Below are 210,378 nucleotides of genomic sequence, written 5' to 3' on the forward strand. Positions count from 1 at the left end.
TTATATGCTCCTTATTGTTAAAGATTAAAAGGGGCTAAAAACCTTTTGTGGTGCTACTTTCTCAATAAGGGACTAGATCCCACTGCCCTCTGGAGTTAGAAATCTTGCTGACTTTTTTTTGAGACCTATAGGTAACCTGAGATGTGACTCAGTCGCTGAGCATAAGCCTTCCATGTCCCCCAGTACTGAAAAATAACAATCATAGGTACCCAGGTTTTCATTCTGTGGAATGGACTGGAATCCTATGTAATAATCACTTTAACATGGAACTGTTATAGCTTGGGGGAAAAAAAGTGATTTTATCAAGGTTGAAGAAGCAGGAGTAAGATAAGAGTAATTCTTTATACTAGTGGCCCAAGGACTAGAAAGTATGAGGTTCTTGGGGACCACATAGATTTGTCTGGCCTTCATATAGAGGATGCTGTGGGAACTTCCTTGGCCAAAAGAACAATGGCTTTTAGTCTCTGTTGACTTCTTTTATACTAAGAAATATTAGGTCTAAACTTCCAATTATTCTGCTAGGTGATGTTCTCGTGCCATATGGGTGTACAAAACCACATTTGTGTTTCTGAAGTTATTAATAAAAATCATCCAATTATTTGAACTTTAATTTCTGCTTTTCAAAAATCCCTTCTCAGAGGTAAAGTAATAGAATTAATAGTAATTGGGATGTACAGATAGTGCTGCATATGAATTATCTCCTGTAATCTTTAGAGAATTGCAAAGAAATAACTTACTAAGTTCAAAAATTCTAAGCTTACCAAATCATTTTAAGTAGAAATAACTTATTAAAAACACAAGTTTTTTGTTTTGAGCTGGAGCGATAGTACAGCGGATAGGATGTTTGCCTTGTGGTCCCCTGAGCACTGCCAGGAGTAATTTCTGAGTACAGAGCCAGGAGTAATCCCTGAGCATCACTAGATGTGACCAAAAAAGCAAAAACAAAACAAAAAAACCCACAAGTTCAGGTGACTGACTGCTGCTGAAGTCAAAGCTCATGGTCTTCATCCTTTAAAATCTCCCCTTTCTGGGGCTGGAGAGATAGCACAGCGGGTAGGGCGTTTGCCTTGCACGCGGGCGACCCGGGTTCAAATCCCAGCATCCCATATGGTCCCCTGAACACGGCCAGGGGTAATTCCTGAGTGCAGAGCCAGGAGTAACCCCTGTGCATCGCCAGGTGTGACCCAAAAAGCAAAAAATAAAAATAAATAAATAAATAAATAAAAATAAAATCTCCCCTTTCTGGGGCTGGAGCAATAGCACAGCGGGTAGGGCTGTGCACGCGGCCGATCTGGGTTCGATTCCCAGCATCCCATATGGTGCCTGAGCCCCGCCAGTGGTAATTCCTGAGTGCAGAGCCAGGAGTAACCCCTGTGCATCGCCGGGTGTGATCCAAAAAGAAAAAAAAAATCTCCCCTTTTTGATAGTAGAGATAAGGGCCAGGAGGATCTCTCCATGGCTTGGGAGCCGGCCTTACATACTGGGGGAAAAGGCAGATGAGATAGAGAAGGGACCAACAACTAAACAACTAAATGATGCTTGGAGTGCTTACTCTGGATGTGAGATGTGTGCTGAAAGTAGACTATGGACCGAACATGATGACCACTAGTACCCATATTGTAAACCGTAACACCCTTTAAAAAAAGAGAGTAAAAGAAAATGTCCTTGCCACAGAGGTGGAGGGAGGGAGGGAATGGGGGGATGGGTGGAAAGGTGGGAGGGATACTGGGAACAGTGGTGGTGGAGAAATGGCACTGGTGGAGTGATAGGTAATCATTGACTGAAATGTAAATCACGAAAGTCTGTAACTGTACCTCACGATGATTCATAAAATTTTTTTAAATAGAAAAACCCCTTTCCCTTTCAAAGTGATTGCATTGGCATTGAAAATTGATCCTTGAAGAAATGGGAAGTATAACTTTTAGTGATATTAGGTAGATCGTTCAGAAGATACCTTTACACACAAGAAAAATTTACCAAAATGAGTATCTCAGTTCTTTTGTGGTCTTACCACATTGTCTTTTGTTTGAGGGTCACACTTAGCAGTGGGGTGCCACAATTTCCTTCCAGAATGATCAAGTTATGACATACTAAATGTAGTATTATATAAACTGTATGTCATATAGTAGTAGTAGTAACATACAAACAAAAAAAGTGACCTTCCCAGCATTGGGTTTTTATACTCTGGGGTGGGTCGTCATTTCTGTTTCTCTTTTTGTGAAAATAAATGTTTTATTATACATGATTTCTATTCTAGAGACTGGAGCGATAGCACAGAGGGTAGGGCATTTGCCTTTCAAGCGTCTGACCCGTGTTGATTCCTCCATCCCTCTCGGAGAGCCCCCACAAGCTACTGAGAGTATCCGGCCCTCAAGGCAGAGCCTGGCAAGCTACCAGTGGAATACTGGATATACCAAAAACAGTAACAAGTCTCACAATGGAGACGGTACTGGTGCTTCCGCGAGCAAATTTATGAACAAAGGGAGGACAGTGCTAGTTTGTATGTAAATTTAATTTGAGCTAGTTTAAGGATCGGTGGAAGCAAACCACTTACTTGCTCTCAATACCAGATTTTGGAAATGGCAAATGTTGCAACCTGAGCTCTCGCTTACTCAAGTCTTGAAAAAGTAACGTACTAACTAGTGAGCTATGCTAACTGATGTATCTGAATGTAGTACACAGCCCTCAAAAACTTTTAATTCCGGGGAAATGTTTGGAGCCACTGCAGAGCTAACATCATACGTAACATTGTATGAGCTCTGGACTTAGGTGTGACAAGAAACTCCAGAAAGCGATGGATTCTGGAAATCCGTGCCTCGTTTCCAAAACAGGCTCTGCAGCTAGCTGGCCGCTCCGAAAGGGGGCAGTAAACAAACGGAATCTGATGGTATTTGGTGTGTTGGGTAGTACACTAATAAAATATAGTGGAAAACAGGCTTCTCGAGTAGGGGGGCTCTGCGAAAGTCTAGGCCTATGGACCAGGCCCTGCTTCAAGGAGCACCAGTAGACCTGGGCGGCACCTGCGCTGCGGGCTAGGAAGCTCACTGCCCCAGCCTCGGAACGCCCGTCTCGAGGAAATACTGGGGCCCTTTTCATAACAGAATGGTTTCATGAAAAGAAATGCGGAGTAAAGCGCGTGCGGACTTCCTAGTCTGCCAAATGGCGGCTCTATTTCCGCACGTTCTCGAGGGAGGGGCGTCGGAGTTGCAGAAAGAGAGCGCTGTCCCAGACTCGGGCACGCCCTGGGCTTCCGGATCTTGGCACAAACAGAAGCCTCCACCCAAAGGGCCTCGCCTCCGCTCAGCCTCACTAGCTCCCTCCCGGCGCGCTTCCGGCCGCTCCACCGGAAGCGGCCGAAACCGCAACTCCGAGACCGATCGGGAGATAAGCTTAGGTGAGGTCTCGCGACCAGTCTCGAAATCTCACGAAAAGTTGGAAGCCGCTTCACTTCGCCGCCCCGCTTCACCGCCCCAGTTCTTACGTCACGGCGAAGTCACGCCCTTGGGCGTTCACTTGCGTGCTCGGGCTTGCCGCGCATGCGTGCTTCCCGTCCCTCCGCCCCCGCGCGGGCTTCTCGCTGGCCAGTCGCGCGTGGGCTGAGGCCCTGGGCGGGTGTTGTGAAGGCTTGTTTGCTTGAGCGCGAACCCCCCAGGGCCGACGGGAGTGCACCGTCCTCCCCGGAAAGGGGGTCCAGCCCCCCGACGTAAAGCGAATGAGTGGTCGCGCGCGCTGCTAACGGCAGGCTGGGGAGCACGGGGGCCGGAGCCGCGGCCATGAACTCACCCGTGGACCCCGGAGCTAGACAGGCGCTAAAGAAGAAGCCGCCCGAGCGGACCCCGGAGGTAAGGCCGGCCGGCCCGGCGCGCTTCTGGCTGTCCGAAGGACCGCATCTTGCGGTCCGAAACCTGTGGCAACTGTCCCCTCGCCGGCCCGTCGCACCTGTTAACTGGGTGCCCGCCCTGCCGCGCCGGCCCGGGACGTCCTCGCGGGCTCGGGGAGGACCGCCTTTCCTCTCGCGGGCCGCCGCCCCGCGCACCCGTCCGGGCCCGCCACTTCCGAGTGTTTTTGACAATTCCGCACCATTCGTAAACTCGTACCTTCCCGTGAAATGTGGGGCTCCGAGCGGGACTGCGCGAGAGGGAAATAGACGACGGAAAGTGAGGTAGAAATTGTAAATAGTTGTCACGTCGGAAGGTACCTGAAGTCTCCTTGCTTAAAAGTTTCCAGAGTCGGCGTGAAACTTTTTGTTCCCCCGGACGGTGAGCTCCGTTGCGGAGGATGCCTGTTTGAAAGTTCAGTTCTCGAGAGGGACTTTTTCAGACTGGTGGTGGGGAATTTTACGGTACTTTATGTTCGGACTCAAAACTTCGTGTCTTGAGTGAGAAGAAATGGCATCAGCGTTAATGATTTTTTACTTGAGCTGGAAACTAATTTTCAGGCACCTGACTTAAACCTGTTAGTTTTGCAATCCTTTTAAGTGTGCTTAGGTTTGGAGGAAGAATTGGGAAAGTTTCTGTAGGTGGTATGTTTCCCCCAAAAAAGCTAAAAGAATGTGAGTGTATTGTTAAATTGTCTTATGTATAGAGGGATGTACAAATGAAATGCTTTGGTTAATTCTGAGTTACTTTTGATTTTAAGTATTAGTGTATTTTTAATATATTTACATCATATATTACTAGCTTTGGGCTGACTTCTTTTATGACATGACTTTATTTCAAGTCATAATTGTAGTCGAGTGCCAGACTGTTGTGAGAGAATCTTAGGCGTGGATTAAAAACAAGGCAAGTTCTGCCATTGTCCAGTCTTCCTTTGAGACATACATTTATAATTCCATGTCTCCTAATTTCCCTGTAATGATCCTTGAAGTCAGCTGTGAGCTAATTGAAGGCATTCAACTTGGAACAGGTGAACCCAGCCATGGTTTTCATAATAGAAAGTACACAGTCCAATAATGTCTAATGTAGGTTTTACTTTTAAATATTGGATTTAAAGTTTACAAGACAGCTTTTTGTTTGTTTTGGGGCCATACCCAGCAGTGCTCAGAGCTAACTCCTGGCTCTGTACTCCAGGATTACTCCTGGCAGGCTCAGGGAACATTATGGGGTACAAGAAATCAAACCAAACCAGGGTCAGCTGTATGCAAGGCTAATGCCCTACCTGCTGTACTCTCTTACTGGCCCCTGTATTTGCTTTTTAATTACTTAGTTATTTTTAAGATTTTTTTTTTTTTATTGAATCACTGTGAGGTAGACCCTTAAAAATTGTTGATACTAAGTTTCAGTCAGTGTTCCAACACTCATCCCTCCAAGTCCACTTGGTTTTAAATAGCTGATCTTGAGCATTTGTGAATTTTCTAAATCAGTCAAGAAGTTATGTTCACCCATGTGTGCTGTGGAAAATACTTTATCTTCTTTTACTGGAACAGCAGCTTTTAAGCAAATGTTAAACAATTGTCCACGGTACTTGAACTAGAGCCCTAACATCTAGCAGCAGGGTGTTACTTGCTTAATTCATAGAATAGTGTACAATATGGGGTATGAAAGTATGACTGTTAAAATTGTAACCTGAATCCCAGTGATAATTTGTGGTGAATAACTTGATGAAATTTATTTATTTCTGTTTTCATAAGATCTTTATTCTTTTCAGTAGATCTTTAAGACCCTATTAACATATTGTACACTTACTGAAAGCTTACACTTCAGGGTACTAGGATCTATCAGTGAACAAAATAGGCCTGCCCAAGTGGTGCTTACATTGTAACAGGGAAGAAGTGAGACAAATAAGTACACAGTAAATAGCATAATGTTAGATAATTTTTGAAAAATAGGAGCAGGTTAAAGGAGTTGAAAACATGAGGCAAGGGTTGAGTTGTAATTTAAGGTGGTCACTGTTGTTGTTGGTTGAGATTGTACATTAGGTCTGGGTACCAGTTTTGCATACAGCCAACCCTAGTTCAAATCCTGGAACCACATATGGTCCCCCAACAGTGATCTTTGAGTACAGAGACAAGAATAGCCCCTGAGTACTTTTACAGGTGTGGCTCAGAAACAAAACAAACAAAACAAGTGTGCTGGTTGAGAAAATACTTGATTGAAGCCTTGATGAATGTGTTCGAATTAAGTGTGGGGTTGATTATGGAGGGAAATCTTGATCAAATGGACTAATCATTGCAAAGGCCATAAGGTGAGAGCATGCCAAATATGTTCATGGGCGATCAAGGAGCACTGAGTGACAAGAGGACAAAGAGTTGTAAATTCTTTGACTTTTGAGTGATTGAAATGAGGTGCTTAAAAGATTGTGAAGCAGAGTGATACCACCTTGTTTACTTGTTTGTTATTTTGGACCATATCTCGTGTCACTGAGGGCTTACTCCTGCTTCTGTGCTTAGGGATCACTCCTGGCGGGGCTTCAGAATCATGCTGTGCTGGAACCTGAACCTGGGTTGATCTCATGCAAGGCAAATGCCCTGTTCTCTGAATTATCTACAGCCTCCAATTGTTTTTTTTTTTTTTTGGATCACACTCGGCGATGCACAGGGGTTACTCCTGGCTCTGCACTCAGGAATCACCCCTGGCGGTGCACAGGGGACCATATTGGATGCTGAGAATCGAACCTGGGTCGGCTGCGTGCAAGGCAAACGCCCTACTGGCTGTGCTATTGCTCCAGTCCCCCCATTGTTTGTTTTTTATGTACAATCAAGTACATTGGGTGGTTGTAGGTGTACCTAAGCTGTAGGGTACAAGTCTCTCATGTTTGAGGCCCAGAGTTTGATCACTGACATCCCCACCAGTGTCCTGTTTGCTAGATTGTATGTGGGTGCAAGGGAATAAAGACGCAGGAATAAAGAGGCTAAGAAGTAGATGGTTATGCAAATACTTTGAAGTTTTTGGTTTTTTTTTTTTTTTTCAGGTTTCTTTTGACCATTCCCAGTGTTGCGTAGATCTTAATCCTGGCTCTCTGGTGCCAGGGATCGAACAGGGGTGAGCTATGTGCAAGACAAGCACCCTACCTGCTATTTCATCTTCTAGGCTTCATTTTGCAGGTTTAACCAACAACTGATGAATTAGATTCTTCTTTTCTTCTCTCTTCTTTTTTGGTGGGGAGAGATTAGGCTACTTCTAGCTCTACTTGGTTATTACTTCCAGTGGTGGGTTTTTTCTGGGGGCGTGGGGGCATCCTGTGGCAGGGATTAAATTGGCCTTGGCTGCTTGTGAGGCAAGGTTAGCATTACTGCCTATACTATCTTGGGTCCTGTTTTAAGAATAGGAGCCATATCCCACTGTGCTGTGAGCCTGGGTAAAACAACTCAAGGCCTTTGACATGCTATGCAGGTACAGTGCCACTTGAATAGAATCCTAGGCCCAATATATGTGCATATGATTTCAAGGGTTTCAGTTTAAATGGTGTTGAAGTTGCCGTCAAAGAGTCTGAGATGCCTTCAGAGAGATGGGAAACAGCAGGAGGAACAGGTTGTGGGGAGGGGCGAATCTGAAATTCAGAATTCATGTCAAGTTTGAACAATCTTTTAGAATTCTTGAATAAGATGTTGTATACACATTTCTAGAGAGAAGACTAGATGGTACAAAGAAATTTTATGGTCTTTTTTTTTTTTCTTTTTTGGGTCACACTTGGTGGTGCACAGTGGTCACTCCTGGCTCATGCACTCAGGAATTACCCCTGGCGGTGCTCAGGGAACCATATGGGATGCTGGGAATCGAACCCAGTTCGGCCGCGTGCAAGGCAAATGCCCTACCCGCTGTGCTATCACTCCAGCCCTGAAATTTTATAGTCTTTAGCATGTTAAATTTGTTTACTGTTGTGAACCTAGATGAAATTACTAAGATAGTGAAGTAAATTGAGAATAAAACCTGGATCACTTCATCATTCTGTACAGAAGAGAAGACACCAGAAGGAGAAGGGATGGTTACAAACTGTGAAATAAGAAGGGGAAACCAAGCCAAAAAAAATGCATAAATTGGGGATGATAAAACTCATTCAGTATTTTATCACTGACTGGATGCAGAACATGAAAAATACAGATAATAATCAGATGTTAAAGATAAGAGTAGACAAGAATCAGTCTGGTAATCAGATGTTTGCATCCTATTATTAATGAATAAAGAACTCTTTAGTTTGTCTCAGAACAAAATTAATGGTTTCTTTATTTTGAACTTTTTGTTGTCATTATGTGCATCTATCAACTTAAGCAAAATCTAATGAGTCAGACACTGAATCTTGAAATGTGAAACATATGTCATTGAGAACTGCATTCTAACAGTTTTAACTTTTCTGGACATTTCTCATTCTTTGAAGCTCTAACTTTTTAGCATGCTGTGTTTCCCTGAACTAGTATTGATTTTCTTCTCCACTTCATAAAGTATATTGCTTTATTTTTTTAATTAGTATTTTGTTTTTTGTCTATTTCTGGCTCCTCTCTTGGGACTTGGAGTCTGATGCAAAGCTGAGAATTGAATCTGTGTCTGCATACAGAGCATATGCTTCCAGCCCTTTGAACTATGTTCCTGGTCCCTGCGAAAATATTTTGTAATGGAAAATTTTAGATATAAAGACTGTATGGGATGATACTATTTTAAACTACAAAGTTATAAAGGTACTCACTTTGAATTCTTACATGAAAATAAAAGGAAACAGTAAAAATTGAGACTTGCGGGACAGGAATATGGCTTTAGTGCGGAGCACATGCTCTGCATGTTTAAGGTCCTGGGTTCAGTCTCTAGCAACACATGCTCTGCCCCCAGCATTGCATGCTTTACCCCAGCATCTCACAGTATAAAAAAATTGAGCCCCTATTAAAAAAGACTAAGCACCATGAGTTTGGCAGTTTCTCAACTCAATCCATATTGAGTTCTATCATCATCCTTATGATAGTTCTTTTTTGGGTTTTTTTTTTTTCTTTTTGGGTCACACCCAGCGATGCGCAGGGGTTACTCAGGAATTATTTCTGGTGGTGCTCGGGGGACCATATGAGATGCTGGGAATCGAACCCCGGTCAGCCAAGTACAAGGCAAACGCCCTACCCGCTGTGTTATCACTCCAGCCCCTATAGTTCTTTTTTTTAAACCTCAAGGTCCTGTGTCTCTGATTACTTTTTTTCCCTAAGAACTTAATACCATAGTGTGCTCACATTAAAATTATCAACAAGTATGTTAAAACAAAATTTAGAATTTAAGTCCACACATACACAGTCATACTAATAGATACTTTCTGGGAAATGCATTGTGAGGTATTCTTGTCATTCTGTGTAATTAAGCTGTCCTAAATATAACTTAACTACCTGCCTAGGTTGTGTGGTAGAGACTTTGGAACCATTGTCATCTTTGTGGTCCATTCTTTACTCAAGTGGCGCAGGCAATTGTAAAACTTGAAAAAATACCTATAGCAGTGATTATTGATTTTTTTTCTTTTTTAGATCTTAGACTCTCTTATTCAGTAATCTGCTTCAGTTAGTTTTTATAAGCCAGCACCTAGGATTATATATTACATTGGAGTCCCTTCTAGTTCCTTCTAATCTAATTACTAGTCCTAATGTTTTGATCACTAATGTCAGTATACTGTGTAGTTTTTTGTTTATTTTTTGTGAAGCAGGATTGCCCTTTTTATTATTATTTTTTTATTGAATCACCATGTGGAAAGTTACAAAGCTTTCAGGTTTAAGTCTCAGTTATACAATGCTCAAACACCCATCCCTTCACCAGTGCACATATTCCACCACCAAGAATCACGGTATACCTCCCCCCTTCCCCCCACCTCCCCAGCCCCCCACCCCGCATGTGTAACTGGTAAATTTCACTTTACTTTCACTTTACTTTGATTACATTCAATATTTCAACCAAAAAATTCACTATTATTGATTTGGAGTTTCTTCCCCCTAAAGTCGACCTGAAGCAGGATAGTTTTTATTGGAACTTTCTTAGATGGGAGGGGAGTGAAAGATAGGAATTATGTGTTTAAGAGTGAAAACAGGCTTCTTCAGAGTGGAAAAAGCAAAGAGGCATAGGGATAGGCAAGTGAGATATTTGTTCAAATGAGAACAAGGGTTGAAGAACCTTAATATACTAGTAGTAACTGTTTTAAACAATTCGGAAATTTGTACTTTAACTGTTTTCTTTTACCATTTTCCAGTGTGTATTAGTTAACCCGTTGATGGAATTACACACACCTGGGTTCCTCTGCCGGTACCTTCATGCATGAGGCCTGTCCGAACGTGTGGAGAGGGGCCTCCAGCATGGCTATAGCTAGGTTCCAGTGGTCTTTGGCCGCCGGGAGCTCTGCTCGAGGTGGGGAGGGAAGCTGGAGCCCATTCCCTCCGAGGGGCCCCAGGGAAGACAGCCAGGCGTGCGGGCAAGAGACTCTTTGCCCAGGTGTGTGTAATTCTATCAACGGCCAACATCCAGAGAGAGACTTAAAAGCAAGCTCTCAGAAGCCAAAGCAAGCTCTTTGGCCTGCTTCTCCCTCTGGGAGAAGCTGGCAATCTTCTGAGAGTTTACTGCCCACATGGGACAGCCTTGCAAGCTTCCCATGGTGTATTCATATGCAAAATCCAGTAACAAGCTGGATCTCGTTTCCCTGACCCTGAAGAGCCCCCAGTGCAACATCGTTAGGAGGACCGAGTCAAGACTTCTAAGATCTCAGGGAAAGGACGAAATGAGATGTTACTGAGCCCGCCCGAGAAATTGGTGATTAACGGAATTTCATGATTTGTGATTAGTTAACCCATGATCCCAGGGTAATGGGCTAGAGTGATAGCACAGCGGGTAGGGCGTTTGCCTTGCATGCAGCCGACCCGGGTTCGATTCCTGTGACCCTTCCGGAGAGCCCGGCAAGCTACCAAGAGTATCTCGCCCCCATGGCAGAGCCTGGCTAGCTACCCATGGCGTATTCAATATGCCGAAAACAGTAACAAGTCTCACAATGAAGACATTACTGGTACCCAGTCGAGCAAATCGATGAGCAATGGGATGACAGTGACAGATACTAATACTGATGTTTCTACTTAGCCTGTTTCTATTCAGCCCAGTATTGATGATCCCAGCATGGGGATCACTGTGTTTTCAAGCCCCGCCTTCATCCATCACCCTGGGAAAAGGACAGAGAGGCAGGGTAGAAATAGCTCAGGTGTTTCTAGGGAACATGCTTTCTGCTTGGCAGTTGTCCCAGGTTTGACATTCAGGTAGTTCTGCCAACAGTCCTGATATGGTTCTCGATGGCAAAATGACTGTTAAAATTAGCAGTCTGATAATTCTTGATTTTGGTATTGATGTCTTTTGCCATGGTGCTAATTCCTAAAGAATGCACTGAAATGCCTTGCAGCTCAGTGTGATCCTCAGGAGAGTCCTGTTTCTACTTTTGATTTTTTTCTGCTGTCTTCCTCTAAATCCATTTGGTCAATAAATATTGACTCTCTACTTCACCTAGTTTGCTGCCCTCATTCAGAGGTTTTATTATTTTGGGGCCGATTTTTTTGCTTGAATGATTTATATTAGAGTGCTCTGACTAAGACTCAGGTATGGTAATATTCTACTCTTGCTCAGATTTAATTATCTCCCACTGCCTAGATATAGGTTAGCAATATAAATTATGACTCAATTCATTTTTGAGAATTAAAAGAGGTGTTATTCATATTTATGCTAGAATAACAGGTTAATGAGGTACCTGAGCTTCAGATAAACCGAGCTGTATGGTTACATAACCCAGATGGTAACGTGGATTTAATTCACTCATTTAACAGTGTATGTGTCTGACATAGTACTAAGAGTCAAGGTTGTAGAGAGAAACTGGACGTGATCCCTGTTGTCATGATAACATGGTCCCTGTTGTGTGAGAACACAGATCTAAGAACATGAGTGAAACATTAGCATTATTGTGTAAAAGGTATATTGACACTTTGGGTTGTGGAGAAGAGGAGCATAGAATTGAATCTTTAGTATTGTGACCAGTTGTGTGACTATCATCAAGGAGGGACTTTTTTCAGGCATAGCACAAAGGAACAAAGGCGGTAATTGGGTAAGGTCATGCATGTTTGTAAAACAAGAAGCCTATAATGGAACCTGAGAAAATGCTCTCCAGTTGGGGGTGACAGAAAGGGTTTTTCTTTGAGGGGTGAGGAAAATCTGGGTATAATTATGTTTTGAGGTTATCCTAAACTCCACCTCTACCAGAGAAAATTGTATTCCTTAGTTTTTAAAGCAAAATGTTTTTTAATTGGATCACCATGAACTATGAAGTTACAAAGCTATTCATGATTGAATTCCAGGCATACAGTGATCCAGCATCAGTTCATTTCCCTCAACCAATATCACCAATTTCCCTTCCACTCCCCATATTCATATTTAATTGGGATTGGGGCGGCAATTATGTGGAGGGGGTGGAGTCTGAAATACTCCTTTAAAGGAGTGTGATAATGAAAAAGGTTGTGAAATACAAAGCTAGTATATGGGGTGTTGTAGGGACCAGGAATACACAGTATTTTGTGTTAAATACTAGGCTACATATACTTGTAAGTTGGATAATTTCAGGGATTTTTACTTAGTGTTATGAAGGAGAACTTAATCAAAGTTTTATAAATAAAAACCACTGGAAGGTTTAACATGTTAACACCGGTAGGTACCATCTGTGGCTCACACTTGGCTGTGCTATGATTAGCACAAGTTGCAGCTAAAGCTTGGAAATATGGCTGTTTTTACAAAGACAGTTCTGTAGGTTTTGTTGAAGATGTTTGGTCTCTCAGGCTACCCTAGAAACTGGAGGACTTAGTAGCAAGGTAAACATAGAACATTTTGTCCAAAGTAGTAGTTTCTTTTTTGGAAAAAGGAAGACTGTTAGTTATTAGGATATAATGGAAAATAGGAGATATGTTCATAACTGTAGGGTGCAACTTAAGAGAATTATAGTAAGATACTAAGGAAGTTGACTAGGTTGGTCTAATATAGTTACTATTAGGTGTGGAATGGTCTAACTCTCACTGACTTTTGGATTAATTTTGAAATTAACTTTAAAAATAAAATGCAGATTCACTTGTACAAATATATGTGGGTATCCACCACTGTTATTCTAGAAGCTTACCCTTTGCTTCTTCACCAATACTCTTCCTAGGTGAAATCATTGTTAGAATATTCATCATAAATTTGCCCTGCTTGCTTTTAAACCTCATTTGAGTGGAATCATACAATATGTATTCCTTTTGGCAACCAAAAGGACTATACGATACCTTGGTTTTTTGCAGATTATCTCTGGACTAGATTTAGAGTATACTTTCTTGGGGCTCACCTTGATCTTTATCTGCTCAAGCTATATCCTGATTCATTCTCTGTATGCTATTTTGGGGGTAGAGGATATGGGATGTGGAGCAGATTTTGTGGCCACACTGAATGGTGCTTAAAGACCATTCATCTGGTGCTGGGGATTGAACCATGGTTGGCCTGAATCACATGCAAGACAAGCGCCTAACCTCCTGTGCTATCTCCCATCCTTACCCACTTTATTGGATTGTCAACTTACTCTGTCTAAGCCTGCTTTTGGGATAACTGCCTCTAAGTCCCAGGTATTGCAGGGCAAATCAAGATATACCCTCTCCTTAGGTTTCTCTCAAGCCTTTGCAATAGCATTGGGTCAGTTCTAGCAAAATTCACCTGTCACTTCTTGACAACATGTTTATGCATAGTGCAAGAGCAAATCAGAAATTGAGAAGGGGGCTGGAGCAATAGCACAGCGGGTAGGGCGTTTGCCTTGCACGTGGCCGACTCAGGTTCGATTCCCAGCATCCCATATGGTCCCCTGAGCATCGCCAGGGGTAATTCCTGAGTGCAGATCCAGGAGTAACCCCTGTGCATTGTCAGGTGTGACCCAAAAAGAAAAAGAAATTGAGAAGGATTTGGTTTGTTAACTGTTTATATTACTATTATAACCGGGGCAGAATTAGAGTAGAAAAGAAATGCAATTTTGTTTTTTGTTTGTTTGTTTTTTAGTGTATTGTATATATACAAACACACACACACATATATATATGTGTGTATATATATATATATAATTGAATCACCATGAGAAAGTTACAAAGCTTTCCAGTCTTAAGTCTCAGTCATACAATGATCAAACACCCATCCCCTCACCAGTGCACACCCCCCACCACCAAGAACCCCAGAATACCTCCCCCATCCCACCCCTCCCCCACCTATGTGGCAAATGATTTCCACCTTACCCTCTCTCCACTTTGATCACATTCAATATTTTGACAAAAGATCCACCATTATTCTTTTTTTTTTTTTTAGGATCCACCATTATTATTTGGAATTTTCCCCAACATTCAGACCTGCTGAAAAGGCAGGCATCATTAGACAGTTTGTTTTTTATTGCTATATGAAGAGCATTTTGGATTTCTGATATTCTAGTATTAAGTCTGGAGGGATTTCTGCCAAAAGCCGCTGAGTTCCGAGATTGTTTTGTGTGTCTCTGGGATCATGGCCATTCAGGAGCCAGGAGCCATTCGTGGGTGGCAACTTGGGGCCCGTTAGGGTGGGGAGAGGGGCCTGTTTCAGCCCCCATCCCACGAAGCCCCTTGTGTCATGTCACTGCAGTCTCATAGCTGGCTGTCCAATAGGCTCTGAAAAGGTGGCTGCCACTGTGCTGCCGCCGGGGAGAATAGGTGGAAGGGACAAACACCTTTCCCTACTCGAGGTGGCACGGTGCCGTAGTTTAGTGCTCAGTCCCGATGCATTTCTTCCAGAAGCTGCTGGGTTCTGAGGTTGGTCTGTGTGCCTCTGGGATCATGGCCGTTCAGGAGCCGTTCATGGGCGGCATCTCGGGGCCTCTTCAGAGCAGGGAGAGGAGAAATACAATTTTGGAGATTTGGGGGATCCCTACAAGAGACACAACACAGATAAGGGGGGATGTCGGCTAAGTATTTGGAATTTCACATCACACTGGGTGGATGGGTCTGAGTTGTTTGGAGAGTCTGCAGCATCTGGCTCTTTTGTAAAGCCAAATGAGATTGGTAGGAATGCTCGGTGTGAAAATGTGAAGAACAGTCAGTACTGGAGAGATAGCACAGAAGTCAAGTTGCATGCTTTCTGTGTGGCTGACCCTGGTTTGATCCCCAGCACCATGTAGGCTGCCGTGCATTCCTGGGTGCAGTCCAGGAGGCCGCTGAGCACTGCCAGAGTTCATCCTGTGCATCGAGAGGCTGCACTGCATCTTCAAACCTTCACATTAAACTGCTAATCCAGTTGGCTGAAAATTGCTGGGAACTCAGGAACCAGCTACTCACCACCCTCAACCATGAGGTGGGAAAAAAATAGAAAGACAGGATGCTCTAATTGTAAATGGGATGGGGAAGAAAACTGCCAGAGAGAATAGAAGAATACTGTTATAGGAAGGCATTTCAGAAAGAAGTCCCTGATGTCAGCTGCTGTAGTGAGATCAAGGAAAGTGAGGACTGAATTACTTCCAGCTGAGTGATTTTAGTGGCTTGATTAAAAAGAAAAATGATTGAAGAGAGAATAAGACCCAAGAAAGTGAAGGCAGCAAGTGTATTATTGGTGAATTTTGCTTCTAAAGGAAGGGAGATAGACTCCTCGATCTTCTGCTTGGTATTTTAAGGTTAATATTACCCATTTCTAACACACGCTGTAAACTATAAATATCATAATAGTACTTTTCAACATGGATTATATATTTTATCTCTACCTAGGGTTTTTGTGTTGTATTTTCAATGCCCTGGTTCACTCTTCTTTTCTTGAAGAAAAGAATTTATGAAATGCCTTATGAAATGGTTAAATCTTGGTATTTATAGAAAGCTCCTTAAATGTTATATTGCCCGAGGTGAGACACACTTTGCCATATTCCCCGTTTTTTTTTTCCCTCTATGCATAATAGGAAGGTGTGGTATACTTTCATGGCCCTAAAATTTCGTATTTTGTTGAGCTTTCTTCCAGTCTGGGCTTCAATACTAAGAACTTGAATAATCTGAACAAATTACCTAGCTTAAGTTTCAGTCTGAATGTTACTTGTATATATGTAGTGAAGTAGTACATATTAGTATTTAGCAAAATCTATGTGAAAATACTCAGTAAACAATAGTCATGCCTGTTAACTTTTGTTTTCTCTCTGCTGCTTGGTCAATTCAGACTCCACATCCATTGCTCATCTGCAAAATTTATATCCTTCGGTCCTCATTTTTTCCATTCCTTTTTGTTCCCAGGCTACATTGCACTTTCCTCCATTATAATTACTGAACTCTGTAGTGATTACTGCATGTTTGTCTCGCTGGCTTAATTGTAAACTGCTTGAGAACAGTGCCCGTATTCTAAATCTCCTGGCTCCCAATATGCACTACTTAATACATAGTAGTAATTTCTCTCTCTCTCTCTCATTTATTTATTTTTTTGGCTTTTGGGTTATACCTAGCATTGTTTTGGGGCTTCTCCCAACTTGATGCTTGGAGTGGCTCTGGTAGTGTTCAGGGATTCATGTAGTGCTGGAGATGAACCCAGGGTTCCAGTCTTTTATGCCATCTCCGTGGCCTCATAGTAGTGTTAGCTTTTGTTAGTATTTGATGTTCTAGGATAAAAGGACTGATAAAAGTTTGACGGAGTGGCAGAGATTGGTAGTAATATTCTCTTACTAAAATATGAATGAAGTACAATTTGCATAAATTTGTATTTTGCCAAGAACCTTTCCTTCAGGCTTAAAGCAGAAAGTCCCCCTCCCCCATGGCTATATAACACCTTTGCAGGAAATGTCACAAAGAGATACAAATAAGTGTCACTTTTAATTTTTTATGTGTGTTTTAATGAAATTACTTAAAACCGGACATTGAGCCAGAGCGAGATAGTACAGTGGATAGGGCTCTTGCCTTGTATGTGGCTGAGCCCTGCCAGGGGCTGAGAAGATCCAGGAATAAGCCCTGAGCACTGCTAGGTGTGGCCCCAATCTCAAAACAAAACAAACAAAGCAAACAAAAACAAACTTGCTGGCAGAAATTTCATGCTCAGCCAGATGCTATTGATAATTATTTACAATCAAAGTATTTTTAAAAATTAATTTTGTTACCATGAAAGAGGGAAATAGAATTAAAGGAAATTAGAATTTTAGCTATTACAATTTGTCTGTTTCAGGATTCATAATAATTGATACTGATGGTTTTTTGAATGTACACTTGTCGGTTTGTTGGGTTTTTTTTGCTGAATTGATGAAAGAGCAACATTGTAATTTGGGGTCATTTTTGATTGAGTCACTGCATGCATCCTGAAGGTGGGAGAACAAAGGTCATGTTGTCCTTTTCTTCAGCAGATGCACATTTAAAGGGTTCCTTGAAAAGTTAAAGAACTTTTTTTATGCCTTAGGGAAAGCATTTGACCTTCATAAATTCAACTGGATAGAAAGAGAATTTAGATTTGTACAGGACCTTTATTATATAACAACTTTGCCGAGAACCTCATCTTATAATTTTGGAGACTTCTAACTTGAGAAAAAAAAGTTTGGCTATTCAGTTATTAAAACTTAGTTTCTGAGAAAGTGAAAATTCCTTGACAGTGAATTCTGCAAAGAGGAAGAGTGAATATGCTTGATGAACCTGACTACTTGAAAGAGTGCTGGGAGATGTGAACTCTTAAACATTGTGATTAGCATATTGCATATTGCAATAACTATTTGATATTGAAGAGAGATATTCTCTGACAGCTTACCATAAACTGAAACTTTGATGGATTGAGAATTTTTAGACTTGATCATATGGCAGAGACAGTGGGGCTTGTTTGACAAGACACTTGGTATGTTGAGGTGGCAGCACCATGTAGCATGTGTTTGTGTTTATGTACACACACATTTATAAATAACTTGAGTTGTGGGTTCAAGAACTGGTGAAATGAGTTGCATACAGATAAAGGAACTGAGCTCTAACGACCTACCAGCATTGCTCAAGGTTACAAGATTCATTTTGAACTTCCTCAGTGTGATAGCACTCCACTGTTTTCTCTTTATCAGAATAGTAAATTTAGATTTATATTTTTTGGAGGAGGCCACAACTAGTGATGATCAGGAGTTGCTCCTGGTTGTACACTGAGGAATCATTCCTGGTGGTGCTCAGGGGACCATATGGGATGTTGGGAATTGAACCTTGATTGGCCCTGTACATTGGCAAGTGCCCTCCCTGATGTCCTATCTCTCTAGCTCTTAAGATTATATCTTAAACTTTAAACTTTTGTTTTTATATCAGCATTTTTGTAGATTCCTAAATTTCCCTAAATTGGTGCCTCTTGTTTAATAGTTCCTACATATGAAGTACTTGAGGGTGCCTTTGGCAAATGGATTTCCAAAGGTTTGTAGTGCCAATTGAAGTTTGAATAATTTATTTCACTTTTAAATCTGAGGCAGAGGTTTGGTTTAAAAAAATTTTTTTTTAACTTTTTCTTTTTAAGGATGGCAGTCTAATGGCTTAATATTGGTGTGGTATTTTTTAAGCATTACATTTGGAGGCGTGGTTGTGCCACACCTGGACATGCTGGGGGACTTTGTGCCAGGGATCAAACTGTGTTCTGCCTTAGTCCCTGTAATACCTCTAAGTACTATTTTTATTTTTTTTTTATTTTTTTTTAAAATTTATTTATTTTTAATTAGAGAATCACCGTGAGGGTACAGTTACAGATTTATACACTTTTGTGCTTATACTTCCCTCATACAAAGTTTGGGAACCCATCCCTTCACCAGTGCCCATTCTCCACCACCCGTAAACCCAGTGTCCCTCCCACCCTCCCCACTCCCATCTCCCCCCCACCCCACCCTGCCACTGTGGCAGGGCATTCCCTTCTGTTCTCTCTCTCTAATTAGCTGTTGTGGTTTGCAATAAAGGTGTTGAGTGGCCACTGTGCTCAGTCTCTAGCCCTCATTCAGCCCGCAACTCCCTTCCCCCACATGGCCTTCGACTACAATGTAGTTGGTGATCGCTTCTCTGAGTTGACCTTTCCCCGGAACGTGAGGCCAGCCTCGAAGCCATGGAGTCAACCTCCTGGTAACTAAGTACTATTTTTAAAGTTAAATATAAAAGATTAAAGTTCTTTCATTAGAAGAAAAGATGGACAAACTGACAGTTAAAATGCAGCATGGTTAAATGCTGTGATAGTGGTAAATATCAGGAGCTCAGGAGTTTGTAGAAGACTATCAGGAGTGAAGAGTAAAATGTATATTGGTGTGTTGAAATTGTTTTTAAAAAGAGAGGGAACCCAGGGGACTAGAGATACAGTACAGCAGGTGGGACACTTGCTTGCATGTGGCAAGCCTGGGTTCAATGCCCAGAACCCCGTATGATCCTTTGAGCCTCCCAATACTGTTAACCCCTGTCTACAGGGACAAGAGTTAGTCCTGAGAGTCACCAGGTGGCCTAAACCATCCCCTCCCCACCAAAAAAAAGAGAAGCTGGGTGAAGTCAGGGGGAATCTTGATTTCAGTGTAGATTAGAATATGTAAACCTAAATGAAGAAGGGACTTGACACTATATGTTTGCTTAGAAGGGGATAATAGCATTTGCTAAACTAACAAAATGTATTTGGCAAGAACATACAAGTTTCCTGGGCAGCTGGAATATTAGGACAAAAATGAGTATAAAATAGATGAAGATAGATGCTTGGTCAGTTTCCAGATCATGAGAAAGACTATTCTTGTTAAGGGATTTTTTTTTTTTTTTTTTGCCTTTTGGGTCACACCTGGCGATGCACAGGGGTTACTCCTGGCTCTGCACTCAGGAATTACTCCTGGAGGTGCTCAGGGGACCATACGGGGTGCTGGGAATCGAACTTGGGTCGGCCACGTGCAAGGCAAATGCCCTACCCGCTGTGCTATCGCTCCAGCCCCTCTTGTTAAGGGATTTTTATATGTATTTTAGAAAGATCACTCTAGCATTAGTAATTAATAATGGTTTTTAGGGGTCCAGAGTAGAGAAAGAAGACTGCTTTTTGTTATCTAGTGAGAAATAATCCTTTTATTATTTTTATTAGGATGATGGACAAAATATTTAGAACATAGAATTGAAAATTTTTGGTCAGCAGCAGTTGAAGGTAAATACTGCATTTAGGGATCCTTAGAAGCAAGACATAGCTAAGCTAAATATTGAGTTTCACTTTGATATTTTGCACTTGAGATTCTGATGAACCTTCATACAGGTTTAAAATATTCATTGTGTAGTTTACTGACACTTCCGGGCCTGGGGCGGGGGGAGTGTGTGCCATTATTGTGTATCTGGTTAATGGTGGCTATGGATGTGAAGGATGTTCTGTACTTACTGTGTTTCCCATCAGAAGACAAATAATCATTTTTTATTTGTTTATGGTCCACACCTCACAGTGCTTAGGGACTATATAGGATGTCAGGGATAGAACCCTGGTTGACCCTATGTAAGGCAAGTGCCCTGCCTACTATATTATCTTTCCGGCACCTCTTTTTCTTATTTTATTCTGCACAGTCCCTTCATGCTTAGCACTCTTTGAATTGCCAGTGACAAATAGGGCAGATGTTTTTTCTGTTGTTGAAGATGCTTAATTTGATCTTCATCTCTTTTGAAAAGGCATGTGTAGTGGTATAAGTGGTCCTTTGGGTTATAGGTTGAGAGTGTGCAAATATCATTTTCTAACAGAGTCATGTATTGACTTGTTAGCATTTATTCATGATAATGGTATCAAATGATCATTTGGTGTGGGGTTCTCAGGGCTTGCTCCTTGCTCTACGCTCAGGAATCATTCCTGGCAGTGTTTGAGGCACCATATAGGGTGCTGTATGATCGATCAAACCCAGGTCAGTCATATGGTAGGCAAGTGTTCTAGCCATTGTACTATTCTTCTAGCCCCTATCTAGTCATTTTCTCCCCATGACCAATCTTTTTACTTTTAATTTTTTGTTTAAAATGTTTAAATTTTAGGTAACATCATTTACAGTACTGTTAAAGATAGGATTTCATGCATAAACTATTCTAGCACCACACCCTCCACCAGTGTCTGAGTGACCATCTCCCTCCCACCCCCTCGGTTGGTGTATTCCCCCCACCCCACATACACAAAACCATAAACCACCACCACCACCACCACCACATCCAGTTTCCTACTAAAGACAAGTTCTCAGTTTCTGTTGCCTTTGAGTATTTGTTTTACCCTTACTTTGTTTCCTTATATTCCACTTACAAGAGCAGATCATTCGGTGCCTGTCCCTCTCCTGTTGACTAACTTCACTTAATATGATACTCTCCAGATCCACTCACATAGCAACAAAATGCGTGATTCATCTTTTCTTAAATCCTAGCAAGTAGTATTCCATCGTAATGTATCATGGTTTCTTTATCCAGCTACTTGTTCTTGAATGTTTGAGTTATTTCTAGATTTTGGCTATTGCTACTAGTGCTGCAGTGAACATAGGAGTACAAATGTTTTTTCTGAATAGAGTTTTGGGGCCCTTGGGATGGATGTCAAGAAGTGGAATTGCTGGGTCATATGGAAGGTCAATTCCTAGTTTTTTTTTTTTTTTTTTTAAGTATCTATATTGTTTTCTGAAAGAACTGGACCAGTTGACGTTCTCACCAGTGGTAAATTGGGAGTCCCCTTTCCCTTACATCTATGTCAGTACTGGTTTTCATTCTTTGTGATGTCTCACTGGTATGAAATGATACCTCATTGGTTTTTTGATTTGTATTTCCTTAATGATAAGTGATGTAGAGCATTTTTTTCATACACCTTTGTCATCTATATTTCGTCCTTAAGGATGTTTTTGTACATCTTTTCCCCCATTTTTGATGGTGGTGTTTGTTTTCTTCTTGTTCAGTATTGCCACTGCTTTATACATCTTGGATATCAATCCTTTATCACAGGAGTGGTACTTAAATATTTTCTCCTGCTCTATGGGGGTCTTTTTCATTCTGGTCATAGTTCCTTTTGCATTGCAAAAGTTGCTTAGTTTGATCTGGTCCTATTTATTTTTTTGCTTCCATTTGCTTGGTCAGTGGAATTAGATTCTTTTTTTTTTTTTCTTTTTGGGTCACACCTGGCGATGTACAGGAGTTACTCCTGGCATTGCTCAGGGAACCATATGGGATGCTGGGATTCAAACCCGGGTTGGCTGAGTGCAAGGCAAACGCCCTACCTACTGTGCTATCGCTCCAGCCCCAGAATTAGATTCTTGAAGATACCTCTAGCTTAATTGCCACAAAGTGTTTTTCCTTTATTTTCTTCTGTGGAACTTACAAGTTCAGATCTGTTTTTAAGATCTTTAATCATGGGGCTGGATTAAAGCACAGTGGATAGCACAGCGGGTAGGGCATTTGCCTTGCATATGACCGACCCGGGTTCAATTCCCAGCATCTCATATGGTCCCCCGAGCACCGTCAGGAATAATTTCTGAGTGCATGAACCAGGAGGATTCCCTGTGCATCACCGGGTGTGACCCAAAAAAGCAAAAAAAAAAAAAAAGAAAAAGAAAAAAAGACCCAAAAACTTTAATCATTTGGATTTGACTTATTTGTATGGTGTTAAGAGAGGGGTCTGAATTCATTTTGAAAATATGTATATTTTTTAATTTCAGAGACCAGTTTTTCCAGAACCATTTGTTGCAGAGGCTTTTCTTGCTTCACTTCATACTTTTTGCTTCTTTATCAAAGATTAACTGTTCATATACCTGCAGATCTCTCTTTGGTTTCTTAGTACTGTTCCATTTAAGAGTCTTTATTCCAGTACCACACACTCTTGATTACTATAGCTTTATAGTACAGTTTGAAATTGGGGAAAGAGAAGTTACTTTGTTGTTATAAATTGATAATTTCTAATTGTACAGTTTGAAGTTGGCGAAGAGAAGCTACTATGTTGTTATAAATTGATAATTTCTGATTGTATATTTTATGTTTATTAGGTGGCATTTTATATTGTAGAATCTTTCAATCTTCCACTCTCTACCTCTTTAAATTGTTTTATTTTGTATTTTATGTTGTCAGTCTTAAGATTATTGCTTAATATTAGCCAGTGTATATATATATATGCCTTTCAGAATCAACTCATGAATCCTTTTGATATGATTTGATAGTTTTTAAAAAACCATTAATTCCCTGTACACTCAACTGTGATGCAATATTTTACCTGAAAAATCAAAGCTGGCTGTATCTGCATGAAATACATCTATAACAAATAGGTATAGATATAGCTTATATCTGTGTTGTAAGATAAAAGCAATTCCCTCTACTTCACTTTGCCTCTCTTTGCTCAGTTAACTAGCTGATTCTGAGCTTGTATTTGATCTTCTATCCCTGGATAATTTATTTTGCATTTTTGTTGTAGTAGTTATAGTACAATGTCTGATTGAGATATAATAGGTCAGGAACGTAGGAATGTCACTACTTCCTCATCATCTTCAAGAGTTCTTTCAGGCTCCATGAGTAGCTTTCAAATTTACACTGACTAAATAGTTAACTTCTTGAAGCTTGCATTAAAGTTTCTTACTACCAAGAACTAAGATTTCCAGATTTCTTTTGTTCGTATTTTGTTTTGGTTTTCTTAAAAGACTTTATTTTATTTAACCCCCTACCCCCAGTTCCTCTTTAAATTTAGTGCTCTCGGGTGTGCCAAGAGCCACAGAGATAGTAGAGTGATTCAGGCTTGTCTCAGAAATAATTGGTACAGAACCACTGAGAACATCTTAAACACCATTCTAAGTCCAGCATTACGCACTCGGTAACTAATTGCTGTCCCATGTAAATCATCATCATCCTGTTGATTGTTGATTTTCTCGAGAGGTCTCAGTAACGTCTCCATTCATCCTAGCCCTGAGATTTTAGCAGCCTCTCTTTCCTTGTCCTTCCCAATGGTGTTGGTGCCGCATTTGAGGCTCTTTCAGGGTCAGGGGAATGAGACCCATCATTGTTACTGGTTTTGGCATATGAGTACACTACAGGGAGCTTGCCAGGCTCTCCCAGGCGGGCAGAAAACTCTCCCTAACTTGCCAGGTTCTTGGAGAGGGAGAACTAGGCTATAAGATGTTGCACGGCCACTGGGAGCTTGGTCTTATAGTCTCTGGATGTTGGCCATTGATGGGATTACATTGCACCAGGGGCAGTTTCTGGGTACTGGAAAATGGGGGATCTGGGCGGAAGAGGCCCAGTCCAGTTCTGAGCAGACTTGGAGATCTCAGCCCCGGGTCCCGCACACCTGTGTTCCTCTGCCAGTTCCTTCGTGCATGCGGCTCGTCCGAATGTGTGGAGAGGGGGTATTCACTATTCAATAATTGTGATTGATGAAATAAAATAAATGTCATAAATCATTTACTTCAACAAAGTAATTAGGCCACTTAGTTTCCTGTATCCAAAAGGCATCATCTTCCCTCAGGGAAGAAGGTTTTTTCCTTTGGTACCAACACATTTAATAATTCTTTTTTTGGATTGTTTTTGTTTTGGGACCACACCTGGAGATGTTCAAGGGATACTCTTGGCTTTGCATTAAAGAATCACTCCTGGTGGGCTTGGGGGAGTCATATGGGATGCTGGAGATAGAACCCAGGTTGGCTGCATGAAAGGCAAGCACCTTTGGTTGTACTATCACTCCAGTCCCAAATTTAGTAATTCTGATTAATTTTTAAGAGCTTTTTATTAAAGGGAGTATAAGAACAAACGAGTCACTTTGTCTAATCCTAAATGGACATAATAAACACTGTACAGGTTACATACACATCTAACATTCACATAACAGATCCAGACTATGCTAGAAGCAATAGCTGGGGTAGTTTGTTATCAGCTTAAACATAGGAACCCAAGGAGCTGACAGAAATGAAGACATCTTTTTCCAGATTCAAGCTTGGTCTTTTGTCTTAATTTTATCCAATCTACCTTATTTAGATTTCCAACTGTCCTTGAGACTACTAAATAGCAATAGCTTCTTTCTCTCTCTATCTCTCTTTCACTCTCCCTCCGCCCCTCCCTCCTTCCCTCCCTCCCACCCTTCCTTCCACTCTTCCTCTCTCTGCAATACTCAGATACTCTGGTTACTCCTGGCTCTGCACTCAGCAATTACTTCTGGCGGTGCTTGGGGGACCATACGGGATGCTGGGGATCAAACATGGGTCAGTCGCGTGCAAGGCAAATGCCCTCCCCACTGTATTACCACTCCAGTCCCCAAACAGCTTATTCCTAAAGCATGTAACTCACTGCATTTTTAATGGTACAAGTGAAAAATTAATATGCAGTGGTTAGTAGGCAAGAAACTATTTTTGACCAAGGTGATACTCCTTACTCAATTTATATATACTACTAGCAAGGTTTATTATAATCATTTATTCGTCTCACCCAAATAGTATCTCAGAAGAAATGATTTAAGATATTATTTTACAACATTATTAGTTTATCCACTCACCCAAAATATTTCATAGTGGAGGACAAAAAAAGTTAGAACTCTAATACAGTCTGGTAGATTATGAAAGCTGGACCTCCTTCCCCCCAAAAAACCCAAAACAACCCCAAATCGGGAAAAAGACTCTGAAGGGTACAACTATATAAAGAACAGTTAAATACAAAACTAGAGAAGAATTTTTAAAAAATGGAAATTAGAAAAGACACAATAACTGAGAACAGATCAGATCACAATTGTTTAATAATGAGACATTTAAGTATGCCTTATTCTTGAAAATAGGAAGTATTTCAGTGAAGTTAAATGTTTTAAAGTACCAGGAAAAATTTTAAACCAACCAACCAAAATCAAACGACACTCTGAAGCACTATAAAGCAGCAAAGTACTTTTTGCAATACAAATAGCCAGTTCCGAATTTGGGTCCATTTTGTGATAGGTTGAAGTAACAATTAAAAATAAGTAAATAGCATAGTTTTGGCTTTAAGCTACTGAATATATAACTGATTAAATATGTCAGTTAAAATATGTGCATTGGAAGTTTTGGTGCTTAGTCATCCATAATAGTATAAAGTGGTAAGATTTGGGAAAATGTTGCTGTGAATTATTATAGTTTTAATTATGTTTAGCTTTGTACTTGTTTATAAACTCAACTTATTATCAGTTCATTGAGTATATTCCCACCCCCCAAAATGAAGTTACTGACAGTAGAATTCTTTCTTTCTGACCCATTTATTTTTTTAATTAATTAATTAATTTATTTTTAGTGAGTCACAGTGAGGGTACTGTTACAGATTCACACTTTTTCGTGCTTGTTTTTCCCTCATGCAATGTTCGAGAGCCCATCCCTCCACCAGTGTCCATTCTCTACCACCAATGAACCCAGTATCCCTCCCACCCCCTGATCCCACACCCCCCACCCCACCCCGCCTCTGTGGCAGGGCATTCCAATTTGTTCTCTCTCTCTCCTTTTGGGTGTTGTGGTTTGCAACAGGGGTATTGAGTGACCATCGTGTTCAGTCTCTAGTCTACTTTCAGCACACATCTCCTTTCCCACGTAGGATCTCCAATCACATTTTACTTGGTGTTCCCTTCTCTATCTGGGATGACTTTCCACCAACATGTGAGGCCTGCTTCCAAGCTATGGAGCCAACCTCCTGGCATTATATACTACTATTCTTGGGTGTAAGTCTCCTACTCTGTTATTTTCTATTCCACAGATGAGTGCAATCTTTTTATGCCTGTCACTCTCTTTCTGGCTCATTTCACTTAGCATGATACTTTCCATGTTGATCCACTTATATGCAAAGTTCATGACTTCATCTTTTCTAACAGCTGCAGAGTATTCCATTTGTATAGATGTACCAAAGTTTCTTTAACCAGTCATCTGTTCTCGGGCACTTGGGTTTTTTCCAGATTCTGGCTATTGTAAACAGTGCCGAGATGAACATATAAGTGCAGATGTCATTTCGACTATACTTTTTTGTTTCTCCAGGTTATATTCCCAGAAGTGGTATTGCTGGATCAAATGGAAGCTCAATTTCTAATTTTTTGAGTAGTGTCCATATTGTTTTCCAAAGGGGCTGGACCAGTCGGCATTCCCACCAACAGTGTAGAAGGGTCCCTTTCTCTCCACATCCTCTCCAACAGCGGTTGCTTTTGTTCTTTTGGATATGTGCCATTCTCTGTGGTGTGAGGTGGTATCTCATGGTAGTTTTGATCTGCATCTCCCTGATGATTAGTGATGCAGAGCATTTTTTCATGTACCTTTTAGCCATTTGTATCTCTTTCTTGGAAAAGTTTCTCTGACCCATTTTTAAGTGTTTTTAGTTCGGTTTGTTAGGTTACTTGACTTTTAATACAGTAAATTTAGCTATAACTGAATTTTGTGAAGCAATTGAAGATATATCACAGTGTGATCTCCCTTGAGGGGGGTAAGGGCAGGTTGGTTAGAGAATCGCATTATGGTCCCAGCTACTATCATAATAAACCATAGTAAACATCGTTTTTGTAATGTTAACAACATGCTTTGAACCTGCTGGTTAATTACAGAGAACGAAAAACTATTATAAAATTTGTGTATATCTGTGTTTTCACATATGAACATATATAAGCATTGCTTACTAAGTTGTTTATTTTTAGATTCTGCCTGACTCAGATACAATTTATTACTATTTAGAAAAGTTTTAGCCTAATCTGAATAGTTAATCCTTATCTTTTTTTGTAAAATTTCTTTCTGCTTTGTTATAGTTACTAACATTTTATCCGGCTTTTTGAGATGTAGTAGACAACTTTGTTCTATTTTCTCTAACAGTTGGAATAGTAATAGAACTATAGAAAGGAAGAAGAGATTTTGTGGCATGGAGGGAGTTGAAATTGTTCCTCTGCTTGCCTTAGCTCCTTTCAGAGGGAAGGAAGGGGAAGCCTCCCAAACAATTCTGGGGTGGAGATGGGGCCTAGGAATCATTGGCGATATTCTGCAAACTGGCCATCCAGGTCAGTCGAGTGCCTACCAGTGCTGTGCTGCATTGACCTACTATGTTGGGGACCATGAGGGCCATACCTAGTGGTGCTCAGGGAGCCATGCAGTATAGGAGATTGAACTTGGGGCTTTGTATATGCAAGTCACGTGCTCCTGAACTATCTCCCCAGCACCCACTTAAACTATTTTGGTGATGAATTCATAGAGATCTATGCTTGATATCCTTCTATAGGCCAATTCTTTTCTAATAATTGTCTTTCATGGGAATGGTACGCACCAAGAGCTTTAACTGAGGGCTATTATTTTCATATATAACGGTAAATTTTAAATGACTAACAGTTTAATGTGTTTTACTTTATGAAATCATTATAAAATCTGAAATTAAAGCATTTTACTTTATGAAACCCATGTAAATAATACCATAAATACCCACATTACATGAGAGACTGTTTACTCTTTTGTTCTTGTAAATTCCTTTCTGTCTCTTTATGAATATTTAACTCTTGTGACCCTCAAATGAAGTTCACTGAAGGGGCCAGATACTAGACATTTCATTGATTACATTTTTCATCAACAGTAATCAGCCAAATGACAAGGTTCCTACCTACAAACAAGTGGTTCAGTGTGCATCAGAACTACTATTGTAGCAGTTCCCATACTTATTTGGTCTACTGCCATTTCAGACAAGCAAATTTCTGGAACTCTGCTTTGTTTAAAGTTTTTTTTTTTTTTTTTTTTTTTTAAAAAACAAACCCTCTCATTTGTATCCAACAATAATACTTTACTCTTGGATATTCTGACCACTCTCAGGGGCGGTGTTGCCCAGTTTGGGAAACACTGATACACTGATTCTATACGGTTTTTTAAACTGCAGTATTTAGGGCCCAATTCTCTGACATGCTTGATTCCTCAGGTTTTATCAACTTTCCAAATCTGGTGATGTTGGTTCACTGGTCTCTCAGAGTTATCATTTAAATGCAACAGAAGAGCTGTAGCTATAGAAGGGCACTTGCCTTGCATTCAGTTGACACAGTTTCCATCCCCAGCACATTTGGTCCCCCCAGCCTCACCAGCAGTTATTCCTTTTTTACCTTTTTTGCATGCACCACAGCTTTTTATTTTATTTTCTTAAAATTTATTTATTTTATCGAATCACCATGTGGAAAGTTACAAAGTTCTCAGGCTTATATCTCAGTTATACAATACTCAAACACCCATCCCTTCACCAGTGCCCATATTCCACCATCAAAGACCCCAGTATACTACCCAACCCCCACCTCCCCACCGCCCATCCCCGCCTGCGTTATTGGTAAATTTCACTTCATTTTCTCTTTACCTTGATTACATTCCATATTTCAACACAAAACTCAGTATTGTTAGGGTTTTCCCCCAAGAAAGACAGCCCTACTGCCAAGGAAGCATTTGATAATTAGTTTTCTGTTGCTGAGAATGGAGAGATATGAAGTCCTGCTGTTTCAAGTATGTAGAATTTTTTTTTTCCTCCTTCCCTTGCCACCAAGTTCATGCCTGCTTAATAAATAGTCCTCATACTATGGCTGACGCCACGCCGCCTGACGAGAAAAAAGGATATTTCCGGTCCTCGGCCGGCATGGGGCTATGGCTTAGTTCACAGTCTAGAGACATGGCTGCAAGCAGTTTCTGGAACCAAAAGTAGTCTAGTTGGCTTCCGGATTCTGGTTGATCAGCAGCAACGCGACCGCACAAAAGTGTGGCCACTCGGGTCGAATCTCGGCTGAGCATGCGCTGGTATCGGCCTGAGACTGCCCAAGCGTCCCGCTGTTCCAAGTACATAATTTTTTCCCCCTCCCATTCCCGCACCTCTAAGTTTGTGCCTGCTTAATAGACCTCATAATATGGTGGACGCCACACCGCGTTTCTCCCCGAAAAGGGAAAAGAACCGAGAAAGGAGGATATTTCCTCTCCTTGGCCGGCGTGGGGCTATGGCTTAGTTCACAGTCTAGAGAAATGGCTGCTACTTTGATTACCTTCAATATTTCAACAAAAACCTCAGTATTATTGTTTGGAGTTACCAGCAGTTATTCTTGAGCACTGCTGATTCAGTACAAATAAACTACAGCAGATTCCAGTTCAGATCAGTTTTGAGACAAGTGGTAATTGAAAGGATACTGGATAACTGCAGAATTGCTTAGAGTACTAGAAAGGAGACTTAAACCAGGTGACTGTAATATATATCTTTGTCCCAGATGAGGGCACTGTGGGCTAGGGGCCAGAGCAATAATACAGTGGGTAGGGTGTTTGCATTACTGTGGCCCACCTAGATTCAGTGCTTGGCACCCCATATGTCCACCTCCTGAGCCCCATCAGAAGTGATCCCTAAATGCAGAGTCAGAAGTAATCCCTGAGCATAACTGAATATGCCCCCCAGGGATGGGAGGGGAGGAAGCACAATGGGTTAACATAAAAAGAAAAAATACAATGCACACAGATAGGTAAAGGAACAAACATGATAACCTCTCAGTATCTGTATTGCAAAATTGCAAACAGAGAGAGAGAGAGAGAAAGGAAGAGAGGAGGAGGGGAGGAGTGAGAAGAGGAGAGAACTGGGGACATTAGTGGTGGGAAATGTGCACTGGTGGAGGGAAGGATGCTGGATTTGTATGACTGAAACCTGACCATAAACACAACAGCTCTGTAACTATCTCTTTGTGATTCAGTAAAACAAAAACAATGGCAGCACAACTTGTACTACTGAGCAACCTATATTGTACTATGTATATTGACACATTCTTCCGCTGCCATTAGCTGTCAAAGTGAATTGAATGCAGTTCTTATTTCTTGGTATCACAGGGTTCAAAGTCTGGGATAGGTGTTATTAGGTTGGTAACCCTTGGATCTTTTATTCCCTCGTTTTATGGGAGGCTTGAAAAACAAAAATAATCTGCTTTTTCCAACTTCACCAGAATTAAAGTTTTTCACCATAGAGAAATTCATTAATGATTTGAACTTCCCTATTATGTATATTTTTGATCATATACATTGGGAGTTGGTGAAGAATGAGATCAAATTAATCTGTAAAATAGTTCTAAATATTGAAATTTAACAGCACTTTTTGTTCTTGATTTCCTTTTTGATTTTGGGCCACCCTCATTGGTGTTCTGGAGTTATCCCCAGCTTGGTGTTTCGAGTTGCCTGGAAATGCTTAGGAGATTATGTGGTGTTTGGGATCAAACTCAGGACTTTAAAGTGCCGAAACACTTTTTCTCGGAGGTATGTCCCAAACCTCATATTTTGGTTTATGTATTTGGGATATACCCAGCGATGCTGTGGGCTTACTTATGGCTCTGTTCTCAGGGATTACTCTTCATGCATTGCTGGGGATTGAACCAGGACTAGCTGTGTGCAATCCAAGTCCTGTTCTATCACTTGAGCCCATATAAGCCCCATTTTAAGATTTTTTTTTTTTTGGTTTCGTTTTTCTGTGTTACAAAAGCAGAGTTTACTTGTAACAAAACCATATGGTTCCAGAAAAACTAACTTATTTACTCTCTGGTCATTTCTAAAAAATGTCAGCATTTGATGGAAATGTGATACTTCTGTTTAAGTTTTTTAGTCCCTGTTGGAGAACTATATGTTTATATAACCAGATTGTCTCTCTGGAAAAAAGATTGAAGGCAGGGGCTGGAGAGATAGTACAGCAGGTAAGGCACTTGCTTTGTTTGTGGCTGGCCAGAGTTTGATCCCCAGCACCCATACGTTTCCCTCATCCCCCCCGCCCCCCCCAAAAAAAAACTGCCTGAAGTAATTCCTGAGTGCAGGGCCAGGAGTAACTCCCTGAGCATTTCTGGGTGTGGCCCCAAAAGAAAACAAAATTTGAAGGCAAATAACAAGATAAACGTAAAGATATTTGTCGAATTACTTAGAGACTAAAGCCTATGGCTTTATTTTATTTATCTTCAGAGAATTGACATCATGGATGTCTTGAGCACACAGCTATGACCATGACTAGTTTGGTTGTCTTTGCCATATAATAGTTATTTAGGACCCATCCATATGATTTGTGGTAGCAGTAATCAGTGCCCTGGCATACTTTATTCGTGGCATTATCCTCCCTAATTTTGCCTCCCTGAAGGCATTATCCTTTTATTGTTGTGGAGAATGAGACAAATTCAGAGATACCCACTTGGGTGTTGAACTCTTGACAGCTTTTACCACATAGATCTTGGAGCTAGCATGGGGATTTTTCTATTTAATGTATAAATTCTATTTACAAACGTGGAGTAGAAGAGAGACTTAGTAGGTGGATGGCCTGACACACATTATTAACCATACTTTCTCTGACATGCTATTTATTTATTCAGTTCTGAAGAGTTTATTTGGAAGATTGATTCTTCTGCCCCACTTAACCTCAACTGAAATCATTAGTTCCTTTCCTTTTCATCCCATTCAGCTATGGTAGGTCTGGTCTAAGAACTTCTCATGTAGACATCTGGTATCTTTGTTCTATTTTATATTCAGCTAGCTTAGCCTCATAGTGACGGAGGTCTCCGGGTATTTGTATATTAGTAGTTATTCAGCCCACTTCTAATATATACTTTTTATTAGAACAAATCACGGAAATCAGGGGAAAGACAAATTTGGTGTGGGGGTATTGGTAATGTCCATTGCAAAGGAGCATATGGGGCAAAAAAAAAGTCATTTTAGCCATCTTCAGAAATCATGCCATATTGCTGTTTTGTCTTCCCGAACTTATGGATCTTTCTCATTTCCTCTGTTGTCCTTTCTTATTTTAATTCTGTTACTCCTTAAAAAAAATTGTCTTAGTCCAGGGACGTTGCTCCTTAGTAATGCTTATATCTTTCATGTACAAGAGCTGGGCATTGAAAATACAAATAAATACAGAAATAAGAGCTTTTTAAAAGTTGTCAAGTTGTCTTTTTTTCTCTCTGCTCGCTTTCACATTTTCTTGTTTGGTTGCATATTAGAATAAGAGAGTAGTGTTTTGGAACAATCTGCCCTGGTATTCTGATGTTACTCCTTATCAAGAAGATGAGACAAATTTTATGTGAAAAATTTAGCTTGTTAATATTTGCCATGTGCCAATGCGTTTTCTAACATGAATGGTAAAACACTTTCTGCATTCTTTTTTCATTATGCCATCACCTTTAGCTGAAATTATGCTGTTTATTCCTGGAGATTTTTAGTATCTAGTTATCTGAACAAGGAGAAGAGAAAAGTTCCCTACCTGTTTCACAGTGTGAACAATGGTGGAATTGTCCCATTAAATGTCATTTTTTTTGTTTAGTGACGTTTTTACCACATAATCACTACCATCACAATTGGTTTTTAAGTAATACTGGCAGACACTAGAAGAGGGAGAATTACACACTGGTTCTTTTCAAGTGATGGTCAATCAGGATGCTTAAAAATCTGGAACCTAAGATTAAAGGGCCAGAGCACAGGTCCTGAGTTCCATCCTTAAGCACCACTGGGGATTGGTTTGTAACCCTAGTGACCTCCACAGTTGCAAGACCCAAGCACTAACCCAGCAGACGAGCACAGCTTGCCTGAGTATTATTGGAAGTGGTTGCTGTACCCCTGATTACTTAATGGAAGCCCCCTCCCCTCTTTGGAACTATAAAAAGTTTGAGTCTATAAATGCTGAGACTATGTAATAAGAAATGGGGTCGGGGGTGGAGGAAAAGGAAAACTTGGAAGAAAAAAGAACTAACTGTTTTCAGATAATTTGGGGTCATTGGGGGAAAATGACACAGCTGTTTCAAAATGGAATAGTCTTAGGACCAACTAGGGAGACAGCTCAATGAGCTAGAGCCCGCCCTGGGTTCAATTCCTGTCACCATGTGGTCCACTGAACACTGTCAAAAGTCACCTTGAACATTGAGCCTGGAGTGGCCTTGAGTAGAGCTGGGCAAAACAGAAAACAAGAAAAAAATAATCTTCCTTTTGAAATAATGACTTTTTAGTTTCTGGCATTGTTTGAATAGAAGTCATCAACCAGGCTAAAGAAGAGTTTCTGTGTGTTGAAAGAATTCTTTTTAGATCTATTGCAGTTGATGATTTTATGACTCTTCAGTTGTTAAGCTGTCAGGAATGAATGGTTGTTTGCTTAGAATTAGAATCATGCAGTGGGGGGTGGAGGGATGGGGCGAGAGTTTGCTTTTTTGCACCACACCCAGAGGTGTTCAGGGCTTACTCCTGGCTCTGTGCTCAGGATCACCCCTGCTGGGGCTTGAGTTACCAGGGATCCAAGCCTAGTCAGCCACCTGCAGGCTAAGTGGCTTGCCTGCTGTATTATCTCTGACTCCCTTTCTTGTTTATTTTGGGGCATACTCAGTCATTCTGAGGACTGCTTCTGGTTCTCTGCTCAGGTTTGTGCCCAGTAGTGTTTGTAGGACCATTTGGTTCTAGGGATCGAATTGCCCAGGTTTCCTTTGTGCAGAGTATGCACTTAAGTCCTTTGAGCTATTTTCTCCTGCTGTTACATTTTTAAAAGTACATTTGAAAAGTAATATAAATTTTTTTTTGTTCTACAGGATTTAAATACCATATATTCTTATCTTCATGGAATGGAAATATTATCAAATCTCAGGGAACATCAACTTAGGTAAGTGTGCTACAGTGTTTCTGAAGGAGCATGTATTATGGTGTTGAAATTTGTATAAGTAGGTGCAGAGGTCAGATTATGTAGGGCTTTTTGTAGGCTAAGCATAGAAATTTGCATTAACCATGAACCTTAACATCCAAGGGTCAGTTTTGTCATCAGTAAAAATAGGGATAATGAGGTGATTTGTTACAGTATTTTTAGGATTAAGTGAAAAAGAACTAAAACAGTGTGCTCAGAGTGCTAGCCAGTGTAAAAACAAGTGTAACCATTTTGTAGTTCATTATTAATATTTTTGGTTCATTATTAGTATTTGTGTCAGATATTCAAAAAGGGAAATGTTAAGATATAATGTATTAAAATGGAAAGAATAGAACTTTTTATTTGGTAGCATTAGCTTCCTTCCTTGAATAAGACTCATAAACTTACAAACCTCATTTTCCTTTTTTTTTGTTTTTTTTTGTTTGTTTGTTTGTTTGTTTTGGGGCCACACCTGGCAATGCTTGGAGGTAACTCCTGACTTGGCACTCAGGAATTACTCCTGGCTTGCTTGGAGGACCATATGGAATGCCAGGGATCAAACCCAGTTCTGTCAGATGCAGGCAAACACCCTACCCTTTGTATTATTGCTCCACTCCCTCATTTTCCTATTTTTGACAAAGAAATATTTGACAAAACTAGGACATTCAATAATACTAAAAGTATTTTAAATATTTTAGTATTTTAACTATTTTTAATATTGCAGGCATATTTATGTATTTAATTTTTTAGACTGCAAAATGTATGCTTTTACAACATACAGAAGAGCATTATTTAGAGTACATTAACAAGTTATATGATGTACATAGGAATATTATACTTGTTGCCCTTAATTTTAGTTTGTTACTGAAATTATTGCATTTTATGCATATATTTCAAAACTCTGTAAATAGTGAAAATACAGAGATAAACCTGACTTGTTAAGATAATAAAATTTTTAAGCAAAATAAAGAATTTTTTTGCTGTTTAATATTTTAGATTAATGTCTTCAAGAGCGCGCTATGAGAGATACAGTACTAATCAAATTCTTTTTTGGTAAGTATCTATGTAATTAACTTGTTAATGGCTTCAGTGTTTTATTTTTTGTTTTTGTTCTATACTCTGCAGTGCTCAGTTTATTTTTGGGTCTGTGTTTTAAGTTTTTACTTTTAACATTGAAATTTATTTGATTCTAGAATAGTTTCTATACAATAATTTCTGGATAATTGAAATATATTCATAAACTATGATGTGTACATAGAGTACAAAAACTGTACATTGAAGCAAAGTTTAATATACACACATGTGTAATTACTATCTAGATGAGCAGCTCTCCTTAAGGCTCTCATTAACTTTTTTGGAAAAGGTTATCAGAGTTTTGACTTCAGTCAATGTATGTTGAGGTTTGCCTTTTTTTTTTTTTTTTTTTTTTTGCTTTTTGGGTCACACCCAGCAATGCACAGGGGTTACTCCTGGCTCTGCACTCAGGAGTTACTCTTGGCAGTGCTCAGGGGACCATATGGGATGCTGGGATTCGAACCTGTGTTGGCCGCATGCAAGGCAAACGCCCTACCTGCTGTGCTATCACTCCAGCCCCGCCTTTTTTTTTTTTAAACAAAGATAGTTTTTTTTTTTAAATCAGACTTCTATTTTAGTTTACAAGCGTTTGGAATTTTCCTGTGTTTCCATTAATGATAAGAGCTCTGTCCAAAATGGGTACAGAAGGAACTTATCTCAGTATAGTAAAAAGGCCATGTACAACAAATCCACAACTAACACTGTATTCCATGATGAAAAATTGAAAAAGTTCTCTGTGATATCAGGTGTGGAATAATTGAGTATATTCACTTTTACCACTATTATTCAACATAATATTGAAGTCCTGACCACATTATTAGGCAAAAGAAAGAAACTGAAGGGGTTCAAGTTGTAAAAGATACTAAACTATTGCTATTTTCAGATGTCATGATAATACACATACAAAACCCTAAAGGACTGTCAAGAAAACTTAGAAACAGTATACAGCAAAAGTAGTAGGCTACATATAATCACATGAAAATCCGTTGCATTTCTGTATGCATACAATAAACTAGGAGAGAAAGAATTTTTAAGAGAAACATTTTACAAGTATGTCAATAAAACACCAAGTACATAGGAATCAACAAAGGAGGTGAAAGACTTGAAAATTGAAAATTAAATCACTATTAAAAGGAAATAGAATATGAGGAAATTAAAAAATATTTCAGACTCATGACTTGGAAGAACTTTCATTGTTAAAATGACCCTCCTACTCAAAGCTTTATATAAATTCAGTGCCATCCTTATCAAAATACCACTGGCATTCTTAAAGGACAGAGAACAAAGACTATAAAATTTGTATGGAACCATGAAACTTCTTGAATAACTAAAACTTCTTGAATAGAAAAAAAAGATGATGGGAAATATTGTAGTCTCTGACTTTATAAGGTACATAAAGGTATAGTAATCAAAACAGTGTGGTGCTAGACTAAAAACAGGTTTCAGACCAATGGAATAGATCCCAGAAGTAAATTCTCAAATATATAAACAGTTAATTTGCAATAAAGGTTGCTAGGTGTATCGAGTGGAGGAAGAAAAGCCTCTTCTCTAAGTGATGTTGAAAAAACTTAGCTGCATGGGAAAAATTTTTCTCACTGCTGAGAGAAGGGGCCACAATTTAATTGAATTATCTAGAAAATCGCGATCTAAAGACATAGATGATTATTGATCATTGGTGTCAGGAATTGACTGCAAAGAAGCACAAGTGACCTCCTGATAGAAATATAAAATTAGTATTTATATAATTTTTTAAATTTTCATAAAAATGATTTGTATGCTTAAAATGAGTGTTCAGTGGTATACATTCAAGCATCAATAAACCAGGTTTTTAAAGAATCTTGAGTTATCTGTCTCTGACTATAGCAAAGCTTTTTTTGTTTGTTTTGGGGCCACACCCATCTATGCTCAGGATTTATTCCTGGATCTTCACTCAGGAATTACTCCTGGCGGTGCTCCAGGGACTGTATATGATGCTGGGGATCCAACTGACATCCAACTGTTGTACTATCCCTTTGATCCAACAAAGCTTTGTTAAAATGTAAAGTTAATCAAGGTAAACTATATGGACTAAAAGAGTGTATAGTTTACCTTGACATGAAAACACCTTGGTAGAAAAGGGAAAACGGTATAATCAGGTGTCATGAGCAAAGAAAAACAGCAAGAGTATAATCTAGGAGGTCAATTGATGGCTGCCTTAAGAACTTTTGTCTTCTTTTTAGAAATAGTGTGAAACCTTTAAAGGAGTAAGATTTGACAAGATTAAGTTTGCCTCCCTTCTCTAAAATGAATTATTGCTGGATTACTGTATTTGTTTACAGAGAAGATAACATGGTCCCACATGAAGTGTTTCACCTTGTATTTATTTATTAGATGTGTTGCCAGGGTCTTCTTAAAATTTTTTAAATAATTTAATTAACCATGATTTACAAAATTATTGATAGTTGAGCTTCAGGCATATAATATTTCAACACCAATCCAATTTCACCATCACTGTCAATTACTTTCCTTCACCAGTGTTCCCGTATTCCATCATGCTCCCCCTACTCCCTAGCAGCTTAGATCTCATGTTTTCAATGTTGATGGATCTGTATCACTGTATTACTGTCATCCCGTTGATCGTCGATTTGCTTGACTGGACCCAATAACGTCTCCATCCGTCCTAGCTCTGAGATTTTAGCAGCCTCTCTTTACTTGTCCTTCCCATCAGTGCTGCATTGGATGCTCTTTCAGGGTCAGGGGATGAGACTCATCATTGTTACTGGTTTTGGCATATGAATACACTTCATATGCCAAATGAAGCTTACCAGGGTAAGCTTCATTTGGCATATGAAGCTTACCAGGGAGCTTACCAGGCTCTCCCATGCGGGCAGGAAACTCAGTAGCTTACAAGGTTCTTGGAGAGGGAGAACTAGGCTATAAGATGTAGCACGGCCACCAGGAGCTTGGTCTTATAGTCTCTGGATGTTGGCCATTGATGAGTTTACACGGTGCTGAGGGCAGTTTCTGGGTGTGACCGCCTAGCTACTGGAAAATGGGGGATCTGGGCGGAAGAGGCCCAGTCCCGATCTGAGCAGACTTGGAGATTTCAGCCCCAGGTCCCGCACACCTGTGTTCCTCTGCCGGTTCCTTCATGCGTGAGTCTCGTCCGAACGTGTGGAGAGGGGCCTTGAGCATAGCTGTGGTGGGCTTCAGGAGGTCTTCGGCTGCTGACTGCCAGGGCTCTGCCCGGGCTCTTAGGATAACATAACCCACCCGCTCCGAGGGGGGCCCAGTGAAGACTGCCAGAAGCCGGGGCAAGAGACTTTGCTATCTTCATTGCTAGTAATTTACCTAAACATGTACACATGCTTCTAGAGAATTGCCTAGATTTGTACCATCTTTGACAGAAGTAAGCAAATGGACTTTTATATAATTATCAAGAAGTCTTAGTTCTCTTGAGGAGAATTAAGCAGCCAAGTTAAAAAATGACGAGAACCCAGTTTTCTGGAATGCCACATGTAGCAAAGCTACTTGAGCAAAAACACAATTTCTGTGCAAGAAAATCACTCCTATTGTGCTTAACTATGAAAAGTGATGATTTCTTGTTAGAACCTGATTAATTATCCAACTGGTACTTTAACACCACTCCTTCAGCATTTAACCACCATGAACTTAGGGAAAATAACAAAAGATGTAGCTGTAAATTCCTAAACTTATCGCATGAGGAAAGCACAGAAGTTCACTGCTATAAGATTTGAGTATAATGAACATATCAAATGAATTGGCACTGTTGGTTTAAAGACATAGTCAAAAGAGTGAGGAACAATCAAACTTTATATTGATTTGTTTTTTACTGGAACCACACCCAGTGAATCCAGACCACAGTTCTCAGGCCAGGTTAGTCTTCTTAGCCCCATCAGGGTCCTAGTCTCGTCGTTACTTTTGGATCATGACAGCATTTGTCTATGCCCATGTTCTCAATTATAGTTGAGTATTGTGGCGCTTTGGCTTGGCCCATTTCGATGCCAGGGTAGCTCACAGCTTGCTCTGGGTCCATTCTGTCCCTCGTCGGGACCCTGATTTTGGGGTGCTAGGAACTCAGGTCAATTGAGTCGAGAAAGCAGATGCCTGGGAGTTAATATTATTGGAGTCAATCGGCTCCCAAGTTACAAAGCATAATATTAACTGTCTTCGTGTGTCCATACAGAAAGGCCATTGCTCTAAGATAAACTAAGTTCCCTGTAGCAAGGCTAAAAGGACAAACCCAATGTTATCCTACACGGACATTAATACTAATCACTAATTTAATGCTAAATATTCAGTAAAACATCTATTCATTTATTATTCCAGTCAAGCATTCAACTGCTTTCTTCTAAATGCTGCAATAGTTATTAAAGTATTAATACACTTGTGATGAAAACAGACACTTGCGGGGGCAGAGAGATAGTGTAGGAATTAAGGTAAGCCTTGCCTGAAACAGATCTTGGTTTGATACATGCCATGCCATATGTTCTCCTGACCACTTCCAGGTGTAAACCCTGAGTACAGAGTCAGGAGTAAGCTCTGATGACTGTGAGGCATGGTAAAGAAAAATAAAAGAAAACAAACATGAAAATAAAATATAGTGAGGTTTTATTTAATAATAATGAGTTGAACAATCCACATCAGGAGCTTCAGCTTGGCACGAGGCTGGTTTGCCACTGCATTGAGCTCTCCACCTGTTGCTTTTCATTTCAACATACATATGGTCATTCCCAAAGAACTACAAAATCAGTGAAGCTACCAAAGATGCCTTCTAATTATTCCCTTATGTTACTAGATATATTAATAACAAAGTGCCTGTTGTTTATCACTAACCAGAAGGCCTTATGGAATTCTGAAATGCACTTGGGAAGAGACACAACGTTAGGAACCTCTGTTCCATTAACCTCTGTTCCATTAATCAATTTCACATGTCAACCTGAAATCAAGAGGTAGATCAAGAGGTGGCTAGATTACTTCCACTCTTTTCTGTGTGCTTCCAGATACTTTAGGAAATGGTCACTAGCAACAATAGAAGGAATCACGAAATTCACACGGGAAGAGACACATTAGGAATCCATGGCTCCAATTCACAACATCCAACATCCAGAGACTATAAAACCAAGTTCCTGGAAGAGAGCCACGCAGAGTCTCTTGCCCCTGCGCCTGGCTGTCTTTGCTATAGCCCCTCGAAGGGGGTGGGTTGAGTTTCCCTCCCCGCCCCAAGTTGATGGATCTATGTTTTGAATATAGCTTGTTGCCACGGTCTTACAGTCCTTTCCTCCCTCCCTCCCTTCCAGCTTTTTTTTTTTAATTTAATTTTACTTTATAAAGTAGTTCACAGTAACTTATTACATTCAACACTCCAACACCAACCCTACCACCATTACACCTTCCCACCACCATTGTTTTGAATTTTCCCAATCAACACCCACGGCTGCCCCAAAGGCATGTCGTAAATAAGTTTTTTAATGCTTATGAATAACCCACTAAAAGTGATCCAAAAAATTTCCTCAGAGGAAAATGTGTGAAGATTGCTGTATCTCTCCCTGGAGCCATTAATCCCTTATATAAGAGATTACTAACATGTTGCTACAGGTTGAGTCTTGTGTGCTAATATATCTATATATATATTTTTTATTGAGATCAGTTATTTCTACTTTACACCGCATTAAATGTGGTTTGCTGCTCTTGATACATCAGTGAAGATTTTACACTAATTACTTCTGATTGATGCATATATTGGCAGCTTTATAATTTCTTTAAACAAGTTAGATAAAATTGGGAGTGTGTGAATGGCATCTAAACATAACTATTGCTACAGCACAATTTAGTGATTTTTAACTGCCCTGTATGACATGGTTCATATAAACATAAGGCACATTCCCAAGTAGTGATATTTAATTTTAATGATTGACAGTGTCAGAATATATATAATGTTATTTATCGCATGTTGACTTTATTTGTGAGTATGTACATTTCTTTTCTCATTTATTTATCATTTTAACAGTTCGGAAACTATTGCCAGATGTTGGTATATCCTGCTTTCTGGATCTGTACTCATGAAAGAGTCCATGGTCTTGCCTCCTTGCAGGTATGTTTACATCTGCTAGTCAGTGCATGGCATGCTACAGGCAAATTTAATGTTACAGCTTTTTATCTCTTATGTTAAAGTATTTTTTGTAAATTGTGTATTTTTTCCAGTTGTAGGCGAATGAAACATTTGTAAGAACCTTTGCTTATTGACATTATTGGAAAAACTTTTAGGTGTCAAGTTGCAGTTATATTTCTGGTGATTATAATCTGTTTTATTTATTTCTTTTTCTTCTGTTCTTGGGTCACACCCAGCAGCACTCAGGGCTTACTCCTGGCAGGGTTTGGAGAACCTAATGGGGTACCAGGGGTTTTACCTAGGTTGGTCATATGAAAGACAAGCTTCCTACTTGCTGTACTATCTCTCCAACCCCATACTTACTTATTTTTATGTATTTTTAAAAAATTATTTTTAGTACTGTGCTTTACAGTATTGTTACTGGTAGAATTTCATGGGTACAATGTTCCAGCACCACACCCTCTACTGGAAGTGCCCACTTTCCTCCACCACCATTGTCTCAGACACCCCTCCCAGTCAAGTTCAGTTTTGTAGACCAGTTTTCAGGTTCTGTTTTCTTTGGGCATTTGTTATTTCCTTACTATGCCTTTTGTTTTTTAATTGGAGGTGTTACCTTTAAATTTGCACCATGACATAGTATCTTAATCTCATTTGATCTGACTTACATTTTTGTGGGGTTTTGTTTTGTTTGGTTTGGTTTTGTTGAGTATCATACCGCATGGCACTTGGGGCTTCTATTCTGCTTAAGGATCACTCAGTCTTTGGGGACCTTATGATGTCAAGATTAATCCAGAGTCAACCTCCTTAAGCCCTATATTATATCTCCAACTCCCTGATTTACAGTGTTTTTAAATTTACTTCTGTGAATGGTTAGAAAGCTAACATCTGTTTGTTTTATTTATTTTTCATAGTGCTGGAAGCAAACCCATGTAAAGCTAGGTTCTGCCATCGAGACACGATCCTTGACCCCAAGAGGCAACATCTCTTAATATTCAAAAAATTGGTTTTTAGACTATGCAGACTTGGTTAGAATTCCAGTACTATCACTTGTTAATTACTAATGAGAAATTTAATTTTCTTATCTGTGAATTGAGGATTGTAACAGTGTTTCCATGAGGTTCTAGCAGGTTACTACTCAGAGTTCTCAAAAGCCTATAAAAATGACACCTAAGAACCAGACTGCATGAGTTCTTATCTGTGCTTAACTATTACTTTGGCACATTACATAACCTCTTTTTGTCTCAGTTCCCTCATTTGCAAAAGAGAGAGGCTGATAGAACTTTTATGTAGATTACTAGTTTTGAGGAGTAAAGTTATATTAACTTTATATAATTATATAGAATGAATAGGCTTGTAAGCTTTATAGTTATTAGTTATTTGAAAGTTTTTAAGATAAATTCTGAACTTTAATAATTAAAATTATGAAAGTAGCTTAATTGTTTTCATCTAATTATTAGGTAAAAGAAGGGAGTTATTAGGGAGAAAAGGTGAATATAGTCTGAAGAAAACCCTGTTAGCAATTCTTCAGATTTGGGGGAACCTTAAATTATGATTTGATAACATGAAAATGTAATATCAGGCTGGGGGATTTTTCATACCCAGTGGTGTTCAGCTGCCATTTGCAACAGTGAGGGTGAGGTAAGGTGGAAGGATGGGGACCTTGCAACAGTGAGGGTGAGGTAAGGTGGAAGGATGGGGACCTTGCAGAATTGGGCATCAATCTGGGTTTCCTGCATGTAAAGTATATGCTCTAGCTATCACCTCAGCTCTCTAAAGTAACTTTCTTTTCCTCTCTTCCTTCGTGTGTGTGTGTGTGTGTGTCTGTCTGTCTGTCTGTCTGTCTCTTTCTCTCTCTCCTGGTGAGACTTGGGGGACCATATGCTGTGGCCAGGGATCAAACCTGCATCTGTCACATGCAAGGCAAGCATCTCCCACTGCATTAACTTCTATGGCCCCTAAAGTACCTTTTTTTTTTTTTCTTGCTTTTTGGGTCACACCCAGCAGTGCACAGGGGTTACTTCTGGCTCTGCATTCAGGAATTACTCCTGGCGGCGCTCAGGGGACCATATGGAATGCTGGGATTCGAACCCGCACTGGACACCTGTGAGGCAAAAGCCGTACCTGCTGTGCTATTGCTCCAGCCCCTCCTAAAGTAACTTTTTAATGTCTTCTTTTCCAGTAATAAGAAGTTCTTAGAAGGTTTACAAAGTAATACTTATAATTGCATCTAAATTTATTTAGAAAATGGAATTGATACACAGAAGACCCCTCTACCCTCTGCTAGGCCAGCCCTAAGGCTGATAACAGGGCCTCCTCCTTTTTGGGGGATGGGGAAGTGGAAGGTTTGAGTCAGACTTGGCTATCCTAATAATGCTCAGGAATTATTACTGGTAGTGCTTGGGGGACCATACGGGATGCTGGGAATTGAGCCTGGATTGGCTGTGTGTGAATGTCCTCCCCACTATATTCTCTGGCCCCATGACCTCCTTTACCTTCACATAAATATCCTACAAGCCAAGATTTTCCTACAGTTCCTCTATTAGTGCACCTCTACTGACAAAGCTAAACTCAGCTATTCTTTTCTTCATTGCAAATTGGATTTGAAACAGAACCAGTATATTTGCAATTGTGAGGCAAATAATCAGTGAAGTTTGTTTCCTTGGCAATTTGGCTTTCTTATGAATCCTTCTAAAAACATTTCACTCTTATCCAACAACAAAAGAACCTTGTTTCCACATAAGACATTAGAGATATTTTATTCTTTCTCCCCCAAATAACATCTATAGTCCCAACAATCACTGGCTATATTACATATTCATTTCAGTGCTTTGGGGGTATTTTGTAAACACTATCATGTAAAGTTCAAGGAAAATAATAAAAAAGGATTGTAGTCCTTGATTCTTCAGTCAGTCACAAATCTAAGATGTTAACTCAGTCTTCATTTTTTTTATTACCCATTTTATTGTATCTGCCCTCAGTTATGTTTCATGTTACTAATTCATTCTTATTGGTAAAAACTATTGTTTGTGTAGTTGAGTAAAGCAGTTGTGAACATTTTTGTACATTTTATCGCACTTGTCAGTGTATTTCTGTAGGATATACCTAGCAGAGAATTGTTGGCTCACAGGACATATCTTTATTCAGCTTTAATTGCTCATTGAAAGTTGTATTTCAAAGTGGATCTTACTTATCTTTAAAACCTACCATGCCTACAATGTGTGAGAATTCCTGTTTCATCCTCACCAGCATTTAGTGTTTTCCATTTTTATATTTTTCTTAACTTCTTAATTTTAGTTACTATGTTGTGTACATTTATTTCATTATAGCTTTGATTTGCATATTATGTTCCCTAGTTCCTTTAAAAGAAAAATTTCTTAGTAGTTTATTGAAAATATCTTTCTTCCACCCCATTATGAACCTTGTATTATTCATTCTCTTAATATTTTTGCATGAATACAAGTTCTTAACTCTAATGTAGGTATACTACAGTTTCTTTTTTCTTTTTTTTTTTTCTAATAGGGGCCAAATCCTTCTGTGGGGATCATGCTGTATATCCAAGTCAGACCCTTGAAAATGCTATAGACATGTGCTCTGCAGCTTTGATCCAGTCTGGCCCCTTAAGTTTCTTAAATGTTTCTGTTTCTCCTCAGGTCATTAATCTGTTTTTCTTTTTACTTTCTAGACTATTCTTTTTTTCCTTTAACATGTAGAGATATAGTATACATAGACTTGCTTTTTGAGTATAATATAGTTTAATTCAATTTTTTTTTCATATGGATTCCAGTATGTCCTTTTTCTTTGCCATTGAGGAAGGAGCACTTGGTCTGCCCTGCCTTCCCCCACCCCATATGTCTTTTTTCAATTCACTGTTTTCAGTTAATTGCCACCTTTTCTGTAAATTGAATATCTACTTGTGTGTGCTGATTTCCAGGTTTCTAATCTATACTGTTAGACTTCATCTACCTGCTTGAGTGCCATGTTGTTATAGTAGTTCCATAACTTGTCTTGAATTTTAATAAATTACTTTACAGTGTTCCACAATATTTGTATAATTATTTCAGGCTGCCACCAGTAGTGTGTAAGAGATATTTCTATTTCTGCATGTTCAGCTTTCATTCTAGCTATTATAGTCACTGTAATAAAAACTGTATTAAAGTATTACACTATTAAAAACACTGTAAAGTGTTTTGAGCTTCATTTTTCAAACCGATTAATGATATTGAGCTCTTTTATGTGTACTTATTAGATATAGTTCCTGTATATTCTTTTGTAATGTATTGTATTTTCCCCTCCTATTTTAAATTTGTGTTGTTTTTCTTATCTTTAATATGCTAGTGATGCAAGTTTTCTGGCGTTGCACAAAATTTTATATTTTTGAGTTCAATATGTCTTTCTTGTAGACTTCTACCAGTACTTTTTATACCTTGGATATTAACCCTTTGTTGGATGAGTGGTGGGCATATAAATTTCAGTCAGTGGGCTTTCTTTGTACTTTGGTCATCATTTCCTTTGAGGTTCAGAAGCTCCTTAGTTTAAAGTAGTTCCATTTGTCTATCTTTGCTTCTACTTGCTTGGTCAGTGGCATTTCATCCTTAAAGATGTCCCTAGCTTCAATATTATGAAAAGTTCCTGCCTATATTTTCCTCTATGTAAAATATAAGATTCAGGTCTGATATCTAGGTCTTCAGTCCATTTTGATCTGATGTACATGGTGTATGTGCTTGTGCAAGGTGTTAGAAAGAGATCTGAATTCGGTTTTAAGGCGTGTGACCCTCCAGTTCAGTTTACTTTTTCTTTAATTTGAACAAATGTTGCACTTCCTTAGTGTTGATTCATCACATTACTAAGAGATTCTTTTCTGAAGACCTGCTATTCTGTGTGTTACATAAGTTTTCTGCTCTATTTTTTTCTTACAATTTAATAGTTACTCACTTGAAAACTAAAGAACATATTTCTGAAAATAGCCTAAGTAGATATGCATGCTCACCCTTTATACTTTTCTGGGGAGTGAAGAATGATTCCATAATACTTGATGGTGCTCAAAGCTCACTTTTCTGGTAATGCTTGGGGATTACCTAGGATCAAACTTTGCTCTTCTTTATGCAAGCTGTTGCTCAGCCGTTTTGAGTTATCTTTTAGCCCACACATGCATCTTATTGCACATTCTTGTTCTATCCCCTCTTTTCTGCTGTCCCCTTTCCTGTATTCTGTCCTGTACATATTAAGAGTCTTTCCCCCATCCTACCATGCCTTAAAACCATCTCAGTCTTTTCAGTTCACTGATACTTCCAGGTTCTTTTGGCTTCTCATGATATTTGCAGCCAGTTGGTAGTAAATGCCAGTTGGTAATAAAATATGATATTGTAGGGTCATATTAGATTTTTGTTTTGTTTTGTTTTGGAGCCACACCTGGCAGTCATTGCTCAGGGGCTACTCTGAGGACTGTGCTTGAGGAACCATGCAGCATCAGGGATCAAATCTATGGTTTCCACATGCAAATCATATGAATAGTAGCCATTTATCCTATTTTATTCTTGCCATAATATTCCCCCTCCTCCCCCAGAACACAGCCATATTCTACTATGTTCCATTGTCTTGAAATTGTTCTCCGTATTTTGTATGATTGTTCAGTTCTTATAGATGGGAGTGTAAATTTAGTTCCCCTTTATTTCTTTTTTGGGTGGTGAGGTGTTGGATTATTTCCAGCCTTTTGAACTATTTGTCTCTTTCTTCTCTGGAGCACTGTAGCAATGTCGTCCAGTTGTTCATTGATTTGCTTAAGCTGCAGTAATGTCTCCATTGTGAGACTTATTGTTGCTGTTTTTGGCATATCGAATACACCACGGGTAGCTTGCCAGAATCTGCCGTGCAGGCAGAATACTCTCAGTAGCTTGTTGGGCTCTCCGAGAGGACCGAAGGAATCCAACCTGAGTTGGCTATGTGCAAGGCAAATGCTCTACCCGCTGTGCTATCGCTCCAGTCCATCACTCTTCTCTGTAGCTTTTAAAAATATATTATGTGATTAGCAAACAAAAATACAGTTCTGTTGGGATTGGAAAGATAGTAAGGGGGTAGGGCGCTTACCTTGCATGTGACGGACCCTGGTTAAATCCTTAGCACCCCGCATGGTCCCCTGAACCCTGTCAGGAATAGTCCCTGAGCACAGAGCCAAGAGTAAGCCCCAAGCACAGCCTGGTGAGGCCTCTCTTAAAATATTTACAGTTCTATTATGTAAGAAATAAGGAACACTAAGATATTTCAATAAACTTCTTTGCATATGAACTTATGCTTTATGAAGAATTATTTGTACAAAGTTTATTAAAGCTGCCACATTAAAATACATACTGTGTAACTTTGTTTAATCCAGGCCATCAATAATTTTACTTTTTTAAATAATTGACTTCTGCCCTTTCTTGTTTATTTAATATATATGTTAGCAGATTTTTTTCATTTGGTTATTTGGAAATAATTGTGCTTCATAATTGCCCTTGGTTCTTAATTTTCTTTATGTAATATTGTATAATTTCTTTAAGTGAACTCTGAATATATATATATATATATAGAGAGAGAGAGAGAGAGAGAGAGAGCATGTTTTGTATTTGGCTAGCATGTTTTGTATTTCCCACCTTTAAAAAAATTGGTTATCTTTTAAAATAAAATAATTAGCCCTTTCTGATTTGTTTAGAAACCTTTCAGGGATATTACAGAGGTGAGGATCTTGTCCTGCACATGTCTGACTGATTTCTGGCAACACATGATGGTCCTTCATACCCTGCCAGGAGTTATTCTTGAGCTCAGAACCCAGGAGTAAGCCCTGAGCACAGGCAATTGAGGCCAAAAACTGGACAAAAACAACAAAAAATCAACATTTTTCGGTCAAAAAATATAAAAATATCAATGTAAAATACCTTTTTTAGTGCTAATCCCATTTTACATTTTTACCAGCAGTGAACCAGGCTTCAACACTATTATTATGATTGTTTTGCATAAACTTTATTAGGATATTTTTTTATGTTCCATTAGTTTTTTTTACATAGTTCTCACACTTCCCTCAATTTGCCATGTTTTGTTAAAATGATATATAAGGTCCAGTGCCTAACTGCTCTTGGTGTTGTATTTATCTAGTGCTATTTGGGGAGATGGGCAGGGGAGTGGGATTTGGGCCACACTTGTTTGTGTTTAGGTCTTAAACCTGGCTCTGTTTGGGAATCACATCACTTTTGTGGAACCATATGTGATGTCTGGGATCTGACCAGATTGGCCATGTACAATGTAAACTATATAATCTCTCCATCAGTCAATCCTTTTTTTTTTTTTTTTTTTAAATACCTGCAAATTTGGCAGTGCTCAGGGCTCACTCCTGGCTCTGCTCTCAGGGATCATTTCTGACAGGTCCCAGGGTTATGCTGGGGATCAAACCTAGTCAGCTCTGTGAGAACCTCGCTCAGTCACTTGCAAGGCAAGTGGCTTACTTATTATACTACCTTTGCCTTACCCAACACTATTATTTGTTTGAGGGTCACACCCAGTGGTTAAGACTTACCACTCTTTGTGTGCTTAGAGATCATACTTGACAAGACTAAAGAAACCACACGGTAGGAATTGATCTTTGGTCAGCCATATGCAAGGCAAATGCCCTACCTACTGTTGAAGCATTGCAGTCCCAATGCTATTTTAAAAAACAGTATGAAATCACTTTGGGGGCAAGGGATGTTGCCAAAGTAGTAAAGTTGACCTCTTGTGTGATGCCCCAGATTTTGACCCCAGAATCATATAACCAACTGTCAATAATAACTTCGATAGTTTACTGAATTTCTTTATTCAAATGTGAGTTTCTTTATTAGGTCTTTTTTTTAAAGCTTTAATTCAGCATATATAGTTAGATGTTCAAAATTTGAGATTGGGGGCCGGAGTGATAGTACAGTAGGCAGGATGTTTGTCTTGCACATGGTTAGCCAGGGTTTAATCCCTGACACCCCATACGATCTCCCAAGCACTCATACGATCTCCCAAGCACTACCAGGAGTGATTCCTGACTGTTCAGCTTCCTAGCTAAACCCATTACTGCTGGTTTTGGCCCCAAAACAAAAACCAAAAACAATTTTGAGGTTAGGTATGTGTTATAAATTTTAGAGACCTGTTTATGGTGGGAATTTAAATTAATTGAAATAAGTTTTCAGTAAAAAGTTTTTAGAGAAAGGATTTTTAGAAATAAATTTTAAAAATATGTATAGGATCATAATTTCATGGTTAATGTCAGAATTTTTTCATTTTGTTGTTTCCTATATTTTATTTGGCATCCTTGCTAAAGAACCTGTTTTTCTGTTTTTGTAGTTTTGGTAAGCAGTTTGGAGGAAAAAGAGGCTGTGATTGTGTTGTATTAGAGCCTTCAGAAATGATTGTGGTAAGAATGTTTTTTGATATGCTTTAGTTTCAAATTTAAGTGTTTACAGGTTTTTAAATACCTAAGGAGTTTTCATTACTGCAGTTTTTCAGATGTTTTAGTAAGTATACCAGAAACATACCAAATTTGATAAATTGTCTTTTAAACTAAATATTTTTTATCCTTTGAAAGAATTTGAAATATGATACATTTATATATAACTGCCCCAAGTTTGGTAATTTCTCTTACTACTTCTACCAGAGGATTTAAATAAAAGCTTTTAAAAAGGAACTCTGATTTTTCAAGTAATTTCTCTCTTTCTGTTCAGTTTAGTTAATTCTCTTTGAACATCCATGTTCTGTGCCCTGGACTTGAGGGAAAAAATAGGGAAAAGAAAGATTCATAGTTGGGGCTAGAGCAGTAGTACAGCAGGTAGGGTGTGCTTCCCTTGCACGTGTTTGACCTGGGTTCAATACCAGGGTTCCCATATGGTCCCCAAAGCCCACCAGGAGTGATCTCTGAGCACAGAATCAGAAGTAAACCCTGAGCATAGCCAGGTATGCTCCCCACAAAAATACAAACAGAAAAGTCACAATTACCTCCAGGTAAGAAATGGTTTGCTCTTAATCTTTTTACTTTGTGTGTATTTAAGCAATAATATTTAACTTTTTCCTAAGAAAATGATAAGTACATACTGAAAGTAACTTTAGAAAATCTGACTTTATTTTCAGTAGTAGAAGAATCAAGAATGCAGCTTCCCTTTATCTTGAGGCGATCTTTCTAGAAATAACTTAGACTGAATGGATTCATTATCATACTAGCATCTCATATATGTGTTAATGTCATCTGATTTGACTTGAACAGTTCAGTAGTGAGGTTGAATTCTTAATGAAGTACTTTAATTTCAGGGCTCCAATCTGAACCACAATTTTTTTTTATGGTTCTGTAGTCAAATTGACATTTTCAGTTAGTTTTTATTTCTATTTCCCAAACTGGATCCATCTAAATTCCCCTGGACTGAGTGTTCTAAATTTCATGTAACTGGATTTTAAGTGCCTTTTTAAGGCAAAGATTTCATGTTACTCAGTTTTATAGTATTGCAGAATGCTTCTGCATTTGAAACGTTCCATGCATATTATTCGAATACAGTTTATTGAGGACTTATACTTTGTATTGCTTTATGTTTATTTCCTTTAATTGTTAATATACTTGGCATGTTTGTTTTTTTTTATTTTTCTCTTTAAAATAAATAGATGAAGAGATATTTAAGTGCACAGTTTGCTAATATTTTACAGATATTGAGAGATGCTAAGGAAGGCATATTGGTTTTTCTGATTCATTAGTTAATTTCACTATATCACTGTATCACTGTCATCCCGTTGCTCATTGATGTTTGAGCGGGAACCAGTTAACGTCTCCATTGTGAGACTTGTTACTGTTTTTGGCATCCAGTACACCACGGGTAGCTTCCCAGGCTCTGCTGTGTGGGCAAGATACTCTCGGTAGTTTGCTGGGTTCTTCAAGAGGGGCAGCGGAATCGAACCTGGGTCAGCTTCGTGCAAGGCAAATGCCTTACCCACTGTGCTATCGCTCTAGCCAGTTAATTTATATTTCTCGTTTCTTATGTTGAAAGAAAAAGTGATTTTTACACAGTGTTCAAACGTTTTGTATTGACAAAAATAGGGTTAACATAAATTTTGCCATCCTTTCCATTATTTAGTGCACAATTCAGTGTGTTAGTCATTAACTTAAATAGTTATTAGATTTTTCCTTTTTCTTTTTGGTTTGATTTTTGGGAGGAAGCCTCTGCAGTGGTACTAGAGTCCACCAGGACTACACCCATCGGTGTTGAGACTATGAAGTGCCAGGAGTTGAACTTAGAGCCCTCTGCATGCCAAGCCTGTGTTCTAGGTCTTTGTGCTGTCTCCCCTGACAGTTGATTCAGTTCCCCTTTAAAACTAAGGGAAAGCTTCTACTTTGCCTGACCCTAATCAGGAGTTAACCTTTGATCTACTTGTTTTTAATGGAACCTACTTGTTTTTAATGAAGTTAAAAGTTAGAAACCATTTGCATTTCTCCTGGTACATTGTTGCTTGTATCCTGGTTCTCCTGTCAATCTAGAAAACATGTTTTGATGTATGTGTACATACATACTTACATGTATCTACATATCTTGTGCTTAATTTTTGTGGAGCCAGGGATTGGAACCAGGATATTGATGCCAGATGAGTGCCCTGCTGCCATGCTACTTTCCCAGCCTCTACATATCTATATTTAAAACCAAAGTTTATTCTGACTTTCAAATATTTTTATAATGATATATGAGAGATAATACAGTGGGTAAGCTGCTTGCCTTGCATGCAATTGACCATGGTTTGATCAAACCCAACAGGAGAGATCCCTAAACCCAGAGCAGAGCCAGTGTACCCCACCCTTCCTACCCACAACAAATTGCTTTACCTAAGAAACTTGCTTTTCATTATCATCGATATATTTACTTACATATATTTGTTTATTGGTGTGGGGGCACACCTGATGGTGCCTTAGGGACCGTCTTCTGGCATAGTGATGGGGCATACTTACGAGAACACAAGGTGTGGGGAATGGAACCTAGATCTTCCACGGGCAAAAAGCATGCACTCCATCCTTCAGCTTTCTTTACAGCTTTAAGTCTTACTCATTTGAATGGGTAAATGAGTAAACAAATTTTCCTGTACTCCTTTAAATATCTCAATGTCAGGATACTCCCAAAAGACTAAGAAACTATTCTAGATTAGAGGAGAGAAAAAGAAACAAATAATGCAGTGCTCAATTTTGTGTTAAATGTCAGAGGGTGAGAGGTACAGCTATAGAGATTTTGACACAATTGGTGAATTTTAAGCACTGTAGCACTGTTGTCCCATTGTTTTTTTTGCTCAAGTGGGCACCAGTAACATCTCCATTGTGAGACTTGTCGTTACTGTTTTTGGCATATTGAGTACGCCACAGGTAGTTTGCCAGGCTCTGCCATGCGGGAGGAATTCTCGGTAGCTTGCCAGGCTCTCAGAGAGGGATGGAGGAATCAAACCTGGGTCAGCCACGTGCAAGACAAATGCCCTACCCGCTTGCTATCGATCCAGTCCCTGGTGAATTTTAATATGATCTATAAATTATTGATTTTAAATTTTAGATTATAATGGTTATATTAGAAAAAGTGGTAAATGTTGAGATACTTAAGGGTTAGCAAGCATTATGTTTGATTCATACTCAGATGTTTGAGAAAAAGGTACACTTTGTGTCTCTAAAATTTAAAAATCACATAACACATCAAGTGTATATAGTATATATTTTTGATAGGTAATTTTAATTGTAAAATGTGTTTTATGATGATCAGTTTAATTTTGAATGCTTTATGAATTACCATAGAAATAATTCAGGGACCAGAGAGATTGTACAGTGGATAAAATGCTTGTCTTGCCTTATATAAGCTCTTTCTAAAAAAATGCATAAGCTTAAAATTAGTAATTTTAGAGTGAGTGTTGTGCTCTCAATTTATGTTTCCTAAAAATATCATATTTAAGTCTTATATTACTCTGTATTTTAATTAAAAAATCTAAGCCCTCTAATAATTTTGTATTAAAAAAGAGAGAATGATTGTTTTATTTCTGTTTGAGGAATGTATGTCTGAGTTCTTTATAATTTCATGTTAATGCAGAATGCAAAGCATCCTCTTTTAGAAATACAGACAATATTATGTATATCTATTTTTGTCTTTATATTTTAGGACATAAGATACTTTAAAAAATTTTTAATGTAGAAAAATGTCACAATTGTTGATACAATCCTAGAATTAAAATTCCTTAGATATAAATCTGCTGTGTTAAAAGTCAATAGTTATAGAAAATCTATTTATGTGAAAATTGTTTTATCTGACCGATCTCAGGGTTGTTTAGTTGTCTAAAAATTTATTAAGCTACAAAGACTATCCACAGAATGGGAAAGGATATTTACACAATACCCATCAGATAAGGGGTTGATATCAATGGTATATAAAGCACTGGTTGAACTCTACAAGAAGAAAACATCCAACCCCATCAAAAAATGGGGCGAAGAAATGAACAGAAACTTTACCAAGGAAGAAATACAAATGGCCAAAAGGCACATGAAAAAGTGCTCTGCATCACTAATCATCAGAGAGATGCAGATCAAAACAACCATGAGATACCACCTCACACCACAGAGACTAGCACACATCCAAAAGAACAAAAGCAACCGCTGTTGGAGAGGATGTGGGGAGAAAGGGACCCTTCTTCACTGCTGGTGGGAATGCCGACTGGTTCAGCCCTTCTGGAAAACAATTTGGACGACTCTCAAAAAATTAGATATTGAATTCCCATTTGACCCAGCAATACCACTGCTGGGAATATATCCCAGAGAGGCAAAAAAGTACAATCGAAACAACATCTGCACATGTATGTTCATCGCAGCACTGTTTACAATAGCCAGAATCTGGAAAAAACCCGAATGCCCCAGAACGGATGACTGGTTGAGGAAACTTTGGTACATCTATACAATGGAATACTATGCAGCTGTTAGAAAAAAGGAGGTCAAGAATTTTGTAGTCAAGTGGATGGGCATGAAAAGTTTCATGCTGAGTGAAATGAGTCAGAAAGAGAGAGACAGACATAGAAAGATTGCACTCATCTATGGTATATAGAATAACAGAGTGGGAGACTAACACCCAAGAACTGTAGAAATAAGTACCAGGAGGTTGACTCCATGGCTTCGAGGCTGGCCTCACGTTCCGGGGAAAGGTCAACTCAGAGAAGCGATCACCAACTACATTGTAGTCGAAGGCCATGTGGGGGAAGGGAGTTGCGGGCTGAATGAGGGCTAGAGACTGAGCACAGCGGCCACTCAACACCTTTATTGCAAACCACAACAGCTAATTAGAGAGAGAAAACAGAAGGGAATGCCTGGTCACAGTGGCAGGGTGGGGTGGGGGGGAGATGGGATTGGGGAGGGTGGGAGGGACACTGGGTTTACGGGTGGTGGAGAATGGGCACTGGTGAAGGGATGGGCTCCCAGACTTTGTATGAGGGAAGTATAAGCACAAAAGTGTATAAATCTGTAACTGTACCCTCACGGTGATTCTCTAATTAAAAATAAATAAATTAAAAAAAATTTATTAAGCTGTTTATTGCTTTAGGAAATGTCATCCAAAGAGACTTTTGAGTTGACTTGGTAGTGGCTGTGGGAGTTGGTATGGCTGCCAGAGCTTTCAGAACTGTGGGTGGTTGGCGGAGGCTACCCACACTGAATACAAAAAAAACGCCAGCGCGTTCTCAGCCTGGTCACTGGTCCCTGAAGTTATTCACAGATTGGCTTCTGTGTAGAGAATATTTGCGAAACAGTGTAGTTGAGCTCTTGGTTTTGCTGTTGTGGTAGGATGAGGGTGCTGCTGTCTGAGGAGCTTCAGCTGGTTGGCTATTTGTCCCGCCCACCTCTCCTTTGGTTTTACTTTCATTTATTTATTAAATTTTATTTTCCCTTAACACGTTATATAAACATTGATTTACAAAGTTGTTGTTAATGGTTTGTTACACTCAGTATACCAACACCAATCCCATCACCATTGTATTTTCCCACCACCATTATCTCCACTTTCCCCAACCACCCCTTAAGCATGCCCTAGTAGCAGGCCTTTGATAGTTTATTTTATATTGAATGATCAAAGCATGTTTCCTCAGAAGAAAGTTAATGAAGATTACTGTGTCGCACCATGGAGCCATTAAACCTTTGTATAAGAGATTACTAAAATGTTATGTGTTAAGCCTTCTGTGTTGACGATATTTTGTTGAGATGGGGTGCCTTCACATTATATCACATCCAATCTGGTGTGCAAATCCTGGTTTATCATTGTTGTAGAGTTTGAGATTTCGCTCTGGGGGTCCAAAGTTTTTAATAGGGAGTTAAAGCTCGAGTTAAGTTTTTAAGTGGGTGGTAGATTTGGGGCATGTGCATGACTGCCAGGGCTTCCGAAAGTACAGGGAGATGGAGGGAGGTAGCTCATCCCAAACTCCATGAGAACCTGGCGATTTCAGTCACAAAACCCATATATGAGTTTTTCAATGGAATCCTTTCTTTTTTTAAATTTGTTTTTTTTTTAACTTTTATAAGTTTACAATATTTGATTATGTTTAATATTCAATCACCAATCCCATCACCATTGTATTTCCCACCACCAAATTCGGGATGTTTCCATCCCAAAACCCCAATCCCTGTCCCAAAAGACAACCAAAAGAATATACTTTGTATTGTCTCAACAGATTATTTTCTGGATGAGGCTTGTCCCAGGCAGTGACGCCTGGCCAGGATCATGGTGACAATTGTGGAATGTGGAGGTTTTCTGCTGCCAGGGTTCTGTTTGCTAGGTTCTGGGCTTGCCTGCCTTCTCTGGGGTGCACTGAACAACTCAGCCTTGCACAGGGTCCAGAAGAATCTGCAACTGTTGATCTCTGTCAAAATTTGAGTCTTTGGATGATGGCCAGTGAATGAGCTTACCTGGTGCTAGAGATGGCTCTTGGTTTTACCTTCTTGACACTAAATTTCTTACACCTCTATTTATGATATCTAATATTTTTAACTAACTTTTCCAACTTTGAGATATATGACTTAAAACCCTGTGTAACTTTAAGGCACATAATATATTGATCTGATGCACTTATATACCACAAAAGGCCAACCACTCTGGTCTGAGTGAAAACCTCCATGACCATATAATTATTTCATTTTATGATGAAAAGTTTAAAATCCGTTCTTTTAGCACTCCAAGTGTGTCATACTCTATCTACATCACTTATTTTTTTCTTCCCTTTCTTCTTTCTCATTCTTGGAGCATAGTCTCTCTCTCCCCCTCTCTCTCTCTTTCTCTCTCTCCCCCTCCCTCCCTCCCTTCCCTCTCTCCCTTCTTTCTCCTCTCCTCTCCTCTCCTCTCCCCTCCCCTCCCCTCCCCTCCCCGCTCTTTCCCTTCTCATCCCTCTCTCCTCTCTCTCTCCTCTCTTTCCTCTGCTTTAGCGTTACTTCTGTCTCTGCACTCAAGAATCATTCCTGGCAGTGCTTGGGGGACCATGTGGGATGCCAGGGACTGAACTCGGATCAGCCGTGTGCAGTGCAAATGCCCTTCTTGTTGTATTATCACTCCAGCCCTCTTGGGACATTTTCAATCAGTTCTTTTCCACCATTTAAAAAAAAAAAATCTTAATTTTGTTTTAAAGCCAACTTTATCGAGGGGATTTTGTAATAAAAACATTCTTCCACCCCTTTGTCTTCCACATCTATCTTTTTTGTTTTGTGTTGTTTTTAGACTAAGAAGTGCTCAGGGCTTGCTCCTAGCAGGGCTTGGGAAATGGGAAACCATATATGGTGCTGGGGAATCAAACCTGAGTTGGATGCATGCAAGGCGGTACCTCGTACTGTCTCTCTGGCCTGTGTCACAACATAGCCCTTCATATTCTATTATTACTCTTGTTTTCTGTTTTGGATCCACTCTCAATGGGGTACTCACGGGCTACTCCAAGGGTTCATGGGACCATATGGTGCTGGAGATCAAACCCAGAGCTCCAGTAAGTAAAGCAAACCCTCTGGAGCTCTGAACTATTTTATTGCGCCCCCCCCCCCTTATTATTTTTTTACTAACTTTCAGGGGAATGTATTCACTTTTCTTGGTTTTTTACATTTCTGCAATTTGTTATTATTGTTGAGCCACATCCAGTTGTGCTCATGGCTTACTCCTGACTCTGTGCTCAGAAATCACTCCTGTCAGGCTTGGGCAGCCATGAGGGGTGCCTAGGATTGAACCTGAGTTAGATGCATGCATTCCATTGTCTTTCCAGACACTTACATGTAATAGATTTGCATTGCATCTGAGAAACACTTAGCTTGAGGACATACAGCTTCTATGGTTAATATGCAGTCTTGCTCTTTTTCCAACAGGAAGCATTACTTCATCCTTCAGGACTATCCACCATAAATACAACTCTGGAAAATGGTCTGATTAATGAGTTGTAAGGACTCTGCATTCTTGGCAAACAAAGAATGGATAGTGAAAGTATACTATTTATAGATTAAAAACTCACAGGCAGTAGCATGTATTGGCAGTAGGGTTGAGAAACTAAGGCCGTCAGAAATCCCCAGCATAAATAGAAATAGTGCAACTGCTTTAAAAGATAGTATAGCAGTTCCTCAGTTCAAATGGAATTATCTATATGACCCATTAGTTACACTTGTAAGTGTTTACCCAAGAGAATTAAAAATATGTTCACATAAAATCTTGCATTGTTTTTGGTAGTTAAAAAGAAGCAGACCAAATCTTCCATCAACTTGATGGATGAATTTATAAGATGCTGTATATCCGTATCATGGAATACTTTCAGCAATAAAATACCAAGTATTACTAGCTGCATGAATGAGTCTTGAAAATTTTTGAAGTGAAAAAAGACAGAAATAAAGAGGTTGTGATGTGTTGTATTTTTTCTTTTTTTGTTTTGGGGCCACACCCTGCGGTGCTCAGGGCTTTACTCCTACCTCTCTGCTCAGGAGTCACTCCTGATGGTGCTTGAGGGCCGTATGGGATGCCAGGGATCAAACCTGGGTCAGCCGCATTCAAGGCAAGTGCACTGCCCACTGTACTATCTCTCTGGCCCCCTCTTATTATTTCTTTTATATGATAAAGCCAAAATAGGGAAATTTACAGAGACAAACTAGATGCTAATGAATGTGTGGTTTCTTTGGGGGGGTGATAAAAATGTTCTGGAACTGAAAAAATGATTTCACATTTTATGACTATATGAGTATTAGTTTTATTAACCCTGTCTTGCAAAGTTAGTGAAATATTGAAAATTTATAAAAATAAAATGTTACTTTTGGATTAGTGATAATACTTGGACAATAAAAATTTTTACCTGGGGAGTTGCACACATACCTTTCTACTTGAATTGAGCAAGGCTTAATGTTTTGTTTTATATTATGGTTATCTTCAGTGCACCAGTGGTTTCAGGTTTCTCTAGTGTTTGTGCTTAAGTGTTTAGAACTTACTTGACGCCCTTTTCTTTTCAGGCAGGATATCTCACTGTTCTCATCACTCTCTGAAATATAGATCCCTGTTAATTGTTTTTCACTGCTTGGTAGCCAGTTGGGAAAGAGGGCACTTGGGAAAGATTTTTGGTGGGGAAGAGGGTTTTGGGGTGCCTGACTCTGGTAAATCCTAAGCTGCTTGGTTGCTAATCAGCAGTTCATCTCAAAATTGTGTTAGAAAGTTTTTTAAAAATAATATCTGAAATAAAACACAAAACTCAATAATGACAAATACATTTTAAAAATGGAGCAAATTGTTGATTTTCCAAATTCTCCATAGGAGGCATGCCAACAATATGAAATAATGCTCATCACCACTGATTATCAAGGATTACAAATCAGAATGACAGTAAGATATCACCTTCTCCAGTAAAAATAGTCTGTTTAAAACACACACACAGGGGCAGTCTCGGGCCAGGGGCAATACTGGCGCGCTCCACCAAGATTCGACCTGAGTGGCCTCACTTCTGTGCAGCCGCTCTACTGCTGATCGACCACGATCCAGAAGTCAGCTAGACTACTTTTGGTCCCATCAACTGCTTGCAGCCATGTCTCTAGACTGTGAACTAAGCCATAGCCCCATGCCGGCCGAGGAGGGGAAAGATCCTTCTTCCTAGGTTTTTTTCCCCTTTTCAGGGAGAAGTGGTGTGGCGTCGCGTCCGCCATATTAATGAGGACTATTAAGCAGGTACAAACTTGGTGGCGCAGGAAAGGGAAAAAAAAAAAAGACTTATGAACTTGAAACAGCGGGATGCTTGGGCAGTCTCGGGCCGGGGTGATACTGGCACACTCTCTGCCATGATTAGACTCGAGTGGCCCCACTTTTTTGCGGCTGCTCTGCTGCTGATCGACCACAATCCAGAGGCCAGCTAGACTACTTTTGGTCCCAGCAACTGCTTGCAACCATGTCTCTAGACTATGAACTAAGCCATTGCCTCATGCTGCCCCAGGAAGGGAAATGATGCAATTTCTAACATAAATCTCCCTGGACTTAATTACTAAAATACAGAAATCCTAAACCACGCAGCCGCTATCGCGGCCGTGCGACTTAATGTCTCGTCATTCTCAGCAATGGAAAACTAATTATCAAATGCTTCCTTGTCAGTAGGGGTTTTTTTGGGGGGGAAATTCCAGCAACAATAGTGAGTTTTGTGTTCAAATATGGAATGTAATCAAGGTAAAGAGAAAATGAAGTGAAATTTATCAGCTACACAGGCGGGGGTGGGGGAGTGGGAGGTATACTAGAGTTTTTGGTGGTAGAATATGGGCACTGGTGAAGGGACAGGTGTTCGAGCATTGTATAACTTAGACATAAGCCTGAAAACTTTGTAACTTTCCACATGGTGATTCAATAAAATAAATAATTAAAAACACACACACAATTGTTAACCATAATGGCCGAAATGAGAGAGAGGAGGCTGGAGGGTGGAAGGGAGAGTAGGGGGGAGGGGACAAAGAGAGGGAGGGAGAGAGGACCTGTCATGGGGGGGTTGGGCATTGGTGGTAGTAGGAGGAAAACTGGGAACATTGGTACTGGCTGATGGAGGGATGGGTGTTGGCACATTGTATGACTGAAACCCAATCATGAACAGCTTTGTAATGCTCTTATCTCACAGTGATTTGATTAAACACATGCGCACACACACACATCCACACACCTTTAACAAGAATGGCCTATTAAAAACACATGCACGCATACACCTGAGAAACAAGAATGGCCTATCACATACACACACACACACACACACACACATACACACACACACACACACACACACACACACACACCAAAAACAAGTATTAGTGAAGATGTGGAGAAAAAGGAAAGGAACCTTCTCTTCTCATTGTTGATGGGAATGTAAACTGACACTTTTACACAAAGTTTGAAGCTTAATGACTCCATTTTCTCTTGAGTCTGATTTACGTTCATTTCTATTAAAAAAAACTTTATTGTTTAGATTTCTGCTTATCACAATAAGTGATAAACATTCAAAGATTTTAGAATCATAAACAAGTGAAATACATGCTTTGTAAGTAATAGGGATAATGTATACCTTAAATGATATAACTTGGCAGTTCTGATGTTCTAGTTTGTAGTTCTCCTACTTACAAGAGGAATTTGAATCAGAAGGCGGTAACTTGTATTTACTTATGCAAAATTCTGCAGTTGTTGAGCTGGAAATCAATTACTTTTCTGAATTTTCCTTTCAGAAGACTATATTCTCTAACTTAACTCTATTCAGTCACTTTTCTATTTATTTTTATATTTCTGGAGTACCCTGTACATATTTCCGGGGACATATTTGTGGAGAAGGGAGCATTTAATGCACATGTGTGCAGATTTCTTGATAATTAATTTGGCCAAGATGAATGTAACATAATGTATTTAAATGTCTTAGGAGGCTTGTTACTAAAGTAGGCTTATCTAATGGTTGTGGTAAATGAGCTTATTGCTGTAGAAAGACTGTCCTGCTTAAGCAAAGGAGTAGTAGTATAGTGTCTACTGATATTCAGTAGTAGTATCATCATCATCATCATCCTGTTGATCATCGAATATTTTGAGTGGTCTCAGTAATGTCTCCATTCATCCTAGCCCTGAGATTTTAGAAGCCTCTCTTTATTCATCCTTTCCAGTGTGCCTCATTGGAGGTTCTTTCAGGGTCAGGGGAATGAGACCCATCAGTAGTAGTATAGAGTAATAAAATTTGTGTAGGATACCAATATCTTGGCAAAGTTGGAGTGTTTGGGGGGCAGAAATAATAGCAGATGAAGGGACCTGAAAGTTGTAAGGAGTGTATCTTATGTAGGAAAATTGTAGGTATATTTATGTATGAGAATTGTAGGTTGTGAACATATGTAAGCTAGTCATGGTCTGAATAGGTCTTTTGAGGTTACAGCAAGATGGAAGTTGAGATGTGCGTATTCAAATAGGCATGTTTTAAAACCTAAGTTTGATTTTTTCCTTCACTGAAAGAGACCAGCATTAGGGCCAGAAAGATTGCTCAGTGGAAATAATGTGTGCTTGCATGCAGGAGGGTCATGTTTGATCCCTGGTACCACATGGTTCCGTGAACACTACCAAGAGCAACTGTGAAGCAAAGAGCTTGGAGTAACCTTTTAGCACCGCTAGGTGTGGTCTAAAAGCCAAAGAGTTATAAAAATAAAAAGATACCAACTTTACTCCTGGCTGTTGCTGTACATTAAGACAGATAATGAAGAATAATGTACAAAGCACTTTTGTTTTCTGTTTAATTTACTGATAATCATAACCATACTTGTGTAAGCTATATAAAATCAGACAGTTTGTAATTAAATTACTAGATGCTGTAACTGTTGACTGTGTAGGTGTTACTCTTTATTTCTGGTCAGTGTACTTAAAGAATATATTTTTATATGAGCAAGAGAGACTTTCCTGAAAGGAAATTGTGGCCTCCAGATCTTTATAGTAATTTCACCTTTTCTAAACCTATATGTATTGTCTGTTACGGACTGTTTCCTCAAGTCAATTTTTTTTAAAAAGTAAATGAAGCCTTCCAATCTAAGAATCCATAAACCATCAGCAATATGGCAAAGTTAGATTTTTCATTAAGATTGTAAACATGTATTTCAGGTAGAGAATTCCAAAGAAAATGAAGATAGTATTTTACAAAGAGAAATTCCTGCCAGACAGTCTCGACGAAGGTTTCGGAAAATTAACTATAATGGAGAACGCCAAACCATTACTGATGATGTGGACATTAACAACTATCTTTCTGTGAGTATATTTACTATAATATAAGCAGTTTGGGTTCTGTATTTAAAATTTGAGGGCAGGTAAATACATAAATTTGTTTAAATATTTCTTGGTTAGGACCAGATAAATAAGTACAGTGAATAAGGCACTTGGCCTTGCATGTGGCCACCCTGGTTTGATCTTGAATACCACATGTGGTCCTCTGACTATGGCTAAGTGTGACCCCAAAACAAACAAAATCCTAAAAAAAAAAACTTCAAAACTTCTTGGTATTTAATTGGATAGAAATACTCCCACCTGAAATTACATTAGGCTTTTTTAGATAATGTAAGAAAGAGAAAAAGTTCTTTTTTCTTTTTTTAACTACCTTTATGTAGTGTAGAATAAAATACTCTCCAAGAATTCATGGAATGGGGTAATTACATCATGTAATAGGAAATTTTTTGATACAAGGCACAAAAAAGAAATAAGGGTGTCAGTTCTTCATTTAATCTGTGGTACAAATGTATATGCTATGGATCATTGCAGAAATACACATTAAAGCGGTTTCCACATGCAAATAGCTAAAAAAAGCAGTTGGAAAAAACTTGTAACATCAGAAGATACATACGCTGTTTCTTCAGAAGCCTTTAGTTTTATAGTAGTGGGTAACTATTTTTAATTTTTATGAAGTAGTTCACAATATTTGATTACATTTAATATTTGAACACCAATCTCACCATCATTACACCTTCCCGCCATCATATTTTGGATGTTTTCATCCTGGACCCCAACATCTGTCCCAAAGCAGAACCGAAATAATTTATTTTGTATTGTTTGTTATGAATAAACTGCTGAAAATGCTCCAAAAAGTTTCTTTAGAGGAAAGTGTGTGAATATTGTTGTATTTCACCTAGGGACCATTAAGCCCTTCTATCACTAACTTGTTGAGGGTTGAGCCTTGTGTGCTTATATGTATGTATGTGTGTGTATATGTATATATATGTGTGTGTGTGTACATATATAAAATCTGTTAAAATGTATTTTCCTCTAAGATTGGTTGCTTTCCACTTTAAACTCCATCAAATGTGGTGTGCTACTCTTGGAATATGAGTGGTGTGAGGTATGAGATGTTGCGTTGTTGTCTAGGAATAGATTCACTCGTGGGTGAAGCTCCTTTAAGTGAGAACGGCAGTGGTTGAGTTTTGGAGGTTTTTCAGCTCTTGGGGCAGGTAGGGGCCTTGCCCTCCCGCACTCTGGGGTGCGGTGAGTGAAACAACCTGGCACTGAATCCGACTTATGGCGAGTCATTTTATGCTCTCTTCCGAGAGAATTATAATGAGTCTCTGGATCATGGCTGTTGATGAGATTATCTGGCACCAGCCAGATATGGTTTGTGGATATGGCTGCCTAGTTGCCCAAAACAGGGGGAGATGGGAGGAGGTCACCCTTTCTTGGTTCTGTTGAATCTGGAGTTTTCAGTAACTTCAGTTTAGACTGAAAAGTCATTTAATTAAGAAGCATTATATAAGGAAGGATAAATTGGAATGTATTTTATCAGTTTTCAGAGTCCTACTTCTTTAAAATATAAGAACAATTGTAAGATTTAGCAAAATTTCTAAGCATATGTTTAGTTCTTTTGGCTTTGAAAACATGTTTTAAAAAGTTTAAGCATATCCAAATAGTCTCAAAGTATTTTAAGTATTTTATTTAAAATATTTAAGCATATCCAAATATTCTCAAAGTATTTTAAGTATTTTAAACTTATTAAACTTATTATTAAGTATTTTAAACTTAATAAGTATTTTAAACTTATTCCATGTTAGGAATAAACAGAATTGTTCAGAGAGTTGCTTTTTCTGGAGTGTTAGATTTTAGGCAGCTCAAAGAATTAGTGATATTGGGCTGGAGAAATAGTAGAGTGGCTAGGGTGCTTGCCTTAAATACGACTGTCATAAGTCTGATGCCCTGTATCTTACTTTGTAGTCTTAACTGTAAAATTCTGTTTTCTTTCTTTAGTTCCTCTCCCTTTCCTTCATTGTTGTTCCTATAACTGGTGATTGCACAAATACCCAGCTTTGGTTTATTTGTGGAGCTCACTGAGGATAACCCATTGCATTTTGGTGCTTCCTCTCAAGACCATTGTGTTCTCTCAGAATTGTACTCTTGCTTGAGGTACACAAATTATGGTTGTGGCACCAACACTGTCAGATTACTGTAGTGTTCATCAAGGTCACACTTCTAGTTATAGTGCCAGCATGTTTTCGTTGTGTTGCTCTTTAGGGGTTGCACCCTTTATTGTGTTGATTTCACATACCTGGCTGTGGTGTCACTGGAAACTTGTACCCGGGATTGCAGAGAGCAGTTATCAGGCTTAAATAGCAGACTGAGATTGCACTCCGTTCCTGTGGAACAATGGAGATTTTACTCCTCACCATATGCATGAGACAGAGTTCTAAGCCACTGTGTACTTCCTCCAGGTCTCAGCTGTGGGGTGTTCTTTTTCCACATTTTGGGCTGGTAATATCAGGTAACGTGCCTAGAAAGATTTCGTATTTTAGTAGCAGTGATTTGTGCTCATGAGTCAATGAATTTTGAGTTGTGTGTGTGGTGGTTTCCCAAATCATCCCACAAGGAGAAACATTAGACTCTTTACACACACACACACACACACACACACACACACACACACACACACACACACGTATACACACACATGCACGTACACACACATACACTTGTGTAACTGTTCTTTCACTTAGAATGATTTTACTTTTTTATTCTTTGTTTTCTCAACAAGTCTTTATTATCCTCAAGACACAGTTCCACATTGTTTCAGGAAAGAATTCCATGATTTACCCTTTAGAAGGTTTAGGTACACATCTCTGATTCCCATAATATTCCTTGAATATACCTCACAACATTGAGGTAGTTATTATCTCATCTTCCTTCAGTAGACTTTATTTTTTAAAATCATCTAGGCTGCTAGAGAGATAGCACAGTAAGACCAAAGTTCCATCTTCTGCACTCCGGATAATCTCTTGATCACCACCAGGAGTGATTCCTGAGCACAATAACTGGGAATAAACCCTAAGCAAAGCCCATTGTGGCCCAAAACAAATAAAAAAGTGAACCATTATCATGTCCTCAGAGGTAATTACAGTGATCTTTTTGTATCAGCTTGTTTCGGCTTCTTTGTAACTTCAGGCAAGTTGTGTAACTTTTCCTTGTTGTTTTGCTGTATCTGTAGACTGAAAGGATTGAGAGAAGACAGTTGAATTTCTATCACAGTTTCTACATTTAAGGATTCAACTGACTAAAGATACTAAAGGCCTAAATGGTTTAGTCATTGAACATTGATAGGTCTAGGACCTCACCTGGTGCAGACAGAGGGACAGAGGCAAGTAAAGTGAAGAAGTTCCACCTCTGGTGAGGTTGGATAGAGCTGTGGGAGAGACTGAGTGGGATTTTAAATTGTCTTAGGCTGGAAAGGGAACAAACACCAGTGGGGGTTGGACACTTGGTAAGGAAGCTTGGAATGTAGCCTGGGATGTAGCCTGGAAAGTTTCTACCAGGCTTGGGATGGGCCATCATCCCATGTCTTCAGTGCAGGAGGGGCAGGGTCATCTTTGATTCCAGGAATGATGCTATCTCACCAGCCACTATTTGGTCCCAAGCAAACCTTATAAACAAGGACAGACTTTTTTCCTTTCTCTTTTATTTTTTGCAGGAGTTTGGGGGATGTTTAGGAGGGCTTCCCAAGCATTGTTTCGGAGGCCCGGGGACATACTGCTGATTCTAGACCAAAAACATTTCCATACAAAGGGCCTGGTGGTGCTGCAGATTACTTTGTCCACTCCACCGTTTTGGTGGTGGGAATCCAACACTGTTCTGTACTATCTCTCTAACTCTCACACCTTTTCTCTCTTATAATTCCCTAAACAATTTTTGCATAAAAACTCTGCAAGGGGCTAGAGAGAGATACAACAGGTAGGGAACTTGCCATGCACATGGCTGACCCAGATTCAATCTCCAGCAAACCATATGGTCCCCCAAGTACTGTCTGGAGTGATTCCTGAGTGCAGAGCCAGGAGTAACTCTGGAGTATGCGAGGTGTGGCTCAAAAGCCAAAAAAAATTTAAAGCCTTTATTTTAAATAGCATTTATTTGATTTAGGTGTTACATAATGCAGTTACAATTTAAAATACATAGGAGGGTGTGCATAGATGATGTGTAAACATATTTTGTATGAAATTAAACATTCATAGATTTTGATATTCTAGAGGGTCCTGGAACCAAATCTTTCAAGAAGGATGACTATAAATGAGATCCCAAGTAGTCTGTTACCCTAAAAAGCATGTCAGAGACTTCTGTTCCTGTTGTTATACTTTTCAAAAAATCTGTTACTACTGGTACTTATAAAACTTTTATTTTCTATACTTGAAATAAGAGCATTTTTATAAAATCTTTATGTTGCATTTGAAGCCACAACCAGCCTACCCACAACCAGCCTACCTGGGTTCAATTCCCAGCATCTCTTATGGTCCCCCAAGCACTGCTGGGAGTAATTCATGAGTGCAGTCAGAAGTTACCCCTAAGTGTCACTAGGTGTGACCAAATCAAAAAATTGACAAGCTAAATAATCACAGAAAATGGATGAATAAAATTATAAAAAATAAAACTGCCTTGATATTAGAATAGTAGTCAGTTAATTACAGTGATACACTCAATTTTTTGTAGCACACATTTAACAAAGGCTTATTTTCAACAAGGTAATTTTTTTGGTCTGACCTTAGTGATAATTGTTATAAAGTACATATAAAAGTCAGTGAATGAGCAACTCTCCATATGCATTGAGTCAATTAAATGATGACTGGGATGTCTGCCAGAATCTGATGACTGGTTTTGAAATTACTGATTTGTAGACCTTTGTGATGTCATTAGCAAGTCAGTAGTCCAACTCAAATGTTTTATTTATTTAATTTTAATTTTTGGTTTTTGGGTGACACCCCATGATGCCCAGGGTTTATTACTGATTATGCACTCAGGAGTTACTCCTGGTGGTGCTCAGGGGACCTTATGGTGCAGGTATCATATCTGGGTGGGCTGTGTTCAGGGCAAGCACCCCACCTGCTGCACCATTGCTCTGGCCCCAGCAACCCAAGTGTTTAAAATATGTAGGTTGCAAGAATATCTCCAGAGCATGGGACAAAATAGAACTTATATTTACATGTATATCTTACTCTTTTAAATTTCTGGGGACTTTTAATGTATATTTCACAATGAACAAGAAATATTTTAATAAAGAATTACCAGTTAGATGTAATATAATAAAATCATGTGTTACATATATTTGTAAACTGTTAGGAATGTGGCTCCAGCTTTATAAAATTTTGAGATTATCTGGTATAAAATTGTCTTCTCAGTTGGCTTCAGTCTACCTTTCAGCTTTTTGACTATTACATTCTTGAAGTTTCAGTCCTTCATTCGTTTTTTTTCCTCTAGAGGTGTGGCCCTAAAAACAAAACAAAAAACCTGTAAAAAATAAATTCTGCACTCGCGCGGAACTGTGAAGGCCCCATAACACAGGGCTGTGTAAGACCCTCACTAGCGCAGGGATGACTCATAAAAGGATGTTCGCACGCTCTCCAGGCGGCTCTCTCTCGCCACCCGCGTTTGGTGCTCTCGAGCCGCTTCTCCACCCCGGAAGACTGTTGCCTTGGATGGATGAAGGAAGAATGAGGGCCAGGACGGTTGCTGATTAGTTGCCATTTATTCAATCTCTCGTCTCTCCCAGCTCTCTTCAATCCTCTCTCTCTGTGTCTCTAACCACACAATTCTTTCTTCCCACTATATCCATCTCCTTTGTCCCTCTCTCTTTCTCTGCTGTCTCTCCTTCAATCCCCCTGCAGCAACCTTCAATCAGTTTGCTCCACAATCCAACAACCAATTCATTCCTCCAATCATCAATTCCCTTCTCTCAACAATCCTCCCTCCTCCCCACAGCTGCTCTTTTTATCCTCTCACCACACCACGCCTCCCCACGGGAAGCATAATCTAACATGTTTTTCCAGACTTCTCGACTATCTACAGCCCACGAAGGCAAAACAGCCTTTAGGTGTGTTTCTCCTCTCCTTAGACCTGCAACTTAATTAGCATCTTTATTTCTCCTAATATTTACCATTCTGTATGGACACAGTAATAGACACTTTTAGGCTTGTAGGGTGACTATCCTAGGGACATCTTACCACAGACTCAGACTACAGTGCTCAGGCGGATCAGTCATTCCTAACATCAGCAGGATCCAAATCTAGTTATTACTGGGATCATGCCAGAATCTGCCCATGACCAAACTCTTATTATACAGTTAAGCATTAGGGCACTTTGGCCAGGCCCATTTCGATGCCAGGGTAGCTCATAGCTCACCACTTGCCCTGGGTCCATCCAGTCTTTCGTCAGGACCCGGCTTTTGGGGATCTTGGAAGTAAGGGCAACTGAGGCTTGAGTTGAGAGAGCAGATGTCCAGGAGGTATATTATCTGGAGTCAATCAACTCCCAAGCCACAGGCTTGTATTTTTAACTGTCTTCCTGTATCCATACAAAAAGCAGCTGCTCTGAAATAATAACCCTGCAAAGGACATTAAAGAGAAGAGAAAGACAATATTTACAAGTCAGAGTCTGATCAGGAGACGAAGGTAATTGACAGGTTGGGCGGGGTGGGGGGGCAATCAACAAACACAAGCCTCCACAACCAGGGAGGAAAGGCATACCAACCATTATCCTACAAAAACCAAAACACAACCCCCCCCAAAAAAAAAATTGGCGGGGCCGGAGCGATAGCACAGCGGGTAGGGCGTTTGCCTTGCACGCGGCCGACCCGGGTTCGATCCCCGTCATCCCATATGGTCCCCCAAGCACTGCCAGGAGTAATTCCTGAGTGCAAAGCCAGGAGTAACCCCTGAGCATCGCTGGGTGTGACCCAAAAAGAAAAAAAAAATTGGGGATATTTTGGGTATGAAGTTAGCATCTTTCATTGATTTCTTCTATATGTTTGAATAGCAGTGTGGGTCATGGGCTACAGTATCCTAACTGTATCCTTAGTTCCTTGGTAGACCAAATAAAATACAGTTTTAATTTCTAGTTCCTTATGTCTTTGGTACTTCTGACATTTCCTACACAGATTAAGCTATTGATCTTCCTTTCTTTCACCATCATAATACCTGACACAGTGGAATCAGCCAATTTTTTTCATAAGGGATTGTGAAAAACACAAACGTGCGCACGCAAGAAGAGGGTGATGTGTGTGTTGTCTTAACGGTTCGTGGGCTCTCGCCGCTCGCGTTCAGTGCTCTCGAGCCGCTGTGTATGGGCCTGATCGGGATGGCTCTTTCTTGTGCTCTGCTTCTGTGTGTGCCGCTGTGCTCTTTTCTGTCTGTCTATCTGTCTCTGTAGTCTCTCCTCTGGTCTCTTCCGACCTCTCTCTGTCTCTGCTTCTGTGTCTTCTCTCTCGCTTCTGTGTCTTCTCCCTTTTGTGTCTTCTCCCTCTGCTTCTGTGTCTTCTCCCCACTTCTGTGCTCTGCTTCTGTGTCTTCTTCCTTCTTTTTGTGTCTTCTCGTTTCTTCTGTGTCTTCCCCCTCACTTCTCTTACAGTCTTAGTTTATATAGCAATCACATAGGGTGGTGACACAAAGGTGAGTTGAATATTAACAAATCAACAAAGAGGGGTAAGACCACTCCTCCGGGAGATTAACAAAATCTCATTTTAGGAGATTACTCCAGATTACTAGGAAATCCACTCAAGGGTGGCATCCTATCCAGGGTGTGTCACTTTCTTCTTACCTCAGCTAGTAATCCACTTAAATAGTTATAGTAAATTTACTAATATTTTACTAATATTACTAATATAGTAAATTTCTAATATTTCTAGCAGTGTCATTCTGTATGAGCACAGTAAGATATATTAAACTTAAAGCTTGGTTCTTCCTGAGGACATCTCACTATGTATTCTAGACTGCAGTCCTCAGGTCAGGTTAGTCTTCTTAACCCCAGCAGGGTCCTAGTCCCGTCGTTACTTTTGGATCATGACAGCATTTGTCTATGACCATGCTCTCAACTTGTAGTTGAGTATTGTGGCGTTTTGGCCTGGCCCATTTCGATGCCAGGGTAGCTCACAGCTTGTCCTGGGTCCATTCTGTCCCTCGTCAGGACCCTGCTTTTGGGGTGCTAGGAACTAAGGGAAACTGAGTTGAGAAAGCAGATGCCCAGGAATAAATATTATTGGAGTCAATCAACTCCCAAGTTACAAAGCATAATATTAACTCTTCCTGTGTCCATACAGAAAGGACATTGCTTTAAGATAAACTAAGTTCCCTGCGGCAAGGCTGAAAGGACAAACCCAGTGTTATCCTACAAGGGATATCTGGAGAAAAATTCTATGGCAGAATTATGAGTCATGGTTTTAAATTTTGAAGACTTTTATTTTTGTTTCCATATTTTCTTTACATCTAGTTCATTCTGTCACGTGGTAGGCATAGTATACTTCAGATAGAATCTACTGTTTGATTCTAGGCTCACAAATGGCCAGTGAGCACTTCTTTCTCTCATTAGTTGCTCTTGTGATTTTACCTTATGTTCTCTCCTGTCCTGATGCTCCATGTTTTGTGGGATCCAGAGATTCCATTTTAGTGATTTATCGGGGGGAGGAGAGGGTACACCCCACAATGTTCAAAGGTTACTAGTGACTTTGCACTCAGAGATCATTTCTTGTGGGGTTCTAGGGAATCATATCAGGAGCCACGGATCAAACATGGGTATGCCCTGTGTAAGACAAGTGCCCTACCCAATCCAGAGCATTTTTAAGGAGATCATGACAGTTTATAGATGAGTTGGACCAAATTTAAACTTTATGAAGATATGTTGAATAAATAGCTCAGTTCTTCACTTTACTGTAGATATAATAGATTTGATATCTTAAGCTTTTCAGCAAAATGTGTTTTGCTTTTTTCAAGTCATTTTATCTTATTAAGCCATTCCTATAGTAAGAATAGGATCCCTGGGCTGAAGCAATAGCACAGCAGGTAGGGCATTTGTCTTGCACACAGTCAACCCGGGTTAAAATCTCATGGAGCATGTTTTAGCTTATTTATACTTCTATGACAGGAAAATACTGAGTCGTATATAAACAAGAAATTCATTTCTCACAGTTCTTGAGAATAGAAGTTCAAGGTCATGAATGTCAGTATGGTGGAATTCTAGTAAGCTTCTCTCTTTCAGGTTTCATTCTTGCACCTTTCCCTATCTCTTCACATGTTGGAAAGAGAATGGGACCTGTCTTAAGGGCTTCTTCCTAATGATCTGTTTGACCTTACAAATCCCCCCTTCTTAATAGCATCTTCTTGTCTTACACAGGACATACCCAGATTTGGTCGGTGGCACCCAATATGGTTTCCTAGAACCCCACAAGAAGTGATCTCTAAGTGCAAAGCCCTAAGTAGCAAGCCCTGAACACTGCTGGGTGTGGCCCCCCATGAATCATAATAGCATCTTGGAGATCAGGATTTTAACATAGAAATTAGGAGGGACACAGATACTAAACATAATAGCATTACAACAGCTGTATAAACTTATAAAGAAACTAGATGCAGTTAAGTGGTAAACTTGATATGAACAGATTTGTAAGAACTAGATCCTTTAACTTGACGTGATAGAATAGACATTAAAGAATTAAATGGTCTAGATTTATGTCTTTTTTTTTTCTTTTTGGGTCACACCTAGCAATGCACAGGGGTTGTTACTCCTAGCTCTGCACTCAGGAATCACCCCTGGCGGTGCTCAGGGGACCATATGGGATGCTTGGAATCGAACTCGGTTCGGCCGTGTTCAAGGCAAACGCCCTACCCACAGTGCTATTGCTTCAGCTCCTATGTTCTTTCAAGCACTTAAATTTTGTGGGTTTTTTTGGAGGGGGTCAGTCGGGAAGCTTTTCCCAGCTTGTTACTTGGAGATTGCTTCTGGCTGTGCTTGGGAGATGACAGGAATCAGTAACAGGGATCCAACTGATATCCTGTGTGCAAAACATGCACTCCAGCCCTTTGACTATTTCTCTGGTACTTTTTCCGTGTTTTTTTTTTTTTTTTTGTCATTTTGTAAAATGGTTTACAATCGTGTTAACTTGCATGGCTTTGATAAACAAAGTCAATACATCTTCACAACCACCAAGGTGCTCAAGACCATTCATCTCTGACTCATGTCATTTATAGTCTAATCTGTCCCCTCTCTTTCTCCACTCTTACCACTATTTAATAATCTTAATTCTACGCTCAGAGGGAAAGTTTGTCCTCGTTAAATACTGTCCATAGGTTTCTCTGTATACTACAGATGAGTGAGATTATCTGGTGTTTATTCTTCCTTTGATATATTTCACTTAACATGGAAATGATACCCTTCAGTTCCATCCAGATTGCTGCAGCAAATGGCAAGATTCATTTTTTTTCATCTCTGCATAGTATTCCATTGTTTATACCACCCCTTCCTTTTAGCCATCTGTTATTGGATATTAGGTTGTTTCCACATCCTGGCTATTGCACTTAACACTGCAGTAAACATAGGTGTGCAGACATCTTTTTAAATTAATGTTTTAAAATTTTTGGCATAGATATGCAGAATTGGGATTACAGGGTCTCAAGTTCAACTATCAATTTTTTAAGTGAAGGAATTTAGTCTTATTTAGCAAGATGCTAGTTGGAGGGAGTACACATTCAGGTTAAGGTGCCAGCAAATTGCTAAGATAGAGAAAAGGTACCATTTAAAAAATATTGGTGGTGTGCAGGCATACATGGCTGTGTGCAGGGATCATTCCTGGTGGTACTTGGAATACCATATTTGGTGCTGGGAATTGAACTGGGGTCAGCCACATGCAAGGCAAGTGCTTTTACCTCTACTATCTCTGGCCAAGTTCTTATTTAAAAAGATGATTCCTTACTGTTCCCCAAAGATGTAGAACCAAAGGACATTCCCACCAACAGTGAATGAGAATTCCTTTTATACCACATCCCCACTAACACTGCCCCCCCCCCCCGCCCCCAGGTATTTGGATATATGCCGCTCTCACTGGTTGGAGATAGTTTCTCATTGTATTTGCATTTTCCTGATGAGAAATGATAATTAACATTTTCTCATATGTCTATTAATTGACTGTGTCTTCAGGAAAAGTTTCTGTTCATCTCCTCATCCCATTTAAAAAAAGTAGGTTATTGGGATTTTTTTGTTACTGAAATTTGTGAGTGCTTTATGGATATGAGAAATGGTGATTAACATTTTCTCATACATCTGTTCATTGACTGTGTCTTCAAGGAAAGTTTTTGTTCATCTCCTCGCCCATTTTAAAAAGTAGTTATTGTTTTTTTTGTTACAGAACTTTGTGAGTGCTTTATGGATAATAGTGGATACCAGCCCTTTACCTAATGTAGATATTTTCTCCCATTTGATAGGGTGTCTTTATTTTAGTCAAATTTTCTTTTTCCATGCAAAAATTTCTGTGTAATATAGTTCTATCTATTTATATTTTTTTATTTTGTCTTTTCCAGTGGAATTGAATCATTGAAGACATCTCTGAGTTCTATATTCTTAGAATTTTGTTTTTATTTTTCTGACAAAGCCCTCAACAAAATAGAAATAGAGGAACTGGAGAGATAGTACAATGGGGTAGGCATTTGCTTTGTACGCACTCTACCTAGGTTTGAAGCCCAGCATCCCATAATGCCTCCTGAGCCCCACAAGAAGTGAGGTGGGGTAACAGAGCCAGGAGTAACCCCTGAGCATTGCTGGATGTGACCCAAAAACTTTAAAAAACATTTTTTTTAATGGGATAAAAGGAATGTACCTCAAGATAGTAAAGACCATATGTAATAAACCCACAGCCAACACTATAATAACTGGCAGGATTTTTTTAGTTCATAATCAAGTATATTATTAATGATAATTGAAATAATTTTAGGAGTAATTTTAGACATTCACTAGCTTCTTTTCATATTTGATTTTCCTTCACTGTTTTTTAATTTTTTATTAAAGAACCATGATTTATAAAGTTATTGATAGTTGAGTTTTAGTGATAATGTTCTAACACCAATCCCACCACCAGTATCAGCTTCCCTGCATCAGTGTTCCCAAGTTCCCTCCTGCCCCCTTTCCCTGCCCAGCCTTCCATCTTGTCAAGCACATCGTAAAGTTTGGTTGTTATAGTTTGAATCTCATATTTTCGGTGTTGCTGGATATGTAGCTATACTACTCCATATTAGTAGTATACCTGAGGCCTTTAACCCCTGCTCTCCCATTACTTTCCTTCCTCATCTCCTTACTTCCCCCTTTCTAACTGGCAATTTTTATAGAATATTTAAGATGCTTGGTTTCTGTATCTGGTGGGAATAGAACTAGACAGATACTAATCCCCCTCTAAATATGGTCCAAAGTTTCTCAAAAGATGAGGGAAGGGTAGGGGGGTTGGGGTTTTGTTCTTTTGTTTTTTGTTTTTTGTTTGTTAGTGCATGCGTGTGTGTTGCTAGATCCTGCAGTTCTTATTTATCAAAATGCTAGTTGGAGGGTTATTCCCTACCTGGTGTTTGGAAGTTGTTCCTGGTGGTGCTTGCTCAGAGGGCCATATAGGCCCAATAATCAAACCTAAGCTTCTGCATGCGAAGCAGGTACTCGAGCCCATTTAGCTAACTTTCTGATTACTGATTGATTGCTATATTAAGGTTTCTCCCTTCATGCTGTTTTCAGCCTCCTGAAGGATTTCAGTGCACAAATTAGGTTCAAGGGGGACAGATATACACACACTCAAACCATATGTATAATGCACCGTTCAGTGAATAATTTAAGCATTCAGATCCAAATGCCAAAGATATAAATCCTGATATATCTATCATCAGAATTTCAAGTTTGGATTATTTAAGTCATTATCACTGATATATGAAGAAACTATCAACATTGTGAACTTCATTTTCTATTTGTTGACTTGTGTATTTAATGGACTTATCCTGATTGTTTTTAAATGTACTGTTTGGCAATTACATATAGAATGAAAAATTGAGTAAAAAAATAATTTTCTACCTTTTCTAAGAAAGTTTTTGTCTGTCGCCTTTACTAGATCTGTGTTCTGTCTTGTCTAATATTGAGAAATTGGAGCACCACCCCTTAGAATCTGCAGCCTCTATATTGTTTTTCTTCTTACCTCACCTACTTCCTGGAGGGCTCAGTGTTTCAGTGTCTTTATGGTGCTTTGTACCTTAAAAACAGAAATGGAACCCTCATCCCCTTTATGAGTGTTGTAGTATCTCAGAAAGGAATTCTCATTTGCTTCTCATTTGTTTTGTTGGTAGGTAGTGTAGAATTATTGATGCCTGGGTTGTTGTACCTAAACAGAAGTACAAAACTCCACAGACAAAAAAAAACCACACAGGCAAGATATTGTAATCAAAATATGCTACATGCCTACATAAAGAAGATTTTAAAAAATTTTTTTTGTGAATTAAATAAGGCTCATAGAAACATTCAAGAGAATGTTGAGGAATAAATTTATTGTAATCACAAACTCAGGTAGCTGGTATTGCTAGTGAATTTTTAAATGAATACATCTTAATTCAGATCTACGGCTAATTGATAATTCTGAGAATTTATCCTCCTTTTTTGTTCCTCATGCAATTAAAATTTTCTCCAAACCGTATTATATTAGTATGAGATAATTCACATGTTTTTTTCTATTAGAATAACTTATTAATAAATTTAACATCTTTAAATCATTGAGTTTAAGCTATGAAAATTCTCTTCAACAGTCTTCGTATATTGCTCACTGCTAAGTAGTGACTTCTAAAATTACGTTATTGACTATTGTGAATTTCAGTAGTGGATGTAATAAGAGGATAGGATGTGCCCCTCTGGTTGTCTGGTGAATACATTTATATGAATTTTATGAATTTATATGAATCATTTATATGAATCTTCTCAGGGATCAGGAAGATTACTTATACTTGAAACATGATGCACAGACAAAAAAAGTCTTTTGAAAATTGTTTGAAGCAACTCTGATATTACACCAGAGATCTAAGATTCTGGCTTACAAGTGTTCCAGTAATGATTTTTTATTGTCTTGTAGTTTGGTTTGTTATGTCTTAGTAATTATGCTATGCTCATAGTTTTATGTGATTTTAATAGTACTAGAAAATACAATTTTTCAAATTGGAAAAGTGATATAATCTTTAACATAATCTAGGAATATGCAGTTGGAGACAGCATTCTCAGTAGTTTAATTTTATTAATGAGGTGACTTTATTGCTAGCCCTGAGTATATATTGCTCTATTTAGTTGTGGGAAGGATATTTTTGAAGAAAAGTAGTGCACAATTTAAACAATTTTACATTAGACTTGCAATAGATAATATGCAACATACTTGCTTGATTGTATATGCAAGTGAATCCTTTTGTGCAAGAGTGAAAAATGCTTGATTCAGCTGCACAATATAAGGGGAAGTAGAAGCATGGTGGTGCCTTTTTATTGTTCCTTCAGTTTCACTGATTCTAATTATAGAAGCTTACATCACCTTAGTTGATGGTGAAGGCTCCCCTCTCCCTCTTTGCTTTTTCTTCTCCTGCACTCAGGCTGTATCATATTTCATAGTGCATATGTGTTCTGCTGGTGGCTTTGACAGTATTTTCAAAAGCATCTTGCTGATCTTTTAGTAGACATGGATGACTCTGTTATGAAACACATTGTTTAATACAGAAGATTAAAAGGACAGTGTTGGTACTCTCTGGCTTCCTTAAGAATGCTGAGAAATGGCTGGAATGCAGTTTGAGAGCATAAATTCCTGAGGGACACCGGTAATTGGAGTTAACCATGTCTGATAACTGCAGATTCATTTTAAATGCTCAAGTTAAGCTTAAGGGTTGGGGGCGGATGTTGGTGGGAGATTGGATGAGGCTTGCTGTGATTCTTTTAAAATTGATTTACATGTTCTTTTTAATAAAATGTCACTTGTTTTCTAAGAGGAATAAAATACTTTTACTATAAAAATCAGTTTACATGCAGCTGGGGCAATAGTACCATGGATGGGGCACTTGCCTTACATGTGGCCAAGCCAGATTGGATCTCTTGGCACCCTATATGGTCCTGAGGCCTCCCAGGAGTAAGCCCTGCACGTTGCTGGTTGTGGCCCAAACTCTCCCTTCACACCTCCACCCCAACATAAAACATTTTATATATTACAGACTAAATATTTAAAACCAAATTGTACAGATGTATGACTTTTTTTTTAATTTGGTAACTTTTCTTAGGTTCCTTGTTTCTTTTTTGACTTTTGATTAAATATTTATTTGTAATTTACTGTTATGTAAGTGCAGAAGAGGAATAAACTTTATGCCAGAGATTACCATAGGTTTGATAACTACCTTTCTTGATTCTAATTTTATTTTGCCTCCTTTTCAGTGTTGTTACTTATTGAAACAGAAAGTATGCGTGTATTTTTTAATGACTGTCAGAACTCTTTCTTTGACATGGCATACTATCATTAAGTTTGATTTCAGTTCCAGTTTGCTGTTTTATTTAGCAATATAGTTGTATACAGATTATGTGTTTTACAATTTTATGCAGCTTGTACAGTTTAAATTTTAACTATAACATTTACATTTTAATAAAATTATTTTTAGTGCTCACTTCGGCAGCACATATACTAAAATTGGAATGATAGAGAAGATTAGCATGGCCCCTGTGCAAGGATGACACACAAATTCATGAAGCGTTCCACATTTTTTTGTGAACCATAATACCCAAAAGGAGAGAGAGAGAGAGAGCAAAAGGGAATGTGCCTGTGACAGAGGCAAGGGTGGGGGTGGCAGGAAGGATACTGGGAACATTGGTGGTGGAAAATGGGCACTGGTGCAGGGATGGGTACTCGACCATTGTATGACTGAAACGTAATCACGAAAGCCTGTAATTATATGTCACGGTGTTTCATTTAAAAATTAAATAAATATATTTTTAATGATTTGAAACTTTGCAAAGCCAAAATACATTGTTTTTTTCTAGTAATGTGAAAGATTTTTTGTTGTTTTTTTGTTTTGGAGCCACAATTGGCAATGCACAGGGCTTACTCCTGGCTCTGCACTCAGGGATTACTCTTGGCAGGGTTCAGGGGCTCATATGGAGATTGTGGGTATTGAACCCATGCCATCTGCATGTAGGCAAATGCCTTACACACTAGAATATCCAGCCACACATGAAAGACTTTTTAAAGAAAAAAAATTATTATTGTAGCTTAGTATCCTGGCACTTCATCTGCAGGGGAAATATATTAAATGACTCTCCTGTATTGATGATTCCTAGACAATGTCTAGGTCAAGGCATTTTCTTTTGCTACAATTACTTCATTTGAATTGGTCTGAAAATGGAATGAGATAATGATAAAATTTTAAAAGTGATGTAAGTGAAGAGTATATTCATCCAATAATCTAATTTTAGTTATCTGATTACTTCAAAAGATTTTTTCAGTAATTTAGTAGGTCATTATTTCTGAAGAAACTATGTAGTATCTGAATACTGTTGGATTCACTTGCTAAATACAGAGTTTGGCTTCCTTCATGATATTGCTGCCCAGGGAGATTCAGTGAGAACCCAGTACAAGGTTTACTATACAATTCCTTAGGATAGCAAATACTGTGAAATGATTGGTAGAACAGGAAAAGGATGATGTCATCTTCTCTTTGAGGCCAAATTAAAGGAAAAGAGAATGTTCCTTTATTGAGTTGGTGTTTACTATACTACTAACATATGGCACTAGTGGATTGCATTTCATGCACAGGGCAGCAGTTTTTTAAAGAAGCTAAAAGATGGCTGTCTCCCTTGCTCAGCTTGAAGTCTTTGTGTGCTATCAGCTGATTTATAAAAAGTGAGAAAGCTATCCATTAGGATTTTGCTTTTTAATTGGTAGTAATTTATTCTACTAATGTTATACAGACATATAATTAATTTGGGGGGTTAAAATGGAAATGTTTATGCACAAAATGCTTGTCTAGAAATTTATCTTTTGGAAGAGTTTGCCTTACATAGATAGTGTCTGCTTTAATTTTTCTATTTAAAAAAGTGAGTTAAAACTATATATTAGCTCATTTATACTTGAATATTGGACTTTTCATAATTTTACAAACCCTTTGTGTTGAAATTAATCACATTAAAACTAAACCAGTACTAGGGGACCAGAGAGATAGTATAGCAAGTAGGCCACTTGGCTGCATATAACAAACCTGGGTTCGAGATCTAGCCCCCCATACAGTCCCCTGAACCCTTCCAGGAGTGATCTTTGAGCACAGAGCCAGGTGCCCCCCCCCAAAAAAAAAAAAAGAGAAAGAAAACACAAAACTATACTGGTGCTTGAATTTTAAACATGTATATATTACCCGTATTTCACATTTGAAAAACTAGCCGCGTGTATTTGAATTGGTAAAATTTAATTTTACACTTAAATGTAGATTTTGTGTATTAAAATTTTTCAATAACCTTCTAAAGTTTTGTGAAAATTTTTAAATTCATAAATGATTATATATTTGAATGCATGGCCTTTCTTTTTCTAAATAATGCTTAGTTTTATCAGAGTAAATTCTAATCTTACAAGTAGCAGCATAATTTAGATTGGCAGCATAGTGTTGTTCAGAAAGTGACTCATTCTTTGCCCAGGGGTATTTAAGATCTTTCCCTCCCCAGCCCCTTTTGAGGAGGGGCTAATGGCAAGATGTTTCTTTCTTTGACGGTCACTGAAGTTCTTTTTAAAAAAGCTTGTCTCTCAGGTTATGATTTTACTTCTTATGTTGCACGTCTTCTGAAATTTGTGTTAGGTGAAAAAAGCAAATCATCCTTTCACTTTGATTTTTTCATTGTTATTTTCATAATTATGCTGCATCAAGGCATACTAACTATATTTTACTAGTGAAAACTATTGTACTTTTACCATTGAGAGGCAGCAATATAATCCTTAGCATAAACTATGGTCGATTTCTTACGGCAGAAGCATGAAAGATATGGGTGGATACAAAAGGAATTGTGTTTTCAGATTGGAGAGGGTGTGGCAAGATTTCTTTTTAATCAAAGCTCAGTTGGAAGCAGGTTTAAAAATTTCCTTCTTAGATTCTGTGTTTTACTGACTTCGTCTCTTTCGAGGAATTGAGTATTGTACTGTAGGGAAGTACCTTATTGCATAGATTATTCTCCCTCAGAGGGATTGGTACATGCTGCAGTTTAGTTTAGCTGCTGCGCCTGTGTTTTTCAGCTCTCCTTTGCAAATTGAAACTCTATTGTTTTCATTTACTATTATGCCAGTTTTGATAATTTTAGTGCTTTGAAAAATTATACCTTTCAAAACAGTTATTTGACAAATAGAATTTTTGTAAATACAGACCCCTGGAATAGTATTACAAATATATATTTGACCCATCTGAGATTTAGACTGATTTATGCATTTGCAATGCAAGGGACTCTTACTGGAGCTAATTATTTTTCTCTTGGGAGGATGACATTGTGTTTAATTTGAATAAAACTAGAAAATATAACATTGCACAGAATTAAATATTGAAATGGATTTTTTTAGCTTATAGAGATGCTTAAGCTATTTTAATTTTTCTCACAGAATGTCACTTGCTGACATGTGTCACTGTAGGGTGTGTGTCTGCCTGTGTGCGTGCAAATTGCTCTTTGGGCTACATCTGCAGATACAGTAGCCAATTGATCTAATGCAGTTTCTGAAGGCTTTCTATACAGGTGATGTCATCCTTTTAGCTCTATTCTCCTCCCACTCTCTTTCCTTCTTATTAGATATTTCATCTTACTGCAGAGCATAGAATCAATAGAAGCTTCTCCTTACAGAGCTGCTATGAAACAGACAAGGACAATAGGAATTTAGATACAACATATAGTCTTGTTTTAGCAGAAAATGTAGTGTTTTTGTACCATATTATAAATAAATTTTCAACCAGAAAAGCCAGGCTTAGATAAACAGTGCTGCCTTACCGGTGCATTAGAACAAGAAGCAATACTGCAGAGCTGCAAATGTGTATATGAAAAGGAGAAAGAGTTAATTTTGGAGATTCTCAGGTATTCTATAGGACAGACCTGTTAAAGCATTGCTTGATGATTGATTTTTTAATTTTTTTTTAACCTTGGTCATTAAGACTATAAAGAAGAAACTTTCATCTTAAGGATACAATATTCTGGACTGTTCCTGATGCAGAAGAATTATTGCTTTGCTTGCTCTACAGAATAAAATAAGTTGAAGAAAAGACAAGGCTATATTATTACAGCGAGAGGAAAGGTTTTTCAGAATCCAAGATCAGAGCTTTGCTGCATGTTGCCTTATTTGCTTTGATCGATATAGTATTAACTGTTACCACTGTGCATGCCTGTTCCAGATGTCTGAGTATGTGTGTCTGTCTTTTCTGAACTAGAAACAAATATCTTGATTTACGGTGATTTGCTTGTTAAAAGTGAACATTTTGATGAAAGCTGTTGCAGTTATTTAGAACAGTACTCTAAGCTACAAAAAGCTCTGGATTTTAGTTTGAAAGGAAAAACTGCTTTTATATAATGCTGCAAATGGTGTGTGATTTGTAAAAAGAAACTTAACAGAATTTTGTCAACAAACCTATTCTGTGTGGCTCTGACTTGAAAAGGAAGCTACCTTTTCCATCTCAGGAAATGGCTTTTCTTGTTCGCTGTTATGCCAATTGTCTTCAGCCATGGGCCTCCAAAGTAAGTAATTGTTACTTTATTTATGATTAATAAGGTAGTTATTATATTAGGCTCTGCTAGTTTGAATTTTAAATAACTTGAGTGTATTATTATATATACTAAAATTTATAACTCTTAAGCAATCTAAATAGCTCAGTCTCATGGCCTTTTGTTTTTCAATTTAGAGGAATTTCCAAAATAACTTAGTGTACTACTAAGTGTATTTAAATTATTTATATACCCATTTTTTAATTATGACTTTCTGTTCTTTTCTGTGATAGTCTTTAAAGTGAATGTATTGTTTTGGCTGATTTCCTTAATGGTTAATGTTTTAAGTTTTATTCTCATCTCTTGTTTTTATAATACATTTTAATTGATACTTTGCTATAAGAAATCATTGCATTATTTTTATGAATTGTGAATATTTTTCAAGCAGTGAAACAAAATAATCATGAAAAATAATTTTATGAACATATGTTAATAATGTTCTTGAGTACTCTCAAAATACTAGGAAATGAAACTTTAGTAACTTGATACTATTTAGGATCATATTTTAAAGAAGACATGTTAAAAAGCATAGTCCTGCACTGTGTTTTTTTTTTCTTTTCAGTTTTAGGAAAAGACACATGCAAATTAGTAAGTTGTAGTAATGGTTTATATAAACTGGAATTTGAGGCCACCCATTATCTTTGCTGTTATATAAATTTCGAACAGAAAACTCGAGAAGTATTTGTTGTATAAAACCAAGTGTTTTAGTAAATAATTGTAACATTAGCTATACTTGTTTTTCTAATAGTTCTGTTGAATAAAGTCAGGCACAATGGAGTATATTTTAGGATGATTTGAAATTGTCTTTGTTTAAAGGTTCTACTGATGGTGACTAAGGAAGAAATACTGTGATAGCATCATGGTGTGCTAGCTCATTGCATCTTTCTGAACAGTAGATCTGGAAGGACATTTTTATTCACTGTGCAGTACTGCAAACAACTGGTTCAGATGTACAAATAGAAGCCCAGATCACACTCACTCAGCTTGTACTATTATTTGTCAAGGTGTATAGATAGCCTCTCCAGTGCATACCACCTGTGGGGCCTATGTAGTGCTGATGCCTGAGAGTGGCAGTACTGCATTTTAAGGTGACATGTAAATGGAAAGTAGATGAGATCAGATGAAAAAGCTTTAACAGGAAAAAAATTAATGATATATAGAGACATGGGATGATTCTTTTTAATAGGGGGAAAAAAGTAGTCTGGTACTGATAACCAAAGTTTAATTCATTTAATAAGTAAAGATAACCAAAGAAGATTTTAAAGATTAAATCCAAAAGTTTTATTAAATAGCAGAAAATATCTTAGCAGAATTCTGTTATTTGCAGAATTTATAGATTATTTATGTATGTAAACTACATGTGATTTCCCAACATACGTATCTTACGTTACTGTTAATAAATTTTAACTCAGCCTTGTGATTAAACACACTGAAGTTAATTAATTTTTTATACTTGCCACTTTTGGTTTTCCAATACATTTAACTAATTTCTTTTGTTAGTCGTGTATTTTGCTTATGTTACTACTTGCATATTATTATATCTGAATTAATTAATTTTCATATTGAAGTAAATAATTCCTGGAACAAGACTGTCAGGAGATGGGAGTGTTAAACATGATGCCAGCATCATATGTGGTCCTTATGTGTCTTAATGCTTTAAATTACATTTATCTGGGGGGTGTTTCGTTTTTTGTGTTTTTTTTTTCATTTTGTTTTTCGGCTTTGTTTCATGCTTTGTTTTGTTTTTTGGACCATACCCAGTGATACTTACGGCTTCTTATGCTGAGCTCAGGGGTCACTTTTGGTAGTGCTAGGGGGCCAACATATGGTGCCCAGGATAGAACTGGGCCATTCATATGCAAGGACAATGCCCTAGTTGCTATGCTAATACTCTGGCTTAGTATACATTTAGCTTTAAAAATGTTTTGATGTATATACAGTGGTAGTAAATCTTGGCCAGAGCAATAATAGCATAGTGGGTAGGGTGTTTGCCTTGCATGAGACCAACCCAGGTTTGTTCTCTGGCATCCCATGTGTCCACCAAGCCCTCCAGGAGTGATTCCTGAGCAGAAAGTCAGGAGTAAATCCCTGAACACCACCAGGTGTGGCCCAAAACACTGAAAAAAAAAAAAGCAAAAATAGTAAATCTAAATTATTTTAGCACTAGTAAAATTAATTCACTGTTGATGACTGAGTATTTTGCTCAGTTGTAGAGCATGTTTTACATGCGTGAGGTCCTGGGTTCAAACTCTTCCCTCTGTTCTCCCCAAAAGTTAATGTGCTATCTTCTTTCACTCAGCATTGCTAGTGTGAAGTTTGGACTCCATGTAAATCTTGTTCCTTTGTTAAGTAATCTGTTCCTAATGATGAGCTGTATTTTGCTTTTTTTCTGTTTCCTGTCTTATCCTTGATGCCATGGACTTGGATTGTGTAATATTTTATTTTGTTTCCCATTCTTGACAGTTGGAAGTGTCTTTTTTTTTTTTTTTTTGCTTTTTGGGTCACACTCGGCGATGCACAGGGGTCACTCCTGGCTCATGCACTCAAGAATTACTCCTGGCGGTGCTCGGGGGATCATATGGGATGCTGGGATTCGAACCCGGGTTGGCCGCGTGCAAGGCAAACACCCTACCCGCTGTGCTATCACTCCAGCCCCTGGAAGTTTCTTTTATGTGGAATAATTCCATTTATCTTAAAGTGTGCAAAGTTGGGAGGGGCAGGTGGCCTATTTTTTTTAATTCAGCTCTTTCTCTTAACTACTTTAGCAATAAGGATTCTGGATTAGTCTGTAATGTCTCCACATAGTTGTGTCATACTTATTTTACCCTGCATTCCAATTAATCTAGTTCTCTTAACTCATTCATTTTTGATCAATTGATACTCTACTAATTCTACATTTCTAAAGTTAATCACTGTATTGTTCATGTCTAAGCTTTTTTTAAATGCTAATGACAGAACATTCTGTATTAACATTTAAGTCTTTTGTCCCCTGGTTTACCCATGTATTCCTTTCTGATGATAATTAATCTTATGGCCCAAAAGTTCATATATTAGTTCATATATTTCTCTTACCCCCTCAAATATGGTAGCATATTTGAGTGAAATCTTACAGTGTTTCTCCTTTTCTAGCTTACCTCACTATGAGCATGATACCTTGTAGATCTATTCCTCTTATTGCAAATGACAGGATTTCATTTTTCTTTATAGCACTTTAGTATTCCAGTTTGTCTTTATAACACATCTTTATCAGCTGGTGGATACTTAGGTTGTTTCCAGTTCTTGGCTGTTGTAAATAATGCTGCAATAAATGATACCTTTTGTTTTTGTATTTTGGGAATAAATTCTCAGGACAGGGATAACTGGATCATAGCAAAGCCAACTTTCTCCCTCCCTCCCTTACTTCTTTCCTTTTGTTTGAAACTGCCTTACAATTTTCCATAAATGGCTGCACCAATTACAGAAATTTACATTCGTAGTAAGAGTGCAAAAGATTTATCATACTTTCTCCAGCATTTTTTTTTGTCTTTTGTTGTGTACTTTTGTCTTTGTGTGTGTGTATTGGGGGGTGGGAAGTGTTGGTTTGGGGGGGCATACCTGACAGGGCCTACTTACCCATTAAAAAAAAGTTTTGTGTTTTCAAGTTTTAATTCTTAGTTGAGTTTTTTCATTCAGTCTATAATTTGATAGTGTTAGGGGTTGACCCTACTGCCTCACACATGCAAAAGCAAATGCTTCACTGGTGAGCTACTTCTCTGGCTTAGGATATTTTAACTTCCTGTCAGGTGACATCTATATCATTTGTTCTAGGTCTAGTTGCTCCTATAAGTCTGATGGATTGCTCATAAAGTCTGTATCTTCTTGTGCCATAGTGAATGTGTATGATTTTTTTCTCAAGGTGGTCTCTAAATATTCTTAGAGTTGTTTTCTTGATTCAGAATTGTTGTATCTCTTTTCTAGTGTAGGAAATTTAAGTACCCCAAAATGCTGCATTAGTTAGTCTTTTACCTCCTGTAGCACTGTAGCACTGTCGTCCCATTGTTCATCGATTTGCTCGAGCGGGCACCAGTAACGTCTCCATTGTGAGACTTGTTACTGTTTTTGACATAGTGAGACTTGTTACTGTTTTTGGCATATTGAATATGCCACGGGTAGCTTTCTGGGCTCTGTGTAGGCGTGATACTCTCGGTAGCTTGTTGGGCTCTTTAAGAGGGATGGAGGAATTGAACCCGGGTTGGCTGTGTGCAAGGCAAACACCATACCCGCTGTGCTATCGCTCCTGTACTTTTCTTTTTGCTTTTTTTTTTTTTTTACTTTTTTGGGGGTCATACCCAGCAATGCTCAGGGGTTACTCCTGGCCCTGTACTCAGGAATTACTCCTGGCAGTGCTCAGGGGACCACATGATGGATGCTGAAGAATGAACCTGGATTGGCCGCGTTCAGGGCAGACACCCTGCCTGTTGTATTATTGCTCAGATTTTTCATATATTTTTCTTGTACCAAAGGTGCTCTAACTTATTTGGGCACCATTCACTTTTCAGGAAAAAAAATTAAAAACTGCTTAGCAGCCCCTGAAAATCTAACTTCTTTAAGCAGACAAACAGATTGACCCCTCCAAATTGTACCTGAAGCTACTACTGTGCCATCATTCTACTGCCCCAACCCTCCAGGAGGCAGTACAGTACCTCCAACTTTGGGAAACACTGTTACCCAAATATCCATTTCCAGCTACAGTGACTTGCTTACTTTTTCCTTGCATGTGATCATTAGAATCTCCAGTCTAATATTGTTGAGGAGTACATTTTAAGTCATGTATATAATTTTAAACCTCCTAGTAACCATAATTTAAAACATAAAATTAATGGAATATTCAATAGTAAGTTCATTTAACTTGTAGTAAAAGTGTAATTACTGAGGTTTGAAAAAAAAAAGCATTTAATTTGTGTTTGTAACATTTGTCAATATGACTAGTCACATTCAGGTGTTCAGTAGCCACATTTGACTAGTGCTACCATATATAACACAGTGGCCTGGGTCTTTGTCTAATAGTAAATAGTTGGTTTGATGTTAATCATTTCTGGGACTCATTTCCAACATGATACCCACTGTGTGAGAGGGAGGTCTTTCTAAGTTGCATCTTTTGGTGGGGGAGATGGTAATTTGGTGCCATACCTGGCAGTGCTCATTGACTATTCTTGGCTCTGGCTCTGTACTGAGAAGTGGCCACATGCAAGGCAAGTTGCCTTACCTACTGTTCTATCTCACTGTACTGTATTTGTTATTTTGCTTTTCTTTTTTTTTTTTTCTTTTTGGGTCACACCCGGCAATGCACAGAGGTCACTCCTGGCTGCGCACTCAGGAACCACCCCTGGCGGTGCTCAGGGGACCATATGGGATGCTGGGATTCAAACCCGGGTTGACCGCGTGCAAGGCAAATGCCCTACCCGCTGTGCTATCACTCCAGCCCCATTATTTTGCCTGCCTGCCTTCCTTCCTTCCTTCCTTCCTTCCTTCCTTCCTTCCTTCCTTCCTTCCTTCCTTCCTTCCTTCCTTCCTTCCTTCCTTCCTTCCTTCCTTCCTTCCTTCCTTCCTTCCTTCCTCTTTTTTGGATCACACCTGGCAATGCACTGCACTCAGGAATTTCTCCTGGCGGTGTTCAGGGGACCATATGGGATGCTGGGAACCGAACCTGGGCCAGCCGCGTGCAAGGCAAACGCCCTACCCGATGTGCTATCACTCTAGCCAATTTTACCTATTTTTCTTACCAAGCTTTATGACTTTTTCTCAGACAGAGGTGGGAGGGGTAGTGAACACAGGACCTCACATATAGGAAGTATGTGTACTACTTCTAGCCACATGTCTGGCCCTAACCTCATGCATGACATTTAATCATTGTGTGTTTTGTTTCATTTGCTTTATGTTTTTGTTTGGTTTGGGGACCTAACCTTGATGTGCTCAGGGCTTGCTCCTGGCTCTGTGCTTAGGGATTACTCCTGGTGGGACTTAGGGAAGTGTATACTCTGCCAAGGATCGAAACTGGGTCATCTGCAAGGAAGGCAAGCACCATACTCCCGTACTGTCTCTCCAGTGCTGATGTTATGATTAGTTTTTTTTATGCTCAGTGCTCTATAAAGGAAATATGATAATTTCCTATGTCTTCTTTGAGTAGTAGCTCACAGGAGCTTAAAGGTATTGGGATAAACCCGGAATCATGTATGGTGACTATTATATATTCTTTAGTCTTTTTTTGTTGGGGAGGGGTCATTTTCTTTCTCTCCCCTCCCCCACCACTCTCTTTTCTTTGTTGTTGATAATGTTGCAGTGGCTGGGGTTCAGACATTGATTGTGGTGCTCACACACTTTTTTTTTTTAAGCTGTAATACTGGCTAGGTGTTGCACATCAGTGGTGCTCAAACATTTTGCATTGGGGCCGGAGCGATAGCACAGCGGGTAGGGCGTTTGCCTTGCAGGAGGCCGACCCAGGTTCGATCCCCGGCATCCCATATGGTCCCCCAAGCACCGCCAGGAGTAATTCCTGAGTGAAAAGCCAGGAGTAATTCCTGAGTGAAAAGCCAGGAATAACCCCTGTGCATCGCTGGGTGTGACCCAAAAAGCAAAAAAAAAAAATTTTTTTTTGCATTGATGCTCACATTATTTGTGCTTCTTTAGTTGTGGTCACCAGGATCATACTTCCTGACCATGTTTACTCACATCTTTTCAGTTGCAGTGCTTACTAGAGGTAAAATCCCTTTGTGATGCTTTCAGCATACCTGGCTCCAGTAGAGCTGGAAATCACTTGTTATTCCAGAGGTATCAGGCAGCAAAGCTGCCAGGATTACACTGTGCGTGTGGTAATACTGGAGTTTTAAATTCATGACCGTACATTTTCAAGACAGGTTCTCTGAGCTGTTGCATACTGTTCTTCTGAGCCCTTAGTCTTATTTAGATCAATGAATATGTTTTTGAGTTGTCAGCAGTGCTTCTGTATACAGATAGTCATACTTTCAAAAGCGAATTCTAACAATGCAGTTTAGAATTTGGCAATGATAGTGTTTTTGCAGTGATTTTGTTTGGGCCACACCTGGTGGTGCTCAAGGTTTACTTCTAACTGTGCTCAGGGAATCACTCCTTCTACAGTTTTGGAGACCATATGTAGTTCTGAAGATTGAACCTGGTTCAGTTGTGTGCAGGACCCTACCTGGTGTACTACTAGTTCTGCTCCTGAAATAAAGTTATTTCCAGTGCTTTTGTAAGTGTTCATTCTCAACTCAGTGATCAAATATATTTTTCAGAATCTTGAGACATTATATGTCCTTCATGTTAGAGCTTCAGTGATAACTTTTGTCTCTTTAACCAGCAGCAATCAAAAGATTCCTATTAATGGCTCTCTAGAATCATAAAGTATTCTTAGGAAAAAAGCACCGTGATAGGCCAGATTGTATATGTGTATATTCTAAGTTTTCTGTTTATCTTAGTTATAGGTTTCATCCGAATTACCCAAGTCACTTATCAGCAGGGGAAGTTCATCACGTAGATTTTTTATGCACTTCTTATAATTACAGTGACTCCTTTTGACATCATATAATTTAGACTCATTTTCTCCTTTATAGTTAATGTCCTTCTACTGTTAAATGTCTGTTTCTTTAATGTTTTCCTCTATGAAAAGGAACAACAAATCCTATTTCTAGAAGTAAATAGATTTCTCTTTCAGAAAGAGGAGGCGGAGGGACATCCCCAAGTGGTGCTTAGGTCACCCAGGGGCATTTCTGGTGATCCTTTGCCAATCCAGCTGGATGGTTTGAAAGGAGAGTCCATATGTTTTACGGGGCTGCTTAGTGCTGTGATGCCTGGGACCACCAAGACCATATCTGATGGTGCTCAGGGTCCTGTAGGGTCACATCCACCTGGTGGACCATATACTGCAGAGGATTGAATCAAGGTTTCACATATGCAAGGCATGCACCTTATCCCCAGTACTCTCTTCCTTGACTCTGAAAATAAACAGATTTCTCTTAATGGTCCTAAGTAGTTCAGAGAAATTATATTTTTAAATTTATTACTGTAATTCCAATATAAAACTTAAGTGGCTTTGAAGCACAAAACTGTTAGCTCTAATATACTTTGTGAGTTATTTGGAAATTTTTGTTTTACAATTATTGTACAATATGTTTATACTAAAGATGAAGTAGAATAATTTACTTTTTACTGGGTCTCTTGTACCTGTATCATTAACATGATAGTCACTAAATCATTATCATTTATATTTCATATATATTATGTCTGTTGTAACAAAATATTTTAGGAGCAGCTAAAACCTAGTGTAATATTAAATGAAAAGTTGCTTATTAACATTTCAAAATATTCTGTGCAGTCAACTGTTATTTGTTGCCTGAATGAAAGTATACTTGTTTTGTTAATTAATTTTTTAATTGAATCACCATAATATACATAGTTACAAAGTTGTTCATAACTGGGTTTCAGTCATACAATGTTCCAACACCCATTTCTTCACTAGTGTATGTTTCCCACCACCAATGTCCCCAATTTCCTTCCCTGCTCACTGTCCCCACCTACATTTATGGCAGGCACTTTCCTTCTCTTTCTCTTTCTCTTTCCTTTTGGGCATTGTGGCTTGCAATATAGATACTGAAAGATTATCATGCATATCCCTTTGCTTACTTTTAGCACTCAGTTCTTGTAAATAAAATAGTGATCATTTCCAACTATTGCCATAATGATCCTTTCTCTGATAGTATGCTTTTAATTCAAGATATTGCTGCTTTATTCTGATATTTTAGATTATGTATGTGTGCTCAGAAGTGTGCAAGTTTCTAAAATAGCTTCCTGCCCGTTTATAGTCATAACACCTGATGTTTGTAATTAGGAATAAAATTGGGACCAATATTTTCATCTCAAATACTATTACTGCAGTATAATCTCTTGAAAACTGCTTGGTGGGCTTCATCTGTAGGCTTGCTTGTTTACTAGATTCACAGTACTACTTTGGAACTTTAAAATTTCCCAGGATTTTTTCCTAAGAGTGGAGGATTTAAGTTAGGAATTAGACTATGAGTGATTGTACATAAGACAAGAATTTATTAAAGAGGTATGTCAATTTTCATAAAGGTAAATTTTTATGTTTAGACTATCTTAAATTATTTTTCCTCCTCAGCTTCCAGCCGATCTTACCAAGATGCACATCACAGACAACCCTCATCCACAGGTGACTCATGTATCTTCTAGTCAATCTGGTTGTAGCATCGCCAGTGACTCTGGGAGCAGCAGTTTATCTGACATTTATCAGGTAATACCTTAGGAGTTTGATATACTTACGACTTTTCTTAATCTGCCAAATATCCTGTGATTGTGCCTGAGGTGGTCATATATCTTTTAATTAGGGTGTGAAGTTCAGGCAATAAGGTCTTTGGGAAATACACTTTATTCACTGTGTCATGTTTGCAAGCCTAATTTAAGAGGTGATCTCTTTTGAGGGTGGTTAAATACAGTCCAATGAATGTAATTATTATTTTCTTTCAAATTTCTTTTATCCAACTAAATCTATATTAATATATAATATTTGCTTTGATTAAAAAAATGTTTTGGGGGGGCTGGAGAGATTGTACCTTGAGTAAGACACTTGCCTTGCCCATGACTCACCCACATTCAATCATATGGTCCTCCAGTCTCCACCAGGAGTGATCCCTGAGCACAGGAGCCAGGAGAGCATGTGTGTCTCTAAAACTGGAAAAAAAAAAAGAAAGAAAGAAAATGTTCCTGGAACAGTTGAACTTAAACTTTTTTTAAAAAAAAACTTATTTTTAATCAATAAACTTTGTCTTCTGTATATAAAAATCATAAAGAAAATTTGTATTTTGTATTGTGAAAGCTGTTCACTTTCTAGTAGGCACACGATCTTTTTAAAAGGTGAAATCTTAATAAACTCTCTTCAGTATAGTTTATCTAAATGTCATTTCAGCAGCCAGTCAATATTTAAAAATTTAATGAGTTGCTTTATTACTCATATCCTAAAAGTCAGAATATACCATAAACGTAAAGCATATGTCAATTCAGACTGCACACTCTTTCTTGCTGTTTCTTGGAGACACCTGGCAGATCTCAGTTCTTATGGGCTTGGAGGACCATATATGGTACTGGAGATCAAACTTGTAATGCAGGTAGGTGCCTCTGGACTGTTGTTCCAGCCCTGGACTAACCACATTAAAGTACCCAAAAGACACATGTAGCTCGTGGCTCCTGTGTATTGAAACTGATATGTAGAAATAGTTTTGTCTGACAAAAACATTTTAAGACTGTGGTTTTAATGGAGATACTCAGATTTATGTTTTTTAGGAAAACAAGCATTTTTCTGAAGAAGGAAGTTTATAGACATACATAAGATGAAAAAATAGCTTCAGTTTTGGTTTCTATGTGGTTTTTCTCCACAAAAATTTGTTGCTGAGACCATTACAGCTTTAATAATTTGTAATAGAGGGGACAGAGTCTTAGCACAAAGGATGGGGCATTTGCCATGCATATGGCTGACCCAGGTTCTAGTCCCAGCATCCCATATTGTCCTCTGTGTCTACCAGGAGTGATTCCTGAGTATGGAGCAAGGAATAACCCATGAGCACTGCCTGATGTGGCCCCCAATCCAAAAAAGAAACAAAGAATAATTTCGTAGTAGAGCAAGGATTCTCTATATTCAACTTTTCTGTTTTATTTTGTTTTTGTCTTGGGACCCCAGCCAGTGATGATCAGGGTTTATTATTCCTTATTCTGTACTCAGGAATCACTCCTGGCAGTGCTTGGGGAACTTATGGGATGCTGTGAATCAAACCCAAGTCTCTCACTATACTATTGCTCCAGACTGTAATAAACATTTTTTTTAAAGGACAAGAAAGTTTTAGGAATTTGGTTGTTATGTTAACGCTTATTGTGTTTAGGGTCTACTAGCTTTATTCTCAAGGATCACTCCTGGCAATGCTCAGGGGACCATAAGTGTTGCCAAAATTGAACCAGGATCAGCTGCATGCAAGACAAGTGCCTTACCTGCTGTACTGTTTCTCCACCCAGGAACAAGAAATTTTTTTTGGAGGAGGTGGGACTTGGGCCACAACCAGCATTGCTAAGGGCTTGCTCCTGACTTTGTGCTCGAAGATCACTCATGGAAGGCTTGGGGGACCATGTGGGGTGTTAGGGATTGAACCCAGGTCTGCCACGTGTAAGCAAATACCCTACCCACTGTAAACTATTGCTCTGACACAAGAACAAGGAAATTCTTTGTTTTTGGCCACACCCAGTGGTGCCTAGGACATACTCCTGGCTCTTTGCTTAGGAATCACTCCTTGCAGGCACAGGAGACCATATGGAATGCCAGAGATCTGATCTGGGTTGCCCCAATGCAAGGAAGGCCCCCTACCTGCTGTATTATTACTCTGGCTTTATAGCAAGGAAATTATTTACTTGGGGCCAAACCCAGTAATGCTCAGGTGTTACTCTTGGCTCTGCATTTAGGAATTAGTTACTTCTGGTGCTGCTTGAGGGACTAGATCGGATGCCAGGAATCAAAGCCAGGTTGGCTGTGGGCAAACCAAATGCCCCTACACATTATGCCATAGCTCTGGACCCTGAACAAAGAAATTTGTAATATTTGTTTTGGGGCCACACTCGGTGTTATTCAAGGCTTCTCTTTGACTGCATTTACATCTGTCCTGGTTGTGTGCAGGTAACCATGTGGGATGCCAGGTATTGAACCCTGAACAGCTGCATGCTAGGCAAGCGCCTTATGCACTCTCTCCCTGATCCTCTGCAAAACCTTCTGAAGCATAACACTTCTGCTCGATATCTCTACCTATCTTGAATGGTTTTTAGACATCTCAGTGCACCTGAAGTTCTGTCATTACACCCAGCCCCTGCCCTGTTGTTTAAGTACCCCACTTCCCAAGAAGGATAGTAGCGCCCATGTTGGAAAATATCTGTGCTCCCTTTCTTCAGTATCTTTATCTTGAACTTATTCTACCTTTTTTGTTTTGGGAACCACACCCGGCAGTGCTCAGGGCTTCGTCCTAGCTCTGAGGTGAGGGATACGGCCGACTTAGGTTCAGTCCCCACCATTCCATATCGCCCTCTGGGCCTGGCACAAGTGATCCCTGGGCACAGAGCCAGGAGTAAGCCTTGAACACTGCCAGGTGTGGCCCCAAAACAAACGAAAAAAAAAGAGTATCATCTGCATGCTTGTCAGAATTCCGTTTGTTTTTTTTTTATTGCTCTCATCTTTTTAAAGTCTACTTCAAACTGTAACAATAGTGTGATTTTACTCCTTCATTTTAAAAGCTTCAGTATTTCGGTTATCCAATTTTCAGTTGTTTTTTTTTTTTAAATTTCTATTCAAGCTCCAAGCCTTTCATTTCTATGTATAATTTGCAAATCTAGTATGGTGTTGTACTATTCCCCACTTGCCTCTTCTAGGTTTTGGCCTGTGACAAATACATTTGCTTGTCCTTGAGTATGTTTGCCCTTTCCTAGCCCTGTGTTTTTATTATACTTTTATGCTTTCTGTTCCACTTGATGACATTTTCATATAATTTTAGGTATATTCACATAAAAAGATTTCAAAATAAAAGATTTTGGATTTCTTTAGTTTTTCTTAGAGAATCATGTATTGGAACCCCACAGCAATTTTTCTGTTTCTTATTGCTTTTTCCTCTTAGTTCTTAGAGTTGCCACTTGTAAACTTGGCGTCTTCATCTTCTGAGTCAATTTGTGAATGGCACAGTTTGTTCCTTGTTGCATGTTAAATTAAACTGTATTGGCATTTTAGAAATAGTGCAGCCTAATAAGTTTTTTGTATTTAGATTTAAAAACAAAATTTTACAGTTTAAAATAGAGTTTAAAATAAAATACAGTTTCTGGTCCAGCCTTTCTGGAAAACAATATGGACAGTTCTTCAAAAACTAGAAATTGAACTTCCATATGACCAAGCAATAGCACTTCTGGGAATATATCCTGAGGATGCAAAAGAGCACAGTAGAAATGACATCTGTACCTATATATTCATTGCAGCACTGTTCACAATAGCCAAAATATGGAAACAACCCGAGTGCCCTAAAACAGATGACTGGTTAAAGAAACTTTGGGGGCTGGAGCAATAGCACAGCGGGTAGGGCGTTTGCCTTGCACGCGGCCGACCCGGGTTCAAATCCCAGCATCCCATATGTTCCCCTGAGCACTGCCAGGAGTAACCCCTGTGCATCGCCAGGTGTGACCCAAAAAAGCAAAAACAAACAAACAAATAAATAAATAAATGAAAAAAATTGTAAAAAAAAAGAAAAAGAAACTTTGGTACATCTCCACAGTGGAATACTATGCAGCTGTTAGGAGAGATGAAGTCATGAAATTTGCTTACAAATGGATAGACATGGAGAGTATCATGCTAAATTAAATGAGTCAGAAAGAGAGGGACAGACATAGAGGGACTGCACTCATTTGTGGAGTGTAGGGTAGCATCACATGAGGCTGACACCCAAGGACAGTAGATACGAGGGCCAGGGGGATTGCCCCATAGCTGGAAGACTGCTTCATGAGCGGAGGGGAGAAAGCAGATGGAATAGAGAAGGGATCACTAAGAAAATGATGGCTGGAGGAACCAGTTGGGGTGGGAGATGCATGTTGAAAGTAGATAACGGATCAAACATGATGACCTCTCAGTGTCTGTGTTGCAAGCTATAATGCCCAAAAGTAGAGAGAGAGTATGGGGAATATTGTCTGCCTTAGAGGCAGGGGGAGGTTGGGAAAGGGGAGGTATACCCGGGATACTGGTGGTGGGGAATGTGCACTGGTGGAGGGATGGGTATTTGATCATTGTGAGATTGTAACCCAAACATGAAAGCCTGTAACTATCTCACAGTGATTCAATAAAATTTTAAAAATGTTTAAAAAATAAAATACAGTTTAATATAAAACTAGTATTGTTTCTAAAGCAAATGCAGAGGATGTTTACTAATTGTAAGATTATCCAAAACTAATGAAGTCTTTCTTTATCCTGCCTGTCTTGTTATTAGAGATTATGGATTGGTCTAGCCTGGACAGAATTACTGTGAACGGTTATTGGGTTTTATCCTGACCAGAGAGACAAAGGGAAATAATGACTTAATGAAAACGGTTGGATGAAAGGAACTGTAGCAGTAGTACAGTGGAGAGGGCTCTTGACTTGCACACAACCATTCCCGTTTCAATCCCTGGCATTTCATATGGTCCCCTCAAGTACTGCCAGGATTGATTCGTTTTTTTTTTTTTTTCTTTGGGTCACACCCAGCGATGCTCAGGGGTTACTCCTGGCCTTGCACTCAGGAATTACTCCTGGCGGTGCTTGGGGGATCATATGGGATGCCGGGGATCGAACCTGGGTCGGCTGCGTGCAAGGCAAACGCCCTACCCGCTCTGGCACCAGGATTGATTCTTGAGTACCTTCCAAGGTGTGATGGAGAAACAAAAGAAAAAAAAAGAGGCTGAATAAAAGATTAAAAATGGAAGTAAGGAAAGTAAAAACACTAAAAATCTAAAGCTCTTGCTTAGTAATTGCTTTAAATTTGAAAATATAGCTGTCTTAAGTTTATATGACTTTATTTGGTATACTGTAGTTCCTCTCATTGTAGCTTCATGTTTATTTGGATGTAAACAAGAAAGGGATATCCCTAGGTGGTTTATTTAGGGAAGGAGGAGTCATTACCTCAGAGTGTCTGCATCATTAAATTATTTTTATACATATTCACATTGATACTGTGGGAAAGGAAATAAACAGTTTAATATTTATTAGCACTTGCATCTGTATACTTTCTTTTTCCTGGACTACATCAATCTTTCTCATAGACTGCTGTATTCTAAAGTTCTAAGAGAAAGTAGTTAAAAGTCCGGGGGCTCCACTCTTCCCCTGTACCCTGTGATAGGTGACATACTGCATTTCACTGCATTGCATAATTGTCGAGGAGGCTGAGTCCTCTTGCCTTGCACACAACCAACCCAGGTTCATCCCAGTACCACATACTGTCCTCCATTACCACTAGTATTGGTCTCTGGCACTGCCAATTGTGGCCCAAACCCCCTCCCCCACAAAAAGTGTAACTGTTTTGTGAAACTTTTACAAAAGCTCTTGGTATTACTAAAGGCAGGGTGTGACAGTTATATGGTGGCAATGATTTTGTGCTAAAGTAGCCTAGAGATTTTAAACAAGTCTTGATAATTAATTTTTCAAGTTTCTGGTTTTGTTAAATTTTCTTTGGATTTTTTCGCTTCCGGTTAAGTGATTGTTGTTGTTTTTAATCTTCATTTGCATGTGCTCAAAGATTATACCTGTTTCTGCTTAGGGATCACTTCTGGTGGTACTTAGGAGACCCATGTGGTACTGGGGATTGAACTGAGTCAGCTGCATGCAAGGCAAGTCCCCACCCACTGTACTAGCATCTCTCCAGCTGCATCTATTTGGGTAATCTATATTGCCCTTCTTCTGGTTAACATTTCTTAATGATGCATCCCATTTCTCTCCTAATTATGATTGTTTTCTTCTAAATCCACGTGCCTTTTTCATAATATAAAAAATCCATACAACTTTTATCGTCTTTGGGTTTTTTTGCATTGTCCTCTTTGTTATGACTCCTTTCCACCTATCTTAACACATTTTTTTCTTTGATTTTTGGTTTTGGGGCCCACACCTAGCAGTACTCAGGAATCATAACTGACTGTGCAAGGGGGACTTGTATGCAGTGCCAGAGATTGAACCTGGGTAGGCTTCACAGGTAGAACAAGCATCTTTACATGCTGTACTCTGACTCTAATACATTTTCAAGTTTTATTATTGGCACTGGACAATACTACATTGTAATAATGCTCACATAGTTTTTAGAGCATTAAGCTTTCTGCTCTGTATCTACATTCTAAGAAGCATCATGCAGTGATTTTGAGTCCTTCTGATTTTCATATCTGCTATTATCTTAAAAACCTAATTTGAATTGGTTTGGTCAAGGGAATTTGACCAAATTTAGACTATATTAAGCATCATGCAGTGATTTTGAGTCCTTCTGATTTTCATATCTGCCTTTATCTTAAAAACCTAATTTGAATTTAGACTATATTAACCCTCATTCTATTATTTAAATATTTGCAAGGGATTGGGGGAGTTTGGGCCATACTCAGCCATCCTCAAAAGCTGCTTCTGGTTCTGTACTCAAGAGTCACTCCTGGCAGCGCTCAGTGGACCATATGTGCCTTGATCAAATAGGTCAGTGGCATTCTAGTCCAGAGCTTTAACCTTTGTACTGTCTAGCCCATGTTTGTTTTTCTTTTTCTTTTTCTTTTTCTTTTTTTTATAATGTAGGAGTACTGCTATTTATTCAGCCATTGATTAAGCTGATTGAATTGGGTATGGACTCCACATTACTTTTTTTTTATTGTATTCTGAATGTTTATTTTATTATTATCCCCCCTTTTTTTTTGATTCACCACGAGATATAGCTACAAAGCTTTCATGTTTGAACTTTGGTCATAAAATCATCAAACACCCATCCATTCACCAGTGCACACTCTCCACCACCAAAATCCCCAGAATTCTCCCCCCCCACACCCACCCCACCCACCCCATTCCATCTCTTCCCGTGCTTGTGTGGCAGTAGTTTCCCCTATACTCTCTCTCTACTTTGGTTACATTTGATATTTCTGGTTACATTTGATATTTTGACACCAGTCTCACCACCACTCAGAACCGCCAAAAAGACAGTGCTAGACGATTTGTTTTGTATTGCTTGTTATGGATAGGATATAATGTCCAGGAAATTCTGTGTCATTCTCTTCCGTGAGCTTTAGTTTATAGTCTCTGGGTCTTGGCCATTGATGAGATTACATGGCGCCAGGGGCAGTTTGTGGGTGTGACTGCCAAGCTTCTGGAAAATGGGGACCTGGGGAGGAAGAGGCCCAGTCCCCATCCAAGCAGGCTTGGAGATCCCAGGCACGAGTTCCTGCATATCTGGGTTTTCCTGCCTGGTGAGGTTCATCCAGTTTTGGGTGAGGCTCGTGCTCTTTTGGGTGAGGCTTGTCCAAGCATGTGGAGAGTGGCCTTGGACATGGCGGTGGTTGAGTTCTGGAGGTTTTTGGTGCCAGGGTTCTGCTTGGGTCGGAGGGAAACTCAACCCGCCTCCCTTCTGAGGTGCCCTGGGGAAGACAGCCTGGTACGGGGTCAGGGCATTCTGTGGCGGTCTCTTCCAGGAGCTTTAGTTTATTTATACTCTCTGGATCTTGGCCATTGATGAGATTACATGGCACCGGGGGCAGTTTGTGGGTATGACTGCCAAGCTACTGGAAAACTGAGGACCTGAGGGGAGGAGCCCCAGTCCCTATCCAAGCAGGCTGAGAGACCACAGTCATGGGTTCTTGCATATCTGGGTTTTCCTGCCAGTTCGCTCTCTGGTGAGGTTCATTCTGTCTTGGGTGAGGCTCATCCGAGCATGAGGAGAGTGACCTTGTGCATGGCAGCGGTAGGGTTCTGGAGGTTTTTGGCTGCTGGGGTTCTGCTGGGGTAGGGAGAGAAACTCAACCCGCCCCCTCCAAGGTGCCCCAGTGAAGACAGCCTGGAGTGGGGTCAGGGCATTCTGTGGCGCTCTCTTCTGGGAGCTTTAGTTTATAGTCTCTGGATCTTGGCCACTGATGAGATTACATGGCACCAGGGGCAGTTTATGAGTGTGACTGCCAAGCTACTAGAAAACTGGGGACCTGGAAGGAGGAGGCTGAGTCCTGATCCAACGGAGCCTGGGGCTCTCAGTCATGGGTTCCCACCTACCTCTGTGTTACAGGCCCTAACTGCATCTTTCGATCTCTTTTCAAGAATTTTGAGTCTCTGAAATAAGGCAAATAAATGAGCTTATATAGCTTAGCCGGTGGTTTGTGGGTGTGTCTCCCACATACCTGACTTTTGGCCATTTAATTCTTGGTAAATTTGGCCCCAAGTTGTTGGGATCTGGCCAAAGGCACAATTTTGGGGTATCTGGAAGTCTGAAGGCATCATCAAGTTGCTGATGCACTTGCCCCACAGGTACAGGTTTACCTGCTGGTGGCACCTTACCCCCAGCTCATGTTTTTAAACACACTTTCTTATTCTTATTTTGCCAGTATATATCCTTTTGTGTATTCTTAACATTTTACAAGGTAGTATAGTCTTTTCTCTCTTTTTTTGCCTAGTGTATCTCTCTCTCTCTTTCTCTCTCCTTCTCTCCCCCCCTCCTCTCTCTTGTAATGCTCAGGGTTTTTACTCCTGGCTTGGTGCTCAAGGGACTGTATGACATGCCGGGGATTAGACCCAGATCATTTGTGTGCAAGACAAGGGCCTTGCCCACTGTAATATTTCTTTCAAGTGTTTTCTTTTTATTTTTATCCTACTTTGAGAAAAGTTCAGATTAAAGAAAAGTAAATTGTAAGGATAAATTTCCTTTTCTTTGTATAAAGCCTTCAATGTACTTAAAAGAAACAACCTTCTTTCATTCTTTACCCAGGACTTCCATTCTCCCTAAAGAGCAGTCTTCTTGGATGTATTTATTCCTCAAGCAGATAACAACTGTCTATGCCTACTTCATTATGTTGTGATCCATCTTTATTTGGGGGACCATGTCTGGAGGTGCTCTTCCATCTGGCTTTGTGCTCGGGGGTTACTCCTTACCTGTGCTCAGAAACCATGCTGATACTCAGGGAACTGTATGTTGTGCCAGAGATCAAACCATGGTTGGCAGCATTTCTGTGCTATTTCTCCCATGTTTTATGATTTTGTGTTTTGTTTGTTTGTTTCTGGATAACACCTAGCAACACTCAGGAGCACTCTTAGCTTCAGTGCTGTGGTTGTTCCAGCAGTGCTTGGCAGACCATGTGGTACTTGGGATTGAACCCCAGGGCCTCATGTCCATGTGTTCCAGACTGTTGAACTATCTTCTCTGACCTTGATTTTTCTTTTATACAAACTTAATCTGAAAAGACTGGAGTGGTAGCACATTTGCCTTGCACACTGCCGACCCAGGTTTGATTCCTTCGTCCCTCTAGGAGAGCCCAGCAAGCTACCCGTGGCATATTTGATATGCCAAAAACAGTAACAAGTTTCACAGTGGAGACTGTACTGGTGCCCACTCAAGTAAATCGATGTACAACGGGATGACAGTGCTACAGTGCTAATCTGAAAGGTGCAAGAATGAGACTAGGTTGAAAGAATGGATCATGGAGAAAATCTAAATTGTGATGATGACAGGGCACTTTTAAGATTTATAAGATAGCATGTCCTTAAAAATTAAGTAAAATTAAGGAGATGACTGTTGTAGGGATAAGCTGCTATATTCTGAAAAAACAACATATAGAAAATGGTGTCTTGCTTCTTTTTTTGGTTTTGTTTAGTTTCCTAGATTATTAGTGTATATAAATATGTAAGATATTTGGAAAAGTTGTTTTAGCATATATGTAATTCTAAGTAAACTACTTTTAAGAGGACTTCTAACCTATGAGCAGGATTATGGTTGCAAAATAATTAGATATATACTCTATTTAAACCCTGAAGTTCTACCACCAGAAAATAACTAAGGAGAGTTTACCAGTCATGAAACAGAATTTACCCTTTAAGAGATTGTCTAATTTTAAGTATTTTGTGTTGGTGTTTAAATTTGACTTGCTAAACCATCTGTTATTTAAAACTGTTAAAGCTGCCGAAATCTAAAGGAATATAAAATATGTGTTAAAAAATATAACAGAACATTCTCACTTGCTAGTTTCAGAGTCTAAACATCAATTAACTGAAGGCAGAGGGATGATTTAGTGATCCCAGATAAAAAGCAGAGGCAGCTCTGATCTTAAGAATCCTGGATTCTTGGAAAAGTGTCATCATTTCTTACTAGTCTTTCAGATAAAATTGTTTGCAGCTCTCTTGCTCTTCCTCCTCCTCTTTTTATCCCACCTGCTCTTTATTGCATGTGGGACATGCAACTTTCTGCTTCTGTCCTATATGTTCTATTGCTTTGTCTTTTCATCTTTCTGTTTAACTCTTCTGTTTCTGTCCTTCTCATTCTTTTACCCCTCTCTCTGCTTATTGGTTTTATTTTTTCCCACCAAGAAGAGGAATTTCCATATGCTCTGCATTGCATTTTTCCAGTTCAGCATTCAGATTAGAAAGGATGCTCTATAATCATAAAAACCCAGAGAAATGAATTTTCTAAACTAACAAAGCCAGCAACAAGATATTCCTCATTGGAATATCTGCATGACATTGGAAAGGAGGAACAATTCCTCAAAAGATCCTTTTCTGGGCAAGCAAGATAGTAAATATTAAATATCAATGAGAAGACACAGCAGGTAGAGTATTTGCCTTGCACGCTGGCCAACCTGGGTCGATTCCTCTGACCCTCTAGGAGAGCCAGGCAAGCTACCAAGAATATCTCACCCTCACAGCAGAGCCTGGCAAGCTACCCGTAGCATATTCGATATGCCAAAAACAGTAACAGATCGCACAATGGAGATGTTACTGGTGCTCGCTCGATCAAATTGATGAGCAACGGGATGATGGTGACAGTGACAGTAAGAAGACTTAAATGTTAGATAAGGGTTCCATAGTCTCCTCTAATACTTGCAAGTGCTAATTATTACAAAATTCTGATATATTTTTTCTACATCTACTTAAATATGCTTTTTCATTTATAATATTAAACAAGTGAGTGTAATATTGATAAATATTGCATTATTTTTGGATGATTTTCTTAAAGATGTCTTATTTGTGAGTGACATTTTTAATTTTCAGATTTTTTTTTTTTTTGCTTTTTGGGTCACACCCAGCGATGCTCAGGGGTTACTCCTGGCTTTGCACTCAGGAATTGCTCCTGGCAGTGCTTGGGGGACCATATGGGATGCCGGGGATCGAACCCGGGTCGGCCGTGTGCAAGGCAAACGCCCTACCCGCTGTGCTATTGCTCCAGCCCCATTTTTCAGATTTTTTTTTTTAAAGATTATTCATTCCTTTATAGAACAGGTATCTAAGATTAATATGTTTACAATGTTATGCTTGAAAATGAAAGTTTGTATTTATTATTTTTGTTGTTGTTTGAGGCTTACTCCCATCTTGGTACTCGGGGATTGCCCCCAGCTAAGGGTTGAATCTAAACCTCTCTCAAATGCAGTACTTGCCCTCTAGCCCTTTTCAGCCATCTAACTGATCCCCAAGAGTACTTGTTTAAAGATTGAATTGAATATTAGCTCTACTTTGGACACTGTTAGATTTAACTAAAATTTGGACACTGTTAGATTTAACTAAAATTGGAGGAAGTGCTGAATTCAGCCCTTCATGATTGTTCTTTTTTAATATACAGATACTACTCTTAAACTTGTAAATTTTAGCTTGCACCTAAACTATACTTGGAGATTCTGGGTACTCAAGTGATGTCTTTATCTTTCCTGTACATGTTTTAGGGAATTTTGGGGTTTTAAGTAAACAAGTGTTGACTGAAAAGAGTAATAATACATTTAATAATGATTGAAGCACCTGACTCAGAAACCTATTTTCTACTCATATCATCATCATTGCTGTCACTGGAATGAAGAGCCTATGTTTTGGGTAGTTTTTAAATGTCATTTTGGTTGTGATACAGCACACAATACTGCCTAATTCTGATAAAACATGAAATGATAAGTGATCAAGATTCCTTTTCGTAGGCTACAGAAAGCGAAGTAGGAGATGTAGATTTAACACGTCTTCCAGAAGGACCTGTTGATTCTGAAGATGAAGAGGAAGAAGATGAAGAGATTGATAGGACAGATCCTTTACAAGGGCGAGATCTTGTTCGAGAATGTCTTGAAAAGGAACCTGCTGACAAAACTGATGATGACATTGGTAAGAAGTACATTTGTTCATAGAATTGTTCATATAAATTATATATATTTATATATAATTACTGTTGTTGTGTACCTCACCTCCAAAGTTTAGTGACTTAAACAGTACACATTTTTTCCCCCTCAAGAATTCAAGGACCAACCTAACCAAGTGGTTCTGGCCCTCTCTCTCAAGAGGTGATCATTAGCATGTGAGCGGGGATGTCATCTGAGACCTCTCTGGGCAGAGCTAGAGGATCTACATCCAAGGAGATGTACTTGACATTTGGCACAAGACTTCCTTTTTTTTTTTTTTTGCTATGTAGACCTCTTCAGAGCCTGCACAGATAGCCTTATGATTTGGTAGCAGGGGCCTTCACAAACCAAGTAATCCAAGAGTGAATAAGGTGGTTACCACGTGTTTTTTTGTGATCTTGGCCCAGGAGTCACACCCATTCTCACTTATACCAAATTCTCTCATATAGAGCATTCCTCATATACTATGGGAGGGGACAGGAGTATAAAAGGGTATAAATCCCTCAGCATGTCTGATGGATGCTGTCTCAATTTGTAAAATAAAAGCTTTGATTACCTTAATCTTCCCATCCCTTCCCATCACACCCACTTGGCTCTATTCTAGTTTGCCTATCTGCCTGCTCTGAAGACTTCCCTCCGTGAGGTCTGATAGTTCATTTTCCCAACACCACCCCCACATGCTTCTGTGTGTTCCTTGGATTCTTGGCAGCACTACCACTTGGATCCCTGGTGCTTCAATTAAAGGTGCTATCTCCAGTCCATTTTATCAGTGTGTGACTCCTCATCACAGGAGCAATGTACTGAAGGGAAGGAGAAAAAAATAATAATAATAAGTAAAGTAATAACACATAATAAAATAACTTTAAATTTTATTTCATTAAAGTGGGTTTTTTCGCCTACATGTTCATAATGCATTTAAAACATGTATATATAGCAGTATTCAATATCTATGAAATCTTACTGTGGCCAGAGCCGTAGTACAGTGGTGTTTGCAGTGCACTTGGTTGATCCGGGTTTGCTCCCCCAGCATCTCATGTGATTCCCTAAGCTTCCCAGGAGTGATGGCTGAGCACCACCAGGTGTAGCCCCTCTCCCCCAAAAATAGAGATTACTAGGGGCCAGAGAGATAAGTGAGTGCTTTACTTGCCTTGCACAACCCCATACCATTTCTGATACCTGTTGCCCCATAAGATTCCTAAACTCTGCCAGGAGTAATCCCTGAGCTTAGAACCAGGAGTAAGCTCTGAGCCCCACTGGGTGTAGCCAAAAAAAAATCTATATATTGTGGCGGGAGGAAAGGGACAGATTATAATGTCATAGACCGTTATGACTTAGTTAAGATTTTTATTCTAGATATCCCTTTTATAAATTATATTCATGTCATTTAAATCAGAAGATGCTTCTGTACATTCTTCATATTTGCAATGACAAAATATAATTAAATAACTGGAATTTAGACTTAAGAATTAAATGTTAATTCTTATTTCCTGAAAGCTTTTAAAAATCTTAAATATCATACCAGGAAAATAAAGCTCAAATGTGTTTGGAGTGGATGCTTTGAATTCTTTTTTTTTTTTTTAATTAATAGTTTATTTTTAATTAGTGAGTCAACGTGAGGGTACAGTTACAGATTTATACATTTTTGTGCTCATGTTTCTCCTGCTTTGAATTCTTGTAGCCCTAAATTTAATCCCTAGCACCCCTTGACTTCCTCAGTGATCACCAGATGTGATGCTATTGGAACCTCAACACAGTGAGCCCAAACTATACCATAATAACAACTGCTGAGTGATCCTCAGAGTGCCAGAACTGCTGGAGAGGGCCCAAAAAAGGTTAAGGGGGAGTGTGAATTAAACATTCCATTTATCTGTGAATAGATAATACCATAAAGTTATTTATAATTAAGAAGTTACCTTTGTAGAGGTTTTTGGTTTGGAAGCCACTCCAAGCAGTGCTCAGAGTTACCCTCAGTTTGGTTTTTTTGTGTGTGTGTGTGTGAGAGGGGGGCGCATTGGGAGATGGTGTGTGGAGAGTTTAGAGATTGTGGGCATTTGGATGGGGTGGGGGTGTTGCCACAGATTGAACTCATAGGCAGGCCCTTTAAACCATCACTTCAGCCAGGTTTGACAAATCTTGAACTAGAAGTTATATTTATTGTTTCTAATTTAATTACTTGGGCTGGAGTGATAGCACAGTGGTAGGGCATTCGCCTTACACACGGCTGACCTGGGTTCGATTCCTCGCCCCTCTTGGAGAGCCCGGCAAGCTACTGAGAGTATCTCACCCCCACAGCAGAGCCTGGGAAGCTACCCGTGGCGTATTCAACATGCCAAACACAGTAACAAACAAGTCTCACTTGTTTGGAGACATTACTGGTGCCTGCTTGAGCAAATCGATGAGCAGTGGGATAACAGTGACAATTTAATTACTTATTGACATTTTAAAATAGCTTTTAAGAAACAAAACTGGCATATTAAGAACAAAATATTTTTTGCTCATCTCTTAGACCAAAGACCATCACTAAATTTAACTACCATAACTGTCATCTCCCTCTGGAAAAAAAGTAGGGAAAAAAAATCTCCAAATTGAAATGAAATCTCTGTGCTTTCTGGTTCTCTGGAAGTTCAGCCTAATATTTTACCAAATATGTGCCTAGATTTCTTTATAAATCAAATAACTTATATTTTAAGCAGTAGCCATCTTGTATCTTGTCTACTGTGACAGTATAAATCCATAGGTTAATTAGGATATTGGTTTCTAAAATCTAGAGTCTTTGAAATGCAGTCCCTGATGATTTCAACACTATATTTTGTTTGTATTTCAATAGAACAATTACTGGAGTTTATGCACCAGCTTCCTGCTTTTGCAAACATGACCATGTCTGTAAGGAGAGAACTTTGTTCAGTGATGATTTTTGAAGTGGTAGAGCAGGCTGGAGCTATTATTCTTGAAGATGGGCAAGAGGTATGTTAGCAAATAAATATTGTACTTTATTTAATAAGGAAGCTGATTTGTAGAATATTTTTATTTTTGTAAATTATGAAATTCTGATTCTTGAAATTTTGTAATGTTAAAGTGAATCTGTCTGAAGTAATTATTTCTGAACAGGTAAGGTTTAACTACTGTTTTTGCTTTATTTTGTTGTAGTTTTCACTTCCTAGTAATTAACCTTGCATGTTCAGTAGGCAATACTTATCAAATTTGGTTTCACTTATCAAATTATTGAGACCTAAAAATTCTTATTTATGTCATTATGATGTAAAATATTTGTCAAGTATTTACTCTTTTTCCTTTTTCTTTGTCTGCATTTTAAAAAAGAGAAATGTATTGATACCTATGCCTTCTAGTAGACTGCTGCCAGATGAGGCATTTATATCCTGATTCTGTGTTCAGAAGTGCTCAGGTGGCAACTTGAGGATGTGTGGAAGGGAGGATTTAAAGAAAAGATGTTATTGTTGTTAGGAAGTACTTCCCTAAATTTCTTATCAAACTGATAAAATTAATATTGATAATATGCACCAATCAGTGCATATTACTAAAGCTGCTTGTAGGAACATGAACAGCATTTTTGCAGAAATTGTTGGCATGACATAGTATATTTAATATGAGTAATATGTATTCTGTAATACATATTAGTATATAATAAGTGTTTTGACATTCTCTATAGGATGTTACTCCACCTTAAATGTCTTTGATCAGAGCACTATGTAAAACAATGAAATCACAAAATTTGTTTGTTACAGCACATTTAAAATGTTAAAAATTAGAAATTTAATCATTTTATGGAAGTCATTTTAGGGCACACATTTCTATAGCTTTTGTTTGAGTAAGGAAGGGTTTGGGCTGTATCTGGCAGTGCTCAGTGCTATTCCCAGCTCAGTGCTCAGGCAGCTCCCTGTCGTGCACTCTAAGGACCATATATACAGTGCATATAAGATACCATAACCCCTGTCCTATCTCCCAGGCTGCTCTATAGCTTCATTTATATGCTTCCCACCTACCCACCTCCATGTCCTAGAAAATACGTGGCGTGTAGAACATTCTCCAAAAATTGATAGAAAGTTAATACAGCATTAAATTTTTTAAAGATAGCCCAAACATTTCAATGTAAAATAATGTGAAATGAAGAAATTAATTTTTAACTACTGTATAAATCGGAATTTTGAATAACTTTCTTTTATAATCTTTAAAAAAAAAAGTTTTACTTACGTCACCATTGCTTTCTGGTAGGCGAGTGTGGTTATAGCCAGCTGGGGCATTTCATGGTGTTCAGAAAAATGTTTTTGGACATTGTCTGTGTCTTTGTCCCTGACACTGCCCTCTGATACACCATAGTGGCCTGCTGGTCTCAGCTACATCTGCTACTCCTAGGTCTGTGCCAAAGCATGGTTCTCGCAAAAAAATTTTTGTTACAGCACATTTAAAATGTTAAAAAAAAAATTTTTTTTTGGCCTGGCAAGTTCACTGTGGCATATTTGATATGCCAAATACAGTAATAAAAAATGGGTCTCATTCCCCTGACCCTGAAAGAGCCTCCAATACAGCACCATTTGGAAGGACAAGTAAGGAGAGGCTGCTAAAATCTCACGGCTGGGACGAAGACATTACTGGCGCCCGCTAAAGCAACTTGATGAACAATGGGATGACAGTGATACAGTGATATCACCATGATAGCAGAATCTTATGCATGCGTACAAGGTTCCAACATCAGTTTCTCCACTGTTGTTGGCCTGTGAGATATTTTTAATCTGTTAGATGTCTAAAAGTTCTTAAAACTCTGATGTCTTAAAAAGGTGAATAGTCTTTCTGAATTAATTCCTACCTAAATCCCCCACCCACCCCTTCTTTGTTTACTGTATGTCAGACACAGTTCTATGCTCTTAGTATGTATAAACTCACTTAACAAAAGTATTATGGTAGTTACTACTATTATGTGCATTTTAACAATAGAGAAATTGTCAGGCCAAGAAAGGTTAAAGAAATTACCCAGAATCACTTAGCTAGTTAGTGGCAGAGTCTGATTTCAAGTTGCACTAGTTTGTAGTCTTAACCATTTCATTGTTTTGTCTTGTGTATTTGGTCAATTGAAAGTCCTATTTTTTTTTTAAATACATTACATGGATACACTCAAAATTAATATACATCTTTTTAAAAAGATTCTCAATCTTTCTTTTCTTCTATAGCTTGATTCATGGTATGTTATTTTAAATGGCACTGTAGAAATCAGTCATCCAGATGGCAGAGTTGAAAATCTCTTTATGGGGAATAGTTTTGGTATTACTCCCACTCTGGATAAGCAGTACATGCATGGAGTTGTTAGGACTAAAGTCGATGATTGCCAGGTAAGCATATCTTTTTGATTATGTTCTCATTTGTTAATTTTAAATAACTTTGCCTATTTTTTATCTTCTTAAAAAACCTTGTTTTGAGAGTTGGGAATTTCACAACTTAGTTTCTATAAAGGAACTAAATTTTTTATCTGACTCAGCTTTTTGTGAATTGAGCAGATTAAAAAATTTTAAGAATCTACCGAATATTGATTTTTATATTCGCCAGCTCAGGATTGTGTGTGTGTTTGTGCACGCGCGCGTGGTTGTGTGTTTTATAAGCAAAGGAAAGAAATAGGAACTTGAGAGTTGTTTGTTTCCAGCTTACTCCTGCTTCATGTTTTCTTGAGAGAAGTAGATGTTCACTTCTCTTTTTAGACTAGAATTCAAACAGATTTAATGTTTTATGTCTCTTTGTATGTGAGTTATTTATTTCAGTTTTATTTTCATTAAGGCTTGAAGGGATTGAGTAAGAAAGAACTGATGTCATTTGATTTCTTATCTTTGTGCTCTGCCGTGGTGCATAGTGATATATTTATGTACTACAGATTCATTGATTGTCCCCATGTTATTCTTGGGCAGTTTGTCTGCATAGCTCAGCAAGATTATTGTAGAATCCTAAATCATGTGGAAAAAAATACTCATAAAGTTGAGGAAGAAGGAGAAATTGTTATGGTGCATGAGCATCGTGAACTGGACCGGAGTGGAACCCGCAAAGGACATATTGTAATCAAGGTGGGTGTTTTTACTTTTTTATTCTGGTCTCTGATAGAGTAAAGCTGTTATCTTGCTCAAAGAGCTCAGTCTACTTTTTAAGTAGTGCAAGATAATTCACATTTTTTTCAAAGATTTTTTTTATTGAATCACCATGAGACATCCTTACAAAACTGCTCATGATTAGGTTTCGGCCATACAATGTTATAATTCACAAATTTTAGAATGTAAATTAACTGTGTTGATTCTTTTTCCCTTTACTAAGTAGCTTTTTATACCTTTTAATGACAGTGCCGTATAATAGCAGTACAAGTAGGATATTTTAGAATATGCAGGTTAAAGTATTTTCTCAGATCATATTATGATCCTTTGACAATGGGAGTTTACTTTTTCTAAGACAGTATTTAGAAAAAATACAAGAACCAACTTAAACGCAGAGTAAGCTTAAATGAAGATTCAGTGTTTGTTGGTATTTATAACAGTTGAAATAGATATTTCCCTCAATAAACATTTCTCATCTGAAAATGGGAAAGACATGACAGAGCTTTATTTGGGCGAGGTATGGGTAAAGAATTAGAGTAAGCACATTATAGACTCCTCCTATTAACCCCTATATTGTTTACCCATCCTTAACATTCTGTCTTTTCTACCCTTTGCCTTTCCACCCTCTCAGTCCTCCTTAAAGATATCTTTAAAGATCTCCTGTTATAATATATAACAGTTATTATTGAGAGGCAATAAATCCATGACTTTTTCTCTTTCAAGCTAATCTTAATTATAAAGTATGTATTTTCACTACAAACGCAGGGACTAATGTCAGATTTGTTCTTCCTCAGGAATCTGGCTGTTCTTCTGCACTGCCCTAACTAATGATGTAGCTTCATATGTAGAAATGATGGGGACTGCTAAGAGCTACTGTTTTTAGCAGGAATTTTGGAGGGGTTTTTTTAATGCCCTATTTTTAAATGCTTTCCAACTTGAAGTTACTTGAACAGTACAGAAAACTAGCTGATTCATGTTCCCCAACTCTTAGTATTTTACTAGTTTCTCCATTTCCTAAAACTTTTGAGATCTTCAAGTGTAATGCCTCCATTGTGCCTCCATTGAAAGATGCCCTATACAAACAGCATAGAACTCTATGTAAGTGACCAATGATAAAGTAAAACCATCAGTCCACAAGACTCCACTTAAAGTTTTACTATCTAACCCAACACCTGTCCTTTTTTTTTTTCTGGCCTAGGATTTCACAAGGGGAACATAATTGAATTTAGTTATCATGCTGCTTTAATACTCCAGGAATAATCTTATCCTGGTCATAATCTTTCTAGTTTCATTTATCATTTTAAAGTGATTTTTTTTGTTTTGGGGTTTTGAGCAGTGCTCAGGGGTTACTCTTGGCTCTCTGTTCGGGGGTTACTCCTGGTGGTGCTTAGGGGACCATATAAGGTTCCAGGGATTGAACTTTGGTTGGTTGCATGAAAGGCAAGCAACCTACCCACTGTACTATCTCTCCAGCCCAATCTCTAGTTTTGAAAAGATTACTCTATTTCATTCTGTATTCTATTTCTGAAAATGGGCAAGATGTGAGAAGACTTTATTTGGGCTAAGTGTGGGTAAAGACTTACTGTAAGCACATTAGAGACTCCTCTATATTGACTCCCCAATATTGTTTCCTCTTCTTTAACTTTCCGTCTTCTCTGCCCTTTACCTTGACATCCTCTCAGTCCCTTACATTGTTATTAGTCCCAATGATGAATCCATTTGCTACGGAGAGTACTATAGAAGATGATAAACTAGGTATAACCTATGCTTGTTTGGTCCCTTACGTGAAGCCTTACTCCCCCCACCTTTGAATTTTTTTTTTTTTTTGGTTTTTGGGTCACACCCGGTGATGCACAGGGGTTACTCCTGGCTCTTCACTCAGGAATTACCCCTGGTGGTGCTCAGGGGACCATATGGGATGCTGGGATTAGAACCCGGGTCGGCCGCGTGCAAGGCAAACGCCCTACCCGCTGTGCTATCGCTCCAGCCCCACCTTTGAATATTTTTTATTGTTGAAGTAGTACTGTATACAATGGTAAATAAAGTTCAGGTGTGCATCACTGAAAATTACACACACACTTTATATTCACCATTGAGACTCAGATTCTGTTTTTATCATACATTTGTCCACCCACCTTCTCTTCTGGTAGTTATTATTTGATGACATAATGTAAAAGTTCATTTTTCTTTTAGTTGATTTATCTCTTTTCTTTATATACTACATATGAGTGAAAGCACATGGTGTTTGTATTTCTTTGTGTAGCTTTTTTCATTAAGTACAGGATTCTCCATGTGTTGTAAGTAGCAGGACTTCATCTTTGCTTATACCATATCTTTATCCATTCATCAGTCAGTAAAGCACTTAAGTTGTTTAGTGTTCTTGGTATTGTAGATGATGCTGCAAGTAAATTTCAGGAGTATGTGTATCAGTTCAAATTAACGTGTTTTTATTTTATGGGGTAAAAAACCTGGGATAACTGGGTTGTGTGGAATTTCTATTTTGAATTTTATAAGGGAATTTCCTTATTGCTTTTCACAATGGCTACATAATTTTGCATTTTAACTAACTGTGTATCAGGGTGAAGAACCTTGACTTCCCCCTGGAGAAATAATTAATATATTTTGTTAGTATTGGGTAACTTTTTTCCCAAAAATAGTTTCCTAGATAAGCATTATTAATATCAATGTATGTTTGCCATACAGTTGTTTTGATTAATTCAGTCACAAAGATAAAAGCAATGAATTGAAATTTGGGGCTATGGGCAACAGTTGGTTTGGTTTTTATATTAGGGGGCTTTAGGGGATGTTGATTGTATTTTATTAGTTTTATTATACTGATGCTAGAGTGGATCATTCGAAGTGGAGTGGTGGAGATGGAGACACTGGGATCGAATTCAGGTCCTCACACAGGCCAGATATGTACTCCATCACTTGAACTATGTACCTGGACTATAGAAGTTTTTACTTTCAGTTTAACATCTGTTTCTTGTCTCCCTATATTTGTACTGTGCACACCATTTTGAAAAAGAGGTAATTCTAACTTTGATTTGGAAAATCAAAGAGAAGTAGAGAAATGTTTGCATTTTTATAAATTTTGGGGAAGGCAAGCAGTTAAAATTTGGAATGAATGTGAAAACTATCTATAGAACTTCTGTTTCCTCAAGATGGTAAACTAGCATGGAGAAGCTACAGTAAACGAAACTTCTGTTCTAGGAAGTGACTGTTTTGGACCGAGTGTGTTGTTCCAAAAATTTGGGTTAGAAAGAAATTGAGGATGGTAAAAATCCTTGTGTTGCCCTGAAACATTCTCACTTTGCAGGCACTAAGTGGCCATAACTCTATCATGGAAAATCAGAGTTAAGTGTCTAGTTTTGATGAAATGCCAACTGAGAAATTAGCTGGGAGATGTTGTTGGACTGTTCTAAGCTTATCCATTTTCTCCCTATACACATGGGACTAATGGATTGTAATCTAGACATACTGCCATCTTTCAGTATTAAAGTGGTTGTGTGTGTGTGTGTGTGTGTGTTGCCATGGAGGTGGCTAAAGCACATACTTTGAATACAGGAGGCCCAGGTTTGATCTTAGGCAACACATGATCTCTTGACCAGCAACCTAGCACTGGTGTGGTTTAAAAACCAAATTTTTTCAAATATGGGGTGGTGGTCAGATTGTTCCAGATCATCCTGAGGGCTTTATCCATAAAAGGCATCTGCTCTATCACTGAGCTACATCCCGAAACCTGCTGGCCTAAGGATTTTAGAAGTGAAATTCTATTTTCAGTACTTGTCTAATGGAGCAAAGGGAAGTAATCAGCAGGAGTTCTTTAGTTCTTGAGCTATTTATTTACTTTCTAATTATTTCTGTCTGTGAACTTTTAGGCAACACCTGAACGTCTCATCATGCACTTAATAGAAGAACATTCTATTGTGGACCCAACTTACATAGAAGATTTTCTATTAACTTACAGAACATTTCTTCAAAGTCCGTTGGATGTTGGAATCAAATTGTTGGAATGGTTTAAAGTTGACAGCCTAAGGGATAAGGTTGGTCTTAGAAATTATTTTATAAAAAGTGATTTATTAAAGGTTTTATAAAAGTCATTTTAGCCTTTAAATGTAATTAATCAAAGCCTTTGCAATTGATAAATGCATATTTTGATAACTCAGTTCATTTGCATAGACAATTTTTTATTAGGTTGAAGACAAATTTACATGTTAAGTAGATAAGAAATTTAAAAGACAGAAACTGAAATAAGACTATGTAATAGCTGAAATTTAGAAAACACGATAGCTGCATGGGCTGGAGCGATAACCCAGCGGGCAGGGCAATTGCCTTGCACATGGTCAACCTGGGTTCCATTCCTCCACCCCTCTCGGAGAGCCCCACCAGCTACTGAGAGTATCTCGCACGCTGGGCAGAGCATGACAAGCTACCCGTGGCGTATTCGATATGCCAAAAACAGTCACAAGTCTCACAATGGAGACGTTACTGGTGCCTGCTCAAGCAAATCGATGAGCAATGGGATGACAGTGATACAGTGATAGCTGCATTTTGTTTAACTTTATCAGAATATAGTTTCTGAAGATTTTAATAAAGCATAAAACTTCGTTAGTATTTTAGAAAGATGCTTATATAAAGAGAAATTAAATTACAAACTTTAAATTAACACATTTTTCTGAGATAAACCTCTAAAATTAGTTGGAAACAATTTGCCAGATTTTTCTCTTCTGTACCATTTAAAGCTACATTTAAGTACTTTTTTTTTTTGCATTAAATAATTTTTGCTGTTAAATAAATGATCTTACCTTGTTTCGTGGGGATTTATGGAATCCTAAGCATATTGAGGGTAAGTTGTTTTAAGGAAAAATTTAAATTAGGGACATAATTACCTAGTATTTCATTTCTGGATTAAATTTTAATTTTTAAAGGGTTACACTCGATACTTAGGATTATTAGACCATTCCCAGCAGAGCTTAACTCATTATGTGCTGGGATGTTCAAGGGGGCTACCACACTCATATCAGTGGTACTCATTGGACCATGAAGTTCCAAGAATTGAATTCAGGCATGTGTTGTACCACTTATTTCTCCAGCCCTGAGGTAAGTATTAAAGAAAATAAATAGATGTAGTTGAACTATGGAATTCTATTGTTTAGGAAACTGAAGTGTCTAAAACTATAGAAATTCTTTTTCCCTAGTTCTTCTTTGAAATTATATTTTAAATTTGTTGCCAAAAGAAAACAGGATCTGCAGAATGCACAAAAATATGATTCAGGGACAAATAGCAATACACATTCAGAAGAACTAAATTGGACCCATATCATATAGAATAGGTCAAAGTTAGTCAAAATGAATTATAAACTTAAAGATAATAATTCAAGTCAATTTTTAAAAAAACACCAGACCTCTTAGTAAAAAGGCTAGGGCGATAACTCAAAGAGATTAGATATATGTTTTGCGTGTGAAAACTCTGGATTTGGTCTCCAACACCTCATAGCCACAAGCACCATCAGGTAGGGTGTGTTTGTGTGTTTGGGAGAGGGAGAGAGATATCAAGATCTTAGAAATGAAAAATAGTGACCTTGAAATTGACTGGTTTCTTAGATAAATATGACACCCAGAGTTTAAAGCAAAGCAACGAAAGGGAAAAAAATAATTTGAGCTTTATCAAAATTAAAACCTTTCTACATCAAAGGACACTGTCAGGAAAGTCAGGACAAAACATAAACATAGGAAAATATATTTGCACGTTGTGTTTCTATAAGGATCCTAGTATCTAAAATATATGTAGAAAGAACCCTTTACAATTTAAGAAAAAACAGCTTAAAAGTAGACAAAGGTTCTTGAATAGATATTTCTCTTATGATATATAAATTCCAACAAAACCTGAAAAAGATGTGTCTTTAGTTTTAGGTTAATACAAACCAAAACTACAACGAGATTCTTTTACCACCTACTATATTGGCTAATAAAAGGAAAGGAAATCAGTGTTGCATGAATGTAGATAAAGTGGAATTCCCATTCCCTGCTTAAACGTAATATAAAATGATACAGCTGCTGTTGTAAATACTTGGTAGGTTTTATGTTTTATCACTGTATCACTGTCATCCCATTGTTCATCGATTTACTGGAATGAGTGCCAGTAACGTCTCCTTTAGTCCTAGCCCTGAGATTTTAGCAGCCTTTCCTTACTCATCTTTTCCAACGATTGGAGGCTCTTTCAGGGTCAGGGGAATGTGACTTGTTATTATTACTGTTTTTGAATATCAAATACGCCATGTGAGGCTTGCCAGACTCTACCATGCAGGCAGGATACTCTTGGTAGCTTGCAGACTCTCCGAGAGACATACATATTTCCCTCTGTGATTTTATGGAAGATAGGTAGGGAGTGTCTTATGATGTGTCTGTGCGGTCCGGGAATATGTTCATTCATGTGTGAGGCTTGGCCTGAGCATGTAGAAAGTGGCCTGGGGCATGGCAGCAGTTGGGTAGTGGAGGTCAGCTGCCAGGGCAGGGTTCCTTGGGGACAGGAGGGCTCTCTCCAGCCCTAACTCTGGGGCACCCTGAGTGGAAACAGCCTCTGGTGTGGAGTCCGGTACATGGTTATTGGAGCCTCATTTTATGCTCCCTTCCAGGAAGAGCAGCCGTGAGTTCTGGAGGGTGGCTGATGAGATTATCTGGTGCCGGCAGGAGGTGGCTTATGGGTGTGACCCCTGGGTGGCCAGAGACTGGGGGAAGCAGGCAGAGGATCTCTGCTCCCAGGTCCTTTTGAGCCCAGAGTCCAAGATCACAAAGTTCCACATGACCTGGATTCCCTGGGACTTCACTCATGCTTGAGGCTTGGCCCAAGCATGTGGAGCGTGGTGGTGGTCGGGTAGTGGAGGTTGGTTGCCCAGGCTGGGTCCCTTGGGGCAGGGAGAGCTCTCACCTATGGAGCCCTATGGGGCGCCTTGAATGGAAATAGCCTCTGGCGCACAGTCCGGTGGCATGGTTATGGGAGCCTCATTTTATGCTCCCTTCTAGGAGAAGCAGCCATGAGTTCTGGAGGGTGGCCGATGAGGAGACAGTGCTCCAGTGCTACCTACTGTCAACCCACAATTATTATATTAAATAGTTAAAAATAGAACTTCCAGGGCTGGAGCAGTAGCACAGCAGGTAGGGCATTTGCCTTGCACGCATCCTACCCAGTTCAATTCCCAGCATCCCATATGGTCCCCCAAGCACCGTCAGAAGTGAGTTCTGAGTGCAGAGCCAGGAGTAACCCCTGAGCAACGCCAGGTGTGACCCAAAGTAAAGCGGAAAAAAAAGAAGAAGAAGAACTTCCTTTATAATCCAAGAATTCTTTTAGGCCTGGGACTGAGATCTCCACGCCTGCTCAGATCGGGACTGGGCCTCTTCCCGCCCAGATCCTTCACTTTCCAGTAGCTAGATGGTCACACCCACAAACTGCCCCTGGCGCTGTGTAATCCTATCATGGCCAACATCCAGAGACTATAAAAACCAAGCCTAATTCTCCCTCTCAGAGAGCCTGGCAAGCTACCAAGAGTTTCCTGCCTGCATGGAAGAGCTTGTCAAACTCCCCGTGGCGTATTCATATGCCAAAACCCGGTAACAATGATGGGTCTCATTCCCCTGACCCTGAAAGAGCCTCTAATGCGGCACTGTTGGGAAGGACCAGTAACAAGAGGCTTCTAAAATCTCAGGGCTAGGACGAATGGAGATGTTACTGAGACCGCTCAACAAAATCGACAGTCAACGGGATGATGATGATGATGATGATGATGATGATGATGATGATGATGATGATGATGATTGAAATGAACCAAAACCAGATACACAAATAGAACCTGAATACAAATTTTCATAGCCTCAGTGTGGCAATAGCGAAAAGGTAGCAGCAAACAATATTTATCCACTGATGAGTGGCTAAAAAAATTATGATGTCGTCCTAATGATATACTGAAATGTTGCTTATTCTTAACAAATGAATTCCTGGTATATGTTGCGACATGACTGAGCCTCGAAAACATTGTTAGATGAAAGGAGCCAAACTCAAAAGGTTACATATCTATGAAATATAAAATAGACAAGATACGTGAGAATAGAAAAGTAAATTAATAGCTGTTTAACGGGAATGAGGTTTTCTTTTGGCAGTAGGTAGAGGTGTTGATAACATTCTGCTATAAATACGCTAAATGCCACTGAATTGAATATTTTAAGTAGTTTAAATAGATTTTGTGTGCACTATACCACAAATTTAAAGATACATGATTTAAAACCAAATTTTTTTGTTTTTTAAATCACCATGAGATAGAGTATTAGAAAACTGTCCATGATTGGGTTTCAGTCATATAATATTCTAACACCCCTCCCTCCACCACTGTAATTTCCCAGCATCACTGTACCCAGTTTCCCTCCACCCCCCAGAACCACACACTACCCCCACCTGCCTCTATGGCAGGCACCTTTATTTTCTCTCTTTCTCTTTCTCTCTCTCATTTTAGGCATTATGGTTTGCAATATAGATACTGAAAGGTTTTCATGTATATCACCTTACCTACTTTGAACACTTAGTTCTTGTCCAGAGTGATCGTTTCCAACTAATATTGTCATAATGGACCGTTCTCTATCTTAACTAGCCCTCACCCCTACCCCCCCCAACACACACACACCCTTGTGGTAATTTCCAACCGTTGACCAGTCCTCCTGCTCTGTTTTCCCTGGATATTAGTTTCATATTGTTTTTCATATATATCCCATAAATAAATGCAGGCATTCTATATCTGTCTATATGTATCATTGTGTATCACTCAACATGATACACTCCAAGTCCATCCATTTATAGGCAGATTTTATTATGTCATTTTTCCTAACAGCTATGTAGTATTCCATTCTGTAGATGCACCATAGTTTATTTAACCATAGTTTATTGCTCTCGGGCACTCAGGTTGTTTCCAGATTCTGGCTATTGTGACCAGTGCTGCAGTGAACATAGAAATGTAGATGTTGTTTTTGCTGTGTGTTTTTGGACACCCTCCCTCCCCGCACCAGGGTATATTCCCAAAAGTGGTATTGTTGGGTCAAATAGGAGCTCAAGTTCTAGTTTTTTTAAGAAATGTCCATATTGTTTTCCAAAAAGGCTGGACCAATTGGCATTCCCACCAGCAATGAATAAAGGTCCCTTTCTCCCTGCATTCGCACCAGCACTGGTTGTTCTTTGTTCATCTGTATGTGTGCCAGTCTCTGTGAAATGAGATTTGCATCTTCCTGATGATTATTGATGTAGAGCATTTTTCATGTGCTTTTTGGACATTCGAATTTCATCTTTGAGAAAGTTTCTGTTCATTTCTTCTCCCAATTTTTTGATGGTGTTGAATGGTTTATTTTTCTTTGTCAAGTTCTAACCAGTGCCTTGTATATCTTTGATACTAACCCCTTATCAGATGGGTTTTGGGTGAATAGTTCTTCCCATTCCATGGGCTGTCTTTGTATCTTGGTCACCATTTCTTTGGAGGTGCAGAAGTTTCTTAGTTTAATATAGTCCCATTTGTTAATCTTTGTTTCCATTTGCTTGGTCAGTGGTGTTTCATCTTTGAAGATGCCTTTAACTTTAGTGTCATGGAGGGTTTTGCCTACATTTTCTTCCATGTACCTTATGAGTCAGGTCTGATATTGAGGTCTAATCAGTTTTTGATCTGACTTTTGTGCATGGTGTTAGATGAAGGTCAGAGTTCATTTTTTACTTTGGCTGTCCAGTTTTTCCAGCACCTTGTTAAAAGAGGCTTTCCTTGCTCCACTTCATATTTCTTGCTCCTTTATCAAAGATTTGGTGACCATATATTTGAAGGTCTGTGCCAAGGTATTCAACTCTGTTCTGTTGGTCAGTGGGTCTGTCTTTATTCCAATACCATGCCGTTTTAGTTACTACCTCTTTGTAGTACAGTTTGAAGTTAGGGAAGGTGATGCCTCCATCTTCTTTTTCCAAGGATTGCTTTAGCTATTCTTGGGACCTTATTGTTCCATATAAATTTCAGGAGTGTTTGATCTATTTCTTTGAAAAATGTCATGGGTATCTTTATTGGGACCACATTGAATCTGTATAATGCTTTGGGGAGTATTGCCATTTTGACAGTGTTAATTCTCCCAATCCATGGGCAGGGGATGTTTCCATTTCTTCCATGTCCTCTTTTATTTCTTGAAGTAGCATTTTGTGGTTTTCTTTGTACAAGTTCTTTACCTCCTTAGTTAAGTTGGTTCTGATGTACTTGATTTTCTGCAGCATAATTGTGAATGGGATTGCTTTTTTAACATCACTTTCTTCTCTTTCATGACTTGCACATAAGAAAGTCATGGGGTTTTGGGTATTGATTTTGTAACTTGCCATTCTACTATAAAAATCTAGTGTTTCTAGGAGCCTTTTGGTAGAGACTTTAGGGTTCTCTAAAGTATAGTATCATGTCATCTGCAAATAGTGAGAGTTTGACCTCTTCCTTTCCTAGATGAATGCCCCTAATATCTTTTTCTTCCCTGCTATGGCGAGTACTTCCAGTACTATATTGAATAGAAGTGGCAAGAGTGGGCAACCTTGTCTTGTCCCCGATCTTAGAAGGAATGCTTTTAATTTTTCCCCATTGAGAGTAATGCTTGCTGTGGGCTAGTGACCTCAGCAAGGGTAGATGATTTTGACTATATTGAGGTCAAACTTCAACTTCAACTACTTTCAACTACCATTTTGTTGAGAATTTTTATCATGGATAGGTGCTGTATCTTGTAAAAAGCTTTTGTTTTTTTTTTCATTTGTTAATATGATCATGTTTTTATCTTTTATTGATATGGTTTATTATGTTGATTGACTTGCAAATATTAAACCTTTCTTGCATCCCCGGGATTAATCATACTTGGTCATGGCATATGATCTTTTTGATGACTCATAGGATTCTATTTGGTAGTATTTTGTTGAGAATCTTTGCATATGTGTTCATCATGGATATCAGTCTGTAATTTTCTATTTTTGTGGTGTCTCTGTCTGCTTTGGGTATCACGGTGATATTTGCCTCGTAGAAACTGTTTGGGGGTGTTTCTGTTTCTTCAATTTCCTGGAAAAGCTTGAAAAGGATTATCAGTAGGTCCTCTTTAAAGGATTTAAAGAATTCACTAGTGAATACATCTAAACCTGGGCTTTTGTTTTTGGGAAAACTTTTGATTACCATTTCAATTTTCTTGATGGTAATAGGTCTGTTCAGGTATTCCAGATCTTGGTTCAGCTTTGGGAGGTTATAAGAATCCAGGAATTTGGGGGCTGGAGTGATAGCACAGCGGGTAGGGCATTTGCCTTGGACGCGGCAGACCCAGGTTCGAATCCCAGCATCCCATATGGTCCCCCGAGCACCGCCAGGAGTAATTCCTGAGTGCATGAGCCAGGAGTAACCCCTGTGCATCGCCGGGTGTGACCCAAAAACCAAAAAAAAAAAAAAAATCCAGGAATTTATTCATTTCTTGATTCTTCCAATCAAGAAAACAAGATTCTTTTGTTTTGTGCCATAAAGATTTTTGAAGTGATCTCTGATGATCCTATGAACTTCTGCAGTTTCTCTTTTGATGTCCCCCTTTGCATTTCTTATACATTTTATTAGGTTTGCCTCTCTCTATTTCTTTATGAGTCACACTAGTGGTTTACTAATCTTGTTTATTTTCTCAAAGAACCAGCTCTTGGTTTTGTTGATCTTTTGGACTGTTTTTGGGGATTCCAGCTCATTGATTTCTCCTTTAAGTTTTATTATTTCCTTCCTCCTACCTGGTTTGGGCTCCTTTTGTTGGTCATTTTCCAAGATGTCAAGATGTGAGTTTAAGTTATTGATGTGGGCCCTTTCTTCCTTCCTGATGAATACTCACTGAGCTATAAACATTCCTCTTAATAGTGCTTTTGCTTTGTCCTACAAGTTCTGGTAGCTCACATTCTCATTCTCATTTGTTTCTAGAAATTTTTTGATTTCCTCTCTAACCCACTGGTTTTTCAGTAGTGAGCTGTTTAATTTCCAGGTGTTTGATTTTATTTTTCATTTCTGTGTGTGATTCACTTCTGCTTTCAGTGCATCATGGTCTGAAAAGATAGTTGATATAATTTCTATCCTTTTAATTTTATGGGGATATGCTTTGTGGCCTAGCATGTGGTCTGTCTTCGAGAATGTCCCATGTGCACTGAAGACTGTGTATTCAGCTATTGAGAGATGAAAAGTCCTGTCTATGTCTACTAACCCCTCTTCCATTTCTTCCCTCAAGTAAAGAATTTCCTTGCTGAGTTTTAGACTAATTGATCTACCAAGAGGTCCCAAAGTGGTGTTGAAAGTCTGCAGCTACTATTGTGTTGCTATCAGTTTCTTTCTTCAAGTCTGTTAGCAGTTGTTTCAAGTGTTTTGCTGGGCCCTCACTAGGTGCATATACATTTAGGACTGTGAGTTCTTCCTGACATATCAATCCCTTGGTCATTAAGAAATGACTTCACTGTCTCATATAACCTTCTTCAGACTGAAGTCTATGCGGTCTGATAACTAGTATAGCTACCACAGCTTTTTAAGGGGGTTTTTTACTTGGAGAATTGTTTTCCATCCTTTGACTTTGAGCTTATGTTTGCTTTGATTGTTCAGATGTGTTTCTTATAGACAGCAAAATGTTGGGTTTAATTTTTCTAATCCATCTGCCACTCTGCCTCATGATTGGTGCATTTAGTCCATTGACATTGAGAGAGATTATTGTGATGGGGGATTTGTGCCATCTTTATGTAGGAGTCTGGTATACTTGTGGGACTTGGCTAATGTTAACATAGCCCATTTAGTTCTTGTAAAAATGGTTTTGTGTCTATGAAGGTCCTGAGTTCTTTATCTGTGAAATTGTGTATTTTTTCTTCAAATCTGAATGAGAGTGCCTGGGTAATATATTCTTGGTCAGGCATTTGTTTCATTGAGGTTGTTCACTCTGTCCCACCACTGCCCTCGGCCTGGAGGGTAATCATCTGATAAGTCTGCTGTGAATCTTAGGGATGTCCCATTATAAGCAATTTCCTTCTCTGATCTTGCTGCCTTCAGTAATCTATCCCTATCTATGGTTTTTATCATTCTGATTAGGATGTATTTTTATTCAGATTTCTTTTAGCTGGGACCTTTCAGGTCTCCTGGATTTGGGTGCATGCTCTTCAGCTCTGGGAATGTAGCAATGATAGCTTTGGCGATTGCTTCTTCATCAAGGTTTTTTTCCTGCCCCTCTGGTACTCCAATAATTCCTATGTTATTCCTCTTGGCTTCATCCTGATTTTCTCGTCATATGTTGGTTTATTTTGAGAGTCTTTTCCATCTTATCCTATAGTCTGGAGATTCTCTGCACCTTGTCTTGGAACTCACTGATTCTGTCCTCAGCAGCTATTACTCTGTTCTTGAGGCCTTCTAGTGAGTTTTTCATTTCACATACTATGTTTTTCAGGTCTGTCATTTCTGCTTATACTTTTGCATTTTTCTCATTTCTGCTCATATCCTCCTGTATTTTATTGATGGTTCATTCCATTATTTCTTTGAGTTCCTTATGCCTCCTTAACATTTCCATTCTAAATTCCTTACCAAAGAGGTTATATAGCTCATTATTACTCGTTGGGTTATCTGGGTTAACTGCCTTTATTCACTAAGACTGGTGGGTTTCTGCATTGCTTTACCATCGTGACCTTTGTCGTTTAGGTACATGTGGTTAGGAGCCTAAGTTAGGATGTTTTAGTATGTGTAGGATGAGTCACAGAGTGGTGAATAAGAAACAACCTAAAGCTGTACCCTTTCACTTCTCAAGGGCTGTTCTGGGAGGTTCCTGGTTGAGGAGGTAACAGTGGCAGAGAGTTCCTCCAGGGTCCAGGCACCTACCGCTATGTCCTAGCACTGTTCCCTCTCACTTCTCACATGCAAAGATATATGATTTTAAGGAACATTATTAGGTACAGTATTCTATTAGGCTTTCTATCATTTGTTAGTCTACAACTTTCTATTAAGCCAAATCACAGATTTGAAAATCCACAGTACGTCTAAGAAGGGGGTCTCAAAATATTTTTTTAATAATTTTATTTTGGTTAAACACATAATCAACTTTAGAAACACTTTTGATATGATTGCTTGTCCTTAGAAACTTATATTTACAAGATACTTCCTGAAATACATCCCATAACAGTCTTATGTTTTCTCAAGGCAATATCTGCTCACTTACTTTGTATACAATGAAATAAAAGTTATAAATAAACTATAAGTAAACTATTTATAGTTATAAATAAACTATATAAGTTATAAATAAACTATACCCTACCTTTCTCTTTTATCTTTTGTGTGCAGGACAGGAGGTAAAGTTAATCATAATAAAGATCAGTTCCCCCACAGTTTTAGACTTACTTTTGCAGAAAAAGTGACTCTCATAACTGTATGTTACCTCCTTTATGTTTCCACAGGTAACACGGATTGTATTATTATGGGTAAATAATCACTTTAATGATTTTGAAGGTGATCCTGCTATGACACGATTTCTGGAGGAATTTGAAAAGAACCTGGAAGATACGGTAAGGTCCATATTTTTGTTTCATTGCCACACTAACCCAAACCAAAGCTTCTTGACTCTTAATATTAATGATGTTATGTTCTGGTATACATTTTATTCTTCTTTTCAGATGCATGATTGAGCTGTAACTGTGTTATCTGATCCAAACAACTTGAAATTTTAGGAAATAATAATGAAGTGCAGGAGTCCAGTTGTATGAATTAAGATGGAATGGACAAGTTCCCCAGTCTATTCTCCCTCAGCTATCTAATTTTATAGATTTATAGGTATATTTAATTTGTTGAAAGGATTATAGTGAGCTTAATGAATACAATAATCTGAAAATAAAGCTTGACATGTAGAAAAAGCTCTGGAACTATAATTATTACTTAGAGTGTAAGTGGATTCAGTTGAATAAAAAGAGGGGTGGGGCTAGAGATCTTTACCTTTCTCTTTTGTTGGGAGGTACACCTGGCAGTGCTCAGGACTTACTCCCTCGTGGCTTTCTGCTCAGGAATCATTCCTGACAGTGCTCATGGTACCACCTGTGGTGTTGAGATTGAACCCAGATTAGCTGCATGCATGGCAAGCTCCCTACCCACCGTTATCTCTCTGGTCCTATTTTGTCCCTTATTGAGTAATCCCCTAGTTCTGTAGCCTTCTTGGTTATGCACTTCTTCTATGCAAGGAGAATAGCACTATAGCACTGTCATCCCATTGTTCATCGATTTGCTTGAGCAGGCACCACTAACCTCTCCATTGTGAGACTTGTTGTTACTGTTTTTGGCGTATCCAGTACACCACAGGTAGATTGCCAGGCTCTGCTGTGCAGATGGGATACTCTTGGTAGCTTGCCGGCCTCTCCGAGAGGGATGGAGGAATCAAACCCGGATCGAGTTTGATTCTAGCAAGGCAAATGCCCTACCCACTGTGCTATCGCTCCAGTCCTTTTGTGAAGTGCATAGGAGATTTTCTTTCTCCATATAATCTTTATCCTAGGAGGAAAAAACTGCCATTACCTATTATATTGATCCTAACTAAAAAGTTGGAAAAACTGAACTTACATTGATTCAAGTAACTAGTCCTCAAGAACTTTGCTTCATTTGGAAGTTAATTCTAGGAGCATAATTTAGCTTTTCAGATACCAGATACCAGTCTAGTTACTCATGATGGATCATTGTTCAGTCATAACACTTCTGCTAAATGTAGACAACACCCTTGACTTCTCAGCCCAGCACCCAGCAGTTTAGAAGAAACTATTTGCCTTTCCTATTGTATCTGAAGAACTCACCTATAACAGTTTAAGAAGAATTTTATATATACATATATATAATCCTACAATATTTACAGAGATATTAGTGCCCTTTCAGATTTTGATTAATGTTACTAATCCCTACAGACTCTTTCAATGCTTTGCTGAAAACACTGAAATCTAATTAACAACATGCTACAAGGGACTGTGACTGACCATAGCTTAGCAACTTAGAGGGTTCCTTGGCATGGAGGCAGGGAGAAATAAGTAACAATATCTTCTTAACCCTGAATCAAAGAAGTAAATTTTTTTCTTTCCCCTCTTCTTCTATGCAAGGAGAATAGACCTGATTAAGAGGTTCATAGATTAGTTACTGTATTTGAGCTTCTAAACAGGGATGATCTATGTGGATACTTAAGATGTTAATGGAACATGGAAACTACCTTGCAGTCATGTGGAGATATTTTTTTAAATAATCATTTATCAAATATGTATTGAATTCTGTTTTTTACCTTAAGATGTTACATAGGTTCAGAAAAGATATGCCTTTGGAGGCTGGAGCAATAGTACAGCGGATAGGGTGTTTGCCTTGCATGCGGCCAACCCAGGTTCAATTCCCAACATCCCAAATGTTTCCCTGAGAACCACCAGGAGTAATTCCTGAGTACAAAGCCAGGAGTAATCATGTGCGTTGCCAGGTGTGACCCAAAAAGCAAAAAAAAAGGTCTTTGTTGTCCCTGCCATGAAAATAATTTCATCTTATTATATAGAATTTAGTTTTACATCTGCTATGATTTTTGAGAATTGTTCAATATTAAGCTGATATGGAACCTGGAAGTTAAAATAGAGAGTGTAAGGAAGATCTTTAATATAGAAATGTAAAGTGGATATTTGGACATATCTTTGAATATAAGCATTTGGAAAGATGATTCTGGTCCTTTTAAGGTTTTAAGTAAAGCTTTAAAAATACTGATTATCAGGACCAGAGTGATAGTACAGAAGGGTAGGGCATTGACTTTGCATCAGCCGGCCCAGGTTCAATTCGCGGCATCCGATGTGGTCCCCTGAGCACTGCCAAGTAACCCCTGAGCATCTCTAAGTATGAACCAAAAAGCAAAATATATATATGTATGTATGTATATATACATATATACATACATATATAGGTTCTTTGTGGCCTGAAATCTTTGTTTGGGGTGTGTGTTGGGGAGGGAGGTATTTGAAGATAACTTTCAGCTGTGCTCAGGTCTTATGCATGTCTCTGTGCTCAGAGATCACTCACTAAGAGGGCTCAGGGGACTGTATGGGGTGCCAGGGATCGAATCTGAGTTGGCAACATGCCAGGCAATCACCCTACCCACTTTACTATGTCTAACCCCTAGTACTAATATGTATGTTTGACTTGCATGCGGCCAACCCGGGTTCAATTCTCAATCTGTTAATAAGAATTAATTGGTTCAGAAAATATATGTCTTTGGGGGCTGGAGCAATAGTACAGCAGGTAGGGTGTTTGCCTTGCATGCGGCCAACCCGGGTTCAATTCCGTTTTCTAATCTGTTAATAAGAATTTTTTTATCTTATTTGTTTCTGTTTGGGGTCCATACCCAGTGATATTCAAGGGTTACTCCTGGTAGAGCTTGGGGACCATATGGAATGAGAAGTTTTAAAGGTCATCTAACAAAATCTTACTTTTTAAATGATCTGGGATAGCAAAATTTCCTTCTTTAAAATTACCCAGGCTTATGTATTCTTTATTCTATTTCAGATACAGGTCATTCTAATTTCATTTTTTTTTTAAACACAAACCAACTCTATCATCTTTATTTCCTACTGTATCATTCTAATTTTAGATGTCTTTTTAAAAGCTAGAAAATTGTATTTATATACATTGTTTCTTTTTTGTCTATATAGAAAATGAATGGTCATCTTCGGCTATTGAATATTGCCTGTGCTGCAAAGGCTAAGTGGAGACAAGTTGTACTGCAAAAGGCTTCCCGGGAGTCTCCTCTGCATTTTAGCCTTAATGGAGGAAGTGAGAAAGGATTTGGTATTTTTGTGGAAGGAGTAGAACCTAGTAGCAAAGCTGCTGATGCAGGACTGAAACGTGGTGATCAAGTGAGTAAATGACCAACCACTAATTAATTCTTACTATAAGTAATAATAAAATGCTACTTTTTTATCTGATACTATTTCAAACAAGCATAGACTATCAACTAGCAACTTCAAGTATACCAGAAAAAATGAACGTATGAGACCTAAGTCAAGTAGTAGGAAACATGCCTAGTATGTGAGGCTGATCGCCAGCACCACATGCTGCTTTTCCCCCTCCCACTGGCAATTCTAGAAGTGGTCTTATTTTTAATAAAAAGGAATTTAAAAGTATATAAATGAATATTGTGTTCCTTTTGCATGTTTTAAAGTGGAAGCCCATTTACCCATAGAAATCCTAACTTCTCAGAAATTATAGTTGTTCACCTGCAAATATATTTTATTCAAGTATTTTTCCCACTATTAAAATTACAGAATTAACTGATACAGTTCATCTTAATTTCTGTTTTTCAAATTCTTTTCATAAGATAATGGAAGTGAATGGACAGAACTTTGAGAATATTACATTTGCAAAGGCCCTTGAAATTTTGAGAAATAATACCCATCTTGCACTTACCGTAAAGACCAACATTTTTGGTGAGTAAGAATAATCTCAGTTGTATTTGTTATTGTAATTGAAAAGGAAAAAAGCCATTACAGTGTAGAGGAAGAGAGTAAAATGTGAACGTTTCTAAGCTCATTGAACATTGTATGATCATTATGTATTTTTCATTATTTGTATCTAATAATTAATTTTTTATCTTAGTAAATTTTAAATATACTACTGTAGCTACTCTTACAGAAGGCAAGCTGTGCAGAGGGTTATGACAGTCTTAAGGTTGGAATGAAGCTTGGAAGTCATAATTAGGTTTCCACTCCCTCACCCTACCATTATGCAAATCAATCTTCTATTTAAGCTGGCATTTTAAAATAATGATAATTGAATGCCATATGAGCTTTTTTGGGAAAGAAAATGAAAGTCACTGAATTACAGTTTTTTTGATAGCTGCATATTCTCTATGTAAAAATGTTGACACTATGTTTGTAGTATGTTTTATGTTTATGGTTGAAGCAACCGAAAAGGCTTGTACTTTTAATTAAATCTACTAGGGTGTTTGTTCTTGTTGTTTCTAGGAGCTGGAGGGAGAGATGTGAAGAATGTGGAGATAGTGTGGGTTCTGTTGCTCTTACTGGTTTTGTTTTTGTGGTGCCAGGGATTAAACCCAGCCAGGACCTCAGGCTTAGGCATTGCATGGCACCACTAAGCTATATCCCCGACCCTCTGCTGTTTGGCTTTCATTTTTTCATTTTTCTTTTAAAGTTTTTTGAGAGATACTATAATTTAGTTATATTTAATGCTATAAGATTTGCTCTGAAATTCTGAGAACAGTAGCAGTAAAGAAAAGAAAATCAGTTGAAAACTATCAATGTAGGGGCTGGAGTGATAGCACAGCGGGTTGGGCGTTTGCCTTGCATGCGGCCGACCTGGGTTTGATTCCCAGCATCCCATATGGTCCCCTGAGCACCGCCAGAAGTAATTCCTGAGTGCATGAGCTAGGAGTAACTTACGTGCATCACCGGGTGTGACCCAAAAAGCAAAAAAAAAAAAAAAAATCAATGTAATGTTCTGAAGTAGTGAGGAAAAAAATATTTTTCTAGGTCATTTAGGTTGACTTAGAGAAGTCAGAGTTGAATTTAAAAGCCATGCCTATGGAAAGGGAAGTTTGGGTTTTTAAGTTTTGTTTGTTTTCACACTTTACCTCATTTGCTGATTTTGTCATAATGAGAAATGAAACATTCGGTATTCTTTTTAATTGAGTCCCTTTGAATTACATCATGTATATATTAGTTCATCATAGAGTAAATCTTCACAGCATTGGGCTTTTGGGAAGTTTGAACTTGTATCGAGAAATTTGGGGAATTGGGGAGCTTATTCTTTTTCCTACATTATTTCCTGAATTATATACTTCTCCCAGTTTTAGTTTGTCTAGCTATTTTTCATATAGAATTGTTAAAAAATTGAATGCCTTTAAGCTTTCTGTGCCTGAAACATATGATTGCTAACTGGTATTAAATTTTACTCTGTAGGAGGCCACAGAAAGAGTACATTGGGTAAAGTATTTGTCTTGCTTACACCTGGCCCAGGTTTGATCACCCCATATGGTCCACCAAGCACTGTTAGGAGTGATCTCTGAGCTCAAAGGCAGGAGTTAGAATTAAGAATGGCCAAAATGGGGGCTCTGTGTGTGTGTGTGTGTGTGTGTGTGTGTCTGTCTGTCTGTCTGTCTGTCTGTCTGTCTGTCTGTCTGTCTCTCTGTCTTGAGCAACACTACTACAGCTCGCATTTTCAGTCATGCTAGGGACGTCGCAGCCATCATATTATTTTTTATTGCTGTATACTGAAAGAAAAATAAAAACATGGACAACGTACAAACGATGGCTTTTTCTCAGGTGAAGAATTTAACAGATAGGTTTCGATGATCACAGAACGATTTATCTTATTAAAAGTACTTATATATATGTAATAAGACAGTAGGGTGTTCGTTTGTGATATTTTTGCTTTGTCATTGTCTGCAAATTAAAGTCTTGATATCCATTTAGCTTTTGCTTACTGACTAACTTGGTTAGTTTTATAACAAGATTTAATTTGTATTATACTGCATTGTAACTATGGATCTCACTGTGCTCCAATTAAATAAAATAAATTAATTTAATTTAAAAATAAATAAAAAGATTGTACATGGAGCGGAAGCCCGATCTTTAGACTCTTTGAGTGATGAGAAACAATTGTCCAGCAGAATCCTAGATGGATGTGATAGAGTTGAGATGATAATTATAAAAGGGGTACCTGTACAGCTAACACCCCCTTCTTTACACTATGTAGACTGTAGTCAGCTAACATTCACCCCAAGAAAAATACTGCAGATTATGTCAATAGAAGAATATTAATAAAGCATTTGTGAAAAATCGAGCATTTTGGTTTGGAAATGGTGCAAAATAAAGTCATAGTAATTGACAGTCTCTTACATTACCATGAAGCAAAATTGAGCTTGGATTACTCTGAATGAAACTCCAAATTAGAACACCCACAAAAAGGAAAACTGTAATCCAAAAACAGATTTGTTTAGATTTCAGAGCAAACTGTAGTCGGTCACTTTGTGTTAATTAAAGCCGACAAAGACAGGGCCACCAGGGCTGAACATGTGGTTCCAGTAATTGAATGAGGACCTCTGCATTCAAAGCATATATATTCTGTTCTACCTCTGACACCAGTTTTGCTTTTGGGGCCATGCTGCCTATGCTAGGAGCTTTTCCTGGTTTTGTACCAGGGATCATTCCTTGCATAGCTGGGGAACTATATGTAGTACTGAGAATCAAAAACAGGCCAGCTGCATGGAAAGCAAGTGTCTTACTGTATTCTCTCTCTCTGGCTCCTCTATTTTTGTAATTGATAAATTTTACAAAACTGAGCCTGATTAGGATCAGGGATATAGCTTAAATGATTGGAGTGTGTGCTTTGCATGCGGTTACCCAATGGTTCCCCAAGTCCTGGTGACCTCTAGCACTGTACCACTTTGTGAGGCCCAAGCATCAGGGCCAGAGAGATGGTATAGCAGGTAAGGTTGCTGAGTAAACCCTTAGTGTCACCAGGTGTAGCCCAAAACCAAACAAAAAATAAGGCCTAAACATCAGCTGTCTGGCCTATACAGTACACCTCAAACAAGCCTGACTTCATATAGTATTTGTTTATCATTTATCATGATTTGTAATGATAAGAAATAACAAATACAACCTAAATGTCTTTATAAACTCTGAATAGAGGCCGGAGTGATGATAGAGTGAATATAGAGAGCTTGTCTTGCACGTTATTGACCCAGGATGGATCCCCAGCACTACAGGCGATTTCTCAAGCCTGCTAGGATTGATCCCTGAGTGCAGAGCCATGAGTAAGTCCTGAGCACTGCTAGGTGTGACCCAAAAATGAAAATAACAATTGAGTCGATCAGCAGTTATATTAATTAGGAGCCCCTGGACTTTTCAGACATGCTGACAGCGTGCCCATTATCCCTAGTACATTATTCCCAGTGACATACTTTTATCACGTTTTGCAACACAGAAATATAATCATGTCTAAAAACTTAACAGAAGTGAATATATCTGTAAAGGGTGGGTATCAGTTTTATAATGCCTAATGAAGTTATGAAAGTCCAAATAATAGAATATGACTATGTCTAGTATTAAACTTTGTTATTAGTCTTTCTGATGAGGAAAAAATGTTTGTTTATTTTCACAGTGTTCAAAGAGTTACTTAGTAGAACTGAACAGGAGAAAACTGGTATTCTTCATATTCCCAAAATTGCTGAGAAAAAAAGTAATCGCCATTCAATCCAGGATGTACCAGGAGATATTGAACCAACATCGCAGGAAAAAGGAAATAAGAAAGTAAAAGCAAATACTGTTTCAGGTGGAAGAAACAAAATCAGAAAAATTTTGGATAAAACACGATTTAGTATCTTGCCTCCAAAACTATTTAGGTAATGCCAATCTCAGTCACATAGAAAGTTTTTTGTGGATTTAAGGTTTTCATTTAGGGGAAGAGAAACTGACTCAATTTTTATTTTTATGTATATCTGACTTAATAAAATAGATAAGCAACTTATAAGAAAGTAAATACTAAATTTATCAATTTTATAAAATTACCTCTATTGGTTTATATATATATATATATATATATATATTTCTGTTAGCCTTATTTTGAATTTTAGGAGAAATTGCCAATTAAATAATTGGCAATTATATAATTTAAAAAATATTTTTAACCCAATTTCAGTCCTTAGATCTACAAAGTTAGATGCTTTATATTATTAACACATTTACTGATACTAGTTTTCTTTCCTTCTCTGTCCTTCTCCATATATCCTGGGGTCGAGGCTGGTCTAGACACTGTCCCCCCACCCCCCAACTAGTTATTCAGTGTACCATAGATAAGGGGGATCATTCTGTGTTCTTTCTTCTTTTTCTATCATATTCAATACATCATCCGGTTCCATCCAGGTTGCTGCAAGTTGCATGATTTCATTACTCCTTGCAGCTGCACAGTATTCTATTGTGTATATGTGCCAAATCTGTATAATCCATTCATCTGTTGTTGAATACCTAGGTTGATTTCACATCTTTAGCTTAGATTATTTTTGTTTGTTTTTTGTTTGGAGGAGAGAGGACTGGAGCGGTAGCACAGAGTTAGGGCGTTTGCCTTGCACGCGGCCCATGTTTGATTCCTCTATCCCTCTATTCCTCTATCCCCACAAGCTACCAAGAGTATCCCGCCTGCATGGCAGAGCCTGGCAAGCTACCACGGCATATATGCCAAAAACAGTAACAAGTCTCACAATGGAGATGCTACTGGTGCCTGCTCGAGCAAATCAATGAACAACGGGATGACAGTGCTACTGATACTAGCTATAATTTTTTTCTTTCAAATCATCTTTCTCTTATAACAGAATATATTCCTACCTTAATCCTAGAGCTGAATTTTAAATCCTATTTCAGCTTCCAAAATGAAATATTTCCAAAACTTCAAGATTTAAAGTTTAAATTAAGATCAGTAAAATATTGATGCCAGAGAGATAGTACAGTGGGTGAGGCATTTGCCTTGCACCTCATGTGATCCCCTGAGCCTGCCAGGGGTAATCTCTGAGCACAGAGCTGCTAGTGAGCCCTAAGCACAACTGGGCTTGGCCCAGTTGTTTTTTGTTGTTGTTTTTTAAATAAAATACTAATTAAAACCACCCATTGAAGTGTCATGACAAAAATTTAGGATATATTACATGTGTATATGTTTTGTACTTACCTACTTAGAAATCATAAAAGTTTTAATAAGATAGTGTTTAGCACATAGTAAGTTCTCAGTTTTTGTTGAGTAGATCAAGATAGTAGATTAATCAAAGAAAGAAAAACAGCATTTTAAAAGAAAATATTTTTTCCTTATTGTTTCTTAAACAGATTGAGGTAATAATTTTGGAGCTGAAAAACATAGTCCCTACCTCCAAAGGAGGAACATTTTGTTTTTCAGATATTTGTGATACACTTAAGTCTAGAGAAAGCTAAGTCAAGCAACTTTTTTAATTTTTTAATTTCGGCTGGGGGTTGGGGAAGACCACCCGTGGTAGTACTCAGGGATCACTCTGCTGGGCTTGGTGGACCGTATGAAATATTGGAGATTGAATCTGAGTCAGCCATGCAAGACAAGTACCCTTCCCACTATACTGTCTCTGACCTCCCAGGCAACTTTCATATCCTTATAAGAGCTGATTATCTAAAAGAGGAAGCTAGTAGTACCTTACTGAGTAATGAATGCTTTTATATGCACAGACAGGAGCCAGTTTAGTAGGTTTGGTGGTGGTAGTCTTTTATAAGTTTTGCTTTTTGTTTCGTGGTATTCAAAATTGAGCCCTTTTTTGGGGGGGAGGGGGGAGCGCTGGGGAGGTGGAACCACATCCAACAGTGTTCAGGGCTTACTCATGGTTCTGTGCTCAAGGATCATTCCTGGTGGGGCTTGGGTAACCATATGGAGTGCCAGGGATAAAACCCAGCTGGACAGTATATAAGGCAAGAGCTCTCCCCGCTGTACTATCATTCCAGACCTTGAACCCAGGTCTTATTTGTATGCACCTAGAGATGAAGCAGAGATGATAGGCAAATAGTATATTATGAAGAACATAGGAAAAATTTGCTGAAGATAGGGATATCAGGGACTGGAGAGATGGTACAGTGGGTAAGGCAGTGCATTCACTTGGCTGATTTGGGTTCAATCCCCGGCACCCCATATGTACCCCAAGCCCACCCGAAGTGATCCCTTTCTCTTGAACCATGTACCATTGTTCTTTTATGTCTTTGTGCTTTTTTCTCCCCCTCCATTCCTTTGCTCTTTTGTCCTGTTCTCTTCCTTGTCTGGCTATCAACAGTCTTTTAGTTTTCTGTTTAACAATCTGTACACTCTCATTTTGCATAGTTTCTTAATCTATCTAAATTCTAATTACCACTCCTAATGTATTCTAGTTGTATCCCATATTAGTCATTTTTTTAAGAGGTAAGTATTCTGTGATACTTTTGTATTTGTAGTAAGTACTGGTTAGAATGTTGTATTAAACATAAATTGATGTTAAACTAATATAAATACTTTTAATTCTTAACAATAAATGACATTTTGATTGTCGTGTGAAACCTTTTTGTTTTTTCTTGCAGTCCTCTGTTTACAAATGTTTTGCTGATCCTATGTTATATAGGACTTTGGGGTTATCTAAAACTTACAGGAAAAACTCGCAATTCTTTGTTTCTATTACTTCTTTCAGATAGATTCAGTTACCTGTGTAATGGCTTTAAATGTTTTTATTTGGGCTTGGTTAGTTTTGTTTTTGTTTTTTGTTTCTGTCTTGGGACCATACCCAGTGGTGTTCAGGACTTACTCCTGGCTCTACTCAGGGATCATTCTTGGTAATGCTCAGGGGACCATATCTGGTTCCAGGGAGCAAACCCAGGGTAGCCACATGTGAAAAAAAAGACACTTAATCTGCTATACTACCTCTTTGGCCCCACCTCTAAAATATTTAAAATAGTATTTTATTATGTTAATATGGCATTTCACTGATATTATTTTACGGTCATTAAAGTGAAATGACTTGCTTTTCTACTCTGGCTTTGATTTTTTTCATGTAAAAACAACTGAATAATTGAACTTGAGAAATCACATGGAATGATAAGCCCGTGTAAGGCTTTAGAGACTATGAATTATTTTTCTTTTGTTTCAATTTAAATATTCTTTTATTTTCTTTTCCCCTTTCTATTTGTTACATATCACTCTTTTTTGTGTGTGGATTTTTGGTTGCTTGGGGTCTTGAGGGTGAAGGGGTATTTTTTGGGGGACAGCCTGCAGTGCTCAGGGCTACTCTTGGTTCTGCACTCAGGGATCACCTTGTGGAACTCAGGGGCCATATCTGGTGTTGGGGATTGAATCTTGCTTAGCCTTGTGCTAGGCAGGCACCTTACTAGCTGCACTGGATTTGTATAAATACAAATATGTACAAATACTTGGTAGTCCCTTGATTTGGGCTTATAACCAAACTTCATCCTATAGCCAGGTTTAGATTTTCTGTTAAGATAGAATTCTATTAGGACTAGGGATTTAGGCTGTCGTACTTGTGACCAACTGCTATTTATGGTCCAGGGCTATATATGGTTTCCCAAGCACTGCCAGGAGTGATGCCTGAGTACAAAGCAGTAATAAGCCCTGAGCACCTCCAGTGTGGCCCCCAAACCAAGAGAGAGCCTCAGAGCAAGCTCAAATGGTAGAGGGTTTGCTTTGATGGCATGGGGTTCTGGATTCTGGCACCACAGAGAGAGCACAAGGACTTTGCTATGGTATGGTTTTGTGTTAGTTATATAGGTCCACTAGAATAGCAGATCTCAGAAGACTCCTAAACAATCAGGTTCAGGTTTTTGTTGTTTTGTTTTTACCAAAATCAACAGAAATTAATAGAAATATTAATTACTGTAGTAATTTAAGTTTTAAAGTCACCAAATTTGAACTGGACATTTTATTATACCTTAGTGCACAGGGAGCAGAAATGTTTATTATTTAATTACTCCTAACTTGTGATATGTGAACTTTTTTGAAGTGATGGAGGCCTGAGCCAATCACAAGATGATAGTATTGTGGGAACAAGACACTGTAGGCACAGTCTGGCCATAATGCCTATTCCTGGAACACTCTCATCCAGCAGCCCGGATCTCTTACAACCTACAACCAGCATGTTGGATTTTTCCAATCCTACAGGTAACTTTTGTTTGTGATTTTGTATGTTCATATTGGTACCAGTTGCTAAATTTTGTGCAATAAATATTAGACTTGCTGGAAGCCTTCCATTCTCTTCTCTAGGTTATGATTTAATGAAAACAGCTAGAGAGATTTTAGTTTTGTCTCAGCTGGAGTGATACTTCCTCCAGTATTAAAAGCCTATAATAAAGAGCTTATAGGGATCAGAGAGAGTGGATAGGATGGATAGGATGCTTGCCTTGCATGTGATATAACCAGATTTGATTCTTGTAGTGGCCTATAGTCCCCACAGCCCAGCTAGGAGTGATCCCCAAGCAAAGTGCCACCCGGTATGGCCTCAAGACAAAAACAAAAGCCCTGAGTAAGCCCCAAGTACCACCCAGTGTGGCTTCAAGACAAAAACAAAAACAATATTTTGTTAATTTTTCGTAACCCAAATTATATAAAAGGAAATAGGAATCATTTTTCTTCAAGAAGAAGCATATTATCCAAGGTACGTAAAAGAATAAGGCAAATTACTTTAGCCTCACTTAACTTCCTCTCTGATATGTAGGAATATATTAGTAATTTTCCGAAATTGCTTTTACCCCCTCAATACCTGGGAACTAATTTTGTTAATGTGTTGTTCTTAAAGTACTAACTGTTGTTTAAACTTTGACTGTATGACATCAAGTTGTCACTGAACTATGTAACCAAAAATTTCATTTCAAGTAAGAAAACTTTGGAGGATTATTTATATATCTCACTTGAAATATATATAAATTTGAGATGGGGACCAGAGCAGTAGTATAGTGGCTAGGGTGCTTGCTTTGCCAGGTGTGGCCAAAAAAGTAAAACATAAAAAAGAAACAAAAGCAAATTTGGAGCTGGTAGCTTTCCTGGCACGTGGCGAACCCAGTTTGGTCCTCAGCAACACATATATTTCCTTAAGCATCACAGTGTATAGTCCCAAACTAACAGAAAATAGTAAATATAGATGTCATTATAAAGTTAATCTTTTAGCAATTTAAATACAATTTCTATGACATAATAACTTAGTGAAATTCATTCTTATATCATGCTTACCCTTTTATTTCAGTTGCTTCTAACTAAAGATATTACTAATTCTAGTAATCATTTTGTGACACATCCTACTCTCAAAGTGACTACCTGTGTTCATTCTAGAATGTTAATGAGTCGTTACTTTTTCTCATAAGTTTATAGTGATCTCAGTGGTCTAAAGATACTACAATAGTTAAGGCACTCGCCATACACGTAGTTTGATCCCTTGTTCCCCAAGCAATGCCACAAGTGACCATTGACACAGAGCCAGGAGTAGTTTCTTTGCACTGAGAAATTAGTCCCCAAAACCAAAAAGAGCAAAACAAAAATTTATAGTGATTTCTGTATTAATAAAGTTTAAGTTATGAAATGAAATTACTCCAGATATTTGATGAGAAGTTAATATAAGAAATTGTTACTAAGGTACAAAGTTAGATGTTGTTGACCTGTCAGTGTTATGAACATACCAAGTTGAATGTTACTTGTGAGTGTGAAAAAAAATAAACACTAAGGTAATCATAAAACTAAAAAACTGAAAACTGAATTCAGCTTCTGATACATTAAAAAAAATGTCCACTGTGAAGGTTCAGAAGCATTGCAGGAGTGATTAAAGAAAAGAGCCCCCTAGGAAAAGCAAAATTGAAAGTTTCTTCTTAATTTTATAGTCTATCTGGCAGAATCCAAGAGGGGAGCCTCAGTTGAAAAGAAGAAATGTAGTTTCCAGTGTCTCAGCCCCATCGTAACAAGGCCAACATGTGTTTGGAGTCTTAAGATAGTAACTGAACGGTGTGTTCAGTTTTCACCACATGTTTGTAAATTCGTCTCCTTACTAGCCTTGCTGTCTAGTAGTCCTTTTCTCCTGAGTATTACACATGCCTTCAGAATTCTTTCTTCCTCACCTGTGTTGTGTTTTCCCTGGCTATCACTTGAACTTGTTTTTTTTCCTCAGAGCTGAGCCCATCTGAGAGTTGCCTCATCTGAGAAGTTCTAGCCTCTGTGCTAAATAGAGTCATTGTCTCCATTTCTAGAAAGCTCTAGCACATTTTTAGAGTGACATGAGAATTTATTTTTGACTGTGTGTTTCATTAGTCATACATTTTACACAAGTTAATTGTGTATACTTTTATAAGTTGGCACTTAGGGACATGATATATACAATGACTTATTTTTAGGGAGAAAGGGATATTTTGTAGGCAAAAGGGAAAGTAAAGTAAATTAGGAGTCTAGCTACCAAAAAAAAGGCAGAGGGTAGGAGGGAATTGGTTGAAATTGTTAAACTTTAGAAAGTATAAACCTCTTGGTACAGAAATGCAGACCTTTAAAGAGAAATATAGTTCAACTTAATTTCAGATTGATTCATCACATAATTCTCATTGAAAATATGTTGAATGTGTCCTATTAAAATCAGTTTGCATGGGGCTGGAGCAATAGCACAGCGGGTAGGGCATTTGCCTTGCACACTGCCAACCCAGATTCGATTCCCAGCATCCTATATGGTCCCCTGAGCACCATCAGGGGTAGTTCCTGAATGCAGAGCCAGGAGTAACCCCTGTGCATCCCCGGGTGTGACCCCAAAAAATAAATAAATAAAAATCAGTTTGCAAAGGTCAGCAGTCTACAGCTTATGTCCCTGCCAGAAAAATAAATAAACCATTTAAGATAGGTATTTAATTTATAAATTGCATTTTAGCCCTCAGATGTATAACTTTATAAAAAGCCCTTGCGTTACTTTTATGTATTTAAAATTAAATACTACCAAATCCAAATTCAACTCCTTGAATTACGCTGACAGTACTGAAATTCAGATTAGCTGTCTATATCACATATGTATAGTACTGTACATGCAACAACTGATGTTTATTAATTTGAATCCCAGATTTGTTCATGTTGCACGATTAAAGAGGGACAAATCTACAGCACTGTTTGTTTTGTTATTCATTGCTGACTTTTTTTTATGGTTTTACTTTGTTTTTGCTGCCTACAGCTGTTGGTTTTTACTGTAAGTATCTTGAAGAGTCTACGATATTCTGTTGCTTATATTTATCTTACTATATAAAAATGTTAAAGCTTATAGTTAAATGAATAGAAGAAAATAACTTCTGTCCACTTGCAAGGTTGCCAGTTATGTACCCTTTTAATCATTTCTTTGAATAATTCTTACAATTTCTTTAATCCTTTTTATACTTATGTTGAATCAGCATGCACCTGCTATCCTACAGCTTATAAAAAGATTTGAGGAATTTTTTAACCTTAGGAATGTTGAAGCCTAAAAATTTATATTCAGAGTACTAACAGGATTTTGAAAGTGAATTTTTTGGGGTCTACATCTGAAGTTTTTAGCATAGACTATATTGTGTGTTATAATAATGCAAACTTTTTTGAATTTAATAAACTTACATTCTTTTAAAGTAACCTTCAGGGGCGGAGTGATAGCACAGCGGGTAGGGCGTTTGCCTTGCACGCGGCCGACCCGGGTTCGAATCCCAGCATCCCATATGGTCCCCCGAGCACCGCCAGGAGTAATTCCTGAGTGCATGAGCCAGGAGTGACCCCTGTGCATCGCTGGGTGTGACCCAAAAAAGCAAAAAAATATATAATAAAATAAAATAAAGTAACCTTCAAATTGCAAATCTGAGTTATTTTTAACTTTTTTTATTGACTCTGGGACATACACGGTTACAAAGTTGTTCATAATTGAGTTTCATATAGTCATACAGTGTTACAAAACCCATCCCTTCACCAGTGTACATTTCCCTATACCATATCTCCAATTTCCCTCCCACCTGAAACTAAATCATAAGTATCTTTGTAACTTTGTGATTGATGAGCAAAATCTCTCTATCTCTACTACAGTCCACAGTCACACACAAATACACAATAATTTTTCCAATTTAAGAGACAGAAGTTTTTGCAGCAGCAGTTTACTATCATGAGGGAAATTCAACATTTATCCATAGCATTTGATTTTGTCTTTCTCTTATACGTATATTAAAATTTACACTTATCATATTGAAGATGGTCCTGGAAGTTTTAGCCCTTTCCGTATTACAAGAGAAGGAAGCAAGAATAGGGGGGAGGGAATGTTACTTACATATGGACCTCATATGATCATTTATCTTGTGATATTTATAATAGCAGACCGTAAAAGACTAAAGATTAAATTACCAATTTTTAATTTTCCTGTGTTAGAGTAAATAAAATATAAATACTAGGAAAACATTTGCCACTTTAGACTAAGTGTGGATATCGCGGATAATTCAGTAGTTCAGAATTATAAAGAATACTTACGACTCACTAGAGCAGTGAATCTCATCAGTAACCAAAGAAATAAAATATAAAATAATGACAAAATTTTGGAGAGGAAAATCATAGACTTTCAAAATTAAAGAAAAACCCAAAGTTTATTTAATAAAATTGTGATGAGTATAACTAAAATTGCTCTTTACTTTCAGTGGTAATAAAATATTGAGAACAGTTTGACACCTTAAAAATCTACATGGAGGGACTGGAGCAATAGCACAGCGGGTAGGGCGTTTGCCTTGCATGCGGCCGACCTGGGTTCGATTCCCAGCATCCCATATGGTCCCTGAGCACCGCCAGGAGTAATTCCTGAGTGCATGAGCCAGGAGTACCCCTGTGCATCGCCGGGTGTGACCCAAAAAACCAAAAAAATAAATTTAAAAAAATCTACATGGAAGGGGCTTACCTTGTAAGTGGTTGATCTACTTTTGATTCCTGACCCCACATTTGGTCCGAGTGCTGCCAGAAGCAAGCCCTGAGCACTTCTGGGTGTGGCCCAAGCCCTTCCCCCCCCAGCCTCCCCAAATTATAAAGGTGCAGGACTGGGGGGCTAGCTCAGATTGTAGTGTACATGCCTTGTACATGCAAAGCTTTAAGTTCATTCTCAGCGCTGTATGCTCCCATACCCCCATCACCACCATGTGTGAACATAAGAACCTTCACATTTTTCCCAGTGTGGTTCTAGGACCCAAAATTGTAAGGCTTGTATTGCTGTACTGTAAATGTCCGTGGACACTCCCCGCCAGCTCTGCTGGGTGTGGTCTTTATAAAAATGATTAACTATTTTTTTTTAATACTCATGCCCTCTGTCTCAACCTATTTTTCTCCCTTAGGAAATAAACTTGAGTGGGATAGGGAATTATAATTAAAAAAATACATGTAGCCTAAATGTTTATTGTTAAGGTCTTGGATAATTAGAAAATATAAACTATGAACTTGGGAGTCTGTGAGCATTAAAAATTACTGTGTCAAAAAGTAATGACACTAAAATGTTTATAATGTTTTAAATAGACTTCCAAGTATTATATATTATAGCCCTAACTTAAGTCTACTTACTCTATAAACTTATATTAGTATTTTCTCACCTGTGAAGAAAGATACCTTTGTCAATAAATGGAACAGATGTCTTTTAGCCTTCTGAAGTAGAAATAAATAGGCATTTCAGTTTTAGAGGGACTGGCATGTTCCAAACTTCCTGAATATTTTTAAATGTTACTTTCTCAAAGAATTAGAGTACTCAGTTGACTGAAGTACATTCTTTGCACAAGAGCCCTGCGTTTCACCTGTAGTACTACATGATCTCCATGAACCTTTGGAAGCAACTCCCAAACACTGAACCAGGAGTTGCCCCCAAGTACTTCAGGATATGGCATAGAATGAACAAATAAATACTTTCTTATCAGGACCAGAGAGGTAATACAGTCAGTAAGTGTTGCACACAGCAGTGCCGGGTTCAATACTTGGTGCCCCATATGATTCCTGAGCTCACCAGAAGTGTTCCCTGAATGTAGATCCAGGAGCAAGCCCTGAGCACTGCTGGGAGTAATTAAAAAACATTTACTTTCTTGTAAATAACAAAGACATGTTTTTGTATTTACATAGATATTCCTGATCAAGTTATAAGAGTTTTCAAAGCAGATCAGCAAAGTTGCTACATTATCATCAGTAAAGACACTACTGCTAAAGAAGTTGTTTGTCAGGCTGTTCATGAATTTGGTTTGACTGGTGCATCAGATACATATTCTCTCTGTGAAGTTTCTGTTACTCCTGAGGGTGTCATTAAACAGAGAAGACTTCCAGACCAGTTCTCCAAATTAGCTGATAGAATTCAGCTTAATGGAAGGTAAGTGACTATATTCAATTCTACTTGTGCTTTGGAGAATTCTTAGTTAAAGCAGATATTTTAAGTTTTAAAACCCTTGAGTGCTCTCAGTGTAAGAAGAGTAGGGTGTCTCTTTCCAGCTTTTCTTGTCTCCATCATTATGTACATGAAGTCTTTGAATGTTAAAACGCTAAAGGTTATTTACCCAATGAAAATAAGAACAGCTTGCTAAAGTCTTAGAATGTATGATAGAGTCCAATTCCTTTATTTCACAGAGGAGGAAACTAAGTGATACATGTATTTAAGTAAATACTACTAAATATGCCCCCATATGTACATGATCTTATGTACATTAAACAAAAAATCATAATTTTCTTTAAATATTTTGTAAATATTTTTTACAATTATACAGGAAAGCTTGACATTTTTAAAAATTGCCTGAAATTCAACTGTGTCAACTAGATTATTTCAGAGGCAGTGTTAACTAACTATTTAGCTGGTTAGATATAGGCCTTAAGGGACTTAACTAGATTTAACTACTCTTTACAGGGAGGGTCAGAGTATACCTAACTGTACTCAAGGATCACTCCTGGCAATGCTCAAGAGACTGTATTTAGTCGCTGTATTCTCTGATTGAATACAGCTCAGCCACATTCAAGGCAAGCACCTACCTACTTGTCTCCTTACCCACTGTATTATCTCTCTGGCCCAGACTTAACTACACAAATATACTGCAACATTCAAATTATAATTCTGCTTGTATGACTTAGGGCATGTTATTTAGTTTCTCTTGAACCTTAATTTCTTTCCTCTGTAATAAAATGGGTATGATGATAATATAACCTATCATAGAAATGTTAATAGAATTAAATTAGTCAATGAACAATATGTGCTATAAATATTATTACCCAGATAATTTCATTATTCAGAATATAATGAATAATTATAATCTGGAATTATTCAGATTGATTTTATTATCCAGAATATATTGAATCATCACTATTTGTGCTACTGTCTTAGACCTTTGAACAATGAAAAGAAAAATAATTCTCTAACAGTAAAAAGAAATAATAATAAATTTATGCTTAGATGAACTTGTATATTAGAAAAGAATGAAGTGAAAGCTAAATATGAAGCATTGTTACTTCTTTCCTAGCATCAGTTCTGTGCAAGATATTTCCTATTGTGAATAGTTAAGCTCTCTTTTGGAGGGGAGGGCACACCAATAGCTGCTCAGGGATCACTCCTGGCAGGCTTGGGGACCATATGGGATACGAGGGTTAGAACCCAGGTCTGTCTTGTATAAGGCCAAGTGCCTTACTCAAAGTACTATCTCTCTAGGCCCAGGCTCTGATATTTTAAGTGCCATAGAATTAATGATAAAAGAAAATCTCTGCTTTATGATTACTAATCCTATTTGTTTGAATAAAGGTTTATATTTTATTGGGAGAGGGGCTGTGAGTCACACCTAGTTGTACCCAGGACTTATGCCAAACTCTGGGCTCAGGGATCACTCCTAGTGATAATAAGGGACCTTTGTGGTGCCAGGAATTGAACTTGGGTCAGCTGCACACAATGCAAGCACTTAACTCACTGTGCTGTCTCTCCAGCCTCTTGATATGAATGAAGGTTTATATTTAGTAGAGAAGAAGTCATTAGTGGAAGAGTTTCTTCCCCGTCCCACTTACAGGTTTTATTCTTTTTTTTTTATTAGTTTATTTTTAATTAGAGAGTCATCGTGAGGGTACAGTTACAGATCCATACATCTTTGTGCTCATGTTTCCCCCATACAAAGTTCGATAACCCATCCCTTCACCAGTGCCCATTCTCCACCACCAGTAAACCCAACATCCCTCCCCCCCTCCCCAGTCCCGTCTCCCCCCACCCCACCCTGCCACTATGGCAGGGTATTCCCTTTTGTTCTCTCTCTCTGATTAGGTGTTGTGGTTTGCAATAAAGGTGTTGAGTGGCCATTGTGTTCAGTCTCTAGTCTTACAGGTTTTATTCTTTTCTTCGAATTTAGTAATCCCTCAATAGCACCAGAGGTGACCCAAAAAGTAGAGTTTCTTTCCCCCTCACTTATATAGCCAAAAAAGTAAAAGTTATAAACATGGGGCCAGGGAAATAAAGAACTGGAATATATGCCTGGCATGAATTAGATTCCAAGTTCAGTCTCTGCCACCATATGCCCCACTCTCAGCACTGCTGATTATATCCCTAGTGGCCCCTAAACTGTACTTGGGAGGTCCAAAATTAAATGAGTAAGGAAATATCAAATGACATCTTTAAAATCTTGAGACTAATTAATTTTGAGATTAGGTTTTTACTTTTTTGTAAAAAAAAAAAGTAAAAAACTTATGTACATTTTAGTAAAAAGTTATTAATAGTAGAATGGGGGTTTTTGGACAACAATAACAGAATTTGAGGTTAGAGAGATAGTGGATCAAGTAGGACTCTTGACTTGCACACAGCTAAACCTGGTCAATCCTCAGCACCCCATCAGGTTCCCAAGCCCTGCCAGGAGTGATCCCTGAACACAGCAGGGTGAGTGCCCCACCCATACCCCCCCACTCCAAACCAAAAAAAATTTTTTAAAAACCAGCAGAACTAGAAAGCACTTAAAAATTTGAAATCACTGATACAGAACACTCTTCTTTTTTTTTAGGTATTATTTAAAAAATAACATGGAAACAGAAACCTTATGTTCGGATGAAGATGCACAAGAATTAGTTAAGGAAAGCCAGCTATCCATGTTGCAACTCAGTACCATTGAGGTGGCCACTCAGCTGTCTATGAGAGACTTTGATTTGTTCCGAAATATTGAGCCTACTGAATATATTGATGACCTTTTTAAGTTAGATTCCAAAACAGGAAATACCCACTTGAAAGAGTTTGAGGACATTGTAAACCAAGAAACTTTCTGGGTTGCCTCAGAGGTTTTAACTGAATCAAATCAACTCAAACGAATGAAGATTATTAAGCATTTTATTAAAATTGCACTTCATTGTCGAGAATGTAAAAACTTCAATTCAATGTTTGCAATAATAAGGTAAGTTTGTATAAATATTTGTCAGTGTTTTTGGCATCACGAACACGATCACGAAATCCCATTAATCGTCGATTTCTCGTGCGGGCTCAGTAACCTCTCAATTTGTCATTTCCCTGAGATCTTAGAAGTCTCTCTCTCTGCCCTCCCAAGGATGCTACACTGGAGGCTCTTTCAGGGTCAGGGGAATGAGATTCAGCTTGTTACTGGATTTAACATATGAATACACCATGGGAAGCTTGCAAGGCCATGTGGGCAGGAAACTCTCAGAAACTTGCTAGTTTTTCCCAGAGGGAGAAGTAGGTTATAAGATATCGCTTCTGGGAGCTTGCTTTTAAGTCTCTGGGTGTTGGCCGTTGATGGGTTCTTCTGCCGGTACCTTCATGTGTGAGGCTTGCCCAAATGTGTGGAGAGGGCCTTAAGCATGGCTGTGGGTAGGTTCCGGTGGTCTTCCGCTGCCATGAGCTCTGCTCGGGTCAGGGAGGGAAGCTGGAGCCCATCCCCCCCAGGAGGCCCCCGGGGAAGATAGCCAGGCTTACGGGCAAGAGACTCTCTGCCATTTAAAGTAATAATACATGGAAATTTTTGAAAAGAAACTGAATGGCATTGTTAAATAACCCTGCCTCCCACTTGTGCCCCAATCACCTGAGTTATTCTCAAAAGCAATCACCATTAAAGTCCTCAAGAGATACTACAATCATATTGCAGAAATACATATTTTGATAATCTGGTTTTATTGTTTGGAAATTATTCTAAATTAGTATTGATAAAGCTGCTTCCTCTCTTTAAGAGTTCTAAACATTACATTGTTAAATGTATAGCTTCTAGCTTTTGACTATTCTTTTTACTGGAGAATTTAGTATGTTTACCTTGGTTACTTATTGTCATATAGGATTTTACTAATGTCATCTTCCTTCTTTCTGGCTGTACTTCCTTTGTCATGCCATGTTTCTTAGTAAATTTATTTTTATGGTAATAAGGTGTAATTTTATTTTCATGTATTTCCACTTCCCTCTACCATTGTCTGAGGGTCCCCTTCCAACCACTCTCTCCCTCTCAGTAAGTTCAGTTTCATAAAATCAGTTCTCAGGTTCTGTTGTCTTTAATCATATACTGTTACCACACTATTTTTCTTTACATCTCACATATTCTGTATATGTCCCTCCTCTTCTGGCTGACTTCTTTCAGCAAGACACCCTTCAGTTCCATCTGTGTAGCAGCAAATTGCATGATTTTCATTTTTTTCTTACAGCTAAGTAGTATCCTATGTATATATGTACCACAGTTGCTTTATCCATTCTTCAGCTTTTGAACTCTTGGATTGACTCCAGAACTCCAGAAACCTTACTATTGTGAATAATGCTGCCATGAACTTTGAAGTACAAATGTCTTTTCAAACTAGTGCTTTTGTGTGAGAAGTGAAATTGATGTTTTTAATGTCATAATTTTTATTTCATAAGATAGTTACGAACTAATTATAGTCGGTATAACTACTATTTGTATATCTTGTCTCTTAGCCTTTTTTAAATTTGTTTATTTCTGGTTATTGGGCCACACCAAGAACCATACATGGTATCAGGGATTGAACCCGGATCAGCCTCATGGAAACAAGTGCCTTAGTTCTATACTATTTCTACAGCCCTTCTCCTTTGATCTTTATATTAAGTGGCTAACACACCATTCTCACACTGAGAATTTTAGGGTTTAACTATGTTTATTTTTATGAGAGGATTGTGTATTTTTATGGTAAGTTGGGGTCATTTCGTTTCATTGAAGAATTCCTTTCTGTATTACTTATAAGGTAGGACTAGTATTGATGAGTAACCTCAACTTTGTTTTTCTGAGTAGGTTTTTATTTCTTTAGTGTAATGTTACAAGATAGAGCATTTTAATTGCCAGCTTTTTTTCTCTCAGCACTTTTAATATATCATCCCACTTTTCCTCGACCTAATAATTCTTCTGTGAGAAGCCAGATAACCTTCAGATCAGATTCTTTGGCAGGTGACAACCCTTTCCTCCTGATGAGGTTAGAATTCTTAGTCATTTTTTATTGTTTGTTTATTTGGGGGAGGAACTGTAAACAGTGACGCTCAAGGCTTACTCCTGTCTCTGTGCTAAGGGCTCACTCCTAGCCATACTCAAGAGACCATATGTTGAGCCAGGGATCAAACCCTGGTGAAATACTTGAAAAGGCAGGTCCACCACTACCATACTATCTCTCTGGCCCTTGTCTTTGATTTTTTGTTGTTGTTGTTTTGTTTTGTTGCTTTATTTGGTTTGTCGGTTATAGTTTTGGGGTCACAGCCAGCAATGCTCAGTCTTTTTTTTTTTGTTTTTTGTTTTTTGTTTTTTGGGTCACACCCGGCGATGCACAGGGGTTACTCCTGGCTCATGCACTCAGGAATTACTCCTGGCGGGGCTCGGGGGACCATATGGGATGCTGGGAATCGAACCCGGGTCTGCCGCGTGCAAGGCAAACGCCCTGCCCGCTGTGCTATTGCTCCAGCCCCAGCAATGCTCAGTCTTAATCCTGTCTCTGTTCTTAGGGATCACTCCGTGCTAGGCACCATATCAGGTGCCAGGAATCAAACCTCAGTGAGGCATGCAAAGCAGGGGCCTCATCTGCTGTACTATCTCTCCAACCCCCTTTCTTTGATTTTTAAGTTTGTGTTACAATATGTTTTTAAGAAAGGTTTTTTCTTTTTGTAATTGCACTAATGGGTCTGTGTTATTTTCATCAGTGTGGTTGTCCAAATCTCCCCAGGTTTGGAATGTTTTACAGCCAGTTTTTCAGTGTTTGTTCTGTCTCCCTCCTTTCTTCTGAAACCACTGATTTGGATGCTGGGTTTCACCTCAAATCAGACGGTTTCAAAATTACTATTGGTATTTTCTGTTAGTAATGAAATCATTGATTTCTTCAACACAGAATATCTTTTGTTCCCTTTATTAAAATTTCTGTATTTTTATTAAACTTCTTTTGATTGTGAATTATTTTCTAACTTTATTTTTCTTCTTTTGTTTCGCTGATTTTCCTTATAACAGCTGTTTTTAAAACATCTATAAGTTGGGGCTGGAGAGATAGCACAGCGGGTAGGGCGTTTGCCTTGCACGTGGCTGACCCGGGTTCAAATCCCAGCATCCCATATGGTCCCCTGAGCATGGCCAGGGGTAATTCCTGAGTGCAGAGCCAGGAGTAACCCCTGTGCATCGCCAGGTGTGACCCAAAAAGCAAAAAAAAAAAAAAAAAAAAAAAAAAGAGCAGACCAAAAAAAAAAAAAAAACATCTATAAGTTTAGGTCTGTGTCAATTTTATTACTGGAAAGTGATTCTGAATTTTCAGCGGTGTATAATTCCTTGATATTTTTTATGTTACTTGCAGATTTTGCTTCCTGCCCACCTTTGAAGTAAATCATTTGTAAATTTTATTAAGTGTCTTCAGGATTAACTTTGTTGGAGATTATAAAACTTTCTCAGAACTGTGTGACTACACTTAATGAATTTTTCTTGCTCCCTCTTGTGGTGTAATTTTGTATTTTGAATGTTTCCTGATTTTACATAACCTCTTTTGTTTTCCTCAAGGTGGTGCTACAACTTGAGTCTGTTATTTTACCTTTTTGTTCCTCATAGACTTCAGACTATTTTCTTTACCTATTCTTTCCTAACCAGAGCTTACTTTGGGGACTCACACAGGCAGCCACAGCCGTGTGGGTGAAACTATTGGTTTGGTACTCGGGCTGTATGTCAATTGAGTGTCCATAGGTGAGATTTGTGGGCTGTTTCCTGAGTAGTTTTAGACTTCAGTACCAGTGGGAATCCTGGGTGTTTTTCTTTGTTTGCTTTTGTTTTTTAATACACTTTAATACTGTATTAAAATCTTGCATGTTGCTCTGCCAGTCTGCTTTCTCACCCCAGTCGTGGTGCACTCATCTTTATGCTCAATTTTGCCAATGAGAAATGAATGTCTTTGGTGCTGTCCTATGTAGCCCCGGTAGCCAGGCCCTCAGCAGCCTTCCCTTTTCCCTTAAGGAGAAATCACAGTCTTCTATTGCAGCACTAAGATGTACTTCCTTAAAGGAGGTTTCATGCTGACAAAGTTAAATTGTTGCCCATATGCCTGTATGCCCAAATTCCTCGATTTGTTTCATTCTGACAGAGGGCCGAAAACCTTGACTTCTACAAGGTAGCTTTCTTAGATGATTACCCAAGTCAGAGTTCTGCAGGCATTTTTAGACCATAACCAAGTAGCCAGAATCATTTCAGTTTCTCTTGTTTTGTTTCATGGTCATTAACCACTATGCAGAGCCATAGTATAGCAATGAGGGAGCTTGCTTTACAGGTGGCCCATCCAGTTTCAATTCCTAGTACCACATTTGGTCCCCCAGAACTTCACCAGGAGTGAGCCTAAGTACATTGTCAGGAGTAAGCCATGAACTCAGCCAGGTGTGGCCCCCTAAAAAAATAATGAAAAAATAATTTTCCTGTTTCTTTAGATATTGGGGAGAGAAGATTTTAGTTTAATTTAGCAGGTCATATGGTATATGGTGCTATTGTAGCGTCACTGACCCTTGGGTTCTTGTCCTCAGATATTCAAGATTGAAAGCAAGGAATTTGAAAGCAAATAGTCAAATTCAGAGAAGTACCCAGATTATGGGAAGGGTTTCCTAAAGAGAAGAAAGGCCTCCTCCTTTTGTACCCTTTTAACAAAGATGGGTCGGTCAGCATTTCTTAATGATGTTCCAAGAATGCTGACAATCAATTGGGAGAGGATGATTTCTCTTCCGGTGTGGAAACCCAGTAGGGTCTACATGCCAGTTATTAAGCATCCCAGCCCACCCTTGGGAGATTTCATACTTTCCGTTCTCTTGCTTAGGGCTGTATATATCCCTAATCTCCTCTGTCTGTGCTGGGTCTCATAACTCATGCAGAGGAACTAATCTTTGTGAATGGATGATGATTTTGTTACTGTTAGGATTGAGCGATAAAACAAGATTGAGTTGTTATTCTCATGCTAAGAATGTCATTCTCTCCACTCATACTTATTTTCTTAGATAGCTCCCAGGTTTGTTTTCCTGTGTGTTTTCCTGTTGTAGTAACTTGGTTCAAGTGGAGGGCAATGGGGCTGGATCGATAATACAGCAGGTAGGGTGTTTACCTTGCACACGGCTGACCCGAGTTCGAGTCCCAGCATCCCATATGGTCCCCAGAGCTAGAAATTGCTGTTTTCAGGAAAAGGAAAGATTCTTAACCTCAGGTAGACATTTTGGCATTGTTACCTTCCCTGTCAGAAAAGAATCCCAGGAGGTAGCAAAATAGTCTTTGAAAGAAGTTGAGGGGAAAGGCAGAGAGAGAGAGATTAGAGAAAGATAAATGCTCAAGAGAGAACATGGACTTCCCCAGAATAGAAAAAAGCAGAGAATGTGACTTTCGGGAGATTATATTCAATTCCTCCAAAATGTCCTGGCCTGGATTTCTCTGCATACATTAAAATTAACCTGGGTGTTGTCAAAGGGAAAGTTTCGGCTTCTAGAAGGTTCTTTCATATTATTATTCTAATCTTGTTGGGGTTCCACACCCAGCTCTTCAGGATCACTCGTGGCAGTCCTCAGGGGACCCTATGGGATGATGGGAAATCAAACCCTGGTCAGCTGCATGCAAGGCAAGAGCCCTACCCACTGTACTATTGCTCAGCCCCACCCCCCTCACCATGACCTTTAGATAGTCCTGTAGCTTCTTCCTTTCTCAGAGGGTTCACCTTTCTCTAGGTGATGCCTTAGTTCCTCAAACAGCTCAGTATGTGCATCTCAAAGGGATGTGTGTTTTTATGCCTTTGGGCTCCTTCAGGGGCAGTCAGTACTTTTTTATTAGTTTTTATTCCCAGAATTTGGGGTGGGGGCCAGTATTACCTGCATCATTTCCATATCCTTGCTATCACCTTTATATGTGAATCAGTGTTGTGCAAGTGGTGATACCCCTGCCTCTGTGTGTGATGTGGAGGAAAGGGATCAACATTAGTAGTGGCTTCTGGCACAGTTGAGTGCTGCTTCCTTCGATTAAAGCAAGATCTTATGGAAAGGGGGTTCCCACTGGTTTTATCCTTAATAGTGCCAAATAAGTTTGGGAACTTCTGATATGGACATTTTTATATCTTTTGTGGTTTTCTGGAGATCTTGGTATGTATGTGATCTATAGGTTAAATTCTTCTGTTTCTAGAAAGTCTTCTCAAATTGTACCCTAAATATATTTTCGATTCCATTATTTTTGTTTCCTTCTTAAGAGATACCAGTTGTGTAGATTTTAGATCTCCTGTATCTTCACACTCATTTTGTATTCTCTAACCCTTAATTCTATTTTCATTGATTAGTAAGGCTTGCAGGGACAAGATTAAAATGTAAATAGGAATGAGAGAGTAGGCAAAATGTCAGAGATGGAAGACTGCTCAGTCCCAGAACTTTCAAGAGTTACTGTGTTAGCACTGAATTGTTCGTCCTTTCCTTTGTGTTACTCGAGTTTTAGTAGTATCTTTTTCTTCTTTATGTAGTTTCCACTGTGACCATCATTCTTCTTTGGTTTTATATTTTCTCCCATGCTTTTTGTGTGGTTAATTTTGTTAACAGCTCCCCTAAACTCTTAAATTATTGCATTACACAGCATTTGATGATAAGGTGGTTGGTTGGTTAATCCTAGGTTTTTATTTGATCTTTGGCAACATCTTTCTGCTTTATCTTTTGTTTTGCTTGTAAACTATTGTTATAGGTCCTTCTTTCTTTTGAATGACATGTTTTGTGTCATTCAGATTTTGCAATTATTTAATGTGAATGGGTATCCAGGGAAGCTTTTGCCACTAGCATGATCTGAGGTTCTATGTAAATTATTTCACTAATGGTTTCTTTGCCACTAATGAAAATTTGCATTTTGAAGCTGCTTACAACAGCAGTTTTTCCTTTCTGTTCTTTCATTGCTTGTCAGAATGTTTTACAATTGTGTGGCTTCTCGGTCTTACTTTCCTGGACAGTCTGAGGTATAGAACAATGTAGATACAGGAGGTATTCACCCTGGTTTGATCTTCAGCACTACGTGTCATCCCCTGAGCACCACCAGGGGCATGCAGCCAACCCCTATTTGATCCCTGGACTTATAAAGTCCACCAATAGCCTCAGGGTGTGGTCTTGAAGGGCTCCAAGCACTACTGGGGTACCCACATAATTCCTGGTACCACATCCTCATGCTCATATTGACCTGCTAGCCTGATTGGCCAGTAATCACTGGATCTCCTGGGTCTCCTGCCTGAGCATCACTTTGGAGACACTCCCTCTCACCCCTCCAAAAACATGATAATCTTAATTTTTCCATAAGGTAAGTCACAGCTTATTTTGTTTTGAAGTGGAGGAGGCGGTCCTCGGGGCTTACTACTGGCTCTTCACCCAGGGATCACTCCTGTCAGGGCTCAGGGCATAATATGAGCTGCTGAAGTTTGAACCTGGACTGTCCACATGCAAGGCAACTGCCCTACGCGATTGTTCTATCTCCAGCCCATTACTTTAGCTTTATTTCAGAAGCTTGGTATATATTCTTTAATGACCTGATCTGTCTTTTTCCCTCATGTCCCTTTCTAATGTTTGATTCTCATCTTTGGCAGTGGCTTGAACTTGGCATGTGTGGCACGACTCAGAGGAACTTGGGAAAAATTACCAAGCAAGTATGAGAAACACCTCCAGGATCTACAAGACCTTTTTGATCCATCTAGAAATATGGCAAAGTACAGAAATATTCTTAGTAGTCAAAGCATGCAGCCTCCAATTATTCCACTTTTCCCTGTTGTCAAGAAAGATATGACATTTTTACATGAAGGTATTTTATATTTGAAAGTTACTATGTTTAACTTCACCTGATTCTACAGAAATGTGATTTTTTATGTGTTTTCTAGATTAATCATTACGTGTTACTAAAACCTTACCCTATTTAAATGGAACAAATTACAGAAATTAAAAATCAGTGTTAAAAACAAATTTAAGGAGCCAGAGAGATAATACAGTGGGTGGGGGGGGCACTTCCCTACATGTGACCAACCTGAATTCTATTCCTGGTACGCCATACAGTCCCCTGAATGATCTGTGAGTACAGAGACAGGAGTAAATCTTGAGCATTGCGATATGTGGCCCAAAAACAAAATTAAATACTCATGCTGAATATTCAAACATAAGTTTGACTTATACCAAGTTCAGACTGGTCATGTTAGCCATATGTTTAGCGTGTATTTGCTTCTGACTTTAACTAAATTACCCCATACATACATAAAAGTATCCAGAGTAGGTGAATAATTTAATGACTTATGGGAAAGTATAAATGCCCATGTAACTAATACTCAGTTGAAAATCATATCAGCGTCCAGAGAGAGAGTAGAATGGATAGGTAGCTTGCCTTGGCACTGAGCCAACATGAGTTTAATACCTAGCACCCAGTGATCCCCCCATTGATGGTTCCTTGAGCTACACCAGGAGTGATCCCTGAGTGCAGGAGTAAGCCCTGAGCACAGCTGGGTTTGGTCCAGAAAGCAACACACATCTCCGCCTCTACTTCCCCTCTGCAAAAAAAAAATCAGAATCGTTGCTAGTCTTTCCCCAAAAGTAACTGCTGTCTTCTGATACTGTAGTTTAGTTCTTGTAAGTTCTTGAATTTACAGAAATAGGATCTTAGATTGTCTTCTTAAGGTTTTAGCAGGGAGTTGGATGGAGCAGAGATAATTTGATGTTTATTTAGTATGGCTGTACTTCATTTTCAATACTAAATATAGTATTCCTTACGTAGTGAAATACAATGAATTAATTTTTTTGCTAGTCCACTATCCACATGTTATGAATAATTCTACCATGAATATCCTTGTATATTACATTATGTTTCGGGCAGCAACAGGCCAAAGTGTGATGTTCACTCTTTCCAAAGAAGAGTAGACCATTTTCAAAGTCAACTCTTTTTAGAGACATAATAAGATTTTTTATATGTATATATGTGTGTATGTGTGTGTGTGTATTATAGGGCAAGAGAGATAGTTCATTGGTCAGGGACATGTTCTTTGCATGCACTGGGATCAGATTTGAACCCCAATCTCACGTGATCTCCCAAGCAACTAGAAATGACCGTGGAGGCCCCAAGCACTTAAGGACCCAAACTATTCTGTATCCTTCATATGCTCAAGCATTGAGCTGACTGGCCAAGAGTGGTCACTGGGCCCCTGTGCCAGGCCTGCTTGGGCGGAGTCCTCCAAATATGTGTATGTGTGTGTAATGATACTTTGATGAGCATATGTGTTAATGATTAAAGTTATAAATTTAAATTCTAGGAAAGAAAAGTGGATGATCAAATGGAAAGAATATATACCTGTGTGTCAGTCTTAATTTTTACTATTGTCATTTTAGAAAAGGAATTCCTACTTACTTAATTCGTGTCTATTCCCATCTTATTTAATTTTTCAAGAGAAATCAGAAATTCTATTTTCTTTTATGATAATGTCAGGCATTGAACCCAGAGACTTACGTATTATGATAGATCTTTTGCTTCTTAAATCATTTTATGGTATTTTAAACCAAAGAACCAAAGAAACGTTATTGGGTTAATGAAACACAAAGATGTAAATTTGAAAGGGGGGATGCTATACCTAGAAGTTCTTCAGAATTATTCCTGATTCTGTACTCAGTACTCTGTACTGGTGGAACTTGGGGGATCATATATGGTGCTGGGGACTGAACCCAGGTTGGCCACATACAAGGCAAGTGTCCTGCCTGCTATATTATTGCTCTGGCTTCTAAAATCTAAATTATCAAGTACTATATCCTGCTGCCCAAAAGAATCAGTGCAGGCAGCTGCCTAGATGACTGACCATCTTGAAAGTTAAATTTTTAAAAATCCACTTTTCTTCTTTTATTGTTTAAGTCATTCCTGGAAATGTTCCAGAATCATTCCTAGCTATACTCAGAGGACCAGCCAAGGTTGGAACCTGAGACACTTGAATGCAACAACGTGCATTCAGTCCATTGAGTTCTTGCCCTAGCCCCAGAACTCTACATTTTATAGGGCTATCATAGCATGTGAAATAGATTTTAGCAGCTGTGCAGTTTGTTGCTTTCCTATATTTATAATTACTCATACAGTAATAGAATTCCTCCCCATGCTCATTTCCCAGAATCAGGATGGGTTTATTAATTATTTTTTGTTAATAAAAATAATTAACAAAAATTATTTTTAAAGGTTCTGGTTTATGCACCCCAGGAATAATAATAATTTGATTTCTGATACCCTTTTATTGGTGTGTGTGTGTGTGTGTGTGTGTGTGTGTGTGTGTGTGTGTGTGTGTTTGCTTTTTGGGTCATACCTGGCAATACACAGGGATTACTCCTGGCTCTGCTCTCAGGAATTACTCCTGGCGGTGCTCAGGGGACCATATGGGATGCTGGGAATCAAACCCGGGTCAGCCACGTACGATGCAAACGCCCTACCCACTATGCTATTGCTCCAGCCCCTCCTTTTATTGATTCTTAATGTTGAAAGTTTTAAAATAAGTTTTATTCTATAGGAAATGACTCCAAAGTAGATGGTTTAGTAAATTTTGAGAAGCTAAGAATGATTGCCAAAGAAATACGTCAAGTTGTTCGAATGACTTCTGCTAACATGGATCCAGCTATGATGTTCCGTCAGAGGTATGGATTGCAGTGTGTGAAAATGTTAGAATGGCATCAGGGTAATAGATTATAAATTATATTTATCATTTCTTGACCATATTCCATTTGTTATGCACTGTACTAAGTATTTCACAATGTGTCAGTCTCAAGAAAAAATGTTTATCACAGTAATCTTAAAGTTCATTGGTATTGAACTTTTTGCATGGGAAGAAATTAAAGCTCAGGGAATTTAGGTTAAATTCCCAGTTACATAATTGCTGAGGTTTAACTTGTTCTGTTGCTCTTTTGAATACTTGAGATAATTCTGAGTTGTTACTTAAAATATCAGCTGACTCAAATATAAGGAAATTATTGATCTTTACTGTAATTATCAAAGACAAGATGCTATTATCTGGTTTCTGTATTTTTTTTCCAATCTAATTTGTAAGATATTTATTTGGTAAGTTTCATTTGTAATATTTTTGAAGTTCTATTTCTATGTAATTCATACCTCATACTCTTCTAAAATATAGATATATATTTATATATATATACTTTTTTCCTTGCTTTCGGACCACACCTGGCTGTGCTCAGGGATCGTGCCTGCCAGTTCTACAGGGTCTATATGCAGTTCTAGGGATTGAACTGGAGTTTTCTGCATGCAAGGAAATCACCTTACCTATTCAGTCCCTTGGGTTGGCCACCTGCAAGGCAAAAATGCCCTACCCACTATGCTATTACTCCACCCTTTCTATGTAAAATCTCTAACAGGATTTAGAAAGTGCTTTTTTTCTGTTTTTGTTTTGTTTGGGGCCACACCTGGTGATGCTCCGGGGTTACTCCTGACTTTTCACTCAGGAATCACACCCGGAGGTGCTTGGGGGACTCTATGAGATGTCAGGGGTCAAACCTGGGTCAGCTGCATGCAAGGCAAGCATCTTTCTCACTATATTATTTCTCCGGCCATAGAAGGTACAAATTTAAGCATCTTTTATCTTTAAGATAGAAGTATTTCATATTAGCCTTATCTTCTAATAATTTTTTTAAATTCATTTTTAGGGGACTATAGTGATAACACAGCATGTATGGCACTTGCTTTTCATACGACCAATCTGGGTTCAATTCTCAGAGCCCCATAAGTATATTAATCTGTTCCTACTTTTATGATTTCATAGTAACTACATATTAAGAATTTTAACTTTTTGTCTGATTTTCTTCTGGGCCTATGTGTATGACCAGAGCGATAGTACAATGGCTAGGGCATTGCACATAAACGACCTGAGTTTGATCCCTGGCACCCCATTTGCCCCCCCTGCCACACTTCCAGTGTGGGAATAAAAAAACCACTAAAATGAAGTATTCACTGAGTTGTGTATAAATGCCTGAGTCGTAAAATGTATGGTTCTTTAGAAGTCAGAAATTAAATGAGCGACATCAGATAGGCAGTATAGTTGGCAGGGCGCTGTCTTTTATGCAGCCTACCCAGGTCCTATTCCAAGTGATCCTTGAGTGCAGAGCCAGCTGTAAGTTTTGAGTACTACTGAGTGGCCTCCTACCCAAAACAAAATGGAAGTCAGAAATGAGTTTCTGTCACCAAACAGAATCAGTGTGTATCAGGATTGGGCTTTTTTCTTGGGGGGGGGAGGGGCTTTTTTGTTTTGTTTAAATCACTATTGAGTATTTTTCACTTTTCTAAGTAGTTAGATGGTTATTTTAGAGATCTGGAAAAGGTGTGAGACTTTCTCATCCCAGACCATTCTGAACCATCCCTGAGGATCACTATATGTGAAAGCAGAAAACAGTAAGAACTGGGACCAAAGTAAACCCTGTGGAATGTCGTGTTATTTTCAGTTTTTGTTTTTGTTGTATGTCCAGTGGCCCCTTCTGCTTTCCTGTTGTCTTATGTGGACTTCCATATTCTTACATCTTTCTACTCTATTTTCTGAAGACCTAATCAATTTGTCATCCTGTCAGATGAATCGCTAATAGAGTACTGGTTGTGTTTCAAAAATAAGAGGCTCGAGCAAAAATACAGCAGATAGGATACTTAGCTTACACACGGCAGACTTGGGTTCAATCCCTGATGGTATTATCCCTGAATATAGAGCCAGGAATAAGACCTGACCACTGCTGGGTATGGTCCAACCACACTGCACCCACCCACACACACACACACACACACACACACACACACACACACACACACACACACACACACACACACACACACACACACACACACACAGAAAAATGATGGGGCTGGAGCGATAGCACAGTGCCTAGGGCATTTGCCTTGCATGCAGCCAACCCAGGTTCAATTCCCAGCATCCCATATGGTCCCCTGAGCACTGCCAGGAGTAATTTCTGAGTGCAAAGCCAGGAGTAACCACTGTGCATCGCCAGGTGTGACCCAAAAAGCAAAAAAAATAAAAAGAAAGAAAGAAAAATGAACAAAGAAGAGAATGGTACACAAATTATTGAACTGACTTTTCTGGGCTAAGTAGTATAGGGGAAAAGAAAACTTATATAACTGAATTGGACTGGACTTTTGAATAATATTTGTCAACTGTCCATCTGATTGTCCTATATTATGTAGACAAAGTAATCACTCTTACGTGAACAGTAATTAATTTGCTACCTGAAAACATGGACTCCTGTGACTGGAGCTCAGTGGATTCAACAACACAGGCACACTGAGTCCAGAGATAGGGAGAAGAGGTGTTCACAAAAAGATGAAAGAGTTTTATGATGTATTTCTACTCTTAGTGAATTTGCTGATCAAGTTTTCTTACAAAATGTTTTTGGAAATTTCTGCTCTTAAGTCATAAGTTTAATGTCCTTTTATAATTTTATCTTATGACTTAAATAAGTGACTCAAAAATCTTTTTAAAAGATGTTTAAGGGGCTGAAGAGATAGTGTAGCGGGTAAGGTGCTTGCCTTGCATGCAGCTGACCTGAGTTTGAACTCCTGCACCTAATATAGTCTCTTGAACTCCACCAGGAGTGATCTCTGAGTGCTGAGCCAAGTGTAATTAAACCCTGAGTACTGTTGAGTATGGACCAAAATAACAAACAAAAGGGATGTTCAATTTTTTTGTGACATTTGGACACTTCCTAGAGTGATCTTGAGTCTCCAGCCCCATCACTTCCTCCAGTTCTGCCCAGTGTGACAACTATGAAAAAACAAAAAATTTAGAAATTTGAAAAAGTCCCCTTGAACTTTCTGTTCTTTAGTTTCCTTCCTAAAAGCTTTAAACTTAATTCAAAACTGTATAGTTCATAAGTACTTTTACTTAACATAAACTTCAATGTATTTAACTACCTTTGAGCATTTAAAATGGTCTCAAAGCTTACTACATCTTTTTTAATAATGTGGGGGATTTTGATCTTAAAGACACAACCATACCTTATTTTACTTTCTTCTTGCATTCCATAAAAGTCATTTTATAGTTAAATTATATTTTTTCCTGGTAAAAAATTTCTGTTCTGTCTCCATAGCTCCTCTGATTCTCAACTGTTGTCTTTTTTCTGTGCTTTCCTATTCAAACACATGCTTCAATGTTGTGGCTCTTGCTTACAGGAAGAAGAGGTGGCGGAGTCTGGGGTAAGTGTAGAGATGAATGCAACTGTAATAAAGGTTGTGCAACTCTTAACATAAACTGCATCCTTTTCATTAATGCACGCACGTAAGATAGCATGCGTTCTATTAACTCTGTCAACCTACATTCCTGATAAATGCCTATTGCTAACAAAGTGAAAGTAGTGACAAAACTGTTTTTCCATGCCCCCCCTTTTCATTATTGATGTCCCATAAGTCCCTTTTAATTTACCAAGATCAGTTAAATGATTATAGTAAATATTTGTTGTATGCTTGCTTGCCACTGTTTTAGACAGTTTAAATTATTTAAATGAATTATCATTTTTATAAATTATTTAACTGTCCCAGCACCCCATGATATGTAAATAGATACTCCAGAGGTTGCGACATGTAAGATAGAGTTGTCCACCTTTTTTGGATTTTTTGGTTTTTGGGGTTTTTTTTGGTTTTGGTTTTCAGTTTTTTGTTTGTTTGTTTTGGACCACACCTGGCAGTGCTCAGGCCTTACCCCTGGCTCTGCAGTCAGGGATAACTCCTTGCGGCTTGGAGGACCATCTGTGGTTGGGATCCAGTCCATGTGGACCGTAGGCAAGGCAAGCTCTACCCACTGTTCTATCGCTCTGGTCCACAGTTGTCCGCTTTTTGGAAGGGGCAGGAGTGGTTGGTTTTGGGCCAACTCCAGCAGTGCTCAGGGATTACTCCTGGTCTTTGCACACAGTAATAACTCCTAGTAGTTCTCAGGGGCCCATATGGGATGCCAGGGATCAAACCTGGGTCGATCACGTGCAAGGCAAGCGCCCTACCTGTTGTCAACGCTCTCCTGCCCTGAGTTACCCACCTTTTTAAAGCTTGCCTTTTGATCAATGGACCAATGCTAAGGATATTACAGGATAAGTGCATTTAAAAAAGTAGATAAGGCCTTTATAAAAATTAGATTTTCTTGTATTTTTCCAGTAAGGAACATTTATCCAAACTAAACTATATTGGCAAATAATTAAAAGATTTTAGTTCCTCAGATTCATTTTTTATTTCAAACTTCTATCATTGTTCAAGCCTCCCTTATCTCAAAACTGTTTAGAATCAAAATGCCACCTTTATTGTTATGAACATTCAGATTTGTGCTGAAATATAATTCATTATTTAGACTTACAGAATGTTTAGGATCTTCTAAATCCATCTATGTAGTCCTTTCATTTTGTGTAAGTAGTAAGATGTTTTTACTACACTCAAGAAGGATTTTTGTGCGAGCCACTTTTTAACTTGACTCTTGTTTGTGGTCTTGTTTTCTGTTGAGGTTTTGATAAACTTGAATTTCCTTCTTCTATTCTTCCTCTCTTCACTGTGTTTGTAATGTATTTTCTTTCATGTTATATATTTGTTTTGGCCTTCTCTGTTTCTTCTCACTAAACATAGAAATTGATTATTTGCATTACTATTAAGAAGAACATTTGAATTGTATACCAGTAGAAATGTGAGTGTTTGACTTATTTAACTCTTCAACTATAGTGTTGTATCATGCTTGCATACAGGTATTTTTACATTAGAAAATTTTCTATTTTCTATTTTGGAAGATGCTTTAAATAATTTATTACCACTATATATTTTTTTTAGAACTTTGTTTCTAAACTCATGGGCATCTTTTTTTGTCAGATAAGATATTTGTTAAATATTTGTATTAAAATTTGGGACTGGAGGACCAGAGAGATAGCACAGTGGGTAAGGTGCTTGCTTTACATGAGGCCAAACTGGGCTCAATTCCCAGCACCCTATATGGTCTGCCAAGCACCAGTAGGAGTAATTCCTGAGTGCTGAGCCAGGAGTAACCCCTAAGCATCACCGAGTGCTGTTGTGATGGTTACTCCAACAGAAGAGAGAGGTATAAAATTTAGGATCAGAGCAATGATATAGCAGGTAGAGCTTTTTGCCTTGCCCTTGACCAACTCAGTTCAATCCCAGCACTGATAAGATTGCCAAAATGGAACCAGGAGGAAGCCCTGAGCACTTCCAGGTGTGACTCAAAACCCAGAATGAAACATGATTCAAAATGTTGGGAGAGTTTCTCTACATATCTTTGAATCTTGGTCATTAGAAATTTAATGTCATTTTATGTATCTTTTAAGAAAAAAATTGATTTTAGTTATGTAAGGTGGTTTATAATAGTTTCAGTATTAATGTTTTATGCTTGTAATGCTAATTCATCTGAAAGAGCACTTTTTTAAATGCATAAATCAATTCTCTTGTTCACAATTCATAAAAGGAAAATATACGCAAATTGATTTAGGACTTTCTAATATTTCCTGATATTCAAAATATGAATCTTCTGAATAACTTGGTTTAGTTCCTAGGTTTTCACCCCAGTATAATAATACATATATATGTGTATGTATGTATGTATATATATATATATAGAGAGAGAGAGAGAGAGAGAGAGAGAGAGAGAGAGAGCGCCATCAGTATGATAGATATTGCAGAGCTGAGCTCTCAGCAGGCTTTGCCAAGTATTTAAAGCTAGTCTTCTTTTGACAACTGCTTTGGCAGTGTTGTTGAACTTAACAGATTTACTACCTCATTATTTGGTTCCTGGAGATTAAAAGAATAAACTAATGCAGTTGGGTTTTGTGTTGAACCATTTGCTTTATAAGTTTTAAAGATCCTACATTTGTAAATAATGACAATTACCTTGCAGTTTGTGCTTGACCAGTAGTAACTGAAAGATGTTATTCAATTTAATATGCACCCCCTATTTCATGTTTTTAAAAGAAAAATATAGTTTTACAACTTTGTTTCACCTAATTTACAGTGTAAACATTAAGACTTTAGTGTTTCAACTGGGTGTGTGAGCATTGCATAATGAATTATTGTTTATCGGTGGTCTATATTTAGAACATTTTTATGTTAAATATCTATTAGTTTTAAAAACGTATTTTTAAATAAAATTATTTAAATACCATGGTTTACAAAGTTGCTCATAGTTGCTATGGTTTTCCGATGTTCCAATGCCAGTCTCACCATGGGAGTGACCTTCCCCCACCATGCCCCCATTTTCCCAGCCGCTCCCCAACTTTTCCGCTTAACAGGCACACAATTTCTTATACTGCTTGTTACAATGAAATAGCTAATAAAATTGTCAAAGATACTTAAGTAAAAAAGAATTGTGAAAATTGTTATATCTCACCACAGGGTTATTAAGTCCTTGTCCGAGGATTTTCTATACTGTTGCCCGGTGTGTCTTCTGTATGGTGTTTGTTGAGTTTAGTTGGCTTCTCTGTTACTTTTCCATTTAATTTGGTCTGCTCCTACTGAATTTCAGTTTTGTAGAATTTGAAGCTGTCATGTACTCGGCTGTGTTGTGCAGAAATTTCAGGATCTGTAGAACTGGGCAGATGAGTTATCATGGTTGTGACTGTAGGGGAGGCCTTCTACCCCGAAGAAGATTCTGGAGTTTTCTTGGTTTAGTGTCTCTCTACAGAGATTATAAATCAAGCTGTGGGGTTGGGCTGTTGGCATGGCAACAGCAGTGGGATGTGGGTGTGGCTGTCAAGGCTTTGGCACCACCCTCCCAAGGGCACCCCAGGGTTTTTAGCCTGAAGACTGGTGTGTCCATGAATTGTAGTGGTTTGGCTTACATTTCCTCAGAGATTTCTTCGTGAATTTGCAGAGCAGCAGCTGTGGGAGATGAGCATAGCTTAATGTTTGGCTAATTTAGAAAAATCCTTTGATGACTTAGTTATGTTTAGGTGGCAGCCTTTAAAGTTACATAGTGGAGACTGAGGATGTGGCTCAAGTAACAGAGAGGCTCTGGATTCCATCCCCTGCAAAGAGCAAGTAGAATTTCTTCAGAGTTGCTTTTGCTGTTTTCTACTGATTTTAAATGTTGTGGTAGAAAGTTTGTCCAGGCTATCATGGTGTTAAAAGATAACTTGGAGTTGTGACTATTCCTACCCATCTTGTGGTTCCATTACATTCTGAAGCATTGCAACAGAAAGTCTTAATCTCTAGTCTATAGTCTATATTTCCCAATCACTCCTTATGAAAGTGGGAGCATTCAGGAGCTTCTTATTGCATTTCTGAACTGATTAGGTTGAATTTTAAATATAAATGCTTTTATCTTACTTATTCATTGTTCTCACTTAATTTTTCCCAAATACAGTTACTGGTAAAGTTGGTTATCGTGTTTAGATAGGAATGGTAGTGGAACTAGCTTGTCCAAAGCAGCACAGACGAGAAAAGCTACTCTAGAAACCTCTTTGCTGAGAAACACTGGTGCAGAATCTGACTGAGGATGGACTTGTCCTGACCTAGAGCGTTGTCATATCTTCATTCTGTCAATGTTTTCAGGGCCGGAAGAGTGCTTTCGTTTGTCATAATTGTGCCAGGAGTTACATGGGCACAAACTAGGGGCTCACCAAATTCATTGCTTGAGGGGAAAAATTATTGTCTTCCTTTTTGAATTCTGTACTTTTCCAAATCTTAAAACTCAGAACATTGCCACATGTGCCATATTACTTTGCATTAATGCTCTTCATCTTTTAACTCATTTGCACCAGCATGCAGTAGCATTAACAGAACAAAATTAGTCATCATTGATTTTATTTGCTGTGCTTAATTCTTAAGTTTTACTACCCCTTATTGTGATCTTCATCTTCCTACAGGTCATTGAGTCAAGGCAGCACAAACTCAAACATGCTTGATGTTCAAGGAGGTGCCCACAAAAAAAGGGCACGCCGTAGCTCCCTGCTTAATGCAAAGAAGCTATATGAGGATGCACAGATGGCGAGGAAAGTGAAGCAGTATCTCTCTGGTTTGGATGTAGAGACAGATGAAGAGAAATACCAGATGATGTCATTTCAGTGGGAGCCTGCATATGGTACTTGTGAGTAAAGTTTTTACTGTGTAACAGCAACTGTGAAGTAGAAACTTATTTCTTTAGTTTTTCTTAAGTACCAAGAAAATTAACTTTTACAGGTTTACTGACATACCCATCCATAATATGGTATTGTTTGGTGCTGGGGGAGGGGCTAGGTGATGCTTGAGCCAAACCCTACTCGGTTCTGCTTAAGGCAAAATTCCTGACTCTGTGCTCAGTGATCATGCCTGGCAGTACTCAGGGGACCATGTGCGTGCCAGGGATCAAACACAGGTAGGCCAGCATGCAGGGCAAGTGCCAAATCCCTGTGGCCCTTATAGACTATTAAAATTATATTAATATAAATAATGTAATATATAATGTTATATAATTAGTTATATTTTATATGGTTACTATGATTACTTTTTTATATAATAATTAGTATCTTTTTATTCCTGTTAATTATCCTGTGCTAGAAATAGAGAAGGAAATTGTTCTTTAAAAACATAATTCCTGGGCCAGACAGATACATCACATTGCTGAGTTCGTTTTATTCCTAGTACCACATATGCTCCCCTGAGCCCCTGAACACTGCTGGCAGGTCCAAAAAAAATGAAAAATAAAAGAAAATTCTTATGAAAACTGAAACATTTGGAGGAGGCCTTCTATTTGAGAACATTTTTACCTTTAGCTCTTAATGAAGACTAAAATTGTAGCCAAATTTTTACCATTCTTTATTTGCCAGGTAGTGTATATCGTAGCTAGAAGTATAGGAAATTTAAAGAGTTTAAATTTTAAATTAATCAATGTAGTATTGATGAGTAAAACAGAAGCCGTGACACATTCTGATACTAGGGTGGGTTGTTTTTGTTGTTGTTGTTGTTGTTGTTTCTTTTTTGCTTTTTGGATCACAGCCGGCAGGGGTTGTTCCTGGCTCATGCACTCAGGAATTACTTTTGGCAGTGCTCGGGGGACCGTATGGGATGCTGGGAATTGAACTGGGTCAGCCGCATGCAAATCAAACGCCCTATTCTCTGCTATTCGCTCCAGCCCCATGATACTGTTAATATTAAGAAAATGTAAAGGACAAAAGAGAGCCCCCTCTCAGTAGTGATTTAGGCTGAGGAGGCCCTTTGGGGGGCGGGGGGGGGCAGCTTTTCTGATCAACACCAAACAGTACACCAGGTTTACTTGTAGCTGTGGTCAGAGATAACTCCTGACAGGGCTCAGGGGTCAATATGCCGTGCTGGGGATTGAGCCCAGGTTGGCTGAGTACAGGGTAAGCACGGCATTGCTGTTCTGTCTGCCCAGCTCTCACTAATGATTTTGGGGTTTTTGTGGAGAGGGGTGGATGGGGGAAATTGTTTGTTTTGGAGTTTTCTGGTTTGTTTTTTGGCTTGGGTTTTGAGGTTTCACACAATAGTGCTTAGGGCTTTCTCCTGGCTCTGAGCTCAGGGATTACTCCTGGTAGTATTTGGGGGACCAGATGAGGTGCTGGAGATTGAACCAGGGTCGGCCCCATGCAAGCAAGGTAAACACTCTACCTGCTGTATTATCTCTCCAGCCCAATTGCGGGGGGAGAGGCGTGGAGTGGGGGCACACCCAGCAATGCTCAGGGCTTACTCCTGACTCTGCCCTTAGAACTCACTCCTGATAGGTTTGGGGGACCATATGGGAAAAAAAAAAGCCTGGTTGGCTGCATGCAAGGCAGATGCCCGAGCCACTGTACTATCACTCTGGCTCCAGTTTTGTTTTTTGTTTTTTGTTTTTAATAGAGGATATGTGCAGCTGTATTAGGTCCTACCAGTGCTACATCCTACAGTATTTACGGGCTACCAAGGCTATTCCCAATGGTGCTCCAGAGAACCTGGAGTGCCTGGGGTCAAACTTATGACCTTGCACATGCTAGGACTGTATTCAACCATTTTACTATTTCTCTGGTTCAGTTATTTTAAAATAGAAAGTACCTAATAGGGTGGGCTGGAGCGCTAGCACAGCGGATAGGGCATTTGCCTTGCACGTGGCTGATCCAGGTTCGATTCCTCCGCCCCTCTCAGAGAGCCCGGCAAGCTACCAAAGAGTATCTCGCCCGCACGGCAGAGCCTGGCAAGCTACCCGTGGCATATTTGATATGCCAAAAACAATAACAACAAGTCTCACAATGGAGACGTTATGGGTGCCCGCTCGAGCAAATTGATGAGCAACGGGATGATAGTGACAGTGACACAATAGGGTGGGGATGTGACTCAAGTGGTAGAGCATGCTGGCTTCCATATGCAGGGTTCAGTGGGCACCCGCATTCGAGATACCACTGAGCAGCACTGCATGGAATCCTGGGAGGTAGCACCTACACCCTGAGCTACAACCCAAGTCCAGAGTTAAATCGATTTTATGTTTAGTCTCCTGTGTGGCTGTCTTTTAGCAATTAAGATATCTGTAGAGAATTCATTAGTGTTCAGAGAAGATGGAAAGGTCTTTAGTAAAAAGATAACATTTGGGAACCAGAGAGATAGTACAGCAGGAAGGGTGTTTGCCTTGCACACATCTGACCTCGGTTCATTCCCCAGTACCACATATGGTCCCCCATGCCCACCAGAAGTGATTCCTGAGCACAGAGCCAGGAGTAAGCTCTGAGCACCACCTGGTGTAGCAAAAAAAAAGGTAACATTCAGATTCATTTAGTTGATGAACCACTACTGTGTAACTGTACATTGCAGTTGCCCAAATTTTAACTCTGTGGGATGTTCTCTGTGTCTTTTAGCACAAGATATCCTTCTGTTTCTCACAGTAAAAGCATGGTAACTAATTTCTAATTAATTATTTTGCAAGATGGCTCATATATGCAAATTTTGCTATGAGATTGAATTTACATGAAACCATCCTGAATAATTGATTAAAAGTACTGCCTAAGGGGCCGGAGTGATAGTACAGTGGATAGGGTGTTTGCCTTGCGTGCGGCAAACCTCAAAAGTGTGACGCTTTGGGGCTGGAGCGATAGCACAGTGGGTAGGGCGTTTGCCTTGCACGTGGCTGACCCGGGTTTGAATCCCAGCATCTCATGGTCCCCTGAACACCGCCAGAAGTAATTCCTGAGTGCAGAGCCAGGAGTAACCCCTGAGCATCGCTGGGTATGACCCAAAAAGCAAATTCCTTTGAGCTGTGGTATTGAGTTCAATTAAAATAGACATCGTTTTGTTTCTTCTTTTACTAAGTATATGCCACAGATCATCCTCGTGATAAACATCTGAAGATGATGCTCTGCCACTGAGCTACATCCTTGGTCAGCATTTTTCTTATATTAGAGCTTTTGATGTTTTTAAACTTCAATTTTTATTTAGTCATCGTGATTTACAGTACTATTAACAGTAATGTTTAAGGATATATTGTTCCAACGCCACACCCACACCAAAGTGTCAATATCCCTCTACCACCATCTCTAGAACATCTCCCACTTACTCCCTTAGCAAACTTAGGTCTGTAGGCCAACTCTTACGGTCTGTTGACATTTGCAATTTTTATTTCCTTACTCTGTTTATATTCCACATATAAGAGAAATGATCCTGTATATGTCCCTCTCCCTCTGACACACCTTCTAGTCCCATCCACATAGCAGTGTACTGCAGAATTTCATCTTCTCTTTACAGGTGAGTAATATAGTCCATTGTGTGTATATACCAGTTTCTTTATCCTGAGTTCTTAATTTTACTTTTGATATTTTTAATTTATATTCTTACTGTAAACTTATTTTTTAAATCTCTAATATTTCTGTGACTGTTGAAGTCATTTCTTGGGTTTTTAGCAAATACCTATTAACTGTCTTGTTGTTGTTTGAGGGTCACACCTGGCAGTGCTCGAAGGCTACTCCCAGCACGGAGTTCAGGGGTTTTTATCTTACCAGGGATTAACCTGAACACCCTACATGCAATAGCTCAATATTGCAATACCTCAATTGGGCCATCTTTTGAGTTTCAAGGAAAAGGCAGAAAGCTGGTGTTTTTATATAATGAATTATGGGGGAAAGGGGAGAGCGTCCTGGAGAGGGTATGGGTTAGTTGGAAAAACTGGGAATACCAGATGGTAGCTCTGAGTGTTCCTTGAGTTGGAATCACTCCAGTATGGTGGTGGTGATTCCAGCCCATTGAGCCATCTCCCTGGTTCCTGTCTTTTTTAATCAGCCACTGTACAAAAGAATTTATTAGTGAACAATAATAGTTACAGGCTGGTGGTGGAAATAGACTTTCATGTGATTGATCACATGCATTTGTGTTTTGTTACAAATAATTACCTGTACTGTGACAGAAAGATAAAGAATGCCATAGAACATAAAACAGTGTATCTAATGTGGTCACTGCAAGAGTGTGGGAACAAATAATTCTGGGCTGGTGCTCAGTCATGAGAGCCTAGTTTTAGGATTTGGGCTTATACTCTAAGAGCAATGGTTAAGTCCCCTTTAAAAGCTTATACAGGGCATTTGAAGAAGGAAAAGGGTATGATGAGATTTTTCAGATTAGAAAAGTCACTCTTCTATAGTGTAGAGAATGGCTTGAAAATATGTTAGAGTTGATTCAAAGAGGGCAACATTTTTTTTTATCAATTTATTTATTGAATCACCGTGAGAACAGTCGCAAAGCTTTTGGGTTTAAGTCTCATACAATGTTAGAATACCCATCCCTTCACCAGTGCACATTTTCCACCACCAAAAACTCCAGTATACCCCCCATCCCACACCCTCCCCCTACTTGTGTGGCAGATGATTTCCACATTACTCTCTCTCTACTTTGATTACGTTCAGTATTTCGACACCAGACCCACTGTTATTATTTGGGATTTTACCCCAACACTCAGATCACCCGAAAAGGCAACATAGACAATTTGTTTTCTATTGCTGATTACGAATAGCATATGATGTCGGCTGTTGTGGCTGCACAATTTTGGAATTCTGAAATTTTAATAATTAAATCTGGAGGGATTTCTGCCAAAAGCCACTGGGTTACGAGATTCGTTTGTGAGTCTCTGGGATCATGACCGTAAGCAGCTTGATCAGTAGCCAGAGGGGGCCATTCGTGGGCGGCGACTCGGATTCTCATTCAGGTGGGAGAGGGAAGGGCACATCCCATGAGCCCTGCGTGTCTTGGCACTGCTGGCCCATACCTGACTGTCCATGGGCTTCTGGAAGATGGCGGCCACCAAAGGAGAATCGGTGGAGGGACGGCACCTTTTCCCACCTGGGGTGGGAGAGCAGCATTTTAATAATTTAAATGAAAGGATGAGAATACATGGTGATGAAGTTCATCGATTCAAAAGTAGGAGATAGAATTGATTTTCTACAAAAATGCTAATATTTTAATTATTTTAGGAAAATCAATATTTTATATTAAAATTGATTATTTTTATACAGCCATTTATTATTATCAGTAGTAATAATTTTTCCTTTAGAATGTAAAATGAAACTCTCCTTTCCTTAGTGACCAAGAATTTAAGTGAGAAAAGATCTGCCAAATCATCAGAAATGTCTCCAGTGCCCATGAGGTCAGTTAGTCAAGCAGCTAAAGCCCACTTGCATCAGCCTCACAGAGTAAGCCAGGGGCTCCAGGTGCCAGCTGTTAACTTGCACCCCATCAGGAAAAAAGGACAAACAAAGGATCCTGTCTCATTGAGTGAGTATTTATGATTTATATTGCATTTGTTTAACTGAAGTTTTCAGGGGAATTAGAATGAAAAGCAGTTGTAAATTCTCAGATCAGCTGTCATGGTTTATATAAAATAATCTTGTATATCCAAAAAAAAAAAATGCTACCAGCTGGGAGTGCATCCATGGCCTCCTGCTTCCTCAACTCAGCTTGACAATAGAGGCGCCTGCAGCGGGGCGGGGGTGGGGAGGATGTTTTTTTTTCCATATACCTGTTTTTTGATCAAAGCATACTTACTTCACTTGCTGACATTGGAATTCTTATACATGAATCCACCAAAAACTTATAGCAGGATACTTGGTTACAAAGGACTTTTCATTTGTTTGTTTGTTTGTTTGTATGTTTGGGGGCTATAACCATCGGACTCTGCTCTTAGGGATCACTTCTGGCAGGGTTCAGGGGACCATACAGGATGTTGGAGCTCAAACCCATGTCAGCCACCTGGATTTGAGCTGTTTTTCAAAACTATTGCAAACTAAGGCAAACACCTACCTGCTTATACTGTCATTTCAGCCCTAGCCCTGGGTACAAAGGACTTAAATCTTTCCAAAGTAAATCCCAGTAAATTGTTTGCTACAAATACAACTTAAAAAGAAGTTGCTTGTTCTAAAAATGAGTAAGTGTTGTTTTTCATTAAGAGTACTTCAAAAAACATAGTGCCTTAGAGAGATTATATAATCTCAAGGTTTTTTCATCCAAGCCTGCATCACAGTCTCCTCAGTACCTCTGGAGAGTAACCCCTGGGTACTGTCAGATGTGGCCCAAACCATTGTGCCCACCCCCCTCGACCCCAAAAAGACCCCTGTTTGTAAATAAAAAGGTAAAGTATTTAAGATATAGAGCATACTTTTCTTTTCCTTTATATGAATATATTTAATAGAAATTTGTGAATTTTTTTAAATTTTGTTTTGAGATCCAAATCTGCCCAATGTTTAGTATTGTGTTCAGCATCTACACAGATAGATGGCAGTCTAATGTTAATTGCTGTATTGTCAGGGATATAGATACCAAACCTGTTTTAATTCTAATATGAAGTGAAGGGGATAAGCTAGAAGTCTTCTGAGAAAACTTTTTGGTGAGAGAATTTGTAAGCACTTTTTCATTTGTTTTTGTTTTAGGGCTACATTTGGCAGTACTCAGAGCTTACTCTTTTTTTTTTTTTCTTTTTGGGTCACACCCATCAATGCACAGGGGTCACTCCTGGCTCATGCACTCAGGAATCACCCCTGGCGGTGCTCAGGGGACCATATAGGATGCTGGGATTTGAACCCGGGTTGGCCGCATGCAAGGCAAACGCCCTACCCGCTGTGCTATCACTCCAGCCCCACAGAGCTTACTCTTGACTCCAGTCAGGGATTGCTCCTGGGGGGCGCTCAGGGCATCCTGTAGGGTATCAAGCTTGGGTCGGCTACATGCAATGCAAGTGGCTTACCTGCTATACTGTCTCTCCAGCCCCTTACATAAACAGTCTTAATAATTAATATAGAAGATGGTAATTAAAAGAATTTGCATCAGGCAAAGGAAAAATTTGATCTATGCCAGAAGTTATAAGCATCTGCCTTTAAGTAAAAAGCTGCAGGTGAGTGATTTTGAAAAACAGTAATAATTAAAGCTAATACTGACGGAACACTTACTGAGGGCCAGGCAGAGTTCTCATTCATTATTAAATAATTTTTCACTCTACTAATTCCTTGCTTGGAGTGTCAGGGATCAGAACTAGGACCTCACACATACAAAGCATGCTTAGAGTAAGCTAGAGTACCACTGAATTATATTTCTAGCCTCTTATTTTATATTTTGTGTTTATTTTCTTCTTTGTTTTTGGTTTTGGGATCACACACATTGGTATTCAGGGGGTGCAGTGCCCAGGGAATCATGTGGTGTTGAGGATCAAACCTGGGCCTTCTACCTGCAAAACATGCTTAGCCCACCATGCTCTACTCTGGGCCACATTTTATCTCCTTAACAATCCTGTAAGTTAGGTAATACTTTGATTTTACAGAGGAAATAAAAGAATCTCAGTTACAGGTTACCAGTATGTGATGGAGCTGGGTGTCAAGTTTAGTCTAACTAGTTCTAAAGTTCTTATTTTTTTTTTTGCCTTCTAATAATTTATTTATTTATTTTTTTATTATTGAATCACCATGTGGAAAATTACAATGCTTTCAGGCTTAAGTCTCAGTTATACAATGCTGAAACACATATTCCACCACCAAAAAAACCCCAGTATACCTCCCATCCCTCCCCCCACCCACCTGTGTAACTGATAAATTTCACTTTACTTTCTCTTTACTTTGGTTACATTCAATATTTCAACAAAAAACTTACTAATTAGGAGTTCCCCACTAGAGACAGACCTGCTGTGGAGAGATATGAGGCTGTGATTGCGGCCGCACAGTTTTGGATTTCTGTATTTTAGCAACTAAGTCCAGGGAAATTTCTTCCAGAAATTGTATCATTGTGAGCTTGTATCTCTCATTAGTAGTCCTCATAATATGACGGTCACCACGCCCTTCCCCCCAAGCAAGGAAAAGGTGAGGGAGAAAAACCTTTCCCCTCTAATATGGGCACTGGTGAAGGGATGGTGTTTGAATACGGTATAAATGAGACATAAACCTGAAAACTCTGTAACTTTCCACATGGTGATAAAATTAAAAAATAAATAAATAAATAAATAAATAAATAAATAAATAAATAAATAAATAAATAAATAAATAAAAAGAAAAAAGAAAAACCTTTCCCCTCTAGGGCAGGCATGGGGCCATGCAGGCCCTGTGACCTTTCCTGATATACAAAATATATGCTCAGGAATGGCTCCGCCACCCCTGGGCGTCCATTATCCCAGAGGCACAGAAACCAATCTCAGAACACAGCGGCTGCTGGCAATTATAATCCTTTTGGTACCGGCAGCTCCTTGCAGAATGTCTTCAAACTAAGGTTCTTACTTTTAATGATTTCACTAAGTAACTTCAGAAAAGGGGGACAAGCCTCACTCTGGGTTCTGATTTCAGTGTTAACACATCTAGGAGTCAGTATTATAGGTGTCGGGAAGTCCTCTTCCTTCTTGTTGTAATGTAGTTGTTAATTATATGATAAATATGTTTATATTAAAATGACAAATACAGTGTGAATATACTGTGATTGCAGGTTTTTTTAACAGTAAAGAGTGAATTTTTACTATGCCAAATCCTTCTCAGAGTTGCTCATACTTTACTCGATAAGAGTAGTGTTAATTGCCTTAAATTTTTTTAAGAGGATTTTTTTTTAAGTCAGCATTTTTAAACCATTGCTCACTTTGACATTTTATGGGGCCAGCTATTTTTGGACAAAAGTAATTTTCAGACTGTGTAGGAATATTTCTATTGAACTTCAATTCTAAATATAAAATGATTTGGTTTTGACCTCTCTCCTAAAGTGTGAATTTAGTACTCTTGAAAAGGGCTGGATTGGCAGCCTTAGAATTTTCTTTATAAACCTGTAACACCAGGTGCCACAGAGAGTAACAGTACCAACATCTCAGTACTACCTCTGCCTTATGCCTCACCTTGACCTCTGGTGGACAAGGGTATTTAAAATCCATACCTTCTCTGTTAAGAATTCCAACGGGGGCGGGGGGGGGGTGCTAGAGTGATAGTACAACAGGTAGGGCATTTGCCTTATGTGCAGCTGACCTGGGTTTGATCCTCAGCATCTCATGTGGTCCTCCAAGCACCACCAGGAGTAATTCCTTAGTGTAGCCAAGAGTAACCCCTGAGCACTGCCTGGTATGACTCAATGATGGGACTCTATATTCAGATTATTTAATCAGTTTTTCATATACTATTAAATAAACAGGGACAAAGTCATAGGAGCTGGAGAGATAGTACAGCAGGCAGGGCACTTGCTTTGCATGTGGCCAACTATGGTTCAATCCCTGGCACTCCGTGTGGTCCCCTGAAGCCACCAAGAGTAAGCCCTGAGCACTGCCATGTTTGTCTTTCACCCGCCAACCCTCCAGAAAACAAAAAACAGACCCTATTGTATTTAGATCTGTGCTGACTAGCTAAATTGGAACAAATAACCTAGTGGTGAGAACCTATGTGTTTAACCTATTTAGTTGCTGTTTTTGTCATTTATACATTCATACATTTATACACATTCCAACCGACTGCATATCTTGGTTTCGGGTTTATAGTAATTTTGGCAATTATGGATATTTTCCAGTGAATTGTTTCTTATTTGCTCCTTTGGTTTATTTCTAGGTACAAGTTTGCCTCAGAAGGTCTTAGGAACAACTGAGGAAATAAGTGGTAAGAAACATATAGAAGACACTATTTCTGTAGCATCATCTTTACATTCTACTCCTCCTGCATCTCCTCAAAGTTCCCCTCGCAAAGGTAAGATAACAGTTCAGGCTACCTCTTGTTAATATAGCCCTTTATGATACATATTTAGCTTTTAAATTTATAGTAATAGAATATATGAAGAAAAATGTAACTTTTAATATTTGTTGAGCTTTTGTTATTTGGATTGAGTTACTCAAATGCTTTCCAAGTATTATGTATCATATAGCTAAGATTCCTGTACTCGTTATATTTCTTTTTAGAGGACAAGTCATAGAAGATAGAGTTCTCTTGTTAGGTGTACATTCATTATTTATTTCAGTGAAGTTTTTGTAAACAAGAACTTCCACAATAAATTGCTTTTAACTACAGTACTGGAAAAAAGAAAAATATTTAGGTTGATCCATTCCTTTCTTCAGTTATGGAGGATTGCTCCCTTTTCATTAATCAGGATTTAAAATTACATATGTCATGGGGCTGGAAAGATAGAACAGCGGCTGACCCAGGTTCATCCCAAGTACCCTATATGGTCCCGTGAGCCCCACTAGGAGTGACCCCAGAGCACAGAGGCAGGTATAAGTCCTGAGCACCAGTGTGGCCCCCAAATCCAGCAAAATAAAATTATCTGTGTCTTTACAGAATTTTAAATTTATATCTCTATAGACTCTTGGTAAAAATCAACTTGCACTTACTCATTTACCCATTTTTGTATTGCAGACTAAAGCTTTTCTTGACTAGCCTGGGTAGGGTACATATAGATGCCATTGGTATTAACTGTGCATATCCTATTCTAAATGGTATATAATTTATACTGGCCTCTCTACACTCAGCATGGACCTTTATGGGGTCGGGGAGACTTCCTAGTTTGGATATTAATAAATTTTTAAAATTTGCATTTTTAAATTACATCTTTAAATAATCACAGTAAAGGATCTTACATGATTAGAGATAAGAATACTTTAAGAATTTTAGCAACAATGAAGTTTTCAGATCCATCCCCAGCTTATGTTCTATCCTCTCACTTGAGGACTCTAATTTTTGTCAACTATGGGTCAATTATGTGATACAGTGATATCAGACTTGGGCTTCAATCCTGACTGTCACTGATTTATAAATATTGGATTTTCTTTTATTCACAAGGACCCAAATTCAATCCCCAGCACCACATGCACCACAGCCCTTGCCTGTACAGCACTGCCAGGTATGGCCCTGAAGATCCTCAGCACTGCTGAGCAGTATTTCGTCAGCAAGTTCTAGCATTGAACCATCTGACCTCATTTGGCTGAGTATCACTGGCAGTTTCAGGAATACATACCCCAGGCATCATAAGCGTTGCTTTAAAAGGCCCCCCACACCCTTTATCACCAAAGAAAAAGATGGAGAAAAGACCACCTATTTTAGAAACATCCTGTAAGAAACATAATAAATTTTAAAATTTTATAACGCTTGATGCATGATATATGTGTAGCAAATGAGCGTGTTTATTCCTTTTCCTTCTTGCTCTGCGCAGGCGATAAAGGTTTATTGCCTGTCCTCCCTCCCTACCCCCTTTTACATAGCCGAGACTGGCAAGAGTTTTTATTCAGATTTTACTGAGAAACTTAGTCAAGTACAGATAAGTAATTATAACATATATATTTGTATATATGTATGTTTTTTATCCTATTTATTGTATGTATTTCATACATGATTTTGTAAAACACAGATGTTATATTGTCCTGTCTGTAGTCCTATTCAGTGTTTGCTCCATCTTGTCTCACTGAGGCTGGAAACAGTGAGTGTCCAGTTAGTAGATGGTCAAGATGGTCAGTACCCACCTTTATATCATCAGCCCCATTGGGAATCACTTTTTAGACAATTCTCTAGAAAAATAATAAAATCAAATTTGATATTTAATGCCAAACTGACTTTGAGAAGACTTGGAAACAGAAATTTCCCTGGTGCTTTTATTCCCAACAGAAATCTACTCTTACCAATTGGAGTAAAAACAATTTTTTTCTCCTTATATCAGTATGTGGCCAGCAGTCAGTCATTGTGTTAATAGATTTTGTGAACCTTTACTTCAGAATTCTTATGACCCCGTTTTAGTATTTATATTTTTTTCTGTAGACAGGTTTTTGTTAGCAGTCTGTGTCAAATAAAATGTCAAAATCTAAGAATATATTTTTTCAAGAATCTGTTCTAGTTCTTGCTAAATTTTAAAATTGTTTAATTTCTAACAAAAATAAGGCTGACCTTGTGTTTTCACAAGAAGAATTAAGGGGTTTTTTGTTTTATTTTTTTAGGGGAGAGTAGTTTTAGTTGGGGGGGGGGGCTTATTCGGCAGTGCTCAGGGCTTACTCCTTTATCTATGCTCAGGGATCACTCCTGGCAGGGCTCAGGAAACCATATGCAGTCCTGGAGATAGAACCAGGGTTGAACACATGCAAGGCAGGCACCTTAACCCCTGTATTATTTCTCCAGCCCCAAGTAAGCAATTTTAAAAAGTGATAAGTAAAGAGGTCCTAACCTTTATCTTTCCCCGTAATTAAGGAAGTCATCTCTACCTTTGAGATATAAAAGAATTGAAATTCTGCTTTATAAGTATACTTCTATGCTAATTATATCTGGTTTTACTAAACTTTTTCTAAGTGGAATCTACCTGAAAATTCTAGATAATAGTAATTTTTGAGGTATAATTCTGACTCTCATTCTCTTGTCATTTTTTTTCTTATGACTTTACCAACTTAGCCATCAACAGTTTGATTTTTTTAACCAGCTTGTTTTAACCAAGGTAATCATTCTCCTATATTCTGTCATACAGTGACTGTTTTTATGCTATGTAGTAGAGTCCATACATTAAATTATATGCTGCTAGATTTTTATTTTAGAGTTTAATAGTAAAAATGTTATATAAACCAGACTTAATTGTGACTAATTGGAAAGAATTAATTTACCATGACAGGGTTTTTGCATCTCTCCCTCCAGTTGGCAGTATCATATCTGATCTCAGCATCCTGCTGCATCTCTCAGGGTCTTCCTCATCCCCTCCCCGTGAGTCCAGCACCAAGATCAGTGGCCAGAGCTGCCCCGGAATAGGTGGGGTTTACTTGCAAAAGAAAATCCTTCAGATTACCAAGAGCACAGCCAAAAGAACAGACAGGATCGAGGAGGCCACTGAGGAGAATAGAGACAGGACAAGTTGTGAGAACACAGCCAGAAAAAGAATGACTTCCCCGTTTAGAAGATTTAGGGAAAGAACTCTTTCAAGGGAGAGACTAGTCAACAGCAAAAAAGAGGACGCAGAACACAATCAAGCTACAGAAAGCTGTGAGAAAGTGAAGGATGTTGGAAGCAACATCAAAGATGAGAAAGGGACTGACATCTTCAAATCAAATAGCCGAGGCAACAATAACACCTTAAACTGCTTCTATTCGCGATTCAAGTCTAAAAGGAGAAAGACACTCTGATGAAATTACTTACTCTAGTGTTAAATTTGTTTTTATTTTATTAATGTAAATGTAGTAAGTCATTTGTAAAACAAAGCAAAGGTAGAGACTATTAATATTTTATAATTAGTGTAATAGGACCTCTAGCAACAAAGTCATATTGATTTAAAGTGCCTTATTGTACTTAATGTTATTTTCCTACTGTTAGTAAACATTATACTCTGTTTTCTGTACTTGGCTTTATTTTTCCTACTAATACTAATGGATCTATGAGTGACCTAACTATTGGGTTCTTTTTAGGAACCAGTATTTATTTTTACATTTAAAGCCCTAGTAACATTCTGATCAAATCTCCATAGAAAGTAAAGGGAAAAGACATGTTTGGGAGGCAAGAAGCTCACCTTTTCTACTTTTGCTTTTTAATTAAATTATATGGTGGGTTTCAGAGTTTTTAAGTTTTTGATTCTTGTTTCTTTTGGTGCAACACCCAGCAGTGCTGAGGGAACTACTCCCCATCGCTCCTGAGGTACTCTGGGATCCATGTTGTGGTGGGTATCAAATCGAGGGCTCCTGCCTGCAAATTGTGTGCTCCGGATCTTTGAGTCATCTTCCCAGCCCCCCTTTCTATATTACTTGCTTTTTCTGTATCTGAAGAGGAAAAAAGGATAGTCTTAACATGGCAGGTTCAAAATCATCTAGAAAACCTGCTAAAACATAAATTTGCTATGTCCCACCACAGACCACCTAAATTTTGAACTTGCAAGAAAAAGACTCAGAACTTGCATTCTAATTTGTTTTCTTAGTAATTCTTAGAATTTATTGTATGTAAGAAATAGTATTCTGACATAGTGATGAAATCTTTTTTAAAACAGCAAATTAAGTATTTAGGTTAAAAAAAACCAATTTTTTCTTCTTTTTGAGCATTTGTTTTTTACTTTTTTGTTATGGGATTACACATGGCAGTGATTTGGGGGTCCTCTCAGCTAGGGGACTCTCCTTCAGCAGTGCTCAGGGGACCTGACTGTGCTGGGGATTGAAGCCAGGCATCCTGCATGCAAAGCATGTGCTCCAGCCCTTTGAATTATTTCCCAGGCCATATTTTTATTTTAACTTACTCACCACATACATTTTCTTGATTCTCTTGAAATTTGACGAATCGGTTCATGGAGAGAACTGAGAAGTAGTAAGGAAGTCAGGAATCGGCTTGTCTAAATCTGTCCTGTGCCTTACCACAATAACCAAAAATAAACTCGCATCTTCTGCATCTTCATTTCTATTTTTGAAGTAGTTACTAAAATTAATAAGATTTCAGCACATTTTTCTTTAATGACTTGAGTTATATGTGAGTTAAAGGCAGTAGTTACTGTTAATGAGATACCTAGGGATTGATCTGAAGGTTGTATACCTATTGAAACTTTCTTGGTGAACTAAAGAAGATAATTGCTTCTTTGAACTATATTTCTTATTAAGATTACTGCAGCTATTTTAGAAATAATTTTAAACGAAATTTATCAAAGCATATGTAACTACTTGTCATACTGCAGATTTGGTTTTGGATTCTTCCACCTCATGCCATCTCCACTCCTTCATCCCACGGAATGCAAAATGGTATCTCTACCTATCTTTGCTCTGAGAGTTAGTAAGTTAGCCATAGAACATTTTAAAATGTGGCTGATGTGGGCCGGAGAGTTAGGATAACAAGTAATCTGTTTGCCTGCACATAACTGACCCCTGCTCCATCCCTGGCACTGCATATGATCTCCTGAGCTCTGCCAGTAGTGATCCCTGAGCACAGAGTCAAAAGTAAGGGCATCTCTGGGTATGACCCAAAAACCAATAAAATAAAGTAATAGATATTGTTTTTTCATAACATTCTTATTAATTTGTCAGTTAAGCTATTTAATCTTTCAAAAATCGGAGAAAAGGAAAAATAGGTCTTACAATCAAATAAAAATCTAAAACAATGTATTTAAAATTTCCAAAATAATCGCTTTCAACTTGGAACAAGGCTTCTTAGGCGATATAAGCAGGTAAGTATATGTACTTTGAGAAGCAAAAATAAAATTTCCTTGAGTCTTAACTCCCCTTATACACCCCTGTCTCAAGGTGGTACTTTGGCTCTCAGGAGGCTACAAAATATTTATGTTAAATAGGGCCAGGAATGTAGCTTGGCAGTAGAATTAGAGCACTTGCTTTGCATGTGTGAGACCCTGGGTTCAATCCCTAGCACTGCAAAAATAAAAGGGACCAGAGACTAGGAAGAAATTGAGAAATTCATGATGTGTACTTTTTAATGTTTTGTGTAATACATATCTTACTCCTTATCGTTTACATGTTTATGGTATTGTTAGAGCTTGGGAAAGATATGCCTTTGGACTAGTTTCAGTAGTACTGGATTTAGACTATTTCTTGAATTTGGGGTTGGATTGGTAGATAAATATGTATAAAAGTTGGGACCTTTATGTCTACATAGATGGAAATTGAGATTGCTACTCACATTGTCTTTTGTTTTGTTTTGTTTTCCTTTGCCCTCCCCTTGGCCACATATCCTTATCTCTTTTCTTATTTTGTAGTTTGATCCGTTGTCTTTTCTCATTCAGGTTATTCGCTTATACCATCAGCTAAATCTGACAACTTATCAGACTCCAGCCATAGTGAGATTTCTTCCCGGTCCAGCCTTGTGAGCAATTGTTCTGTTGACTCCATGTCTGCGGCTCTGCAGGATGATCGGTGTTCTTCCCAGACAGGGGCAGTCCCTGAATCCGCTGGAGGATTGGAAAAAGCAGAGCACTCCTTGGGAATAGGAAATCATAGTCATGTTGGCTCTGGGTAAATATCTTTGCCTTTGTTCACACCAACAAGATCTGAACGAAGTGGCCACTTGTAGAAGGCATACAGTACTCCCCAGCTTTTATTTCGAACACCCCATTCTCACCATAGTGTAGTTACAAAGAAGATCCATGAAAACACATGAGGGCCAACACTGATTTTTCTGGGACCAGAGCCATGGTACAGCAGGTTGGGCGTTTGCCTTGCACGAAGCTGACCAAGGTTCGATCCCTAGCACCCCATCTGATCCCTTGAGACCACTGGTAGTGATTTCTGAGTACAAAGCCAGGAGTAAAGTCCTGAGCACCACCAGGGGTAGACCAAGCTCCCCTTCCTGAAAAAATATTTTCTATACTAAATTGATATGTAAATGCTGTCTTGAAAACTGTATGGGCACTCACTTTTTAAGTACTGGTAAATTCAAACAACTTTAATTGGAAGCAAAATTAAGTGGCCATTAATGATATGGGGGAGATATTTCTCAATTTCTGGCTTAGGGTTCAAGTTGCTCAAAACAGATTATGTCTTGTGAAGTACTCCCAGTGCTTCAGGCATGGTGGGAGGATAGAACCAGTCCTTCATCCTTATTCTTCTAAAATGTGATTTGAACAGTAATAATTATTAGCTAGCACAAGTCAATTTAAAATTTAACTTTTATTTAGAATCAAGCAAATGGAAAATTTTGAGATGCTGAAAGTTCAGTCTGATAAATATTGTTAAATCAGTGTACTTTGGTAAATTTGGTATACTTTTTTGGAGTGCATAAGACTTACACTCCTGGCTCTGTGCTCAGGAATCTCTCCTGGTGTACTCAAGGGACATACAGTGCTGGAGATCAAACCAGGCGAGGCAAGTGCCTTAAACTATTTTCTTATCTCAAATTTGGAATACTTTAATGTGAAAAATTTGAGATTCAATAAGGTATTATCCCCATACTGTAAAAAATTTTAAACTGAATCTTAGACCAGAGGTCAACAAATTTTTTGATAAAACTTACATAGAAAATTTTTAGACTTTTGCAAATCATAAAACCTATTACAGTTGCTCAACCTTGCTGTTACTGCACCAAAAGTCTCAAACAAATAGTCATTGTATCCAAAAAAAACTTCATTTTAACTCCAAAAAGAACAGACTGAGGCCAGATTTGTTCGTTGACCCCTTGCTCTGTACTAATAAGGTTTCAGAAAAATTTTTAATTTCAGTAAAGGATCTAGTAGCAAGTATTTTTGACTTTTTAGGATATGTCTGATCTGTCTTGAGTTTCTTGAAATAATTCATTTTGCTTAAACTCTTTAAAATACAAAAACCATGTTTTACCATGCAAAACAGACTTTTGCCTCACCTTGGTCCATGAGCATTAATTTGCAAACCCTTGCCATAAATAGAGTTCATTTTGTAATAGATAGTTGAGGACATTACAGTTACTTTGCACTGTGTTAGTCTAATATCAAACATACATTGAAAAATAAGGTATAATTGCTTTCTTTAACTTTTATAAATTCTAAATCTGTATCCTTGGAGAGAATCTAGCATTATGTTGGGTAGTATTAAAAATGTGTACTTATTTCATTTGAAGCTGCATCTTTAATTTTCACTTAAAATAAACTTAATAAAAAAAGAAGAACTCTTATTCGGTATCAGGATTTTTTGGGGGGAGGTTGCTCACCTTGCTGTGCTCGGGGCTCACCGATGGCTCTGTGCTCAGGGATCACTTTTGGCAGCTCGGGGGATCCTCTGGGGTTCCAGGGACCAAACCTAGGTCAGCTGTATGCAAAGCAAATAAATGCACTACCCACTGTACTATCACTCTGGCCCCCATATTTTGTTTTGTCATTATTTTTCGCTGATTGGGATTTTCTTTTTTCACTTGGTTATTTTGATGTGAAGACTTGTAATACAAGTTATGTTGTCTGTTGTACTTGGTAACATTTAGAAAATTTTTCCAGTAAGCCAATACATTACTCTTTTATTCTGTTTCTCTCCAACTTTAGGTGGACACACTCAAAGCCACCTCTAATCAAAAGTTTAGCTGTCTCATCTTCTATGAGCAGTGAAGAGATTTCTCATGAGCATGTAATTATAGAAGCAGCCGATAGTGGTCGTGGAAGTTGGACTTCCTGTTCAAGCAACTCCCATGACAACTTTCAAAACCTCCCAAACCCAAAAGGCTGGGATTTTTTGAACTCATACCGACATTCGCATTTGGATGGCCCCATTGCTGAAGTTGAACCCACTGATTGTGAGCCTTATTCATCTCCCAAAAGCTGCTCTAGAACTTGTGGTCAGTGTAAAGAAAACCTTGAGACTAATCAGATAAGACAGAGTTGGGCCTCTTCCAGTTCTCTTTCTGACTCCCTTTCTGAACCAAACTATGGAACAGTTAAACGAAGAGTTTTGGAAAGCACCCCAGCTGAGTCGTCTGAACGCTTGGACCCAAAAGATGACACTGACCCAGTTTATAAAACTGTTACTTCAAGTACAGAAAAGGGCTTGATTGGTAAGTTTTGTCACATCTGTATCATCTAGAGATTTAAAGGGTAAAAATCATGATGGTGAGAATGTTGATTGAGAAATCCCGTTCCTTACAACCGCTTTGTTCCTGCAACAGTTATTTCAGAAAATCTTGTGATTTCTTAAGAAATTTGGAGCAGTTATCCCAGCCTAATAAAAATGAAAAGGCTAGTATGAAAATAATTAACAGGACTAGTTCCTTGGTCCTATATTTGAGATATGGTGGAGACGAGAGGGGGATTTCATCCAGGAAAAATTATGTTCCTGTATGCTATTTGACCTCATGCACAGCAAATACCTTATTCCCCCCGCCCCAACCCCCATACTACTCTCTGGTCCCTAGTCTTCGTTTTATTTTTATTATTATCATTACTGTTATTTTGGGCCACACCTGACAGCGCCCAGGGCTTACTCCTGTCTCTGAGCCCAAGAACCACTTTTGGCAGAGTTCAGGTAAAACTCAGGTCAGTCATATTCGTGACAGCACCTCACTCACTATACTTAATCTCTCCGGCTCCCACTCCCCAAGTCTTTGTTTTTATCTGTCTTCTGTCAAGCTTTGTGTCCTCTCTCTGCTCCATGTTCTTCACAGAATAAAAATTCTTTCTGACTTTGATATTGCATACAATTTTTACATACAGAGTTTTAAAAAGTTCAGTATGAACAAATAGTTCTCTACAAGGAAAGTTGGTGTCAAGATTATTATAGTGGGGGGCTGGAGCGATAGCACAGCGGGTAGGGCGCTTGCCTTGCATGCGGCCAACCCCGGGTTCGATTCCCAGCATCCCATATGGTCCCCTGAGCACGGCCAGGGTTAATTCCTGAGTGCAGAGTCAGGAGTAACCCCTGTGCATCGCTGGGTGTGACCCAAAAAGCAAAAAAAAAAAAAAAGATTATTATAGTGGTACTTTTTATTCTGCTTGTTATATAGATAATGTTTCTGTTTTTAAAATTCAGTTGATGTGATCAAGACATTCACAAACATTAGTCCTCTGGATCCTGAGGATTGGTGTCAGTCTCTATCTTGTTTCTAAGGGATTTTGGGAACTTTACCTTTAATCCCAGGGTTTATAAAATCAGGAGAAAATATTTTAAGTCATTGTTATGTTTAATGTTCATTTTTTAATCATTCATTAAATCAGAAAATTCAAGATGGATTTTTAAATTTTGGGGTTGTTTTTTTTTTTTGTTTTTAAGTTCAGTTAATTACAGAACAGAAGTTAGAAGTAAAGAGTTTGGAGGAAGTTGTTCTGTGTGCCAGGAAACAAACTTATTTCTATGCTAGAACTAACTACCAAGGAATGTCACAGAACTTAGTAGTTCATGTTCTGATGAAAGTAAAAATAGACAAAATGTCATTTCTGTGAAAAATTTTTCTGATCAACAGAGGCTAGATGTTATTTAAAACTCTTAATCTATTTTGATTTGTTGTTGTTGGGACTGGAATTCCTTGAGGAATTTGTCATATACACTTCTGTGATGTGAGGGCCAAACTGCAAAAGGAACCATGTCATCAGTGTCATCTTCAACTCCCTCATTCTCTTTATTATTTACAAAACAATGTAACTTATGTATATTTTAAGGTTTATTAATTTATAAAGCTTTTAAATTATTTTGATCTGTCATTGTATTCAAATGTTTTGTCTGTTTTTAAGTTACATTTTTGTCATGATTTAATAAGTGCTGGACTGTTTTACATTTCTTTTTTTTTTTTGCATTAACATTTCCATTGCTTATTTTTCATGCCAGTGTACTGTGTCACCTCACCCAAGAAGGAGGATAGGTATAGGGAGCCACCTCCCACTCCTCCAGGATACATGGGGATTTCTTTAGCGGACCTAAAGGAAGGACCCCACCTACACCTAAAACCACCAGATTATAGTGTGGCAGTGCAAAGGTCAAAGATGATGCATAACAGCCTCTCTAGACTGCCACCAGCCTCTCTCAGTAGCAACCCTGTGACCTGTATTCCATCGAAGACTGTAACTCAGCCTCAGAGGCGTAATTTGCAGCTATCCCATCCTAAACTTGCAGATGTGACTGATGCTGATAGCGAAGCAGATGGTATGTTGACAAATTAGCTTACTGTCTTTTAAATGAATTAAATACAAGAAATAGTCTTTACTCTGGTAATGTTTTCTTTAAATGCCCTTAAGAATCTTTTTTTTTCCTAAATGGTGTGCCTCTTTTTTAAAAGGAGAAGGTAAGCTCCTTTTTTGTGTGTGCCATTGTGCTTCCTCCAGATCAAATGGAATATTATTACTTGATAGATTAACAATATAATAGGATAATTTGGAGAAGCGGTGCTTGCTACTAAGCAGTGCTTAGTGAAGTTGTGTTTGATGTTACTTGAAATTTTAAGTATCAAAATGCCAAATTATTTGAAATCATGTTAGGGATATATTTCCCCCTATCAGCAAAACTTCTAAGTGATGCTTTTGGAGCTATCACAACAGTTTAAAATGATACGTTTTATTAAAAATAAACTTCATCCTTTTAAGTAGTGAAAAACAGCTAGGAAGTTCCAGTTTAATTTTAGTCTACAGTATGATTAGAATTCACAAATATCATTAGAATAAAACTGAACCTTGGGACTGGAGAGACCATATATGGGTAGGGAGTTTGCCTTGCACACAGCTGACCCAGGTTCAATCCCAGTACCCCATATGGTCCCCCAAGCACCACCAGGAGTGGTTCCTGAGTATAGAACCAGGAGTAAACCCTGAGCATTGCTGGGTGTGACCCAGAAAACAAAAAAACTGAACCTTGAATGGGTTGTTTGAAAGATTTCTTTGTTCAGTTGACCACTTTTTTTTGTTTTGTGGTGTTGGGTTTATTTTGGGGACACACCTGGCAATGTTTAGTACTTACTCCTGACTCTGAGCTAATGGATCACTCCTGATGGGTGCTTGGGGAACCCTGTAGAGTTCCAGGGATTGAACCTGGGCTGGCCTTAAACAAGGCAAACACCTTACCAACTATTACTATCTCACCAGCCCCCAAATTTACTAATTTCTCAGATAACTAGATTGTTAGTAGTTGTTCATCCTTGTGTCTGTTTACCACTTAGTTGTGTTTCTGTTATTTTCAGAAAATGAACAGGTTTCTGCAGTCTAGCCTGTGGATGACAATTTGAAGACTATCGAAGGTTTTGGAGAAACGAGAGGTGTGGGCCACCTCAAGATTCTGCAGGCCATTGTGGACAGCTTTCTGCTACTACTAATCTAGAGGTTTTATTCCCTATGCTCTGAGCAAAGTGCTAGCTCTGAATCATGCTTCCTTTCTTTTAATCCCTAAAGATGTATAGTTTCTCAGCTTTGAATGTTGTGCCTGGATATCAGTCCTTACTTTGCACACCAGACATGCCTTGGGACCACAGTTACTAGAACAAATTCAAACTCAGAGTCTCCCTTTGTATATCACTATGCCTTTTCTTTTAACAAAGTTATTTTTTAAGTAGTAATACTATTTCCAAGTCATAACTAGAACTAATGAACAAAATCCATATATCCTTGGTCTGCCAATGCCAAGGATATTCTTATGTATTTGAAAGTAACTTATTATATGAAATATTAGTTTTGTTTCTACTAGAATGCTCTCATTAACTGATGTTTGTCTTTTGTACCATAAAACTGGTTTTGGTCTAGTCAAACAGAAGTCATCTTTTTACAGGATGAAATGCGTGATCTATACAGAGACATGATCTATAATTCCAATGCCATGCAGAGTTTTCTGGTTTTGAGTGAAATCTGACACCATTTGCTATTGAAGTATTGGGACTACAAATGCTGTCATCTTGCTGCTCATGATTTGAAAGGACAAATGAAGCTGCAATGGAGATTTTTTTTGGTCTTTGAGGGAAAAGAAGGGAATGGGCTAATAGAATAGATAAGCAATCCTAATCCAAAGAATGAGATTTTTATGTTAAATACTGATTCATCCTGAAGTTAAAAGTTATGGTGCATCTAATTGTAATTTAAAAGTACAGTAAATTGAGAATGAGCTCTAGGGAGCTCTACTATAGAAACCCAGTGATGAAGTTCTGTTTTTAAAAGAAGTGTAATCATAGGTGTGTGACTATGAAGATTAATTTAGCTTTATACTGTGTACTTGCAGTGAAACTCATTATCCCAACAAAGTATATAATTGAAAATACTGCACCCTTGAGAGAAAGGAGTTGCATACTTAAATAGCCTATTTGGCATGACACTCTTAAGTATTTAAAATTTCAGTGACTAGTGAATTAACTAGATTTTGAACATATTAATAGTTTTTTGTTTTAAAAATTTTTTTCTGTATTTTTTAATTTTTCCTTTATTTTTATTTTGAAGGCAAGAAACTAATGAATTTAATTTCCAAACAGAAAGCCAAAGCCATTAATGTGCACTTCCCATATCAACTTGGAGCCAAAATGGATTCACTTCTATGTGATTATATGTGAACAAAGAGAATTTAATTGATGCATGACTTCCTTTTAGACCATTTATCTTCATTTTTTCTAGTTATTTTTATATCTTCTTGTTTGTCTCCTTCATTGTAAAAGCATAAGCCAGTCCCAAATAGAAAATGAGTTCATTTTTCCCATCAAAATGATTGTCTCAGGCTGGAGAGATAGTGCAGTGGGTAAGATGCCTGCCTTGCTCAAAGCCAAACGAGGTTCAGTCCCCACCTCCACATATAGTCACCTGAGCACTGCTGGGAGTGATCCCTGAGCACCCCTGGGTGTGACCCAAAAACAAACTAAAAAAAAAATTCTCTTTTTATTTTATGTTAATTGCATGACTGAAGAAGTTCCCTAGACAAAATTATTGATCTGATATTTAAGCCTTAGAAATTAGTTTCAGGTATGTTAAAATACGGCTTGTGAGGTCTGTAGCTAAGTTGGTTCTTTGAAGTGGAAATAATGCCTTGTTCAAAACATCCTAGATTAAAAAGTCACCCTGGAGTGACCTCATCTATAAGTAATGGTCCTCTCTTCACAAGTTTTTCCTTCACTGCTTTACATGTTGTTTTCATGTCCAGAACAAAACAAATGTAAGATATTTTTGCTATAATCATGTTTTTTAATTATTATTATATTATTTTTGTGTTTATTCTCACCATTTTATGCCCATGATCACAAGAAAAGGAAATGTGCTGTTTTGCACAATATCTCTTTATTAGCAAGTCTTTCTAACTAAATGGAAGCCTTACCTTTCTCTGTGTTTAATGGTATTCATAATACCTGCACAGGGAGTCAAAGGCTTGTGGTTTGGGCTTGTAGCTGCCTTTATTTTCTCTTAACTTGAACTGTGAGTGTTTGGAGCAGCTGATCACATTGATCAGGAACTAAAGCCAAATGCTTTGTAGTTTTATATGTATGTAGCCCCTAAAAAATTGTGGACTTTGACTTTTAGTTTTTAATTTAGGGGATAGTCTTACCTTTTCTTGACAAGAACAAGAGAAGCTTTAAACTGTATTTATTCCAGTTCTACATTCCCATTTCTTTTGGGTTACTCTTAATATTTGTAACTTTAATAAAGAATTTAGTGCTTTCATCCCACCACAACTTTGAATCTGTCAGGACTATTGAAGCAGGAAATCCTCGGTGCAAACTTTGGCTAGGTAATACTTTTAAACAAAACAGTCTCAATAATGAAAGATTTAGAGAATTCATCCATATATACTTCTGTAAAAGTGTATGGTAATTCATAGATTCTTAATTCCTTCAAACAATTACATTCAGTATGATCTATGGGGAGAAAACTCCCTACATGGTTGTTTATGAGGGGGCCAGGGATGTAACTCAGTGGCAGAGCACATGCCTTCCATGTATGGGGCTCTCAGACCCCTGGCAGCACCATGGGGGAAAAAAAAAGTTTAGAAGGATAAGTCACATTGTCATCATTTGTGTCACCTCTTAGAAAATCTTTCTCAGAGTAGAAACATAGTTTTTATTGGGATTTCCAAAAATAGGACTAATTTTTATAAAATGTTTACTCCTTTCCAAAAAGAAGGGAGGAGTAACAGTTTTCCTTTTCTTTATAACAGTGATTATTGTTATTCCTAGATATTTTAAGTTCAAAAAAATCTGATATTAAAGTAAATGTGTCCCTTAATACTAAGGGATAAACCTTCAGAAAGTGTCACAATGCATTTTTAATTTTAGACTTGAACCCCACTTCATCTTTAGCTTTTGTTGTGCTTTCTTAAGGCTTCTTTATTTTTGATATACAGAATGCAGTTATACTTGATCTTTTAAAATTGAAATGTGAGCTTATCAGTAAAAGAAAAAAACCTGCACAGTCATAATAATCAATAGCAATTATACTGCACAATTCAGTGATTGTAAAGTATCCTGTAACAAGCAATGTTTGTCTCCTATTTTTTGATACCTCTTAAACTTATGTCTTTTAGAAAGACAGTGCCTCTGTATGCTTTTTGTATTTTTACTGAGTGTAAATATTTGTTATATTTTTGGTTAAGAGAATGTAAAAGTACCATTTATTATTATCATATCTATTAATACATTGATGAAATCAATAAAGAATCTACATTATCCTCCTGGTAAATGAGTTTTTCTTGGTGACCAGTTGATGATTTCAAATAAAAGAAGTGGAATTCTTTTCAGTAAAAAAGTATGGATTTCGATGTTTGGGTCTACTACAGTGTGCCAAAGGCCCACTCCTTCAAGAGGCAGTATAAATACCCCACTTTCTTACAGGATTAGGTTCCAGCACTGTGGCAAAGAAGGAAGTTTTATGTTAATACTCCTTTCTGAAAAACCTTCCAATCCCCCCTCTTTTTCCATGATCAGTAAGACATCTCCCCATCCACTACTTCCAACAAACTATCTGGTTTTCCCAGGCCATTTCTTCCCCCTCCCCCTCTCCACAATACACTAATGTATTACTTTACTTAGGACATATGTATTTATAGGTGATATAGGACCAATTGTGGTGATAGTATCAAAAGCACAAATTGTAACCGTTATAACCACGTGGCCTAAAGTGTGATAATAAATTTTATAAAAATTAGAAGAAAGGCTGGAGCGATAGCACAGCAGGTAGGATGTTTGCCTTGCACACAGCCAACCCAGGTTTGATTCCCAGCATCATTTTGTTTTCCAAAGGGGCAGAACTAGTAGACATTCCCACCAGCAGTGTAGGAGGGTCCCTTTCTCCCCACATCCATGCTAACACCGGTTGCTTTTGTTCTTTTGGATGTGTGCCAGTCTCTTTGGTGTGAGGTGGTATCTCATAGTTGTTTTGATCTGCATCTCCCTGATTAGTGATGAAGAGCATTTTTTCATGTGCCTTTTGGCCATTCATATTTCTTCCTTGAGAAAGTTTCTGTTCATTTCTTTGCCCCATTTTCTGATGGGGTTGGATGTTTTCTTGTTGAGTTCAACCAGTGTCTTATATACCCTTGATATCAACCCCTTATCAGATGGGTATTGGGTGAATATCCTTTCCCATTCTGTAGATTGTCTTTGTGTTTTGGTCACTGTATCTTGCAGTACAGAAGCTTCTTAGTTTAATATAGTCCCATTTGTTTATCTGTTTCCACTTGGTTGATCAGTTGCGTGTCATCTTTGAAGATACCTTTAGCTTAATATCGTGGAGGGTTTTGCCAACCTTGTCTTCGATGTACCTTATGGATTGTGGTCTGATGTTGAGGTCTTTAATCTGTTTTGATATGACTTTTGCGCATGGTGTTAGGGCAAGGTCTAAGCCCATTCTTTTGCACTGTGGTTGTCCAGTTATGCCAGCACCATTTGTTAAAGAGGCTTTCCTTGCTCCACTTCACATTCCTTGCTCCCTTATCAAAGATTAGATGATCATACATTTGGGGTTGTGTGTAGGGATATTCCACCCTATTCCATTGGCCTGCGGCTCTGCCTTTGTTCCAGTACCATGCTGTTTTAATTGTTACCGCTTTGTAATAGAGTTTAAGGTTGGGAAGGGTGATGTCTCCCATCATCTTTTTCCCAAGAATTACTTTAGCTATTTGTGGGCGTTTGTTGTCCATATGGATTTCAGGATTGCTTGATCCATTTCTTTGAAGAATGTCATGGGTGTCCTTATAGGGATTGCGTTGAATCTGTATAATGCTTTGGGGAGTATTGCCATTTTGACAATGTCAATTCTACCTATCCATGAGCAGGGAATATGTTTCCATTTCCTCATGTCCTCTTTTATTTCGTGGAGTAGGGTTTTATAGTTTTCTTTGTAGAGGTCCTTTACTTCCTTGGTTAAGCTGATTCCGAGGTACTTGATTTTCTGGGGCACAATTGTGAACGGGATTGCTTTTTTCATGTCTCTTTCCTCTGTCTCATTGTTGGCATATAGGAAGGCCATGGACTTTTGGGTATTGATTTTATAGCCTGCAACTTTACTGTACAAGTCTGTTGTTCCTAAGAGTTTCTTGGTAGAGGCTTTAGTATTCTCTAGATATAGTATATCATCTGCGAATAGTGAGAGTTTGATTTCTTCCTTTCCTGTCTGGATGCCTTTAATATGTTTTCTTGCCTAACCGCTATTGCAAGTACTTCCAGTACTATAGTGAACAGACGTGGTGAGAGTGGATATCCTTGTCTTGTCCCAGATCTTAGAGGAAAGGCCCTTAGTTTTTCCTTATTGAGAATAATGCTTGCCGTGGGTCTGTGGTAGATGGCTTTGACTGTATTGAGGAAAGTTCCTTCAAAACCCATTTTGGTGAAAGTTTTTATCATAAACGGGTGTTGGATCTTGTCAAATGCTTTCTCTGCATCTATTGATATGGTCATACGGTTTTTATCTTTTGTTGATATGATGGATTATGTTGATTTCCGAATGTGAAACCATCCTTGCATTCCCGGGATGAATTCCACTTGGTCATGGTGTATGATCTTTTTGATGAGTTGTTTGATTCTGTTTTCTAATATTTCGTTGAGGATCTTCACATCAGTGTTCATCAGGGATATTGGTCTATAATTTTCTTCGTTAGTTGTGTCTTTGTTTGATTTTGGTATTAGGGAGCTATGTGCCTCATAGAAACTTGGAGAGTTCCTGTTTCTTCAATTTCCTGGAAAAGCTTGAGAAGAACTGGCAACAGGTCCTCTTTAAATGTTTGGAAGAATTCACTAGTGAATCCATCTGGACCTGAGCTTTTGTTTTTGGGAAGACTTTTGATTACAGTTTCAATTTCCTTGATACTAATGGGTCTATTTAGGTATTCCAAGTCTTGGTTCAGTCTTGAGAGATTGTAGGAATCAAGGAATTTATCCATTTCTTTTAGGTTCTCTTGTTTCGTGGCATACAGTTTCAACGTAGTCTCTGATGATCTTTTGAATTTCATTGGTTTCTGTTGTGATGTCCCCCTTTTCATTTCTGAATCGGTTTATTAGGGTTCCCTCTCTTTGTAAGTCTTGCTAGTGGTTTATCAATCTTGTTTATTTTCTCAAAGAACCAACTCTTGGTTTCTTTGACCTTTCAGATTGTTTTTTGGGTTTCCATGTCATTAATTTCTGCTCTAAGTTTTATTATTTCCTTCGGTCTGGGTTGGGTTCCTTTTGCTGGTCCTTTTCTAAGATCTTGAGCTGTAAAGTCAAGCTATCTATGTTGGCCCTTCCTTCCTGAGGAGTGCTTGAGGGGCTATAAATTTTCCCCTTAAAACGGCTTTAGCTGCGTCCTACAGGTTCTGGTAGCTCGTGTCTTCATTCTCATTTGTTTCGAGGTATCTTTTGATTTCTTCCTTGATTTCCTTCCTGACCCACTCATTGTTCGACATTGAGTTGTTTAATTTCCAGGTGTTCAATGGTACTCCGCATCTGTGTGTGATTAGCTTCTGTCTTCAGCGCATCATGGTCTGAAAAGATAGTTGGTACAATTTCTATCTTCCCGATTCTATTGAGGAATGTTTTTTGACCCACCACGTGATCTATTTTGGAAAATGTTCCGTGTGCACTGGAAAATAATGTGTATTATTTCTTTGGGGGGGTGTAAAGTCCTGTATAGGTCTGTTAGCCCTCTCTTTTGTTGTTCCTAAGAGTTTCTTGGAAGTCCATTTCTTCCTTCAGAGCCAGTGTTTCCTTGCTGAGTTTTGTTCTTGTTGATCTATCCAGAGGTGATAAGGCGGTGTTGAAGTCTCCGACTACTATTGTGTTGCTAGCGATGTCCTCCTTAAAGTCTGTTAGCAGTTGTTTTAAGTGTTTAGCTGGTCGCTCATTTGGTGCATATATGTTTAAGAGTGTGATTTCTTCCTGTTGTGCATATCCCTTGATAAATAGAAAGTGACCTTCACTGTCCCTTCTGATCTTTTTCAACCTGAAATCTATGTTGTCGGATAGTATGATCACCCCAGCTTTTATGAGGGAGTTGTTTGCTTGCAGGATTGTTTTCTATCCTTTGACTTTGAGTCTGTGTTTATTCTTGACTGTTCAGGTGTGTTTCTTGTAGGCAGCAGAAGGTTGGGTTTAGTTTCCGAATCCATTTTGCCACTCTGTGTGTCTTGATTGGTGCATTTAGACGTTGACATTGAGAGAGATTATTGTCATGGGATTTTGTGCCATCTTTCTGTAGGATTGATTGTTCTTGTAGGGTTTTTCCTTGTCTTAAAGTAGCCCCTTTAGTCCTTTTAAGTTTGGTTTTGAGTCTATGAAGTTCCTGAGCTATTGTTTATCCGTGAAATAGTGTATCATTCCTTCGAATTTGAGTGAGAGTTTAGCCGGATAAAGTATTCTTAGTGAGGCGTTCATTTCATTGAGTTTTTTCACTGTATCCCACCATTGTCTTCGGGCTTGGAGGGTTTCCTCTGATAGGTCTGCTGTAAATGTATGGGGTGCTCCTTTGTATGTGATTTCCTTCTTTGACCTTGCTGCTTGCAGTATTGTGTCTCCGTGGCATCCATTATTGTGACTATGATATGCCTTGGAGTCTTTTTATTAGGGTCTCTTTTAGCTGGCACCCTTCAGGCTCCTTGTGTCTGGATGCCTGCATCCTCCAGCTATGGGAATTTCTTAGTAATGATGTCTTTAACTGTGTTTTTTTCATTGGATTACTTCCCTGTGCTTCTGGAACTCCAATGATTCTTATGTTGTTCCTCTTGAGGTCATCCCCTAGGACTCTGATTCACCATAGAGCCATTTTGAGGTCTTTTGCCATTATTTGTTGTTGCCTATAAGCTTCCTGCACCTCGTCTTCAGGCTCACTGATTTCTGTCTTCGGCTGTAGCCATTCTACTGTTGAGGGCACCTACTGAGTTTTTTTTTTGGTTTTGTTTTGTTTTTTGTTTTTTTTTTTTTCTTTTTGGGTCACACCTGGCGATGCACAGGGGTTACTCCTGGCTCTGCACTCAGGAATTACTCCTGGTGGTGCTCAGGGGACCGTATGGGATGCTGGGAATCGAACCCGGGTCGGCCACATGCAAGGCAAACGCCCTACCCGCTGTGCTATTGCTCCAGCCCCCCTACTGAGTTTTTTATTTCGTCTACTGATTCCTTTATTTGTGTCACTTCTGTTTGTAGCTTTGAAATTTCTGCTCTCGTTTCTTCCTGTACTTTCTTGGTGGACCGTTCCAATGCTTCTTTCATATCCTCAATTTATTGAATGTCTGTTCCTTGATTGCTTTGAGTTCGTTGACCGTCTTCAAGATTTCTTCTCTGAAGATGTGGGGAGAAAGGGACCCTTCTACACTGCTGATGGGAATGCCGACTGGTCCAGCCCCTTTAGAAAACAATATGGACGCTTCTCAAAAAATTAGACATTAAGCTTCCATTTGATCTAGCACTTCTGGGAATATATCCTGGAGAAACTAAAAAGTATAGTCAAAATGACATCTGCACTTATATGTTCATCGCGGCACTGTTTACAATAGCCAGAATCTGGAAAAAACTCAAGTGCCTGAGAACAGATGACTGGTTAAAGAAACTTTGGTACATCTATACAATGGAATACTATGTAGCTGTTAGAAAAGATGAAGTCATGAACTTTGCATGTAAGTGGATCAACATGGAAAGTATCATGCTAAGTGAAATGAGCCAGAAAGAGAGGGACAGGCATAGAAAGATTGCACTCATCTGTGGAATATAAAATAACAGAGTAGGAGACTAATACCCAAGAATAGTAGTAGTAGTATAATACCAGGAGGTTGGCTCCATAGCTTGGAAGCTGGCCTCACATGCTGGGGGAAAGTCATCCCAGATAGAGAAGGGAACACCAAGTAAAATGTGATTGGAGATCCCGCGCGGGAAGGGAGATGTGTGCTGAAAGTAGACTAGAGACTGAACAGGATGACCACTCAGTACCCCTATTGCAAACCACAACACCCAAAAGGAAAGATTTCAAATTGGAATACCCTGCCACAGAGGCGGAGTGGGGTTGGGGGGATACTGGGTTCATTGGTGGTGGAGAATGGACACTGGTGGAGGAATGGGCTCTCAAACATTGCATGAGGGAAAAACAAGCACGAAACTGTGTGAATCTGTAACTGTACCCTCACTGTGACTCACTAAAAAATAAATTAAAAAATAATATAAAATAAATTTAAAAAAAGATTTCCTCTCTGAATTCTTTATCTGAGAGGTCTTATTTGTGGGTAACACCTATTGGGACTTCTGGAATCTTTTCTTCATCCTCTCCTCATGGTGGGGATTTTCGCTGTTCCTTCATATTGTTATGAAACTAGAGGTGGAACCTTCCAGTTCTCTATCCCTATTCCCTCTTGCTGCAAGAGGGGATTCTGGATGAACTAAGTCGATGATGGTAGCCTTTTTCCCCTTCTAGAATACTTCCTTACTTTCAGGCACTCCTCCTGGTTTATGTGGGGCCTCTAGTGAAGACTTAAGGCTATGCTCTCTTTATAAAGGGCTTGTGCAGCTGCTTGTATTCACTGACAGTTTTTGTGGAATTAGGATAGGCTAATGGACTATTGGCATGTAGTGATTGAGATTGCCAGGGTGTTCTTCAAAGAAATAGATTATACAGGTTGTGACCTAAGTCCGCAGAGCAGGGAAGGGGAGGCCACACCCCTTTTGAGACCATGCCCCCTGTCGTAGAGGACACGCCCCCAACAACCTATTCTGGGAAGCCGGGCCTGGGGCCAGAAACCGGGGTGCTGCGCTGGTCCAGTGGGACAGCTCCATCGGGCCGTCAGGCAGGGCTGAGAGGGTCCCATGAATCTGTTTGGGGAAGGGCAGAGCTAGGGCGGTGAGCAGGGAAGCTTGGGGCTGGAAACCGGGGTACTGGGGGGCTGCACTGGTTGGGCCTATTTTGGATAGATTTAAAACCATACTTGAAGAGAAGTGTATAACCTTAAATGTATATAATTAGAAAATTTAGTTAAAAATGAATTAGTGCCTCTCCCCGCCCTTGATGAGGCCCCAAGTTGCCACCCGTGAACTACTACTCTGGCTCCTGAACAGCCATGATCCCAGAGGCACACAAACCAATCTTGAAATCCAGCAGCTTTTGGCAGAAATGCATCTGGACTATGCAATAAACTATGGCACTGTGCCACACCAGGTGGGGAAGAGTGTTTGTTCCTTCCGCCTTCCCCTGCCCCCGCGGAGGCATGGTGGCCGCCATCTTTCAGAGCCTATTGGAGAGCCAGGCACAAGACTGCAGTGATGAGACACCCAAGGCCTCATGGGATGGGGGGTGGAACCAGCCCCTCTCCCACCCTGACGAGACCCCGAGTTTCCACCCACAAAGCACTCCGGCTCCTGAGCAGCCATGATTCCAGAGGCAAACAAACCAATCTCAGAACCCAGCGGCTTTTGGCAGAAATCCCTCCAGACATTACTAAAGTATCAGAAATCCAAAATCGCGAGGCCATGTTGCTCTTCATAATCAACAATAGAAAACAAATTATCTAATGATGCCTTTCAGCAGGTATGATTGTTGGGGAAGATTCCAGGTAATGTGGTTCTTTTGTCGAAGTATTGAATGTAATCAAAGTGGAGAGAGTAAAGTGAAAATCGTCTGCCAAACATGCAGGGGGAGGGATGAGATGGGGGTTATACTGGGTTTCTTGGTGGTGGAAAATGTGCACTGGTGAAGGATGGGTGTTGATCATTGTATGACCGAGACTTAAACTGGAAAGCTTTGTAACTGTTCTCACAGTGATTCAATTTAAAAAGGGGGGGGGAAGGAATGAGTGAGTGAGGAAGGGAATGAACAAACTTGTGATAAAATTTTAAAAAATGAATTAGTGGACCAGAAAGACTGTGCAAGAGTAAGTAAGGTACGCGCAGCTGACCACTTCTCAATCCCCAGCACTGCATATAGTCACCTGAACACCATACGATTCTGGAGTGATCCTGTAGCATGGAGCTAATTAAAAGCCATGAAAAAGACGTATAATAAAAATTCTTAAGAAGTTGATGTGTTATTACGGCAAGTAGGGTCCTTGCCTTCTATGTGGCAGACCCAGGTTCAATCCCCAGCACCACATAATGGTTGGTTCCCTGAGCCCATCAAGAGTGATCCCTGAGCATAGAACCAGCGTTATGCCATCTGGGTGTGCCCAAAAACCCTCCACCCACCAAAAAAGCTATAGGGTTTTAGGATTTTTTTTTTGAGAAATAATAGTAACAATTGAAGAAAATGATTTTAAATTGACATTAGGGTAGAACAATGGGTAGATTACTTACCTTGCATGCATAAAAAGCAGTAAGTTGCTTCTTTGAAAAGACTAATTATTAAATTCTTGGAGAAAATGATCATGGAAAAGGAAAAATGACAAAACTAGGTATTAAAGTTCATCATGGTAACAGCAGAATCCAGAGTAATTACTGGACACCAGTGGGCATGGCCCAATAACTTCCTTGTGTGAAAATTTTATAAGGGAAATAGTTGATATATTTGACAATTTAAAATTTTTAAATGCTCGCCAAAAATGTCATTTAACCAAAAAAAAAAAGACTTGGGAAATAGATTTTAATTCACATGCCTTTTAAATGGCACTTGTACAAAGTATATGAAGTCCTTCTATATACCAAAAGGAAAAGACCTCTTAGTCTCCCCTCCTACTCCAGATGGAATCCTGGCGACCAACAGCTTCCACAAGCAAGGCCCAGGTATGCAAGTTCAGGACTAAACCTCCAGGCCACATGGTGACAGAGGACCTACGCTGTCCCTCCCCGGGTTCCCGCCCACCCAGAAGACTGGCTGTCATGCCCACAATTTTTCTCCAGGTGCCGTCTTAGCACACCAACAGCCCTGGCCCAGGGACATAGCAGCAAGTCCCGAAGGGACCACAGTGCCAGACATCTCTCTGGGACCCATACCGAACCAATATCACCAGGGCACCCCAGATGGAGTAGTCTCCCCGCCTACTCCAGATGGAATCCCAGTGACCAAGATTTCCACAAGCAAGGCCCAGGTATGCAGGTTCAGGACTAACTCCACGTTTAATCTCCCAATTGGAGTCTCCAGAGACTCCCAGTTGAATCCCAAAATGGATTACTGTCATACAGAGATGTCTCTGGAACCCAACTATTTACAATTTAGAAATTTACATTTACAACTGTGGCCGCGTGAGCTCTCATGATATTCAAAATGGAAAATAAATTATCTAGCGTCTGCCCTGGCAAATGGGCTTGAATGGTGGTGGGAAACTGCAATACATGCCCAAAATTAGAGGGAGAGTGTTGAGGAAATTGCCATAGAGGCAGGGTGAGGACTGGGATGGGATGGTGGGGGGAGGAGATACTGGGGACATCGGTGGTGGAAAGTGTGCATTGGTGGAGGGATAAGTGTTCCATCGTTGTATGGCTGCATCTCAAACATGAAAGCTTTGTAACTATCTCATGGTAATACAATAAAAAAAAAAAGTAATGTGGAGTTCATGCCCAATTCAATCAGCTTAATCAATGGCTGAACAAATAGCAGTACTCCTACATTGTTTTAAATTTTTTTTGAAAAAAGAGCTCTTGGGGCTGGAGCGATATCAGCTGGTAGGGAAATTGCCTTGCACGCGGCCAACCTGGGTTTGATTCCCAGCATCCCACATGGTCACCAAAGCAGAGCCAGGAGTGATTCCTGAGTGCATGCACCAGGAGTAACCTCTGCATTGCTGGGTGTGACCCCCCAAAAAAAAGTAAAAATAAATAAATAAATAAAATCTTAAAAAAAAAAATGAGCTCTTGTTTTTTGGTTTTTGGCCACACCCATTGGTGCTCAGGGCTTACTCCTAACTCTGCACTCAGGAATCATTCCTGGTGGTACAAAAGGTACCATTTGGGATGTGCTAGATAGAAATCTGGTTGGCCTTAGCCAACATTATCTTTCTGACCCCAGGAAAAGAGCCCTTCTCCATAAAAGTTAGCAAAGGGAGTAGAGTGCTAGTGAAATGGGTAGGGCATGTAGCCAGCCTGGGTTTGATTCCTAGCACCACATTTAGTTCCTGGAGTCTGTCAGGAGTGATCCTGAGCACAGACAAGTAAGCCCTGAGCATTGGTAGGTATGGGCCAAAAACTAAAAAGAGAAATTTTAAAGAAAAAATTAGCCAAAACTTCATGAAGGAAAAAATGCCCAGTTATCTGTAGAATGTTGCTGTAGAAAATAGGAAATACAGAGAAATACTTTGAAACTATTTTAATAGATGTATTTCTTAATTATAGCTGGTAGAGTATAATATACATAGTGCAGCCACTAGATGGCACCACAATCCAATATGACCTGTTGAAGTGTTCGACAAGATTCAGAGTAATTTTCAGCCATCTTTCCTGTTTATTTGCAATTTATAGTGGCATAATCTAGGAGACTCCTTCAGTGAAATAACAAAATTGATGCATTTATAATTATAGAAATAATTTTAGATTTACATTTTTATAAACTTTGGACAATATACATCTGGATACAGCTATTTCTTGGCACAGATTCTACATTTGTGAGTTTGGGGTTTGCTGGGCGGGGTGGGGGGCACACCCAGAGGTGCTCAGGATTTAACTCCCGGCTCTGTGTTCAGGAATTACTTCTGGTGGGTGCTTAAGGGACCACACACAGTGGTGTCAGGAATTGAACCCAGGTTTGCTGCAAGCAAGGCAAGTGCCCTGCACACACTATCCAGTCTGGGTTTCTACATTTGGACATAGGTTTTAGCACAAATACTGTATTTTTTCCAGCATTCCTAAAGAAAAAATATTTTAGAAAATCAAAATGACTCAACTCTGTACAGAAATAAACACCAGGTAACACCTGAGAACTAAAACTGCTAATGGTCTCATCTGAACAGCTGGTTGGGTTTTGTTTGGGGAGATTATCATACTTGACCATGCTTACTCGTGATTCTGCACTCAGGGATTACTTCTGCGGGGCTCAGGTGACCTATAGGGTGCCAGGGATCTAACTCATTAACCATGTGCAAGGGAAAAGCCTTACTGGCTGTACTGTCACCTTGCCCGCTGCTTTAGTTTGGTTTTATGTATTCAACTTTGCTTTTTTAAATTCCAGGTTAATAGTGAATTTATTATTTCTTTCTCCTAACTCATTTTGCTTAGCAGGATCCCTCTCATTTCATCCAAATTGTCAAGAATGGTAAGATTTTATCTGTCTCTAATAGCTGAGTAGTATTTCATTATGTATGTATATATGTATATGCGTGGATATTCTTTACCAATCATCCATCAGTAGAACATATAAGCGCAAATTTTATGGGTGAGGAACATAGACAGGGCTCACTGGGGCTGACGTCTCTATTCCATGACGACTGATACCTATGCAAATATTGAGGGTGGAATTACTTTAAGGCTGTGGTTGACAGTTACTGCCCTCAGTTTCTTCCCAAGTGGACCTCAGTGTCAGCTTTCCTTATGGGGTTTAGTCTTTTTTTCCTTAGATCATGGAGACTGAGTGTTGAAGTTAGTCATCCTGAGAGCTAGCAAGCTGTATCACTTTTTATCCAGTTATCCCCTGAAATTCTGCAGCAGCATTCTACCACATTATATTCATTAGAGCATTCTCAGTGTCTCAGCGAGGTTCAAAGACAGGGAGAGAGGAAAATACTCTGACTGGATAAGAAGCAGTGAGATTCTGGGAGAGCATTCTGGGAGAAAATATTTCTGTAGCCATAGTTTGAAAAAATAAAATCTTCTCATGATCACCTTGTATAAATGTGATTATTGGTGGGGCCTGTAGATTATTTCTACCTCCTAAGACTGTCAGAGATAATGATTTATCATTCCATGACTGCTAAGACTCCATCTTCGCTCTCTCTGCTCTTCGAGAAGCCTGCATTCTCTCTTGAGCATGTTATTCTCTCTCACACACACTCTCTCCCCCTCCTTCATACCTTCAAACCCTCCAAATGTTTACTTCAAAAAAAAAAAAAAAAAAACCTCCATCTTGCCCACACATTAGCTCTAAAGACTTTTGGTGTGCTGACGCCAGCAGCTCTGTTGAAGAAGCTCCCACTGCAAGGGAGTACTAGAACCAAGCAATGCCTCCGGTGTCAGCAGGAAGCCAGAATCTTCAGTTCTACCAAGAAGTGAGTTCTAGCCTAAGTGGGCTTGAATAGCAGTTTTTCCCCCAACATAAATCTCCACTGGTTTGTCAGCTCAGCTGAGAACCCTGAATGAAGCCTTGTGAGTGAGACCCAAAGCACAGGACTCAGCCAACGGGACAAGACTAGCTCAGTGCTGTTTGAAACTGTTGAGTCAGCTGAGAGTTAGACTTGCAAGGCTAACCCGTTACTTCCTAGCTGTGTGGTGCACAAAGAAGTTACACGTCCCTTACCTGTGTCTTAGTCTTCTCAGCCTCAAAATAGATTCACGGCTGCAGCCTGCACATCATTGCTGAGATGATTAAATGAGTTTTCGTGTGCTACCCTTCGGTAATAGCCAGAAAGTAAAACATATTTTTGGTAGAAAATGCACACACTGTAAATTCTTGTTTGAGATGGAGTTTTAGAAATCAAAATAAACTGGTGAGTGGAGAGGAAGGAAGCAAACTCATCACAGTAAGAATGTGGCTCAGTGAGACAGTCTGGCATGGACGGAACATGGAAACTGAAAGACAGCCCGGACACACGGACAGGCTGTTGCTTCTCAGTGCTCTGGGGATGTTGCCAAATAACTGGTGTCTTGTTACGCCAGACACTCATCCTCTAGGGTGTAGTTCGCCGGTGTTTATATGACAATACCGTCAACAAGAGATCCCCATAAATAAAGTTCATTTCACTCTAGGAGGGTGGCATCTGTATTTTCTATTTCCTGCTTAAATTATGTTATATGTTAGAAATATCTAGGACATTAGAAATATTTTTAAATATTTAAAAGACTGCCTTGTCTAGAAAAATATTTTTTAAATGGTAAATGAATCAAATAGACTTTTGGGGGAGTCTCTGTTTCTTGTGATGAACCTGTGCTCCTGAGCACCAGCTTTTTTAACTTTCTCAGTCCTTGAGGCACCATTTCTGCTGTGGGAGTCAGGCACAGGAGATCTCAATTAAGCGTGTCCACCAAGGAGGCCTGCTGACCAGAGGAAGAGAGAAAGGAGAACTGGCCAGGCTGGTGGTTTGTCTTTCACAGAGTTGCCAGGGCTATGAGGAAGGCAGTTCTCCTTGGCTGTGAATGTCATACTCCACGTTTCCCTTCTCCTTTTCATCCTCTGTTGTCTTTGAATGGGTTTACCTGAACCGTCCATTGACTTTGTTTCTACCAGTTTGCCTACCTACTTTACCTCTTTTTTTTTTTCTTTTTGGGTCATACCTGGTGACACACAGGGGTTATTCCTGGCTCTGCACTCAGGAATTACCCCTGGTGGTGCTCAGGGGACCGTATGGGATGCTGGGAATTGAGCCTGGGTCGGCCATGTGCAAGGCAAACACCCTACCCGCTGTGCTATTGCTCCAGCCCCCCCGCTTACTTCTTTACCTCTTAATTTGAGTACTACAATATTTTTCTTATGTTGTGATTGCCTTATTTCTCAGTGTAATGTCAGTCCTCAAGATTCAGCCAGATTACACGTGTCAGAACTTCCTTCGTTTTAAAGATTGAATAGTAATCCTTTGTAAATGGTACATTGTTGTTTCATTAAGCTAGTGGTGAATGTTTTGCTTCTACTTCTTGGCTATTGTGGATATGCTGCTACCAGCTTGGGTTCTTAAATGTTTTTTTGCGGGGTTTGGGGTGGGGGAGGGTGTGTTTATTGTTGAGTTGTATAGTTTTCCACTGAGACCTGGAGGGGTGAAGCGGTTCTTTGTATATTGTAGATAGAACCCACTTATCCAATAGATGTGTTACTGATACATTATTCATATCATAGGTTGTCCCTTCATTCTGTTTATTTTCTGATGCACAGAATTACTGAATTTTGATACAGTTCAATTTTATTTTATCTGCCCAGAAGTTGCCAAGTCCATTGTGCTGGCACTTACCTGTTGTTTTTTTTCAAATGTTTTATAGATTTGAGTTTTGGGGGGGGGGCACATGCTGTAGTGCTCAGAGCTGACTCTTGACTCTGTGCTCAGTGATCACTCATGGAAGGGCTTGGGAGACCATAAGGGGTGCCAGGCATTGAACCTGGGTCAGCTGCATGCAAGGGAAGCACCTTACTCACTTTACTATTGCTCCAGCCCCTGGATTTGATTTTTTTTTTTTTTTTTTTTTTGCTTTTTGGGTTACACCGGGCAATGCACAGGGGTTACTCCTGGCTTTGCACTCAGGAATTACTCCTGGCAGTGCTCAGGGGACCATATGGGATGCTGGGGATCGAACCCAGGTCAGCCCTGTGCAAGGCAAACACCCTACCCGCTGTACTATTACTCCAGCCCCTAGATTTGAATCTTAACATTTACATTTTTTGTCCTTTTTCATTTTCATTTATGATATAAAGAAATGGTTGCTGTGATCTGAGTGTTGGCGTGCCTCCAAAACTGTAGTGTTGAGATGCTAATGTCATTAGTAGGTTGGGCCTTTGGGAAGAACTGGCTCTGAAGGGGGAGCACTCATGGAATGGAATTGCTCCTCTAAGGAGACCGACCTGGGGCCATCGCTCGCCCCTTCTGCCTGGTGAGAACACATCATTGTCTCTGAACTGGTGTGAAAGATCGTACATGCCCATGAAGGCACACATGCCTTGATCTTGGTCTTTGCAGCCTCCCAAACTGAAAAATAAGAACGACGACCTGGTGATGCTTAGGGGCTCAGGTGGTGTCTGGGATCAGCTGCTTTTCAGCCTGTTTTCTTGAGTCTCTGCTGCTGCTTGCTAGAAGCCCAGAGTCTGTTGTATTCCTTGGCCCATAATCACTGCCCCACACCTGTACTCTCATTCTTCTTCCCCTTTACAGCAGCCTCCAGCCTGGCTTCCAAATGACGCTCCATTCCCATTGCTACTCAGGCAGTGTCCTGGCTCCATTGGAGTCAGGCAGCAAACCAGGGCTCTAGCAGCCCCCAAACTAGCCCAAAAGTTACAAGCAAGTTTCATGCTTTGCCTTCAGTCCTCAGGGTTCACCCCAGTTATAAACTGTTCTGCACCAGGAAGAGGGTGAGCCATGAGCAAACAGCTTGCCACCAAGTTGTACCACTGGGGTCAGGGAGACGGGTCAGAGGGCTGAGCCCATGCTTTGCAGCTTTGCATTGCAGGAGCTCCGGGTTTGGTCCCTGACACCACACTGTGGCACCCTATATGATTCAGAGCCAGCTAGGAGTAATCCCAAAGCACAGAGCCAGCTGTTCCCTGAGGTGCTAGAACAAACCCTGGGCTCCTCCGGGTGGCCCATACTCCCCAACACAGCCAGTCACAAGTGTGAGCTTTTAGTCTTAGATCCATACTTGATTGTTGCGGCTTCACTGCTGTTTTCTAGAGTTCTTCCCAAGCATTTTTTCCCGAATACTGTTTGTATTTGGGGAGAGCCCAGGTTTGGGACTTCCTGATCTGCTATCTTTGTGTCCTTTCCCTAATCTATCTTATTGGAATGTTATTTTGCATCATACTATTACTATGGAAGTAATATTAAAACAATTTATAATTTGTCACTTTTTAGTGACAGCCTTGTGTCACTTTCCAAACATGTGATAACACTTGTGTTTTCAGTTCTTAATTTAGGGTTCCCTCAATAATTGTATGCAGACATCTTTGTGTGCATATTCCTTTTCATTTGTGCTTTTATAGAGAACCTTTAAATACTTTTTTTTTGCTTTTTGGGTCACACCCAGCGATGCTCAGGGGTTACTCCTGGCTTTGCACTCAGGAATTACTCCTGGCGGTGCTGGGGGAACCATATGGGATGCCGGGGATGGAACCCGGGTCTGCCCCGTGCAAGGCAAACGCCCTTCCCGCTGTGCTATCGCTCCAGCCCCTAAATAAATTCTTAAAATAAGGCCCGAGAGATATAGTGCAGAGGCTAAGGCGCTTGCCTTGCATGGTGCCAGCCTCAATCCTGGCACTACTTAGGACATTCCACCCACCTCTACCCTTGCGAGCCCTGCCAGGAGTCAACCCGAAGCATAGAGCCCAGAAAAAGTCCTGAGCACTGCCAGGTGCCTCCCACATTAAAATTTCCATTTTGTGTAAAAAAAAAAAATACCCCATGTTAACAGTGACCAAATTACAACAACACCAGCATTGCCACACGTGAGCACATACAGTATCCCTGCCTAGGGACTGAGATGTTCCTTGCGTGATGCGCCAAGCTGAGCAGCAGAGGCGATGCCTGCAGAAAGCTGGGTCGGTCCTCTGATAACCTTGACTCCTTCCTTTCTACATGACTTGCTCTCCTTCAAGGCTGGTTTAAGACTTCAGGGCTGGAACAATAGCACAGCTCGGGTAGGGTGTTTGCCTTGCACGAGGCCGACCTGGATTTGATTCCCTGAGCACCGCCAGGAGGAATTCCTGAGTGCATGAGCCAGGAGGAACCCCTGTGGCATCGCCGAGTGTGACCCAAAAAGCAAAAAAAAAATAAAGTAAAAATAAATTTTTAAAAAAAACCCTGAAGGGGCCACCACTTGCGGGGGTTGGGGGAGGGGGTGCACTCTGAATGGAGTGATAGAGACATGACCCTCCAATTTGGGTCATGAAGAGATGGGCATCTTCACTTGGGCCTCTGCTGTGTCCATGAAGCTGGACTCCTGGTGAGCTGGAGATGGTTTCTATTCAGAGGTGTTGTTGGCAGTCTTTTGAGTCATCACCTTTGATGGCTACAGACTATGCCATCAAAAGACGAAGCAGTAGGGACTGAAGTGATAGCACAGGAAGTAGGGCATTTGGCTGACCAGGTTCAATCCCTGACAACCCGCATGACCCCTGAGCCTGCCAGGAGTGATCCCCTGAGCAGACAGGAGGAAGCTCTAAGCACTGCCAGGTGTGACTCCTAAACAAAGCAGCAGACTTACTTGTTCCTTCTGTCGTTGTACTTTTACACACGTTTCTTTTAAGGGACCCCACCCAGCTACGCTCAGTGCTTACTTATGGCTCTGTGCTTGGGGGACTATATGCAGTGCTGGGGATCCAACCCGTGGCTGGCTGTATGCAAGACCAGAGCCTTGGCGTGCCCTTGTGCTGCCTATGCGCCTGTGTGGCTGCCATGTGCATGCATCACCTGGGCACGTGTCGCTGCATGCATCTTCCCTCTTGAGATGTGTGCTTTCACACCTTTAAACTTTAAGGCTGGGATGTTTTCTGGTGAAGAGCCCATTCTGGAGCCTTACTAGTTCTGGCCCTGATTATTCTTACAACTTTTCACTGGCTTGTTCTTTTTTTTTTTTTTTCAAGATATTTTATTTGCCTGGCCAACTCTGTTTAGGGCTTTGTGCTGCTTCCATTCATCACTGAATCTCCAGTCCCAGAACCATACTTTTAAGATTCTTGCCTTGCATGCAGCCAACCCCAAGTTCCATCCCAACATTACATGTGGGACCCCACAAGCATCGCCAGGAATAGCCCCAAATACCACTGGGCACTTCATCCCATTAAGCCCCCCCCCCACACACACACGCCCAAAAATCATCTTTGTGCATCTTTTTAGGTTTAGAGCAGAACAATTACTTTTTGTCTTTTCTGAAGAGATGTTTTCCTTTGGGCGAGGAGGGGGGGTGGTGGAACATGGGACAGGGTCAGCATTTTTCTGAGATCTCCGTTTCAGTATCAACATTTCAGTGCGTGATATTCCTTTCTCTTACCCCCCAATGATTTGTCCAGAGTACTTGTCGTTTTCCGTTTTCTAATCTTTGTATAATTATTTGGCCTAATGTCTCTCTCACCCACCACTATGCTTCCGGAGAGTAACATTAACAAGATTTGTTTAATTCACTTTATCATCTCAGTGCGTAAGCCGAATATGAAAACATATTGCTCAATAGTAGATGCATTTCTATTAAAAATAACATTTCAGTTCTCGTAAGCAATTTAATGTTTTTGCTACCTTGTGTGTCTCATTATCATCATTTGGCCACCTATCATTCAGTTTGGTTGTAGACAGAAAAATAATTCAAAGTAATTTTCTATTACATTAAACCTTTTAAGCCTGCAGACCAGGGGTTGCAAACCACTCGGTCTTCTGAAAATATCTGCTGTGTTCGGGGGAATAATCAGAGAAATGGTATAAATTCCACAAGTCTTCAGTGTCCATGTATAAATGCAAAAATTTTTTTTGAAATTTCAAGAGATCATTCCTTTGTTGTTTTACTTGCTTTGAGATATTTTTCTTGCTTTTTTGGTGATGCTTCTATTAATCACAAATTGGACCACTTGAATCCTTCAGGTCCTTTGACTTCTCCATTGTCATGTGAGTTTCCTTCAGGATTAGGGAGCCGAGGGAGGCGCTGATCCTGCTGGTTTAGCGGCCTGCTGGTTTTGCACACAGGCTGGACATGGCTGCGCCTCTGCACTCAGGGTCCCTCTGCCTCATCATTCCAGGGACTCTGTGTGACTGAAACAATGTTTCTTTCATCCCACCTGCCACCCGTTCTGTGTTGAAATTGTAATTCAGTTCCCGAACATGATGTTACTTGGAGTTGAGAGATCTCTGGGAGGAGTCTGTGGATATAATGTGCTTGAGGGGCTCCACATTGCTCCCTTCTGCCAAAAGTGCATCTTGGGAAAGGATCTCACAATCCACAATCTGCACAGCCCTCTTTTTTTTTTTTAATTATGTAACAACCTGGATGGATTATAGACTCTAGAAACAGTGAAAATCAGGAGTAAGCGAAGCAGACATTCTGGGATAATGGAGCGAAAAAATGCATTTTAAAAACCGCGGTTCTGCCAAAAAGCATTAAATACAGTAACTTTACCTCTGTTTACGGTTTATGAAAAGTTTTACGTGAGCATGTTGCACATTGGCATAAATGGGGCCCAGGGGGCTGATCCAGGCACAGATTAGGGTTTAAACAAACTAATGAAGTCTTTCAAAACTGAATGTCAGGGATGTATTCAAATGGCTCAAATTAAGAATATTATGAAAAATTTTCTATAAAAAGATGTTTTGAAAGAAATGAAAACAAGGGGCTGGAGCAATAGCACAGCGGGTAGGGCGTTTGCCTTGCACTCGGTCAACCCGGGTTCGATTCCCAGCATCCCATATGGTCCCTCGAGCATCGCCAGGTGTGATCCAAAGAGCAAAAAAAAAATAAGTGAAAACAAAAAGCTGCCTAGGAAGCCTTTGGGTTTCCAAGACTATGGGATGCAAGAGTGTGAACTGTGAAGGCTCTAGTGAACTCAGGAGCCTGGATTTACAGAACAGAAAATTGGGAATTACACCTTGGCTTTACTCTTCTGTGACTTTCTTCAATGATGCCAACTCCAGTAGTCCTTGAGAGCAAATGTTCTAAGAGCCCAGGTTGAAATAATTTCCAAAATAAAAAAGATGTCCACCCACATGTGTACCAAGACAGGCCAAATCAGATGATTAAGAGGGTATGGGGTAGAGGTCAAGGTCTCGCTGGAAGAATGCATTTAAAAAAGGAGCTTTTAAAGCTCCAGCCCGAGAGTGAGGG

The 210,378-nt window shown here is 39.0% G+C and overlaps 1 protein-coding gene and 1 non-coding gene across 10 annotated transcripts; both read left to right on the top strand.

Annotated features, from left to right (window-relative positions):
• Positions 1 to 3,560: 3,560 nt before the first annotated feature.
• On the top strand, positions 3,561 to 191,022 carry RAPGEF6 (Rap guanine nucleotide exchange factor 6). Of its 9 annotated transcripts, XM_055143032.1 has the most exons (30): positions 3,561 to 3,842; positions 34,386 to 34,456; positions 35,471 to 35,527; positions 41,559 to 41,642; positions 49,995 to 50,064; positions 62,768 to 62,911; positions 91,851 to 91,982; positions 104,393 to 104,570; positions 107,412 to 107,548; positions 109,768 to 109,926; positions 110,494 to 110,646; positions 114,549 to 114,713; positions 125,141 to 125,248; positions 128,390 to 128,593; positions 129,055 to 129,163; positions 132,861 to 133,101; positions 137,242 to 137,399; positions 140,425 to 140,439; positions 143,343 to 143,583; positions 146,228 to 146,611; positions 154,245 to 154,456; positions 157,176 to 157,299; positions 160,841 to 160,864; positions 165,511 to 165,731; positions 171,170 to 171,361; positions 175,636 to 175,770; positions 181,745 to 181,973; positions 183,965 to 184,470; positions 186,234 to 186,548; positions 187,576 to 191,022. In XM_055143032.1, the coding sequence occupies exons 1-30, from the start codon at positions 3,774 to 3,776 to the stop codon at positions 187,599 to 187,601; spliced, it is 4,863 nt and encodes a 1,620-aa protein (XP_054999007.1). In that variant the 5' UTR covers positions 3,561 to 3,773; the 3' UTR covers positions 187,602 to 191,022. The 9 variants fall into 9 exon arrangements, with proteins under 9 accessions (XP_054999007.1, XP_004609895.1, XP_004609893.2 ...); XM_004609838.2 differs by lacking the exon at positions 186,234 to 186,548; XM_004609836.2 differs by lacking the exon at positions 160,841 to 160,864.
• On the top strand, positions 78,567 to 78,671 carry LOC129406191 (U6 spliceosomal RNA). The gene has a single exon (XR_008630854.1). It is a non-coding gene; the product is annotated as a U6 spliceosomal RNA (small nuclear RNA).
• Positions 191,023 to 210,378: the final 19,356 nt, after the last annotated feature.

The sequence above is a fragment of the Sorex araneus genome, chromosome 6, assembly GCF_027595985.1.
Source record: "Sorex araneus isolate mSorAra2 chromosome 6, mSorAra2.pri, whole genome shotgun sequence".
NCBI lineage: Eukaryota > Metazoa > Chordata > Mammalia > Eulipotyphla > Soricidae > Sorex > Sorex araneus.

Coding starts and splice junctions, on each gene's coding strand:
- RAPGEF6 (XM_055143032.1), top strand. CDS start 3,774: ATGAACTCACCCGTGGACCCCGGAGCTAGACAGGCGCTAAAGAAGAAG. Junction 41,643..49,994: donor ATGGTCTTGCCTCCTTGCAG/GTATGTTTACAT, acceptor CTGTTTTTGTAG/TTTTGGTAAGCAGTTTGGAG. Junction 125,249..128,389: donor AAAAGAACCTGGAAGATACG/GTAAGGTCCATA, acceptor TTGTCTATATAG/AAAATGAATGGTCATCTTCG.